Source organism: Polypterus senegalus, chromosome 3 (assembly GCF_016835505.1).
Source record: "Polypterus senegalus isolate Bchr_013 chromosome 3, ASM1683550v1, whole genome shotgun sequence".
Classification (NCBI taxonomy): Eukaryota; Metazoa; Chordata; class Cladistia; order Polypteriformes; family Polypteridae; genus Polypterus; species Polypterus senegalus.
Genome location: NC_053156.1, coordinates 126417935 through 126661727, shown reverse-complemented (window position 1 = coordinate 126661727; position 243793 = coordinate 126417935). Strand labels below are relative to the sequence as shown.

The window sequence follows — 243793 nt, the reverse complement described above, 5'->3', positions numbered from 1 at the left end:
TTTTATTTAATGGAAATCTGATGGGAACATCGAGTTTCCTCCCAACAATGTTGCAATGTGTATCCAGTTTGTTGAGGACATCTACCTGAACAAAACAGAATGAAACCCTGGTGAGTAAATTCACAGAGGCCTTGTAATATTTACAGTCATAATCAAGGTGTAATATTAGAACACCAGAGTGTAATTTGAACTGGATTTTAAGCTCACCATTTTAACACTTTTTGAAATGACAGTAGTGATAAGCTGCTTGTGCATTTTCTATATGTTTGTACTACACCTATCATCCACAGGGCACACCTTCACCTCTTCTGGGCCAACGCTCTTGGGTTAACTGCACAGTTTTGGAAATGTGGAAGAATGTCCGAGTACCTATAGAAACAGGGAGAACCTGTCTGGTCGAGACTGACTGCGACCAGGTCAGCAGCAAAGTTAATCACTGCAGCGTGGTCAAACCCTCAGAAGATAGAAAGCAGACAATAGTCATCCCATGAAATGCTGAAAAGTATGCAGGAGCTACTGGAAAGGAAAAAACTCAAACTTGAACACTGGAGACATACTCACAGAGTCGTTCCAATACAGCACCAACTTTTTAATGCTTTAAAATTGTGCGTCCCTGGGCAGGTACATCAAGCAGAAGGAAAACAGCATCTTTCTTTTGAGCTTTAAAAATACAAAAAACTGTTTAAAACTGCACTGTTGTACAGTTAGGCCTGTGTGTCTACCAACCATTTTAAGCAGGTTATCAGTGAAAGGCACTTTTAAAAAAGAATTCCTGGAATTTAGACTTAAAGGAATATTATGAGACTTAAGAAAATCAACCTATCAGATTTTAGCTCTGAAAAACATCATCAATCGTTAGTTTTATATTAAATGCCAGGTCTGACGACAAACACGAAGACTCTGCCAGTTATTGAAAGCCCATTCTCCAGAGCCTAATCCAAAATGTTTAAATTGAACCATGAAGGGGATCTGCACGATTGACATCGCTACAGCATGAACCGAGGCCATTTACGATGCAAGTTCTACCGAGTAACTGGCTTGTAACAACACACAGCGTGGCTCATGTGGGCTTTGGAAAGCTATTTTTTTTGCTGGCCTTGACGATTTCTGCTTGGAATGAGGCTGGCATCAAAATGTTTGTTCTTTTAATTTAAAATTACACATAGTAAAAAAGGACAAGACTTTAGAATAGCTATTACACTACTGGGTATTCATTTAATAATATTACAATAACAACATATTTTTGGAAACAATTTCATAATTTAGGTAAATGACAGGCAGGCTGAGATCTAAGTTTTAAAAAGGCCTGGCTTAATACACTCCACCAAGAATGAAGCCATTGTAGTGATTAGCATTCCAAGGCACTTAACACATACGCAGCTGAAAATAAAAATGTGTGTGTGTGTGTGTGTGTACATACATACACACACACACACATATACTGTATACAATATAGTTTACAAATGGAGCACTGGCAGGGGAAGTGACACACTCGGGGTCACACAGCATACAGTTTCAGGCACTAGGCCTTACTGCCTGCCTGAAGACCATTTATTTAAAAAATGCAATAATGATGATAATTCAGTTTTGAGTTTAATAAAATATACATCTATTTAAATACATACTGTAGCTGGATCAGTTGACATTTGTTCCATTGATGTGTAGTCAATATAAGTGAGAAATGAATTTGTCCATTTTAATTGTGCACTTGCATATTTTTAAATATGACGTAATCTCTTTGCTCATATTCTGAAGTCTCTTACACTGACACTGTTAACACTAGAGGCCTTATTCAAAGAAATTGTTTCGTTTAACTTGGATTTTCTCCTTAAAACTGCAAAAATCACTTGACTTTCAAGAAATGTTCATGGAAAGAAGCAGTTTAAATTTTTAAGGGAAAACAGGCCAGTGTCTTTCTCTAACCACATTCCTAACCATGTATACACCACTATGATGGACCTGGAAGCGGTTCCAGGAACGTGTAAAGAGTTTGGATTCTCTTCACCAGCTGCTGAGCCACTGGCATAAAATCTTTCTCCCAGCATGCCTTGTGAACATGTCTCAAATCTTCATCCGTGATGTACTGTAATGCAAACTCCTCTTCTGAAATGACACAAGAAATACACAGGCTTTTTTGAAAAAATAGAAACTGAAGCATATCATACAAAAGAGAGGAGAACCACATTATGGTCTTGTGGAACTAAGTTCATAAAGAGAAGTTAGTGATAAAAAGCATATTTGCAAAGATGGCTGTTAAGTTTTGGACAGTTTTAACAACAGATGCGTATTGTGCATAATCTTTAGTGTGCTTAAAAAAACAAACAGTTTTACAGTAGAGAAATGGAAAATGGTGGGGGATTCTGGAACAGATTTAGGAAAGCGCTCATTAGAATATGAAGGCGAGAAAATGACCCACATGTTATTTTGAAATCTAGTTGGTAAAGGTCACTCTCCAAGACTTTTACACAAAGTAATAAATACAGCCCTTGGACGCACCAGTTGGTTTACATGTGATACAGACACAGACACCCTTTCAAGGGATGAGCACAGCTTGGCAACACACAGCTAGGGGTGACTTGACGTGTTTTTGGAAGACAGATACCTTTTACATGGAGTTGAATTGGTTCTGCTGAGACTTCTTACATTAACTCATTCATTTCCCTTTTTAATTGAACATGTGGGTTGAAGAAATGAAAGAATGGATAGACAGTTACTTTATTTATAAGCCAGAAGAACTGAACTTCAGAAAATTGTGTAACACAGCAAAGGTCATTTTAAATGTTTGTTGTGCTGGTGACACCTGAAAGCTCAAGGGTCTCAAACCTAAACCTTTAAATGTTAGCTTTTATGTTACAGACACATGTTTGAGATTAATAGTTAATAGTTAAGAATAATAATAAACTTGGTGCATGCTAAATGTGTGTATCAGACAACACAACAATGGTAAAAAAACAGAGTGGGTGCCTGATTTCCCTGCGTAGGGCTGATTCCTTCTACTAGTGCATTTCTGTTTTTCTTTACAAACTCGGAACTAATAACTTGTTGTTTTAACTTCTTATGAAACGATCTGTGACACAAGACTGTGTCAAAACAATAGGCTGGTTTGTACAATATTTCATGTGCCTGAGTACAGAAAGTGTAACATGACCCATTTTCATCAAGTCCTATGGACAAAGCAGTTTGTAGCTCCTGGTTTTGGGTCATGGAGCTCTCTTATCTGTTCCATAAGCCAACATTAAGATTGTTAAGGCTACATGTTGTAGGAGCCTGCATTTGGGAGGCAGAGAACAGCAGCTCTTCAGTAATGAAGTCATTTTCATGGAATCTTCTTAAATATAGTGAAGATGAGTCCCTGTTAACAGCTTAATATCATGTGTGGAAACATTTAGTAAATAAGGTTGGTTAACATTACATTTCATATATGTACTGTGCCCGTTACTGTATGTGCTCAGTGATGCATACTGTTCTCTCAATTGCTAAACATGTACAGTAGTACTCCACATTTATTTCACAATAGCGACTGAGTAGGCTTTTGTTTTAAATTGTACCAACACATTCTAATACATACTGCATAAGCACAAGCACAAAGTTTAGGCCTTACATGAGACTCCCAAGTGATCAGGTAACATTTTGTTTCCTTACCTATTCTACATATGTAAAGAATGGTCAAAATGCATTGTCATTGCTTACAGTGTAAGAAAAAAAGAACACTGCACATCTGCATATTTATCACAAGCTCTTTTACGGACATCGGGATATGAGCAACATAGAGGCAGCATTTTGACAATATTTGCAAAAAGCAAAGAAAAATGAACACTCTGATACTGCGATACCACCTCCTGACTAAACTGTAAGAGCCAAAACAAATACCCTGAATAGTGTCAATGATATCTATCTACTTTAGCCAGTTGAAGGACTTTAGACAGCAATGTGCAAAAGCAGTTACATCATGTTTGGCACTTAAACAATGTAAGCATTATTTCTAGAATCATGGGGAGAACATTTGTAGCAAACTGGCCAGTAATTTTCATAGCAGCTCAACAGTTGCATTTCAAGACATTGTTTTTTAATTTCCCAGTGCAATTATGAAGAGCTGTTCAACTTTTCTCTGCGTTGCAGAGTTCTACAAATTTGCATATAACATCAATTTTAATAATTATATTAGTTGTCTTTCTCAGTAACTCATACCTCTTACCATTTATGATTAATGTACATTTATGAAATGAAATATTCGAAAATGAATAGCTATACTAACTGAATATTACATTGCCTTTGTTTCTATTACTTTGCCTTCCCTTCTCCATTGTAAGTGTCTTTTATACTAACCCAGATAAGTAGTGAGTAGCTGCAACAATGACTGAGCCTCTTCTTCTCCAAAAGACACTTCAGCCCCAGTTATTCTCTCACTGTAATTCCAGAGGGTTTTACACACCAAGCTGGCAAGCTGCCAGTCTGTAGGTCCAAAGTCTTTCAAGCAGTCTATTAGCCTGTAATGAAATATAGAACAAACAGCTGTCATAAACATTCCAAATATCTTTATTGGACATGCCATAGCAAACATATGGCACAAATATTAGTACTTTACTTATTCCTCATGACAGTCATCCAAAAAACTGTTTGTTTTTATTAATTCAAATTTCCCTAGTAGACTGGTACTTAGTGTTGCCTTACCATGAGATGTTGCTTGTACTGTAGGCTTATGCTGCAATTCTGTTTATGCTGCCTCTTCTGTAAAGCATCAACACTAGATTGTGAGAGGTCTCCTCTTGTAAGATATAGGAGCATATGTTAATGGGACATTGGGGCCCCTTCTCTAAGACATTTGATGAGGGGGCAACAACAGATTGAGTAGGTGTATGAGAAGGTTAATCAAGAATTGTTTAAATTAAGGAATGGGGTCAGGAAGTTTAGGTCAGGCCAGGTTTACAACTTCACATAAATGTAACAGACAGTAATATTAATAAAAATATACAAGATGATAAAATAAGTAATACATTACAATTGCTTACTTCAGTGTTACAAGTACCAAGAATACAACATATGAGCTAAATTCAAAGAATGGGGAGGAGTATAATATAGTTATACCTATCTGGGTATACAGTATATTATTTCGGAAAGATAAGCAAAAAGGAAGAAGGCTGGGGTGTAGCCATTTATGTGAAACTGAATGTGTGCCGGCTTCAGAGGGTTGATGAGCCCTGTCATAGATGGGACATTTGGATTCAACTAGGGAGCATTATTGGTAGAAGTCTGATATTAAGTTGTAGACCTTCAAATTGCTCATAATTGTTTCAAAATGCTTATTTTTGCTAAAAGTTTAGATGTAGATATTGTAATAATGGGAAACTTTATTTACCCAACAAATAACTGGAATAGCCTTACAAATAATGGAGCACAACAGCAGGAATTCATAGATGTAATCTGTGACTGTGTTTGAACACATTATGTTAAAGCAACATTGGGAAGAGAAGCTTGTCTAGATGGATTATTCAGGAATAATTAGGATAGAATTTAAGTGAGTACAGATGATCAAAACATAAGGATATAGTGACTATAATATATTTCATCATGTATTGGCAGAGCACCTATTTAAAAACTAAAACTGTTCAACTTCAGAACCAAAGCAAAACATAAAAAATAACTAACTTAACGGTGGAAACAGTTGAAAAGTAGTGGAGCAGTTTTATAAGCATTTTACTTGAAATGCAGGACAAATCCATCCTGAAATACAGAAGCAGTAAGAAATTAAACAGAACTCCACAACAGATAAATAAGGAGATAAAAGACTGCAAAGAAAAAAAAAGCTGTATAATGTGTACTGAACCAATCACTCCAGTGTAAACTGGTGGCTTTGGAGACAATGAGACCAATGGTTAGAAAGATAATTAGGAGTGTTGAAAGGCAGTTGGAGATGATCATTATAAAATATAAAACAGCATTTTCATAGTAGAAGAATGGTCAGTAAGAAGCTGAAATATGTTAGGAATGGTAAGGGCAAACTAAAATATAAAGTTTTCGTTTTTCTTAATTTTTCAAGTGTGAAAATGTCAAAGACCTTCCAGCAAGACTCTGTGATTTAAAAATTATAAAGAAAGAAGGTCTGCTTTAAAAGTTTAAAATGCTTAAATCAAACAGGGCTACATATTATTTATCTTTGAGTGCATTTTGAGGCTTATGAGTACACACATAAACAAAACTCATTGTGCAATGGAGAAATTACCAAAGACTGGAGGCTAACAAGGGTGATCAGGCTGATTCGACTAACTATATGTCAGTATACCCAACATGCATACCTGAGAAATTAACTAAAGCAATTGTTAAGGAAAGATTGAACATCATTTGATAAGAACTGATGTTTAGAGATATTTTTATAAAAAAGCAACAAAAGCATTATGATCAGAAAGGTGCACAGGATAATGTTTTCAGTATGCTGATTTTTGGAAAGCCTGTGAGAGGCTTGTTACCAAACTAAAAGAAGGGAAAAGTACAAGACACACAGAAGATAATAAAAGTGGTCTCTCTCAGTGGCTGAGACCTCTCCACTTTCTAATGTGCAGTATATAAATAATCTCCATAAGAATATAAATAATAAGCTGGTTAAATTTGGAAATGACAAACTATTTGTAATGACAGATAATCTATAATCAGACAAATCATTATAATTGGAACTGGACAGAATTAAGAGTTGAGCAAATTTATGGCATGTAAAATTTTATCTAAATCGAATAAACAATAAGTGATTTGAAACTTGAATGCACACCTTATATTAAGGACTTGGGTATCCTAGTGGACTATTCACTTTCTACACCCAGACAGTTTAGAGAAGAAATTAATAAGGCTTACAGTATGTTACATTATAAAGCACTTGTGTAGGGTGCATGAGACCTTTTGTCTGGAATACTGTGTAAGTTTACGGTCTTCATATTCCAAAAAACATAGCAGTGCTAGAAAAAGTCAAGAGAAGAGTGATAGGGCTGACTTTAGTATAGTGAGAAATGAGCTATGAGGAAACATTGCTAGAGTTGAATATTTACAGTATAGTCAAACAAAAATTAAAAGGTGACATGATTCAAGTGTTTAAAAATATGATGGGGATTAGTAATAGCAGATTCCAGCTGTTATGTTCAAATGAATTCCTCAATGAGAACATCGGAACAGAGATAAGCTAGGGAAGGGTGAATTTTGCACAAAGTTTTTCTACACACAGAGAAACACAGACACATGAGATAGGTCCATCAGTAGACAGTAGCAAGTTTAAGACATTCAAAACTCGAGTGGTATTTTGGGGTTATTGATGAACTTTGTTGGGATGAATGACCTGTTCATGTCAAAACCTTTGTAATTATCTTTGCACACTGGAACAATACCTGAGCAAGTGTACTTTGTAAAATTCAAATTCACTGAAAAGTAATCAAGTCAATTGACTAAATAAAGAGAACAAGATTGCATGTTATGTTCACATTAGCATTACAAAAATATAAATCACATGGGGCTACTTCCAAAAACAAAATTATTACAAATAAGTGGCCTCTAGTACCTTAATGAGATATATGTACACTCTCTTAAGACCTACACATCACGTATGTAACTTGACAGATTGTTCCCATACCTATTTACTATATGTGAAGAATTTTATGTCTTAGATGCACATTGCCTTTATTTCCACTGGTGTCTTTGAGTATGATATTCACTATATGAATTTTGCTAGATCATCTTTATTGATCCCTTTGAAAATTAATTTCAATTTCCTTTTAGTCAATCAAAGCAGGCATGACCTAAAGTAATACTATTGATTCATGTTGATTTATTTCATTCCAAATACTGCTTGTGTTTAGGAGTGGAGATTTCTAAACAGAAACATTTGGGCTGTTTTTTTTTTTCTAACTGCATCTTGTCATTTGTTTGTATGTCTTTTATCCATAACTAGCAAAATACCCGCGGTTCGCAGCAGCTAAAATAAACCTTTTTAAACTGAGGGAAAATATACCAATAATTATTTGTTAAGGATCTCTTTGTATGCCACGTTGTCATTTCGGCCCTCCGGTTGTAATATGACCAAGCTGTGCGCTGAGCTTACTCTTGAGCTTGGAACGTACAGTTGGCCATGTGAAAAGTAATCTTGTCTCAAATCTCACAGCTTGGATTGCTGCTGTCATAATCGGTTTGAGTTTCATGGTTTGTTTCAATTACGTTAGTATTTGCAGGACTTGTGTTCATGTGACATTTGGCATCTGTCAAGCATTGTAAGCATACAGCTGGTTTCGTCAATCGATAACTTCACATCCAGCTTTTGAGAGTTTAAACACTCATAACATCAAAGTGTCAAATCGTCACCTGTGAATCTAAAATGTTTAAGAGGTGTCCAAAGGTGTAAAATATTTGGCCATTTCGGTACACTTGAAAGCGACAACTGAACAATTCAGCGGCAGCCATCAACTCACACGCAAATCTATAGGTGAAGGGCTTAAGCATTTCACTCTTATAGTTCTCCTGTGTAGTATAATTATCTCCTGTACCGTCATCAGCCCACACCTTGAACCTGTCCCAGTCATTCAATACATAAGACACAATGTTCCTTCAGATATTAAGAGTGAGCCTGATATGGCCGTGCAATATGTAACAGAGAATGGAAAAGGCAGGCGTCATCTCTGGGCATGGAAACCACTCAGTAAGTGACAGTTCTTTGATCGATGGTGACCACCTCGATAGACATGTTAATGGTGGTACGGTTGGGACGATAAAGGAAATGGGTACCTGAACAATGTAAAGTAAGTCTAAAATACCTACACAATAACTATAATCGTAATAAACGAACAATAAAACAGCGGAGAAGCCGTGGATTAAATAAAAAGGCTGCAGTTATCAGCAGGGAGACGTGAATACCATGGCGAAGCAAGGAAGGAAATGAAGAGACTGGAGCGACGGATGGCCTTATATAGGCAAGGAGCCAGCAACGTGGGAGGCATAGTGATGGGGGACCCAATGCCGTCTCACACGGCGACCGAGCTGCAGGCTATGGACATATATATTTATATGTAAGTAGGATTCAGTTAGCGTTGGGAACCCGCGTACCAAATTTCTTGAAGATGAGCCCATAGGTAACAAAGACCATTGGAAAGTTCAATATGGCGGCCGACAGTGGCGTCATACCACCGAAATAAGTACATACATCCGTTTCAGTTAGTGCAGGGAAGCCGCCTACCAAATTTTGTGAAGATGGGGCCATAAATAAGAAAGTTTAACATGGCGGACGTTGTCGACCGTTATGACCGTTACGCGTAGAATTTTGAAATGAAACCTGCTTAACTTTTGCAAGTAAGCTGTAAAGAATGAGCCTGCCAAATTTCAGCCTTCTACCTACACGGGAAGTTGGAGAATTAGTGATGTTGGAAAGTTCAATATGGTGGCCGACATTGGCATCATACCACTGAAATAAGCACATACATTGGTTTCGGTAAGTGCAGGGAAGCCGCCTACCAAATTTCGTGACGATAGGGTCATAAATAAGAAAGATTAACATGGCGGACGTTGTCGACCGTTATACGTAGAATTTCGAAATGAAACCTGCTTAACTTTTGTAAGTAAGCTGTAAGGAATGAGCCTGCCAAATTTCAGCCTTCTACCTACACGGGAAGTTGGAGAATTAGTGATGAGTGAGTCAGTAAGGCCAACAAAGACCATTGGAAACTTCAATATGGCGGCGGACAGTGGCGTCATACCACCGAAATAAGTACGTACATCGGTTTCGGTTAGCGCAGGGAAGCCGCCTACCAAATTTCATGAAGATGGAGCCATAAATAAGAAAGTTTAACATGGCAGATGGGAAGTTGGAGAATTAGTGATGAGTGAGTGAGTGAGTGAGTGAGTGAGTGAGTGAGTGAGTGAGTGAGTGAGTCAGTCAGTCAGTCAGTCAGGGCTTTACCTTTTATTAGTATAGATTATATCTCATTCAATGCAGTTAGGTTTAAAATGTATGTATATTTGGACCTCCTATTTGTTCCTGTTTGCTGTTTTGTTTGCTGAAAGAATCTACAGTGACATAAAAAATAAAATAATTTTGATCTCACTATGCCTTCTATACATTGATTGCAATTACAGATTAACTTCTGAAAGCATAGCTTCCTTCCTAGTGCTGAAGAATTTCTCAAAATGTAATCTGTTTCATTATGGGGCCTCATGTATAAACTGGTGCAAACACGCAAAAATGTTGGGTACACCTGTTTCCACGCTCAGTTCAAGAAGAATAAAAACTAACCTTGGTGTAAAGCTATGTACATTTTCAAGACAGCCTTAGACCATGTGCACGCATTTTTCTGCTAGGTTTTGCAAATGGGCCGCACCCAGTGTCAGAGCTGTACTACTGTTTCAATGTCGTTTCCCTTTCTATTTCAGATTCGCAATAGTGGTGTGGGATTTATCAAATACACTGGAATTAATTGCATATCATTTACAAATTTAAGGCACTTGATTGTAACCATTCTGTAACAATATAATGATACACGGAATGGCCAATCTATTCCAACTACCACAGCTACTTTAGCATTGTTGCTCTTAGTGCATTACTTAGAGTATTTTAATCCATTTTATCTGTGTGTGGTATTACAGCTGCACAGCAGCTGATTGGAAAGCACTACAGCGAGTTGAGTCAAGAGTGTAGAGGATTATTGGGATACAGCTTCCAGCCCTGGAGGACATTTAGAGCACATGCTGCAGCTTCAAGGAAGGCCACGACTGTTATTGCACAACCAGAGCCACTTTATGAATTATTTACACTGTCTGCACTATTTGTACATGTATAGTATACTTATGGATTCATATTGTGTATGTTTTATTGTTTTTTATCATATTATATTTTTTTCTATCATTTAATAAGAAAATAAGCTTATGGAGGAGTTGCATATTGAATCTTATGGACCATACAATGACAACAAAGGAATTCAATTCAATTCAATAGAAGAGAGCATGTATTTACAGATGATTATGTGTGGCTTCTAAGTCAATTTAGATTTCCATAAGCAATCCTCTTGGAGCTGTGTGCTGTTAGAATACTAGTATGTATACTTGTGGAGTCCAACTCTCACTGCAAACGGGTTCGACTTACTGCCGGCAATGTGGACCAAGCTCTGACACCGGTTGTACAGGGACCGAACAGCCCTTATCAGGGGGTCTGGTACTCCATAGCCTTAGAGCACCCCCCACAGGATTCCCCCGAGGGACACGGTCGAACGCCTTTTCCAAGTCCAGAAAACACATGTAGACTATTTGGTCAAACTCCCATGCACCCTGCAGGACCCTGCTAAGGGTGTAGAGCTGGTCCACTGTTCCGCGACCAGGACAAAAACCACACTGTTCCTCCTGAATCCAAGGTTCGACTATCCAACAGACCCTCCTCTCCAGAATCCCCGAATAGACTTTTCCAGGGAAGCTGAGGAGTGTGATCCCTCTGTAGTTAGAACACACCCTCCAGTCCCCCTTCTTAAAGAGGGGGACCACCACCCCGGTCTGCCAATCCAGAGGCACTGTCCCCGATGTCCATGCGATGCTGCAGAGATGTGTCAACCAAGACATTCCTACAACATCCAGAGCCTTGAGGAATTCAGGGCGTATCTCATCCACCCCCGGGGCCTTCCCACCAAGGAGTTTTTTGACCACCTGAGTGAGCTCAGTCCCAGAGATGGGGGAGGCCATCTCCGAGTCCCTAGGCTTTGCTTCCTCATTGGAAGGCATGTTAGTGGAATTGAGGAGGTCTTCGAAGTACTCCCCGCACCGACCCACAACGTTCCGAGTCAAGGTCAGCAGCGCACCATTCCCACCATATACAGTGTTGACACTGCACTGCTTCCCCCTCCTGAGACGCCAGACGGTGGACCAGAATCTTCTCGAAGCCGTCCAAAAGTTGTTCTCAATGGCCTCCCCAAACTCCTCCCACGCCTGAGTTTTTGCCTCAGCAACCACCAAAGCCGCATTCTGCTTGGCCTGCTGGTACCTATTAGCTGCCTCTAGAGTCCCACAGGACAAAAGGGTCTGGTAGGACTTCTTTTTCAGCTTGACGGCATCCCTCACCGGGTTCGGGGATTGCCGCCACAACAGGCACCAACCACCTTACGGCCAAAGCTCCAGTCAGCCGCCTCAACAACAGAGGCATGGAACATGGTCCATTCGGACTCGATGTCCCCCACCTCCCTCGGGACGTGGTTGAAGTTCTGCTGGAGGTGTGAGTTGAAAATACTTCTGACAGGGGACTCTGCCAGACGCTCCCAGCAGACCCTCACAACACGTTTGGGCCTACCGTGCCTGACCGGCATCCTCCCCCACCATCAAAGCCGACTCACCACCAGGTGGTGATCAGTTGACAGCTCCGCCCCTCTGTTCACCCGAGTGTCCAAGACATGTGACAGCAAGTCTGACGACACAACCACAAAGTCGATCATCGAACTGAGGCCTAGGGTGTCCTGGTGCCAAGTGCACATATGAACACCCCTATGCTTGAACATGGTGTTCGTTATGGATAATCTGTGACGAGCACAGAAGTCCAATAACAAAACACCGCTCGGGTTCAGATCGGGGCTGGGGCATTCCTCCCAATCACGCCCTTCCAGGTCTCACTGTCATTGCCCATTCGAGCATTGAAGTCTCCCAGCAGTACAAGGGAGTCCCCAGAAGGTATGCCCTCTAGCACCCCCTCCAGGGACTCAAACTGCCATTTGGTGCATACGCACAAACAACAATTAGGACATGTCCCCCCACCTGAAGGCGGAGGGAGGCTACCCTCTCGTCCATCGGGGTAAACCCCAATGAACAGGCTCCAAGTCAGGGGGCAATCCGTTAAGTAGTTCTCTTGTGAATAGCGCACAGACATATAAATAGACAGATGTTTTATATATATATATATATATATATATATATATATATATATATAGAGAGAGAGATATATAGATATAGATGATATCTTGATTAGAGCTGCTGATTAACTGTGCATACTGCATCTCTGTTTGCTACTCATTTGTACAAAAATACAAGTAATGTACATTCATTATATATTGTTACTAACCCTCCTCTTTTCAATTTTTTTTCTTTGTATTCTGTTGTGACTCTTGGTGCCACGGCATTACTACCCATGGAAAAGTCATCTGAGATACTGAGGGTCTAGGATCATTGGATGGGAAGATTCTGTCATCAGACTAGATGGCCGAGCACATATTGTTTAATGCCCAGGAGACAGTGGGTGGCCAGCTGGCCTAGGTATCTAAGACTGTGGCTGAGTTTGACTTTGACTTTCTCTGTTATAGGTGTCTTTGGACCCCTGCCAAAGATTATTTTCGAAAAGGGATACTGCTGACTGGTTTTTATTTCCTTCTCCTCTGTTCTCCATTTTGTCAAGTGGCCATAGTCCATAGTTCAACAATGAATTAATAGACACATACTGTTCGGTTCCATTCATGTTAAACTGTTTCAAACTGTTTTGTTTTCCTGCCTGTTTAAACAAATCTGTCTTTATGTGTACTAACCAATAATTTGCAAAATTTATATTTCTTCTTTACCTGAAAATGTCCTCCGTATCTGCACTCATGGAAGAGAGCTTTACAAAAATGAAATGAATCATATTGAACTTAATTCTGGTTGGCTTATTTTTAGTGAAAAGTGATGCCTGCAGTAAGTGAAGCAGGAGAATAACATGGAGCTGCTGCAGCAAAAACTTTGTTTTTGTTTTGCTAAAATCTGTCTTTATCTTGGGCCCTGCCAGATGAGGGAGGTACTGTAAAAAAGGATCCAAATCTTTTCAGACTTAGGTTGCAAAGTAATTTCTTTGACGTGGATGTTGATTAGGCACAACTGCATAGGACAATACTGAACTGTCCTGATTTGGGATGGTATAATGCTTTTTTCTCGTGGGCAGTGAATCTACAGTGAAGTTTATGGTTACAATTGTCTGAATATACAGTATCTACATCAAAAACTGATATACAGTATATGCTGTATTACATGGTATCAGATTGTGCAGTGCCCTGCTGTGTGGGCTGGCGCCCTACCCGATGTTTGTTCCTGCCTTGCGCCCTGTGTTGGCTGGAATTGGCTCCAGCAGATCCCCGTGACCCTGTGTTAGGCTATAGCGGGCTGGACAATGACTGACTGACTGACATCGTACAGCAGGTTTGATTTTTTTCTAAGACATGTCATTAAGTGTAATCCTGAACCCTGTATTTCACAATTCATTTCTTAAAATTTGTTAACCCTATGATCCTAAAGAAAATAACAATTAATAAATGTAGGTGATTCCTGAGTCAATTGAAGTCATTGTACTTTAGTGGTCAGTTAGTGGATTTTTGGTATTATAAACTGTCCTTGGCTCCAAAAAAGGAATTTTGTGGCTAAGTGAGGTGTAAAGCATCATAGGCAATACTTGAGTCTGCACCTGGAAGATGAACTTCTGTCAAGGAAGAAAAAAATGGCTAAAGAAATGCCTTACCTTTTGATGTCTTTGGATTTGACTGTTTAATTTGGATTGGCAAATCCCACTATTGTTAATTTCTATATTATAAGCAAATGAAGGAATACAAATAAGGCTTCATTTTAACTACAAATTATTGAATTCTTGTCTACTTCAATAAATTCTTGGATATCTTAAAATATATTAAAGTTACCACTATAGCTGAAAGTTCCCTTTTTCAAATCTAATATGCCTTTCCAAAATCCCCAAAATTGTCACTTAAATATTTATCTTAGTATGTTTGTTACATGTAAATGTGACCCCAACAATATAAAGAACTAAATACTTGTGGAATGTGTATGAACTCTTGATTGTCACATTTATATTCCAGAGCCTGCATACACATTTTTAATCTGATGGTACATCTTAACAGACTCCCTGAGATGTTTTGCTCAAGACAAGTGAATGGAATATAAAAAATAAAGACAAGTTACCTTTCATTTGAAGCCAGCTGTCTACATAAAATAAGAACTCAGCATTTACTATAACCAGTACAGATATGCAAAATGTATATCTCAAACATTTTCTGAGACATTAGCAATATTTTAAATTGTGGCAAAATAAAATAGCACATATTCACAGAACCTTAATTCATAAATAAAGAATGCACTGAACTTACAATTAAAAAGTATAGTTTCAAATTAGGCCAAATGAAAGAAAAGTTTTAATCTTACTTACTTTTTAACTCCTCCCTCTTCATTTAGTATTGTTCGTTTATCATTATCCACAGTGAGATTTATAAGGACCCCACAAGCAGAAAAACAAACATCCTGATTCTTTGAGTCAAGTAGTGCAATCATGAACTTATACACTGAAAAACATTAATTAGACACATGATAATTAGACGGGTACTGGGACATATTAAACAGAACAGTTTGGACTAAAGGTTCTGAAAAGAAGGGTTGTGGTCCACTGGGGGATCTCAGTAAACTTTGAAGGGCAGCCACAAAATTAAGAAAAATAAATTCTCAAATCAGTAAAAATCAAGCTATATCAGAGTTGTTAAACTTGTTTTTTTAAATTGGACTACTTCATCATTATTCAAAATACTCTAGTAATCTTGGCCAGGATGAAGCTTGTTGGCAATGAGACACTTAAATCTGGTAAGGGAGACATACTGCACCATAGAGAACTGCCTATAATGTAAATGAGGGAAATATGCAAAAGACTGACAATGAGAGGAAAAATTGGGAGTCACTATGATCAGGTGAAATAAAAACAAAGAACTGAGCTGAAGTGGGAGACTTTTCTTTTGGAAGAGTTCACAGGTGTGGTGTTGAGTATGTCAGCCAGATTAAAATGGCGTACAAACCAGGTGATTTTTGTCTGAAGAAGAAAGAACGGTAAGGTCATCATTGCACTGGGTGATGGTGCAAAAACCATGGCGAGTTTAAAAGGGATGGTGGAGGTGTGACCTGGGGCTGGACACCAGGCAAATGACAATGAGTAGAGGAGCAACTTACAAATCTGACAGAAAGTTCTGAATGGTGCATCATTCTGGGCCAGAACAGTGAAGGTGTTATAGTTAGCTGTGAATAGTCCAGTTCCTTTTATTATTACCTTATACTCTGTACTCTGCAAATGTTACATAAGCTACTTTCAACTTCTTCCTTTTTCTGTGGTGCCTATTTGCTAAAGTATCTACTGGGTTGCTACAATATATGACATACAGCATACAATGACTATTAGTTTTCTCAAAGACACCCTTTAACATTTCATATATTGTATACTACAGCTATAGCAATAACCTTGAGTTACAAAGGGAATGGGCTGCTTGCAATGGTGCAAATAATTTAAAACATGATACTTAAGCCAAGTGGAGAATGAGCAGCTTTTGTTGTTATCAAAAATATCTGCAGTAACAAATTTTGTAATTTGAACACTGCAGTCTTATTTATCGCTAAAAGCTGCCTATTCATTTTATATTATGATTAAGATATTTCTGAACTAGTAAAATAATTTTTAATTAATAAAAAAGACACAGTCTGTTTCCAAAATGGCTTCTAAATTGTATCATATTCTTTAAAATGTAAGCAATGTAATAACACTAGCAGTAGTTGCTTTCGATAATAAATGAAGGTTCAAAATCAAACCTTTTTATCACAACAGCAGCAATGTACAGGAGGGGAAATATCATGTAGATAGATAGATAGATAGATAGAAGGGAGACTCAAACATATTCGTGTGGTTCACTGAGGTTCCATGTAGCAATAAATGTTGAAAACCACAGGTCTAGAACATAAAAATTATTATACTAAGGTATTGTTCATAGACTACATCTCAGTATTTAACACAATTGTACTTGAAAATTTGATAACTGACCTCATAAATTTAGGACTTAGTGCCACTTCTTCTGCAAACACATTTTGGACTTACTAACAAAAACATCTGCTCACGTGTGGACTGGCAGCATCACATCTTCCATGCTTTTCTTAAATTTATGGACATATTCAAGATTTATTTAAATATTTCAACACAGAAATCACATTTAATTATTTTTGAGAAAAAAACCAGAAAATGAGAAGTTTGTCCACATTACAAACTACAAAAAGCAACAAAAAAATAAGTCCTCTAGACCATACACATAAAGTGCCTTGCAAAAGTACTCATCCCCCTCGGTGCTTGTCCTGTTTTTACATATTACATACTGGAATTAAAATGATTTTTAGGAGGATGAGCACCATCTGATTTACACAAAATATATCAAGAGTGTGCCTAGGCATTCACCACTCCAAAATCAATACTTTGCAGAGCCACCTTTTGCTAAAATTATAGCTGCAGGTCTCATGGGGAAGCTAGCTTAGCATATCTAGCCACTGGGATTTTCATCCATTGCACAATGCAAACAAAGTGTGTTGTGTTGGTATACAGCAATTTTCAAGTCAAGTCATGCCACAGATTTTCAATTGGATTGAGGTCTTTGACTAAACATGGGGTCCTCAATCCCAGTCCTGGAGAGCCGCAGTGGCTGCAGGTTTTTGTTCTGACCTGGTTGCTTAATTAGAAAGCAATTCTTGCCAATAAAGCACTAACAAGCTATGGAATTAAATTAACTCTGCTATGTCAGGTCATTCTCATACCCTAGATTTTCTTTCCCTTTCTATCATGCAAATGATTTGAAGGCTAAAATGGACGAGTAATTCTCAGTCCTTCACTTTTTTCTCTTCATTTTTCTTCCAAGTATTTAATTAAACCCAATAGTGCAGATAATTACACACAGGTGTAAATGTAAATAAGCTAAATGGAGAAATGCTGCTCTCTCTTGTCATTTGCATGTTATTGATAATAAGGAGCAATTAAAATAGCTGTTTAAGACAAAATTAAGCAATAAGGGCTGAAAATCACTAAAGTGAAGCAGAAGTGTTACTTTAGCAATAAGTGCTTTTTATTAAGCAACTGGGTTGGAGCAAAAACCTGCAGCCACTGCGGCTCTCCAGGACCGTGATTGAGGACCCCTGGACTAGACCATTCCAAGACATTTAAATGTTTCCCTTTAAACCACTCCAGTGTAGCTTTAGCAGTACAGTATATCTATGGTTATTGCCCTGCTGGAAGGTGAACCTTCAACTCAGCCTTAAATCTCTGGCAGACTGAAACAGGTTTTCCTCAAGAAATTGCACAGTATTCAGTGCTATCTATCTCTCCTTCAATTCTACCCAGTTTTCGTGTACCTGCCAATAAAAAACATTCCCACAGCATGTTGCTGCAACCATGATGCTTCATTGTGGGAATGGTGCTCTCGGAGTGATGGGAAGCGTTAGGTTTGCGTCATACATGGTGTTTCCCATGATGACCAAAAAGTTCAACTTTGGTCTCATCTGATCACAGAACCTTCTGCCATGTGTTTGCGGAGACAACCACATGTGTTTGTGGAAATTCCAAAAGTGTTTTCTTATTTTTTTTTCTTTAGGCAATGACTTTTTTCTGACCACTCTTCCATAAAGCAATGCTATGTGAAGTGTGCGGCTTAAGGTGGTCCTCTGGGTTATCATTGGTGTCTTTGTTGCATCTCAAATTAATGCCATCCTTGCCTGTTCTGTGACTTTTGGTGGGTAGCGAGTGGCCTTCTCTTGTCAGGTTTGTAGTGGTGCCATATCCTTTCCATTTTGCAATAATGGATTTAATGGTGCTCTGTGAGGTATTCAAAGTATGGGATATTTTTATAACCCAACCCTGATCTATACTTCTTCACAACATTGTCTCTGCCCTGTTTGGAATATTCCTTGGTTTTCATGTTGCTTGTTTAGTGGTTTTGCAGAATCAGGGACCTTTCAGAACAGGTCTATTTATACAGACATCATGTGACAGATCATGTAACACTTTGATTGCACAGAGGTGGACGCTAGTCAACTAATTATGTGACTTCTGAAGTTAGTTGGTTGGACAAGATCTTATTTACTGATTTCACAGCAAAAGGAACGAATGCATACGCACTCACAACTTTTTAGTTTTTACTTTTTTATATACATAAAGGGTATTTTATTTTCATTCCACTTCAACAAATTGGACTATATTGTTAAGTCCATCATATAAAATCCAAATGAAAATCAATTTTAATACCAAATTGTAATGTGACAAAACAGGACAAACACTGCAGAGGATCAATAATTTCACAAGGTGTCATAGTTTTTATTATTAATAAGGCGAAGTGCAAAATAAGAAAACCTCTATCTTCTTATTTTGTGTTTTACAACTTTAAAACAACTTTCTTGATTGTAATAGTTGTTTATTAGTTTCTTGAGAGAAAGACAAGGGTTTCAGGCTAAGGCATATCCTTTGGCATGTTACAATATTCCCACCCACATAGAAGACTCTCTCAGAAGGGGCACTGGTTGAAGGAATACAGAGATTTTTTCTATGCAAAAATTGACAAAATCACAAATGATTTCACTTTGACCAAAATTTGGTTTAAATTATGCTATGGAGAGGGTATACTGCTCTGCATTTATTTCTTGGAGTGACTATCACATATGAATTGAAGTAGACAGATTTTTTTCATCTGCTCTCACTAATTGCTATAGGTGCACAGTAGAGTCTACCCTTATTGACTGCATCACACCTTGGCACAGCACCAGCTCAACTAAAGATAGCTCGTCTAAGCAACTGAGTGAAGATCTGAAAATTAAACTAACTGATTGATGCATACAAAGTAGGGGAAAAAATATCAAAAGAATGTTGCACATTATTGCAAACAAATACTGGTAAATGCATTTTTTGAGTCTTTTGTTGGTATTATATTATTTTTACTGTTATAATATGCAAGTAAGAATTTCATTGTACTATGTACAGTCTTCAAGTTGACCTTGAATATAACCTATACCTACAGATAATTCTGGACCAGCAAGACTAATGACAAATCAATTTTATTATGCTATATATAATGTCAATAAACTAAACTGAACTGAATTATTTTTTTATCAGATAAGTCAGTATCAAAGTGTCAATATTAATATGTCTAATCTTAAATTGTGCACTGTAAATTTACAATTGCCATATAACACAAGTTCACAACATATTGTACAGTATAAATTGTTACAATGGCAATATAAAAGCTAAAGTAAAACCTACCTTTTTTTTCTACTATGAAGTCACGGATTTCTTTGTATTGAGAAAGATTGCCAAACACTCTAGCAGCTTCTAATATACCTTCCATGTTGTTCTTCATCAGCAAATGAAGCAGTACTGCAAGATTGGAAAAGAATACTGTTTTACCTAAATACATTATCTCTGAATTCTGCTAGGGCTTTATGATCTTCAGTTGAGTTAACTTTAAAAAAAAAAAAAGACTGATGACTACCTCAATCCACCATGGTTGACTTAAAAATGTGAACTTGATTACTCAAAGCTCTCAAAGAGGTTTTAATTGTAACCAATTTCCTAATTAGGAGCCAATCTTTGCATTAAATGAAATGTGTCATTTAATTATACGATTACCTCTGTTTTCTGTCTACAGGGTGAAAAAATTATAATAAATTATGTTTTAATCTATATAATTAAAATGTTCTCCATCTGGATTTTGAATTTTGTGGCTTCATTTGATGTCACTTATCCATTTTGTACACTCAGTTCAACGCACACAGCTCATTTTATCTGTTTGTTCACCAATCATGCATTGCTGTTGGTCCAATAGAAAATATGGCAATATGACATTTCAGAAATTCCATCAGAGAAAAGGGTTGTAATTGGCAGACTACCTAGTAAGATGCAGTTCATCTTAATGTAATTTTGCATGTAGAGTAATGCTAAACCAACATAAAATTCAGGCTACACAATGATTCAAAAATCACATTTTCCCTTTCTGGAAAAAGATCTCACTCGATTACCAGAAGAAGGACAGCCTACAATGTGGTGATGTGACTTTTTGAGCCTCTCATAGACAACAGGAGAAATATTACAGCAAACAATATCTTCATATCACTTTTCATTGCAAAATAGCTACCTGCTAAAAAGATAATTCTGCTCCCACCCACCATTTTGTAAACAAACAAAAAGACAGAAATGCCACAAACATGTGAAAGTCAACATGAGAGATGATCATAGTGATGGCCAACAATAAAATGCAGAGGCACTGACAGGAGGAAAGTGCATAGAAACAAAATGTTACCAGTGTTTGCATGGGAACTGCTCACTCCAAAAAACAGAGAGGATTGCTGATGTTTATATTTTTATAACCAGTTAATCAGGCTGCCAGCTGTTTAAATATCTATTTTGTGAAATATTTAAGCATGACTGCATTTTTTAAAAACTATTTATACAGAAAAATACTCTCTCCCATCCCTTTTGATGTAGTGGTTACACAATAGGTGACCCAATTAAATAACTGTCAGCAACAGACAAACCACTTTTTAGAAGCAAAGTATTTAACATGAGGATGGAGAATGAAGTGACTGAAATAAAACAGCACCTATCAATCAGCGGAAGAAACAAAAAACACAAAATTAAACTTTACCTTAGACCTCAAACCAAAAAACGATGTATATATAAAACAAGAAAAAATATAGTACAATACATTTCATAACTTAGAGTGCATTTTATTTTTCTGTTGTGCATAGTCATTGTGTTCTCTTCAGTTGGCCATACATTGACCTTCTATTGAATACAGAATCATCCATAGTGCATACTTGATTTTTAGAGCATTGGAAATCATCACTAGATTTACATCACATTTCTGACAGTGATTACACATACAGTGAAACTGTTCAAGGCCAACATTAAAGCTTAACATCATACATTTTGGGTAAAATTAACTATTGTTATGAATAATGGTAATGGCAATATTTGTTATTAAATATTAGTGGCAATATATAGTTACACAAAAAACACCAATGCTTAAGCACATTGCAACTTCTATTACACACATTCATAAAGGGTGTTCTAAACAAAGTTTTTTTAGAATAATTAATCTAGTATGATATTGAAGAACTTACACTCTGCAATATGAAGATGATTTTTTCTGATTTGAGAGTCACATTCTCCATAATATGACAAGTTGTTGATAGTTGCTGCAGCATTAATCACTAGTTCCTCACATTCATCAATTGATTTGTATTCTGTATCAAGATAATTAAAATATACAGTGGTAGGAAATCAAAAAATATTTATCAAAAAAATTATACAACCATACTGCATTAGTCTCAGGTATTATTATTAAACTGATAAAAACTGTCCATACCAATGTCAATTAGAAAGAAAAAGCAAAAAACTGTCAAATGTTAAGTTATCAGACTATGTTAAATTGTCAACATCACTTTGCTTAGTTTTCAGTGTACTAAAAAATAGACTGTTTTTAACACTAGAATTTGCTGGAAATATCATATGAGCCATTTAGGAATGAGAGACATTTTTATACATGGTCTCCCTCTTTTCAGGGTCTCAACAATATTTGGACAAACTAACATAATCATAAATATAATGATCATTTTCAATATCTGGTTGAAATTTCTTTACAGTCAATGGCTGCCTGAAGTCTGAAACCTATGGCAATCTCCAAATACTGGGTTTCAACCCTAGTGATGCTTTGCCAGGCCTTTACTGCAGCTGCTGTCAGTTGCTTCTTGTTTGTTGAACTTTCTGCCATCAGTTTTGTCTCCAGCAAGTGAAATGCATGTCCAATTGGGTTGAGGTCAGTTGATTGGCCTTTTGCGGTATGTTTTGTCTCAATGTTTATCTGTACTGTGAAGAATTGTCTTATCAGTTTTGCAGCATTTGGCTGAATCTCAGCAGTTAGTATAGCCCCATACACAAGTCAAGTCAACACTTCAGTCACATAATTATTGCTTTATTTCAAGTCCATTATAGTGGCATACAGAGCCAAAATTATGAAAATTTTGTCACTGTCCAAATACTTCATGGATCTGACAGTATATATTAGATTATATTACCTATTTGGAGAAAGATCACACTCAATTTCAAGGGAAAGAAAATGTGACTGGTCATGTGACTCATTAGCCTGTCACAGGGAGGTTAGGAGCATGTGGTGATAGCGTGTTGCTGCACCCACAATACGACAAACAATGTTAGAAAAGTCACTGCTGACAATATTTTCACAACATTATGTAGCTTTGTACAAATTGTAAACAAAATGAGGCAGGGCCTGTCAACCCACTGTTTAAGAACACAAAAGATGGTCAAGGAGACAGACACTACTAAGGTGAAGTGTCAGTGAGAGAACTAACATACAGCAAAACATTAGTGAATACAGTGTACCAATTTTTGATGCACAAGCCACCCAGACAGCAAAAATGATAGCAGACTAGTGATGTGGGCAGTATTATACACGGTTCTTCATGATACGTAATCTGTGAAATATGTAAGTAATGCTGTAACCTTATAAAGTACTAGCAAAATACCCGCGGTTCGCAGCGGCGAAGTACTGCCTTAAAATTTTTATTAAGAAGAAAATAAACCTTTTTAAACTGAGGGAAAATATACCAATAATTATTTGTTAAGGATCTCTTTGTATACCACATTGTGAGTTCGGCCCTCTGGTTGTAATATGACCAAGCTGTGCGCTGAGCTTACTCTTGAGCATGCAACGTACAGTTGGCCACGTGAACAGTAATCTTGTTTCAAATCTCACAGCTTGGATTGCTGCTGTCATAATTGGTTTGAGTTTCATGGTTTGTTTTAATTACGACAGTATTTGTAGGATTTGTGTTGAAGAGACATTCGGCATCTGTCAAGCGTTGTAAGTATACAACCGGTTTCATCGATAACTTCACATCCAGCTTTTGAGAGTTTAAACATTCATAAACATCAAAGTGTCCACTACTGAAATCGTCACCTGTCAATCTAAGATGGTTAAGAGGCATTGGCAGTTGTTGAAAGGTGTAAAATATTTGCCCATTTCGGTACACTTGAAAGCGACAACCGAACAATTCAGCGGCAGCCATCAACTCACATGCAGATGCATAGGTGAAGGACTTAAGCATTTCACTCTTATAGTGCTCCTGTGTAGTATAATTATCTCCTGTACCGTCATCAGTCCACACCTTGAACCTGTCCCAGTCATTCAATACATAAGACACAATGTTCCTCCGGATATCAAGAGTGAGCCTGATATGGCCGTGCAATATGTAACAAAGAGAATGGAAAAGGCAGGTGCCATCTCTGGGCATGGAAACCACTCGGTAAGTGACAGTTCTTTGATCGATGGTGATCACCTCGATAGACAAGTTAATGGGGGTACGGTTGGAATGATAAAGGAAATGGGTACCTGAACAATGTAAAGTAAGTCTAAATTACCTAAACAATAACTATAATCGTAATAAATGAACAATAAAACAGCTGAGAAGCCATGGATTAAATAAAAAGGCTGTAGTTATCAGCAGGGAGGCGTGAATCCTGTGGTGAAGCAAGGAAGGGAATGTAGAGACTGGAGCGATGGACGGCCTTATATAGGCAGGCAGCCAACAACGTGGGAGTCGTTGGGATAGGGAACCCAACGCCGCCTCACACGGTGACCGAACTGCAAGCTATGGACGTATATATGTACGTAAGCAGGATTCAGTTAGCGTTGGGAACCCGCGTACCAAATTTCTTGAAGATGGGCCCATAAGTAACAAAGACCGTTGAAAAGTTCAATATGGCGGCCGACAGTGGCATCATACCACCGAAATAAGTACCAAATTTCAGCCTTCTACCTACACGGGAAGTTGGAGAATTAGTGATGTTGGAAACTTCAATATGGCGGCTGACAGTGGCGTCATACCACCAAAATACTGTAAGTACGTACATTGGTTTCGTTAGCACAGGGAAGCCGCCTACCAAATTTCGTAAAGATGGGGCCATGAGTAAGAAAGTTCAACATGGCGGATGTTGTTGACGGTTATGACTGTTACGAGGTGAATTTCTAAATGAAACCTGCTTCACTTTTGTAAGTAAACTGTAAGGAATGAGCCTGCCAAATTTCAGCCTTCTACCTACATGGGAACTTGGAGAATTAGTGACATTGGAAACTTCAATACGGCGGCTGACAGTGGAATCATACCACTGAAATAAGTATGTACATCGGTTTTGGGTAGCGCGGGAAGCCACCTACCAAATTTCGTGAAGATGGGGCCATAAATAAGAAAGTTCAACATGGCGGACGTTGTTGACAGTTATGACTGCTACGACTTGAATTTCTAAATGAAACCTGCTTAACTTTTGTAAGTAAACTGTAAGGAATGAGCCTGCCAAATTTCAGCCTTCTACCTACACGGGAACTTGGAGAATTAGTGACATTGGAAACTTCAATATGGCAGGTGACAGTGGCATCATACCACCGAAATACTGTAAGTACGTACATTGGTTTCGGTTAGCACAGGGAAGCCTACCAAATTTCAGTAAAGATGGGGCCATGAATAAGAAAGTTCAACATGGGCGTTGGACGTTGTTAACGGTTTTAACTGTTACGAGTTGAATTTCTAAATGAAACCTGCTTAACTTTTGTAAGTAAACTGTAAGGAATGAGCCTGCCAAATTTCAGCCTTCTACCTACATGGGAACTTGGAGAATTAGTGACATTGGAAACTTCAATATGGCGGCTGACAGTGGAATCATACCACTGAAATAAGTACGCTATATAACCTAACATTCATCGGTTTTGGGTAGCGACTCCTAAATCCTTCTCATAAGAAGCGACCTACCAAATTTCGTGAAGATGGGGCCATAAATAAGAAAGTTCAACATGGCGAACGTTGTCAACCGTTATCACCGTTACGCGTAGAATTTCAAAATGAAACCTGCTTAACTTTTGTAAGTAAGCTGTAAGGAATGAGCCTGCCAAATTTCAGCCTTCTACCTACACGGGAACTTGGAGAATTAGCTCTTCACTGCACTGTTTGTATTCCCCGTATTAATGAACCAATACGCTGTCGCCCACTTAACTGTTCTGCCTCTGGACGCTAAGGACTGTTTAATCTAAAATAAACAAATAAATAAAACTTTACTACCTTATTTGCTCCTACTGCTCCTTGTGCCTGATCGGTGTCTTAACGCAGGCCGCTTACCTGCGCACTACTGAGTTTCCACCTTTTACTGCTTTGAAGTCAGCCGCGGCCTTTTTTCTTTTCCTTTAAACTAAGGAATCGCTGTTACGACGCGGTTATTTATTTACAAATGCCGATATCAGTTACTGCTGCTTTCTACCCTGCCGCCTCGATGCTAATTCAAATACAGCTTTTCCAAGCGCACTTCCAAACACCCAGCTACTTTTGCTCTTGTGCGGGAAAAAAGCAAAAACCCTTCTAAAGGGAGTTCCTTAGAGGCAACCAAAACCCAAGTTTTTAAGAGCAAAATGTATTTTTTTAATGTAAATCTCACACCACAGAACAAACCAACACTCTCAACAGACTCTAGCGTTTGCAAAGCACACGTCAGCACAAACACGTGTGAGCACCCTCCTCTCCTCTTTTGTAAGTAAGCTGTAAGGAATGAGCCTGCCAAATTTGCCTTCTACCTACGGGAACTTGGAGAATTAGTGACGTTGGAAAGTTCAATATGGCGGCTGACAGTGGCATCATACCACCGAAATACTGTAAGTACGTACATTGGTTTCGGTTAGCACAGGGAAGCCGCCTACCAAATTTCGTAAAGATGGGGCCATGAGTAAGAAAGTTCAACATGGCGGATGTTGTTGACGGTTATGACTGTTACGAGGTGAATTTCTAAATGAAACCTGCTTAACTTTTGTAAGTAAACTGTAAGGAATGAGCCTGCCAAATTTCAGCCTTCTACCTACATGGGAACTTGGAGAATTAGTGACATTGGAAACTTCAATACGGCTGACAGTGGAATCATACCACTGAAATAAGTATGTACATCGGTTTTGGGTAGCGCGGGAAGCCACCTACCAAATTTCGTGAAGATGGGGCCATAAATAAGAAAGTTCAACATGGCGGACGTTGTTGACGGTTATGACTGCTACGACTTGAATTTCTAAATGAAACCTGCTTAACTTTTGTAAGTAAACTGTAAGGAATGAGCCTGCCAAATTTCAGCCTTCTACCTACACGGGAACTTGGAGAATTAGTGACATTGGAAACTTCAATATGGCAGGTGACAGTGGCATCATACCACCGAAATACTGTAAGTACGTACATTGGTTTCGGTTAGCACAGGGAAGCCGCCTACCAAATTTCGTAAAGATGGGGCCATGAATAAGAAAGTTCAACATGGCGGACGTTGTTAACGGTTTTAACTGTTACGAGTTGAATTTCTAAATGAAACCTGCTTAACTTTTGTAAGTAAACTGTAAGGAATGAGCCTGCCAAATTTCAGCCTTCTACCTACATGGGAACTTGGAGAATTAGTGACATTGGAAACTTCAATATGGCGGCTGACAGTGGAATCATACCACTGAAATAAGTACGTACATCGGTTTTGGGTAGCGCGGGAAGCAACCTACCAAATTTCGTGAAGATGGGGCCATAAATAAGAAAGTTCAACATGGCGAACGTTGTCAACCGTTATCACCGTTACGCGTAGAATTTCGAAATGAAACCTGCTTAACTTTTGTAAGTAAGCTGTAAGGAATGAGCCTGCCAAATTTCAGCCTTCTACCTACACGGGAACTTGGAGAATTAGTGACGTTGGAAAGTTCAATATGGCGGCTGACAGTGGAATCATACTACTGAAATAAGTACGTACATCGGTTTTGGGTAGCGCAGGGAAGCCGCCTACCAAATTTCGTGAAGATGGGGCCATAAATAAGAAAGTTCAACATGGCGAACATTGTTAACCGTTATCACCGTTACGCGTAGAATTTCGAAATTAAACCTGCTTAACTTTTGTAAGTAAGCTGTAAGGAATGAGCCTGCCAAATTTCAGCCTTCTACCTACACGGGAAGTTGGAGAATTAGTGACGTTGGAAAGTTCAATATGGAGGCTGACAGTGGCGTCATACCACCGAAAATATGTACATACATTGGTTTTGGTTAGCGCAGGGAAGCCACCTACCAAATTTTGTGAAGATGGGGTCAGCCTTCTACCTACACTGGAAGATAGAAAATTAGTGACATTGGAAAGTTCAATATGGCAGCCGACAGTGGCGTCATACCATCGAAATAAGTACATACATCGGTTTCGTTTAGCGCAGGGAAGCCGCCTACCAACTTTCGCGAAGATGGGGCCATAAATAAGAAAGTTCAACATGGCGGACGTTGTCGACTGTTATCGACCGTTATGACCGATACATGTACAATTTCGAAATGAAACCTGCCTAACTTTTGGAAGTAAGCTGTAAGGAATAAGCCTGCCAAATTTCAGCCTTCTACCTACACGGGAAGTTGGAGAATTAGTGATGAGTGAGTGAGTGAGTGAGTGAGTGAGTGAGTGAGTGAGTGAGTGAGTGAGGACTTTGCCTTTTATTAGTATAGATTTACTGTACATAAAATATATCATTTCGACTTAATATATTTGATGCTGATAGCTGATTAAAAAGTCATTTTCCTTTTCACATTTAAATACTGAAATGGTTTTATGCCAAGTCAGAGAGTAACTCTGGAAAGTCGCTTATGTCACAGCACCCCTTTAGTTATTCTTGCTCCGGAATAAAGCAGTGCAAAACTGGAAAATGCTAACACAATAAAACTAAAAAGAGAGTAAAGTGGTGCCACAACAATGTGTATCTACTTCATTATTATTAATAGTAGTATTTTATATACAAGGGCGGCATGGTGGTGCACTGCATAGTGCTGCTGCCTCGCAGTAAGGAGCTCAGGGTTTGGTCCCAGAAGACTCCCACAACCCTTTCTGTTACCAGCTGGGTTTGAACAATGACTTATCAATGGCTGTTTTATTGGCACAGCTTAGCTGTTACACTAATTTTTATATGATGTTAAGTGACATAAATTATTTTTGTATTGCTTATATATTTTTGGCTTACTTGTCATCTGTGAGTTTCTGCAATCTTTCTGCAAGCTTCAAAGATATTCCCGTTTAATTATGCAAGGCTAACTTGGAAATAACTGATGCCATGAATGTCAAATTTCTGAATGTCAAGAAATTTTTTATTTTTACATTCACTCTTGCTGTATTTGGTTATCTGTAGCTATTTGGGACAGGACAGTAGGGATGAGATATTAGGATGCCGAGATGAGGGGCAACTTGGCGTAACCTTGACAGTTATAGTGTTGAAAAAATGCATGGTGGTTCTAGTGTTAAAGCAAACTATCAATATTATACTTTTACCAAAATATTTTGTTTTCATTATTATATATAAAGATTATCATATATTAGAATTCATTTTGAGCTGATTTGTAATACATTTATTAACACATTTTGATTTTGTACAATTTTCAATAACTTAATACAGACACCTGTACAAGGTGTCTCATTTTTTACATTTACCTTTATAAGATAAACCAAATTAAATATTATGACATATAATAAAATAGGCTTAATAAAGTTATTAAATAACCTACAAAACCAAGTAAATCTAAATTGAAAATGACTAAAACCAATGTAGTGCTTTAGAAAGAGTCATTCAGTTTGTTGAGTATCAAATGATGACAATAAACAGAGAGAACTTGATCGTAGCTGAATAAAAGGCATGTCACATCCACATCTCCATTTTAGTTACGTAAACTGATATCACAAGTTAGAAATCATAAAACATCTTTTTAATACTGTATAATTTCATTTCATGCTTAAACGTAAAAAAGGATTACATTATTTATTGTTAGGGAATAAGTCAAAAGAAGGACTCCAAAACCTACAGAAAATCATAAATAAATTTAATTGAAAAACTGGTTTAAAACATACCTAGGATGTGAATCAGCAGCTCCACACATGTTGAGTTAACAGCAAGAGTTCTTCCCACTGTTGGGTGAATAGACAAGTTTGCTAAAACTCTAATTAATTTTATGAGCACATCTTCAATTTCTGAGGGGTGTTTTTGGCCACAGAATGGTTTTTCACCAGTGGCACCAGGGACCTGGGAATTTAAATCCATTTTATAGTAAGTGCAGAAAAGTTCAAGAAGTGTGTCAATGCTAGCTTCTTGTTTAAAAAACTGCTCCCGAGCATCATTGTTTTTAGAGGTCAAGTTCCCAAGAGTAAAAACTATGCGAACCACAAGATCCTACAACAAAAGAAAAAGAAAATTACCTTTATTGTGGATTTTTTTAAATCATCACATTAATTCACATGTACCAATTAAGTCAAAAAGTTCAGCGCTATTAAATATCCATTTTCAAATACACTTAATCCGGCTCAGAGTTGCTGGAGTTGGAGAATAAAGCCAGTCTCACAAAATTACTTTTTTAGTCAAAGCCTTCAATTGCATAATCTTAGCAAGTTGAGGGCAGTCATGGCACACTACCATGATTAACAGCCATTCAGCTGAGTATCACCAATGACTAATAGCACTCAGCAACTTGCCCCAACAAAATCAAATAGGTTTTCTTTTGTTTTAAGGCAAAAGGGCTAGCTTAGCATGTGCAAGAGTTGTCAACTAGGGAGCAGTTAGCTGGAAGTAAAATGTTTACAAGGGGCTGCTAAAAATGAGAATGAGTGTTTTGAACCATCCAAAGAGAAGGCTTGTCTCTTCAATTTATTAACTGTCTCTCCAATTTGTCAGGCTACAGCAGAATGGAAAAGGATAAAACGGGCCAGAACTGTGGTTGAACTTATCATGCCTGCAAAACATTTATACAGCTGCTGGTGCTGTCAAGCAGCAAATTGAGTTGCTGTAAAAATTCTGTGAGTTGTGAGGCCGTCTTGTAATCTGTCATTCTCTGTACTTCTTAGTTGTGTAATTTGACATCCTCAAGGCAACAAAATGTAGCAACAGCAGTCGCTAAGTTTGACTTACTCTATATTTAAAAATCACATAAACTATTGCTGGCTTAGCATGATGAGATGTGATGCAAGACAGGAGCTAACCCTGGATGGGGCACAAGTTCATTCCAAGTACTGTACTTTAAAATATAATGTTCCAAAATTCAAAAATAAATAATGTATCCATCTATAGTGTATTCATTATAAGTATCAGACATTAACTTTCTTTTTTATTAAAAAGACATTATTGAACTCTGAATGGGACTTTAGTGCACAGCATATACAAGATGATCATCCAAATACAGCAAAACACAGGAATATCAAAACTAAGAAAAGCCTATAAAAGTATAAATTAGCTGGTAATGCATAGCAAATCACTGACCATAACAGCTGATAAACAACACAGCACAGACAGCTAGAAGATAAAATAAACAGAGACAGCTAATGTAAAACCCACTAGAGAAACTTTATGTTTCTGACAAAGACTTGCGAACAGAACGGAAAAGGGAACTTGAAAAAATACAAAAATCTGCATAAGCATTACCAGACATGAGAGCCTGAGGAACACTTTATGGGATTGTGTGGGACTATTACAAGAAAGGAATTGGGTGTGACACTGCTGCTAACATTTGCTCCATCTATTTCCTTAGATTGGTGGAAGAGTAAGCCACAGAACCATTAACATCTCCTCCCTTAAAGACAAAGTCCCGTCTTAACCAGGGATCCCAACATATATCTCAAAAGACAACCAGAAGACACAGCTCAATGACAGACCAGCTTTGTAGCGACTCGGCACTCTTTGTTTGCTACAAAGCAACATGGCAATTGCAATCTACGTTTCTGCACTTGTGTGCTTTTGTCCTTTAGACACTCATATTAAATGGGGAATCCTGTGGGACCCCCAACCCTTATATATTTGTTTTATGTTTTCATTTACAGCATACATGAAAAGTTGCAAAACGAGACAACAGTAAAAAGCCAGACTAGGGTGAACATAGAAGTGTAAAAGTCAATAATGGTGATCTGAACTTATCCTCACACTGGAAGTTTGCGTTTTTCACATTTTATTATGTGGCAATATGAAATGTAACATACTTATTTGAGATTGCTTGTTATTCATTAACATAAACAGTATAATAACAAAATTGACAATATGCTTCTCTATGCAATTACAATATTTCACATGTGCTTTGGCTAAATACAGTTGTTTTAAAATGAAAACAAAATTGAGCATATGCTTATCTATGCAAATCACAATGTTTCACATGTGTTTTGGCCTAATAGAGTTGTTTTTTGGCAGTCCACCATTTGATAAGTACACTAGAGGTTCAAAAATATACTTGAAAGAGGGGGTGCTGCTAAAAAAAATTACATTTGTGATATCATTACATGTATTTGTTAATTGGGAACACATTTTCAGAAAATACACATTATCTGCATTATTATGCAACACCACACATATATGAAACACATGCATATAACCAGAAAAAGATCAAAATTTAACATTGTTGTTACACATACACTTATGAGAGAGAACGAATTCAGTAAAATCCTGATAGCTCAAAGTAATTTTGGAAACTGCTATTAAAGTGTCTGAGTTAATTTTACTGAGTAATGTCCTGCCTTTCTCTGTAACATTTATGCATACAGTAGCTTTGCATTTTATTAGGTTAAATGTAACAAAGATACTTATATAGTGATCTGTGAAGTGGTATGGCAAAATAAATCTCAATATGCAAATATTGCAACCAGAAAATAAAATACAAATCTTTCCAGAGCACCGGGCACTACATAAGCATTAATTGCCACCAACTGCTCTTGCAGTTCTAGATGCTATTCTGAGAATAATAATAATACATTTTATTTATTTAGCACCTTTCCCATGCTCAAGGCACTTAAAAAGGCAGGTTTGAAAGTATTTGCTCTGCCCTCATATGTATTCATGCCGGGCAAGCAACCTACTTAGCAATTCCAAATACACTATACAGAATATCATGCTTTTCTTTTTTTTTCTCTCTAGAATAGTGAAATCATGAAGGTGAACAAAGTGACTTGCGTCAATGTGAATAGATTATTCCAGTCTCTATCAGAAAGTCGGTCACCTCTGAGCCCACTGAATGGTAAGCCTGAATAATTTTAGTTGCAGAAAATATCTCAGGTCTAGTAACTAGTCTTTTAAACAGTCTTGGTCATAGATTGTTGTATCGGGTAAATTATATTTGTTCTTTATTAAAATTAATTACTGATGTTAGCTGTTTCACTAACATGTAAATTACAAGACATTTAATTACCTGAAAACACTTTTCACTTTTGAAAATTTGGTTTCAGTTTGGAAAATGTTCAATTGACTAACTTAATTTGAGATTTACTTATTTTTCTTTGACAGGAAGCACAAAAAATTCCTATTCTCTATTTAAAAACAATTCAGCAATGTCATCAAAGACCTGTTACCAGTCAAAAGGGAATAAAATAATTTGTGTACATCATTTTCCCAATAAATAAAGAAACCAGTGCCTGTACCCCACTATAGGACATTCAAAAGTTCTGAATATCTGACCTTGCCACTCCTTTGAGTCCCAGTCCTTATCTTTTAAGTGACAGGAATGTGAAGTGCCCTCATCCCATCTCTAGTTATGCCTTTCTATTCTACCAGGTTCACCAGTTTCAGGTTCTTAAATGGTATATCCCAGGGCAATCCACCAAATTTCTTTTCTTGTTTAGAAAAAGCCAAGCTTCAGTCCAAATCAGTTATGGGCTTAGGTGAATAACCGATTATTTAATAAAAGAACAAGAAACTAATTAAATTGCCCCACAAATAACTGAATTCTAGAAAACAATTTCCAATATAAAAAACACATTTTCAAAAGTAAAAAGGAAAACAAGCAAATTACAACACTACTGTTTGTGAGATTTATCCTATGTTACTGATTTGTCTTGCACATCTATTGTGTTTTTGTTTTTTGTGCCTAATTTTACAGTTACCATTTTGTTGCAAGCCACTGGTGAAGTTACTTGACTTTATTTACTGTATTATAACCATTTTCAGTCTCCGTTATATAAAATGTGTTACTATTTCTTTTGCTATTACAAATTGTACGCTCAGCAGCTACACAATATTATGTAACAGTATTTTTCAAGTTGAACTTATTTCTTCACAATCAGTGGTGTGAAAAACTATTTGCCCCCTTCCTGATTTCTTATTCTTTTGCATGTTTGTCACACAAAATGTTTCTGATCATCAAACACATTTAACCATTAGTCAAATATAACACAAGTAAACACAAAATGCAGTTTTTAAATTATGGTTTTTATTATTTAGGGAGAAAAAAAATCCAAACCTACATGGCCCTGTGTGAAAAAGTAATTGCCCCCTTGTTAAAAAATAACCTAATTGTGGTGTATCACACCTGAGTTCAATTTTCGTAGCCACCCCCAGGCCAGATTACTGCCACACCTGTTTCAATCAAGAAATCACTTAAATAGGACCTGCCTGACACAGAGAAGTAGACCAAAAGCACCTCAAAAGCTAGACATCATGCCAAGATCCAAAAAATTCAGGAACAATGAGAACAGAAGTAATCGAGATCTATCAGTCTGGTAAAGATTATAAAGCCATTTCTAAAGCTTTGGGACTACAGCGAACCACAGTGAGAGCCATTATCCACAAATGGCAAAAACATGGAACAGTGGTGAATCTTCCCAGGAGTGGCCGGCCAACCAAAATTACCCCAAGAGCGCAGAGACAACTCATCCGAGAGGTCACAAAAGACCCCAGGACAACGTCTAAAGAACTGCAGGCCTCACTTGCCTCAATTAAGGTCAGTGTTCACGACTCCACCATAAGAAAGAGACTGGGCAAAAACGGCCTGCATGGCAGATTTCCAAGATGCAAACCACTGTTAAGCAAAAGAACATTAGGGCTCGTCTCAATTTTGCTAAGAAACATCTCAATGATTGCCAAGACTTTTGGGAAAATACCTTGTGGACTGATGAGACAAAAGTTGAACTTTTTGGAAGGCAAATGTCCCGTTACATCTGGCGTAAAAGAAACACAGCATTTCAGAAAAAGAACATAATACCAACAGTAAAATATGGTGGTGGTAGTGTGATGGTCTGAGGTTGTTTTGCTGCTTCAGGACCTGGAAGGCTTGCTGTGATAAATGGAACCATGAATTGTACTGTCTACCAAAAAATCCTGAAGGAGAATGTCCGGCCATTTGTTCGTCAACTCAAGCTGAAGCGATCTTGGGTGCTGCAACAGGACAATGACCCAAAACACACCAGCAAATCCACCTCTGAATGGCTGAAGAAAAACAAAATGAAGACTTTGGAGTGGCCTAGTCAAAGTCCTGACCTGAATCCAATTGAGATGCTATGGCATGACCTTAAAAAGGCGGTTCATGCTAGAAAATCCTCAAATAAAGCTGAATTACAACAATTCTGCAAAGATGAGTGGGCCAAAATTCCTCCAGAGCGCTGTAAAAGACTCATTGCAAGTTATCAAAGCGCTTGATTGCAGTTATTGCTGCTAAGGGTGGCCCAACCAGTTATTAGGTTCAGGGGGCAATTACTTTTTCACACAGGGCCATGTAGGTTTGGATTTTTTTTTCTCCCTAAATAATAAAAACCATCATTTAAAAACTGCATTTTGTGTTTACTTGTGTTATATTTGACTAATGGTTAAATGTGTTTGATGATCAAAAACATTTTGTGTGACAAACATGCAAAAGAATAAGAAATCAGGAAGGGGGCAAATAGTTTTTCACACCACTGTACATTAGTTTACCTCATGAAATTTAGTTCTAAGGTGAAGCATACTTTATAAATTGGAAAAAAAAATAGCTTACTCTTGTGCTCTATAATCGAGCTAATGGGGCTGGTGTCCAATGTGAAGAAATGCCTTAAAAGTTACTGAATACATCCAAATTTCAAGCCAAAAATATTGCTGAGCATTGCACCATATCTTGAGATTACACTGACATTGCAAACAGTGTATCCATGTCATTTTAAGAAGAAAAAAGTAAAACATAAACCATTATTGTGAGACTCAATCATTTTAAAAGAAGACTGGGTGTGTGCTTTACTTCACCACTCATCTTGCTCCACCACAGCACTATTCAGCCCAAGGGGCACAGATCTACCTCAGAAAGACATTGCCAAGCACTGTTATTGCCATTGAATGTTGATGCATAAATAAGAATTGCCGTCTCAGTTTTTCAGATGACTAGGCTTTAACAACTGACAAAAAGTTACATGTTCGCTTGTATTTTTTCACTATACAGAAGCTTATTACGTTATTTTGTAATGATTCTGCCTGCTGCCTTTGGATTGATATTTTGAGTGCCTGCCTTGTTGAGAGAGAATACTGAAAAAGCACGTAGCATGCAATCAACTAAGAAGAACTCAACACATTATAAAATTGCATCTTTTCAACCATCATCCTGACATGCTTTTCTAGGGTAGGATTTTATTTGCAAGACAGCTGGAGCCTAATCCAGTAAGCATCAGATGCAAGGCAGGAACAAACCCTGGACAGGTTGACAGTCCATCGCAGAGTGAACATGAACACACACACACACACAAGCAAACACATACACACTAGGACCACTTTAAGAATGCCAATCCACTTAACCTGTGTTTAGACTGTGGGGAGGAAACTGGAGCACATAGGGAAAATATGCAACCTCCACAAAGGGAACACCTGGAATACGAACCAGCGTCTCCTTCACTGTGAGACAGCAGTGGTACCACTGCAACACTTAGTCATTCAATAGGAATAATAATTTAATATTATAATTGCTGTCCTCAATATCTGTCATCCATTAGTATATTTGCATATTTATTTCCACGATAACAATAATAATAATAATCTATCCATCGATCTTCCTAACCCATTTATCCAGAGCAGAGTTGTGGGGTTGCTGGAATCTTTCCCACCACTCATAGGGTGCAAGGAAGGAACAACACCTGGATAATAATAACGCTCTAATGTTCTAATAATAACAACAACATCATCTTCATCATGATTGTTGTCCTCAGTATGTACTATCCATTAATCTATTTATATATTTCCTTCATTCACAGGGACTGTAATAGTAATAATAATAATAATAATCCATACATTTTCCTAACTTACAAGGTCACGGGGCAGCTGGAGCTGGGTGTCTAAGAGGGAGCAACATCAGAGGGATGCTTCCAGCCAGTGGATTGGGGGAACATATGGCTCTGGGAGGCAGATATCCCCCATCTGTTTATTATGTCAACCAGGAAACTGAACAGGAGCCACTATCTATCCTAGTAGGAACATCAGTCCATCCAAGATATCAATCACAATACACATACGTACATTATACACTGTATATACACAACCATACTTTTGCTATATACTCAAGTCTCTTCTATGAATTAGAATACCAAGTGTCATAATCACATGCCTAAAAGAATAAAAATGTTATCAATCTTATTTCACTAAAGTAAGATATATCCTTTTTATGGTAGATCCATTTAAATATAAAAAAATCCACCTAGGCCTCTCCAGGAATCTCCACCTTATCATGGTGGAGAGGTTTGTGTGCCCCTGAGACTCTGGAAGCTATGTTGTCTGGAGCAGAAGCTCATTGTATATCCTCCCAAGGCTAAAGGGGTCAGACAAAGAACGATTCATAGTTCCTAATGATGTGGAATCACAAGAGTATCGCTTACCGGATGTCTGCACCTGGAGCCATGCCTTTAAGGAGTGACCCCCTCACCAGGGGCCTCATGTATAACGCTGTGCGTAGAACTCGCACTATAACATGGCGTAAGCACAAAAGCCGAAATGTGCTTACGCACAGAAAAATCCAGATGCAGGAATCTGTGCGTACTCCAACTTCCACGTTCTTCCGCTACATAAATCCCGATCAGCGTGAAAACTAACGCTCATGCACGCGCTTTATGTAACGCCCCAACTCCTCCCAGAATTATGCCTCTTTGAATATGCAAAATAATATAAGTCGCCCTTAAGCGCAGCCTTCTGTGAAAAGACAATGGGAAAAGCACGGGGGAAAATATAAGAATTTCAGCGAATACCAAGTGGAGGCAAAGGAAAAACATACTATTTGTTCAAATAAACCGTGGTATAATCAACAAAAGGAAGTTGATCGAGTGACATAGCGTGTTGGAGAAACTTGAAAGCTCACATCCACAAAATCGCACAGTGCCGGAAATAAAAAAGAAGTCACATATCAAAGTCACCGTGAAAAGCCAAGTTGTAAGCCCACTGTCTGAGTGTCATATGAAAGCTTATTAGGGTACAGAGAAAAAAGGCACACGGTGGGGAAAAAGCAAGAAATGTCAACTTCAATCTCGACATTTCCACTTTAATCACGTAGTTTATTTTGTCATTAAAGTAGAACATCATAAACTTCATTTAAAATCGTTTAATTAACCAGTTTCTCGAATCACATCGTAATTAAAGTAGCACGTTAAATGCTTTGTTTTGTATTTGATTTTCTATGTGCTCTATGTGTGTGAATCACTACTTGCTTCTTAAACCGGCTCTCTTCCTCCAACTGGACACAGAGTCCATTACATTCGTGATATTACAGCTCTCTGAATAACTAAAATACTGAGATGTATACGTGATGTCATTTTCATGATTATAGGAGTTAAAATTTGTTACTAAACATGTGTTTCACTTCGATGAAATAATTTATTGCAGCAGTACTCAGGGGCGGCTCTAGGTTTGTGGTGGCACTGGGCAGAGGAAGGTGGCGCCAATGTCAGTAAGGTATCTTATGCATGGTGGATGGCCACGTCCGTTCCAGACACTGCATAGCCGCCTCGTGCTCATGACACAAGCATTTAACTTTTGCCGAAATTTGTGGCTGCGTTTTTTGCTGTGTTGTTATTTTCTCTTTCTGTTTTATATTCAATATATATTGGCGTAGCCGTCACTGCAGTCAGTGCTTTTCTTTCCCCAAGTAACCGATCGCCATACAATCAGCTCTGTAATAGACGTTAAGCCATCTGTAAGCTTAGCGCCGATTCTTCAAAACGTTTAAAGAACATTGAAATATCTTCGTAGTACATTTTTAATTATTCTATCCTTAACGACACTCCCAGTGAAGAATATAGATTATTTAAATGAAGTTAAAGTTTTATCTGTATAAGTTAACAAACATATTTTGCTGCATTTCACCTTAAAAATGATATTGTCATCATATGTAAATACGCGCTTTATAAAGAGGCACAGGTTGTGCGATATTATAACTGTAGTGCAAGTTTACAGTGGGGTGATTGTACTTATAAGTACAAACAGTTCTACAAGAAGAAATTGATTGAGTGCATTTAAAGTTCTTGGGATTAAACTGTTTCTGAACCGCGAGGTCTGTACAGGAAAGGCTTTAAAACGTTTTGCAGTGGCTGAGACAGCGTGTCCTTGAAGCTGTATAACGATAATTCTCATTCCGATCAGCTGCTGCTGTGATTCACACTCAGATACAGTGATATAAATACTCCAAGTGGTGCAGTGAGAGTAATATAGAAAAAGATGATCCGCTGTGGCAACTCCTAACGGGAGGAGCTGAAAGAAGAAGAAGAGGAAGGTGCAGTGAGAGTAACAACGCTAAAGCAGTTATGGTATTTGGAATACTATGGCTGTTCCCTTGACCATTATATTGTTACGAGTTAATTACAATCAGATGCATTACACTAATAAACAATATGCGGTTAGTTTCAGTGTATTTATAAAGCCGCGTAATGAAAATAATGAGTAATCACACAGGAACAGTACCATTGCTTTGATGCTGGGTGCCGCTAGTCTGCAAAACCGAGCGGAGAACTGGCGTACGACAAGGCATGAGGTACCGTGGAAAAGTGCGTGGCTTTACGCCAAGTGTAGGTTTTATACATCGCGATTTGAATGTGGAAAAGTTCTTACGCAACATTTCTGTGCGTACGCACCGTTTATACATGAGGCCCCCAGGTAAGTGTGGCTGGGGAAAGGGAGATATGGGTATCACTAGTAAGACTGTTGCCTCTGCAACCCAGACTCAGATAAGCAATGGAAGATGAATGAATGAATGAATGAATGAAATCTAACTAGGTCAAAGAGAGAGATATTTCATGCCGATTATGGAAAAAAGTATAGGATTAGTAATAAAATCAACCCCTTTCATAATTTCTGACTTAAAGGGCCCTATATTACACAGTATGGTATATGAAAGAAAAAGCACCAGAATCTGTCACTTTTGAAATCCTGCATGACCTAATCCAGGCTTACCCTTTAATTGAACTGATGATATGCAGAAGTTGAAACCTGCCATTCACCAATCCCTGATCCAAAATATGAGAAAAACCTCAGTAATTTAATCAAATGTGTAAAAATAACTGTCTTAAGGTTCAAAGCTGGTGCACATTAATCCTGAAGTACACATTGCTGCAGTTTCTTTCTATGTTGCTTCTCACAAATACTGACCTTTAAATACTTTTTCTTACTGTATTTTCATCATAAATAATTTAGAAGAATCTGCAACATTTTGATTTTACTTTCAAGTAAGTTTTTTGGTATTGATTAAACATTTAGTTTTTGTTGGCCATTAAATGTATTTCACTTAATTTAAAACATTTTCAGATAAATAAAATCTCTTAAATGTATACAACGTCTAACAAATATGTTTTGTGAGATGTTTTAGAAGGTCAAAACATTTCCCTGCAATAACTCAGCTATGGCTAAAGTAATGTTGGTTTACATAAAATACATTAAAGAGACATATTCTCTCTTATATTTTTTAAATCAGGGTGTTAGAAGTCCCTTTAAAGAAAACAAACCTAAAGAGAACAGTTACGCAAAATAAAACCATTATTCTGCAGCTGTAAGTCCAGAGTTACAGAGTCCTAAGAAACCCTTATATATTATTTATATTGCTAAAGAAAGTTGCCTGTTGTTTTATAAGCCTTAACTAGGAGGATGACAGGATATTCCACCCCCATCATTCTTTGTGAAGGATGCACCTGTGTTCACTCAATATGTGGGTGAAAATGAAAGATGAAAAAGCATATTGACCTTTGTAGTCACATTTTTTTGTATATTACCAGCACTGTATTTGCTAAAATACAAATCTGAATTCTGTTGAATTTCTGTTTTAAGTTTTGGAGAAGAATTTAATTTATTACAGTACAAATGAACATAGTTCTTTCTGATAAAACACAAATAAAATTACTTTCAAAAACAACAAACTTGATAATTTTACTTGTTACCTTATTTACTGAAAAAAGCATCCATAATGAAAATTTCAAAACTGTATCTATAGACACAGACATTACTGCCATATCTATTGTCTTACATGCTTATCTAAATTAGAACTTCAGCCTGCTAACACTTTCATAGTCTTACTATCACAGATACAATAAATACATTATATAGTATATAGTGCACTTTTATTTACAAGCTCAGAGCACTTTTGAAAATTTGAAATATATAGTAATAATTAAAACACACACACAAAAAAATGCAATGATTTAAAAAAAAGGACTACAGGATAACAAGATTGTAATACAAAAGCTTTTGCAATGGTAAACCAAAATGATTTTAATAATTATTTAAAAGGCAATATAAACTGCTTCATCAACATATTCTGCTGTAATAACAGAACTTCACCCTTGATTCTAATGCTTGTAGCCTTGAAACCTATTGTTGCTACATGAATAAGCCAAATTAAAACTTTAATTACACAATAAAATATTAATTTCCACAGGAACACAAAAAGAATATGCAGCTCAGATGAGCGGCAGGAGATATCCATTCTCAATGGTATCTCTACCAGGGGCTTTCCTGCATTAGGCTCAGTTGGATGCAGCCTCACCAAATGTTCTGCTAAAGAAGTAGTTAGCTTTCACAAGTAATTTAACTCATTACTGAAATGCTAATAATAGCCCTTAACTTTGACTTCTTAAGCTATTTATTTCAAATTTTCCATCATATTCTTAAAAGTAATTTCTTACCTAGAAAGTGTAGTGTGTGAAATGATTAATTCCAAGGGCTGCAAGCCAGTTTCTGGCCAGATGGGCTAGCTGTATTGGCACTGCAGTGTTCTACTTTATCTTTAGGTATGCGAGTGTGTGTGCAACCTTAACTTTAAAATTTAGTGATGGGATGTGAAGGCCCCCTCAATCTCAGCACAAAAACAAGAACTGTCTTTTTTTTATTTATTTATGTCCTTTTTTAAAATTATGTATTTGTAGTTCCGGTACAAGCCTCTCCCAGGCAAACCTATGCGGCATAAGCCAGTTAAGTGGTACAAAAAGTTCAGTATTACTCCCTTAAAGATAGACACAATAATCTGAAGGAAAGCAGAACAGTATCAGTAATGCATCAAGCACAATATATTACACTGATCAGAACAGGGCTGAACAGAATCATGATCTTCATCCACTACTGAGGAAAACCGCCTGATGGTGCTACAGTTGAAAGAACCATCAAGGAAGTCTCACATATGCTTTCCCACTTCATGGAAAAGCGGCCAGCAGTATGGTGTTTCTGTCTCAAAAAGCAGAGAGCATTGGTGCAGATGTTTGTTTGCCATATGTTTCCCAGTAAACAACTGGCTGTACTGAGGTTTGCACTGCTTTCAGACAGCCGCAAAATCTTAAGGCTGTAGTACTGGAGTCTGGTCTTTGACTCAAGGTGTTTTTTTTTTATTGTCACAGACTTGTCCTGGTTTTGCCATTGGTTTAGATTGAGTCGAGCTGCCTTCTTTAAAGTTCTTTTTTTAGGCATTTCCATTAGTAGAGGTCTAAGCTTATTGTGCTTATCTTTGTGCATTTCCACTACAGTTATATTTTGTTCTTACTAGAATCACATTTGAGAATGTCCTGATTAATTCTAGTTACTGTTTAGAATCATTACTATTATCACTATCTTTGCAACCGCAATTTTCGTTTAGTTGACAACACACACATTTAGCAGACACTTTATTAGGTACACCTGTTTAACTGCCTGTAAATATCTAATCAATCAATCAATCACATGGCAGCAACTCAATGCATTTAGGCATTAGGCATTGTCAATATAACCTGCTGAAGTTCAAACCGAGCATCAGGATGGAGAAGAAAGGTGACTTAAGTAACTTTCAATTTTGGTGCCAGACAGGCTAGTATGAGTATTTTAGAAACTGCTGATCTACTGAGATTTTCATGTGTAACTACCTCTAGGGTTTACAGAACATTGTTTGAAAAAGGGAAAACATTCAGTAAGCGGCAATTATCTGGGTGAAAATGCCTTGTTGAGGTCAGAGGTCAGAAGAGAATGGCCAGACTGGTTCAAACTCAAATAACCACTCGTTAAAACCGAGGTATGGAGAGGAGCATCTCTGAATGTACAAAACGTCAAAACTTGAAGAAGAGGGGATAAAGCAGCATGAGACCACACCGGATGCCACTCCTGTCAACTAAGAATAGGAAACTGAGGCTACAATTTGCACCAACTCGTCAAAATTGGACAATAGAAGATTGAAAAAACATTGTCTGATCTAATGATTCTTGATTTCTGTTGCAACATTCAGATAGTAGGGTCAGAATTTGGCATCAACAACATGAAAGCACAGATTCATCCTACCTTGTATCAATGCTTCAGGGTGGCGGTGGTGGTGGTTTAATGGCATGGGGGATATTTTAGTGGCAAACTTTGGTCCCCTTAGAATCAAGTGAGCACCGTTTAAATGCCACAGAATACCCTAGTATTGTTGCTGACCATGTCCATCCCTTTATGACCAAGTGTACCCATCTTTCGACGGCTACTTCCGGCAAGATAATGTGCTATGTCAAAAAGCTGAAATCACCTCAAACTGGTTTCTTGAACATTACAATGAGCTAACTGTACACTAATGGCTCCCTACAGTCATCAGATATCAATCCAATACAGCACTTTTTGGATGTAGTAGAATGGGAGATTTGCATTATGGATGTGCAGCGATCAAATCTGCAGTAATTGTGTGATACCATTATGTTAATATGGACCAAAATCACTGAGGGACAATTTCAGCACCTTGTCGAATCTATGCCATGAAGAATTACGGCAGTTCTGAAGGCTAAAGGGGGTCCAACTCGGTACTAGCAAACTGTACCTAATAAAGTGGCCTGTGAGTGTATTTTGTTCTCAGGATTTGCGTATTAATAGCACTTACAAACAAAAAATATTAGGTGGATTCAAAAACTTTTTGCCTAACTAAATAAAAGTACAGTCTATTGTCCATGGCTTTGCAAATCACTTAGTCATAAATTTTGTGTGGTCTTTAAAAAAATAATTATGCACAACATCTAGCACCTAGACAGACTCCAGGCAGATGAAAAATTAGAAGCTTGTGCGTGTTACGACAGAAAAGCTGAAAAATGTGGATAATACAAACTTATTCTCAATTTTAAAAATTAAAAGAATAAAGTAAAAATGTTTGACCCTAATCTGTTTTTCTGTCCAGACTTCCAGACTGAAAAAGAAATAAATTATTTTTCTGTTTTTCAATATTACATTTGAAAATTAAAATGAAATTAGTAATATTTTCTTATTTCTCAAGTATAACCATGGATTTCTGTGGTACTGTAAAGGCCACCTTGGAAAATTGGCATTGTAGGACAGACATGTTCACATAGTCTTTACCTATAAGGGGGAAAGTTTGTAAATCATATTAGACAGTAGTAACTAAATTATTTAGAAGAGCTGCATAGACAGGTACCAAACTCTAAAAAATGCTAAATTCGTTGATAAATTTGAGTTTATGCAGTTTCAGCATTTGAAGAGACTAATGCATTGATTTATAAGTCAACATGAGAAGGATGCTTACAGTTTTAATTTCTTGTTGTTTACCAGCAAAGAGAATATTACTAGTACAACACAGAATGATGATGTGGATTTGTGTGGTACATTAGAATTAAATCTGAGGCTGAGCAGTCCATGAAAATGTAAAGTTTCATTTTAGCTTTGTATGACTTTTACTTCAAAAAAAAAAAAAAAAAAAACTTCATGAAGGCGAAATATTAAATATTGTTACATATTTGTAGAATGCCCTAATTTGATACTACACTATTGTTTCATTTTGCATTTTGGTTATTAGAAATATAAGTCCTATGTGATCACCTAAAAACACGTTTTTTTCACACACCACACTGTAAAAATATTCAAAAATCAATATCAGTTAAGAAAATCTTTGGGCATGGAACAGTCAGTATAGTTTTTTAGTCTTGTTAATGCTTAAATCTAGAGCTGTGTTTTTTCAGAAGATGATGACTTAAAGGGCATCAACACAATGATTCAGACTAGGCACCAGTACTCATTTATTGCATTTTTTTTTTCCTTTTTGTGGTGACATAACAGTGTATGAATTAATACTTCTTGCAAGTCAGGGATGGCTATAATTAGTAACTGCAGAATTACTTTAAAATATACTACTCCTCAATTACTTTAAAAATGACAGGATTGATTGGGACTTTTGTTTATTATGATCAATGCAACCACTCCATGTGATATTTAATAGAATATATTTAACAATGTTTAATTTATGAAATGTTTTTCAGCATCTCTGTGTAATTTGCAACTTTTTAGTTATACATTTCTTCCTAAGAAATAAGGATCAGAGGCTGTATAAAAAGATAATCTTTATTCTTTAACTGCAGATGGCAAAATGGTTTAAGGCATTTTTCTTTTTTTTAAACTAAACACATATACAGCCTATTGAGGATTCTCATAAGCCATCCAAAAAGAGCGGTTTCTTGTTAATGTTTTGTATACATCTCTGCCTTAAATTCCTCATTGTTCAAAAGTATGCATTTACTTATTTAACTGCAAGAATTAAAATTCCTTTCAGAATTTTGAAATCCTCAAATACGTCACTACTACTACTTTTTTTTTCAATGTGTGCTTAAGTCCATGTATGCTCTTTGACCATCTTCTTAGCACAGGTTCTAAGTGCTTTCTTGTGATATGGTGGTGACCTGAACTGCACAAAATATGTCACATGTAGTCCTTAATACTATTAAAGTGTAACATAACTTGATAGTCTTAGACAACACAAGAAAAATATATACTAAACCTAATTATTTGGACATTTTTTTAAATCACAGCTATGTCACATCGAGTGTCAGTCTTCCAGCACTATTACACGTGCCGCTTTTTCTGACTGGCAATAAAGTGTTTTGTGATGGAGCAGCATCTTACGAAGGGTTAACAGCTGCAGCAAGTTCAGCAGTAATCTTAATGCTTTTTGTCCTTTCTGTTATAGTATATAAAATACAAGGGAACACACAGATAAGCCTCTCATCTGTTTGTGTGGTTTAAAATACACATGCTACTTATTTCTCGCCATTACATTCTAAGCATTGGTTATCAGCTGTCCTGAAATTTCACACCTGTGAAATGTAATGTGCATGTCACATTAGACGATCAGCTGCATGGGAGTGCGACAATGACTGCCCCAGACTGGCTAAGATTATGTAAATGAAGGTAACAATGAAAATATGACACAGGCTTAAATGTGTATTTATTTGTGAAAATTTTAGATGTTGTGATATCAAAAAAGGGGTACAGGCCTCAGAAAACAATAAAACCTGACGTCCTCTCCACAGGTCTAAACCCACTGAATAGGCCTCAACAATCACACTCAAAATCCAGGAAAAGGCCTGCACAGGCCGAAAAGTGAGGAAGAGGCTTTTATATATTTTATATAAAGCTTTATTTAAATCCAAAAAAGGATTTCAAAAACTAACAAGAAAAACAAGTCATTATTTTGTGCATGTGCTAAATTGTAACAGCAAACAAATCAGTAACCAGAAACAGTGTCCCTAAATAATAACGGGGGTCAAAGCCAGGATATCCAAATGTTACAAAGAAGCACAAATTGAAAACAAGAACAAAAAAAATCCTAAAGCTGCACTGTAGCCCTTTTTAGTTTCTCGGCCTTCTAGATGATTTTATGTAGATAATTTGACTTAATCTTTTTTTTTACATTTTTTTTTGTTGTTTAATTTTTTTTCAACACTGTCTGTATTTTTTAACATTGGGCATTTCTATTGCATTTTCATTTTCCGTTTTATTGAAAGATGGTATGGTGGTTGAGTTGCAGCCTCACAATAAGAATACCATGGTTCAAATCTTGGGTCCTCTCTGCATGGAATTTGCATGTTCTCCCCGTGTCTGCATGGGTTTCCTCCAGAGGCTCTAGTTTCCTCCCACAGTTCAAAGATATGCAGATTAGGTGGATTGGTAAGGCTAAATAGGTCTTATTGTGTGTGTGGTGTGTGTTTGCATGTAATTGGACGTTGCCCTGCAATAGACTGGCATCCTGTTCAAAGATTGCTCATGCCTTGTGCCCTAATCTTGCTGGGATAGGCTCCGGCTACCTCCAAATCCTGCTCATGATAAAGTGGGTTAGTAAATAAATAGATGAATGTTATTATATTTATTTCAAATATGACTTAGTCTCTTAAAGGACACATCTATAATATACAGCTTGAGAGTTCCTGCCTTTCAGTTTTCCATTTTCCTGATGTCTCTTCGATAAACAAAAGCTTCTTTTCACAAATGATACCTTTGTTTTTGTGTGTACTGATGTGTTTTCAAACACTAATTCCAACTTTATAAAATTACTATCACATCTGCTCAGTGGATTAAACATTTTTGTTTGTAATTTTGTTAACAGAAAAAACATGGTCTGTACTGTGCTTGATATATAGCAAACCAATTAAGTCTTCTTCCATGAACACCATTTATGCAGTATTTAATTATACATTTACATGTTAACATGATCTACCTGACTGGAACTAATAAGCATCATTTGTCACATCTGTAAATAACTGCCTATATATAAAATGCATAAAGGCATATTAAAGTAGCTAAATAAACTCTTCAAATTAACAGATATTCTAAATATTTGCTGATATAAACATCCATCCATCCATTATCCAACTCGCTTTTTCTTAACTACAGGGTCATCGGGGTCTGCTGGAGCCAATCCCAGCCAACACAGGCCGCAAGGCAGGAAACAAACCCTGGGCAGAGTACCAGCCCACCACAGGCTGGTATATACATTAAGTCTAAGTTCTCATCAGAATTTTTTTAACCACCTGGTAAAATTTTTAACACTTAAAAATAAAGCATATTGTGTTGGTCAGTAAGATATTTCTCTAGTATGTGCAACCAAAATACAAATATAACAGAAACATAACTAGTAAGTATGAAACTGTGAACTCAAAATGACCTCCTGTTTGCAGCTACTTTATCAGTTCTTCCTTTAAAAAATGCTGACTGCAGATTTCTTAAAGCTGCTTACAAAGATTTTTTGTTCTTGGATCATGACCACTGATCAAAGAAAACGGTTTCATTTTGGTTAAATCCTCAAATTCTTCCCAGTGCTTAAAAAACTGTACATTTATAAATCTGATTGCAGAATAAGGCAAGGCAATGCACATGAGAAACAATGTATTATCTCTATGGTGAGACATTATTGGTGCTAATTAAAATGAAATATATTTTTTAATTAGCAAAAAATGGTTTAGAATTTGATGCAGGTTTTAAAATTACTAAAGTGTTATAGTGTAAATACAGTATGGAATATTATCAGGTGACATTGTACTTATATAATTATTTTCAAAAACATATTAGGTAAGGCTTCAACTAGTATACTATACTTGTTATATTTCTGATTTTGTGCATGTGCTGAATTATTAATTTTGTCCAACACCCTACCAATGGAAGTAAAGTTGAAACCTCAAACTTTTCAACAAGATAATGGCATTAAGAGAGTGAGAAATGAGTATTAGATATGAACCAGCCTTTGAATTAAAACATTACTTGCCTGAAAATATGTTGGTACAAGCAATTTAATGTCAGTTATTGTTCATTTTGTCATTTTCATGTTAGTTTTTTTATATTTTTTCTAGCTGACTGTCTCTATTATATGTGTACCTGTTTTTGTTTGCTTTTCTTTATAGCTGATTAACTTTCAACACATTGTTTTCCATCTCACTAACAATTCCTGTGTTTTTGATGTTTTGAGTTTTGGTACTATTTATATCTGGAACATCAGAAAACATGAAAATATCTGAGCTTTGCTTGTTAAAGTAGTAAATCACAGTAACATATGGAATATCTAAAAACTTATAGGCAACACTAGTTACTACACAAATTATATCTTTGCAAGGTTGTTCTATCTTGTTAAAATAGTTGCAGTCCGCCGTTTGTTTATTCTGTTTTAGACAATATTACATTTTCTGGCAATGGTCAGGTGGTGATTGTGCTACTTTGCAGAGTATATCTTCAGGTGCTAGCTGCACACACACCTCTGCCTCAGAAACCTCTGGGCGACCATCTGGCTGTTGGCAGAAGGACACTGTTCTGAGTCACAAAATGCAATACTGGATGCTGTAAGAGATGTGGCCAACAAACTAAGGAATATACAGGCTGTACTATTTGATATTGACCACAAATTAAATGAATTGGTTAAATAATGCATGCTGCATCTGATTACCTGTTTTTACATTCTGCTAATTACATTCAAGTGAAGCTGTAACGCTGTCCGATTTGACTGATCATTTGATGGGTCAGGGTCTGGTTCATCACACAACGTCTCTTCAGGCACGGGCAAGCCACGATTGTGTGCTACATTAGATACTGTATGCAGCATGCTACATGCTTGCATAATGCGACATACGTTCTGTGCACTATAGAAAAGCACATCAATAGAGGAAATGCTTTCTTTCTTTTTTTTAATAACATTTTATTGAATTTATTAAAATCAAACAACATTCCACATAAGCAAGTCAAATTTTTCAAAACTAGGTTCAAATCAAGTCAACACCCACCCATTAGAAATAAATAGAATGAAAAGGGGAAGAGAATCCGCTTCCTCAATTTAAATGCTTATCCTAAAATATTATTAATTAGATCCTGCCAGATTTTTAAAAAGTTTTGCACAGATCCTTTAAGTGAGTATTTAATTTTTTCTGATTTCAAGTAGTATATAACATCAGTTACCCAATGACTGAAAAGAGGTGAGTTAGGATTCTTCCAGTTGAGCAAGATAAGTAAAGGCAATTACAGTTTGTTTGTCCTTCTCCACTTTAAGCCCATCTGGAGGTACATCAAACACAGCTGTTAGTGGATTAGGAGTGATTGTGACACCCAAGCTCTCTGAAAGGCTTTTAAAGATTTTGGTCCAAAATGTACAGATCTCTAAGTGATTTAATATCAATTGTTTTCCAAACATTAAAAGCTGCATACGGGAGGAAAAAGGTGGTTATTGTGCAAAGGTGCCAAAGATAAAAGCTTCTCTGTCTTAAAGTACTTCCTTCATTGGTTCCATATTCTGAGTGAATGAAGCACAATTGGGTTACAGTATATTGCTGATAACTTGTATTTACTGGGGTACAAAGCTGGAATATAGAGAAGTGCTGCAGCATTTTATTTCTATTGCAGACCAGGCCTGTGTATGTTCATCCATTTGTGTCAATGTCCAGGTTTTTATAGCTTGTATATTTGTCGCCCAGTAATAAAACTGAGAGTTAGGTAGAGCCATGCCACCTTCTGCCTTAGGTCTTTGTAGGGTTGCCCTTTGGATGTGTGGATGTTTTGAATTCCAAATAAATGAGGTTATGATTGAATCTAACTTCTTAAATTATTTGTTGATGTATATTGGAATGCTTTGAAATAGAAAAAGAAGCTTAGGAAGGATTTTCATCTTGACAATGTTAATTCTTCCAGCTAAAGTGAGATGAATGGTGGACCATCTATACAAGTCTTGCATAAGTTTTTTCCAAGCAGACAGCAAAATTTTGTTGATAAAGTTTTCTTTGTAAAGCTGGAATGGAATATTTGGCCAGTCCAGTCTCTGTGCAGCCGGACCTGATCCTTGCTTACTAAGTGGGACCCTTATAAAAATACTACTTTAGCATTTAGACCTGTTAGTTGGGAGAATACTTTCTTTCTCTTTAATTCGTGATTGAGACCTTTAACATTCCAGCTCACAAAGTTAGCTGTTTGGTGATCTTTTGTTGACATTCTGTAGTCTTAATTTAAGATAGTGGGACATTATTACATAAGACAGCTTTGACTTTAATTTCCAATTTTTCCAGGTGTTATTGCCATAAAACCTATTGTTACTTTGGCTCTTACAATTATAAGGATTAATAGGAAAGATAAGAAATAGGTTGCTCTCTTTCTTCCCCCCTAAAATTTTTGCCTTCCCAAGTGAGGCTAAACCACTCTTCACAAAGTCCCAAGTCCTCTGACATACCTAGAGACAGAGCACATCCAAAATAAAACAAGCCCCCCAGCAGCGATGTATGAGGATTAGAATAAAGATATCTACTGACCATACAGTCCAAATACTATAAACAGTTTGAGAAAGTAAACCCATATTTAATTACATAAGCAAATTTATTCTCTAAAGGTGCCTTTATAGTGTATTATCTGTGCCGAATGCCACAATGAATCGGTTCATTCTTTTGGAGATTCATCCCTGGAAATAAAAGCCTTGTCTTTATTATTGTAGTGAAACTCAGCTTTGTAATAAAGGTGAAATAAACTGTACTTTCAGAAAATCCAAGGTAAAAAGTACAGTTATAGTCATAGTAGCAGTAGTAGTAGTAGTAGTAGTATTAGCAGTAGCAGCATTGTTATGTGTATAGATTGCAGTGAAATACTTTACTAAATAGATGCTAGTATTTACAATATACATATGATGTTGTTATTCTAATATTCCTACTTGTTAACATGTCTTTAAAATTCTTGGACCATAAATGTATTGCATTACATTACACAGAAATGCAATTTTTCAATTATTACAAGTTTACTTGATTTTTGCAATAAACTAAAACATAAACATGGTCATACATTTTTGCTGCTATTATAGTACATGAAACTCTAGCACCATGTTAACATCAGGAATTAAATAAAGCATGTTATAATAATGCTTTATCACTTTATATTAAACTGAAACATCTAAAACCCACCTGTTTTTTCTGGTGTTTTTTGAGTAATGCCAAAAATAAGCGGTAGCAATCAGAACATTCAGATATGGCAGCACAGCACTCATTGTAACAAGACAGCTTACTGCATAACAGGAAAAAAAAACACATAAATAGCACCATAACACATACAAATTAATTTTTAAAAAGAAGCTGAATATAGTACTAACTTTTTCTCATACACTATATGTTTCTGCTCCTTGTCCAACATAACCCCCCTGTTTTGCACTATATTAAATTGCTACTGATTCCTATTCAACATTAGGATACTGCTGTATATGCGTGTGCAGACTAAAAAACAAACATGGTTATGATTATTTATAAAATGCTCTCACATTTCAATTTTCCACAACCACTATAGCTTTCTAACATTAACTCTTTCCCTGACTTTGGTTCCTCCCTGTTCTGTTTATGTTTTTAAAATGACTGTCAATTGATCTTATAGTCTGTGAAGACTAGAGCATTTAAAAAAAAAAATCATACCTGCTGCAAATCTTCACTGGATAAATCCCTACATTTGAAAAATGCTTTCAAGTATCTGCATAACTTAGTATTTTGGCTATGTACTCAGCTTTTGCCTTATTGTACTGCTATACACTAAGTCCTGGGTCCATCTTCAGTTAAAAATAAAACACTACTGCATTATGAACAGTTTATCATGATATCAATTGTTATACTAATATCTCATTATCTCATCTTGATTAACTGGGCTTCTAAAGTGCATCACATAACTAAAATTTATTTACAATTGTATTTATTTTTTAAACAATGAAATCCAACTAATTTTTTTGTCGTTATTCCAATTATATCTTGCTTGCTTACTAAAAATATGATGCATGCAGCATGTGAATGAACATGGTTTAGTGAGATAAAAAGCAAAAAGCCTTGTTATATTGACAATAAGCAAGTGTACTGTATTTGTTTGAATAGGAAATATCTTTAAACCATATAAAATTTTCATCTGTTATGTGGAGTCTGCACATTCTCCTCCTGTCTAAACAGGTTTTCCTCTGAAGGTAGTACAGTTTCAATCTCACAGCCCCAAAACCTTGCATGTTTGGTTAACTGTTGACCCAGCCTAAACTGACTCAACATAAGCATTAGATTTAGCAGGCCCTGTGATGGACTAGCACCTCATAAAGGGTTGATTCTTGTTTTATGACTAGTGTTGCCAGAACTGGTTCCAAACTTTATGACCCTGAAGTAGACTGTGAACATGAGAATATTATATTATGCTAAGAGACTAGAAAGTTAATCAAGTTAATAAAAAGAACCCCATTAACTTCACTAGTTTCCTTTTTGTTCTACCAACTTCAGTCTACATTTTGTGTTTTGATGATACAAATTTTAAACATTTCCATTAGTTAAGAATGATAGTGGGCTAACACGCACACCTTCAAAAATATCTAATTTCTTTTTGAAATACACTTTCTGTACATCATATATTTTTGATAATTCTATAACATATCCAGAATTCATTAACTTTCTACTTTTTTCTTTCATCTTAATGTAATCTTCTCATCTCAGTTAAATACTATCACATATTTTGTAGATGTTAAACCAAGAGTTCCCAAAGTGGCCGATATTGATCCCCTGGGGTCGATTTGAACTTTATATGGGTTGATAGTTTCAATAAAAAAATTTTGGGGGTCAATGACAGCAAAAATAGGTCCCCTTACTAATGCTATTTGTTTGTAACTTCAAAATATCTATGATTCCAATAGGTACATAATTAAGAAGTAAAATAATTAAAAAAAACACTATTTTGATAAAAACACATTACATACCAAATTTGCGAACGAAAGGTAAAATGTGTCATTAAAAGAGTCACACGTAAGAACTGGACCTACGACGTACAAATGAGGCCGAAACTGTGACGCATGCGCCTCAGTAAGTGGCGCTCCGTCACCTTCGGCCTGGGGACGCTGCAAGCGGTGGCTGGACGAAGGCTGGAGGGGGACGATTTTGCTGCTCGCGCAGTGTAGCGTCTCTCAGGTGGCTCCTGGCGGCAAGCGGTTTCACTGCCCTCCCACCACAGACGGCTGCCCGTTCATTCTCGGTGGACAGCTGGTAATGCTGCAAGCGGTGAACCTGTTGTGGCTGAACGGAGGCCATTGAGGGTGAACGGGGCGACGGGGGGCTGCGTGTTGAATGGGGGTGGTGGTGCGGCGGGACACTGCAGGCAGCATACTGTAGTGGAGGTGACTGTGAGGTGGGCTGGTCATGAACCGCCCCTCGCTGCCCCCATTCATTCTCAATAGCAAGCCTGCTTGTACTGTTACGCACATAGCAGGAAGTTGTCTCTTGTCAGTACAGGGTGGTCCAGATCTAATTATGTAGATCCAAATCGTCTGGATGACTTTGATTTATGCTGGGACGATTCCAGTTCGGCACGAAGATGATTCTTGGGTGATTTTCTATGTAATAAACTGAATAAGTTATAGCATAATGAAAATTGCATAATTAGATCTGGACCACCCTATACATCAGACATGTTGACGACTGGTGCCTTCCTGCTGTGACAGCGTATACAGTGCTGTGTAGAAGAGCTCATCTTAACCTTTTGTCTTCACCCTTCAAGAATGTCTCTGAAACACAATTCTGATACAAGTGCTGGTGATATAGTAAAGAAGAGAAAAACCATCACCATTGAAAATAAAGTAGAAATAATAAAAAGTCAGAAAGAGGTGAAATTCCGTCAGTCATTGGCAGATCACTTGGTTACAGTCAGTCAACAGCATTTATTAAAATAATGCACCTGTTCCAACTTATATACAAATTCAACTTAAGTGCAAACCTATAGTCCCTATCTCGTACGTAACCCAGGGACTGCCTGTACATACTTTATTGTTTTTTTTTTATCACAGGGGCTGTCGAAATTGTTTGTTAATAAAAGATTTTATTTTTTCAGATAATAATATGATTGAACGAAATAAGAAATGCAGACAGTACAGCTTGGACTATTTGTACTTATTTTGAATTTACATATTTATTTCATAAATGTCAAAAATGTAAAAAAAACTCTGCTCGTATTTTTTTGCTTTAATTTTCGTTAGTGCAGGTTTCGATATTAAATGTTGGACAAGATAATGCCATATTCCAAAGTCCTTTTATCTTTTTCAATCATTATTTACAAGTGATTAAAATGAAAAGTTTGATATCTAGTGAAATAGAACTTCACCAGCATAGGAGAGACATCCCCACCCACAATTGCAGCAGCCCAGGTGAGCAGAGAGCTGAGGAGAATTCGTAATAGCAAAGCAGTGGGTCCAGATGAAGTATCGCCATGACAGCTGAAGGTCTGTGCGCTGGAGCTGGAGAGTCCTCTACAGTGCATCTTCAACCTGAGCCTGGAACAGGGGAGAGTCCCGAGGCTTTGGAAAACATCTTGCATCACCCCAGTCCCAAAGGTATCACGTCCTAGTGAGCTGAATGACTCCCGGCCTGTCGCTCTGACGTCACATGTGATGAAGACCATGGAGAGGCTGCTGCTTCACCACCTGAGGCCACAGGTACGCCACACCCTCGACCCCCTGCAGTTCGCATACCAGGAGAAGGTGGGAGCGGAGGATGCCATCATCTATATGCTACACCGATCCCTCTCCCACTTGGACAGAGGCAGTAGTGCTGTAAGAATTATGTTTCTGGACTTATCTACCGCCTTCAATACCATCCAACCTCTGCTCCTTAGGGATAAGCTGACAGAGATAGGAATAGATTCATATCTAGTAGCATGGATCGTGGACTATCTTAAAGGCAGACCTCAGTGTGTGCGTCTTGGGAACTGCAGGACTGACATTGTAGTAAGCAACAGGAGCGCCGCAGGGGACTGTACTTTCTTTGGTCCTGTTCAGCCTATATACATCAGACTTTCAATACAACTTGGAGTCCTGCCACGTGCAAAAGTTGGCAGACGACACTGCTATCGTAGGCTGCATCAGGAGTGGGCAGGAGGAGGAGTAGAGGAACCTAATAAAGGACTTTGTTAAATGGTGCGAATCAAACCACCTACAACTGAACACCAGCAAAACCAAGGAGCTGGTGGTGGATTTTAGGAGGCCCAGGCCCCACATGGACCCTGTGATCATCAGAGGTGACTATGTTTAGAGGATGCAGACCTATAAATACCTGGGAATGCAGCTGGATGAAAAATTGGTTTGGACTGCCAATTCTGATGTAAGAAAGGACAGAGCCAACTATACTTCCTTAGAAGGCTGGTGTCTTTCAACTTCTGCAATAAGATTCTGCAGATGTTCTATCAGAAGGTTGTGGCGAGCACCCTCTTCTACGCGGTGGTGTGCTGTGGAGGAGGCATAAAGAAGAGGGATGCCTCACGCCTGGACAAACTGGTGAAGAAGGCAGGCTTTATTGTAGGTACAGAGCTGGACAGTTTGACATCCATGGCAGCGTGATGGGCACTGAGTAGGCTCCTGTCAATCATAGAAAATCCACTGCATCCACTGAACAGGATCATCTCCAGACAGAGGAGCAGCTTCAGCGACAGACTGCTGTCACTGTCCTGCTCCACTGACAGACTGAGGAGATCGTTCCTCCCCCACACTATGTGAATCTTCAGTTCCACCCCGTGGGCAAACGTTAATATTATACAGTTATTGTCTGTCTGTTATACCATCATTGTTATCACTCTTTAATTTAATATTGTTCTTTATCAGTATGCTGCTTCTGGAGTATGTGAATTTCCCCTTGGGATTAATAAAGTATCTATCTATCTATCTATCTATCTATCTATCTATCTATCTATCTATCTATCTATCTATCTATCTATCTATCTATCTAAATATTTAATATCGAGTACTGTACAAATTTATTAATTTGAGTAAGTAAAGTAAATGACTAGGGTGTCGACGGTTTTAAAAGTTTTTGGTAAAGGGGTCTGTGGCCAAAAAAAAAGGGAACTCTTGTGTTAAACTCTCTGGGGTATCTGCCCAAGCATTTCTTCTCTAACAACGTAACATTTACAAGGAAGATGAGGTTTGTGTGTAAGTCTGAGTTCATATTGCTGTGTCATAATAAAACTGAATCAGTTATGTAAAGCTTCCATTTATTATCCCTTATAAATGTCATCCCTTATGCCTCCTTCTAGTATCAGGTATTCATTGCAATAGTATATTCTTGTTCCCTTTAAAAATAACTAAGCAGCTGAAACCCCTGGTGTTTTTGTGACCAAATTTATATTAAATAAATATGCAAAACATATATTTGTGAATTAAACACTAAAGTAAACAAAAATCATTAATTAAAAATAATCACCCCACCCTGCTACTCAAGGGATAAATTAAAAAAGAGGAGAGAAAGTGGGCAGCCTTATCTGGCACCTTGATACATGATATCCATGAGTTGGTGACTATAACTGCAAAAGTAGACAAATAGAACCTTCTGATCATATTAAAGTAGCCTGCACCAAAACTCATTTGACACATGATTTACCAGAAAAATTTCCTATTCATATGATCAAAACTTTTTTCAGTGTCTCAAGAAAGCAAGAATATGCAGTTTGGCTACATACCTAAATAATCGAGATATGTTGGTGCAGATGTCTTTATCATTCACATGTTGGTCCAATACAGTACAAAGAGCAGGAAAAGCTCCACTGCCAAGAAACCTTGGTCTAGACTGGGGTAGGTCTGCCAGGTTTCGAAGAGTAGTTGTAATCTACAGTAAAACAAAAACAGAGGAATGAGGGGAGGGAGAGTCAATTTAAATATAATTTAGTTTTGAGATATCTCCGTATATTTATACATAAAATATATTAAAAATAAGTTTAAAGATAAATACTTGATAGTAGTGCTTTTTGATTGTAATAATCAGTAAAAATATATACAGCTGGTCTGCAGTGAACCAAGTAATCTTCCAACGTACGATGAACTAAAAAGAGATTTAAAGCATAATAAAACTCTTTATTGGCCATTATATCATCTTCGGCCAAGAATTACTCTTCTTTGTATGCTGATTATACCAATAACTTAAATGAATGTTTAAGACTATATACTCTACAGCTTTAAAAGTCATTGCTTTGCAATACATTAATACAATGTCCTGCAGTAGGCTGGCACTCTGCCCAGGATTTGTTCCTGCCTTGTGCCCTGTGTTGGCTGGGATTGGCTCCAGCAGACCCCGTGACCCTGTATTAGGATATAGCGGGTTGGATAATGACTGACATTAATACAAATATTTGAACTTTAGCAAATAAAAAATCAGTGGTAATAAATGAAAAGCCAAGTGGTAGGTTATAAACTGTTAAGTTCACACATTTTCACATTTTTTGTTTTGAATTCACTATCATTTAAAGAAATAACATTGTTTTTACAAAAGTACCTGAGCTATGCTGTTTTATTATCGCAGAGATATAATTTTCCAACTATACAATAGGTTTAGGTTGTTCATTCTACAGAAAATATTCTCTCATTAAGATAAGAAAACATTCTTTGTATGGACATAAACTAGTAATTGTTCTTTTGTTTTAGCTAAAGCATTCAAATTGACATTAACTTTAAATACCAAAAATGCACTGTACATTTTTGTTTATCATGGATGGGCTAAGAAATGGAAAATTTTTAAATATATGCAACCAGGGTGCCATAGTGGCTGTGATTACCCATTGAACAACTGCATGGATCCTAAAAATCATTTAAACATTGTGGGGCCCAATTGCAGAAATTCAAACTTATCTTTTGAGAATGAACTATGGTACCACTTTCTCTACATTTAGCCTAATGAAAGAAGCACAAAACAAAAAAATCATAGAGTTGCAAATCCTCTTAAAAGGCATCAACAAAATGTTTTTCTAACCTTGACAAATACATTAGGGTTTTCCCATACTGTGAAACACATACACACTCTCATAATCATGCCTTTGATTTTATTATCACAAATGGTGTTAACATTCACAATGCAGTTCTCTCGTCATGTGGTGGATCGATTCCAGCACTCTTTGTGGATACAAAAATCATATAATCTATACACATCTTCCTGTACACTATAATCATATCTAGATTAATTATAATACCTAATATAACATAAATTCTATGTAAATAGATGTTATACTGTGTTGCTTAGGAAATAATTAATTTGGCAAGCGATATGCCACTTTTTAAAACAAAAAATATTTTTTTTTCTCATCAAGACATAGCACTGTACACTCACTTTACTGTCAAGGATGGCATTGACCACTAAAGTGTTTTGTAGAAGCAATTTTTTCACAGAAACAAAAGGTGAACACAATGTGATGCCAAGGGCCTCACAGCACTTTACAATCGGGATTGTTGAATGAACGGCTTTTGGTAAAAGAAAAGCAGGGAAGCACTTGCCGTTGAACGCATTTGTGTTCCTGTCAGTAATAACAATTTTATTGTTTGAACTTTAGTATTTAATTTATAGTGTACGAATTACCTACATGTAGCCTGTGTGTGTCCAAGCTGTTTCTAGCTTAATAGATTTTTTTACACACATGCATATAGATAAAATTACCTACATTTAAATTAGGTGCCTTGGCCAGGTGTCTGCAGGCTTATGGACCGACTCACTTTGATTGGCTATGAGAATGTAACAGTTTAAGAAAGTCAGATTTCATTATAACTTTTTGGTTAGTGGTTGTTTAGTTTTCTTTGTTTAAGTGTCTTTATTTTCCAGAACATGTGTATGTCTTTTGTGCTTTATTTAAAAGTTGCCATAGTATAAAGATGGAAACCATTTCACACATTGATTAATGGTAGCGCTTAGAAGCTGAGGTAGAACAGGCGAGTGAGAAAGAGCTTTCCTTTCATAAAGAAGGTAATTGCTGAAGAGAAGCATTGATTGATCTACAGAGTGGAACAAGGGCATTTTGCTTGAGCAGATATAGACAACTGAATAGCTATGTGATGGGTCAGCAATTGGCTGCCACATTGGAGCTGTAATTTACTACTATGAACCATTTTATTCAGTTTCTTTGGCGGGAGGCTATAGCTTCATTTTTGTGAACTTTCCTGTTTTTTTACCATGAATATTTTCAATCCAAAGTAGGTTGAATCTGCGAATGCGTAACCTGTGGATACAGAGGGCCAACTGTAATAATAATATAAATGAGATACAGCTAGTATGTGAAGCAGAACTTATGTAATGGCGCCACTATCAAAAGACATTAGAGTAAAATGGCACTTCCCCTATTATAACATAATTTTTTTGGGACATTAACACACAATAAGACTTTCCTAAAATTACAGTGGAACTGGAGATAAAAAGCTGAATGTTTACTGGCCTGCATTGACTGTTAAGTATTAAACAGTACAATAAATCTCTCTGCAAGACATGCCCTGAAGAATCTGGCATAAAAGACTATTGCAGTAGTCTAATCTGCTGAATATAATGGCAAGAATATGTTTCTCTAAATCTGTTTCGAAATGTTTTTGAGATGACAGAATGCTGATTTAAATACGGTTTTAATTTGAGTACCAAAACTGAGATCTGCATCCAGAAGTACACCAAGATTTCTAACTTGTTTTTAGTTTGTAGCACCTTGGAGTCAGGGTAGGAAGCAAATCTAAATCTTTCCTATTTATTTTCAAACTGTATGATTTCTGCTTTATCTTCAACTAGCAAAATACCCACGCTTCGCAGCGGAGAAGTAGTGTGTTAAAGAAGTAAAGAAAAAGAAAAGGAAACATTTTAAAAATAACATAACATGATTGTCAATGTAATTGTCTTGTCACTGTTATGAGTGTTGCTGTCATATATATGTGTATGTATATATATATATATATATATATTTATTTATATATACACATATATATACTATATAAATATACACAGTATGTATGTGTCTATATGTGTGTGTATAGCTTTGGTCACTGAGTGCAAGATAATAAAATGTAGTCTATAAGTTATTAAACAGTAAAACATTAACGTTTTAAGAAGTAAATCTACATTGAGCACTACTGGAGTGGTTTCGGGTAAACTACATTTTAAAGACGATATAACACAACAGGTAAGTAGTACTAACAGCAGCTAAAACGTATATGGATCATCTGTCGGTAGTAGATCCCTTTTGAAAGGCACTACACCGGCTGTGGTATAGAAATTACATTTTCTATGTGAACGTCCAAATTTCTGCCTCTGGTAATGTGCCTTACCGGCATTACCAGCAATTAAAGAAAATTAGTTTTGTGTCCTCTGCAGTGTTAAGAGACGATATGAGCGCCTTTTGGGGACAGTCGCAGTGGGTCTTGTGTAGACTGGTGAGATGTCCCAGCCATTAATTGGCTGTGATGGCACTGTCGGTCCTCCACTCCTGTGCGTGTCTTCATAATCCGAGCTGACGACCTCATAATCGTATACGTGTAAAAGTAAGTGCGAAGCGCCTTAATATTAGTTTCCCGCGGTGTAGAAAAGGGATCCCATGTTTGCACTTGTCTAGGCTATAGCTCAGGGGGAGGATGAAAAAAATTCAAAGTGCTCACTTTGACTTAAGGCAGAAGTGCAGTCAGCGTCTCAAAGGCCGGCACAGCTATGAGCGCGCGCCGGCTGCTCGAGTTTTGTAGGGCAGGAGACGCCACTTTTGCAGACACGTTCACGTGATCAAAAGTCTCAGCGCTCTTTGGAGGTCATTCATATATATATATATATATACTGTATATATATAGCAAAATACCCGCGCTTCGCAGCGGAGAAGTAGTGTATTAAAAAAGTAATGAAAAAGAAAAGGAAACATTTTAATAATAACGTAACATGACTGACATTGTCATTGTCATGAGTGTTGTTGTATATGTATGTATATGTTATACATATATACCCTGTATATACACACACACACATAAACATATATATATATATATATATACACACATATATACAGAATATATACATATACATCCACATATATATACATATATACAGTATATGTGCACAAAACCACGCTTTTATCAAGGCTTCCGTCGGGTAGTCTTTTGAAATGAAATTTTCCTCCAATCAGTCGTAGCAACGCGCTTTCTTCCGACTGTTACATTTTTGTAGCTCTGATGTGTACATCAATGTAATCAGTGTACCAGTAAATCATGCATTGCCAGAAGTTCCCCTTTGCTTGGAATGCAAAGTGTGATTAAATGCATTATTTTTTAACACGTTATGGAGCACATGCATTGAAGCTTCTCAGCTGTGCTTGTGCTAAGAAAAGGAAACATTTTAAAAATAACGTAACACGATTGTCAATGTAACCTTTTGTAAGTAGTGCCTGGAGGATTTAGAGTGTGGAGAAACTGTAGAGACAGTGTGTGTATTAACTTGTGGATTTTTCTGTGAGTATTTGGTGGCAGCGTTACAAAGTTGGTTCCTCAAGATTGCGTTAGCTGCAGAGCTCAGCTCACAGCGAAATGAGGTGAATGGGAGGGGAGATGATGACGTGACTCTCCCACCCGCCTTAACTGTCAATCCCCCCACAAAGACAGTCTCTCGGAATTTGTATAAGCACAGCCCTTCATCAATAATTTTAACTTAGTTACAAAGTGATCAAAACTCTCGTTTATATCCTGCGTCCTGTCATTAAACTTGTATCCCGCATTAGCCGTGGGCATGACAAACGCCAACGGCAGCCTGTCTATGAACTTAATTTAAACTTTAGGTTTACACCGTGCTTTGTTTCCGAAGTAGCTGTACTCGTGCATATGGTTGTATGTGTGACTCGGTCGCTTCTTATTGTTTTGCTGCCTTCTCAATTGTATAATGCATGTTTTCTTCAGCGCTTTTTGGAGCTCTTCCTTGTTTTCTACGTATTGCGTTGACAGTCAGTTCACGTGATTACGTGGGAGGCATGATGATGTCATACGAAACTCCGCCCCCCACGGCCATCGAGCTCAACTCCATTACATTATATGGAGAAAAATAGGTTCCAGTTATGACCATTACGCGTGGAATTTCGAAATGAAACCTGCCCAGCTTTTGTAAGTAAGCTGTAAGGAATGAGCCTGCCAAATTTCAGCCTTCTACCTACACGGGAAGTTGGAGAATTAGTGATGAGTCAGTCAGTCAGTCAGTCAGTCAGTCAGTGAGGGCTTTGCCTTTTATTAGTATAGATTACTTAAAGGAAGTTTTGTTTTATCCAGATGTTAATTTGCTGTAGACTTTCACACACTGAGTCTCAAAGACTAGTCATTAGGAAAAAAGGTCAAGTAAATCAGGGTGACACCTGCATAGGTGTGGTATGCACATTTGCTATCAAACAAAATTCAACTGAGTGGAAGTACATACAGTGAAGGTTGAATAAAAGAGGACCAAAAACAGATTCTTGTAGAATTCCACATGTGATATTAGTCTGCTTAGACTGATAATTGCCAATCACTACCATGCAACTCTCAAAGTACAACAATACATACTCTAAGAGTAGAAACATGTGTTTCAAAATGATTTGTGAAGAAGTGTTTTCAAAAAGAACAAAACTGTCTGAATCACAAATGATGATTCAAGTTAAATGTTCAAAAGTAACAACATAAGTAAAAACATCTGTAAAATTGTGTGAGGTTGCACAGCATGGCTGAAGGAATGTGATGTTGAAAAGTGGTAAAACATCACTTGTTAGAAACCTAAAATGTATCTGATTAATATTTGGGTAGTGAAACGTGTCCTTATTTATCAAGCATGCCAGAATAGATAAACAGTTTGAATGGTGTCAAGATTCTCAGAGTGATGCAAATATGATTCTTCTCTTAGGAGTCGGAACAGAAGTATTTTATCAGTTTTTCAAATTTAGGAAACTACCTCTAACATCACTAGGAGTTAGGAGAGCTTCTGAACTGCCAAAAGATGGCATTCAGGCAGAGACCGGCATGCACATTCCATGAAAGGCTTAATGTTTTGAAAATACCAGATAATGAACTTGTTTAAAGAGTTCTTTCTGACAAAAATGAAATACAAGGGGCATTCACTAAAACAAAATTAGTTTAATTTTTCAATATAGTCCCCTGATAGCTCCATACACTTCATCCACTTTCCCTGCAATGTCTTTAAACCTTTTGAAAAAAAAATCTTCTGTTTGACCTTCAAACCAGTACGTCACAGCTGTCTTGACATCTTCATTACTCTAAATCTTCATCAACTGAGAGATTTTTTCAAAACTCGTAACAGGAAATTATCTGAGGGAGCCTGGTCAGGACTGTAAGGTGGATGGTTCAGCTGCTAGAACCCATATTCTCTGATGGCCTGTGATTGACGTCACATGTGAACCGGCGCATTGTCGTGAAGAGGCAGCACACCTGCTGTGAGTTTTCCTCGTCTTTTCGCCTTGACTGACTCCCACAAAACGATCACTATGTTGGTGTAGTTCTCCCAGGTTATGGTTGTCTTGAGTGGCATGAACTCCAGAAGCAAAAGTCCTTCAATATCCAAGAAGATTGTTGCCATCACTTTGCCTGTAGATTTTTCTGTCTTGAACTTTTTTGGGGTGGGGGATGACTTGTGCTTCCACTGCATTGACTCCATTTTGGACTCGGGATCTCTGTGATAGACCTAAGTCTCATTTCCTGTCACCAAACGATGAAATAAATGCATGTGGTCTTCACGAAGCTTCCCCAAGTTCTTCTGATAGCACTGGACCCTCGTGGCCTTCTGACATGGCATCTGCACTCTTGGAACCCATCTTGCACTGAGCTTTAACATGCTCAAATTTTAATGAATTATTTTCCAAATTGTACCTGCTGAGATGCCCATTTCTTCAACAATTTGGGAAACCATAATTTGTCTGTCTGACAAAATTAAATCCTTGACTTTCTCACACATTTCTGTGGAAATTGCTTCCACAGGCCATCCAGTGTAAGGGTCATCTTCAATAGACTCTCTACCCCACTTGAACTGCTTGCTCCAAAATTTGTAGGATGATGGAGCAGACTCACTATAAACTGCAGTCATGTGTTCAAGGATCTCCTTTATCTTTCTTCCTTCTTTTGTGAAAAATTTTATTACTGAACTTTGCTCGAAATTTAGCATTTTCTTACTTGATTTGCACAAGAACTCTCCTGGCATCCTGCCTCTTGGAATGTTAGACCCGCACTGAGCGACAACTGTGCATGAGTAACCTTGAGACATGTCACAACATGCCCCAGCATGATTGCTACTTTCTTTCATACTCAGGTAGATAAATTATTGAACATCCCTCATATTTTTTGTAACAAATCTTTTTTCTTATGTTATTGATCTATCTATAAGGAGAAGCCTTCCACTGTCAGTCAAAATGAAATTGTTGGTAACATTACACTTTTGGCCACAGGGAAAAGAGCAGCTTTGCAATAGTAATGATTTGTCACAACCAACAACTTCTTAGAAAAGCTGCTTAAGGTATAAGGAGTTGAAACTGTATAAAAATTCAGTGAGAGCACTGTATTAGAATCAAAACCGCATTTCTGATCAAGATACCGGAAAAGTTTTCCCAAATATTTAAATAGGTAGTGGTCTTGCAGCATTGGATGTGTGGTATTTATTGGATGTACATATAAAATATATTCATTACAACATGAAATAAAAAATAATTAAAATGGTGGAATGGAAGAAAGTACATTTTCCAAAGATTTTGGTAAACAGTTACATATGGCTTTTGAAATCTTGTCATGTTTCTACAATTACATTGGCTAAACAGTATTTATTTATTCTTTGGTCTCCTGGGAATCAGTGATTATAGTTACTGTGTCCAGGCCGTTAAATTGTGAACTTGCAGTGAAATAACTGATTTCCATGTATTTCATGAATAAAGGTACCATAGATCCCGGAATATAAGATGACTCAGTATATTAGCTGACCCCCTTCTCTACCTACTAAATTACATGTATTTGCTGATGACCGGTATTTAAGCCGACCCCCTTCTCCAAGCAAAATTTTCTAAATTTCCTTAAAAGTGTCTCTTCAGGTATATTTATCATGTTTATCGGCGAGAATTTAAGACTGCCGGCATTTTTGATGGAAACCAGGAAGTGATTGCGGAGAAGTTTGGTAAAATGAAACCTTTGTGTTGAAACTATATACGCAAATACGGTACATCGGCGGGTGGATTTCGGGAGACTCGTTATAAATTTGACTAACTTAAATACGCGGATATACAGTGGACCCTTGACTTAACGAACTTAATTTGTTCGTGAAGGCTAACCCATAATGCGTTCCGAACCTCCCACTGCAACACTTACTTAACCTTTTCATAATAAAAAAAGGTTGCATAATGTTCATAATTTACCAAAACACCAATAATTTTTCTAATGTACTAACCAAAAAGTTATAAAAAGTAGGCTAGATTAAGCTAGGAGCATGGCGGCGCGCATGGTCGCAGCGGCTCAAAGTTCTCCTTTTCAGTGCACTTTTTTGTTGTTTTTGTACTTTTTTTTTTCCTTGTTTGTGCACGATCAGTTCGGCGAACATTTGCTACACCCGTCAGAACCTTATAGACATCTGTGTCCAGAGCCAGACATCTGTTTCGAGTGTTTTTCAACATACGCACAACATCCCAGACAACATAGCGAGACCAGCGGGCTCTCCATGGATTGTTGTCGGGTCTAGGAGACGACGCAGATGGAGGAGGGAAAGAAAGCAGAAGCGGGGCCGCAGATCCGGTGTTATGCTAAGGCTAAAAAAACAACCATGCAAGCCCTATACAGAACTTATACACTGAAGGAGCTGCTTTTAATCTAATTGTAGATGTGTATAGTGACAATAAAAGGCATTCTATTCTAGAAACAACAATTTCATACTGTAATCACCATTTAATTTGACATCTTTGGGCTGCAGGAAGGGAGGAGGAAGAGAATGAAATGGAAGGTGGTTATTGTTTAGAAGGAGCCTCCTTATGCAAATCTTTTCTTTGTAAAATTGTCGAGATGGTGGATATCGACATGCTGTACATATTAGCGAGATCGATCACACAAACAGCACTCTCATTATTTCCACACAATTTCCATCTTTATTTCGATTGTGATCGCTTTCTTTACCTTCTCTTCCTTCCTTAGCAATTATGTGTCTTGCTTGCATGGTCTTAGTGAATTATATACATAGGTAAATCACTGCAATGACCGAAATTACATCCACAAACACATGTATCTGGGCTTCAACTGACACTACTAACGCTCTCGGTTGTTTGTTTACAATCGCGCAAGCGGATACACTTGACCGCATTCGGGTCGTAACGCAAGATTTTGGTCGTAAATCAAAACAAAAATTTTTATTTTAAACTTCCTGATAATCTATACTAATAAAAGGCAAAGCCCTCACTGACTGACTGACTGACTCACTCACTCACTGACTCACTCACTGACTCATCACTAATTCTAAAACTTCCCGTGTGGGTAGAAGGCTGAAATTTGGCAGGCTCATTCCTTACAGCTTGCTTACAAAAGTTGGGCAGATTTAATTTCAAAATTCTACGCGTAATGGTCATAACTGGAAGGTATTTTTCTACATTTACTGTAATGGAGTTGAGCTCAAAAGCCGTGAGAGGCGGAGTTTCGTGTGACATCATCACGCCTCCCACGTAATCACGTGAACTGACTGTCAACGCAGTGCGTAGAAAACCAGGAAGACCTCTAAAAAGCGCTGAAGAAAAAATGCATTATATAATTGAGAAGGCAGCGAAACAATAAGAAGCGAGCAAGTGACATATACTACCATATTCATGAGTGCTGCTACTTCGGAAAGAAAGCAAGGTGTAAACCTAAACTTTAAATTAAGTTCATAGACAGGCTGCCGCTGGCGTTTGTCATGCCCACGGGTAATGCGGGATACAAGTTTAATGAGAGGACGCAGGATATAAAAGAAAGTTTTGATCACTTTGTAACTAAGTTAAAATTGCAGGTGAAGGGGTGTGCTTAAGCAAATTCCGAGAGACTGTGTTTGTGGGGGATTGACAGTTAAGGTGGGGTGGGGAGTCACATCATCATCTCCTCTCCCATTTACCTCATTTCACTCTGAGCTGAGCTCATGCTAACGCCGTCTTCAAGCAACCGTCACACTGCCACCAAATACTCACAGAAAAATCCACAAGTTAATACACACGCTGTCTCTAGAGTTTCTCCACACTGAATCCTCCAGGCACTACTTACAAAAGGTTACATTGACAATCGTGTTACGTTATTTTTAAAATCTTTCCTTTTCTTAGCATAAGCACAGCTGAGAAACTTTGATGCATGTGCTCCATAATGCGTTAAAAAATAATGTATTTAATCACACTTTGCATTACAAGCAAAGGGGAATTTTTGTCAATGCATGATTTCCTGGTACACCGATTACATTGATCAGCGCACCCCGATTCATTTTACCCTCGCACCACCTTGGTTTGAGAAGAAGTATGAAAAAATATGAGGTTAACACAGAAAAACAGATCACCAATTCAAGCTTTGTGAATAATCGATTCGTCATCAATAATTGTTTTGGTAAAGCCATACTCAGTGTAATCTTCCTTCCATTTTATAATTTTTCCACCACTAGCCATGATTAAATGAACGGTAAAAAAGAAAGAGCGAAGTGAGGGTGACTTATTTAGGCAGGCATATATATGACAGCAACACTAATGACAATGTCAATCATGTTACGTTATTATTAAAATGTTTCCTTTTCTTTTTCATTACTTCTTTAACATATTACTTCTCCGCTGCGAGGCACGGGTATTTTGCTATATATATATATGAATGACCTCCAAAGAGCGCTGAGACTTTTGATATTGTGAACGTGTCTGCAAAAACTGGGGTCTCCTGCCCAGCAAAAGTCGAGCAGCCGGCTGTGCATAGCTGTGCCGGCCTTTGAGACGCTGACTGCGCTTCTGCCTTAAGTCAAAGTGAGCACTTAATTTTTTTCATCCTCCCCCTGAGCTATAGCCCAGACAAGTGCAAACACGGGACCCCTTTTCTACACCGCGGCGAACTAATATTAAGGCGATTTGCACTTTCTATTTTGCATGCATACGATTATGAGGTCGTCAGCTCGGATTATGAAGACACGCACAGGAGTGGAGGACTGACAGTGCCATCACAACCGAATAATGGCAGAGACGTCTCACCAGTCTACACAAGACCCACCGCGACTGTCCCCAAAAGGCGCTCATATCGTCAGCGAACACATCTATCTATACTATATAAAAGAAAAAGGCAACTTTCCTTTCTTTACACCTTTTTTCCTTTTATCCCAAACCAAAGCCTTTCTCTCTTAACACTGCAGAGGACACAAAACTAATTTTCTTTAATTGCTGGTAATGCCGGTAAGGCACATTACCAGAGGCAGAAATTTGAACGTTCACATAGAAAATGTAATTTCTATACCACAGCCATCGTGTAGCACCTTTCAAAAGGGATCAACTACCGAGAGATGATCCATATACATTTTAGCTGCTGTTAGTAGTACTTACCTGTTGTGTTACACAGTCTTTAAAATGTAGTTTACCCGCAACCACTCCAGTAGTGCTCAATGTATCTGTACTTCTTAATTACATTGTCAATCATGTTACGTTATTATTAAAATGTTTCCTTTTCTTTTTACTTCTCCGCTGCCAAGTGCGGGTATTTTGATATATATATATATATATATATATATATATATATATATATATATATATAGATATGAGAACAACACTCATATAAATGACAAAACAATTACATTAACAATCATGTTACGTTATTTTTAAAACTTTTCCTTTTCTTTTTCATAACTTCTTTAAAACACTACTTCTCCGCTGCGAAGCGCGGGTATTCTGCTAGTTTATTATAAATTTTATTAATAAAATCAACAACTAAAACACTTTTTTGAATAAATTCTTTATTTAAGTTAAAGTACCGGCATGCAAAGTTACTTCTTCATCTGAAAGATGGCTCTGTGGTTTCATCATTATTTACTTCCATATTCATCGGCAAAACCGGCATTGCGCTGGAAATCTTGAATCTGAAACGATACTCGTTGTATAAACCGACCCCCAAACTCCAAGCCAAAAATCTAGGATAAAATTCTCATCTTATATTCCGGGATCTACGGTATGCTTCAAACCTCAGCTTTTTCTGCAGCTCTAAACATAGTTCTTTCATCTTCCCAAGTAATTAATTTAATTTTAGATAACATTATTTTGCTTGATTATTTAAGTTCAGTATTTTGAAACTGCATGTTACAAGAAGCACCTAAACAACCCATAAATAAATATTTGTCAGTCCTTTTCTAAACTGCTTCATCCTGAACATTGTCATGGAGATGCTGGAGCCTATCCCAGCTAGCATAGGGGTTAAGGCAGAAACAAATGGTGGACAGGGCACTAGTCCATCACAGTGTGAACACACACACACACACACACATCTTCACCAACCACACACCAGGGCTAATTTAGAGTCACCAATCCACCTAACGTGCATGTGTTTGGACTGTGGGAGGAGACCAGAGCACCTGGTGGAAATCCACGCTGACACGGGGAGAACATGCAACCTCCAAGGAGAGACGACCCTAGATACAAACCCTTGTCTCCTTACTGCAAGGCAGGAATGCTACCAGTGCACCACTGTTTCACCCCATAAATAAGTAAAAAAAAAAAAAACTTTAAAAAATGGCATTTCACCTCTGCAGAAACTGGGAACAAAAAAGCTTTCATAACCTCTACAACAACTCAGGTGATAACATGAAATTACTAAACATAAGCTAAAGTCGCTTCTAGTACAATAGTTTAACTACTTCTATATTTGTAGTTCAATTGATAATACAATATTCAGTTAAATATACAGGAATTCAAATCATTCTTCATGTCTCACCATGATAGAAATATTTTAAAAAGTTCTATGTTATAAATAAAGTTATAAAAAAATTTTTTCCAGTACAGTAAGAGCTAACAAATTTTTGTCACATCCCTTGAAACCATGTAGCAGAAAATATAATATACACCTATAACAGTATCTAACCGTTTATAAAACAGTGATAAATGAGAATATTGCCTTTGACAATGATTTGCTGTGGATTAATCACATTCTGTTTTGTTAAGTATGGAGTCTATGTTTAGAAATTTGTGACAGTGATATGAAAAAGTGAAAACATAATTTTTCATAATTTAACATTTCCAAAGCTGCTTGTCAATTTCCAGGTCATGGAGACCAGAGCCTTGGCAGCAACTGGACACTTGTAATTATTTATTTAAGTCAAACTCAGGTTTTTGGTATGGGTTAGACCACTTCAAAATGTATCACAGGGTTTTTAATTTGTTTTAGGGATTTTGAATGTCAGGGTCCATTTCTGTATGTATATTTTTTAGCCTCTGGGATTAAGTAGATTTTATTATTAAGATATTTTTATTCTAATGCAAAACCACTTTGGTTATGCTGTTGTCAGAACTCAATTCCCTGGGATAGGGAATGAGATTCCCTATCTGTTGTGTGATGTCGCTAACACAAAGCTTTATAAACAAATGCTACAGGTCCTTTAGGATACATGATTGTGGATGTTTAAAAAGAATGTTTGCAAATAATTTACAGTGTTTCTGGCTTTGAAAAACTAGTGATCCTTTTTTGACAATGACTATTGTTAGTGTTCTGGTTTTGTCATTTTTATTTTTTAATTCTAGATTAACAATTACAATTTCATCTCCTGTTCAATGCTTATTCTTAACTGCTCAAGTCATTGCAATAGCAGTAGAGCTGTGACATGGCTACTAGAGGGCATTCACAATTTTTAATTAATTCTAGCATGAATTTGACCTAATGTTTATGGATCACTCTCCTACTGAAGGATGAATTTGAATGACAGTCGAAAATCTGCTTTCACATAAGCATGCAGAATTAACTGGAGTTGGAACCTAAATGCTTACTAATTTAAATCTCCTCATTCAAGATGTTTATTTGCCTAAAACTGATGAAGAAGTAAACTAGTCTTCAATTTTTTTATACTGTACAACGTTTGACGAAAGATCCGTCAACCCGCCTTTGTTCTTTAAGATTCAGAACCCCCAAAGAACAGTCAATTGAGTCCTGACTTTTAGGAAAATAGCCTTTAATTTAATTTTAACCATTAACATTTTGAAATGATCGATCACAACAGGTTTTAATTGGTTAAAACTGTAATCTTCATTTTTCTTTTTTGTCTCATTCATTTGGTCAGTTAAGTTTTAAAAATATTAAAAAGGCATTTTCAGTTCTTTGCATACAAAATGTAACTATTTATCTTTGGGTCCTCTATTTTATTATAACTGTTTAATATTACTTTATGTACCGTATATACCTGAATATAAGCCAAAATATGCTGAAAAACGTCACCCTCGGCTTACATTCGAGTTAGGTCCTGCTGCCCCCTGTGCATTCCTTGTGCAGCGAGCGAGCGAGAGAGAGAGAGAGAGAGCGACACACACAGACACACGCGAGAGTGAGACACACACACACGCATGTAAACACGCGAGAGAGAGATAGCGAGCGAGAAAGAGGGCTGGCCGCATAAGGCCGAGAAGGCAGTTAAAGAATGCCCTGGGCTTCTTGTTAAAGAGACAGATTCGAGCATTGTTTTAACCTCATTGTATTTAATGAAGACTTTTTTCAATTGGAATTTAACTTCCACTTCACTTCTGTTTACAGCGATCGGTTCGTAGCGTGCATTGTTGCAATGTTACTTTTCTTGGTGGTTTATTAAATTATGGATTTTTCAAATGTTCATTTTTCCCTGTGCTTAAAATTCATAAAAAAAAAGTGTTTTCAGCGAGCGTTTCGTAGCGCTATAACGTGAACTCTTGCAGTGTTAGTTTTCTCTGTTGTTCAAGGTTTTCTCAGTGTTATTCATTGTTTTTCATTTAGTTTACTATTACGCTGTGCCTTCTATGGTATAATTAACTATATTTGTACTTAAAAATCTTTAAAAATATATATTTACATACAGTCTGTATGGTCTGCAATGGATTAATTGTATTTATATACAATCCTATGGGGGAAATTACTTCGGTTCCACTGTACCTGGTTTGGTCTGCGGGCGGTAGAAGAACTGCTGCGGGTTCTGCGTGGTGCTGTGCAGCCTCTGTGAGACTCATTCCGGGCTGTGTGCTCAATTAATGAGCTGATGCCTCAATTAATGTACGGTAATTTTATTGGTATTTATTTTAATTATTGAAACTTACCAGTAGCTGCTGCATTTCCCACCCTAGGCTTATACTTGAGTCAATAAGTTTTTCCAGTTTTTGTAGGTAAAATTAGGTACCTCGGCTTATATTTGGGTAGGCTTATACTCGAGTATATATGGTACTTCAGTACTTTAAGTGATAAGTTAAGCTTTTTCAAAAGCGGAGTTATGTGTGTACTTTACTGTCCTGTATCTTCATGTTCCAATATATACCATCATTACAAATTTCACAGGATGAGTTTTATATAAATATTTATGCTTATACGGTAGATCATCACAAAGTCTTTTTAAAAATGCGTAGTAGTATTACATTCAGTTTTGTTAATGTATATAACTAGATGCTGGTGACGAATGCAACACTGCAGGCATCAAACAAAAAAGACATTTAGTAACTATAATGACAGAGAGGGGAACCTCTACTACTAATTTTTCCAAAACTAAAGCAAAGATGAAAGCTATTAATAAAAAAATTGTAAACTGAAATAAAACATAAAATAAAACTGATGAAAAATACTGTTTAAACTGTTAATGTAGCTGAAAAGACTGAAATAAAATAATAATTAATATTTAATTGTCTTTGTTTTTAAAAAAAATATTACTGCTGCTAGACACTATTTTCTAAGGTTTACATTCACTACTGAAAGGATTTGATATTGCAAAAATAATTTGGTGGCAAATTAACGTTTTAAAAATATTCCCTCTCTTTTTATTCTCCCTTTCAAAATAGCTGAGAGAACATAATCTCTTTGTTTTTAATATTTGACATGTCACATACAGATTGTATATGTATATATATATATATATATTTGTGTGTATATAGTGAATATAGTATAATGTATATATATATATACTGTATATATATATATATACACACAATCATAGACGCCCAGGGACGTTGCCACCCCGGGACGCTGGAAGAAGCAGGAGACCGGAAATAGGACAATATTTTCCCTGGACAGCAGGAGGGTGGCCTTTCTGGAATGCATGGGGGTCACTTAACTGCGAAGCTCAACCCTGTGCAAAGACGGAGTCACCGCCAGGGGGCGCCCAGACGTCGTTGGAACCCTAGATGGCAGCACTTCCACCACACGAGAAGTGCTGCCGGAAGAAATTCCAGGGGCACCCGGAATGCATCTGGGCCTCGGTTTTCCGCAGGGCTCCATGGGAAATGGAGTTGGGTGCAGCCCTGTTGGGTCCCACAGGCACCGCCGGGGGTGCTGCAGCTGGGACTCCTGAGCCCGTAAGGGCAGCGTATTCGCCACACCTGGAAGTGCAGCTGGAACTCAGCAATCAACCACCTGGAGCACCGGGTGGACTATAAAAGGGCCCAGCAACCACAAATCAACGGCCAGAGTTGGGAAAGGGAGGAGGACAAAGCTTAGAGGAGGAGTGGTGGTGCTGAAGTGAGGAGTGTGGTGTGTTTTAAGTGCTTTATTTGTACACTTGGGACCGTGTTGTGCCTGTTGGGATTACGAGGAAGATGTACCTCACAGGTGAAGAACAATGAAAGTTTATTTATTTTATACGCGCCTCCCGTGTCCATCTGTGTTGTGTCAGGCATTTATATAGCGCCTTGTTACAATATATAAAAGCCTTCCAAATGTGGCTTCTCAAACAATAAATATATTGTTTTTCAGAATGGCAGTAACAATGCATCACCAGCATGTTCTGAAATTTCATATACATTATGAATAAAACATTAATCCCAAAAAAATTATACTGAATGAAATTGTAAAAATATCCTCACTTCAGAAAAGAATGAAACAAAATGAATCGCTAATGAAGGCCTACGCAGTAATGGCCATAAACATTTACCACAGTAAAGGCTAGAAAATATGGTACTTTTAGGAGTGGGAGCCGAATGTCAAAATCTGAGAAATATTAAATGTTATACCTGTACTGTTCTATTAATGTGGCAAAACTGTTCTAAATATAGCTTGCAGGCTGATATCACAGCTTTTAACAGTAGAATCCCTGAAGTTTATGATTGTTTTCATTCTCCCTGACCTCCTTAAATTTTCCTGACATATGCCAGGAAGCTCATAGCTCACAGCTTGCTACACTCCTCACCCCCCGATTCAGTCAGATGAAGGCATTACTCTGCTGCAATCCTTACAGTTCAAGTTTTTATTGAAGTGTTTATCTGGTGATGTGTTTGTAAGGAATTATATAAGTAATGAAATACCATGATTTGAAATACATACATGGGCGGCATGGTGACGAAGTGGGTAGCGCTGCTGTCTCGCAGTTAGGAGACCCGGGTTTGCTTCCCGGGTCCTCCCTGCGTGGAGTTTGCATGTTCTCCCCATGTCTGCGTGGGTTTCCTCCGGGTGATCTGGTTTCCTCCCACAGTCCAAAGATATGCAGGTTAGGTGCATTGGCGATTCTAAATTGTTCCTAGTGTGTGCTTGGTGTGTAGGGGTGTGTGTGTGTGCCCTGCGGTGGGCTAGCGCCCTGCCTGGGATTTGTTTCCTGCCTTGCACCCTGTGTTGGCTGGGATTGGCTCCAGCAGACCGCCATGACCCTGTAGTTAGGATATAATGGGTTGGATAATGGATGAATGAAATACATACATTTCAGGTGTGTCCCATGTCTACAACGATCTATAGAATTAGAGAGGAAATGCAAGGCAAGAAATGCTGAACACACGGACAAAACAGAAAATGTTTTCATATGTTATAGTATAATATCCAAAAAACACTTTCAGAAAAGGTGTAACAAAACAAGTATGCTTTTATTCAAGAATAAAACTGAAGAAAAAGAAAAGAAATTGCTCAATTGACATGTTGCTGAAGCCCAACTATTAGTTGGTACAAAATAAAAGATGTTCGCATATACAGTACATGTATGTTTCATTTTCAACCAGTTGTCACAGTGGTAATGCTACTCTGTCATGAACCTGTGGATAGGCTACTGTTTAGCAATGATGAGGTAATAGGTTCAAATTCCCGTTTTCTCTGTATTTAGCACTTTGAGTAATGAGCTGCTATTATTATTATTAATAATAGAATTTCAGAAAACACTGGGCTGAACACTGAACATCTTTCATTTGTTGGTTATTTATCTGTGTTTATACTACTGCATAAGGGCTAAATTAAATCAAGTTCACTTTTGATTTATTCCTTACAATAAAACTGAATTATAACACTAAAAGTTAATGTAAAAAATCTTTAATTATTTTACCAAGCCTTTTTGAAGAGGACAGCCTGAAATTAACACAGAATTAAGTTATTAATATACTGTAATTTAAAAAACAGTAAGAAAATTACCAAAAAAGTATATGAATTTCTAGTAATGCATTGAAGTGGAAAATTGTAAGTCTGCAAAATTGGACAGACTTTTAGTAAAAAATGCCATAAACATTTTAAGTTTAACGTTGAAAAGATATAAGTAAAAATAAAAAAATTAACATTCACTCATAGTCATTTTCCTGAAAACAAAAAAGAATTATTTTAGACAATGACAACAAAATATGAAAGCCTATTATAAGAAAATAACCTGTCATCTCCTTAAATGAAAGAATATAATTTACAAAAGAAGTGGCCTCATAAAAACCCTCTTTTGTCAAATTCATTTATGTTTACCATGACCATTTTAATATCAAACTCAATCAAAGAGGGTTAAAAGTATTTTTACTACTGACCTGAACCAGTTGGTGTCCAGAAATCGAAAAAAATGTTTTATTTTGCTGGTTGACATGATTTATTTTCTTTATAAACTGTACCAGAATCTCAGTCGTGTCCTTGTTAAGAAGATCTTTAAGAAGAACAGTGTTTCCGGAAATGAATTTTAGAGCTCCCAAACAGTATAGAAGAGCTTCACTAATGGAAAAAGGATCTTCAGTGTTGAAGAGAGACAGCAATGAATCTGTAAGCAAAAAAAATGATGCCCAATATAACATACATTTCATATTCAAAAACAAACACTAATAACCTAACACTAATAACCTTGTTTTGGGAATAACAAACATGAGACTTCTACACTTTCTAATAAAACAATCTATGCAACACTCTTACTGATATACAGTACACTAAGCAACAAAATTCTGCTCATCTCTTTCAAACAACTGGTAGATAGATAGATAGATAGATAGATAGATAGATAGATAGATAGATAGATAGATAGATAGATAGATAGATAGATAGATAGATAGATAGATACTTTATTAATCCCAAAGGGAAATTCACATAATCCAGCAGCAGTATACTGATACAAAAAACAATATTAAATTAAATAGTAATAAAATGAAAAATGAAAAAATAAAAATAAAAAAAGCAGACAATAACTTTGAGTAATGTTAGCATTTACTCCCCCAGGTGGAATTGAAGAGTCGCATAGTGTGGGGAGGGAACGATCTCCTCAGTCTGTCAGTGGGGCAAGACAGTGACAAAAGTTTGTCACTGAAGCTACTGCTCTGCCTGGAGATGACACGGTTCAGTGGATGCAGTGGATTATTCATGATTGACAGGAGTTTGCTTAATGCCCGTCGCTCTGCCACAGATGTTAAACTGTCCAACTTTACTCCTACAATAGAGCCTGCCTTCTTAACAAGTTTGTCCAGGCGTGAGGCGTCTTTCCTCTTTATGCTGCCACCCCAGCACACCACCGCGTAGAAGAGGGCACTCGCCACAACCGTCTGGTAGAACATCTGCAGCATCTTACTGCAGATGTTGAAGGATGCCAACCTTCTCAGAAAGTATAGTCTGCTCTGGCCTCTCTTACATAGAGCATCAGTATTGGCAGTCCAGTCCAATTTGTCATTATTAATTATTAATTATTAATTAATTTGATTGATAGATAGATAGATAGATAGATAGATAGATAGATAGATAGATAGATAGATAGATAGATAGATAATCCTCTTTGCTACTACCTCCAGGGTGTCCAGAGTGTATCTCCCTTAACCAAACCTGACTTTTTAATTAGTTTGTTGATTCAGTAGGTTTCAGTGATATTATTGCCTCAGTACAACCATAGCATAGAAAATTGCACTGGCCATTACAGAGATGTAGAAGATGAGGAGAATGTCACTACCCACATTAAAGGAATATAGTCTCCAAAGAAAAAAGAGCCTGCTCTGCCTTTTCTTACATAGTTCCTCTGTGTTACGAGACCAGTCCAACCTGTCACTGACGTGGACCACCAAGTACTTGTAGGAGTGCCCCACCTCTACATCCACTCCCTCAATAGTGTACGTATATAGAGGCTTTTTAGTGTGGTGAAAGTCAATAACCAGTTATTTGGTTTTGCTGATGTTAACTTGCAGGCATTTCTTTCTGCACCAAAAAATAAAGTTCTCCACCTGACTCTTATACTCTGCCTCATCCCCCTTATCGAGAAGAACAGAATCGTTTAGGAATTTCTGCAAGTGACATGAGTTGTTTTTATAATTATAGTCGGAGGAGTACAGAGTAAACAGAAAAGGAGACAGGACTGCTCTTGATGCACATGCTTTTATTGGAACAGTATGAATGCAGGATGTTTTCCGCAACAGTAACACTTTCTGGAGTGTTAGAAACAGACTGAATAGCTGTCATTCAGTACAAGCCTCAAAAACTCGAGGACTGACTTCATCTGGTCCCATGTCTTTCCATGTGTGTAGCTCCCCCTGTTTTCTCCTTAACTTGGTCTGTAGTTATGGACAGCCAGAAACTGATGATCATTGGTGGATTAATCACTGGCCATTCCAGCTAAGTGGTAGGAGTAGTTGATGTATTGCAGTGGTATAGAGGGACTGGTCATTGAAATTTGGTGGCAGTTAAAGGGAAGATCTAATGAAAACTGGTTCAGGGTTTAATTTTGTCCACATCCCATCTAGCACCACAGCCCTGGACTGTTTGAGTCCAGTAATTATGTCCAATCTATTCCAGACATCTCTTATGTTATTCTGAGGGAGTTTGTTTTCTATTTTAGCTTCCTTTTCTTCACAAAGCTTTTTTCTTCAGCACTTGCTCCATATACCTCAGAAACTCTTTGTCACCGGATTTGAAAGCTCTTTTTTTCTCATTCAGAAGATTTTTTAGCTCCTTAGTAATCAGAGTCATTTCAGCCTTCAGGCTCCACTGTCATATTATCATGGTGATAACATGTTGCTGTATAGTAATAGACTTGTAGCCAGGAATAAAATGAATCAGATTGTAGTCAGATCTGCCATAAATTTCTGCCATAAGTTTACAAAAGCATGTTTAAAATTTGAATAGAACAGGTCCATCCAACTTGTTATTTCCTTGAATGGAACATGACTAGTGATGAGCGTGCATGCTCGGCCGAACATGTGTCCGGCTCGAACATCGCTATGCTTGGAGCATGGCGCTACTCGAACGAGCACCACATGTGCTCTTGCGCCATGCTCGAGTCTCCGCCCTGCACGTTTCAAGGGCTGGAGACAGCCAATCAAGGGGCAGGTAAGTACTGCCCTCACAGTAATGCCAGTAGCCATGTCAGGTGCTGGCATTACAGTGATTGGGTGGACGGAACACATCATCGGGTGCTAAACAGCATGTTTTAGAGTGTCAGCTCACCTGCAGGCACTCCCATATCATGTTTTAGAATAGTGAAAGGCAACCTTTTTCGAGTTGCGGCGCACTAAGCCCAAAAATTTTCTTTCACGGCGCACCTGAGGGACTGCCCATAAATAAAGTCGTGATGACACAATCTATGGACAATCGGCAAAAAAAACAGTTCATTTTACAAGTTTGAAAAACATTTTATTAATAAAGGAATCAAAGGATAAATCTTAAATTTAATTAATGTGAACGTTTAGATTGTTTTTCAGCACATATGAGATTGATGCGAGGATAAATTTTCGAAAGACAGACGCGCATTTCCTTGTCGATCATTTGAAGTCTCTTGCTTTTCTTAGACTTCATTTCCGTAAGTGTTCCGTTATCTGTTTTTCCAACATACATTTTTTTTTAAACATTATCTTTTTAATCAACCAAAAGTTCAAAAACACTAGCAATTTTAAATATTTTACAAAGTTTTCGCGGCCCTAGAAAATTCCACGGCGCACCGGTTGCCCAACAATGTTTTAGAGTGTCAGCTCACCTGCAGGCACTGGCATATAATGTTTTAGAGCGTCATTTTTCCTGTAAAATTCATTTTTTCGGGGGTTTTGGGTGTGATTTTGTCAGTCTGTAAAAGTGGTGTACAACTCGGACAAACTGGTTCCCAGCAGCGACTTGGGAGTCCAAGATGCATCCAGACATCGTCCCCATGCTGTTCCCGGTCCATTTGGGTGGTGTTTCTGTCACTTTCTGACCTTTTCCAATGGACCAGGCACCCTCCCCTCTTCAGAGCAGGGGCTGCCTGGTTGTCTCCCATTGACTTACATTATACTCGGGTGCTCGAACATTGCAATGTGTTCGGACCAAACACCCGAACACTTTGGTGCTCGCTCATCACTAAACATGACATAAACTGATGAAAGTTTTTTTAGTCACATAGTTGAAGTCACCACATATTACATTCCCAGGGTCAGAATGAGTCATCATTAAAGTGCTGGTGACAGTGTATCAATTCCATTGTTGAGTCCCCGCTTGCAAAGGAAAGAATATAATTATTAATAAGGATGATATAACTTGTGTCCCTGGCAAATAACACAGACAAAATATGACAGCAGGAATTTAAATGTCTGATTTACAAACCATGGTTTTAACTGTAATATGTTTCCTTTTTCACCATTCCTCATTCACATAGATGACCAATCCCCCTCCTGTTCTTTTTTCACACCGCACTGGGTCTCAGTCTGCTTGAAGAAGACGAAATCTGTCTAGCATTAAAACAGTGTCAGGTAAATTTGGTGTAAGCCAGCTCTCCATAAAACACAAAATACCACAGTATTTCTATGCGCCATGACCTGCTATTGAGAGCAGACACTTCAAACATCTTATTTGTCAGAAATCAAATATTTCCAATTACAATATATGATATACCAGTTTTAAATCCCTTTCACCTTTCACTTACAACTAAATTTATTATGTTGGTTTTAGTAACAGGTGGTGGTACAAGTGGTTAGTGCTGGTGCCTCTTAATATGCAGAGGTTGAACCCCTGTCTCAGTGGAGACTGCATGTTCTTCCTATATCTTTCTTCCTATATCTGCATGTTTTAGTGGAACTTCCTAATGATTGATTGGTGACTTTACATTGATCTGGTACTAGTGATGTGGAATTGTGTAAATTGGCCATGCCCTAAAGTGGAATCTCATTAACAACTGGTTCCCTTCTTGAATCTCATGCTGTCAGGATTGGCTCTGTTTCTCTGGATAGGTGGATGGATTACATTCATGACTAGATTTTGATGACTTTTAAGTTTTTTTTTTCATTAAAGAATATTGATGTCTCAATAAATTTGTAGTAGTGTGGACAGGCTCATACTGTACAAAACTGCTTTACTAGACAAAAAATGTAACTGCCTTATTGGTTCATTTTTTATTCTCTCAATGGTCATTTACTTATATGCCGTTTACATGATCCATGAATTACATAACCTGTTCTTATTCTACTATATGTTGTTAGCTGAAAAATACTGTAGCATGGACTTTAATATGGGTGCTTTTCCTACAAGTTTTGAAAATACAAAGGGGTGAACTACAATACTTTTTTTCTGAAATAAATGAGAACTATCATATTAGTCATAATGTAATGAAAAAAAAATAATAATACATGGTGTGAATGTAGTCAAAAAACACTGAAAGCAGTTTGATAGCATTTTACATTTACTAAATTTAGAGCACTTAGTAATGTGGAAATGTTGTGATTTTACCAAGATTGACCAGTTAGGTAAAGGTGAGTGAGAAAAAAAATAACTGTTTGCATGCAGGCATTGCGTAAGCATATATAAAAGAAACTATTCAGTCATACTAATAAATGTATTATTTGGTTGAAGTATACCCTATACAGAAAGTTTATAGTGTCCAAGCTGTACTAAGCAAAAGAAAGATTTGGTGATATAGCAACATGAAACATGATAGTTTTGCATATGAAAATACAATGCACAAAGTATCACTGAGTTATGTTTATAGGCTTTTTTTTTTGCTGTTGGTAAATATTTTTTAAATGTTACACATCTCAAGTGCAATTACTAAAAAAAAAGAAAAAAAGACTACAAATGATGGTTGTCTCCAATCCAACTCTGAATAACTTTATATGTTAATTTCCTAAGTACAGTATGCCAATTCATTTCCAGCAATATTTACTTATTTGTATAAACTAACTCTGCTCTTGATTCTAGTCTACTGTAGATGAGCCCAGACATAAGCCTACATTTGCTCATACAGGATGCATTTAAAGTTGCTTATCAACGTAATGCTAGTCATTAGTACTCAATAGAAAATTGAAATACATGCAAGACAAATACAAACTCTAGTACAAAAGGACTATAATCTGACAATGCAAGCTCTAAAAAATCCTAACAGCTTTGCTCAGTTTTGAAAAAATGAAAAAAATAAACAGCACAATATTGCCCTTCAAGTATACTAACAACTAAAATAGACAATAATTCAGATTATTGGTAAACAAGAACTATATTACAAATGCTCACATCATGATCAGTGAATACAAGGACTGTAAAGACCTCTTCTTCTTTACAGTTGTTGCATCATTTTATATTACTTATTGCTTCAATAGAACCATTTCCATTTATTGCCACTATAATTATGTTTAATGATATGTAAACATTTAGTCATTATCCATCCATCCATTTTCCAACCCGCTGAATCCGAACACAGGGTCACGGGGGTCTGCTGGAGCCAATCCCAGGGCACAAGGCAGGAACCAATCCCAGGCAGGGTGCCAGCCCACCGCAGGACACACACAAACACACACTAGGGCCAATTTAGAATCATCAATCCACCTAACTTGAATGTCTTTGGATTGTGGCAGGAAACCGGAGTGCCCGGTGGAAACCCACACAGACACGGGGAGAACATGCAAACTCCACGCAGGGAGGACCTGGGAAGCGAACCCAGGTCTCCGAACTGCGAGGCAGCAGCGCTACCACTGCGCCACCGTGCCACCCTTTAGTCATTATAATTTAATTAAGTAGTTTGATAAGAAGAACCCACAATAACTATCCATCCATCCATCCATTATCCAACCCGCTATATCCTAACTACAGGGTCACTTGGGTCTGCTGGAGCCAATCCCAGCCAACACAGGGCGCAAGGCAGGAAACAAACCCCGGGCAGGGTGCCAGCCCACTGCAGCCACAATAACTAGCGTAGTAGCAATGCAAGTTTACTGAACATAAATATAAGGTGTAACATTTTTTAACAAAGGCAGTAGAATTTGGCAAGTAGGTTTAAAAGGCAAATATTTTGTTACTATTTTAAAGTATAGTGGTGTGAAAAACTATTTGCCCCCTTCCTGATTTCTTATTCTTTTGCATGTTTGTCACACAAAATGTTTCTGATCATCAAACACATTTAACCATTAGTCAAATATAACACAAGTAAACACAAAATGCAGTTTTTAAATGATGGTTTTTATTATTTAGGGATAAAAAATCCAAACCTACATGGCCCTGTGTGAAAAAGTAATTGCCCCCTTGTTAAAAAATAACCTAATTGTGGTGTATTACACCTGAGTTCAATTTCCGTAGCCACCCCCAGGCCTGATTACTGCCACACCTGTTTCAATCAAGAAATCACTTAAATAGGAGCTGCCTGACACAGAGAAGTAGACCAAAAGCACCTCAAAAGCTAGACATCATGCCAAGATCCAAAGAAATTCAGGAACAAATGAGAAGAGAAGTAATTGAGATCTATCAGTCTGGTAAAGGTTATAAAGCCATTTCTAAAGCTTTGGGACTCCAGCGAACCACAGTGAGAGCCATTATCCACAAATGGCAAAAACATGGAACAGTGGTGAACCTTCCCAGGAGTGGCCGGCCGACCAAAATTACCCCAAGAGCGCAGAGACGACTCATCCGAGAGGTCACAAAAGACCCCAGGACAACGTCTAAAGAACTGCAGGCCTCACTTGCCTCAATTAAGGTCAGTGTTCACGACTCCACCATAAGAAAGAGACTGGGCAAAAACAGCCTGCATGGGAGATTTCCAAGACGCAAACCACTGTTAAGCAAAAAGAACATTAGGGCTCGTCTCAATTTTGCTAAGAAACATCTCAATGATTGCCAAGACTTTTGGGAAAATACCTTGTGGACTGATGAGACAAAAGTTGAACTTTTTGGAAGGCAAATGTCCTGTTACATCTGACGTAAATGGAACACAGCATTTCAGAAAAAGAACATCATACCAACAGTAAAATATGGTGGTGGTAGTGTGATGGTCTGGGGTTGTTTTGCTGCTTCAGGACCTGGAAGGCTTGCTGTGATAGATGGAACCATGAATTCTACTGTCTACCAAAAAATCCTGAAGGAGAATGTCCGGCCATCTGTTGGGTGCTGCAACAGGACAATGACCCAAAACACACCAGCAAATCCACCTCTGAATGCCTGAAGAAAAACAAAATGCAGACTTTGGAGTGGTCTAGTCAAAGTCCTGACCTGAATCCAATTGAGATGCTATGGCATGACCTTAAAAAGGCGGTTCATGCTAGAAAACCCTCAAATAAAGCTGAATTACAACAATTCTGCAAAGATGAGTGGGCCAAAATTCCTCCAGAAACTTGTGTTATATTTGACTAATGGTTAAATGTGTTTGATGATCAGAAACATTTTGTGTGACAAACATGCAAAAGAATAAGAAATCAGGAAAGGGGCAAATAGTTTTTCACACCACTGTATGTGAATGGGTATAACAAACCTCTCTAAAACCATTAAGGACAATCAGCATCACGGAAAATAAAATAAATTATAATATTTATTTTAAATGGAAAAAAATGCTCCAGTGAGTATTTGTTACACTTATAGCAATATACTGTAGAGTAGTAGGAATGAATAAAATTTATATTGTAACAAATACAGAATTAATTTTCTGAACTCATCTATCAAGCAATTATCAGAACTTGCATAATGGAATTTTGGGGTTATGGGGGGCATGCTTATTTCTAGCAGCATCAGTGGTAAGGTACAAGTTCATTACAAGGCATATTCGAGCAAACAATCACACACAGAGAGACTCTTTATTTAGTTCTGTTTTCATGTCTAGCCATAAAGTGGAGTAAAAATATGATACAATATATTACAAAAAAAAAATAGTTAAAACTTTCAAATTTAATTTATTTTCTTAATTTATTAGAATGTATTGATTAGAAAAACAACAAATGAAAAATGTATGATGCTCATATTTACAAGTTTTAACAGCTTAAAGACTTTGATTAAAATCAAAGGATCAATCCAACAAAAGTCAGACAGGCAGCTCTACTCTTCCATAAAGTTGTGAGTTTTCATTTCTAATGATTCACTTGTCTCCCTCAGGAGTGGATGATAAAGTGAAGGCTACTTGGAAAATTGTGTTTGTGGCTGCTATTCAGATACTTTTTCTGAAAACCTCATAGAGAGATAGACAGATTTGTTTTATTTTTAAAACCAAACTTTATTAAATTAATTATTAAAGTTAATAAAAGATGCCATTTTGCTTGACTTCTCATTAAATTAATTATGAAATTCATTACAACTACAAGATCCAACCATTTGAAAAAACAAAATAAAAAAAGAATATCACTATTAATAATTCAGTAATCAGGACTTCTAACCCCTCTCATTCAATATATAAATACCCACCCAAAAACCCCTCTCATTCATCTTCTTCACTCCCCAATCTCAATCATTCCTTATAATACACTACTGACTTCTTGTCATTAATATCCTACTAATGATAAAATTAGAATACAAATTACAGTTCATCATTTTCATAGTGCATAATGCACACACAACTTACCTTGGAAATATACAAGATTCTGAGGAGATTTATAAAAATTCAAATCCACTATTATCCTATTCTCATATATTGTTTTAAATAATACAATGGAATCTGTAGTGTCTACTCCCTTAACTTAATTTTTATAGGTTTTCCAAATTCTTAGTTTTGCTTCTACTAAAATAAATGTAACAAGGTATACATTTATCCTTGTTCTTTTTGTACTTTACATGCCAAACACAGATACCATCCCATTATAAGCAAACCCCAGGGCCTCAATCAACCTCTGTACCATCCCAGTATTTCACATAACATAAAACAATGCAACACAGTATCTCTAAGCCCAAAGAAAAGACAGGTATCTGAAAACTTGGACATATAATTGAAAAGAAAGAGTTCACCGCTAGTATACTGTGCAATAACATTCACTTTAGATCCCCAACCCTACTGGCTAATGGTAGTTTATGAAGCACACTCCAGGCTGACAGCATTCATTCAGGAACACCAATCTTCTTCCTGCAGCCTGTGTGGTCTCTCATTGCTCTCAACTAACTTAGATGTTTTCACTTTCACAAGATCTTGTAGAGCTATTTTCCTGTAACTGTGGGTAAAGGCAAGTCTTTCAAATCTTTTACAGAAACCAACCTGTTGGTTTCACCATTAGTCCAATTTCCTGCTGGAAACACCAAAACTGCAGTGATGGCCAGGTCTTCAATTGGTTTTATCTGGTCTTTAAAGATGAACTGCAGGAGTATTGTGACTTCACTGTTCAGCAATGCTTATACTTGCCTTAGGAACTACTCCATGAGATGCACTCTAATCTCTACCGCTATTGTCACTGCATTCTTCCAAGTAAAGCCGTACTAGTCGATTAAATGCTTTATTTGGACCATATAATTGCTACTAAGATTATTTAAAAAGTTTGTAGACAGTCCTATTGCAGTGCTGATATTTGGATTAAATAAAATAGTCTATTTCAGAATCCAAAACAAAGATAGGTCTTTACAGTGTCTTTGAATTGATAAGATTTGCCAATGTTTAAAAATACTCTTATAATAAAACTCTGGCACTTAAAAAGTCTCAGCGTTCTCTAGATGACACCATATCAGACTTTTGTCCAGTCTCATCTATCCTACTTGGTTAAAAAAATAGTGCTAAGTTCATCCATGGCTCCTGCTCTGTAGAATATAAAGTTTTTGCACTGTCCGAAGACACTAATACAGATTTCAATGTCTATAAGCCTTTTTATCAATGTCCTCTTGATTTGAAATAAAATCAACAATATCATCTGCATTGGCAGTGACTTTTACTGGATTTCCACTACAGAGAAGACTGAAGAGACCAGTGAGCACTTTCTGGAGATTCACCAAGGCAGGCTCCAAGGCCAGAGCATACAGCATCCCTTGACAATGAGCAGCCCTGTTTGTTCAGACACAAAGGAGCACACAAACCACCATTGACCTTGACTATACTGGAAATGAATATATAACAGCTGAAAATACTTAATGAACTGTCCCCCAAACCTAAATGTTTTCAGAGTATTCCACAGATAAAAGTGACTGACTCTATCAAAATTATTATTTTTTTTGCTGTGGCAGTAATATCCCAAATTAAGAAAATATTCTTACAAATGAATGTATTAGATATGCAGTAGCTTTGGTCTGGATGCACCACTTTTACTATTACTGAATGCATAATGTTAGTCAAGGTTTTAGACATCATTTTATAATTTGCGCAGAATAAGGACACATTCTGCCAGTTCTAAATATGGCATGTGTCTCCTTTTTGACAGAAGCGTAATTAATGCACTTCTGCAGCTCTGGGATAATAAGCCAGTTTTACCACTGCACTTAAATACTTGTACAAAATTCTGGCCTACAACATTCCAAAATTATTTGTAAAATTCAAAAATTCTACGAACTTTTCCATTATTCACTTCCTTCACTGTGTTTGAGTTTTATGTCAAGGCAAGCTCTCTGTTCAGCACTGTTGCATGTACTTCAGGAAGCTGGGTTAAGTCTTTTAAACTACCACGTCCTTCAGCAGAAGACAGCTTTTCATAAAACTCCCAGACATCTGTTTTTATCTTGCTCAGGTCCTGTGTCTCTTCACCATTTGTTTACTCACACAGTTTAAGGTTTTACTTTGAGAATATTTTCCCAAGCCCAAAAAAGTATTGTGTCAGTGCATCCATTTGAGCTAACTGCTAAAATCAAGCCGTCACTAGAGTCACTAGGGCATTTGTCTCTAGTAAGTGTAAAAACACAATTTTTGTACCAGTTTTTCATCTGAGCTGACTCCTAACAGCTGCTCTATGCAAGATATTTCACCTTACTATAACAACCTTGTGACATTTGCAGCATACTGTGGTTCTTACTAATCTTCCACCACTGTTGTAACCAGGTGAACTCCTTCTTTGCACCCCTCCAAATTCTCAAAAAATAAACAGCTCTTTAAGTAATTGGTACTGTAGGAGGAGCATATTAAAATGCCAATATGCACTATGCGGTCTTTAGTTATTTGATAAAACTGTACAGACCGTTAGGCTGTGGTCTGAAAATCCAGTGAGGACAATAGAGCACTCTTTAAATATTTCCAGTAGATGCTTAAAAATATAACATCAACCAAGTCTTGGCAGTAAAAAGATCTCACTATCTTTCCCCATGTGTACTGCTTGCTGGCTCCATGTTTATTCCTTTACACACCCACCAGCACCATCTCACCCACTATCCTTCCCCATTCCCATACTATTTCAGGGTTTTCCAATTATTCCTGTTTGTCTGAGGGTCAAAGGTCCAATTAAAATCACAGCCCACTACTACCACCACCCACTTCCTCAGAATCACACTAAATTAAAACATCTGATACTTCTTCTTCTTTTGGCTGCTCCCGTTAGGGGTTGCCACAGTGGATCATCTTCTGTTACACTCATCGCCTGCATGTCCTCTCTCATCACATCCATAAACCTTTGCTTAGACGTTCCTCTTTTTCTCTTACATGGCAGCTCTAAATATCTGATACTGCTGTATAGAAAACAACTTTCTCCCTCCCGTCACTTGGGACATATATATTTATGAATAGCTATTGGTTCATCATTGTAACCTTCTGTTTGAACCCCTTTACAAAACAAAATTGCTACCCATTCCAGTCCCTGCACCACTCCCACTGGTTGGTCTCACTATGTGAGTCTCCTTAAGAAGGTGATTGCTGGCTGTTTCGGGCTATAAACTCAAAGAGAATTAACCCTTTTACTGGGATTACTCCCTCCATAAATATTTACACTTCCCATTTTAAAACTTACCATACTGATTGAATGTATAAAACTACTCAGCACCAAACAAATAGACCACAACAAATACAGTGGAGGGGCGGAGGGATTTCCTAATAAACTATTCCATTATTTTGATTGTTTGGACTTTTTTCTCAATTTACTAGTGATGTTCTTTAATCCCACAAGTTCTTTAGTGGTAAACATTATGGAAATTGACCTATTTACAAAACAAAAGACGCTGATGGAGAGGTGCGAAGGAATTTAAGGTGGGCCGAGATTATGAGTTTTCTTGCAGGCTTCAGGGATTCTAGTGTTAATAAACAGTGGTACATTTAAAACAATCACATCAACAGAGTGACCTGCACAAAATATTAATTTGTAACTACCCCCTTCTCCTCCACTATTGAGGCCAGATTCCCTGAGCTCAAGAGTAAAACAAATAAGCCACTCATTCTGGAAGCTGAATTCATAATTTTGCAACCAACCACCTGACTGACTGCCAGTGCCACCATCTCCAACAGGACAAACTTCTCTAATAGAAATTTTATCCCATGGCGGTGGCTCAAGTTCTCTAGATTTGCAGCCATCCTGGGTGCTGTTGCCGTATGCCACTCAGCATGAAAAAAGCACAAAAACAAAGACAACAGTTAACAGTGCAAAAGAGAAGAGATGAAAATTGAATGGAAAAGAAAAAAGATTTGAAAATGTTCAAAACACTCATTGCACTCCGAGTCCATCTTGACCACTTGCGTCTGAGCAACCACCCAGAATGCACAGCGTCATCAACACAGGAAGGAAGCAGATACATAGATACAGTATAATCTTGCCCAAAGGGAAAATACAGCTTTTTACAGAAATACAAAGCTCAAGAAATATTCTAGCTAAAGACAACAATTCCACATTAAACAAACTCAAGAATTACACAAATAAAAATAAAAGAATAAAAAAACTTCTGGCTTGGCTAGTTATAAGAGAGCAGATCACTTTGAAGCATTATAAAGGAATACTGCTGCAGGTATGGAGCCGACCCAGTAGCTTATGTTAACATAATCAGTGTTGTGGGTTTTCAAGTCTTTATTAGAACTGAGGTGCCTGATTCCTCACACCTTTTCCAGCACTCATTTTAAAAAGTAAAAAAATAATAATTATACATTGATCACTCACCTGTTATAGTATTTTGTTGAAACAATATGTCATTGTTCTCACTTCTACTAATTTTAAATACAAGTTTGCAAACATTGAGGAGATTATTTCCAGTAACGCTGAGCTAAAAGAAAAACGAAAACAAAAATACCACAGTTCACAATTTATCATTACAAAACACAATTAGACTAATATTGTCTTGAAATAAACATACATGCAGATTCTGATCTGATGATAGTGGCATAAAGAAGAATCTTTAAGCTGTCAAACACAAGCATAATGACACTTTTGCAATTGTTCTGATATGGGGGTCATGACATTTAAAACTTCTCTAAAGAAACCTGGTGGCTCTGCAGATTTAATGTGAATTTGTGCAAGGTAAAAACATATAAGAGAAGGTTTCAAAATGATTAGCTGTTGTACGTTTTTTACATTGATATCTTCAGAGTCTTTGAACTGGAATTCAAAAAATATTTCATGCACTGTAAAAGGATTCCAACCAATTGCTGCAATTATCATGACAGCCTGTAGTTTAGAATAATGTTGAAAGTAAACAAAAGTTTATTTTTATTACCATGAAATCTTAATTGGAAAATAATTCATATATATTAATGTTTATGTATTATATCCAAGTTCTTTAAAATGGTTATTGTAATGCCTTTATTTTAGAAAGCAGCTTTAGATTGTGGGTGTGTTTCCTCAGGTGCTCTGATTTCCTGCTCCAGTCCAAAGATTTGCATGTTAAGTGAACAACCATTTCTCAAATGGCCCCAGTATGTTTGCGGAAGTGTGTGTTCTCCCTGTGATGGACTGCAAAACTGTCCAGGTGTGCTGTTCCTGTCTCATGCCCAGTTGTTGCTGGGATACGCTCCAGCTGCCCTATTAACTATGTCCTTGATAATTAGGATAGGAAAACAAATCCATTGGTAAAATTACTTGAGAATACAAGGGCTTCATTTGGTCATATTACACCTTAAATAAGGATTTACAAGCCTTATACTGAAATATTTAGTATTGCAAGACATGTTATCATCTACTTAAACAATCAACATTATTTTAGCATGCCACAACACTGAATTAATAATCAATTTATTACTGCTCTGCACTGATAGTATTTGACTAATAAAAGCAATATAAGGGGCACCTAATCTAAAGTGTTACCCAGTTATTTTCTTACCTTGAAAAAAACTGAGAGCAAGAGGAAAGTGTGGTTAATTATATTTGTATTAATCCATTTTAATAAGAACAAACATACAGTAAAAGTGGCAGAAGCTCTTCAACTCCAAATCTCAAATAAAAAAGTCACAGTTTGATGTGGTTAAAGCTTATGTTGGTGAAAAGAAGTTCTTCCAGTGCATATCAGAGTACCTTGCAAAACTTCACAGGAATTTATATTGCTAATCAACTTATCTAGTACATATTTACTCATTCTAATTATACCATCGCCAAGGAACTCTACCAAGCAAGTGGCCAAGTCCGGCTGCAAAAGGAGGAGGGGGGTTGATCTGCTAAAATAACCAGAACAAGGAAACTAGGGAAACCAGGCTACCGCATGTGCCAGCACTGGAGACCCAGGGTTCTGGTGAAAAATGGATAATTGGCAGAAATAAGAAATTCATTATCCCAAAAATGAAGATTCGAATAGCCGCATGGAGTGTACAAACTGGACATAACATTGGCCAAAAGGAAATCATTGCGTAAGAACTATCGAAATGCAAAGTATCGATTGCAGCATTATCCAGAATGAGACTTACCTAATCTGGGACAACGATCATCCAACTAGTGATGAAACAATGACCATCTTCTACTCAGGGCGTAAGAAACGAGAAGCAGACGTAGGATGCATGGTGGACAGTCGAGCCATCAAAAGTGTAGTCATTTTTCAACCAATATCATGCAAGTCGACAGCACCAGAGGCCAGCGCTGATCAAGCCAAGGATGAATTTTACACATAGCTTCAAAATGTGCTAAACTTGATTCTTATAACCAAGATGACCATTCTGCATGGCAACTTCAACACCCACATCTGCACCGATAGGTCTGGATGGTGAGGCATTGGGTACATTTCAAGATGGAGAAATAAATGATAACATTATGTGCCTGTTGTCCTTTGCCACATCAAAGAACTTGGTTGTAGGAAATAGCATTGCCTAGCACCCACACCAGCTCACATGGTGTAAGCCATCTATCTGGGAAGGATTCAGCCGTATTAGACTTCATTTTGATCAGTTCACAATTCCGGTCATCACTTTAGGATGTATACGCCATGAGGGGACCAGACTGTGGATCCGATTATTACCTTGTCCTGGCCACAGTGTGGTTATACCTTTAATTATTCAAGTGAAAATAATTACCTCAAGCCAAGATTGACTGGTCGCACCTGTTGGACTCCACCTGCAAGCAAGAATTTCAGTTGGCTCTTTCAACCAATTTGCAGCATTGGATCCACTGGACAATGAGAATGCAGAAGAAAAGCAAATATCTGAAACCATCCTGAAATGTGCCAAACTACTGTGCCCCATTACCCGCAGTTGAACGTAACCCTGGATCTCAGACCAATGCCTAGATGTTGTAGCAAAATAAAAATAGGCAAACACTATTGGCAGCTAAACTGTGAGGTTTGTGAGAAGATGAGAGCAGAACGGGAGGCATACTGGAACAAAGTGGCAGTCAACCTGCAGAAAGCAGCATCCAAACATGAGTACTGCACCCTTTACTGCACTCTCAGAACACTGAGGGGCAAGACCAAATCGACCAACAATAACATCAGGAAGATGGACGAATCTTTTGTGAGATCACCAAGCAAACAATTGCAATGGTGGAGGTAATTCTTTCAAAAACTGTACAACTACAACCCACCACAACAACCACCAGCAGCTCCCCGACCTATTAATCCACCTGAGATTCCATTCATTACCAATGAACCAGGAATCAAAAAAGTGGAAGCAGCCATAAAATCGGTGAAAAATTGCAAGGAACCTGGAATGGACCATGTCACTGTAGAGGCAATTAAAGCTGGAGGAGACATTCAACTGCATCAACTCCATACAGTGCTAAAAACTGATCTGGGGCCTCATGTATAAACGGTGCGTACGCACAGAAATGTTGCGTAAGAACTTTTCCACGTTCAAATCGCGATGTATAAAACCTACACTTGGCGTAAAGCCACGCACTTTTCCATGGTACCTCATGCCTTGTTGTACACAAGTTCTCCGCTCGGTTTTGCAAACTGGCGGCACCCAGCGTCAAAGCAATGGTACTGTTCTTGTGTGATTACTCATTATTTTCATTACGCGGCTTTATAAATACACAGAAACAAACCGCATATTGTTTATTAGTGTAATGCATCTGATTGTAATTAACTCGTAACAATATAATGGTCCAGGGAACAGCCATAGTATTCCAAATACCATAACTGCTTTAGCGTTGTTACTCTCACTTCTCCTTCTTCTTCTTTCAGCTCCTCCCATTAGGAGTTGCCAAGGCGGATCATCTTTTTCCATATTACTCTCACTGCATCACTCGGAGTATTTATATCACTGTATCTGAGTGTGAATCACAGCAGCAGCTGATCGGAAAGAGAATTATCGGTATACAGCTTTAAGGACACGCTGTCTCAGCCACGGCCAAACGTTTTAAAGCCTTTCCTGTACAGACCTTGCGGTTCAGAAACAGTTTAATCCCAAGAATTTTAAATGCACTCAATCAATTGCTCCTTGTAGAACGGTTTGTACTTATACAGTAAGTACAATCACCCCACTGTAAACTTGCACTACAGTTATAATATCTCACAACCTGAGCCACTTTATAAAGCGCGTATTTACATATGATGACGATATCATTTTTAAAGTGAAATGTAGCAAAATATGTTTATTAAATTATACACATAAAACTTTAACTTCATTTAAATAATCTATATTCTTCACTGGGAGTGTCGTGAAGGATAGAATAATTAAACATGTACTACGAAGATATTTCAATGTTCTTTAAACGTTTTGAAGAATCGGCGCTAAGCTTACAGATGGCTTAACGTCTATTACAGAGCTGATTGTATGGCGATCGGTTACTTGGGGAAAGAAAAGCACTGACTGCAGTGACGGCTACGCCAATATATATTGAATATAAAACAGAAAGAGAAAATAACAACACAGCTAAAAACGCAGCGACAAATTTCGACAAAAGATAAATGCTTGTCATGAGCACGAGGCTCATGAAACACATGTTTAATAATGTGCTTTAGCTCCTATCATCATGAAAATGATATCACGTATACATCTCAGTATTTTAGTTATTCAGAGAGCTGTAATATCACAAATGTAATGGACTCTGTGTCCAGTTGGAGGAAGAGAGCCAATTTAAGAAGCAAGTAGTGATTCACACACAAAGATCACATACGATTAGAAGATCAAATACAAAACAAAGCATTTAACGTGCTACTTTAATTACGATGTAATTTTGAGAAACTGGTTAATTAAACGATTTTAAGATGAAGTTTATAATGTTCTACTAAATGACAAAATAAACTACGTGATTAAAGTGGAAAATTCGAGATTAAAGTTGACATTTCGTGCTTTTTCCCCACCGTGTGCCTTTTTCCTCTGTACCCTAATAAGCTTTCATATGACACTCAGACAGTGGGCTTACAACTCGGCTTTCCACGGCGACTTTGATATGTGACTTCTTTTTTATTTCCGGCACTGTGCGATTTTGTGAATGTAAGCTTTCAAGTTTCTCCAACACGCTATGTCACTCGATCAACTTCATTTTGTTGATTATACCACGGTTTATTTGAACAAATAGTATGTTTTTCCTTTGCCTCCACTTGGTATTCGCTGAAATTCTTATATTTTCCCCGTGCTTTTCCCATTGTCTTTTCACAGAAGGCTGCGCTTAAGGGCGATTTATATTGATTTGCATATTCAAATAGGCGTAATTCTGGGAGGATTTGGGGCGTTACATAATGCGGCGTGCGGCGTTAGTTTTCACGCTGATCGGGATTTATGTAACGGAAGGACGTGGAAGTTGGAGTACGCACAGATTCCTGCATCTGGATTTTTCTGTGCGTAAGCACATTTCGGCTTTTGTGCTTACGCCATGTTATAGTGCGAGTTCTACGCACGACGTTATACATGAGGCCCCTGGTGTATGGAACAAGAGCCATCTGTGTAGAAGAAAGCAATCATTGTGCCAATCCACATAAAAGGAGACAATCGCAAGTGCAAGAACTATCATGGAATTAACCTCCTCTCTATTATCGGCAAGGTGTCCATGAAGGTTATCCAAACAAGGCTACAGAAACATTGGAAACAAACCAGCAAGGATGTATTTCCTCATAGACAATAATTGTTTTGCCCACTATCAAATCTTGTAAATACAACACCATTGTTATCTCTAACCATGCCCCCTCTGATCATAGAGCTTAAATTACTGCATCCTACATTAGCTGATGAGAACTGTATAGATTTCATATCCAAGCAAACTGATAATTTTCTTGAGACAAATGCATCTCACCAGGTATACTCTGGGAAACTCTGAAGGCATTTTTCAAAAGGACAGATTATTTCATATCTTTCTAACAAAAAAGAAACTGGAAACCAAGAAGGCATCTGAGTTAATCAGCGAAATTACCAAAATAGATCTAGAATACGGCAGGACTCCAATTGAGGCACTTATTAACAGGAAAAGACAGGTTTGCAATCAGAATTTTATCTCTTGACTACTAAAGAAACAGAACAGCTCATCTTTAAATTACGACATCATTATTATGAACATGGAGACCAATAAGATCTTAACCCAACAAATCCACCACAGGAAGTCCACAATGCAATAACAGCAATTACCAACACAGAGACAAAATTATTGACCATAAAAATATAACTTACACATTTAGAGAGTACTATAAATCCTTATATTCCTCTCAGATTAAAGAAGATAAGACACAATTTAATGAGTTTTTCTTATTCATTACAGATACCACAGTTAGGTACTCTTTACCTCTGTACCTTACTTCTGTGGAACTGGATAAACCTCTGACACTTTCAGAATTACTAGATGCTAAAAACTCAATTAAAAATGGAAAAGCACTTGCCCTGATGGCTACCCAGTGGAATTTTATATAAAAAAATTAAAATAGGTTAGCTCCACTATTATTAGCAAAGTTGATAGAGGCTAAAGACAACAAAATTCTACCTTAAACGTTTTGCCAAGCATTAATTACCATCTTTCCTAAGAAAAATCTTTAGATGCAGAAAAAACATTTGATATGGTCTTCACTTTACACAAATTTGTGTTCGGCCCAAACTAATATGCATGGATCAAACTACTTTATACTAGTCCAAAGGCCTCAGTTTGTATTAACAACATTATTTCAGACTACTTCAAACTAGAACGTGGTACTCAACAAGGCTGCCCCTTATCACCTTTGCTCTTTGCAATTCCCATTGAACCACTGGCTGTGTACTTTCGAAATGTATCAGAGCTAATGGGGATTTTCAGAGAAGTACTTGAACAGAAAATTTCACTATATGCAGATGATATGGCACTATATATATCTAACTCATAAAATTCTGTGCCACCAATCATAAAAGCAAAAGCAGATATTCAAAAGATATCCGTGCACAAAATCAATTTGAGTAAAAGTGTGCCTTTTCCAGTGAATTTTCTAGGACACAATATTGGACTGAACACTTTCCCATTTATCTTAGCAGATCAGTTTAAAAATCTAGGTGTGAATATAACAAGTAAATATAAAGCTCTTTTCAACAAAATGAAACTACTGTAGACATAAATACAGGGCTCTAGAGTGCGACCAATTTGGTTGCACGTGCGACCAAATTTCTCAATGGTGCGACTAAAAAAAATCAAAGGTTGCACCGGTGTGACCAGCCGTTCGAGGGGGAAAAAAAACGAAACTCCGTGACTCTTAAAGTCTCCCTGTTGTTCAACAACAGACACACATTAGGCCCATATCGTGGTCTAAACCAATCAGAGATAGTGAAGGGCGGATCCCGCCCCCCCCGATTGGCCGTGGTCCAGATATTCCTGAACGTGTGTGTACGTTTTAAAATGCATGTGATGCAGTCAGACAGAGAGAGGTGAGTAGCCCATCAGGTAAACAGTGGATGTAGCATCGGATTATGAGAGAAGATGAAAAGAACGATTGACAGCTTTTTCGTTAAGAATGTTAAGTTAGGGCCTGATCCGTCCGAAAATCATAACCAATGCTCTGACATGGAGCCATCAACCTCCCAAGTTATAGCAAGCCCTGGTCCGGAGACGGCATTAGATAATGAGCCACATACGATCGAGTCCAAGCCCACTGAAATTAAAAGGGGTAAAGTGTATACATTTCGAAAAGATTGGCTTGACCAGTTTCCCTGGCTAAGATACAGTAAAGCCGATAATATAATGCACTGTATCTTAGGTGCTGATGCACCTAAGAAAAAAACTTAGGCGCACCAGTGCAACCAGTGCAAAAAGTTAGTATAGAGCCCTGTAAATAGATGGTCTACTCTCCGTTTTACATTAGCAGGGAGAATCAACATTGTTAAGATGAACATCCTTCCCAAGCTTCTTTTCCTTTTTCAAAGCATCCCCACATACATTAAGAAGTCATATTTTAAGAAATTAGATTCAATCATAGCCTCATTTATCTGAAATTCAAAACATCCATGCATACAAATACTGTAGCAACTCTTCAACGACAGAAGGGGCCATGGCATTACCTAACTTTATTACTGAGCAGCATTTATACAAGCTATAAGGACCTGGACATCAATGCAAATCAATGAATATACACAAGCCTGGTCTACAATAGAAGTAAAATGTTGCAGTACTTCTTTAAATTCCCTGCTCTGTGTCCCAATTAATAGAAACTATTGTCAATACACTAATAATCCAATTGTGCTTCATTCTTTCAGAATATGGAAGCAATGAAGGAAGCACTTAAGACAGAGAAGCTTTTATCTGTTGTGCCTCTACATGACAACCACCTTTCTCCACCCTCTCAGACATATACAGAATTTAATGGAAAAATTTTTTGGAAAATGTCCAGGATGTACTTTGATAATGTATTTGCATCCTACGAACAAATACACTTCAAATTTAACTTCTCATCAACACAACTCTTTCACTACTTTCAAGCTAGAAACTTTGCTAAACAGAACCTGCCCAATTTTCCTCACCTCCCACCTAGATTATTTCCGGAAGAAATATTGATCAGTCTCAGACTCAGATAGCATCTCTACTATCTATAAAAATATTTTAAAGTCCTTTCCTTTCAAAAACCCCAGGGTACATTGGAGAAAAGATCTGTCTCTTAGTATTCAGAAAAGGAGTAGAAGGCAGCCATGTACAGAATACACTCTAGCTCCACATTATTCAACTTAATTTTTTTTATCGAATGCATTTATCTAATTTAAAATTGTCCAAAATGTATCCAGGGCAAGATTCAGCCTGTGAACATTGTAATCTAGCTCCAGCCTCAATGGGCCACAACAACATTTTGAACAAAAAAATTTAATGCACATCAGACAGCCTTGGTGTCACAATCACTTTAAACCCATTAACGGCTTTGTTTAGTGTACTCCCAGACAGGCTAAAAGTGGAGAATGACAAACAAACTGTAATTGCCTTTACCTCACGACTAGCATGTAGACTTATCTTGCTCAACTGGAAGAATCCCTCCCCATCACTTTCAAGTCAGAGGGTAAGTGATGCTCTATATTACTGGAAATTGGAAATATCAAATTCTCACTTACAGGATCTATTCAAAATGTTTTTAAAATATGGCAGGATTTCATTAATAACATTTTAGAATAAGCTTCCATTACAAGGAAAAGGATACTCTTCCTTTCTTGCTGCTTAAAAGAGTAGCTTTGGATATTGGCTCTCCTCTCTTTCTTTTGGTTGGGGGTTGAATTTTGCTTTATTAAGTTTGATATGATTGTAAGGAATGTTATCAGCTTCTAATTATAATCAATAAAAAAGTTTGACATTTCAGATATAAATGTTTATACATAAGGTGGGGTGAAATGGTAGCACGACCTGCACCCTGTATAACTGTACTTCTTTATGAAGTGTCTCCTAGGAAATAAGGCTTGCCATACATATACAGGTATTACTTTATTATTAATACTCAGAATTCTCTATTGCCACATCCCAAGACTTTTTTTATTTTAAAGTCCTATTTGTTTTAATTTAACTTCACACTGTAAACCTCCGACTATAAATATAACATAAGGTCATGTCTCTTGCAAAAATTCTCCGTTGACTCTATATTTATGGAGTATATTATGTTGATCATACAACATATACAGAGTATAGGAGTCAAGTGGAGGACTTTGTTTCTTGGTGCAGAAAGAATTGTCTGCAACTAAACATCAGCAAAACAAAGGAACTGGTTACTGACTTTCGTAGCGGAGTGGATGTAGAGGTGTTGTGCTCCTTAAAAGTATTTGGGGGTCTACATGAATGACAGGTTGCACTGGTCTCCTAACACAGAGTAAATATATATGAACGGGAACAGCAATCTCAACCTCTCCACAGGAAACTGTGTTCCTTTAATGTTGGTAGTGACATTCTTCATATCTTCTACAACTGTGTGAATTTCCATGCAGTGGTGTGCTGGGCATGTATTAAAACAAAACTAAGAGCCATTATGGACAAGGCTGCACATCATCTCCATGACACACCAACACTACAGTAGTACTTTCACTCAACTTTAGTAGTACTTTCAATCAACTAGTACTTATTCAGCATAAGTGTGTCAGGAAAAGCTACTGGGGCTACTTTATTCCAACAGCAATATGCCTGCCTAATGCCGTACTGTGAATGTGACTTCGAAGTCAAACATTTTTCTTCCTTTTTCAGTGATTCTGGTGTCTGTTTAGACTGTAATGTGTAAGTATGCATGTGTATATTTATTTATTTAAACAGTTTCTGCAAATAGCCAAGTTTCCCCCTGGGTACAAATAAAGTTCTATCTATCTAAGGTTTAATGCTACTTTATATACTAAATATATTAAAATACCTTTCTTAAGGTGAGTAGCTAGCTGACTGTAGAAGCAGCGATAAAGAATTATTTACCCAAAAGTTGTTTTATTGCCGGTAAATATTTCACAAAATGTGGAGAGAAAGCAAGATGATATGACACAATACCTAATAAGGTGGCAGAAGTCAAACTTAGAGCCTTCCATGCCCTTGGAAAAGTTGAGCAGTTTCTCCAGAGACAAAGGAAGTAGAAGTTATCATTGACTGTACCATCTGAGTGGTTCTGTTTTCAGCAGGAATGAACCTCCTGGTCAAATTAGTAGACACCAAGATGGGATGCAGTACTGGCAAGCAAGATTTAACAGACAGCAACTGGAGTATTTATGGAAGATTTAACTGTAATGGAGAGTAATAGCTAACTTATAGGTTGATAATGTTTTTTTTTTCATGTCTAACAATATCTAAATTATTTAACCTTCCAGGGAAGTTGGATAAGCCACTTGTTGCTTGGGCACATTTATGACCCTACTAGATCAGATACAAATTTTTTAAGCGTTGTTCTGGGTTATGTAATTTGTAGTGGAGAGGTTGAAGTCTTTGCAAAGAGGACAAGTTTTAGAAGCACAAGTACTCATTTCCCTTCCAGGAACACATCCTTAGGGAATATAGGTGGTCAGGGATGGGAAGAAGGCTGGTGGTTGAACCAGGACATGAACAGGTTTGTGTTGGCTGGCAGCTACAGTGGGGCAGAGGTTAAGGTGACTAAGCTGTGATGAAAACCATTGGTAAATACTGCATCCCCACTCACACAAAAGGTGTGTCAAGGGCTGGATAAATTACTGATGTTGTTAAACCCCTGCTCAAGAAAAATAAATCTCGACTCCTCTGTTTTTTAAACTTTTAGACCTATTTGTAACCTGCCATTCTTAATTAAAATTCCAGAAAAGGCAGTCATTATGCAGCTAAATAATCACTTGAATAAACATGCTATTCTTAATAAGTTTCAGTCAGGTTTTAGAGCAAATCACAGTACAGAAATTGACTGCACTGGTTAAAGTAGTAAATGACTTACAGGTTAATGCGGACAGGGGCTGTTAATCTGTTCTCATCCTCTTAGATCTGAGTGCCACATTTGATACCATTGATAACAACATTCTTATAAATTGCCTTAGTCAGTGGGTGGGCCTCTCTGGCAGTGTCTTAAATTGGTTTGAGTCTTACTTAACAGGTAGAAAAACTTTGTTAGTTGTGGTAATTATAATTCGAAGACACATGATATTCTGTATGGTGTTCCACATCCTGGGTCCACTGCTCTTTTCGATCTACATGATTGCATTAGGTCAGATTATCTCAAGGCATAATGCGAGCTACCACAGCTATGCTGATGAGATACAACCGTATTCATCAACAGCACCTGATGACTCAGACTCTCTTGGTTCACTGACCCAATGTCTTACTTTTGTTTGTGAGTGGATGAGTAGTAATTTTCCCAAACTAAACAAGGAGAAAACAGAAATCTTAATTATTGGCAAAATGGATATAGTGATGGAAATTAAAAATAAAAGGCTTAAAAGTCAAGATAGAGGTAAAGAATTTAGGGGTAATTATTGACTCTGAGCTAAATTTTAGATCACATATTAATCAGATTACTAGGACAGCATTTTTCACTTAAGAAATATATGAAAGGTTAGATCCCTTATAAGTTTGCAAGATGCTGAAAAAATAGTTTACACTTTTGTTTTTAGTCAAGAAGATTACTGTAACACACTCCTTTGAGGAGGTGCCTGTCGTGGCGGCAATCCCGAACCCGCTGGTGGACACCGGGCGGTGAGGGATGCCGTCAAGCTGAAGAAGAGTCCTATAGGACTTTTTGTCCTGTGGGTCTCTGGAGGCAGCTGATAGGTACCGCAGGCCAAGCGAACGCGGCTTCGGTTGTTGCTGAGGCAAAACTCGGGCATGGGAGGAGTTTGGAGAGGCCATGGAGAACGACTTCGGACGGCTTCGAGGAGATTCTGGTCCACCGTCCGGCGCCTCAGGAGGGGAAGCAGTGCAGTGTCAACACCGTATATGGTGGGGATGGTGCGCTGCTGACCTCACTCGGGACGCTAGGGTCGGTGGGAGGAGTACTTCAAGACCTCCTCAATCCCACTAACATGCCTTCCATGAGGAAGCAGAGCCTGGGGACTCTGAGGTGGGCTCTCCCATCTCTGGGACTGAAGTCACTGAGGTGGTTAAAAACTCCTTGGTGGCAGGGCCCCGGGTGGATGAGATACCGGAGTTCCTTAAGGCTCTGGATGTTGTAGGACTGTCTTGGTTGACACGTCTCTGCAACATCGCATGGACATCGGGACAGTGCCTCTGGATTGGCAGACGGGGTGGTGGTCCCCTCTTTAAAAGGGGACCGGAGGGTGTGTTCCAACTATAGAGGGATCACACTCCTCAGCCTCCCTGGAAAAGTCTATTCGGGGTTCTGGAGGAGGGTCCGTCGGATAGTCGAACCTCGGATTCAGGAGGAACAGTGTGGTTTTCGGCCCTGGTCGCTGGAACAGTGGACCAGCTCTTCACCCTTAGCAGAGTCCTGGAGGGTGCATGGGAGTTTGCCCAACCGGTCTACATGTGTTTTGTGGACTTGGAAAAGGCATTCGACCGTGTCCCTCGGGAATCCTGTGGGAGTGCTCGGGAGTATGGGGTACCGGACCCACTGATAAGAGCTGTTCGGTCTCTGTACAACCGTGTCAGAGCTTGGTCCGCATTGCCGCAGTAAGTCGAGCCCGCTTCCAGTGAGAGTTGGACTCCGCCAGGGCTGCCCTTTGTCACCGATTCTGTTCATAACTTTATGGACAGAATTTCTAGGCGCAGCCAGGGTGTTGAAGGGGTCCGGTTTGGTGGACTCAGGATTGGGTCACTGCTTTTGCAGATGATGTTGTCCTGTTTGCTTCATCAGGCCGTGATCTTCAGCTCTCTCTGGATCGGTTCGCAGCTGAGTGTGAAGCGGCTGGGATGAGAATCAGCACCTCCAAATCCGAGCATGGTCCTCAGCGGAAAAGGGTGGAGTGCCCTCTCAGGGTTGGGGAGAGATCCTGCCCCAAGTGGAGGAGTTCAAGTATCTCGGGGTCTTGTTCACGAGTGAGGGAAGAATGGGCGGAAAATTCAAATGTAAAACATGATGACACAATACCTAATAAGGTGGCAGAAGTCAAACTTAGAGCCTTCCATGCCCTTGGAAAAGTTGAGCAGTTTCTCCAGAGACAAAGGAAGTAGAAGTTATCATTGACTGTACCATCTGAGTGGTTCTGTTTTCAGCAGGAATGAACCTCCTGGTCAAATTAGTAGACACCAAGATGGGATGCAGTACTGGCAAGCAAGATTTAACAGACAGCAACTGGAGTATTTATGGAAGATTTAACTGTAATGGAGAGTAATAGCTAACTTATAGGTTGATAATGTTTTTTTTTTCATGTCTAACAATATCTAAATTATTTAACCTTCCAGAGAAGTTGGATAAGCCACTTGTTGCTTGGGCACATTTATGACCCTACTAGATCAGATACAAATTTTTTAAGCGTTGTTCTGGGTTATGTAATTTGTAGTGGAGAGGTTGAAGTCTTTGCAAAGAGGACAAGTTTTAGAAGCACAAGTACTCATTTCCCTTCCAGGAACACATCCTTAGGGAATATAGGTGGTCAGGGATGGGAAGAAGGCTGGTGGTTGAACCAGGACATGAACAGGTTTGTGTTGGCTGGCAGCTACAGTGGGGCAGAGGTTAAGGTGACTAAGCTGTGATGAAAACCATTGGTAAATACTGCATCCCCACTCACACAAAAGGTGTGTCAAGGGCTGGATAAATTACTGATGTTGTTAAACCCTGCTCAAGAAAAATAAATCTCGACTCCTCTGTTTTTTAAACTTTTAGACCTATTTGTAACCTGCCATTCTTAATTAAAATTCCAGAAAAGGCAGTCATTATGCAGCTAAATAATCACTTGAATAAACATGCTATTCTTAATAAGTTTCAGTCAGGTTTTAGAGCAAATCACAGTACAGAAATTGACTGCACTGGTTAAAGTAGTAAATGACTTACAGGTTAATGCGGACAGGGGCTGTTAATCTGTTCTCATCCTCTTAGATCTGAGTGCCACATTTGATACCATTGATAACAACATTCTTATAAATTGCCTTAGTCAGTGGGTGGGCCTCTCTGGCAGTGTCTTAAATTGGTTTGAGTCTTACTTAACAGGTAGAAAAACTTTGTTAGTTGTGGTAATTATAATTCGAAGACACATGATATTCTGTATGGTGTTCCACATCCTGGGTCCACTGCTCTTTTCGATCTACATGATTGCATTAGGTCAGATTATCTCAAGGCATAATGCGAGCTACCACAGCTATGCTGATGAGATACAACCGTATTCATCAACAGCACCTGATGACTCAGACTCTCTTGGTTCACTGACCCAATGTCTTACTTTTGTTTGTGAGTGGATGAGTAGTAATTTTCCCAAACTAAACAAGGAGAAAACAGAAATCTTAATTATTGGCAAAAATGGATATAGTGATGGAAATTAAAAATAAAAGGCTTAAAAGTCAAGATAGAGGTAAAGAATTTAGGGGTAATTATTGACTCTGAGCTAAATTTTAGATCACATATTAATCAGATTACTAGGACAGCATTTTTTCACTTAAGAAATATATGAAAGGTTAGATCCCTTATAAGTTTGCAAGATGCTGAAAAAATAGTTTACACTTTTGTTTTTAGTCAAGAAGATTACTGTAACACACTCCTTTGAGGACCAGACCGCCAAGGTCCCGCTTTGCCACCACCCAACTCACACTGCACCCAACCTCCTTGGCCCCTCCCATAGGTGGTGAGCCCATGGGAGGAGGACCCACGTTACCTCTTCGGGCTGTGCCCGCCGAGCCCCATGGGTGCAGGCGCCACCAGGCGCTCGCCATCGAGCCCCACCTCCAGGCCTGGCTCCAGAGGGGGGCCCCGGTGACCCGCGTCCGGGCAAGGGAAAACGTCGTCCAAAGGTTTCACTCATCATTGGAGGTTTGTTGAACCGCTCTTTGTCTCATCCCTCACCTAGGACCAGTTTGCCTTGGGTGGCCCTACCAGGGGCATAAAGCCCCGGACAACATAGCTCCTAGGATCATTGGGACACACAAACCCCTCCACCACGATAAGGTGACGGTTCAAGGAGGAGGGCCATGTTCGTGCCTCTATTGTTGAGGCGGCTGACCGGAGCTGTGGCCGCAAGGTGGTCGGTGCCTGTCGTGGCGGCAATCCCGAACCCGTTGGTGGACACCGGGCGGTGAGGGATGCCGTCAAGCTGAAGAAGAGTCCTATAGGACTTTTTGTCCTGTGGGTCTCTGGAGGCAGCTGATAGGTACCGCAGGCCAAGCGGAGCAGCGGGCGGTTGTTGCTGAGGCAAAACTCGGGCATGGGAGGAGTTTGGAGAGGCCATGGAGAACGACTTCGGACGGCTTCGAGGAGATTCTGGTCCACCGTCCGGCGTCTCAGGAGGGGGAAGCAGTGCAGTGTCAACACCGTATATGGTGGGGATGGTGCGCTGCTGACCTCGACTGGACGTTGTGGGTCGGTGGGAGGAGTACTTCAAGACCTCCTCAATCCCACTAACATGCCTTCCACGAGGAAGCAGAGCCTGGGGACTCTGAGGTGGGCTCTCCCATCTCTGGGACTGAAGTCACTGAGGTGGTTAAAAAACTCCTTGGTGGCAGGGCCCCCGGGGTGGATGAGATACGCCCGGAGTTCCTTAAGGCTCTGGATGTTGTAGGACTGTCTTGGTTGACACGTCTCTGCAACATCGCATGGACATCGGGACAGTGCCTCTGGATTGGCAGACCGGGGTGGTGGTCCCCCTCTTTAAAAAGGGGACCGGAGGGTGTGTTCCAACTATAGAGGGATCACACTCCTCAGCCTCCCTGGAAAAGTCTATTCGGGGTTCTGGAGAGGAGGGTCCGTCGGATAGTCGAACCTCGGATTCAGGAGGAACAGTGTGGTTTTCGTCCTGGTCGCGGAACAGTGGACCAGCTCTTCACCCTTAGCAGAGTCCTGGAGGGTGCATGGGAGTTTGCCCAACCGGTCTACATGTGTTTTGTGGACTTGGAAAAGGCATTCGACCGTGTCCCTCGGGAATCCTGTGGAGAGTGCTCGGGAGTATGGGGTACCGGACCCCCTGATAAGAGCTGTTCGGTCTCTGTACAACCGGTGTCAGAGCTTGGTCCGCATTGCCGCAGTAAGTCGAGCCCGCTTCCAGTGAGAGTTGGACTCCGCCAGGGCTGCCCTTTGTCACCATTCTGTTCATAACTTTATGGACAGAATTTCTAGGCGCAGCCAGGGTGTTGAAGGGGTCCGGTTTGGTGGACTCAGGATAGGGTCACTGCTTTTTGCAGATGATGTTGTCCTGTTTGCTTCATCAGGCCGTGATCTTCAGCTCTCTCTGGATCGGTTCGCAGCTGAGTGTGAAGCGGCTGGGATGAGAATCAGCACCTCCAAATCCGAGCATGGTCCTCAGCCGGAAAAGGGTGGAGTGCCCTCTCAGGGTTGGGGAGAGATCCTGCCCCAAGTGGAGGAGTTCAAGTATCTCGGGTCTTGTTCACGAGTGAGGGAAGAATGGAGCGTGAGATCGACAGGCGGATCGGTGCGGCATCCGCAGTGATGCGGGCTCTGCATCGGTCTGTCGTGGTGAAAAAGGAGCTGAGCCGTAAGGCAAAGCTCTCAATTTACCAGTCGATCTACGTTCCTACCCTCACCTATGGTCATGAGCTATGGGTAGTGACCGAAAAGAACAAGATCGCGAATACAAGCGGCTGAAATGAGTTTCCTCCCAGGGTGTCTGGGCTTTCCCTTAAAGACAGGGTGAGAAGCTCAGTCATCCGGGAGGGGCTCAGAGAGCGCTGCTCCTCCGCATCGAGAGGAGTCAGATGAGGTGGCTCGGGCATCTGATCAGGATGCCTCCTGACGCCTCCCTGGTGAGGTGTTCCGGGCATGTCCAACCGGGAGGAGGCCCCGGGGAAGACCCAGGACACGCTGGAGGGACTATGTCTCCCGGCTGGCCTGGGAAGCTTTGGGATTCTCCGAAGAGCTGGAAGAAGTGGCGGGAGAGGGAAGTCTGGGCCTCTCTGCTTGCTGCTACCCCGCGACCGACCTCGGATAAGCGGAAGAGAATGGATGGATGGACTCCTTTGAGGACTACCCAAAAAAGACATAAATCGGTTGCAACTAGTGAAGAATGTAGCTGCCAGAATCATAACTAGGAAAAGAGAATCCAAGCACATCCAGTTTTTATGTCACTACATTGGTTACCCGTGCCATTTAGAATTGACATTAAAATACTGCTTATGGTTAACAAATCCTTAAATAATCTCGCTCTGTCATATATTTCGGAATGCCAGTCAGCTTACACTCTAAATTGTAACTTAGATTTTCAAATGAGTGTCTGCTTACAATTCCAAGAACTAATCTTAAAAAAAGTGGTGAGGAAACCTTCTTGTGTTATGTACTTAAAATCTGGAATAGCTTACCAATAGAAACTCACCAGGCTAATACTTTAAAAAAAACTGCTAATAACCATTATTTTAACATGACTTTCTCATAGCTACATTTTAATTAAACCCTGGTATACTGTATATGGATTGAATTTTCATTTTTATCATGGCTCCGCTATCCATACTAATACCTACTTTCTCTGCTGTTTTTTTTTCATTTTATCTGTGGTGACGATCTGTGCCACCACCACCACCAGATCAAGGTACCACACAGTCCCTACATTGATGGATTGAAGCCCAGATGTCCACATGACCATCGTCATAAAATTATTTCATGTGAAGCCTGATAAACATGAGGACTGATCTAGATCATTTATGCTAGGTAGAATGCCCAGTGGGGGTTGGGAGGTCTCGTGGCGTTGGAACCCCTGCAGATTTTGTTTTTAATTACTCCAGCCTTCTGGAGATATTTTTGTTTTTTTTCTGTCCACCCAGCCATCGGACTTTACTTTATTCTTTGTTATTTAGTATTGCCTAATCTTATTTTTATTTTTTAAACTTTTCTTTCTTCACCTTGTAAAGCACTTTGAGCTACATCATTTGTATGAAAATGTGCTATATAAATAAATGCTGTTATTGTGTGTTATTTCTAAGACCAATTTTAATTTAAGATAGAGGGATTTTGGTCTCGTCCGATGCGAGAGATGGACGTCTGAAGTGGAGCTCCGCTAGCAGTGGTGCTATTTTTCATATTATTTGCTTATTATTCTGAGATATCCTGTATTTATTCAACCCGAGAGGGACCGCTACAGTATATGTAAACACATATAAACATGGCCAACAAGAAGGGGGGTCCGAAAGAATCGAAGACTAAAGCTACATCCAAGCTGCGATCAGCAAGCCCTAACTTCGAGATCGGCCTCTCAGAGACAGACCTGGATCAGATGGGCGAAAGTACAGACTCCTCGGGACCACGGTCCGCTACATCGTCGCCGGCTGAGAGCGAAAAGGGGAGCGAAGGTGCGATCGTGAGTGCAGATGTGGATAGCTCGCCGATTGGAGAGGATTACCTGAAACTGGAAAAGGCCGGGAGGTCCAGCGGCTTCAGTTACGCAATTACGCGGGACTGGAGCAGCGGGACACCGGCTTCAGCAGATCTGCTGCTTCATCTACGTACAAGAAGGCACATTTGAGCTATCTGAACTGAAAGTGTTGCTCGCTGAGCTCACGCAAGATATAAAGAAAAGCGAGAAGGCTAATGAGAAAGCAACGGCAAAGGCACATGAGAGACTGAAACAGGAGATGAAACAGGCCAATGAATGGCTGCGACAGGAAATCCAACAGGCAATTGAAAGGCTGCGTCAAGAGGTACAACTTGAACTTCGACAGGTGCTGGGTAAAATTGAAGAGCGCATTGAGAAAAACTCGGTTAAACTGAGCACGCTTGCTGATCAATTGGAGCATCTTAATGAGACATTCACAAATCGGATCGAAATGGCCGAACATCTAGCTGCCAGTGCCGAGGAAAGAGCAGTAAATGTCAGTTCGGAATGTAAAAACTCGGAGAAAAACTTGGAGACAGACTGGCTGCTTTAGAAGATGGGAGTAGAAGGTATAATGTCAGAATTGAAGGCCTGCTGGAGAATCGAGAAAGTTTGAACCCTGTGAAATTCGCAACTGAACTTTTTTCTAAAATAATCGGGGGCGACTTTAAATCAGAATCTGAGATAGCAGCGGCTTACACAGCGCTGAGCAAACTCCGTCAGACCCCGACCAAGATCTTTTATAGTTCGTTTTGAACGATTATCATTTAAGTCAGAGGTGATGGAACTCCTCAGAAAAAAGGAAGATATTATATATGAAAATAGCCACATTCGTGTCTTCCCTGACTTCTCTCCAGCAACAGCTATTAAACGCGCAGCCTTCTATAATATTAAACAGCGGCTACGGCAAGCCAATGTCAAATACGGCCTCCTGTATCCGGCAAAACTGAAAGTGGAATGGCAGGGTCATTTCTATGTTTTCGCTAGCAAGGAGGAAGCAGAAAATGAATTAAGAAAGCTGATCCCGGGACTATTCTGATACATAATTGTGAGTCATGGCGGTAAATGATAAAGCTAGGATTAATAATCTACTGTCTGATCTATTTGTTTTAAAATACGGGTTTTTTATCAGCATATATTCTCATATTCTTATTATTACTTACTTATTATTATTATTACTTACTTATTACTTATTATTACTTAGTATTACTAGGGTGCTAAATGTTTATGTTTTATTGTGCTTAATTACGTTTTCCTCCTCTTTTTTTTTTTCTTTCTTTTCTAATTATTTCATGTGTACCCTAAATGAGACTGTTCAATATCATACCCTTGGTTTACTGTTATTGCTATTACTGCATTAAGACTTGTTATGCTTGTTTTGGACACATCTTTAACACCATCACCTGGGTTTATTATCTGGGGGTATCATCTAAATGCACTAAAATTGCTGAAGATTATATATATATATTAAGTGCAAAATTCTTTTCTTTTTTCTTTTCCTCTTTTAAAGACTATATTGGTAACAGATATCTCTATCTTTTAACCTTAAAGCGCCACTGCATGGGGCTTGATGTGCTTTGGACGTGCTCTGTCTCTGGGTATGTCAGAGGACTGGGACTGCGTGAAGTGGGTTTTAGCCTCACCTGGGGAGGCAAAAGGGAGGGTGGGGGTTAAAGGGGAAGAGAAAGAGAGCAGGCTTGATCTATACCTAATCTATCATCTCAATCTTTATAATTACAACTATCAACGTAATAATAAGCTGCATGGCAACAACTCTTGGGGGAATAGGAAATTAAGACCTAAACTATTTCACTTCCAGTTAAGACTATAAAATGACATCAAAAACTCTCCATGATGGGACAGTTAACTTCGTAAGCTGGAATGTTAAAGGCCTGAATCACGAATTAAAGAGAAAGAAAGTACTTTCTCACCTAACAGGTCTAAATGCTAAAATAGTATTTTTACAGGAAACCCACTTACTAAGTAAGGATCAGTTCCGGCTGCAAAAAGACTGGACTGGCCAAATGTTCCATTCTAGTTTTACAAAGAAAACTAGAGGGGTAGGAATTCTCATACATAGAACAGTACCTGCAGGAATACTCTGCATATCTGCAGGAATACTCTGGGAAACTCTTAAGGCCTTCTTAAGAGGACAGATTATCGCATATCTTTCCCACAGAAATAAATCCGAAGCGAAGAAAGTAGCAGAGATAAAAAGCGAAATTACTAAAATAGATGAAGAACATGCCAGACTACCAAGCGAGACTCTACATAAGAGGAGGCAGGCTCTACATTCAGAATTAAACCTCTTGACAACTAAAGAAACTGAACAACTAATTTACAAATCCAGACATCATTATTATGAACATGGAGAAAGCTAATAAGCTTTTAGCGCAACAAATTCACAAGCAAGATGTATGCATAGCGCAATCTCGGTAATCACTAACACGAACGGAGATAAAATCATCGAACACAAAAATATAATGTACACTTTTAGAGACTACTATAAATCCCTATATACTACTGAGTTTAAAGAAGACAATATACAATCTAATGCATTTCTGGATACATTACAGATACCACAAATTGGCGCTTTTAGTGTGGAGGAACTCGATAAACCTCTGTCATTATCAGAATTACTGGATGCTATAAAGTCACTCCAAGGTGGAAAAGCAGCAGGCCCTGACGGCTACCCTGCAGAGTTTTACAAGAAATTCTCCGCTCAGCTAGCTCCCCTCCTATTAGCAACATTTACAGAAGCCAGAGATAACCAATCTCTTCCACAAACCTTTCGCCAAGCACTAATCACTGTCTTTCCAAAACAAAATAAGGACTTATTACAATGTGCATCATACAGACCAATTTCACTTCTGAATAACGACGTTAAAATACTCTCTAAAATCATAGCTAGAAGGATGGAGAAAGTGCTCCCCTCAGTAATATCACAAGACCAAACTGGATTTATTAGGGGCCGACACTTATCTTCAAATCTTGACGCCTGTTTAATGTAATATACTCACCAACTAAATCAAACACCCCAGAAATATTATTATCATTGGATGCAGAAAAAGCATTCGACATGATTGAATGGAAATACCTTTTACTATTTTGGAGAAGTTTGGGTTTGGCCCAAACATTTGTGCATGGATTAAATTACTGTATACTATCCCAGAAGCTTCAGTTTGCATCAATAACATTTGCTCAGACTACTTTAAACTAGAGCGTGGCACAAGACAAGGATGCCCTTTGTCACCACTGCTGTTTGCAATTGCCATTGAACCACTGGCAATACATTGTCGAAATACTGATCAGATAAAGGGGATTAGCAGAGAAGGACTGGAACAGAAAATCTCATTATATGCAGATGACATGGTACTGTATATATCGGACCCAGAAAATTCTGTGCCTGCAGTCTTAGCAGCACTCACAGAATTTCAAAAGCTCTCTGGTCTCAGAATTAATCTGAATAAAAGTGTACTCTTTCCGGTGAATTCTCAAGCATATAATATTAGATTAGACACCCTTCCTTTTATCATTGCAGAACAGTTTAAATACCTCGGGGTAAACATCACAAGTAAACATAAAGCTCTTTATCAACAAAATTTCGTGTCCGCATGGAAAAAATTAAACAAGACTTGCATAGATGGTCAACCCTTCATCTCACACTAGCTGGAAGAATTAACACTGTTAAGATGAATATTCTTCCTAAGCTCCTTTTTATTTCAAAACATACCAATATACATTAATAAATCGTTCTTTAAGCAATTAGATTCAACAATAACCTCATTTATTTGGAATTCTAAACATCCACGCATCAAAAGAGCGACCCTACAAAGACAAAAGGCAGAAGGCGGCATGGCTCTACCTAACTTCCAGTTTTATTACTGGGGGCAAATATACAGTCGATAAGAACCTGGACACAAATAGAAGAACATACACAGGCATGGACCGCAATAGAAGTAAAATCCTGCAGTACTTCTTTGTATTCCTTGCTCTGTGCTCCAATAAACACACGTTATCGGCAATACACTAATAACCCAATTGTGCTCCACTCACTTAGAATCTGGAACCAATGTAGAAAGCATTTTAAGGCGGAGAAGCTTCTTTCTGTGGCACCTGCAAAAGAACCACCTCTTTCAACCCTCACAAACATATGCAGTTTTAATATCTGGAAAAATTTGGAATTAACTTGCTTAGAGATCTTTATATAGACAACGTCTTTGCATCCTATGAACAATTACATTCCAAATTTAACATTCCAGCTACAAATTTCTTTCACTATCTTCAAATCAGGAACTTTGTTAAACAGAACCTTCCAGATTTTCCTCATCTTGCACCCTCATCCACGCTGGAAAAATATTGCTCAATTTCAAGGAGTTAGACTCCATCTCTACAATATATAAAATCCTTTTACAATCCCTTCCTTTCAAAGATCCAAGAGGACACTGGGAAAATGACCTCTCAATTAATATATCAGAAAAGGAGTGGAAAGTAGCAATGCAGAGAATTCACTCAAGCTCCATATGCAAAGCATACAATTATACAACTCAAAATTATATATTGAGCACATCTGTCTCGACTAAAACTCTCAAAATGTTTCCAGGGCATGATCCAACCTGCGAACGTTGCAACCAAGCCCCAGCCTCACTAGGTCACATGTTCTGGGCCTGCACCAAATTAACATTATTCTGGACAAAAATTTTTAATTACCTCTCAGACAGCCTTGGACTCACAATCCCTCCTAACCCATTAACAGCTGTGTTTGGGGTTCTTCCAGAGGGTCTTAAAGTGGAGAAAGACAAACAAATTGTGATTGCATTCACTACACTGTTGGCACGCAGACTTATTCTGATAAACTGGAAGAACCCAAACTCTCCTCTTTTAAGTCAGTGGGAAACTGATGTGTTATATTATTTAAAATTGGAAAAAATCAAATACTCAGTTAGAGGATCTGTACAGACTTTTTTCAAAACATGGCAGGATCTAATCAGTAATATTTTAAATAAGTTTATAAAGCACAGAGAATTTGTTGATTTAGGTATTTTTACAAGCCTTAAATTTTACACCGTTTGGCTTGCTCTCTCTCTCAAGGGTGGGGATCGATCTGTTCTTAGCATAATTCTTTTTTCTGTAAAAACTTGATTGCTATGTATTGATTGTAATAAAATTAATAAATAAAAATTAAAAAAAAAAAAATAAGATAGAGGGACTGACCATTCTACTGTCAGAGAACACTCAGTCAAAAAGCTGGGGAAACAGCATAGGTCCAACGTTAATGATAGAGACAGCATAAAGGAGAAGCCAAACCAGTACACACTGGAATTAATATAATACAGAGAACTGGTCTTCCAGGCACGTTTAAAGCCTTAATATAATGTACTCCCCCGACTTATGTAGCTTGCATGTATGGTTTATAAGGCACTTCTTACAATAAAACAATTGTTGGAGAGGAAAATTATAAATTTCTTTGGAAAGTGGCAGTCCCCAAAAGTTTCTGTTCCAGCTTTTTTTTAAAGCAAGTGGAGAATACTACAACTATGATTAACATTGGATAGTGAAAGAAGATAAATGGCCACTAAAGCATGAAAGGTAATGATGATGCTGGGCTGCAAAGATAGAAATCAATATTCAGCTGCAAGTTGTCTGCCAGCAAAGCACTGAAGTAAGTGGATGTTAAACAGGATAAGCTGGGCCTGAGCGGTAATACCAGGCCATGTAATAACAACACATGTCCAGAAGAGTGGCAGGGCATTTTTTCATTTGGAGGTCCTGATGTGAGTAAAAGAGGATATACAAGCTAGAAGTATATCTATTTTTGTAATAAATTATTTATGTAAAATTAAAGGGAATTAAAATGCCGGATAAAGAACCAAACACAATGCAAAGTAAACTCAAACTGCACATTTAATTGAATTTAATATGCAGTATAATGAAGTGTAATTACGGACTGATGGGAAACCAACCTCGGAGGATTGAAGGGCTTTACCACTTTACCAGCTCCAAAGTGTACATAACATGCAAGCCCAATAGTATAACTCTAAAACTGAAAATGAGACACCTGCATTGCCCTTATCCCTGCAGACAGTATGTTTCAGTTTGGGTCTCCTACAATTCCAAATTAAACTGGAGAGAAGAGAGCAAACCACTGACCAATAAGAAGTAAGAGGGAGTAGAGGAATCAGTACAAAGTTATTTCTATTAACAACATTCATCTTCATAGTGGCCAGATGGGACTGAAAACAAACTAGGATATTTAACCTGACTGGATCAAGGATTTAATGCTTAAAAAGATACAAAATATGTTTTAGCAAGAAATTTCTATTTTATCGTGTTTGTCACTGAACAGAGCTGTAAAGTTATTAAAAAGTAGATGCGAATATGCACCTGATTTATACTCATAAAACAAGACTCAAATATTCAGTTCAAAATATTAGTTGGTGCTGCTTTGGGCTTTATGTGTCAAATTGTCTAAACTGATAATGGTGCAGCTCACCATATATGACATTGGCTCATTCACCTTATGATCATCTTTTCTGATACACCATATAGATCTGCAATCTGTTGTACTTTTAAACAGCACAAAAGGAAGTGTTCTATTGACTCAGGTGGAATGTCAAAGGACGTGCGTTCAGGGCAGGTAACCTAGTCCGTTGCACCAGTTCTTTGCTGTTTTCAAAAACAGTTTAATCAATATCAAAGTCTAAAAGCGCCACCAACACTGTAATTTCTTCTGATAAATCATCAGCTTTCTATCTGATATACATGACGATTTCAGCAGAATCCATTTCATTGGCAGTAGTAAGCATTTTTCTAATTAATTCTTGTGCTATCGCATTTACCTCCACCTCCCACACTGACATGTTGAATTAGGCATGAGAAATCTACAGAAGATGATTCACCAATCAAAACACAGTATGTGCTAGAGCCCACCTTCTCAACTTTGACATGTGGAAGTGATTTTGAGGAATATTATGGACAAAATTAAATAAATAAATAAGCCACACAAATCATATTTCATTACACATTTATTTATGCTCACATTTCATGACTCATTTATCTATTTAGGCTCACATTTTATGCAGTTGTTATTTATTTGAGCATTTATTTATTTAATTTTGTCAGAAATATTGCTCCATATGTATCATCTGCACACTAAACCAGCTTGTTACTTATATTCCTATCCAAATCATTCAAAAATAGCAACGGCCCTAGCACTGACCCCTGAGGGACATCACTCTTATCATCAGCCAATTCTGATAGGGTTAACTCACACCATAACCCTCTGCTTTGTGTGTTTGAGCCAATTCTGCACCAATCTACGCACCACATCCTGAAATCCCACTTCTTTTAGTTTGATTCCCAACCTCTTATGTGGCACCTTATGAAATGCTTTCTGAAAGTCCAGGCAACTTCACTCTGATCATATCCTTTCGTTGCTTCCAGTATGTTGGTAAAACATGACCTCCCTCTTTTGAACCCATGCTGACTGTTCAGTAAATCTCATGTTCTTGCCATGTGTTGCTCAATCTTAATCTTAATAATGTGTTCCTTTAATTTACCTATGGTGCACATTAAGCTTACTGGCCAATAGCTGTTTGTAACTGCCTGCTCAACCTTTTTATATAAGAGGATATTTGCCAGTTTCTTAGAGGATACTGTCATAACAGAGCAGATATCATCCTCAATACATACAAAGCAGACAGTCCTAATTGAATTACCTTTGCCATGGCAGAAAAGAAAAAAATGATGCCTTCATGGAAACTCAGGAAATATCAGCTCCTCAATTTTGAGTGTCAACAGAAGCGACAGACAGTATAGAATCTAACAGGTGAGGTCAGATATAGGGACTTGACCAGCCAAATACTCTGGGGAGTTTTTAAGGTTTTTGGCTTTCATAGATCAGAGCAGAAGAACTTGGTACCCAGCCTAATAAACGAGGCAGAAACAGCCGCCAAGTGGATATATGTTAAAAGAAATAAAATTTGGCAAAGTCAAGTAGACAGCAAACAAGCGGAACAGAGCTCAGTAGTGAGCAGACCTGAGTGGTTGCGGCAGTAATCCCACGACACTGCATTGTCCTGGCTAGCTGTGAAGGGTCATGGGCTAAATGATGAAACACTTGTGAAGGAGAGTGCCTGTTTAAGAACTAAAATGTCTACTCTAGGAGGTTCTCTCTTGTGAGAGGGAGATAAAGTGTTATTAAGATAAAGAAGGAGTGATTGTTGTGCCCATCACCAGAGACAGAAGGTATAAGACACAAAGCATAATTTTTTGAAACTTTTTAATTGTTCTAAACGGTTCAATGGACTCTAAAAAATATCTGTATATCAACATCCCCAAGTCAAAGGGACAAAGGTCGGTGTCGTACACTTTAAGGTTGTCTGTATTTGGATTCAACTAAAAAGACTCAGCATTCTGCTTATTTTTTATTAAAAGGGTCTTTGGTTTCGAAGTCTTTTCTGCATCCAATGACAGTTTACATCTCTCATTTTGGCCCAGAAACATATATTACTCTGGGTTTCTTTAACATTCTTTTTCCTAGTTGCATTCTGTTTTCCTGACTTTGCTCTGTCTTTTGATTCATAAATGAAAAACCACTGTTGATAACCTGCATATACAGTAAACAATGCCCCGTTAGGCGAGTCAGATGTGATGACCTCATCGTACTGCAGATACAGTAGACTAAAGCATTATGTCTAACGTTAATGTCTAATAATAATCTAAAATAATTTCCAAATTCAGCTATAATGAAAAACAAAACAGTGCTGCTATTAGTGTAGCCTACCTTACAAACACCATATACAAAAAATAAAGACAGAAAGGGAAGGACATGCTTTAAATTAAAATCTAAAGACAAGCATGGGGTAAAAGCAGGAAATAAAAATTATGTTCAGTAGTTCACAGCAAATAACATCATTAACACAGTATCAAGAAAAATTTGATCAGGAAAACATTGACAACTCATCTGCTGCAAAGAACCCTTTTCAGCATCAATCACTGCTTATTTTATAAACAGTATTAAAGGCAAGTACCAGGGCACCAATGCACTTAAACTTACACAGCCAACCAGTTCTGAAGTGATGTAAGCAAATATGGGAGGCAGTAGCAGAGCACAATAATTAACAATAAATAATTAAATTGTTTAGAGTAAAACAACCAAAAAGCTAACTCTGCTAACTTTGACAACTGAAAATTAACTAGCCATGCTTAGACTCTGTTTAAGTTTCTAGTACACATTTTTTGGTACATATTACTGATTGCGCTCATTTAGTGCAACTACCATATTTGTCAGAAGTCATGGATGGTGGTTGTTCACAAATGTAAGAACCAGCTTAAGTGCTCATGTTAAGCGACATGTTTGTTTACAGTGCAAGTTGTCAAAATGTAAGCAGCTGGATTTAAAAAAAATTTAATCTTGCCTGACTCAAAACACTGTGCATATAATGGCTTTGTCAGATCTGACACTCCCTCTAAGAGACAAGACACGGGTACCAACTTTGCGTAAGTGTGCCAACAGGTTTAAGGTGATTGGAATATCATCCAACAGTAATTTTTAGGAAAGAGGCTAATGATGAAAGACATACAATATGTAGCAGCCATGGCTAAGCATACTTTCTGATCCCTGGCTCCTTATCTAACAAGTACTAGTTCAGTAGCTTGAAACTCTGGTTACTCTAACTGTACTTAAAATATTTTTTTTTTCACAGTAAGAAAAAAGCTATACAATTTTGAAATAACAAAATGTTTCTTTAAAACATGACCATAAGTATTTTTATTACAAAATAGGCTTTAATGGTCGATACATATAATCAAATTAACTTTTTCTATATATGGGCAGTATATTAATTATCTTATTGTAACATGATTATATAGATACTGTATATACTATATATATATATACACTATATATATATATATATATATATATATATATACACACACACACATATATATATTTATAAAATCTGTTACTTACTGCAAAAATAAGCTTTGAGAGATGTAAATTAAGCTGATCTGAACCAATGTCAATCAGTTTAAACAGGATTCTGAGAACTGTAGTTCTTCTTTTACATTTTCTTCCTAGCAAATTCCCTTGCTCCAAGGCACAGTGCAGCCTGGCACAGCAATCACATAAGTATTCCACATCATTTCCTTAAAAGAAAAAAGAAAACAGATATAAAAAATATTTTGCAAAATGGTTAATGCTAAAGATGATCATTGTTTCATTGCCTATGTCTGTATTTATAAAGTTAAATAGAATCTTTAAAAATAGACCTCCATGCAGGCATTTGTTGCACCCAATTTATCCATGCAGCATTGGTTCATAAGAAATACAGATCTAAGTGGGACACCAACTTATTACAAAGCACACTCCTGCAAAATACAGAGAGGTGCTATACTACCACTGATGATGTTGTGCTATCAGTTGTGGAACACAACCAGATATTCTTGAATGCAGGTGGTAGGGTCTTGATGCATGAGGTGGGAGGCTGCTCTACTAGCCAATGAAGTTCAGAAGCATCTTGTTTGCATATGTATGAGGTTTGAGTAGCATGCTCCATAAAGGAATATTTCAGGGTGGTGTTGGAGGCATGTTCACTTACTCATATTTACAAGGTGGCTGTAATTTAAAAAGTGTAAGTTGTGTAGAAAAATGTAAACGCCAGGTTTTATACATTTTTTTTGCATACACATTTTTCAGTTTTTGTTTGGCATGCCCACATTAGGCACCTGTTCAGCAGTATAAAAATAAGAAGATGCTTACTCTATATATTTGTGTAAAATGCTCTAAAGTGATTCTGCCAAACATTTTACTCCCAGAGGTAAGGAAAAAATCTAAATGTACTGAATTGTTATTTATTACTAAAAACCACTTAAAAGGCTATATGAACAAATAAAGTTGAAACACGAGAGGTGATCAATAAGTATTAAGTCTGTACTATTTAGTTGTATTAGGACAAAAAACAGTAAAACCAGACAAGATTCATTTTTTGTAACTTTATTCTTATGAAAACGGATATATTTGTTACAGTGAATGTTATGTGAATTTCCCCCTAGGATTAATAAAGTATCTATCTAATCTAGTGTTCCAAAAGCTTTTCTATTTCACTTGCATAAGCATTTTGTCTTGCTTGACCACACGATCGTCAATACTGATTTGATGTCTTCTTCAATAGCACAGGGCATCCCACAAGGCAACCATTCAGACTGGGAAAAAGGGGTTTGTAGCATTTCTTTGAATCCACATTTCACAGAACAGACTTTGCAACCCATGAGGTTATGAAGCAAAAAAAGGGATAGTTGAAGCTTTTCTCACAACTTGTCCTTCATTGACTGTTGCAAACACCAAAGTAATTAATTGTAAAATTGTCCACTTATGTGGTTCTTTTGAAGCATGTGACAAGTGCTACACCTTGAACTTACAAATTTGTGTATCTCTAGCACTGGCTTGGACTTTGGACTTTGATGGTGTGGGTTGGCTCCATACTCCCAGTTGATCTAGGGAGCCTCTTCAACCCACTACTACCGAAAAAAGTACCTTAGGGATGAGCCCACCGATGAGGACACTCACACAAAGCAAAAGGGTACGTGCATAAAAGTGCAAAGGTGCTTTTATTAAAAGCCGTCAAAAAACAAATAGTGTTCAAAAGTGCAGTGCAAATCTCCAATAAATAAATAAATACAGTATATAATCCAATAAACAAACATTGTCCAAGTGGACATTAAAAACAGTTCAATAAATATATTCTTAAAACCAGAGGTTGAAAATAATCATACAGTTCCTATACCACTTACGAGACCAGTGCTGCCTTCTAAAAGAAGACATCTGCTCAGCTTCACCCAATACAGGCTCTTGCAAACAAGAGAGATGCCCAACTGACAGGTGCAGTCAACCCACATTTCATAGGCCACATTTCATATACAGTACCACATATCAGGCTGCTCCTATTCAAAGGAAAGCACTCAGTAGGAGTGCCTCTTCCACAGACTCCAGTTCCTGCGGCCATCAGGCTTGCTACTGACCACCTGTCTCTCTCTCTCTCTCTCCTTTCAGCATGGGCTCTCACATCCTTGCCTACATTTCATATTTCTTCTTCTTCTTTCACATTAATGCCCACTCCCTTTCTGTCCCTTCTTTTCCATCCTTTCTCTCTCCTCTCCTTAAGCCCAGCACATTTCTCTTTCTTGTCTAGCCAACTCACCCATCCAGGTCTCACAGCCATAAGAGATGTCAGTAACCGTGGTCCCCTTCAAATACAGCTTAGCCACCACTGCCTCCTTCCATGCATCTGTTGTGACTCCGCAAGCCGTCTACTCCAGTCTCCCTCACACCAACAAAGTTTGCCTTCTGGATCCCTAGGGAGACCTTTGATTGTCCCCTGTAACCTCATAACTATGCAGTGGGGAACCGATCTACCTCAAGAACACTGAGTTGATTGCTCCTTCATGGGGCATCTGACCGGTTTCGCCTCTCTTTCTTTTCCTCTTTCCCTTTTTCCTCCCTGCTCAGCTTGTTTCTTTTTCTCTCATTTTCTCGTGCCAGCTCTTCCTTATATGCCTCCATGGCAAGGTAAAGAAGCAACTGTATCTCACACCAATTACTCCACCAATCTCCTGCAGCTGCATGAGCACATACACCTATGGAGATCAAGCCAGCCTTTCAACTATTTAATTATTTAAAAATCGGCCACCTTTTTCTGAGCCACAGGCCCACTATGTCACATTAGCTTTGAACTTCCTTGTATGTTGGAGAATCACCATGCTTCTGTTTTTTTAAGTGTCTGAATGCTAGGTCACAGTAATGAAAAGAGAGTTTTGTTCACAATTTTAAAATAATTTCTCCCAGTCCAAGCTTGGGATTCTTCTTGGAACATTGGATATGGTTGATGTTTACTTAAGAAGTTAATAATCTGGCTGTCCAATATGTACAACCCTTGCTGATATTACATTTTATCATGAAAAACATTCACTTTACCCATACATTAACTAATCTCTATAGTATCTGTTATATCACATACTGTATAATCATTCTTCAAAAAGTTGATATCAAAGGCAATCCAAACCTCCAATTTTCAAGAAACATCCTGCCAAAATGGAATTTTATAGCCCATTTCTTTAGTATTGCATATTTGGAAGACTTTTTGTATTATAACTTGGCTAGGTGAGAAATAGTCCTGAAAGACCTATTGTTCTGTAGAATCAGAAATTCACTGATAGTACAATATTTGATTTTGTGGTCTATGGCATCCACGTCAACTTGGATCAAAAGCAAGAAACACAAATAGTAGAACCTTCTAATTCACATATTTTAGTACACTGAGCTAAATTTTTTAACTACAGACAGTACCCGGGTTATGTACGTGATAGGGACTATAGGTTTGTATTTAAGTTGAATTTGTATGTAAGTCGGAACAGGTACATTATTTTAATAAATGCTATTGTTGACCGACTGTAACCAAGTGCTCTGCCAATGAGTGATGGAGTTTCACCTCTTTCTGACCTTTTATTATTTCTACTTTATTTTCAATGGTGATGGTTTTTCTCTTCTTTACCATATCACCAGCACTTGCATCAGATTTGTGTTTCAGAGACATTCTTGAAGGGTGAAGACAAAAGGTTAAGATGAGCTCTTCTGCACAGCACTGTACACGCTATCACAGCAGGAAGGCACCTGTCGTCATGATGTCTGATGTACTGACAAGAGACAACTTCCTGCTATGTACATAACAGTAGAAGCACAAAGACAGGGTAGTGAATCGCCCACCACCATCCCTATTCAACATGCAGCCATCCGAGGCACACTACAATGCTACCCCCGCTGCCCCATTCATTCATAAGAAATAGCTAGGTTCTAATAGTGGGAATAAAGGTGTTGCAGGAGTTAATGCTGATGCTCGCAGATCCTAGATGCTGGGTTTGTATCCTAGTCTACTGGAGCTGTAATCTGTGCGAGTTTGTACTATTAAGTGATGTCCACTAATGTTTCCTCAAAATACACTGATTTTCTCTCACATTGGAAAGACATTCATGTCCAAATGATTGCCAGCTATATGACTGACTACAGCTGAGTCCACAAGTGTGACCTGTAATGGGATTACTTATCCAAAGAAGGTACATAAACTGGATGAATGGATTCTTACAAGCAAAACAAAAACTTGTGCAATTTAACAAACTACTAAACAGGAAGGACACTAGCATAAACTATGATATGAACAGTAAAGAAAAAAAAAAAACACACCATGTTTGGAGTATTTTTCAACACTAAAATTGTTTTGCATTTGACTTGGCATACCTGAGAGGTAGTCCAGTGTGACTAATGTAAATATTTAAAAAACATGCTAAGCTACAGACTGCATTGTGGTAGAGTGGATAGGATTGCTGCCTCACTAAATCAATGTGCTGGGTTTACATCTCATACCTGGTCGCTCTCTCTGTAGAGTGTGAAGATTCTCCCTGTATCTGCAAAAGTTTTTCTTCATGTAGCCAGTTTTCAAAAACATGCTTAGTTAGATTAACCAGTGATATGTCCATTTCTGATGTGTACATGAATGAGTCGTGTAATGGAATGTAACCCTAAATGTTATGTTGAGTTATATTAACTCTTTGAGGGCTGAAACTTTTTTCCAAAAAACTCAGTTTTTGACAGGTACACAATTTCGCACATAAATCAACATAAAATGTCTGTTTCTGCATGCAGAGGCTGCTGCTGGTGCCTGTTCAACATCTCTGGCAGTAGCAGCTGTATGGGGGCAGCTCAATGGACAGCAGAAATGTGTGGTGGGCAGGCTGCCTGGCTATCTGCATGTGGCATGTGGACAGTGGTGGCAGATGCAGTGCAATGCAATCTGATTTGTACTTCTTGTCATTGTAAGTGTCAGTCACCCTAGGTGAACATTGCTGTAGGTGCATCAGGCACATGAACATGTTCAGCATGTCGATCAGCTGGGGACTGATCGGCTGATGCTGGTAACTCACTTTCGTTTTTGATCTACATCTCCAGATCTCTTGCATCAAAATCGGAGTTCAACAAGTCAGAGTCCTTTTCAGTGATAATATGCAAAATGTTGAGTATTTCGCTTTGCACATTTGCTTTGGTCTGTCTCCTAATGTCGATGAAATTTTTGAGGTTGTTTTTTTCTTCACGATTTATGCACATGCAGGGAATCAAGGTCAAATCAATGAACCTACAGTAACTTTCTTTCTAGCAAAGAGAGTCGAATTAAAATGTTACAGCGAGTTTTGTCTCAGTTTACAGCTGATTACCCTCCTCTGCTCCTGAATTTCGATAATAGTCGACGTCTGTCCTGAAAGAGTTAAGCATAATCACAAAGCTCATACATATTCTGATCTCCTCTATGCAGCCACTTATTCAACACGTAAGTTTCTTCTCACATACTTTACTGCAAGCAACACAGGTCTCTACAGTAGAACAATGCACTAGATCTAGCCTTCCCTCTAGTATCTAGTTACAATAATTATTGTTATTACTATTTATTTGGAACACAGTTTTTGCAAATCAACCAAAAAATAATTAGGACACATGAAACCTGCTTAAATATACTGAAAAAAAACTGAAAGATAAATTATTCAAATAATTTGCACAATATTCTGGCCAGTGTCCAACATTTCCATTAATCTGATTCAGCAGTTATAGTATAGTACAGTAAGAAAGAAAAATGCCACTGATATAAACCACAAAAATTACTTATAGCAGCTATCCTGTCTAATGTAAATATTTGATATGTTACTATTTCCATTATTACCACATTAGCTAGTGCCATGGACAGTCGTGGTTCAATTTTAATAATGTTTGTTGTTAGTATTATTGGTGTACAATCAATTTCAATCAGTTTAAAAATTGAATATATGTATTTATGTTTTAAATATTGAAAAAGTCAGAATACTTTTGCATGTAATCCAGTATTTTTTGATTTTAGTCTTTTACAATATGGTTATTAAAGTATCATAAAGACATTTCAGTGATTGGCCTTTAAAAACCAAAGTACACTACAAGTGTACTGAAGTGCTACAAAGTACTTCAAATGTGGGATGGAGATAATAAGGAAAATTTTAATTATTGACAATACCTGTCATACTCAAAAAGGTAAATTGTGTCTCTTAGAAAAACTGAAATTTTAATGCAAATGTGAAGTCATCACAACAATAAGGCATACCAAGACAATCTTTTAAAATGTTCAGTTGCTAGCACAAGCCTTTAAATGTGACATAATACTATAATAAAACATCAGAAGGCCAGAGCAGTTTTATTTTTCAAAATGTTCACTATTTTTGAATGTTAATGCCTACCATTCTGTAAAGACTCCAAATCTTGAAGAATAGGCATTATTACTGAATTCCAGTATTGAGTTTCACTTTCAGATTCACCATCATTTGTTTTACACCCATTAGCAGATCCTAAAATTATAGAAAACATAATTTAATTATGAGAAGCATTTACACACATGATGGCTGTGCTTTGTTCAATTATCTTCCAAAAACAGAAACTCAGACAAGCAATAGGGCATAAAGAGGGGTTAGTAAAGCAGAGAAACAAAGCTATGGAAAAAATGAAAACACTTGACTTCAGAGTGCATATTTCTAAAACTATGTAACATATTTTTGACTGCTGGACTGCCAAATGTCAGTACAGAAAAATGTTCTAACTGATATATGGATTTTAGGATGATAATTGCTTTGGATCAGGTGAGCAGCAGGCCATTGAAACCTCAAGATATATACATCTACTGTAAACTTTTGTCAAAAAATGATAGAAAATAAAAGTTCTTAATATATAAAGTATCTATAACAGAAAGGGTGCTTGCAAAATCATCTTTTAAAATAATAATTATAGCATTTGGTTTATGAAATCCAATCTCATTGGACATTTTCATTCATTTTTCCAGAAAACTGCATATTCTTATGTAGAATCAGAAAAAAATATCATCACCAGATTAAAGAGATAATCTCCAATTAATTAATTATGTAACATCTAAAATTACTAGTTTAAAGTGTGTCATATTATACATATGCATACTTATAAAATCAATTATTTTGTGTTTTACATTTGAAATTCACTTAGATCACTTTGCATAGATCTGTTTCCACTTTGATAAGTGTAAAATGTAAAAACTTCCAAGGATGCAAATTCTTTTGATAATCACTTTATCTTAAGCCAGGATACCACATTGCATCTAGAGGTACTGTCATCAGCCATATAGAAAAGCATCCTACAGACAAGACACAAAATCTGAAAACTCAGGTAGCCACTACTAATAAGCTCACACTTGCAACTGACTTTTGAAAAGTATGCCACACAGATAAGGACTGAAAGATGAAATATTTTTCCAGACAGGGTTACAACTAACAATTGGGGCTTCTAATTAGGAGTTATAGTCTATCTAAAAAGTTAAGTGTTGTCATGCACAATGGGACTTGCAGGGAGAACGGTTGCACATGTTCATAAAATCAAAAATACTGTGGTCATTAATTTACCCACTAATTTAGTTGTGTGGCTTCTATTCTTTCTAGGTCTATTCCTTAATTGCAAGGATTCAGCAGTAACATTTAATCAAGCTTAAAACATAAACTGCCTTTTTTGCAGTACGTAATCAGGCATAACTTATGCTCTGCCCATACTGGACTATGGACTAATTAAGCAGAGATCAATGGAGTTATGATTGGGGTCAGAGAGGACAGCCACATTAAAAGTGTTATCAATCAAATATAGAAATTCTTAGTAATCTTCAGCAATTAATCCTGCAATCTCAATTTTAAACTGACCCCTCAACAACTCCAGAACTTTTCACAAATATGCTGCAACTAAGTTGTTTATTTATTTTATCTTTTGTTTATTCACAAAGATATTCTCGTCCTGTATATTGTGATACTTGATTTTAGAGGTTGTTAAATTATTTAGAATGTAAACTATGTTACATCAAATTAATTCTGACCAATGAAAACAATCCCAATCAGGATGATAGTGCATTATAATCTCTTTATCTGCTTCTTAACTGGTATAACCATAAGCTTATAGCTACAGAAAACTGCATGTCCATAAAATATGCTGTTCTGTATGATTTATGGAAGGTTTATATATCTATATTCTAGAAGATATTCCTATTTCACCTCTGCACAACATATCTACTGTGGTGGGCTGGCACCCTGCCCAGGGTTTGTTCCTGCCTTGCGCCCTGTGCTGGCTGGAATTGGCTCCAGCAGACCCCCGTGACCCTGAGTTAGAATATAGCAGGTTGGAAAATGACTGACTGACTGATTGGCAACATATCTACTCACAAAATCAATTATTTATTTACTGATAATATTTAATATTCTTCTGTCTGTACAAATCTTGCAACTATTATGACAGAGTAATTCCCAATCATGTTCTGATTATAATGGAATCTGATCTGACTTGAGCTATCGGCAATAAAACATACTTCTACTGGCATATGACAATTCACTTGTTATTTTTATTATCTGAAACTAACTCTACCCAACAAATATCTAAATATGAACACATAAATTTACAATTTTCACTCTGCAAGTGATATATCTACAACTACTTCACTCCTAAACAGTCAATGAAAGACATACTGTATAACACGACATTTTATCCATAGTTAACGAGGCTACACATCTTACATAATATATAAGCATATAATATTTAATATTAAAGAATGCAAATATGAAAGAATGTAAATATTGGAAATATGGAATGTGCTTGAAATAGTGTAGGTATTTATGCAGTGACAGGTATAATACCTGATGATATATTTTAGCCATGTTACCATTCAAGAAAAAGTTACAGATAAAAATGTTAACAACAACTTAAGGGCATTTTAAATCATGTCTCTGCCTCTCTTCAAAATATTTTTCAGCCAGACCTTTGAGAGTACATTAGACCACCTGCTACTGGACCAAGTTGAGAAATATATTAAATAAAGAAACTTTTAATTTGATATTTTTTCCTAAGCTCTGAGCCACACAAAAAACATTTATTAAAAATCCAGCCATCATTACATTATAAATTAAATTAATTTTAAATTGTTTAAGAATTGAAAATAAGTTATGTTCAATTCTTTATTGTTAGTTGTTCTTTCTCTAACTATCTTAGGGTGAGACTAAAGTAAAGCATTAAATAAATATTAAAAAAGTAACACATTAGAACAAGTACAGGATATTATAATATTCACACTTAATTACAAAAGAAATATGAAAAATAACTTCCCATGGAAAATGACATTCCCCTTTTTGTCAATCTACATCTGTATTTTTTATAATTATTTTAGCAAACACAACCTTTTCCTTATTATTGGTATACAACCTTAAAATACTATTAAATCATACTTTTAAAACAGTTCTAGGAAAGCAGATGAGTAAAAGTAAGAAATTTTATTCTTTTCTCAAGGTGCTTCAGAATCAAAGAAGGACCTTAACGCAATCATTTCTAAACCTAGAACCTTTCATCAAACTGAACTGTGGGCGGAAAACCACAGTATGAAATCTAAAGATACCTGTTAAGATTTCTGATCCTGTAATATTTCTGTCCTCTGAAAACTGAGAAGTGGTCCTGTAGAAAAAAAATAAACAATATTAATAAATTCTCTTGATATTAGTTTAAAATGTAGGAACTACTGTATTCACAGAATTTTTCCTCATATATTAGTGGTTTTACACAAAATAAAATACATATTTGTGTTTCTTTTATTCCACTCTGAAAAATGAATTTATCAACTTGAGGCTTTATAAGTGTTTGTTTATTCAAAATAAAAAAAATGTGAAAATGAACCTAAAAAAAGTTAAAGTATTCTCTACCACTAGATGTCACTGTTCTTATCAACAAGCCTCACATCCTATCCTTGTATCTACACTGAAATAAAGCCTGTATGCACCAAAACAGCTTTAAAACAGCTAAAACAATGAATGTTTTGAAATCAACAGTAAAGTCTCACATATCAAAGTAATAAAACAAATGTTTTGGTAAATACTACCATATCATACCCATTACAAATTTACACATTTTTATTGGAAATAACAAAACATTGTGAATGAAAAGATTACTGTAGCACTGATAAGAAAGTAGTTTTATGTAAATTAGTGCATTGTAAATTACAATTATTTAAGTAAGTTTGTGGAGTTATAATTGAAATATGTGTTATTTTCATTAAGTTAAGGAGTTTTCATATTTTATTCAGGAATATTAAAATGTACTAATCTCCAGACCCAGTAAGCAGCTGGTTAAGAGGTACCCTGAACCCACAATCTGGAGACACTTTGTGCCATGACTAGGAACTGGGCAACCCTATATTTTCTCAAGTGACCCAAACTGAAACTTTATTTAATATCCCAGAATATCTGAGCTTTCACTTCTCCTCAACCGGAATTCTTGCTTACTATAGAATTTCCATCTCTGGCTTCAGTCCGTCTTTAAACAGTGGGCCAGACAGTCCTGCCAACTGTTGAGTCACCTTTCCTCTGTCATCTAGGAGGACAGTAAATACTGCCACCAAGACTTCCTGCCTTTCACACTTGTGGTAGTACTCTGGCTAATATCTTTCTGAGGCATGCAGCACAAACACAGGGTACACCTGTTAGCAAACATTACGTTACCATGCAGGAATATACGGGAACTAGTTGATCCGGGCAAGCTTTTACTATTCAAGCACTCCATCATTTGCTATACAGTATATTCCACTGACTATGGATTTGTCCCTTCACTAACAGTAGTTATCAACATATTTGAAAACTCTTATGAAAATGTTTACAATATTTTTTGATTTTATTTAACTGAACTGAGCACTATTCTTTATACTGTGAATAATACTGCTATTTTTAAGTTTGACTCTTTAAAAATTAAAAAACAGACCACGAATGTACACTTTATCAGAAAACAGCACAAAAGGCTGTAATATCAAACTTCTGAGTGCTGGGTATAACATGACCTTTATTTTGCTTTGACCTTTATTTTGATTTTATAAAAATCACACAAGTATGTCAGTATTTGCTCACAACAATGAATTGTCATCCTGAAGTAAAATGCATATAATGTAGTGATGAGGAATAAAGAAATCGCATGCTTTGAACCTTGCAAACAGAAGAAAGGCTCATCTTTCTGATGTCTCGTGTTTAACGTATAAAACAGAATATGTTAATATGTTAAGCCTTCTTACAGTGCAGACAGCATTTTACTGGCTGACAAAAAAAAGTTAGTTAATGTGACATGGCAGTGATTTTCAGTCTTTTAAACTGACAAGGTCTGGTGTCGAGAGCAACATCTGAGGTCAGCAAACCTGACTTACCCCACCACTAGAAGTCATGTAATGTGATATCAGCTTTATCTGCTGATCTTTGTTTAAAATCTGTGCTGTCAAACCACTTAAAATAACCAATAGAGCTGAAAGTAATGACAGACTGCATAATGCACAAAAAAAGAGAATATAGAAGAGAAATAAGTCCTCTTTTAGATCCTTATTGATTTTGGTTCCAGATATCTATACTCTAGCCACCAGGGGGCAAACCAGCCCAACTTGGTGCTGGTCCCAAGTCTGGCAAAATACAGGGGGTTAGTGTCAGGAAGGAAGTTCGGCTGCAAAACCTTAGCCAAAACCTTAAAGATGGAATCAATCCAATCATCTTACCCTGTGGGCAACGTGCAGGGGACTCACCTAACCCCAGTGGGAAGTACGTGAGGGCTACTGGTCTTCCGGACTAAGGGTGGGCTTGGCTAAAGTGGTTAGTCCAAAAGAAGCAGAAGAAGACAGAGGAGGGGAAAGGAAAGGGTAAGTTAAAGGTAAGAGTTGGTACACTGAAAGTTGGAACCATGACCAGGAAAGGAAGTGAGTTGGAGGATTAAATGGAAAAGAAGAAAGTGTGAGTGTTGTATGTGAAGGAAACTAGATGGAAGGGGAATAAGGCAAGCAAATTAGGAGGAGGCTTTAAGTTGCTATACAGTGGAGCAAATGAGTAAGGGAGAAATGATGTAGGTGTAGTAGTATCAAAAGAACAAAAAGATAGTCTTCTCAGTGTGAATAGTAGTGATAAGGTGATGAGTGTCTAGCTGGGCCTTGGCGAAACTGTAATTAATGTCATTTGTGCATATGCTCCTCAAGTTAGCTGTGTGGAAGAGGAGAAGGATGTTTTCTGGGCACAAATAGATGAAGAGGTTAGAGCAGTACAAGAGGGAGAAAAAGTGATTGTTGGCTGCAATCTAAATGTGCAGGCGAGAAAGAGTAAAGAGATAATAGAGAGGGTACATGTAGGGTGGGGAGTAGAGGAGAGAATTGGGGAATGGGAAAGGATAATAGTTTTTGCCATGGCATCTGATTGGGTAATAGTTAACACGTTTTTGGAAAAGAGAGTAAATCAGCTTGTGATTTACAGTAGTAAGGAAGGGAAAGAGATTTTCTAATGTGTAGAAGATCTCATTTGAATGAGATTAAGAATTGTGAGATCAAAAATGGGAAAAGGGTGACAGTGCAGAATAAAGCAGTGGCGATGGAACGAGAGATCAGAATCAGTAACAGAATAAAAACAGAGCAAGTAGCACCAAAGGATAAAGTGGTGACAATTAAAGTAGGAACGGCTTAAGAAAAGGTTTAGGGAGAGTTTTAACACTAGAATTACCAGAGCCTACGAAAAAACTCATAGATCCGGCCAATCTTAAATCTATTTGCATCTCTCCGCCAGCGTCTTTTGTCCTTTAAATGTGCTGATAAAGACAAGCTGCAAGCAGCCGGCTATTTCATCCCCCCACCGACTTAGAACATGCACAAACTTCTCCCAGCTCATGCCTTGATTCATTATCTGGAAGTGAAGTGGAGTTTTAGAGTGGAAATAATAGATCATTATTTGGAACACACACATTTCATGTGTGTTCCGTTTCTACAGTAATCTGTGTAAACACATTTTTAAAACAGAAATGTTTTTCATATTTTAGTAGTAAATGACAAAATGTAGGCATAAACTATATAATGTATGAAGCCTGAAGTCCATGATCAAATAAACACTTTCACAAAAGGTTCAAGGAAAAGACAATAGCTTCCATGGCGTAGTGGCAAGATTTGCTGACTTGTAATCAAGAGTCCCCGGTTCGATCCTGACTCACTCCTATATTTGCTGTTTTCAGTAGTGAGCTGCTCTTATTGTTAATATTATACAGTACACACATACATTTGGTTTGCGTCTGTAACACATGGTGTACATTTATAGGACTTGTAAAAGTTAGTTTTTTTTTTCACCTTTATTCTCTCTAAATCATGATCATGATACGTACTACCACCCTACCACTCAGGGATCTGACGCTGTTAGTCTTTATTTAACAACTCAGAATAACTGGAGATGTGAGTGGTGTTTTGAGACAATGGAACTGGACATTCTCTGATCTGGAGTGATAAAGTGACAACACAAAAGCTGGAGAATCTGCCTTCTTTGTATCTCACCATCACTTGATTTTTTTTTAATTCAGTTTTATTGAGTGTTCCTGCTCACGCTGAATTAGTATGCAACTTATGGTCTATGATGTCAAAATGAAAACAAAAACAAAGACATAGGTATATATGATATTTGGAATAATTCGTTTTATGACCTGTATAGTACATTTCGGAAAACTTTGTGGCACGGATGCAACATTATTCATATTATTCATATCCATTCGCATAACATCATTTGGTTTGTAATCACTGACCGCGTGTTTTTTTTTCCCCGATCTTGCCAATGCCCACATGTATGCTGTTTCTTTTGTACTCCAGGACATGCAGAGGAAAGAATAGTACAGAGCAGTAAGTTCAGCGCTATATGCAATCATCAGATTCAAATGTTAACAGTTCACACACATGCAAGGATCGTCCTTCCTACATTTACAAGGTTTGTACCTGTTACAATGTACACACTTCTCTCTATGCTGTGGTTTCTATTATACACCTGAAAGAGACAATATATATGAAAACATCATCGCACTAATGCAATATTATTTGAAAATAACTTTTTGTATGAAAATGTGCTATATAAATAAATGTTGTTGTTGTTGAAAACGAACAGCGCCAGATCAGGTGTGAATTTATGCTGGCGCTGTTACTTAGAGTCAGATCAGGAGCTTATTCAGTGCACGCAAGAACATGCAGGTGGCCAGTTGCTGTGTGCTACAACATGCTGGCGGTGATCAACGCACATGTACTGTGCAAGGCATGCATGGGGGGCCACTGTGAAAAGAAGAGTATTCATGGCTCAGCTTGCAGAGGAACTTCGTCGTCGCATCTTACTAGAAAAGGCGATGGAAAAAGAAAAGGAGGATTCAGCATCGACAAGCTTCTGTTCCAGACAGCCGCTTTCCCCAGGAAAGTAAACTGAGTCAGTGTCACCCCACCCCGCCCCTCCGCATTTGCTATGAGCGCTTCGGTGGCGCAACGTTATTAACTGTTGACTGGTAATCAAAGCTTCACGGGTTCGATCCAGGATGAGTCCATTTTCAGAAGTGAGCTGCAGGTACTGTATTCTTACTATTTTAGAATGAAAACATACATTTGATTCCAGTCTGTAACAGCCGGTGTAATTTATGATACTTGTAAAGGTTAGCTTGTTTTTTTTTATTTTCTCAGTCCAACTCCCCAAAACCCGTATTTGACGCTGCTCTTTTCACATAGACGTGCTATAACAGAGGTAAACTCAAATCATGACAACGATTCTACATCGGATCAAGACTGCACTTTTGCCATTGCTGTAATTTGTATATGTACATGGGAAGCTCTGCACTCGTGACTTTACGCTGTAGGAAGTAAGTGAATAAATTAAGGTAAATAGGTAACAAAGGACGGTGCATGTGCCCAAAACATTAACATTTATAAGTTACTTACATAAAAGCCAGATCTAATGTTATTTACCGACACGGGCATGCTCAAAAAATACATGTGTAATGCCACGAAAAGTGCACACAGACACTTCAGTTAGCAAGCATTGGTACGAGAATGCAGTCACAAGTATACTGCAGCGCTATAGCTCGTCTTTATGTGAAAACAGCAGAGAATGAAACTGAATAAAAAAAACAAAGCTAACCTTTGCAATAATAATAAATTACACTGGCTGTTACAGACTGAAATCAAATGTATGTTTTTATTCTAAAATAGTAATAATAAGAGCAGTTCACTTCTCAAAACGGACTTGTCCAGGATCAAACCTGTGACCTTTTGATTCCCTGTCTGCAGCTGATGCCATTGCACCACGGAGGAAGTCATAGTAAATGTGTGTCAATGTCGCATGCTAATGTGGCTTTTTTTTCTGCAGTTATATTTTTGAATAAAAGCGCACTTGTTCTGTTATATTTGTACATTTTGTGAAAGTGTTTCTTTGATATTTGGACTTCAGCCTTCACACATTATACACTTCATGCCTACATTTTGTCAATTATTACTAAAACATGAAAAACATTTCTGTTTTAACGATGTGTTTACTGTGCATAGATCGTTGTAGACACAAGAACACACATGAAATGCAAGTGTTCCAAATAACGATATACTGTAGTATTTATAAAAGGTGTCATTTTGAATGACTTCTCACTCTATACAACTCTAAGCAACTGACATGCAGGTAAACAGACTTGAGCTGAGAAAACTGTGCGGGGTGGGGGGATGTGATAGCAGGCTGCTTGCTGTTTGGTACTTATCCACACATTTACAGGACAAAGGACACTGACGTAGAAGTGAGAAGTGGGACAGATTTTTGAGTTTTTTTGTAGGCTCTTGTAATTCTAGTGTTAAATGAAGTACAATAATTTGAGAGTGTGGAGGAATGGTGGGAGAAGAATAGCAAAGTTGTACTAAAAATAGTTGAAGAGGTGTTGGGTAGGATGACAGGAAGGAGCCCACCTGGGGACAAAGAGACATGGTAGTGGAACTAAAAGGTGCAGGATGACATAAAGACTAAGAAGAAGGCAAAGAAGAAATGGCACCAATCAGGGAGGGAGTAAGGAAGAAAGATGAAGAAATGTACTGGCAAACAAACAAGGAGACAAAAAGGACATTGGGAAGCATCAAGGCACAAGCTTTGGAGGAGATGTATGAAAAAAGAGAGGGAGAGAATTGTTTTTAGAATAGCAAAGACTAGGAATAAGGCTGGAAAGGATTCTAGTTAGATAAAGCAGACAAAAGATGACCAAGGTGTGGTCTTGAGTGAGCTTGATAGGATGAAGAATAGATGGAAGAGGTACTTTGAAAGGCTGTTAAATGAAGGATATCCAAGGGTAGTATTTAAGGATGGAGTCACAAATGAAGGAAGGTGCCAAGAATAAGTAGGGAGGAAGTAAAGAAGAAACAGAAAAGAAAGAAAAATGGAAAGGCCACAGTACTTGATGAAATACCAGCAGAGAATTTATGAGAAGAGGGAGTGGATGTGTTGTGCAATCTAATGCAAAAAATCTATGAACAAGAGTGGAATAACAGTGTATTGTATGCATTTATAAGTAGAAGGGTAATAATCAGGATTATGGAAACCAGAGAGGGATAAAACTAATGTCACACAATGAAAATTTGGGAAAAGGTTTTATAGAGTCTTGCACTGATACATCTCATAGATAAAGTTTGGATATGGAGTTTATTGATTTGGAGAAGGCTTATGATAGAGTATCAAGTTAAGAGATGGATGACACAGAAAGGAGCACCAGAGAAATATGTGAGGATTACCCAGGATATGTAGGAGGGAGAGAGGACTTGGGTTAAAAGCAATGCTGGGGTAACCAACAAGATCCCAGTTAGAGTAGGTCTGCACTAGGGATCTCAAGTCAAGCATAGAGCTCAGAGGACCTTAGGGACTTAAAAACAAACAATAAAATTTTAACTCAACCCTGTGGTGAACAGGAAGTCAGAAAAGAGTAGCCAAGACTGATGTGATTCTATTTTTGTGTACCTGTTAGAAGCCTGGCAGCAGCATGGAATAAAAGATTAATCCCCTGGTGCATGCTTTTTGCTTATGACACTGTGTTGTGTAGCACTAGAATAAAGGAAGTGGTGAGGAATTTCAAAGAATGAATAAAGGCTATGGAAAATAGAAGGTTGAAGATAAAGAGGAATAAGTCAGAATATACAGTGCATCCGGAAAGTATTCACAGCGCATCACTTTTTCCACATTTTGTTATGTTACAGCTTTATTCCAAAATGGATTAAATTCATTTTTTTCCTCAGAATTCTACACACAATGCCCCATAATGACAACGTGAAAAAAGTTTACTTGAGATTTTTGCAAATTTATTAAAAATAAAAAAATTGAGAAAGCACATGTACAGACGTATTCACAGCCTTTGCCATGAAGCTCCAAATTGAGCTCTGATGCATCCTGTTTCCCCTGATTATCCTTGAGATGTTTCTGCAGCTTAATTGGAGTCCACCTGTGGTAAATTCAGTTGATTGGACATGATTTGGAAAGGCACACACCTGTCTATATAAGGTCCCACAGTTGACAGTTCATGTCAGAGCACAAACCAAGCATGAAGTCAAAGGAATTGTCTGTAGACCTCCGAGACAGGATTGTCTCAAGGCACAAATCTGGGGAAGGTTACAGAAAAACTTCTGCTGCTTTGAAGGTCCCAATGAGCACAGTGGCCTCCATCATCCGTAAGTGGAAGAAGTTCGAAACCACCAGGACTCTTTCTAGAGCTGGCCGGCCATCTAAACTGAGCGATCGAGGGAGAACGGCCATAGTCAGGGAGGTGACTAAGAACCCAATGGTCACTCTGTCAGACCTCCAGAGGTCCTCTGTGGAGAGTGGAGAACCTTCCAGAAGGACAACCATCTCTGCAGCAATCCACCAATCAGGCCTGTATGGTAGAGTGGCCAGACAGAAGCCACTCCTTAGTAAAAGGCACATGGCAGCCTGCCTGGAGTTTGCCAAAAGACACCTGAAGGACTCTCAGACCATGAGAAACAAAATTCTCTGGTCTCATGAGACAAAGATTGAACTCTTTGGTGTGAATGCCAGGCGTCACGTTTGGAGGAAACCAGGCACCGCTCATCACCAGGCCAATACCATCACTGCAGTGAAGCATAGTGGTGGCAGCATCATGCTGTGGGCATGTTTTTCAGTGGCAGGAACTGGGAGACTAGTCAGGATAAAGGAAAAGATGACTGCAGCAATGTACAGAGACATCCTGGATGAAAACCTGCTCCAGAGCGCTCTTGACCTCAGACTGGGGCGACGGTTGATCTGTCAGCAGGACAACGACCCTAAGCACACAGCCAAGATATCAAAGGAGTGGCTTCAGGACAACTCTGTGAATGTCCTTGAGTGGCCCAGCCAGAGCTCAGACTTGAATCCGATTGAACATCTCTGAAGAGATCTTAAAATGGCTGTGCACTGACGCTTCCCATCCAACCTCATGGAGCTTGAGAGGTGCTGCAAAGAGGAATGGGCGAAACTGGCAAAGGATAGATGTGCCAAGCTTGTGGCATCATATTCAAAAAGACGTGAGGCTGTAATTGCTGCCAAAGGTGCATCGACAACGTATTGAGCAAAGGCTGTGAATACTTATGTACATGTTACTTCTCAGTTTTTTTATTTTTAATAAATTTGCAAAAACCTCAAGTAAACTTTTTTCACGTTGTCATTATGGGGTGTTGTGTGTAGAATTCTGAGGAAAAAAATGAATTTAATCCATTTTGGAATAAGACTGTAACATAACAAAATGTGAAAAAAGTGATGCGCTGTGAATACTTTCCGGATGCATTGTATGAGACTTAATGACAATCAGGACTTGAAGCCTGTAGGAAGAGGTATTGAAAAGAGTGGGTAAATTTAAATATCTAAGATCAGTGGTAGCCCATGATGGAAAACTAGATGCAGAGATAACCCATAAAGTATAGTGTTGATGGAACCATTGGGAAAAGGTATCAGATGTATATGTATTGTGTGATTGAACAGTTAAGGCAAAGTTTAAAGTTAAGGTTTTTAAGACAGTTGTAAGAGCAGTTATGATATATGGAGCTAACACATGGGCTATAAAGGGAGCACAGGAGAAGGAGTAAGATGTTTCAGAAATGAGAATGTTGAGATGGACATATGGAGTTATAAAAATGGACAGAATAAGAAATGAGATGATAAGAGTTACAACAAAAGTGGGAGAAATATCTAAGAAAGTACTGGAAAGTAGGTTGAGGTGGTGAAATGAGGAGAGACAATGAATATGTGGGCAATAGCTTGATGGGAACAGAAGAACAAGGGAAAGGAAAACAAGGGAAGCCAATGTGGGGGTGGATGGATAAAGTAAAAGATAGTTGTAGATGCCGCCGTGAGTGGCAGCCTTTCCAGCAGCTCCGTGTATGACTTTATCTTTCTACCTTTTTCTGGACATGGATTTTTACATGCTGAGACTCATCTATTCAGGTAGTCAACTTCTAGCGCTGAGAACAAAGGCCCGTGCCGGTGTGGTTCCCTATTTACCTGACGAGGTAAGAAGGCAGTATCATGGCAGCAGAGCCGGCACTAAGCTAAAGGCCAAGCAGCTAGTGAGGAAGTGGTGATACAAGCCTTCGGTGTCTTCTGTGATCCTGGGAAATGTGAACTCACTACCAAATAAGATCAATGAACTGGCTGCGCTGGTGAAAAATGTCAGGACCTACAGAGAATGCAGTTTGTTGTGTTTTTGTGAAACGTGGCTAACAACTAGCATCCCAGATGCTAACGTTGAGCTACCCGGGTTTAGCACAGTTAGAGCAGACAGAGACCCAAATATCTGCAGGAAGCGGAAAGAAGTAGGACTCGCTCTCTATGTAAACACAAGGTGGTGCAACCCTGGACATGTAAACATTAAAATCTCCACTTGCTGCAGGGACATCGAACTGATGGCCATAAGTCTGTGTCCCTACTACTTGCCCAGAGAGTTTGGACACGTCGTTGTTATTGTTTACATCCCTCCTTGGGCGGACGTGGAAATAGTGTGTGAAATCATCCACTCAACAGCAAGCACAACACCCCAAGGTGCTTGTGCTAATCTCTGGAGATTTTAACCATGTTAACACAACATTACCTGCTTTCTCCCAGTATGTGGATTGTAACATCCGGGGAAATGGGATTATTGACCTAATGTATGCAAACGTTAAAGATGTATACAGCACCACCCTGCTGCCTGTGCTTGGGAAAGCAGATCATAACCTGATTCTGCTTCAGCCTCACTACAAACCAAAAGTGAGGGAGCTACCTACAACCACATGCTCATTCAGGAAGTGGTCCCCTGAGGCAGAGCAGGCTCTGAGAGACTGCTTTGGAACTACAAACTGGGATATCCTGCAGGGGTCACAAAGTAAGAACATTGAGGAGGTTGTTGACTGCACTACTGACTTCATCAACTTCTGTATGGACATTGTAGTTCCACTAAGAACAGTAAGCTGCTATGCTAACAACAAGCCATGGATTACAAGTGACATCAAGGGCCTTTTAAACCAGAAGAAAAGGGCTTTTAAAGGTGGTGATTGTCGTGGTGAAAAATGGTCATCAAGAAGCTTTTTACCTGAAAATGAAGGCTGAGTTTTAAAGCTTTATTGCAATAAAACAACAACACAGACTCAACCCAATTCGGCCAAATGAGATTGAGCCATGAATAGTTCAGAATTTGAAACATATATAGTAATTTCTTATCACTCTGACCTCGCTCAATTAGCTCATTTGCTGTTTTTCTCTGACTCCCTTCTGCACCTGTCTGGCCAATACCTTGAGTTCTCATGGGAACCATCATTATCTTCTGATTTTCCCTGCAGCTGGTCTCCGGTATTTTTACTGTCTATTGTCCATCTTAGTTTCTGTTTTTGTTTATTTTTACTGACCAAGGCCGGTACAGACATTCTCTCTCTTCCATATGATCAGTATGAGCTCAAGCGCGTGCAGAAGGAACTCCTAGTAAAGCTTAGGGCGGCAAAAGAGCAGTATAGGAGAAAGCTGGAGCAGAAGTTGCAGAATAATAGCATGAAGGAAGTGTGGGATGAGATGAAGATCATCACTGGCTGCAGCTCAAAGCGGGGTGCCACCATCGAGAGAGACGTGGAGACAGCAAACCTGATGAACAGCTTCTTTAACAGGTTTGACCACCCTTACCCACTCTCACCTCAGAGTACTGCATCCTCCACCCATCCTTCTGCTGATAGCAGCATAGGAGAGAGGTCCCCCTCCCCCACACACACAATTACAGTAGCCCAGGTAAGCAGAGAGCTGAGGAGGCTTTGTGCCAGCAAAGCAGTAGGTCCAGATGGAGTATCACCACGACTGTTGGATGCTTGTGCGTTGGAGCTGGGGAGTCCTCTACAGTGCATCTTCACCCTGAGCCTGGAACTGGGGAGAGTCCCGAGGCTTTGGAAAACATCTTGTATCAACCCAGTCCCAAAGGTATCATGTCCTGGTGAGCTGAATGACTTCAGACCTGTCGCACTGACATCACACGGGATGAAGACCATGGAGCAGCTGCTGCTTTACCACCTGAGGCCACAGGTCCTCCACTCCCTCTAACCTTTGCAGTTCGCATACCAGAAGAAGGTGGGAGCAGAGGATGCCATCATCTATATCCTACACCAATCCCTCTCCCACTTGGACAGAGGCAGTGGTGCTGTAAGAATTATGTTTCTGGACTTCTCTAGCACCTTCAACACCATCCAACCTCTGCTCCTTAGGGACACGCTGACAGAGATGGGAGTTGATTCATACCTGGTGGCATGGATCGTGAACTATTTTACAGACAGACCTCAGTATGTGCGTCTCGGGAACTGCAGGTCTGACATTGTGATCAGCAGCACAGGAGCACCGCATGGGACTGTGCTTTCTCCAGTCCTATTCAGCCTACATACATCAGACTTCCAATACAACTCGGAGTCCTGCCACGTGCAAATGTTTGCTGACGACACTGCTATCTTGGGCTGCATCAGGAGTGGGCAGGAGGAAGAGTATAGGAACCTAATCAAGGACTTTGTTAAATGGTGCGACTCAAACCACCTACAACTGAACACCAGCAAAACCAAGGAGCTGTGTGACGATGTGGGTTCTGGCTCCACACTCCCTTTGATGTTTGGGAACCCTTGAACCCAACACCGTCGATAATGAAACCGAGAGAGCTAGTCAGTGAAGGCAATAATTGAGCATCTTAGCAAGGGGATGGTTAAAAGTGAAAACAGTGCTTTTATTAAAAATTGTCCATCAAAACAGTGTTCCATAAATAGTGCAGTTCTTCACAGTTCATTAAATAAATAACCCATAAAAAGAACGTGGGAGTAAAACCAATAAATAGAAAAAACAATCCTTAAAACCAGAGGTTAAAATGATCAGGAAGCAGTTTTAAAACGACAACAACTCTGGTGCCTTTCTGGTAGCGTCTCTGTTAGCGTCTCACCTGCTTATCCCGTTTGGGCTTCGCAGCAGGCAAGACGTTCTCTGCAGCTGCCCTCCTACATCACACATTCGAGACTGGAGACCTCCCGATCCCTGGCTTCGGTCTGGCACTCTTCCCAGTCCCCGAGACTTGATTACCCCAATAGCCAGGACGCTCACATTGGGGACTCCATCACCAAGCCTCCCGACTTCCGCTGCCTTTCCACGGCCTTCTGCGGCTCATCGCTTTCCTCTAGGCACTCCCGCTACCTGCTCACTCAGCGGGAGCAACCTCAACTCAAACGCCTGGGTGTTGGCCTAACACCCAGCTTCCTCACAGCTGCCCACGATCGTGCGCTCACCAGACGCACACACCGCCTGTCCGTCTCTCTTGCACCGCATGCTTCCTCGCTCCCTGTAACCTCCGTCCTCTTTCCTCATCTCCTTTCTCCTCTCTCCATTTTTTTTACCCCCCATAAAACCGACTCGCGCTTCTTTTTAAAACGTGAGGGGCCATCACAGCTGTAGCATTAGCCACGGGAGCAATCACGAATGTGGGCAGTTCCTCACCTGTGCACACGGTGAGAAACGCCCACATCGACGACTGCCCGCGGCTCGCTACAACATCGCCTCACGAAGCCGCCTCGGGTGCAGCGATTATTTAAAATGAATGGCCTTTTCTCAACGAGCTGTGGACCCATAACACCACATTCCACCCCCCATAAAACTCCAGTTGCATGGGAAGGCTCCACTCCACTGCCAACCCAATGCAACTGGAGCTCAGGTCCACAGCTTGGCCACTCTACACTGCACTAAAACCAATAAAAGCACTAAAACAATTCCCCACAATAAAACAAACCCAAGCCCCCTTCATAAAAACAGGACATTAAAAGAATAAGAACTTTAAAAGACAATTAAAATGACAGCAATAAATAAATGTCCTTAAAAAGCTCAGTCCTCTAGAAATGTCCTCCTCCGGCTTGGGTACGTGGGTCCTTCCAAAAGTCAGTTACCAATCCCGCTTGCTGCTCTGTCTCCTCTTCTGGCCTCCACTGCTAGCTCATCCCACCGCTGCCACCAAATGGGACGCTGTTTTTGTTGACTGTTTTTAATAAAAGCACTTTTGCACTTTTTACCTTCCCCTTGCTGGAATTATTTGCCTCCACTGACTAGCTCACTCGATAACATTATCGACGGTGTTGGGTTCAAGGGTTCCCAAACATCAAAGGGAGCGTGGAGCCAGAACCCACATCGTCACAAGCTGGTGGTGGATTTTAGGCGGCCCAGGCCCCTCATGGACCTCGTGATCATCAGAGGTGACTGTGTGCAGAGAGTGCAGACCTATAAATACCAGGGAGGGCAGGTGGATGAACACTGATGCTCTGTACAAGAGAGGACAGAGCTGACTATACTTCCTTAGAAGGCTGGCGTCCTTCAACATTTGCAATAAGATGCTGCAGATATTCTATCAGACGGTTGTGACGCCCTCTTCTACACGGTGGTGTGCTTGGGAGGCAGCATAAAGAAGAGGGATGCCTCACGCCTGGACAAATTGGTGTGGAAGGCAGGCTCGATTGTAGGCACGGAGCTGGACAGTTTGAAATCTGCGGCAAAGTGATGGGCGCTGAGCAGGCTCCTGTCAATCATGGAGAATCCACTGCATCCACTGAACAGTATCATCTCCAGACAGAGGAGCAGCTTCAGCAACAGACTGCTATCACTGTCCTGCTCCACTGACAGACTGAGGAAATCGTTCCTCCCCCACACTATGCGACTCTTCAATTACAGCCAGGGGGGTAAACTTTAAAAATATGCAAGACTAGCAAAATACCCGCACTTCGCAGCGGAGAAGTAGTGTGTTAAAGAAGTAATGAAAAAGAAAAGGAAACATTTTAATAATAACATAACATGATTGACATTGTCATTGTCATGAGTGTTGCTGTCATTTATATATATATATATACAGTATATACATATATATATATATACACACACACAAACATATATATACATATACACAGTATATATACATATACATCCACATATATATATACATATATATGCATACATATGTACTGTATATATGTGTGTGTGTGTGTATATATTATATATATATATATACATACACACACACATATATATATACATATATATGCATATACATATGTACATATATACACATATATATACATATCCACATATATATATATATATATATAAAGGATGGGACTCGATTAAAAAAAATAATCTAACTAATTACAGGCTTTGTAATTAATTAATCTTGATTCATCGCATGTAATCGACACGTAAATTTGCCCCAAAGCGCAAATGTTTTTTTCAATTTAAAAGGGTTTTAGTGGGCGACAGAATCAAATAATAGATATGGACATGAATATTGTAAACTCAAGCTCTTTTAATTTCTGAAAAAAAAAATGCATTTAAACTGCATTTCAATTCAAATCAGAATCATCATCTGTGGCTAAAATGAGGCAGACTTAAAAATAAAGTGGTATTCTAAGTACTTTAATTACATGTTCAGAATGGTATTGTCTTTAAATAATAAGAAGAAAAATTTCAACATAAAGTGCAGTTTTTCATCTTAAAAAAATAAGGCAGAAACATAAAAGTTAATTTGACCAGCTTCACCTTTAAACTCTGAGTAACCTTAGCCAAAATTATTTTGTACATTAGGCTAAAACAGTGTAATCATTGAACATTTTGTAATTAGATGTAATTAAAATTACTAACGGTCACGGAAGTCCAATGATCCCCAATAAGAGCCAAAAAGTCAGCTTTCTGTAATGCATCTAATTTTGCTTGCTTTTCAGTGTCATAAAGCTGTTGAATTTTACTTGAAATAGTCTCTCGGCACGGCAGTTGAAAAGTTGGATGACCTGACGCTAACTGTAGCACATTTCCTAACCCCTTATCTTCCACCACTGTTAGTGGTCTACAGTCCAAAGCAATTCATTTTGTGAGAGAATTTGTAAGTTTGACCGATGTTGACTTACTAATTTTGGTCCTGAAGCCAGTCATTTCATCAGTTTTGGGCAGCCGACACCTTTTGTTGGTACTGAAACTCGTACTGCTAGTGCTAAGAACATACACAGTTTCTGTGTTCACTGTAACATGTTTTGCATTTAGATGGTACCGTAAGGTTGAAGTGCCTCGGTGTTATGCATACTCCTTTTTGCACAGTTTGCACAAAACCACGCTTTTATCAAGGCTTCCGTCGGGTAGTCTTTTGAAATGAAATTTTCCTCCAATCAGTCCTAGCAACGCGCTTTCTTCCGACTCTTATATTTTTGTAGCTCTGATGTGTGCATCAATGTAATCGGTGTACCAGGAAATCATGCATTGAGAGAAGTTCCCCTTTGCTTGGAATGCAAAGTGTGATTAAATGCGTTATTTTTTAATGCGTTATGGAGCATATGCATCGAAGCTTCTTAGCTGTGCTTGTGCTAAGAAAAGGAAACATTTTAAAAATAACGTAACATGATTGTCAATGTAACCATTTGTAAGTAGTGCCTGGAGGATTCAGAGTGTGGAGAAACTCTAGAGACAGCGTGTGTATTAACTTGTGGATTTTTCTGTGAGTATTTGGTGGCAGTGTGACAAAGTTGCTTCCGCAAGACCGTGTTAGCTGCGGAGCTCAGCTCAGAGCGAAATGAGGTGAATGGGAGGGGAGAGGATGATGTCACTCCCCCACCCACCTTAACTGTCAATCCCCCCACAAACACAGTGTCTCGGAATTTGCATAAGCACAGCCCTTCACCAGCAATTTTAACTTAGTTACAAAGTGATCAAAACTCTTGTTTATACCCTGCTTCCTCTCATTAAACTTTATCCCGCATTAGTCGTGGGCATGACAAACGCCAGCGGCAGCCTGTCTATGAACTTCATTTAAACTTTAGGTTTACACCGTGCTTTGTTTCCGAAGTAGCTGGAGTCATGAATATGCTTGTATGCATCACTGTGCATGACAAACGGCAGTGTAGCATGTCTATAAACTTAATTTAAACTTACGGTTTACACCGTGCTTTGTTTCCGCAGTAGCTGCACTTATGAATATGCTTGTATGTGTCACTCGCTCGCTTCTTATTGTTTCGCTGCCTTCTCAATTGTATAATGCATGTTTTCTTCAGCGCTTTTTGGAGCTCTTCCTTGTTTTCTACGTACTGCGCTCACAGTCAGTTCACGTGATTACATGGCAGGCGTGATGATGTCACACGAAACTTCGCCCCCCACGGCCATCGAGCTGAACTCCATTACAGTATATGGAGAAAAATAGGTTTCAGTTATGACCATTACGCGTAGAATTTCGAAATGAAACCTGCCCAACTTTTGTAAGTAAGCTGTAAGGAATGAGCCTGCCAAATTTCAGTCTTCCACCCACACGGGAAGTTGGAGAATTAGTGATGAATGAGTCAGTGAGTGAGTGAGTGAGTGAGTGAGTGAGGGCTTTGCCTTTTATTAGTATAGATTATAGACTGTTATACCTGCCTCGCACTCTCCACCTTGCATTTTTTAACTTGCACTGCACTTTTATTGCTCTTTAATTAATATTGTTTTTATCAGTATGCTGCTGGAGTATGTGAATTTCCCCTTGGGGATTAATAAAGTATCTATATATCTATCTAAAATAAGATAGAAGGAAAAGAGCTTGACAGGTGAGGAGGCTGCTTGGAGAAGGCTGATCAAGCACATCAACCCACATAGAAATGAAAAAAGATGAAGAGGAGGAAGAAGAAAAATAAGTTCCAGATTATGTATAATAAGTCACCATTCCCATTCCTCTTCCAGAATAATAACAGATGCCTATATAGATTTTAGTCTCTGAAAATCAAAATACAATTTCTTTAGTCTTTATATTCAGAGTAAGATCTATGCATAATTCCACTAAAAATCTTACTTGATTTATATAATGGTTTTCATCCTTCCCTTGTATTTATGCCTTGATTGAATTATCATCTACATATCTGTTTGATAACGGAATAAATGTTCTGTCTCCAGTCAGTAATATAAAGCGTAAAATCACACACCGAGACAGAAAGCAACAACTGAGCTCCATCACCCACAAAAACTGTTACCATTTCTCACTACCATCTCTTTGAATACTAAAATCATTCATGCCTCCTTTACTTATGTTATTCATAACATATCTATGAGTTTCATACATGCCAATTATTAACTTTAGGCTCAGTGAAGTATACTGTAGGTAAAAAAAAAAGCACAAATACTGTATCTTTGGTTATTCTTATCATAATTCATCTGTCTCACAAATCTATATTCTGAATGAAGTATACATGAGAATGGTATATTATCCTTTAAGGAATACAAAAGGTACTAGTAATACAAATGAAACTAAAAAATAAAGGCTGCTTGTATGTAGCTGATACATTCAGTAGAAGTTTTGGAAATGTATTGAAATTTTCCAGTTAGGTATTAATCACAATATTATATACTCCTTTATTCTTCAGTCATGTTAATGAAAAAATAGCAACGTACCTTCCCCGAATTTTTGATATTGTCTTTTCCTCTGATTTCAAGGAAGCATCCTCTATTGCAAAGTTAGCACTTTCTACCTGATTAGGCACTGGAAGACAGGCATCGTGAAGCCAAACTTTATTAAACATATTTTCTTCTGATACATTTGAAGTATGACATTTGGCAAGTGAAGGTTCTGAATTTAGTGTCTTGATCACTAGAAAATAATCAAATTAAATAACAATTTTAATTTCTGTTAGTGCAAGGTTATTTACTTCTGATATTAACAGGAAATTTGAGTAAGACTATTCAAGTGTTTGCTAAATTTTACTGTTAAGAGAAGGTGCAGTAAAACTTTTTTTATATCACCAATTACTAATTATTAAATGTGCATGAAAAAGTATTTGCTCTGGTTGTAATATGACCAAGCTGTGCGCTGAGCTTACTCTTGAGCAAGCAACGTACAGTTGGCCATGTGAACAGTAATCTTGTTTCAAATCTCACAGCTTGGATTGCTGCTGTCATAATCGGTTTGAGTTTCATGGTTTGTTTCAATTACGACAGTATTTGTAGGACTTATGTTGAAGAGACATTCGGCATCTGTCAAGCGTTGTAAGTATACAACCGGTTTCATCGATAACTTCACATCCAGCTTTTGAGAGTTTAAACATTCATAAACATCAAAGTGTCCACTACTGAAATCGTCACCTGTCAATTTAAGATGTTTAAGAGGCATTGGCGGTTGTCGAAAGGTGTAAAATATTTGGCCATTTCGGTACACTTGAAAGCGACAACTGGACAATTCACCGGCAGCCATCAACTCACATGCAGATGCATAGGTGAAGGGCTTATGCATTTCACTCTTCTAGTGCTCCTGTGTAGAATAATTATCTCCTGTACCATCATCAGTCCACACCTTGAACCTGTCCCAGTCATTCAATACATAAGACACAATGTTCCTCCGGATATCAAGAGTGAGCCTGATATGGCCGTGCAATATGTAACAAAGAGAATGGAAAAGGTAGGTGCCATCTCCGGGCATGGAAACCACTCGGTAAGTGACAGTTCTTTGATCGATGGTGATCACCTCGATAAACATGTTAATGGCGGTACGGTTGGAATGATAAAGGAAATGGGTACCTGAACAATGTAAAGTAAGTCTAAAATACCTACACAGTAACTATAATCGTAATAAATGAACAATAAAACAGCGGAGAAGCCGTGGATTAAATAAAAAGGCTGTAGTTATCAGCAGGGAGATGTGAATCCCATGGCGAAGCAAGGAAGGGAATGTAGAGACTGGAGCGACGGACGGCCTTATATAGGCAGGCAGCCAACAATGTGGGACGCGTTGGGATGGGAGACCCAACGCCGCCTCACACGGTGACCAAGCTGCAGGCTATGGACGTATATATGTACGTAAGTAGGATTCAGTTAGCGTTTTGAACTCGCGTACCAAATTTCTTGAAGATGGGCCCATAAGTAACAAATACCATTGAAAAGTTCAATATGGCGGCCGACAGTGGCATCATACCACCGAAATAAGTACCAAATTTCAGTCTTCTACCTAGTACGTTGGGAAGTTGGAGAATTAGTGCCACCTACCGCCATAAATGGAAAGTTCAATATGGGGCTGACAGTGGCATCATACCACCGTTGGAAAGAAATAAGTGGCATCATACCACGAAATACATTGGTTTCGATTAGCGCAGGGAAGCCACCTACCAAATTTCGTGAAGATGGGGTCAGCCTTCTACCTACACGGGAAGTTGGAAAATTAGTGACGTTGGAAAGTTCAATATGGTGGCCAACAGTGGCATCATACCATCGAAGTAAGTATGTACATCGGTTTCGGTTAGCGCAGGGAAGCCGCCTACCAAATTTCGTGAAGATGGGGCCATAAATAAGAAAGTTCAACATGGCGGACGTTGTCGACCGTTATGACCGTTACGTGTAGAATTTCGAAATGAAACCTGCTTAACTTTTGTAAGTAAGCTGTAAGGAATAAGCCTGCCAAATTTCAGCCTTCTACCTACACGGGAAGTTGGAGAATTAGTGATGAGTGAGTGAGTGAGTCAGTGAGTGAGTCAGTGAGGGCTTTGACTTTTATTAGTATAGATTTGTTATCAAATGTTCAAAGAAAGACTATTATTAAATAAAAGGGATTATTATAGTTAATTGTAATACTTCAGTTATTCCTTAAAGAAAGAAATAAAATATTTACAGCCAGTGTGAACATTTTAATTTTACCTTTACATCTGATCACTCTAAGGGGTGTTGGTGTGGTAATACATTTCTTTCTGGATGAGTTGTGCAAAACTGGCTATGCTCACAGCCGCAGTGACTGGCATGCACTTGCTAATAAATTCTTCTTTGAGCTTCGCAAACCATGACTCCTTTCACTTTGCTACTGCAGACAGCCTTCATTTGCATAAAAAGTCACACCCAATTTTTCTGTGTGATTGCTGTCAGCACTGGGGTGAATAGGGGACACGATGCTTTGGAAGGCCTGCTTGTTAGAGCATTTTTAATGACAAATATCAAAAACATAAAACAACATGCCTCAGCTAATTTTTTATTTCAATTTCAATCAAATCTGTAAAGGCATTTTTGATAATTTGGGGTATTTCTTTTTTTTTGTGGGTAAAGGTTGATCCCTAAAGACTGATATATTGAAATGTTCGTTCTTAGCTAATACCTACTGCCATGGATGTACATTTTTGCAAAATTGTTCAGATTTAGTGTTTCTGTTGAAGTGAGTGGGTGCATTTTATATACACTGCTTAAAAATTAAGGAAACACTTAATCACCACAGTTTAACACAAAGTTAATAAAGCTTCAGGGGTATTAATCTGTCCAGTTAGGAAGCAGAAGTGACTGGGAATCAACTTCATCTGCTTTGTTGCAAAAGAAAGTGACAATAGGTGCACTGGAGAGGCAACAGCAAGACAACCCTCAAAAAGGGAATGGTTTTGCAGGTGTAGGCTACAGACCACTCCTCTCTCCTTATCTTTACTGACTAATTATTCTCTAGTTTTGCAGGTGTCCTTTCCACTATGGTAGCATAAGGCAGTACCCACAGCCGATTCAAGTTGCACAGGTAATCCAGCTCCTCCAGGATGGCACATCCATGTGTGTCGTCAGAAGAAGGTTTGCTGCGTCTCCCAGCACAGTCTCAAGAGCATGGAGGGAGACACCAGGAGACAGACAGTTTCATAAGGAGAACTGGACAGGGTCATAGAAAGGTATCAACCCAGCAGAAGGACTTGTATCTGCTACGTTGTGGAAGTAGGAACATTGCCAGAGTCCTACAAAATTACCTCCAGCTGGCTACTGGTACACACGTTTCTTTCTGAGAAAATTGTCAGAAACAGAGTCCATGAGGGTGGCACGAGAGCCTGACATCCTCTAGTGGGACTTTGCTCACAGCCCATCACCATGCAGCTCAATTGGCACAGAATATCACAAATGGCAGCTCCCCCATTGGTGCCTTGTTCTCTTCACAGATGAGAGTAGGTTCACAATGACCACATGTGACAGGCATGAAAGAGTCTGCAGACACTGTGGTGAACATTATGCAGTCTGCAACATTGTCCAGCATGACCAGTTTGGTGGTGGGTCTGTGAAGGTATATCTTAGAGGGTCGCACAGACCACCATGTGCTAGGCAACCTCCATATGCTAGAAATGGAATCCTCAGAGCCATCGTCAGATCTCACACTGGTGGGTTGGGCCCTGGGTTCCTCCTAGTGCAGGACAATGCCCAGCCTTTTTTCTATCCAGAGTGCATAGTTCTGCCCAGCCTCATGTGGCCAGAGGGTGTAGGCAGTTTCCTGGATGACAAAAGGCATTGATGCCATTGACTGGCTGATATGTCTCCCAGACCAGAAACCAATTGGGACGTTATGCCATCAAGTAGCTGTCAAGGAACTCACTGATGCCCTGATCCAGGTCTGGGAGGAGATCCCCCAGGACACCATCCACCATCTCACCTGGAGCTTTCCCAAACATTGTCAGGAGTGCTAACTGGCACATGGGGGACATACTGAGTCACTGAGTCACATTATGATTTGCCGTGATGAAATTCATGCAAGTTGGATCTGGTTGTGTCTTCAATTTTTGACTTTGATTTTCAGTGTGATGTTGAATTCAGCCCTCAATGGGTTGCAAATTATGGTTTCCAATGACAGTTGTTACAGCATTTTGTTCTCAATGAATTACACAATATTACTCAGTAAAGATTTTGCACTTGAATGTTTCATTCATTGAGATCCGATGTGTGATTTAAGTATTCCCTTAATTTTTTTGAGCAGTACATATACATATATACACATATACACATATACATATATATATATATATATATATATATATATATATATATATATATATATATATATATATATATATATATATATATATATATATATATATATAGTGATGAACAACACGCATGGGTTGACATCCTTGTCGGAACATTAACAAAGATGGCAATATGCAGCTGGGCACATTGGCATCTCAGTAGGGCTGGACTAAAGACGCTTACCTAGCAGGGAGGCCAATGTGATGGAAGGACAGGGGGAAACAACCTAGCAGGGCTACATGCTTCCCCAACATGCTAGGTGGCAGCATCTTGCAGCGACATTACTTCTACAGACACCCAGAAGGGCAGCCTTGTCGGGTTCTATGGTTGCTGCAGGGATCTGTGATCCCTCCTCTGTGGGGTTTCTTTTTAACCCAGAAGTGCTTCCAACTGGCTGTACCCTAGCACCAGTAGTATTCTAAGCCCTAAGAAGCCACTCAATCTTATTTAGACGAGATGGAGAAAGGTGGATGAAGGACAAATACCTCCTGGAGAAACAGAAGAGTGAAAGAAGTAAGAGAGTTGTGCTTGTGTTTATTATTACAAAGAAGTCAATTTGTAAGGTATTTCATTACAATAAACCTTGTATTCATGGTATTTATGTCTGAGATTAGGGGGCCTGCAATTCCCCCTAGCAGTTCACAATACACACACACACACATTTATTCACATGTTTTAAAGCTACTTTTATGTGCTTCCACTAACATATTCGAGATTGTATTATTAGAGTTGTCTAACTTCAAGGAGCTGAGCCACATGAACATCTCGTTAATGTAGTTATTCTGAAATACTGAATAAATACATTTTTTTAAGTATGTTTTAATGTTTTAGCTCATTTAATCCCTTTTGTAGAACAGCCACAGATACAGATAAGTCAGTAAGAAAATATATGGATAGTTATATAGACACGTGTAGCCATGTCCACTATATTCAGATGCATACAAAGTCTCCATTACTGTATTGTGGCTATGCATAGAGCTGCATTAAAAAGAGAATTGATTTTGGTATCATTTGTAAATAACTCAATCAAATACATTATGTAACTTAAAGTGATTGCAACTCACAGTTGGCTGGTCATGGATAAATGTCATAATAAAAAAGCCCTTTTTGCCTGTAAAGGCAAGTGCTATTTATTGCTTTATTAGTTTAAACCAAGAAGGATTTTTAAATAACTGGCACAATACTAGTAATCCCATGTTAAAATTCAAGCACTTTAGATTCAAAGCAGAAAACCTGGAATTAATTATTGAATTAAGAATTCTCTCCCACATCTTGTATGTCTTGTTAACCTGAACTGAACACAAGTGATGAGTGAACCCCATGGTTTTAGCTTTGCACGAGTTTGGTGATATTGTCAAAATGTTTGGAAAGTTTGCCAAATTCAACAAAATACAGTGAAGTCAATGGGATAGGTGGAACTAAACTAGTTTTATAATGGTGCGATACTCATTTGAGTTTTCCTGAGGGCTAGGGAAGTGCCTGCAAGCTATGCTGAACTGATTATGGGCGTCAGACTCCTAAGGTTTGTTTTGACAGTATAGCTAATTCCATATGCAATCAGCCCATGGACCGTTCCTGTTGTGTGGCAATTTGGCTGTGGCTCTGGCAGATGGAACTCGAAGATCAGTTAGCACTTCCCTGTTTGAACTTCGGAGTACCGGTAGATAATATATGCTTACCAGTGCATGACTACACAGTCAGAGAGCCTGTGATGTGAGGGATCAGCATTACATACCTGGGGGGCTGTGCCTGTCATTCAATGCCTGATCTGCATTACACAGAGAAGAGCACAACATGCTATTCTGCTACAGTCCTTAAAGTCTTGTCTGATGATGAAGTCAGAAACACTGGTTTTAGGTGAAGCAAATGGTTCAGCAGATCCGCGGATATTATTCCAGGGTTCTATGAGACTTCATGAAATATTTTATGCCTTGCTCATGAACAGATCTTCCAGTATAGCTAAATCAGGGATGACTGACAGCATTGTATCATACTCCACTTGGACAATATTACCCTTTCACTCATGCAGGCTATACCAGGAATTTAAAATGTGTTTATCGATGGTTTATACCTATTACAAAGATGGTGAAAAAGTAAGGAAAAAAATGTAGAATAGTGGATTTCCAAAAAGGCATTTTGAGTGAACTTACTTTTAACAATGACCACAATCACTCATTTGGATGGATTTACTATTTTAAGAGTTACAATAACTAAAGTAGTAGTTTAGTTTGAATTCCATTCATTAGTCTTAGCCTTTGAAGTATCAGTTGCTTGTAGTGTAAATCAATTTTTTTGTTTAATTAATGAATAATTATTTTAGTTAACAAATTCAGAACAAACACCTCAAAGATAATATACAAGGTATGTGAGTATGTGGGCACTGCTATTTCTTAATGGAATAGGCTACCATTAGAATTATTTGATAAATGTGCCTGCCCTTGTAATGGAAACTAAGAAAATCTATCTTTATATTAAGGTTTGTTTGGTTGATGCCAGAAATTAAGGTACCAGAAAGTATTGAAAGTAACAATCTTTGTAAACAGAGTTTCCATTTTTTCCTTGTGTGGCCTTCCTTAGGTACGCTGTTTTTTACTCCCACATTTCAAACAAATGTAAATTAGGTTAACTGGAATCTCTCAACTGGCCCTCTGTGGGTGTGTGAGTGAAAAGGTGCTGTGAACCTAAATTCGAAATTCATATTAACACTAAGAAAGAAAGAAAAAAAGCAACTACTGACTTAATCCAATTATAAAGTCACGGGAGTATGTTGTGGTGTGAAAGTTTGTATATAAATTGATTAATATTTTTATGCCAAAAGCAATGTAGTTTAGTGTTATATCATTGATAAGAACAGCAATGGTTTGATGTTTAAGAACCACCTACCCCCCACACAGTCTTTACGGCTAAGTGATGAATTGTATGACAGGGTCAGGGGAAGTGCCTAAAACCAGTTTGGCAGGTGATTCTTTGCAGGACTCTCTCAATCAACCACCACAGGAAAGTCAAATGGTTTTGGGGGCAAGTATGAAAGGTATTGTGTGCCCCCATTGGTCTGAAGTATGGCTGTTTGGGATTGGTTTAAACCAGAGGCTATACTGTAGCACGAAGCCCTGTTGGTGTAAGGATTTGGACAAAGAATGTATAAATTCGGTTGCATTACCCCTCCTTATCTCTCTCACACCATCATGATGAAGAAGCATCTCACACACCATGGACTGAAAAAAGACTCGGCAGCCATATTGAGACAAGCATGCAGCCTGTCCTAAAGAAAGCAATGAAATGATGACTTAACTAGAGACATTTTAAGTAACTAACAAGTCTGTGTGCCACCTGAAACTACACATCAGCATTTATTAGGTTGTATGGTTGCCAATATTCACACATACTTTGCTTATTGTTATTATTTTATGAATGTTACCAATAATACATTATTTAAAGTTGTAACTTAACTCCTGCTTGTTTTTTTACTCTATGTTATTGCCTGAGGTTATAGAAATAGAAGGGAAAGTGGGGAGAAGTTATAAAGTAGAATACCGTATAAACACTGGTAAGTCTATGGGATTTGAGGCATTCTGAAAAAGGCTACACATTAACAATACAAAAAATGAAAGTAGAGTAATATAGAACACTACCAAGACAAAACAGTCTCATTTAAAGACAACTCTAGACATAAGTCAGTCTATTACAGGGCACAGACCCACAAACACAAATATAAACTTAAGTGATGTTAAATTATATTTATGAATTAAGTTGACACATAGATCTTTAGGAGGAATGAAGAAAATCAGAGCACCTCGAGAAAAATCTACTAAGATACAAGAAGAATGTGTATACTCTAAACTGAAATTATTAGAGGGCGATTCAAACACAGGCTGCTGAAGTTGAAAGGCAGCCCTACTATGCACAGCATCAAATAAAGCCATAAATTTACCATGATGGAGTAAATAAAGAACATATATAATGTGATATTCTTGTACTTACTAATAAAAATGATTACAATTATTGTGCAACTTTTTAAAATAGAGGCGCTGTATATTAAATTTGTCTTAGTAATAAAAATGTATTCATATAATAACATAAAGGTAATATGGTCCAGTGGTTCAGATTTGGACTTTAAAAGCCCAAGTGTGTCAGTTCTGTCTCCATCTCTGACTATCTGTATGACTTTCAAGAAATAATTTAACTTGACTATGTGGTTGTAATTGTAAAAGCTACATATTAACAACTGTACTGTATCTGTTTAATAGTACAGCACCTGGGGAGCTATTTGAGTAAAGAAAGGTGTTTTACAAAATAAAGGCTGGTTGTTTGTGCTTTGACATTATTTCCTACTGGAAAGAAGAAGAGAAATTAAGGAAAACTGACTTAAAATATGAATCAAATTCAAATTAATTAAAATAAAATAAATGAAACATTAAGAGTCAAATAATCATATTTTACCAGATTTAGAATAAAACATATAGTCTATGATCTTAAAATAACACAATGCTTTCTGTTTATTTTGCAATATATATATAAAATATAGAAGAATGAATTATCATCATGGCAAAGTAATTAATGGATGGTAGTTAATAATAATAATATAATGTTTTGCTTACACTCCTCAGGTTTCATGATTGTTGGTAGTGCACCTTGTGATGCTGCCTTAAATAATCTTGCCCGAGCATTGCTAATTTTTTTGATTTTGACTGGGTCAACTGGTGGCTTAGGAAGAGGCAGTGGGGTATCAATCTCATTTTCAATAGCCAAAGGAAGCTGAGGTTTCTAATAAATTGAAAATAAGAGACATTAAATTAACTAGAATTAACTTTTGAACATTTAATAACAAAACTAAATAACTTTTTTTTTAAAGCAAAAACGCAGTGGTGATGTAATGCATCTAAGCTTAGGGTTCAGAGCTTTGCAGTTATATACCTTTGCTGTGGCTTTGAATTTTGTGAATGCTGAATAAAAGAGAAAAAGGAATTTATACAAATAAACCATTTAATCAATTAAAAAAAATAAGGCTGTTAGTGAACAGCGTTTGAACTATCTATCCATTAATTTCATGGCATGCCTAAGTGTTTCCTTGATCCATATGGCACAAAGCAGGAACTAATAATGCATGTGATGGAGGACAATAGACTTACAATCTTTAAAATGTGTCATGTTTAAAGACTGAGAGTCCCAGGCCCTAATGCTATTCCCATATTCTTCCTGTATCATTATGGGTTTTCTCCAAGTATTCTGGTGTCAGCCTACATATTAAAAATATTAAGGTTAGGTTAGGCTAACTGATGTCTCTATATTGGCCCTATATAAGTGAGTGTGTATCTCTTATGGATTCTGCCCTATTACATACTGTTATACTATTCAGAGTTGGTTTCTCAAATATGCCTTTATCTTTACTATTATGACAATGTATTAGGATAAAAGCTCAGAAAATGAATGAAAATTAATAATCTGCAGAAATTCTAAAAATCCTAAATTAACAATTAGGAAAATAATTAACATAAAATCATATCAACTGCTAATATCAGTGTAGAAATCACGATAGTAGCACATACAGTATTGAAAACCTAAAATAAAACATCTAATGGCACCACACACAAAACAAATTATTGTAACCAAAAAATGAAGAGCATTATAAACATCCAATGACCTTGAACTGCTTCTAAAACTAGACATAGAGTTGTATAGTTATGTAGTAGTGAATGTGATTGCAAAAGGCATATTAATTTCAATAAGGAACTATGTTTATTAAACTGTTCCAATTCAGAGAATATGATCTATGCGTAGACACACATACTGCACACACTCACTCACCTGTGATCAACTTAGACTCACCTACTTAATTAAAGCACATTATTATGTGTCATGAAAACTGGAGTACCAGAGAAAACACAAAGATACTGAAAGAATGACAAAATTCCAGAGACAGAAGTATGGCCCGACCATAAGTTAGAAATGAAGATGCAGTGTTAAACACTTTGTCATCCTGAGCCCGCCCCCGTGATTATTAACATCTTAAAACAGCTATGGCTGGAATTATGTTGCATTTTACTTTGAGGGATGCCTTTGAGCAAATAAAATAAAAATGTATGCTGTCAAAGTGAAATAATATCTAAGAATGCATCTGCTGTTACAGCTGATAAGTTATACAAGCAATCATACCTTCAATAACAACCAAAAATGGAAATGAAGTTCATATGAAAGTTGGTAACTACATCCTGACAGAAACACTCAATTTCACCACTATGGCATTTATGGATTTATTTGCACCAGGGCTAAGGTAATTTCAGGCCATCTGTAAGATGTATTAAATGACTCAGCACTCTGAATATACATCACACATAAGTATAAAAATAAAAAGGCAAAGAAAAGATCATATCTAAACAGAAAAATCTGAATTGTGTTCTTAGACCTGCTATACAAAAATGGCTTTAATAGAATTTTTTTTTAATACAAGAAAGATAAATTAACATTCACATTTCATTTTAACTAGTTAATTATACTAGGTGATACATCAAAATACAGATAGTATATTACTAGAAATCAGTAGAAAACCTAGTAAATGTCTGTCCATTCAGTGAAGTGTATGTTTTGTGAACCTTCAGCTCAATTAAGAAACTATAAGCGTTCCTATACTTTCAGCAATTGATGCATTTTAATTATTGTTTACATTTTTAAAATAATACCTGTGTTTTCTGCTTAAACTGTCAGATTATGTGAGCCAGAAATTAATTGTCTTTGCTGTTTTACCTTGCTTAATCAAAAATATTAATGTTTAAAGTTTAATGTGAAGAAACTATACATATCTAAGTTCTAGAAAATAGTGGAAATATAATCTATAACATTTAGTAATAAATATTACTCATTTAATGATCATCATCAACTTTTAAATACTTTATTTTAAAAACTGAAAATGCCGAAATTCTTTAAAACTATATATTACTTTCACAGTTTTAAGTATCACGCTAAAAAAATAAACTTACATTCTCCAGTGGGGAAAGACGTTTTGCAGAAACAGGTCTGGAGTCAGGCAGATCAAAACTACGAGCATGAAGGCTGTTAAAAATATAAACACATTTAGAAAAAATAATTAATGATTCAAAGTAACAACTTCCAATTGTTCAAGTGCATACTGTACTTAAGTAGTTTATTAGATTTATTTTCTAATTGCTTATTTAATTCTTTAACACCCAAATACACACAGCAGGAAAGGAAATTCAAGTTTGTGAAATAATACTAATAATAATAAAACAGGCTTCGAGTGATGACTCCAAGTATATGATTTACTATTTAAATTAAATAATTTTTGTAGCATCACTTTTACCACTTTTGAACTTTTTGAGGAACGGTCCCCATGTATCATTACTTAATCCAAGCCTGAAGAAATTTTTAAAATCTTAATCCACTCTGAATAGGACACCCCTCTTAATCCAGAGATGTACTTAATTGCTTTCTCTACTCAACTTAATTTTTTTTTTTTTTAAATAGTACAGTCACCAAAAATGTACACCTTTTTCCAAATCTGGTCACACTAGCACATTGTAAACTTTCAGCATAATAGCTCATGAAGGGTGGCGCAGAGGTAGCGCTGCTGCCTCTCAGTTAGGAGACCCAGATTCACTTCCCGGGTCCTCCCTGCGTGGAGTTAACATGTTCTCCCTGTGACTGTGTGGGTTTCCTCCGGGCACTCCAGTTTCCTCCCATGGTCCAAAGACATGCAGGTTAGGTGGATTGGTAATTCTAAATTGGTCGTTTGTGTGTGTCCTGTAGTGAGCTGGCACCCTGCCCGGGATTGGTTCCTGCCTTGTGCCCTGGGATTGGCTCCAACAGACCCCTGTGACCCTGTGTTTGGATTCAGTGGGTTGGAAGATGGATGGATAGCTCTTGACTTATAACCAATAATTTTTATAATATAACACCACCATGTATTTTCTATTTTATTTTCCTTAATGCATTGTGTGGAAATTGAGAATGTTTAAGTCTCTTAAATCCTTTTCAGAGACTGTTTCCTTAGCATTAACCTTCTTGTAAATGTAATGAAGGTTTCTTTTACATGTTAAACATTGTCTGATTATTTTTGAAAGTCTAAAAAATTGCCATATACTGTAGACTGGTATCAGTTATTTTCTACAGTTATTTATTTAACAATATTTTATCAAACAATTTATGCATTTTGTATATTTTCAGGATATGACTGAATGACTTAAGAATTATTAGATACAAATAGCATGAGATATTTTCACAGACATTTTGATATTGTTTGCTGTTGTCTAGCATTGGCCTCTATTGAGTACTGTCCTATCAGAAATTTTATGTCCTTTCTCACAAAACAAACCCCACAATCATGGACATATATTAGATCTAGTTATAATTCAAGGACTAAATGTTAATGTATATTAAAACTGTTGAAATTGCAGCTCTGGATTATTGCCATTTACTAATTAATATATTTGCCTATTTTGTTAAAACTGATTGGAAACTGAAGGGTTTGAAAAATAAGCATTTCAAAGCATCATTTGTGATAGATTTATTTTTCAGGAATCTTTAACAATACACAATGTGGTTAATAATACTAACTCTTGCTTAATATATATTTCAGTTGCACCTATTAAACTAAAAAGGAAATCTTTGATCATAGCAATACCATGGAATAAATTGTAGGAATGTATGTTTTGAAAAGATGTTGTACATACAAATGGCAATGAAGAAAAACTAGTTAAGTGATCATTATCAAATACTGAAACATCCATAGACACTTGTAAAAAGAGGCAGTATGTGCTGAGAGACAATTAATTTTTTTTAATTGATACATGATAAAGGAAAGAATCATACTGGAAGGCTTTTAGACATTCTCCAACAAACAAATGATATATAAATTTGTCCTAGTCCAAATGGGAGGAATTTCTGTCATTTCTCAATCACAATATAATATTCATTTATATATAGTATCTTCTGCAGTTCTCAAAAACAGTTCTTATCTGTTCGTTCACGAAAATCTAGGAATATTTTCAGAAAACTGGCAAAATGGAGCATTGCAAAATTGTTTTCCAGTTTTGGTTCTTCCACATGTAATTTAGAATTCTAAGACCTTTTTTCATAAATGTTTAGACAGACTCGCCTTTAGATATTATAAATTGCTCCCTGTAAAACTGGAATAATTCTACACATACACAAAACAGCTCTAGTCAAATCCTTACTGAAGAAATATCTCAGATTTCTTAAATTACATTCACACAGCCTTTTGACTGCTCAACTGTCTTAAAGCTGTAGAAAATTATACTCTGACAGGAAAAACAGCATGGTATAGATAAAAAAATCGTGGAGGGCGGCACGGTGGCGCAGTGGTATCTCTGCTGCCTCGCGGTAAGGAGACCTGGGTTCCTTCCCGGGTCATTCCTGCGTGGAGTTTGCATGTTCTTCTCATGTCTGCGTGGGTTGACTCTGGGTGCTACGGTTTCCTCTCATAGTCCAAAGACATGCAGGTTAGGTGCATTGGCGATTCTAAATTGTCCCTAGTGTGTGCTTGGTGTATGAGTGTGTGTGTGTGTGTGCGCCCTGTGGTGGGCTGGTGCCGTGCCCAGGGATTTGTTCCTGCCTGTGTTGGCTGGGATTGGCTCCAGCAGACCCCTGTGACCCTATGTGGGGATATAGCAGGTTGGATAATGACTGACTGACGTTGTTTTGGATTACTCTACTGATGCAATTTTTCCATGACACATCTGGCTTTTGGTCTAAATATGAGTGGAAATATTTACAAAACATCACTATTAATTGTTTAAAGTTAAAATACCAGAAATAAATTATTTGAAAGACTGGATGATAACTTTATCTACTGAAAAATTTTACACTTCTGTAAACATCAGAAAGTATAAGTTATGATGTTAAAAATGCCTCAAACATCAATATCAAAGTGCTTTTAGAACTGTGGGTTTTTGGCCCCCACCTCCCCTTAAGACTCCACAGAGTCTTGGTAGCATGGCAAGCGGTTCATGTGTGCAATATGGGAGCGGATGGCCCAGCACTTAGAGCTTAGTGCAGCTATGCTACGTCCCCATTTTAAAAGGGAAACACGAGTACGAGAGGGGTGAATCAAAAATCGAGAGGAACAGAAGATGGAGGTTATAGGTAGAAAAAACAAGAGGGCAGGAGGCAGAAGGAGCCAGTGTGTGCGAGCTGAAGGGAGCAGGCTCAAGGGAGAGAAGGCAGGCAACTGGGAAGGAGAGCTCCTTGAGCAGCGCAAGAGGCTGAGACCAGGGTCTGAAGGAGTGATTGCTCTGGCTGAACAACTCGGGGAGTCACAGTGATGCACACTAAGTGGAGTGAATTGCCGTGGAAGACCAGGAAGGCAGCAGGGGTCGAGGAGGCTTGGGAGGAGAGCTTTTTACACCATCCCCTTGCTTCATGTGGGTTTTGTCCTCATCTGCCATGCTAATCTGGTTACGTTATCAAGGGTGTCGGGTTTAAGAGGCTCCCAAAAATTAAGAGGGAACAATGAGCTGACCCGCACTGTCACAGATGTTCATTGCATAACAACATGTTACAGGAAAGTGTATTTTTTTAATTGAAATAGATTATATGTAGGGAAAATGTGAAATTTAAGTATATATTATCATTATCATTATATTATCATTTATTTACATTGTTCACTTAGGTATTTGCTTGTGTGATTTTTTTCAGTTGCATGTGGCTCCCCTTTAAAGTTCACAGATGGCAATGTATATTTAAAAAAAATTTGGAGAGTGGCATTGTGGGGAATCCCCATTCAAAGTAAGCAGACATGCATGTAAATACAAACAATTTCAGAGATTCAGGGTGGGGGTCTGCTTTCAAAATCCATAGATGAGAATGTAAATCACAATGAAGCCACTCATAGGGGACCTGTTAAGTTTAAACTAATGCAACCAGTCCAGGATCATTTTAAGGATTTTCAGGTAACAGGGTCTTGGCACCCTCTATGGTTCTCATACACGGTCTTAACATATATATAAAATCAAAACCCCTTTGGGCTTTGACTACATTCATATGATGTTGTAATATTGATCAGGGGCTATATTGAATATGATGGACAAAAACATTAGGGGTTGGGTGCAATAGATCGAGGCTTAAGACTCTGATGCCCCTGCCCCGTTTCCACTGCCACTGCATGGTCCAGGCTTATCTTGGCCATGGGGGCACCATTTCTTCAAAACAACACCTACACTCACAGCCACATCACCAGAGCACTGGCACTTTAGGTTTATAGTGTGCTTGATAACTATTTAGCTTTGCCGAACTATCCACTTCCATTTCACACCTGACTACATGCCAAACTTGATCACGTCTTTTTTCCTTTCTAAGACATTGCCCCCTTCATGAGTTGTTCATCCACCCTGTTGGTCAGTGGTGCTATTTGGCCATCAATCTCTTCTTCACAGTCCTTCATTTACATAAAAGAACACTCTTAGCATAGCGAAGAGCATGTACATTAGCATAATATTAATAAATATTGGGCCATGGTGCCTGTATGGATACCCACAGGGCAGGCAGGGAATTGCTGTCCTGTTAGACAGCCCTAATGGTTCCATGGGTGCCACCAGGTGGAGCTGCAAGGTCTGACCTAGAGTGCTTCCAAAATATAGTGCTGTAACTCCCTGGTCTGGCATATAAAAGATCCAATTACTTACCTCATGGAGTCAGAGTTGGGAGGTAGAGGACAAAACTCAGCTGGAGGAGTGGTAAGAGAGGTAAGACAGACCGAGAGAGGAAAGTAGAATATTGTATGAAGTTGTGCTTGTGCAATATTTGGGAGAAGCCTGCAAGAGGTATTTATAAATAATACAATCGTTATTTGAAAGTGGGACTTGTGTTGGTGTTGGTGTGTTTGGGGCTTTGGTGATGAGTGGTGCTCCCTACAGGTCACTATAGATATAGATTTGTTATGTGCTTAGTGATTTTATTTGAAGAAAACAACATCCCATACAATCATGTCAAATTTAACAAACCAGAACTCAGCCCTTGCCAGATTCCCCAGTTCCCCCCACCTATTCTGCCTCACTACGTGAAGCTAGACCACACTTCACAAAGTCCCAGTCCTTTGACATGCCAAGAGGTAGGGCACATCAACAACAAATCAAACCCCCAACAGTGGTGCAGTAAGGATTAAAATTGAGATATCTTAGGATAGTACCATCCAGATGCAAAAATCTACAGTATGATATTTAAGTAGTCTCTCTATTATATAAAAAAATCCTGCAACGAGACAAGACTTTTTGGAAGATTTTTTCAAGTCCCACAAGTCGAGACTTTGGGCATGAAATTTTTTCAAGTCCCGTCCTCCTTTCATTTATGGTTAATGGCCCATGCCCACGGTACTCTCACCTCTCATTCGTGTGAATGCTTTTGACAGACACAGTTGTTGCTCTCTCAGCTCTTATAAGTTTTAACATTTTCCTCACTTTAAGTTCCCAATTAAAGAAGAAGTATTATGTCTAAATCTTAATGAAGAATTTCACCATGAAGGGTTATCAACAGTAAAAATGAGTACACGAGTAATCCTAGCACCGAGAAATGATTAAGTCAAATGAATTAACGCCAAAAATGTTGATCGGTTACACTGCAAATTGATTAAATGTGTATCAATAGACTATGCTGAAACAGTTGGTTGTGATCATGCGGAAGATGAAAACATCAACTTACAATATCCCGAAGAATATCTACAACTGCTAACACCGTCCGGTCTTCCTCCACACAAATTACTGTAGAAAGAAGGATGTATCCATGAAAGGTAACGTAGTACATCTTCAGGGGATAACATTAGATAACAAAGGAGATCTTGATATGCCATTCTTATTAAAATGTTAACAGTTTCCCCTTAGAATAGCTTTTGCAAAGACAATTTACAAATCTCAGAGCCAAACATTCAAAAAAGTCATTTTATTTAATAGAGAGAATGAAACAAAATTCAATCACGGGCAGTTATACGTTGCGTTGTCATGATGAAAGTCCAAACACAGAAGCAAAATTCAATGTGATATTGACGAAAATTGAATTCAAAAAATTGTTTTTACTGAAGTTTTACAGTAAAAGTGTAATTTAAAAAGTTTTTGCGTGTTAATTTCAAAGCCAAAAAGAACAAAATTTGTATTACTCAACGAATAATTCTAACACAACATGAAACATAATTTACTTTCAAATTATTATGTTTTACTATTATTTAATATGGTTAATTACTCACTATAATGTAAAATAGTTAGTAAATTGTACATCCACATCCCCATACACGAGTGGCAGAACCGCAAAGAGGCTAGTGTGTAGCACAGGCAAGGGGATTAGCGAGCGAAGCGAGCAGGGGGCAAACCCCTAGTACAATTAGAAATTGAGATACCTTAGGATACTACAGTCCAAATACAATAAACCTAGGGTATGATGTTAAACCATCCCCTTAGTTGCGGGAGATATATTTAGTAGAAGAAATTTCAATATGGTAATTTGGAAAAAAAGAAAACAAAAAAAAGGGTCCATTAAAAAAATAGAATGCTGTAAAATGCAGTTTGTTTGGCAGCTGTTGAAGGAGAGAAATCTGGGAAAATATGGATGCAGTTATTTTCAAATTTTCTTTAACTCACAGTTTCTCAAAATGTACAATTTAGCTTCTCAGTTTTGAGTCATTTAATCCATGCATGCAGTAAGCTGCTGAGATCTCACTGTCCGACTTAAAGCACTCTCAGATATGAATTTCAAGTTTTTAAGAGAGAAATTTCAAGTTTTAAGAGAGACCTTTGATTCTGATAACTTTCCTTCTACAGCTATCTGTCAGCGCAGCTATAATTTATCACCAAACACTTTGCATGCAGAATCTACAGCAGTTGCTTTTTTGTCGTCTGCAGATGTCAGTTGTTCAACTTCTTCAATACAAGTCATAAACATTTGCTTAACTTCTTCAAGATGAGCACCAAGTACTTTGGTTTCACTCTCGATTTTACTCTTATTTTCCTGTATTTTTTCGTCAATTCTTGTTAGAATGGTTTTAAATCTTATTGTAAAGTTATTACTTAAATGTACCTCCTGGTGTTTTAGATCCTGAAGGAGCTTGTCATTTCTTTTGTGTATATCCTTCTTTATATCCTTTTATATCCTTCTTTATATCATTCATTATATCATTTATAGTCCCTCCGAGTGCAGCAACCATACCTTCAGCTCAGACAGTTCGTTTCCATCCTGTCCATGCTCCAAAAGTAGAATTACTAGTGCAGTTGGAGTTGAGGCTGTTGATTCACCAGGGGTATTAGTAGTATGTGACAGCAAAGATAGATTGGACATGCCCACTTCTGATAACCCGCTTCAGATCTGCAAATTCTCATTGCCCACCTCACTCTCAGTTTGGTTCCCACATTTCCTCTCCGCTAGAGCCGATGCTGCAGCAGAAGTTCCCAAATGATCCATTCTTTTGCTCGTCTCTACCAATTCATTCTCTGGCAGGCCATATTGTGAACTTGAGACCAGTTTAGACTTTGATGAAGCTTTATCTGCCTTTTCCCTGTCTTTCTGAACCTTTGATCTCCTGCTCATTAACATACCTGTAATTAAATCCTCAAGGATTGATTCAGGAATGACAGTAAAAAAGCAAAATAACACTGCTGCCAGCAGTGCTCCTTTCTAGACATCTATCTCTCATAACAGATGAGACTCTCTATAGATATAGACCTGATTGCAACATTAGCAAGCACCTAAAAGTCAATGATTATGGATTTCACTACTACTTAATTAAACATATGTATGCTTACATTATATATACACACATACTCTAAATATAACTCAGATTTTGATTGTAAAATGCGTAAGCACCCAATTCAAAAGATGTTTCTACATTTACCAGTGGACCATCTATATTATATTTTAGTCACTGATTATGAAGTTATCTACTACTATTTAATTAAACATACTGTATGTTTGATTATATATGTGTTTTTAAACCCAGCACTGCAATTGAAAATCCCACAACAGGTCATTCTGAAGTTTTCTCATCTGAGGAAAAACAAAGGAATGGATGTATCCATAACTTCACAAAAAATAATTTCTTCAACTATAACGTATCAAAAGTCTCAAAACATTGTTTTATATACTATACTAATGTAAGTAAAATTTTATTTAATGATATTTTCTGTCAAAAACACTAAAATACTGAAGTATTAACTAAATAAATATTTTCATTATTTCAAAATAATTTAAAAAAAAATGCAAAGATGAAGCTGTAAATAAAAATATCATTGTAAATTCAAACATAGAAATATAAAGTCCAACCTGAACGATGAAGGAGGTCTGCTATCTGATGTTCTGGAGGAAGTAGATCCAAAAAGTTTACGTTCATCTTCTCTAGGTGTTAATGGTCTTTTGGTGTTTAGGATTCTGACGGACATCCGTGCCTCATTGATAATTTCAGCACTGGTTTTCTGATTTGATGAGGATTTCACATAAAAAGGCTCTGTTTTCTTTTTCACTGAAGACATTTTTAACAATAGCAAAGCAAAAAAAAAGTCAGCTAGAAATGAAAAAAAAAAAAAGTGTTAATATCTAAGTAAATACAGAAATATGAAAAATTGAAAAATATGTTTTTCATTACCATCGATCCATCCATTATCCAGCCTGCTATATCCTAATACAGGGTCATGGGGGTTCACTGAAGCCAGTCCCAGCCAACAGAGGGCACAAGGCAGGAACAAATTCCAGGCAGGGCATTAGCCCACCACAGGGCGGGCACACACACACCAAGCACACACTAGGGACAATTTGGGATCGCCAATGCACCTAACCTGCTTGTCTTTGGACTGTGGGAGGAAACTGGAGCACCCGGAGGAAACCCACACAGGCATGGGGAGAACATACAAACTCCACACAGGGAGGACCTGGAAAATGAAACCAGGTGTCCTTACTGCGAGGCAGCAGCGCTGGTTTTCATTACACAAATGTAAATTTAGCACATTAAGCATATTTAATTTTTGCAATAGTAATATATTTAGAATGAAGCAGCATAATGGCACTCAGGCTAGTGCTGCTTCATATCTCCAGTGTCATATGTTCAAATCTGAACACAGGTAATACTTGTGTGCTGCACTCACATTCTCCCTGTGGTTCAGCAGGCTTCCTAAGGTTTTTTGGTACCTCCCAGTTCTTAGAGACATTCAGTTGGCTGGTGAATGGCCTGTTATTAAAGCTTGTGTATATATCAGTGAACTTTCCCTGATGCATTTTTTATGGTTGGCCCCTGCCTAGCACCTGATGTTGCCAGGAATAGTGCATACATGCCACTACTATGCACGGAAATAACTGGATATACAAAATAAACTGACCAATATTTTTGTTCCCTTGAGTTTATTGTGGTGGGATGTGCACTGATATACTCCTTGAATTTTTTCAAAGATACGAAATACTAAATCTGAAAGTGGACAAGTTAATGAAAAGTGGAAAATGTAAGTAAAACATCAAAAATATGCCGGGTAGGATTTATGCATTTTAATATGTTTTCCGATGTAACAGGGTCAGTTAACCTTTACAGTAAGTAGTTACTTTAAATTAATAATAGAAAATGAGAATCTGGTTTTCCTATTACTCCCTATTTTCCTATTACTGTCTTAATCTCCAATGCACACTGTTATCTACTATACAACATTTACAGATGGTATATGCATAATGCAAAATAAAGAACTGTATAGTAAAGTAACTGGATGAATAAAAACAGACAAATGAAACAGGAAACAAGACACTACTTACTCAAACATGAATCTCATATGGTTGATATATTACCTCAATAAACAAAACATTTTATATGAGGAAACTTATGGAGGCCTTTTATGTGGGTAATTACTGCATTTTTTCACTTAAAGTAATGTTTTGTAATTGATTTTAGATTTTCAGAACAATGCTGACCTTATAAGATAAATAAATACATACAGTATGTGTATATACTATATTAAGAGGATTGGATTTGCCTAAATTTGAGAAATGGACACTTAGAAAAACCCCAAACATCATTCATGGCTTATTTTTAGACATCCCAAATTTAGAAGCTTTAGAAAGGGCTAATTTGGTATAGAACACATTATAACTTCTAAGCAAACACCAAATGATTACTCCAAAGTGATAAATAAAAATGTATCTTTCAATTGCATCAAGTAACAAATATGTAAGTCAGAAGTTTGTCAAGGCTATACTTATAAATACCTATAGACTGAAGATGATAAATGTAGACAAATATGCAAGTTTAGTACACTGGAGGATGCTGGAAAGGCCTTGGAAACTAATCTTGCAGACTGTTATATTGTATCCATTGACTATAAAACACTAAATTATAATTCTACGTTAAACTGAAAGATAACATTACAAATTTGAAAAAGCTCAGTGAAAACTATTGTCATGTCATGTTTGTTTGTGTGTTTCTGTTTGCAAATAAACAAAAGCTTCTTAGTTAGTATACATTGTAAATGACCCTACATTATGGTTCTTTTCTCAGTATCTTGCTGTGACACATGGTGGCACTGCTACATTGCCAACATACTACTCTTACAAATTGAAAGTGAAAGCAGAGGCACTAGGAGCTTTGCAATTCAAAGATAAAATGTTTTCATCTACTTTAAATGACAAGGTCCAGTACATACATAAAGTATAACATTGTAAAATGCCTAGTGTTGGAAGATTAACCAGTTGGCCTAGATCATCAGAAATGCCTGTTATAAACTACATACTCCCCTAGTGGTTTATTTTCTACAGAAATTTGTTTGACTGGAGTTTTTGTTTTCATCTTCTTTATTGTCAGCTGTACTTCTAAGTTACTAACTACATTAACTCCTAACGGCTTGTTTATTTATTTTCAGTATCAAAATAGCTCTGTATTTAATTTCTGCATTCATGTATGAATATGCTAATAGCTAGTGCTAATATAACCACTTTAAAATGCTGAGGATTAGTTTTATTTTGTCTGGTTTAAACAGGAAAATGTGAAATCTGTCTTCTAATTGCATCCACATAAACAAAAAGACATAAAGACTACAGGTTAACATTTCATAAAATGTACACACATTTATAGTACATCATTTAAAAACATTTTTTTGATAAGTAAAAAGGTTTCACCTAGAAATATTCATCATACTTATTAAAACAGTTTCTATAACCCTAATACTTTGCTACCTCTGATGATTTTCTAAAAAGATGCATGGCACTGGGAAGAAAAGAATTTCTGGAGCAGTTTGTATGGTTTGTTAACACATCTATTGTCCCTGCTTAGCTTGATGAACCAATTGCAGTCATCTGAGATTATTTAATTTCTTTGTCATCTCCCTCTTACACATGCTTATGAAGTCATTGAAATCAAACTCAATAATTTTGGTCATCTGATAACCTCTTGGAGCATTTTTAAACAATTGATTTGCTAAGCAGCTAAACCAGAAACTGAAGACAGAAGTAAAGACAAATTGGACCATGCTGCAATAAAAAGACAGTATGAACTTGTCCATTTTGAATAGTCTAATTCTATGAAGGAGAATTAGGTGCTGATTGCATTTAGAAAATATGTGTGTTAATATTCCAGTTTAAATCATTAGTGTAAGTTCCTAGATATTTATATCACATCATTTCTTCTACCTCCTCTTCCAGAACTATAATGCACAAATTTATATTTGTGAATGATTAATATTACTTCTTCAGTGTGTTTAACAATGACAGAAATATTATTATTACATTATTAAATTAATAAACAGCCTTCTTTTTAGTAAATGGCATTAATCCTCCCTAAATATGACTCCTGATCACCATAACACCATCAGCATACTTGAACTTGCTACAGCCCTCGAAGCCTGTACTCAAGGGAAGAGCGTTATACAAGAATAAACTGAACTGAACTGAACTTGATAATGGAACAATGATGATCTTCTTCTAAGCCACTGGTATATAATACTGTCTTTTTGATTTTGAACTAGTACAGAGATTTATCAACTTCAGCAATGCTGAGCATATAACAAAAACATTTCTGGCATTATTCCTAAAGTGTTCCGCTTATTTTTTTAATTTTGGGTACTAAAATCACTGGTTTAAAATATTAAATAAAACAAATTCAGTTTCTTAGCAAAGAGTGTGTGTCCCTTATCAGCTGGAGAGGTCATCCCTTTTTAGCACCTAATCCTGTGAAAGTTTTCAGATCTTTCTAGACGTGCTTTGAACTGTTATCACTAAACTGAAACTTGTTTGTTTTCCTCTGTAAGTCATTTTACTCTGTTTAAGGGACTTATTTATCCTTCTATCTAAAGGAAGTTTTCTGCCTTCCTCAGTTTTCCTGGAAAGCATGTTGCTATTCCAGAAGAAGTCCTCTGACATTTTTGATGATATATTGCGTACTATTAGGGCACACTTCCTAATATTCTCCTCAATGATCATTTATCAAGAGAAATTCACACATCCAAATGTAGTGAAACATAAAATTACTGTACATTTGAACAACTGAACAATTGTGAAGAGAACAGGCAATTCAGCCCAACAAGTTCCTCCATCCTATTCCTATGATTGTCAAGAATAACAGATTTGAAAGTCCCTAACATCCTTCTCTCTACCACACTACTTAGTTAAAAGTAACACTAACTGTAACAAAGATTTGGTTAAATTCATGCTGCAGATGGTGGTGGACTTCATCCAGACTATCCACTCTTAATATATAGTCCAACACCACAACCAATGTACTTATATAACATTGACTTAATGTCTTGCATTGCTGTGACGCCTTAGACCTTCAGCCATGGTCATCTTCCTGTGACCTGGGCATCAATAGTCATGAACCAAGGATGGACCAGGGTGAGTGAGCAAACAAGCAAAACTTACTTGTCCAAAGTGAAGCATAGGTTACTTAAAATCATAAGTGCTTTAAAATGTGTATAAAACAGTGCATACAAATCAATAAATAAATCATTAAAATCCGTGCCATTAAAATTCAAACTGTGTTTTGGGCATCAATAAATAAATATTTAAAAAATAGTAACTGTAAATAAACACCTTTGAAATCATCCGGTTTATGGAGAGGTAACAGTTAATTATATAGCTTATTTTTTTTCTAATATGGCTTCTGTGTTATTACTTTAAGCTGTATTATATACAAAAGGCTATGAATCATTATACATTACACCCCCAAAAGTTATGTCCTAGAGCACCTGCGAATTGAGAAAAACCACAAATTTTGGATGTAGTTAAAAAAATGCCTATTTTCATAGTTTAAACACTAAATATGCCCCCAAAACACTTTAATTTAATTTGAAACTCGGCTTAATATATTACCTAAAAATGAAGAATGTAAAGGTAAACCTGTATACTGTATTTCAAACTGCAGCTCATTTCGGCAGCATCTTGGGGCTTTAACCCTTAAAATGCCACATACTTGGGGTTAATGCATCCCTGGACAGCAAATACTTTTTTGCTGCATTTTAAGTAAACGTCACAATTAACAAAGAAAAAGTGAAATTTTAATGGAAAACTTTTTTTCATGCAAAGAGCATCACAATTACTGCAACACTAATCATTTTACACACTGCTAATGAACTGTAAAAACTATTGTAAAAACTACTGGAACAAAATGTACAAAGTTCAACGCTTGGGTCACAGAATTGCACAGAAACAGAACATTGTAGAGACAGGAACTTTATTAAAACACTTCAAACAAACATGTCTCTTTCAGAAGTAAAAGGAGCTCAGTATGCAGTTAGTATTCGATTAAACAATAAAGAAACATCATAGGGGAGCTCACCCCCAACAGGAGCAGAGAATGTCGGGGGGGTTGGCAGGTTGGGGGGAGGAGAGAGAAACAAAGCAATTAGCCAAAAAGGACAGGCACTTTAAGCAAGTGTGGCATCGCGCAAGAAGCCGCAATCAAGAAGAAAAAAACAAAGCAAACCGGTAATCAAACAGCAAATAAAGAATGTAATGAAAACAAATGAAATAAGAAAACAACAATACCACCCCGTTCCCCTTACGGTGATTACACATTAAATACAACAAAGCACAAACAAAACACACAGTAAATCATGAAAAAGTTCATGAAAAATGGCAACGGAAGAAATGTAATGATGAAAATAGATAGTCCAGAGATCCGCATGTTGAATGGGAATGTACAGATAGTCCTACCGGTAGTTCCTGAAATGGTGAAGACGGGTGGACGGGTTCAGGAGTGCTCCTTTCTTTGCAGGATGGCCATGAATCCACTTACAGTCCTCATGTACACAGGCAGATGGTAGACAATCCAGATGCACAAAACGATCCAGGACAAGTACAGGTAACCCAACAGAAGGCAGATAGACAGGAACTTGAAATACAAATTACAAAAACTTTTTTTTTTTTGCTTTTGATCACCGGTCCCCTTTTTAAAAGCCACACTGACAACCTTTGACCTGAACAGCCCCAGCATTCTCAGCAGACCAATCAGAGCCACTGCAGTGACTGCTGGGGGTTGCAGTTTCAAATTCTATTGGCTACTTTCACAGTTTTCTCTACAGCTGCATCCTATTCTCTCTACAGTACAGTATTGCCACGAAAACAGCCATAAATTTGCAGAGGATATTTGTGGTTTCTGCTAACAATTATTAGTTAGGTTCTAAGGAAAAATCCGCAAATGACTGAGGCCGCGAACTCTGAACCGGTGCTTACACTTTATAGGTTTATAGGGTTATTATTGCATTGTATACAGACCACAGTGAAATTCTTACTTTCATGTACTTATCAATATGCAAAATGTCAGTACTCTTTAGTGTTATCATTAATAAGTATAACAATCTTATCTTAAAACTTCTGTCTTAAATAGCTTCCATAAATAACTTCCTGAATTTCATGCTTTTAGGGGTCGAATGGGGTTTATTAAGCATTCCCAGACCAAACAACCAAATATTTTACAACTGGTTAAACCTCTATATATTGCTGTCCTTTACCGAGGCATTCTCAGACTTGGTATCTATAATAATAACTAAGTATGACAGGTTCCTAATATTGATAACTACAAATACAAATATTGATAACTACAATTAATGTGAAGTGTATTGTTAAAAACATTATTTTGATACATCTTTGCTTTATAATATTCTAGACAATTAGTCCTATTGTAGTGCTTCCTTCAATAATGCTAACAAGCATAGCAAATTACTGTAGTTGGAAATTTATAATGCTAAGATGAGAGCTGCAGTTGACATAGTGGCTCCTGAAAAGATTAAGTAATCCTCTAGCACTATCATACCTTGGAAAACTCAAAGAGTATCTGATTTCAAGAAACATACCAGTAAGCTGATAAATCCCCTTAAACTCAAATAATATAAAAAACATTAATTTTAAAGATAATAAGAAGGCGAACAAGCAAAAAACAGGTGGAGGTCCACGCGGTCCAGACCTAACCCCTGCAGAAGAGTTGGCTCTCCAGCAAAATGCCCATCGCCCTGTTTCTGAGGGCATTTTTTTTGTTAGGTCAGTTGCAGGGAATGTAATATCCCTCGGACTTGTGTCTGACCAACCAGATATTGACAAAGGTCAAATATCTGATGAAGACACTGTGTCTGATTATTCATCAGGGGGAGAGGTACATTTTCCAAATAATGTTTGATCAAATTCCATTCTGATCAGTCCCATGTGCCCCAATCACATTTGGAAATCCTGCGTAATGAGAATGTTAGGCTGATTGTGAGATTCTTTATGGAACTGTGGGTGTTTTTGCCTGTGTACCTGCAATGGCATGAAACACTATGAAAACCCGAAGGAAATATTTCAGAGCTAAACAGACTTTACGAATTGCCTGGCAAACTGCACTTTTAGATAAATTTTCAACATCGCCTACAGTATATAAAAAAAGTACCGCTTGCAGAAAAAACCCAAAGCAATGCATACAGTCTATGTGGTTGTGAGAGCCAGACTTTTCCTAGTTTGACTTCGAATATAAGGTGCTAATAAATCTTTGAGGTACAATATTCCCCCTCGGCTAAAGCGGTATCTTTCGAAAAGAATTTCCTCTGGGAGCAATAAAGGATCATGCCGATCGCGGAAAACCCTCTCTATATGAAATTCTCTTCTTATAATTTGCGTACCGATATCAATTCGTTGCTCATTCATGAACATTGAAGTCATGACTGAATGAATTCCTTGCACGGTCACTGATTAAGCGTGTGAGGTAATCCTTGTTTACATAGAACAAACCTGCTCCGAGCAGTTTTAAAGATTTGGATGTGCTGCTAAGACAACACATCCAGCAAGAGTTTCGAAAAACCGACAGATCCAGGATCATGCCAAATCGTCAACAATTACATCCGCTAAACGAGTAATCCACGTATGAAAAATACCCCCTTTATCTCCACAAGAATCCAGACACAAGAGTCCAATGTTGTATTGTCCGTATGGGCAGGGGAGAACATCGGAAGGTGAAAGGTAGATTTTGTGAATGAAGGAAGATTCGAAGATAACGCTATTCTGAAAGTAAAAAAGTTTCAAACCTCACCCTCTCAAAATTGGCTAGCCAGGGCCAGGTGGCCACCTCACTAACCTTGTCCATGCCGAGAGAAGGCTGGTCATTTCCAACTTTTTTAATTGATGTTGATAGAATCTGTCTTTTCTTTCTGTTCCTGATCTGTAACTACTGTAGATCAGCCATTTTTCCAGATTACTTCTTTCTCCCTTTTTCAGTTTTGGCAGTTAGACCCGTCATTGGTTAACGACTGGAACAATTTCAGATGGACACTTTAAGATCCCACTCACCCAAGGCAATGTCGTCAATCACCACCTTGTTGCTCAGGGTCCTGTCCTGCGAAAACTTCCCTCACCTGAATTTAAATGTGTGGAAGTCCAGGCAGTGACTAGCAACACACAAAACAAAACAAAAAAAAAAAAAAAACACACACAACAGACAGTGTACAATACAAAGCACATGGGTGTAATATACTACAATGTTATTATTACAATATACTACTTTATGTGGTAGTACTACAAGTGTAAATGGAGAAAAACTAAACTGATAGTCCACTATGAAATACTGAAAATACAAATAACTGAATATAGCAACGTAGTCCACCATTTCAGGAAGTACTATTTCACTAATTCATTAAACTTATAAATGATAATGCTGGTAACCCAAGAGCTTTGTTCTCAAGCTTTGATACTCTTCTAAACCCAGCTCACCAAATGAAATACCTCCTAAAAACTAGAAATTACTAGGCTAATACTGCGGAACATTTTAAAAAAACTGATAAAAACTCATTACTGTATTTTAATTTGGCTTTTTTGTGGCTGCATTTTAGTTGTACTCCTAATAGACTAAAAAAGGCATAGAATTATATTCTTCAGGGATTTCCAATTTTACTATTCTCTACTTTTCTCTGCAGTCTTTTACTGTTCTTTTATGGTGGGAGATTTGCGCCACCACCACCTGCTCATGGCACCATGCTACCACCTGTGATAATGCTGGTGCCTCAGCTGTCCATGAAACCAACTTTATCAAATCCTCTCATCTGAAGCGAAGAGTAATGAATTAAGAACATTTATGTTAAGTAGAATGCCCAGTGAGCTGGGAGGTCTTTTGGCTGTGGAAGCCCTGCTGATTTAGTTTTTTTCTCCAGCTAAATTCTACTTTTGTTTTGGTTTTTTTTTTGTCAATTTGGCCATCTGATTATATCACCAGACTCACTTTTAGAGACTTACATCATGATATGGTATATAAAGATGCTATTCCTCTACTTGCTATTTATCAATTTTTAAGATTGCATAGATTTATTTGTTTTTCTTTGGTAATTATTCTTTAATATTATTGTCTAATCTTATTTATTTATCTTTTCTTGTGACTTTCTCTTTGACATTTTGTAAAGCACTTGAGCTACACTATTTGTATGAAAATGTGCTATATAAATAAATGTTGTTATCGTTATTGACCGCAGACAGATATACACAGAATTTTACAAAAGAAATTCTCTGTTAAATTAGGGCCATAAATGCTAGAGACAAAAAGCTGCTACCCTAAAACACTATGACAGATTTCAATTTATGTTCATCTCCAGAAAAGTAAAAACCTTTTAGATTATGCATCCTACTGTTCAATTTCCTTACTGAACAAAGTTTTTAAGTATATGACCATATTTCTCCCAAATAGAATAGAAATTGTGCGGTGACGGTCTGGGTTAGCTCCACACTCCCTGTTTCATTCATGAACCCCTGTAACCTGGATGGTTGACAGCCATAATTGAGATGAGCTGCGCAGATGAGGACATAAAAATATAGCAAGTGGTAGGTGCAAAAGTGAATTAGTGCTTTTATTTAATATCCAAAAATAAACAGTGTTCAAACAGTGCAGTGCAAAAATCTTCTTCTATAAATAAATAACCCATACAAATCATGAAGTATGGAGGTTAAAAAATGATTATAAATAATTTCATTAAGATTGAGGTTAAAATCCCAAGAAACAGTTCCTTTTAAAATAAACTCAAAAACCCTATGCTTCTGTTTAAATCTGGCATCTCCTCCACTCATACTGACAAGACCTTGCACTAGGAGGAGACACCCGCCAGCAGGTGCAGTCAACTATCACTTCACAGACAGACTCTGGTACCTGCTGGCCAAGGCTTCCAATCTGAGCCTCACACATCCCATGCTGCCAGTCCCTCAGTGGCAAAATGCTCAGTAGGAGCACTCCTTCCTCAGCCTCCTACAGCCTGCCTCTCACTCCTTGCAGCTTGGGCACTTGCTCTCTCTCTCTCTCTCTCTCTCTCTATCACTCTTTCCTTCCCTTCATTTAACCTTCATCTCTCCCTCTCATCCTTCTGTTCTTCTCATGGCATTTCTATTTTCATTCTTGCCCTTCTCCTCCCTCTGCAAGGCTCCTTTATACTTCTCCTCTGCAACTGGATGCAGATGCAACACAACACTACATCTGAGGCTGAACTGAAATCACAAAGGTCATCTCTGTTATGACTATTGACGATCCTAGTTCAAGAGACTTCCTAATGCAACATGGAATGTGGAGCCTAACCAATCCGCCTGCCTCCACTCGTGCACAATCAGCCAAGTACCTCAATTTGCCACCGAGTGAAACACGTTCAAGCACACCCGCACCCGATTAGTTATTTAAAACTTGCTTGATGCTGCAGACCACTGATCACACAAATGTGAAGATCCAGGTTGGATCCACCCTCCCTGTTGCATTCAGGAGCCTCTTGAACCCGGATTGTCAATCGTCATAACCGAGATAAGCCATACAGATAAGGATACAAACATCTAGCCAAGGGGTAGGTGCATTAGTGATTAGTGTGAAAGCACAGTCAGATCTAAACACTAGAGTGGCGAATTGCTCACGTACTGAAGTGACTTTAGCTGCAGGTGGAAGTCCCATTTTACTAATCAGAGTTGCGTTGTGTTGTAGCCATTGTAAGCACTGTGAAGAAGCTGTCTGTTGCTACGGTCCTGCCTTTGTCCAGTCTGATAGTGGTCACAGGACATTGTATGTTTGATTTCTGGTACAACAAATAGTTCTGAGCAGGCATCAGCCACAATGCTACTCTTGTGAAAAGAATAGAGATAAATGCCATCAACTCAGAGAGGTAGAGGCAAGTTCGCTGTACCACATGAACGTCACTGAGAGAATAAAACTGAATAATAAAAAAACAAGCGATAACTTTACAAGTAGGCAATTTTTACACTGGGTGTTACAGTCTCAAATCAAATGTATGTTTTTATTATATTATAGTAATAATAATAATAGCAGCAGCTCACTACTCAAAACGGGAAGCACCCAGTATCTTTGAGTTGTAAGGCAGCAATTCTTACCTCTGCACCCTTCAAGCATACATAGCAACTTCCTGTCAATTGACATTTGAGCTTGGGATTTTAATTCATTGCTAGCAAAATGTATTTTCTTTGGGTATAGGTTTGAGTAAAACCACACGTTTATTTGATATTTGGACTAAAGTCTTCACACATTATACACTTCATGTCTACATTTCTTCAGTTACTACTAAAGTATGAAAAAAGTTTGGACTTTGGTTGCTCCTGCTGTCATGCTTCTCAGTAGGAGCAACCCTCAGCCTCCTCTTGTGTGCCAGCCACATACTCCATCCCCACGGTTTATAAGAGCAGCAATAAGCTACACCAGTGCTTAGGTTTAAGTAGACTTTAGTATTCCAGTGGGAACTTTTAAAGAATGCACCTCTAAATAATCTGAGACAGCAATGGGAGTGGGATCTCTGAATTGCTGTTTTAGATAATTAATGAAATACAGCTCAGTCCTCAATAAAATACACACTTCATTAATTTATACAACACATTAATTCAACTTTTAAATATTATCACATCTCTCTTGACTACTGTCTAAAATGTATTTAGGTCAATATCAGAATTGGGACTGGTGGCATCAGGCCCTTGCTTAACTGCTACAAATATATTGGGAACACTTGGACCTTATTAGAATAAAATCTTTGATTATTGATCAAACAGCATATTTGAATATTATTGTTTAATGAATAATCTATTGTGATAACTTACACTATGCAACCAGCACGTCACCTTATCTTGTTCACTCACCCACCCACCATAACACAATTGGAAATTATGGATTAGTGTGGGGGCATCTAATTTGAGTAAAAGATGGATGCTTGACAAAACACTTCTCCAGCAGCAGTCATGTTTTTACATTTTTTTCATTTATTTGAAACAAAGGGGTGTTCCATAATTTATCTACTTGACTATGAAAATAAAATCTGATGGTCAAATTCACCTAATTACTTTTCAATGTAATCCCCCTTTACATCAACACACTTGGTCCACTTTGTCACCAGTGATTAAATCCCTTGTGACTAGAATTCACTTTGGGCTGCCACCTTAAGGTCATTATTGGGAAACTACTATCTACATAGGGATTACTTCAGGTTTTGTAAGAGAAAATAATCACTAGGGTTAAGTCTGATCTGTATGGTGGATAGTTAAGCTCTATGAAGCCACATTTCATGATAAGTGCCTTCGATTTTTAGGATTTAAGGGACTGTGTGTTGTCTTGAAGCAGCAACATGCCTTCTGACAGTTTCCCACAGCATTTCTGTTTGATGGTCTTCATTAAGGAAGCACATATTTGTCCAGTGCTGATTGAATTATATGGAATAAATTCCAAAGGCAGAACACCCTTTGTATCCCGGAAAACCCTTACCATGACTTTTCCAGCCTGATCCTGCAATTTCTTGGCAATAGGGGACTCCTTATCCTTCCATTGTATGAACTCTTCTTTGGCTTCAGGATAATAGTGAAGAACTCACGTTTCATTCCCAGTAACCATCTGTGAGAAAAACTCAATGGGGTTTTCTCTAAGAAGGTCTGGGTTCTCATGAGCAAATTCCTGGCGATGTGCTTTCTGATCCAGTGTCAGCATTTAGGGAACCCATCAAGAACTAATCTTTGACATGGTAAAATATGTATGGATGAGTGTGGAAATTGTGCCAGCTGAAGTGCCTAGTTAATTGCTAAAATATTAACCTTAATACAAAGTTCTTCCATATTAATGGCCTCCAGTTTTTGGCACATTTCCTGTGAAGCTGTGTCCACAGGACACCCCATGCAAAACCCCCAGTAACAAGTTCAGATCACTAGCACAAATATGTGATACTCAAATAGATAAATTATTAAATACCCCTTGTATAATGAAGTGGTTTCCTTAATGTTTCAAAACTAAAAAGCGAATAAAGATTTAAAGAAAAAGAAAACAAGAAGGCTTCCAAAAAATTATGTAAATCTAAGTCGAGCTAGTGATTAGGCACAGCCTGTCAAATGTAAATATGGGGGAAGAGGTTAATGCAAGCCTTGACACATGTACCACTCATCCACATACTCAGCCAAGGTCTTAACCTGCAGCAAGCTCCTGGCCTATATATTATATATTTGAGTGCTGGCCCAAAGTGGGAGAGAATAAAGAGAGGACAAGTAACCTCTATGCCTACTTTGTTATTCTGAATTCTTTTGATCTATTTATTAGTACCAAGGCCCAGAAAAGACAAATATGTTAATGTGGCTAAAGTTATCTTTCTAGTAAGTGGGAAAAATGACTCCTAAAATACAAAAAAAAATGTTAATATGGGTTAATCAAGAAATGTTGTTAGCTTGAACATCAAGAGTCTCATTTAAAAGCTTAGGAAGAAAAAAGTGCTATAAAAGCCTTCTTCTGTCTTTTTCTGAATAATCATCTGGATCCACAGCATTTCCATTTTTGTTGAATTTTATACACAACTGAATTTTAGAGAACTTGAAAGGTCTATCAAGCTTCTCTATGCAGGGAGTATTGAGCTGTGGTATTTGTATTTTGTAGGAATGTAAGAACTTATAGCATTCCTTAAAATATTATTATGTGTGTCTCTTGGTTTTAATTTTTACTACATTAGAGTAAGTATTATGAGAACAGGCCATTCAGCCTAACAAATCTAGATGGGTCAGAAACTTGCCTCACCAAAAAAGGTTACACTTCAGAGTTCTACTCCTTTGATATTCCAAGAGATGTGACATGCCCAAAGCTGGACTAAGGATATTGCTGCCAAAAAAATCATCTTTATGTAAATGTGTTTCCTGTTTATGATGTGCCCTGATTTTTACAGGAGTATCAATTTAACAATATTTTAAAAAGAAATGCATGTGTTTTTCATGTTGTTAGCAAATGACTGCATAACTGACCTGTGGTTTATGTGACATATGAGTGTTCACATCATACACGTTTTTGTTAGGTCTATCCACAATAAAACCATGAGATTAAATTTTTTTCTTAGTTCTTTCTACAAAACATTATTTTCTGGTACAGTATTCCTTTAACAACCAAATATTTTTAAATTATAATTTCTTCTGGGTGATTTGTTACTCTTTTTATAACTTTTTCTTTTGTTTTTTTTTATTAATTTTTATTAGGGAAACTCTCTCTGTATTTCATATTTAACATGGAATAAATCACATATAGCTGACTTGCATTGTGACAGAGTGAGATGGAATATATTTCTGCAATTTTTAAAACACTACGATTTCCTGCAGACTACAGCAGCCTCCGGACTGCAAGCTACTGTACTATCCCTTAGGCATTATAAATGGCTGGCTTTGTATAATTTTATGATTTGTTAATTGACCTTGGATCTTACTGATTTTTCCCAAATGTTTAATCAAACATTGACAGTGAAACAAACCTTTATCTGACTCTTACATTTGTATCCTAACTGTGACAAAGTGACGGAGCACACACAAATGATGTCATCATGATGACTGAATTAAATGAAAACACCACCTCTCCCAAGAAAACCAATAATTCTAATTATATTAAATGTACATTTTCCTGACTCTTAACAAATTTTAAATATACAGTATATCTATTTAAAGTGTATGATAATCATATCAATACCATATGACAAAATACTTGAAATCTACCGACTCATACCTAAACAAAATAATATTAAACTTGCAAAACACTATAATACAAATAATTATCCACCACTTGAGCTCTAATGTTTTAACAAAAGTCTTGCTTTATGCCTATTGTAGATTATAGTTTTGTTTTGTTTTTCTGCTAATCTATAGCTGCTACATGAAGTAGTGATGTATTTACTTTGAATAATCTAACTTACATGGACTGCAACAAAAACACACTGTTGTCACATGGTTTTGCAAAAATATGGCATTTTTCTGCTGCATAATGAAACTAAATGTCTTCTTCAGCCACCAATAATAATCACCAATAACAATAATAATAATAATAAAGAAAAAAACTGTACAGAAAAATAGTGAGAAATTAAACTATGATGGCAGTTGTCAATTTTGGCAGCAAATTGATTTCTGCTTCAAAACAATAAAAACAAGTAGAAACCTGAAAACATATTCGTTATTTATGTATGGTGATATTCTGTCCTACTCTAACATCTTACTAACAGATACCGTAAATACCAGCATGAATCTCACATTTCACAATATCTGCAGACTTACCAAAATGGATTAAACATCAGCATAAATCCATAAATCAGGAGCTAGCTTCTCATTTTTCTTTAGAAAATCTAAAAAAAAAAAAGGTATAGCATATAATGAAAATACTGAAAACAATTAACTGTCCAATCAACAAAACCTTAGAAATCAAGAAATATGTACATTCTGCATATTAGAACTAAATATTAAATTATTACTTTGAAAAAATTAGCATAGCACTAAAACAGTGTTAATGTGAAACTTAAAATAATTAACAATGATAAATGACATTTTTAACTTCTTTTGAACATACTGGAATTTTTGCAAAGATTAAATAAAAAAAATAGGGAGATATATACTGTGTGTATATATATATATATATATTAGGGCTGCAACTAATGATTATTTTGGTAGTCGACTAATCGCTAAATTTTTTTTTTCGATTAGTCACGATTATTTAATAACTGACTATTTTGATGCTTGGGACCTGTGGTTGCACATCTTGTTCTGGGCTCCAGTGCATGTCTTACCTCATCTGCTCACGTCTGTGCACCTGTGAATGTCACCCTGATGTCTCTTCATTAAAACACGATTAAAATTAATAATAATCAAATTAAAATAACAACCAGTGAAACATATGAATTTGAAAATAATCAATGGTTTTATATTAGTGTGACCACCACAATAAAAAAGAAAAAAAAAAGAAATACATTAAACAAATACAAACCCGGCCACAGGGGATGCACAAACCAGTGTGTTTCTTCATGCCAGTCCCAAGCCCGGATAAATTGGCAGGGTTACATCAGGAAGGGCGTGTAAAATTTGACCAAATCAATATGCGAACAACAATACAAATTTCCTTACCGGATCGGTTGAGCCCTGGGTTAACAACGACCGCCACCAGTACTCTTAGCCAACAGGGTGCTAGCGGAAATTGAGCTACTGTTGGCTGAAGAAGGAGAAAGAGAAGAAGAGGGGGAAGATGTGTCTGGAGGCAGGAGGAGAGGAGGAAAGCAAAGAGAATGGAACTGAGGGTAGGAACTTTGAATGTTGGCAGTATGACTAGTAAAGGGAGAGAGTTAGCAGAGAAGATGGCGAGAAGGAAGGTTGATATATTGTGCGTGCAAGAGACTAAATGGAAGGGGAGTAAGGCCAGGTGGATTGGAGGTGGATTCAAATTGTTCTATCATGGTGTGGATGGGAGGAGAAATGGGGTAGGAGTTATTCTGAAGGAACAGTATGTCAAGAGTGTTTTGGAGGTGAAAGGAGTGTCAGACAGAGTAATGATTATGAAGCTGGAGATTGAAGGTGTGATGATGATTGTTGTTATTTCATATGCACTGCAGGTTGGGTGTGCAATGGGTGAGAAAGAAGATTTTTGGAGTGAGTTGGATGAAGTAATGAACAGTGTACCCAAGGGACAGAAAGTGGTGATTGGAGCGGATTTCAATGGGTATGTTGGTGAAGGGAACAGTGGAGGCGAGGAGGTGATGGGTAGGTATGGTGTCAAGGAGAGGAATGAAGAAGGTCAGAGAATAGTGGATTTTGCCAAAAGGATGGACATGGCAGTGGTGAATACGTATTTTAAGAAGAGGGAGGAACATAGGGTTACGTACAAGAGTGGAGGAACATGCACACAGGTAGATTACATCCTATGCAGAAGAGTTGATCTGAAGAAGATTGAAGACTGCAAAGTGGTGGCAGGGGAAAGTGTAGTTAAGCAGCACAGGATGGTGGTCTGTAGGATGACGTTGGAGATCAAGAAGGATCAAATGGTGGAAGTTGAAAAAGGAAGACTGCAAGGTTGAGTTTAGGGAGCAGGTGAGACAGGCACTGGGTGGCAGTGAAGAGTTACCAGACAGCTGGGAAATTACAGCAGGTATAGTAAGGGTGACAGCAAGGAGGGTGCTTGGAGTGACATCTTGAAAGAGGAAGGAGGAAAATGAAACCTGGTGGTGGAATAAAGAAAAACAGGAGAGTATACAGAGGAATAAAGAAGGCAAAGAAGAAGTGGGATAGTCAGAGAGATGCAGAAAGTAGACAAGAGTACAGGAGATAAGGCGCAAGGTGAAGAGAGAGGTGGCAAAGGCTAAAGAAAAGGCATATGATAGGTTGTATGAGAGGTTGGACACTAAAGAGGGAGAAAAGGACCTGTACCGATTGGCTAGACAGAGGGACCAAGCTGGGAAAGATGTGCAGCAGGTTAGGGTGATAAAGGATAAAGATGGAAACGTACTCACAAGTGAGGAGAGTGTGTTGAGCAGATGGAAAGAGTACTTTGAGAGGCTGATGAATGAAGAGAATGAGAGAAAGAAGAGGTTGGATGATGTAGAGATAGTGAATCAGGAAGTGCAACAGATTAGCAAGGAGGAAGTAAGGACAGCTATGAAGAGGATGAAAAATGGAAAGGCCGTTGGTCCAGATGACATACCTATGGAAGCATGGAGGTGTTTAGGAGAGATGGCAGTGGAGTTTTTAACCAGATTGTTTAATGGAATCTTGGAAAGTAAGAGGATGCCTGAGGAGTTGGGAAGAAGTGCACTGGTGCTTATATTTAAGAATAAGGGGTATGTGCAGGACTGCAGTAACTACAGGGGAATAAAATTGATAATCCACAGCATGAAGTTATGGGGAAGAGTAGTGGGAGCTAGGTTAAGAAGGCAGGTGATGATTAGTGAGCAGCAGTATGGTTTCATGCCAAGAAAGAGCATCACAGATGCAGTTTTTGCTCTTAGGATGTTGATGGAGAAGTTTAGAGAAGGCCAGAAGGAGTTGCATCATGTCTTTGTGGACCTGGAGAAAGCATATGACAGGGTGCTTCGAGAGGAGCTGTTGTATTGTATGAGGAAGTCGGGAGAGGCAGAGAAGTATGTAAGAGTTGTACAGGATATGTACGAGGGAAGTGTGACAGTGGTGAGGTCTGCGGTAGGAGCGATGGATGCATTCAACGTGGAGGTGGGATTACATCAGGGATCAGCTCTGAGCCCTTTCTTATTTGCAATGGTGATGGACAGGTTGACAGACGAGATTAGACAGGAGTCCCCATGGACTATGATGTTTGCTGATGACATTGTGATCTGTAGCGATAGTAGAGAGCAGGTTGAGGACACCCTGGAGAGGTGGAGATATGCTCTAGAGAGGAGAGGAATGAAGGTCAGTAGGAATAAGACAGAATACATGTGTGTAAATGAGAGGGAGGTCAGTGGAATGGTGAGGTTGCAGGGAGTAGAGCTGGCGAAGGTGGACGAGTTTAAATACTTGGGATCATCGGTACAGAGTAATGGTGATTATGGAAGAGAGGTGAAAAAGAGAGTACAGGCAGAGTGGAATGGGTGGAGAAGAATGTAAGGAGTAATTTATGACAGACGGTTATCAGCAAGAGTGAAAGGGAAGGTCTACAGGATGTTAGTGACACCAGCTATGTTATATGGGTTGGAGACGGTGGCACTGACCAGAAAGCAGGAGATAGAGCTGGAGGTAGCAGTGTTAAAAATGCTAAGATTTGCACTGGGTGTGACAAGGATGAACAGGATTAAAAAGTACATTAGAGGGTCAGCTCAAGCTGGAAGATTGGGAAACAAAGTCAGAGAGGTGAGATTGCATTGGTTTGGACATGTGCAGAGGAGAGACGCTGGATATATTGGGAGAAGGATGCTAAGGATAGAGCTGCCAGGGAAGAGGAAAAGAGGAAGGCCTAAGCCAAGGTTTATGGATGTGGTGAGAGAGGACATGCAGGTGATGGGTGTAACAGAACAAGATGCAGAGGACAGAAAGATATTCAAGAAAATGATCCTCTGTGGCAACCCCTAACGGGAACAGCCAAAAGAAGTAGAAGAAGATTAAACAATACAAACTAAAGTGCACATAGTCTTTAAACAAAAAAAAGTGCATTTGACACTGGTGTGTCTTAAAGTCCAAAGGTTTAAATAAACAATACAAATAAAATAAAACAATAATGTACAGTTTATAAAAGATTCAGTTCACATATTCCTGATTGCAGTGCAGGAACATGAGCATTTCGACAGGGAGACAGGCTCTCTTCTTTGAGACAATGTTCCCTGCTACTGTAAAGAGATAATCAGAGGGAGTAGAGGTAGCAGGAATACATAAGAATGATTTTGCAGACAGAGAAAGATGTTTTAATCATCACACTCTGAAGGAAAAGTGTTGTAGTTTATCACATCATGTACTATATTATGCCAAAATAAAAAAATAACGGACTAAAATATGTAACAAGCTAATTACTGATATACTCCAAAACACAAGTTACCTAACGTTAGTTAGAGATGGTTTACTATTCATATGAACTCAAATATTATACAAAAAAGGAAGAAAAAAAAACTAGGATGGTTCAGCTACTCCTATTCACTCATTTACTATAGCTCCAAACACGTTACAAACATAACTGAAGTTATATTCACTTAACCCTTAAACCACTGCAACTGGCTAGAGTCGGTTTCCAGTGCAATTTAGAAGCACGCTGAAGCCAAGTATATGCAGCAACATACATTCGGCAACGTACTGTACATGCATTGAACTCCGCAATCGGCTAAAGTTGATTCTCATTGCAATTTTCCAGCACAAGGGGACGAGTATATTCAGAGACGTACATTCATTGAACCCCACAACTGGCTATATTTGCTTCCCAGTGCATTTTACCAGCATGCCTGAGCTGATCAGTCAGTGCCATACATTCGTTGAGCATCCAGCTCATGACCACTGCCGGCCCCTGCAGCACTGCAACCTCACCGTCTCTGGGATTGAGCTGCTGCACTAGACTAGAGAATCAGCGTCAGCGTTTACCTTTGTGTGTTTGCGTGCAGCCAGTTCAAGTGCAGCTGGCTAGGTGAGTTACTGAATTTCATCAATGGCGTCAGTTGCATCTTGTACATATTGTTCCAGTAGTTTTTTAAATCGTTTTTACAGTTCATTAGCAGTGTGTGAAATGATCAGTATTGCAGTAATTGTGATGCTCTTTGCTTGAAGAAAAATGTGTTCAATTAAAATTTCACTTTTTCTTTGTGAATTGTGACATTTACTTAAAAAGTGCAGCAAAAATGTATTTCTGTCCGGGGATACATTAACCCCCAAGTATGTTGCAGTTTAAGGGTTAAAGCCCCAAGGTGCCGCAGAAACACCCTGCACCTTTTAAAGCTGCTGGCAATGAAAACGCGCTTGACATGAATTACAGTACATATAGTGGTAACATCAGTATTTTACATTCTAGCACTGTGGGTGACATATCAGCACAGTACTGTACAGTATACGGGTTTACCTTTACATTCTTTTTAGGTAATGTATTAACCTGAGGTTGAAATTAAATGAAAGTGTTTTGGGGGCATATTTATGGTTAAAACTATAAAAATAGGCATTTTTTAACAACATCCATAATTCACAGTTTTTCACAATATATATACAGTATATATGTATATAAAAATATGGGGCAGCACGGTGGCGCAGTGGGTAGTGCTGCTGCCTCACAGTTAAGAGACCCAGGTTCGCTTCCCGGGTCCTCCGTGGAGTTTGCATGTTCTCCCCGTGTCTGCATGGGTTTCCTCCCACAGTCCAAAGACATGCAGGTTAGCTGCATTGGTGATTCTAAATTGTCCCTAGTGTGTGCTTGGTGTGTGTGTGTGTGTGCGCGCCCTGGGTTTGTTTCCTGCCTTGCACCCTGTGTTGGCTGGGATTGACTTCAGCAGACCCCCATGACCCTGTAGTTAGGATATAGTGGGTTGGATAATGGATATATATATATTGTCAGAGGTGCCAGGGGCGCGTGGCACCCCCATGCCTTTGGAGCCCTGGACCTCAGCACTTCTGCCACACCAAGAAGTGCTGGGGAAGAAGAGGGACACCCGAGTGCTTCCGGGGATGCAGCCGGCACTTCCGCCACACAGGGGCGTGTCGACGGGTGATTGCCGGAACCCACCTGGAGCACATCCGGGTGATAATAAAAGGGGCCACCTCCCTTCATTCGGTCGGAGTCGGGTGGAGGCAGGACAAGGCAGGAGAAGAGAGAGTAGAGATGGCGCGAAGAAGAAGGCATTATGTGGCCAGGACTTTGTGGGGTTTTTGTGTGCACTGACTTTTTGACTTTGTATATAGTATAAATAAATGTGTGGTGGTGGAAAACAACATGTCTGCCTGTCTGTGCCCGGGTTCCGTTCACAATATATATATGGACTCCACAAAATCTCTGGGGGCATCCATGTTTCATGCTTGTTTTTCCAGCAAATCCCACTGATGCTCAATCGAACTCAGATCTTGGGAATTTGGAGACCAAGTAAAATACCTTGAACTCTTTGTCATGTTCCTTAAACCATTCTCAAATTTTTGCAGTGTGGCAGTGTCTACTATCCTGCTGAAAGAGGCCACTGCCATCAGAGAATACTTTCGCCAAGAACATACATGATCTGTACATGATATGCAACAATCTTTAGGTAGGTGGTAGGTGTCAACTAACATCAACATGAATGCCAGGACCAAAGGTTCACCAGTAGAATACTGCCCAGAGCATCACACTGCCTCCACCTATTTGCTTTTTTCCTCACAGTGCATTCTGTTGTCATCTCTGCCACAGGTAAAAGACACACACACATCCGATCATTTACATGATCTAAGAGAAAATGTAATTCATCAGATGAGGACACCATCTTCCATTGCTCCATGCTCCAGTTCTGATGCTCACTGGTCCATTGTAGGCACTTTCAGTGGTGGACAGTGGTCAGCATGGGCACTCTGACCAGTCTATGGATATGCAGTCCCATACACACTCTTCTGTGGGATTGGGCCTTGACTACCTATGCATATTTATGAGTGTTAGGAGCCCATGATCCTGTTGAAAGTTCACCAGTTGTTCTTTATTGGACCACATTTGGTAAGTACTAACCACTGCATACTGGGAACACCACACAAGGCCTGCCATTTTGGAGGTGCCCTGACCTATTTTTCAGATTCTTGCCTATTTTTCCTGCTTACAACATATCACCTTCAAGAACTGACTGTCCACCTGCTGCTTAATATATATCACCCCTTGACAAGTGCCACTGTAACGAAACGATCAATTTTACTTACTAAACATATCAATTGTTTTAACGCTGTGGCTGATTGATGTATATAGATTATGTATACATACAGTATATATTAGTACAGTATATCACACTCATGCAAAGTAGCTGTTAAGCCTAAATATATATTTTTCTTTTTTTAACACCATGCTACAACAGTTTAAACCAAAAACGTTTTGTCTGACTTACAAAATTAAATCCAGAAAAAATGCAAAATGAATAATGAAATCCATTGAAATTCACAATGTGTGCAAATGTACACAGTATTTAAGTATACCTACTTGTACATATTTTTAATAAATGGTTTTAATATCTTTTGCAATTTTTATTTAGCTTTTGAAAAAAAATACGAACCTCAAGCTGGTCCACCCTTTTAACTTGTCTGAAGTTTTTTCTTTGGTTTAGCCTGATAGACTTGCCAATTTCTGAATGTACATTTAGTATATCCATCATTCAATTAACACCTTTATTCAGATGAAGACGTATGGAGCAAACCTGAAAGTAACAGAAATGTGCTAGTAATTTAACAAAATATGAATCTTCCAGTGTAGCAAAACGTAATAAAAAAACAACATTAAAGCCATGAATACAATTAACATGAAAAACGGTCATTTCTCATAGCAATGTGCAATGCAATTGAACAAGGACAGAATAATTAGTCATGCACAAAAATTAAGAAATGTGCCATGGTTTGACTGTAACAGAAAAGTTAGTCAGGTATGGCAGAATCCTATGAATCTTGTTTTGGCTGAGGCACAAAAGGCCTCCGTAGTTTCTGTCTTTATCCCACTTTGGTCCAGTTAATTGATATTACATCGAGGCACTGGAGACAGACGAAAACAAGGTTTTAATATCAGATGTTAAAAAAAGAAAAACTTACCAGTGCTTCACAAGTACACTATACACGTTGTGTAGCTTCAAACGTATTACTAAATAATTAGGACATTATATCACTGTATTGGTGTTATGATTTACAGAAAATGTAAGGGTACACAAAACACATTTTAAATATTACCGTATTACTGTATCCCATTTTAAAATCCCACATTAGACAGCTGTAGAAACTTTAAGTGACTGAAATTCACTTTCATAATATAAACTATGCGTAATGATTTTTTAAATAATTATTTGTTTTTCATCGGCTGTTTATCTCCATGCAACTTTAAGCGTCGGTAACTGAGCAGCATGAGGCGAAGTCCGTCACCATAGCAACAGCACAGCAACAACTCCGCACACCTTCAGTGCAGTGTGTTCTTTACAAATACTGTAAATAAACTATAACAAAATTATTTATATTAAAATAATAATGTAATGCATTTTATGTATTTTAAACTGTCATTGTTCATCATACTTGCGAAACAGTAAAGAAAGTAACATTCATACAAATATACAAAAATTACTTGTGTTTAGAGTAACTGTTACCATTTTCAGTAAAAACATGTGGAATATTAAAATTATCTTACCATCCCCTGCAAACCATTTGGTGTCCATATAAGTTATCAGGTTGTTTGGAAAATTCAAACCATAACGTCCATCCCGATAAAGTCCGTGTAGTCACTTCGCCGCTCACAGCTGTCCAGTCTCGCGTCTTTCACAGTGTTGTGACGTCAGACGACGAGCGACGCTAACACAGAGTCTGCGCCCAGTCACGTGTTCCCATCTTGCTGAGGACGGAGACGGTGTGCTGGTAGTTTGATTCACTGATATTTTTGTTAACATTTATTTAAAAAAAAGTAAAACATGGTGTTTTTGTGATCTTCTGTTTTTCATTGGACATATCTTTCCTTGGAAATATTACATAATGTGTTTGTACTTTCCATTGTAGGTGAAACTACCCTTTATGGTTTACTGAGTAACCGTATAATTATACTGTTTTTGCTTGTGTGTACACACCGTATCTATGCAGTTTAACTATATTGTACTTGTTTTTTAAAAGTAGAAAAATAAAACCTTTGTTTATACACTAACTTGCATTGTTCAACCTCAAACGGGACTTTAAACTGGTTACTAAGGAGGTGTTTCACTATGAATGACAGCATAATATCTCATATCTTGGAACACTTTCTGAAAAACTCGCTTGTCTCAGAATGGGCTTTTAGTATATAATCATTATCTTCGAAAAACACATTTTGTCAAGTGCTTTAGAGCATGCATTCTTTCAATACTGCTGATGGAACAAGCTCATTTTGCCTTTGTTTTCCTTAAGTAACAGCCATCTCATTAACAATAAGGTGCAATGCGAGTTGTCTAACTTGATAACATTTGCACCGTGTGTCCATCATACAATATTCATTTCAGTAAAATATATGAATAAACAAATATGAATGCCTGAGAAATACTGATCAGCTTGGGCACATAAACATTTGAATGGCAGGCAGAAAAGAGAAAATTGTCATTTTTTTTTAATCAGAGCATTGACAAGTCATCAAATTCACAGGTACACATTGAAAAAATAATTTTGATTATTGTATGTGGTGTTTACATATTTTTGGGTTTTGAATTTAAAAATGAAAACCATTTTCTCCAGCTCCAAAAAAGCTATAATTAAGTGCATATCAATGTTTTGTTTCAATTTGCTTGCATTTGATATTTCCTACTATTAAAATCTGTTTAAATTAGGAAAGTTACTGTATTTTAATCAAGTGTATTTTATTTGATAGTAAGGTCATATGGTTCATATGTGGTACCTGAAAGTTCTGCATATCATACTGAGTCAGCAGTCAGGGCATACAAAATTCCATTTTCCCTGAGAGCAAAGCTAAGAATTAAGTTAAAAGAGGAATGGCCAGCTAGAAAAATGCTACAGATCAGTGCCAAACACATCATCAGACCTATCTTGGTGAATCCAGATTAAGTGCTGCTACCACTGGTTTAATGAAGCAATTTGTCAAAACTCAATCAAATGATGGAATCCGTTTTACATTTTTCTGCCATTAGTTTCCATGTTTGACTGAGGCTAAAATGAAAGACTACATTTTTGCCAGACCTGTTAATGCAAAACTGATTTCTAAAGCAGAACTTGCAATGAACAACCTGGCAGAAGTTTTAGATTAAAAAAAGTAAGAAATGAGAAAAACAAGTTTCTTTGTAATTGTCAGGAAAAAAATCTGAAATGTAGAAATGTCAGGTAATTGAAAGGAACTGCTCAGGGCATCTCCTTCATGTAGAAATGTCAGGTAATTGAAAGGAACTGCTCAGGGCATCTCTCTCCTAGGAAGGTTCATCTGCCGATGTGCTTTGTCTTTCTTCTGAAGTTTCGTTTTGCTGACGTGCTGGCCCCACGTGTGTTATTAGCGGCTAAGCAAGTTTTCTCTTTCCTTGGAGTTGGAGCTCTTATCCCAACTCCACCTTTCACTTCCAGGTCAGACAGACCCACACACTTCCACGTGTAGACGTTTATATATAAGATACATACACTATATATATATATATATATATATATATATATATATATATATATATACACATATATATATATATATATATATATATATATATATATACTGTACAGTACATCTCATGCACTTCCTCAACTGCCTGAAAGGGCAGGAGTATTGGAGAAGCCGGTAAAAAAAAAAAGGACTTCCAAGATTAGTGTTTTTAGACATGGCACTCAGTGAGCACTTTGATGGCATCTACAAGCTGCTTCACCTCTTTGCCCACTCCTCTCTGCCTCAGAGGAAACTTGTATGCCCACTATCCACCAGCCCTGTGAGGCTTACTGGTGACCACTCACCCAGGCAGATGGACTCTAGCAGCCAGGAGACTCATCCGAAGTGCTCTAACATGGTGATTGCGGAGCTGATTCTTGCCAGCTTCTCCAGGTAGTCGTATCCTCCTCAGGCACATCTCGAACACCTGCAGAGCTTGTCCCTCTCAGGTTCAGACCCAAGTGAGCTACACTATTATTTCCACAGCACGGCAGACCACTTGGTGAAAAACAATTATCTAGATCAGGCATGTCAAACTCACTACCACTGGTGGGTCGCTTCGACTGCCATACGTGTGTCAGCGGACTGCACTGTAACAAATACTATAATATTATTATACAAAGTTACTGTAGCTTTCTTTCCAATACTGAGAACTTTAAAAAATGTAACACTTAAAAGTTTAAAGAAAAGTAATTTATTTCCATACAATCTCTGTACAACAGCATACAATTAGAGTCTTAGCCTCTTAGCTAGGTCCTTATATTATATTCATTGCTTATATTGGAGACTTACAGTGTGAGATCTATTTCTTTTGTCCTGACACTTGGCATCTCTTTTTAGTAACCAGTTCGTCAATATCAGGCTTGAAATCTTGTGCAGCTGCAACTTTTATGAGGGATGAAAGGTGCTCGACAGTAAGTCTTGAGCGATGTGGGGTTTTGGTAGCTTTCATTAACGAAAACAGTTGCTCACAAAGGTAAGTGCTTCCAAACATAGACAGTACTCTTGATGCCAACATACGCTTCTGCACATATGAGGGTGGCAGGTAAGCATACAAGCCTGGCACACCAACTTTGTTGTATTTTGCCTTCAGAATAGAATCTGACTGCAGTTCAATCAATTCCATTGTGCACACGTTGTAAGAGAACAGGGGAAAGTCCTGTTCGTGTGAACTGAAATCACGAAAACGCTCACTGAATTAATTGCTCAGTAATTCAAGTTGGAAAACAAATTCTCCAAAAATCTAATTTTACTTTACTAAGTTTACTTCAAAGTTTATATTGTAAAATAAGCTGATATGCAAAAAGCCCCCTGACCTACACTAATTTTGCAAACTCAAAATCACAGATATTTGTTAATAAACAACTCACTAACTTCTCACGTCCACTTCAGATCTTCAGCTGTAGTCTGCACTAGCTGTTCATTACAATACTAGCACAAAATGACATAAAAATAGAGCAAAAAAAACATGAAAATATGCGAGCTATTACTACTCGTGATGGTCAGTTCTTCCCAGTGGCCAGTGTCAGCACCCCAGCCAGTAGTGTAACCTAGCAGGGGTGGCTCTAGGCTTGTGGCGGCCCTGGGCAGAGAAAGAATCTGTGGCCCCTTCGCCCGCCAATGTCAATATGGTATCTTATGCATGGCGGATGGCCACGTCTGTTGCGGACACTGCATAGCCACCTCATGCTCATGACACGCTTCTATATGCACATGTTCTTAACTTGAAAACCAAGTGGCGGCCCATGATATTCTCATTATGGCAGAACGTTATAATACTACATATAGCTTACTGCTCCGACTCTAGCGACATTAGTAAATACAGCGTACTAATTAACAAGAAACACAATGTTTTTTGGCCACATTGCTGTCAGCTGTGTCGTTATTTTCTCTTTCTTTTTTATATACAATATATATTGGCGTGGCAGTTCCTGGGATTTGGCAGCACTGTGCAGGTGCACAGTTTGCACATGCCTAAGGCCGCCCCTGCTGCCAGGCTGCTGCAGCCTAGCACTTCAGTTGCGACGTCCCGGCTCATGGCTATACTAGCAGATGACATTTCCGGTACCGGTACCATAATGCCATGGGAAAATGCGCTTTTGTCAGAAGGCAGATATAAGAAAAGTCAATAAGTAACGCCAAAGATGCAGAATAATTCAATCACAAATGATAGTAGTCATTTTGTACAAGTTTAGTGCTAACTAGGATCTGTCTTGTGGGCCACACAGATTTCTGTTGCGGGCCATGTGTTTGACATGCCTGATCTAGATGACTGCGGCAATAATTTTGTCCGGCCCATTTTTTGAGTTCTGTGTGAAATGTCAGTTTTGGCTTTTTTCTGTTTTTTTGTGTTGTTCCAATGCACGTAAATGAAATAAACATGTGCATACCAAAACATTTATAATTGCAACAATTGTCTGGGTGAAATGATGCATTTTCTGGGAAAATTCCAGGGGTGCCAATAATTTTGGCCATGATTGTATATTCAAATTAAAGTACTTTATATCTACTATATATATAGTACACCAGGGTTGACTTCAAATTATGAACAATTTGATTATCAGTTGATGGTATTTGATTAAAACAGCTTGCTTCCTACGTCACTCCTTTTGCTACATGATACTGACAGGGCGGCTGATATGTCTGTTCTAATATCCATCCATCCATCCTCTTCCGCTTATCCGAGGTCGGGTCGCGGGGGTAGCAGCTTAAGCAGAGAAGCCCAGACTTCCCTCTCCCCGGCCACTTCTTCCAGCTCTTCCGGGAGAATCCCAAGGCGTTCCCAGGCCAGCCGGAGACATAGTCCCTCCAGCGTGTCCTGGGTCTTCCCCGGGGCCTCCTCCCGGTTGGACGTGCCCGGAACACCTCACCAGGGAGGCATCCAGGAGGCATCCTGATCAGATGCCCGAGCCACCTCATCTGACTCCTCTCGATGCGGAGGAGCAGCGGCTCTACTCTGAGCCCCTCCCGGATGACTGAGCTCCTTACCCTATCTTTAAGGGAAAGCCCAGACACCCTGCGGAGGAAACTCATTTCAGCCGCTTGTATTCGCGATCTCGCTCTTTCGGTCACTACCCATAGCTCATGACCATAGGTGAGGGTAGGAACGTAGATCGACTGGTAAATTGAGAGTTTTGCCTTACGGCTCAGCTCTTTTTTCACCACGACAGACCGATGCAGAGCCCGCATCACTGCGGATGCCGCACCGATCCGCCTGTCGATCTCACGGTCCATTCTTCCCTCACTCGTGAACAAGACCCCGAGATACTTGAACTCCTCCACTTGGGGCAGGATCTATCCCCCAACCCTGAGAGGGCACTCCACCCTTTTCGGCTGAGGACCATGTCTCGGATTTGGAGGTGCTGATTCTCATCCCAGCCGCTTCACACTCAGCTGCGAACCGATCCAGAGAGAGCTGAAGATCACGGCCTGATGAAGCAAACAGGACAACATCATCTGCAAAAGCAGTGACCCAATCCTGAGTCCACCAAACCGACCCCTTCAACACCCTGGTTGCCCTAGAAATTCTGTCCATAAAAGTTATGAACAGAATCGGTGACAAAGGGCAGCCCTGGCGGAGTCCAACTCTCACTGGAAACGGGCTGACTTACTGCCGCAATGCGGACCAAGCTCTGACACCGTTGTACAGGACCGAACAGCTCTTATCAGGGGTCCGTACCCCATACTCCCGAGCACCCCCACAGGATTCCCCGAGGGACACGGTCGAATGCCTTTCCAAGTCCACAAAACACATGTAGACTGGTGGGCAAACTCCCATGCACCCTCCAGGATCCTGCTAAGGGTGAAGAGCTGGTCCACTGTTCCCGACCAGGACTAAAACCACACTGTTCCTCCTGAATCCGAGGTTCACTATCCGACGGACCCTCCTCTCCAGAACCCCAATAGACTTTTCCAGGGAGGCTGAGGAGTGTGATCCCTCTATAGTTGGAACACACCCTCCGTCCCCTTTTAAAGAGGGGACCACCACCCCGTCTGCCAATCCAGAGGCACTGTCCCGATGTCCATGCGATGTTGCAGAGACGTGTCAACCAAGACAGTCCTACAACATCCAGAGCCTTAAGGAACTCCGGGCGATCTCATCCACCCCGGGCCCTGCCACCAAGGAGTTTTTGACCACCTCGGTGACTTCAGTCCCAGAGATGGGAGAGCCCACCTCAGAGTCCCCAGGCTCTGCTTCCTCATTGGAAGGCATGTTAGTGGGATTGAGGAGGTCTTCAAGTACTCCCCACCACCCACAACGCCCGAAGTCGAGGTCAGCAGCGCACCATCCCCACCATATACGGTGTTGACACTGCACTGCTTCCCTCCTGAGACGCCGGACGGTGGACCAGAATCTCCTCAAGCCGTCCAAAGTCATTCTCCATGGCTCTCCAAACTCCTCCCATGCCCGAAGTTTTGCCTCAGCAACAACCGAAGCCGATTCCGCTTGGCCTGCCGGTACCTATCAGCTGCCTCCAGAGACCCACAGGACAAAAAGTCCTATAGGACTCCTTCTTCAGCTTGACGGCATCCCTCACCGCCGTGTCCACCAACGGGTTCGGGATTGCCGCCGACAGGCACCACCACCTTGCGCCACAGCCCGTCAGCGCCTCAACAATAGAGGCACGGAACATGGCCCATTCGACTCAATGTCCCCACCTCCCTCGACGGGTTGAAGTTCTGCCGAGGTGGGAGTTGAAGCTACTTCTGACAGGGGACTCTGCCAGCCGCTCCCAGCAGACCCTCACAACACGCTTGGGCCTACCAGGTCTGACCGCATCTTCCCCACCATGAAGCCAACTCACCACCAGGTGGTGATCAGTTGACAGCTCCCTCTCTTCACCCAAGTGTCCAAGACATATGGCCGCAAGTCCACGACACACCACAAAGTCGATCATCGACCTGAGGCCTAGGGTGTCCTGGTGCCAAGTGCACATATGAACACCCTTATGCTTGAACATGGTGTTCGTTATGGACAATCCGTGGCGAGCACAGAAGTCCAATAACAAAACACCGCTGGGTTCAGATCGGGGCCATTCCTCCCAATCACGCCCTTCCAGGTCTCACTGTCATTGCCCACGAGCATTGAAGTCTCCCAGCAAAACGAGGGAATCCCCAGAAGGTATGCCCTCTAGCAACCCTCCAGAGACTCCAAAAGGGTGGATACTCCAAACTGCTGTTGGCGATATGCACAAACAACTGTCAGGACCCTTCCCCCCACCTGAAGGCGGAGGGAGGCCACCCTCTCGTCCACCGGGTAAACCCCAATGCACAGGCTCCAGTCGGGGCAATAAGTATGCCCACACCTGCTCGGCCCTCACCGGGCAACTCCAGAGTGGTAGAGAGTCCAGCCCCTCTCAAGGAGATTGGTTCCAGAGTCCAAGCTGTGCCGAGGTGAGTCCACTATATCTAGCCGAACCTCTCACCTCGCAAGCACTAGCTCAGGCTCCTTCCCCTTCAGAGAGGGGACATTCCACGCCCCAAGAGCCAGTTTCTGTAGCCGAGGAGCAGACCGCCAAGGTCCCGCCGCCCGCCACCACCCAACTCACACTGCACCCAACCTCCTTGGCCCCTCCCATAGGTGGTGAGCCCATGGGAGGAGGACCCACGCTACTTCTTCGGCTGTGCCCGCCAGCCCCATGGGTGCAGGCCCGGCCACCAGGCGCTCGCCATCGAGCTCCAACCCCAGGCCTGGCTCCAGAGGGGGCCCCCGTCCACGTCCGGGCAAGGGAAAACGTCGTCCACAGTTTTTATTCTTCATTGGAGGTGTTGAACCGTTCTTTGTCTCATCCCTCACCTAGGACCAGTTTGCCTTGGGTGGTTCTACCAGGGCATAAAGCCCCGGACAACATAGCTCCTAGGATCATTGGGACACGCAAACCCCTCCACCACGATAAGGTGACGGCTCAAGGAGGGGCTGTTCTAATATTGCCTGCACATTTTCCTTCCTTTGAAAAATATCACTTTTTTGTTTACTGCCACATTTACAGTGTGGTTCACTCACTGCCTGTCATGCTCCGTTTTCCAGTGAAATCTTGATGGGGCCATTCATAAAGTTTCTAGGAAGAACTACTGGTACTTTTGTTCATTTAATTCCTGCTAAGAAAATCTGTGAATTGCTTTTTTAAAATTAATCTTACGCTCATATCTAATATACAGTATAAATTATGTGACATTTAAATTCAATATTTCTACATAATATCTTTAGCAAACACCTAGTTTTGAAGTCTTAACAGTTTAACTTTGTCATAATGTACTGAACCAAAAATAAGCCAACATGTTGAAACCTTCTATTAAAAAAACTACACCTTACTGCTAATCTTTTTGCACACTTTTTTACTCCTTAAAACTCCATCATTGGTGTGAAATTCACTTCTCAGTTGCACATCCTCACTTTGAGCTGCAGATGAACAAAACACACACCTTTATTAAACATTTAGTTTTCTAACAATGAAAGCATTTTATTTTGGCAGCAGGCTCTTCCTTAAACTTACTAAACTCATCTGTCTCATAACAGTTGTCCTTTCCCATCTGAGACAATCCTGGCTGAGCACCAAATGTCACTAACAAGAACTTTGCTTTGATTGTATTCAGATTGGATGTACATCCTAACTTGGACATTTTGGGTACAAAGTTGTTCTCTTGGATTCAGAAAGCAGAGTTCAACTCTCTTGTTAAGAGTTAAGCTAAAGAGGAACTCCCCTCTATCTAGTGACCAATGGGGCTCCTAACTACAACAGTATTTTCTTTCCACAGTGGTCTTTCTCAATTTCAGCCTTACTACTTTAATTACTAATTTACATAAATGGTTACTGTAGGTATATATATATATATATATATATATATATATATATATATATATATATATATATATATATACTGCTCACAAAAATTAAAGGAACACGTTTTTTATTGGGCCTGGCATGAAATCAGTTAAACCTGTCTGATAATTTTCTGGTTGGTTAAGCAGCTGAGGTCATTGTTAATCACTTACAGCTGTATTGGTGTTCATGGACTTAACGACAGGTGCACTAAAGTGGCAACAATTAGAAAACCCTCAAAACAGGACTGGTTTTACATGTGGAGGTCATTTCAAGTTTCTCCCTCTTGATCTTTTTGGCTGGTTTTCCACTCGTGCTAGTTTTGGCTTGAGTAATCATCTCTACTGGCAGTATGAGGCGATTCCTTAACCCTACAGAAGTTGCACAGGTTGCCCAACTTCTCCAGGATGGCACATCCACACGTGCTGCAGCAAGAAGGTTTAATGTGTCTCCCAGCACAATCTCCAGAACATGGAGGAGATTTCAGGAGACTGGCTGGTATTCTCGGAGAGTTGGACAGGGCCGTAGAAGGTCCTCAACCCATCAGCAGGACCGATACCTGCTCCTTTGTGCAAGGTGGAACAGGCTGAGCACTGCTCGTGCCCTACAGAATGACCTCCAGAGGGCCACTGGTGTGAATGTCTCTACCCAAACAATCAGGAACAGACTTCATGAAGATGGTCTGAGGGCCCGACGTCCTGTAGTGGGCCCTGTGCTCACTGCCCAGCACCGTGGAGCTCGCCTAGCATTTGCTCAAGAACACCAGAATTGGCAAGTCCACCACTGGCCTGTACTTTTTACAGACGAGAGCAGGTTCACCCTGAGCAGCTGTGATAGACGTGAAAGAGTCTGGAGAAGACAAGGAGAACGATATGCTGCCTGCAACGTCTTTCAACTTGACAGGTTTGGTGGTGGGTCAGTGATGGTCTGGGGAGGCATATCCATGGAGGGACGCACAGACATCTACTGCGAGGAAATGGTGCTCTGACTGCCATAAAGTATCGAGATGAAATCCTTGAACCCATTGTCAGACCCTACGCTGGTGCAGTAGGTCCTGGTTTCCTCCTAATGCACGACAATGCCTGGCCTCATGTGGCAAGAGTATGCAGGCAGTACCTGGAGGATGAAGGAATTGAAACAATTGAATGGCCTTCACGATCCCCTGACTTAAACCCAATAGAACATCTGTGGGACATTATGTTTCGGTCCATTAGGCGCCAGGTTGCTCCTCAGACTGTACAACAGCTCAGGGATGCCCTCATACAGATCTGGGAGGAAATGCCACAAGACACCATCCGTCGTCTCATTAGGAGCATGCCCCGACGTTGTCAAGCATGCATACAAGCTCGTGGGGGCCACACAAGATACTGAAAAGCATTTTGAGTAGCAGAAATTAAGTTTTTGAAAAATGGACTAGCCTGCCACATCTTCATTTCACTCTGATTTTAGGGTGTCTACACAATTGAGCCCTCTGTAGGCAGAAAACTTTTATTTCCATTGAAAGACTTGGCATCCTTTTGTTCCTAAGACATTGCTCTGTCGTTATTTGTATAGATATCCAACTTCATATTGAGATCTGATGTATCTAATGTGTTTCTTTAAAGTGTTCCTTTAATTTTTGTGAGCAGTGTATATATATATATATATATATATATATATATATATATATATATATATATATATATATAATTAAAGACATTTGTAAATATACCTGTTTAATCCACTTCAGAGTTTTGGGGACCCTTTTCTGGTAGCTCAGCAGTAACCAATATTGGATATTCATTTCAGATGTAAAATCCATTCTACAGAGATTCCAGGAAAAAAAATCTTTTTGACCCATAGTTACTAGGAACAAAAAAAGTATATAATCTCCTTTACACTGCTCCACTACCACGAAGAGTATTGCCCATGATTCTGATGAGATTCAAAAAACTTGATGCTGGGTCTGCCACTTGCAATGCGGTGTCCTTTTCCAAGGCTAGTAAAGATAACTTGGTTTAGGGGACATTGATACGAAACTTCTTTCGTCTGCTCCCATTAGGGGTCGCCACAGTGGATCATCTTCTTCCATATCTTCATGTCCTCTGCATCTTGCTCTGTTACACACACCACCTGCATGTCCTCCCTCACCACATCCACAAACCTTCTCGCCTCTCTGACTTTGACTTCCAACTGTCCAACCTGAGCCGACCCTCTAATGTACTCATTTCTAATCCTGTCCATCCACATCATGCCCATAACCAAAAATTATACCAGATGTATGCTGGTGGCACTGAACTTCTTCTTCAAAATAACAGTAATCATGTGAAAGGATCAAACTTCAAGTGACAGTCTACATGCATAGATACAGGTATATCTTTATTTAAACATATTTAATCTCTGCTAGTAACATACTACTAGTAGATACCTACCTGGAGGAGAGGAAGGTGAGGAAAGACAATGAGGGGAATAAGATAATTGTTTGGATTTTGTGCATTGTGCAACGTTTGAGAGAAGCTTGTGAGAAGTACTTATGGAAAATAAAATCTTTATTTTGAACCCAGGGCCTGTATTTGTATTTGAGGCTTGGGGCTCAGTGCCCCCTACTCAAAACAACATTTACGAACATACCCATAATATCCAACATCTGGCCCATTTAGAAGCACTAATCAACATAACATACATCAGAGCATGTGCAGAAAATCCTACATGGATGGGGGGAAAATATTGAAAAACCAGATAGATTGCAGACAGGCAGTGATTGTGACCAAGGTTCAGGAACCGCGTTTCAGTGGCACTATGCATTGTACCACTGTGCCACCAAGCTCAAAAATATACATGTCCAAACTTCTTACAGTTAAGTTTGATTTAATAATTAGCATATCATCAAATTCAACTCTGTAAACTTGATTCATAAATGAGAAGTTAGATTCATTTAATGTGCAGTCCTATCTTATACCACATTCATTTAGAGAAGATGTGAGAGGTAAAGAGAATTTGGAAACCTTTAAAAATATCTTTGCAGCAAAGCTAATAAAGAAAAACACAATGTAAAAATATTTTTGTGCTGTTTCTTGGAAAATGCTCTGTAAAGTTCAAACCTAGATGTACTTTATATTAGTTATGTCATACATATCAAGCAAAAAATAATTTTTAAGAAAAAATCATAATTCACAGGTATATACCAGTTCCACTGGTTTAGAATGTTGCTAAGCTATTTTTAAAACGTATGTGACTGTAGACTTACAGTTTTTAAATCCTTATAAGGTAAGAAATAATCCATCTATCCATTATCCAACCCGCTATATCCTAACTATAGGATGGTCCAGATCTAATTATGCAACTTTTAATGCAATGCAGGAAAACAACACATGACAAAAGATTTGCTGTTCAACTGACAACCGTCTCCCCGCCATTTTGGAATGCAGGGTAGGTGCTGCCATCTATCGGCAACAAAAAGAATTTTTTGTGAATTCTCTATGTAATAAACTTAATAAGTTATAGCGTAATGAAAATTGCATAATTAGATCTGGACCACCCTGTACAGGGTCACGGGGGTCTGTTGGAGCCAATCTCAGCCAACACAGGGCGCAAGGCAGGAAACAAACCCTGGGCAGGGCGCCAGCCCACCGCAGGGCACACACACACACACCCAGACACCAAGCACACACTAGGGACAATTTAGGATCGCCAATGCACCTAACCTGCATGTCTTTGGACTGTGGGAGGAAACCGGAGCACCTGGAGGAAACCCACGCAGACACAGGGAGAACATGCAAACTCCACGCAGGGTGGACCCGAGAAGCGAACACAGATCTCCTTACTGCGAGGCACCTGCACTGCCACTGTGCGACTCGGCAAGAATTAAGCAAATTAAATATATCATCTGCTATGAAGAAAAAGCATCTTCTCTGGAAAATTACTCTTTTTAAGTCTGAAATCTTGTATTCTTCCATGACAATGCTGACAAAGTTATGTTTGGTTGTCTGGAGTTGTTAAAAATCCACAAAACTATGTGAAGTACTGTAGAATGTGAGACAAAACCTTATCTTCAGTTATCTGCTTTGAAATGTACATACCAAAGATTAACAGATAGTGTCTCTGACATTTTCTATCTTATCTGAACGACACAAATATGACCCAGGAAAATGAATGCCAAATCAAAGGTTGTTTTTGTTGGAATCAGTTATGTTGATATAAGTATTGTAATCCACCAAAGGTATACAGTATTTATCGAACCATCCATTAATTTTCAATATGCTTATCCAGTTCAGGGTTGTGAGGCAGGATCTATCCCAGTAGCATCAGTTAATTTAGAAGAATCCCATCCTGTGTTAAGTGCTAGTCAATTGCACAACAGAAAACACTTCCACACACACTCACCCACACTCACTCATACCGTTGTAGAGTCAATCAATCGAAAACTCAAGTCTATAGGATGTGGGTGGAAAAGGAAGTAACCAGAGAAAGTCCCTCACAGACATGAAGAGAATGGGCAAATCCCACCATGGCCCTGTTACATTCTTGATTTAATATTTTGTTATTTCTTCAATATAAATGACACAAAATACAATTCTGACATATTTAACAATATCTCAAGGAAAGAAATTAGACCAGTACTCATGATTGTGTTGTTCATGGGTGTGTTTTGGTTTCCAAATCTCTGGTGTGAAATATGTTATGTACTTGGCTAAGTTTAACTTTTTTAATAAATTCATATTATTTTAATATAAAGAAAACGTTGTGTATTTACATTTAGTTTTTTTTTATTAAAACAAGCGAATATGTACCATTCTAAATACTATTTATATATTATTAAATATTTTCTGCAAGGCAATTGCTTAAATAGCAACTAAGAACTATATCGTACTTAGTACAGCTATTCATCAGTGTTAAAAACATGCAATTGTTAAATTTTTCTACACTTGTAAAATTACAAAAAGTAATAATAAGTCAAATGATTCAAGTAAAACTGAAATAGCACCAAACTTATAGTTTCACTTCCCAAAAAGTATTTTCATCTCACCTTCAATATTTTTCTTTTTTTTTTTTTTGCTTCAGTAAGTTTATTCTGTTGTACAGCATAGAAAGGGAATCATGGCGATACAGCATGTACTTATTAGCACTTTGGAGGACCTTCTCTGGTGCTAAAATCCATTAGCCTGGGTGTGTGGCCATTTGCAAGCCCCTGGTATTATCCTGCTTGGATGAATTTATGTGATCGGGAAAATGAGCGCAGATGGTGATACCTGCGACCACAAGTGAGGGGTGCAAGGCAGTGCTGGCATCGTTAACATGCAAGTTGGCAGTGCATGAAGTAGCTGAGAGCACATGGAGCCATATTAAAGGGACTGTGGAAAGTCGGGATGGCCCAGGAAAAAGACAGCAGTTTAAGCTGCAGAATAACCAAGCCTTTGGCAAGCAGTATTCTTTGCTTTTAACCCCAAAATAATTTAAAACCCCCTAAAACCTTATTTTAGCTAGTTTTACCTTTTGCAATTATGAAATTGCAAGTGAAAGAAATTTTAGGGACAGTTTGGCAAAATTATATGCAAAACAAAACTCTATTAATTGTTTTGCTTATCACTAGTAAAACTATTTCAAATTACTATCTTGGAAGTAAAACAGAAAGTTTTTAAGCAGAGGTCCAGGAAATAAGACATAGTCAAAAAACACACTAGGGTCGTAATCAGGAAATCAAGCTACCATTTTAGAAGAGCCAAAAAACACTCAAAATCAAATAGGTAAAAGTAGAAGTTGTTAACAAAAAGACGATTAGACATTTTGTAAACACTAAATGGGTAGAAAATTGGGCTGCAACTAATGATTGTTTTGGTAGGTGACTAATCGTTCAATTTTTTTTTTCAATTAGTCATGATAATTTCATGCCTGACTATTTTGATGCCTGTGACCTGTGGTTGCACATCCTGTTCTGGGCTCCAATGCATGTCTTACCTCATCTGCTCACATCTGTTAACCTGTGATGTCTCTGCATTAACACGATTAAAATTAACTAGCCAACCCGCGGCGTACCATACGCCGCATAATCAGGCCGGTTTTTTAATAATTTTTAAGCACAGGGAGAAAATTTAACATTTGCAAAATCGGTAATGTAATAAATCAGCAAGAAAAGCAACATTGTAACAATGCACGGAATGAACCAACACACAATCGTCCGTGCGGTGTAGCGAGGTGGGAGGGGGGTGTGTACAAAGTGCAGGAGCATCTAAGAAGACGCATGTTTGTCGCGGATGCGAATTGATGTATGTAACGTGTACAACACTTTGCTATGCTGCACGCGGTCGTGCGTCGTAACCGAAAACTCGTTTTTTAAAGACTACTCGATTCATTGTGTTTTAACCTCAGTTGTAAAGGAATGTTTTAATGATCCCATGGGATACCCCTCACAAACAGTTTTACACGCTGCATATGGCGATTCACCTCCGTGAGAAACATGCCTCTATTAACAGTCAACGTGTGGGAGGGGGGTGTGTACAAAGGGTAGGGACGAAAACAGTGGGAGCGTATGAGTCGCACTTAGTGGCAATTCCACGGTTTGCAGCCCGAATGGGGTTCAACGGCTTACCCATGCCTAGACACGCACTCAATCTCATGCATAATTATTTATTGAATGGTAAACACTTCTGGAAAGACACGGTTGTCTAAAACAGGCTAGTGTGAGAATACAACAGTAAGTGAATGAAAAGATGGAACTCTGGAGAGAGCAAAATACAACACAATAGTGAACCCCCGGCATAACTAACGCCGCATAATTATTTATTGATGATTGAACACTTCTAGAAAGACACAGGGACACCCCTCGCAAACTGTTTTACACACTGCATACAGCGAATCACATCCGCGACATGATTTTTCCTAGATGGTCCTGTCACGTCCACCCTCGCAATCGAAGCATACACACAGCCTGCTAATGTGCCCGGTCGCAAGCCGCGTCCAGCCTCGTTCTCGAAGCATACACACCGCCTGGTCATGTGTCCGCTCGCAAGAGAAACTCACGGAGAGCCGCCCACCAGCTGCCTGTGTGTGTGCCTCTGTCTGTCTCTGGCGCGGCTTTCTCTTGCGCTGCCTCTGTGTAAACCGGTCAGGAACAGAGAAGGTCAGCTGCTGACAGAGCGTCTCGACTGTTGCAGGGCCTGCATTGGTGAAGCAGGTGAGACGATAATGAAACAGAGGCACAGGCCTTATTGGTTTTTAAAGACTGATCCCTTCATTGTGCTTTAACCTCAGTTTTAAAGGATTGTTTTAAGGATCCCATGGGATACCCCTCGCAAACCGTTTCACATGCTGCATATGGCGATTCACCTCCGCGAGAAACATGCCTCTATGAACAGTCAACGTAGCTCGGAGGTACATGACATTAACCTGACCTGCACTGCATGTGGCCTCTACAACAGACGAATATAAATGACGGCATTTTTTCTGTGTCGTCGCGTCCGAGTTGGTGGGCGGCCCTGCGAAGTTGTCGTCGTATCCAATGGTCTAGGAGTTGGTGGGCGTGGCTCCTTCCTGTGTGCGCCATAGGTGTCTCACTTGTCGGCGGCTTAGTGAATCCACTCCCCTTCCGGCGTGCTTTTCATGGTTGTCTTGCCTTAGTGAATTATATATATAGATAATAATCAAATTCATATAACAACCAGTGAAACACAAAAATTTGAAAATAATTAGATGTTTTATATTAGGTGTGACCATCACAATAAAAAAGAAATACATTAAACAATACAAACTAAAGTGCAAAAAGTCTTTAAACAAAAAAAGTACATTTAACTTAACCAAAAATGACCACTAGTGTGTTTTAAAGTCCAAAAGTTTAACTAAAGCTTCAATGCAAATAAAATAAAACAATAATGCACAGTTTATAAAAGATTCAGTTCATATATTCCTGATTGCAGAGCAGGAATGTGAGCATTTCAACATGCTCTGGTGTGAGGCTGGCTCTCTTCTTTGAGACAATGGCCCCAGTTGCTTAGAAGAGACGCTCAGAGGGAGTAGAGGTAGCAGGAATACACAAGAATGATTTTCCAGACAGAGAAAGATGTTTTAATCATCACACTCTGAAGGAAAAGTGTTGTAGTTTATCACATCATGTACTATATTATGCCAAAATAAAAAAATAACGGACTAAAATATGTAACAAGCTAATTACTGATATACTCCAAAACACAAGTTACCTAACGTTAGTTAGAGATGATTTACTATTCATATGAACTCAAATATTATATGAAAAAAGAAGAAGAAAAAACTAGGACAGCTCAGCTACTCATTCACTCGTTTACTATAGCTACAAACACGTTAGCAAACATAACTGAAATTATATTCATCTTAACCCTTAAACCACCGGAACCAGCTAGAGTCAGTTTCCAGTGCAATTTTGAAGCACGCTGAAGCCGAGTATATGCGGCGACATACATTCGGCAACGTACATTCATTGAACACCACAACTGGCTATAGACACTTCACAGAGCAATTTGCCAGCATGCCAGAGCTATCAGTCAGTGCTGTACATTCGTTGAGCAGCCAGCTCATGAGCACTGCCGGCCCCGGCAGAGCTGCAGCACCATTGTCTATGGAATTCAGCCGCTGCACTAGAAGAGCCTGCAATCATCAGCGTTTACCTCTATGTGTTTGCGTGCAGCCAGTTCAAGCGCAGTTGGCTCTGTGATTTACTGAATTTCATCAATGGCTTCAGTTTCACCTTGAACATATAATAATACAGTAGATTGTTGCAGTAGTTTTTTTTACGTTTTTACAGTTCATTTGCAGTGTGTAAAATGAACAGTGTTGCAATAATTGTAATGCTCTTTGCATGAAAAAAAATACGTGTTCCATTAAAATTTCACATTCTCTTTGTGAATTCTGACGTTTACTTAAAAAGTGCAGCTGAAAAGTATTTGGCATCCAGAGGTGCATTAACCCCCAAGTATGTGTCGGTTTAAGGGATAACTATCATTGTCAAAACCTTGATATACACATTATAGTACAAACATCAACGTTAACACGTGACACTAACTTTACTCGCTAAAACTTACCTCTCAAGAGACGGCAGCATCACAGCTCCAGGATACTTGCGCTTCAGATGCTCATGCATTGCAGTGTTGCTGCCATGAAAAAAAGCTCCGCTTTGCATAATCTGCATTCAACTTTTTTTTTTTCCTTTTTCGGTGGAGTGCTCCCACACTTTAGAAAGTTTCTGTCTCAATTTTTTCAATCTCTTTCCTCCCTCCTCTATCCGACTTGCCATTGCAACCACATTTATTTTCCTCTACATTCTTCTTCTCCTCAGACGTTCTTCTTCGTTGGTAGGATTGTGTGCAGTCCTGACAGACAATAACAAATGACACTGCCCCCAGACGTTCATGTAGTGCATTGCAGTTACAAAAACCAATGTGGTTCTTTGTGACTGGAGCTTCTATTGAAGGTTCTGTTTATGACACATTGACAATAAAAAATCTGCGTTGATGATTTTTTGTAGTTGACATCGTCGATTACGTCAACTAATCGTTGCAGCCCTAGTAGAAAATGGCAGAAAAAATTACCCTTTTAACCCCTCTTTGTAGCCGTAATAGAGGCCGTAACCCGCATGACCACACCACTAATAACCAACTAGTGTTGTAACAACCAAGTCATCCATCCATTATCTAACCCGCTATATCCTAACTACAGGGTCACAGGGGTCTGCTGGAGCCAATCCAGGCCAACACAGGGCGCAAGGCAGGAAACAAACCCCGGGCAGGGCGGCAGCCAATTGCAGACAATCAAGTCACAAAATCTAAATATGCATGTTGTAAAATAAATTTCAAAAATGTTAAACGGAAGCCCAAAAATGTACCTCACAACATCACAGGGTACATGCCAAGACCTGATATACTGTATCTCTCAGTTGTCCATACACTCATAAGTATAATGCTAATTTTTAATAATGTACCTGTATGCTCTGAAACCCTGTAACCCTAAGAACACTGCTGAACATTGAACTAATCACAGCTATTTTCTTTTCAGCTTTAGATTGTTTTAATGAAATCTTTAATTAAATCAAACAGATTTTGTGTCTGTCTATAGTTATATAAACTGACCTGTCAATTAATTAATCTAAAATTAACATGGTATATTTCACAAAACCAATCATCACTGTTCAATTAAATTTTATCATTTTATTTTTTTTTTACCTATTAGGCCAGTATTTGGATGAATTATCAGGAGCAGCAGAGATGCTTTTCAAACCTTTAGGGGTAGATGGTAGATGGAGATGTAGACTCTACTGACAAATAACTTAAAATGCAAACACAATACTAAACGTCTAAACACACCAAAGATCAAAACCCTGATCCATTTTCCTGGAAGGTCATTTGTTTCTTTTACAAAAAAATATTTCTCTTTGCATGTAAAATTTCATCACGTTTTACCACCTTTTATAATGGCAGACTAGCGTTGTGAGGATAGCTCAGGTCAGCCCCATGGCTAGCAGTGGACATTATTGCTATAAACGATAATACAGTGTGCATGCAAGCTGACACACAATATGGCAGCAAACCCAAAATATTTCAAATACAGATAAAACAGTTAAGCTTGTGCAAAAAATTAGACAAGCAATACTAAAACTGACCGCAATGAATTCTGAATATTCAGTAATGTAGTGCTACAAAATAATTAAAAATATAGCATGAAAAAGGAAATAAATATGAAGCAAACAAAGATTTAAAAGTAAAAAGATAAATATCATGAAAAACGTGATAACTAGGAGGGTGTAATACAATAAATTCACTTGGAAAACTCCACAAAGATTTGGGGCATTGCCCTGTATAATGTCCATCAGACGTGGTGAAGATTTGAGTAATAAATTATCAAAAAACCAAAGCATTTGACAAAGTACAGAGTTGAAATGAGGATTTATGTATAAAAATGGTGACAGAAAGTGAGTTGGCAGGAAATGACACCAATACAGAGAGTCAGAAGTGTTTTCTTCATGGCGGAAACCGTAAGTGACGTCATCCATGGGAGCTGGAAGTGACATCATCATGGTGGGGATGGAACTGATGTCAAACTTAGAAGCCAGAAGTGGGATTGTTGTGGAGTGGCCAGTTTGTAAAACCGGAAGTATTGAAGGGAAGTGTGTTAGATTAAAATTTTTCTTCTTTTGCTCTGTTGGAAGAGAGAGAGAGAGGCATTAGTACCCAAAATCAACTTTTCATCTCATGGTATATTACTTACCTTAGGGCTTGTTGACTGCCTCGTAAGCACACGTGTGTGACAAGGGTCACTAACTTTAAGGAATGTAGTAAATACAATACAATACAATACAATTTATTTTTGTATAGCCCAAAATCACACAAGAAGTGCCACTGACAGCCCCCCAGCCTTGACTCTTTAAGAAGACAAGGAAAAACCCTTGTAGGAAAGAAATGGAAGAAACCTTGGGAAAGGCAGTTCAAAGAGAGGCCCCTTTCCAGGTAGGTAGGCGTGCAGTGGGTGTCAAAAAGAAGGGGGTCAATACAATGCAATACACAAAACAGAACAAATTCCTTAATACAGCATAAAATAAAAATTTTAGAAGTACGCAGAATTTAACAGTAGATGATATGACATAATAGATTTGATTTTTTAGAGTCCTGAGACCTCATCCATCAAGCTGCCTCCCCATTTGGCCATTCCACGGCTGAAACAGTGCTAGGCCAGCCAATCCGATGAAAGGACCCTCTTCCCATGATTCCTGTGATCCTCCATCAGGGATGACTTTACCATAGGCAGGCAAACAACTTGGCAGGTGGGCGTGGCACCAATGCCACATTTGAGTACCGAAAAGAAACAGAATAGGTGAGGGTTAGTATTCAAATATAATTATCATGTTACTTATGTTTTAGTGCTAATGACTAACAACAGAGATGCAGTATGTACAGTTAATCAGCAGCTCTAGTCAGGATATGCTAAACTGAAGTAGTGAGTCTTCAGCCGGGATTTAAAGGCTGAGACCGAAGGGGCATCTCTTATAGAAGCAGGAAGACCATTCCACAGTTTAGGGGCCCTGTAACTAAAAGCTCGACCTCCCACTGTTATTTTATTAATCCTTGGAATCCTAAGCAGACCGGCATCTTGAGATCTTAATGTGCTCAGGTTTGTAAGTCATGATAAGTTCAGACAAGTAAGCGGACCTTGGCCATTTAATGCTTTATATGTTAAAAGGAGGATTTTGAAATCTGCCCTAAACTTAACTGGGAGCCAGTGTAAGATTTAAGAACTGGAGTTATGTGTTCATATTTTCTTGTTCTTGTAATAATTCTTGCAGCAGCATTTTGGATTAACTGGAGGCTGTATAAGAACAGTTTGAACAGCCAGTGAACACCGCATTGCAGTAGTCAATCCTACTAGAGATAAATGCATGAATTAATTTCTCACAATCCTGTTTATTTAGAAAGCCTTAATTTCCTAACATTTTTAAGATGGAAAAACATGTTTTGGACAACTTTGTAATATGTGCTTTAAATGACATGCTAGAGTCAAAGATAACTCCTAGATTGCGGGCTGATTCAGTAAAATTAATTGGGATTCCAACTGAGTTAAATGATGACAAAATATTGCTGTAATCAGCGTCATTCCCTCCAACAATTAACATCTCTGTTTTATCTGTATTTAAAGACAAGTAGTTCTCATTCATCCATTCCTTTAATTCACTAACACAACTAATTAAAGACAACATCGGAGAAACTTCATTTGATTTAAATGAAAGGTATAACTGGGTGTCATCTGCATGAGTGAAAATTAACATTATGTTTCCTAATGAGAGATCCCAGTGGAAGCATGTAAAGTGAAAACAGTAAAGGTCCCAGTACTGAGCCTGTGGGACACCATATTGAACTTCTGTGTATAATGATGGAGTACTGTCAGCACATTTCTGTACATATTGGAATCGATTTGATAAATAAGAACTGAACCAAGTGAGCACGGGCCTGTAAGCCCAACATCATTTTCTAGCCTGTGCAGTAAAATAGAATGGTCAATGGTGTCAAATGCTGCACTTAAGTCCAACAACATAATTACAGTGGAGTTTCCTTCATCAGAGGATATCAGAATGTCATTTACAACCCGTGTTAGTGCTTTCTGTACTATGACCAGTGCGAAAGCCAGACTGGAATTTCTCAAATAAATTGTAATGCGTAAGGTGTGACTGAAGCTGACTGGCACTACTTTTCTAGTATTTTAGAGAGAAATGGTAAATTTGAAATAGGCCTATAGTTATTTAGTATGTGTGGGTCTAGGTCTGACTTTTTAAGTAAAGGTTTAATGACTGACACTTTTAGTGCATCAGGTACTGTGCCATGCAGTAATGAACTATTGATAATGTTTAGAATAGGCTGCAAGAACATCCATTGCACTTTTACTAGTTTTGTTGGCACTGGATCTAGGGAACAAGTAGTGGGCTTCATTTTAGAAATTAAAGTTAAGACTTCCTGCTCAGTTACAGGATTAAAATTACTAAAGTGCTGAATGCAATGTGAGCAGGGTCTGCTAAGCTAGTATTTGGTTTGTACTGTGATGCTGAGATCTGGGATCTTATATTTTTAATTTTCTCATTGAAGAAGTTCATAAAGTCTGTACTGCTAATATCTGTTGGTATTTTGCACTGTTGATCTGAATTCCCATTTGTTAATTTAGCCACTGTTCTAAAAGTACCCTAGGATTTTTATTATTGCTATCTATTAATGTAGAATAGTATTCTGAGCGAGCTTTAAAGAGGGCTTTTTATATTTTTAACACTCTCTGTCCATGCAATTTGAAAGACATGTAGCTTTGTTGTTCTCCATCTGCGCTCCAGTTTTCGACACTCTAATTTAAGAGCTCGAGTGTTTTCATTAAACCAGGGAGAGTTTCTATGTGCTTTGATCACTTTTGTCTTTAGGGGAGCCACTGTGTCCAGAGCATCTCTCAAGGTCACATTATAATGTGATGTTAGCCGATCTAAATTGTTTTCCACGTTTACATTTGATGTTAACTGATCTAAATGGTTTTCCACAATTACACTCGACTTACTCAAGGTATCTATAAATTTTGAAGCAGAATTACAATCTAGATGTCGCACTGTCTTTGTTTTAATCTGTAGTGCTTGGCATGGGCAGAACTAAATCAAATGTAATTAAGAAGTGATCGGAAATAACTACATTTAATGGAGTAATATTTAAATTTTGAATTTCAACTTTGTAAGTTATAATTAAATCTAATGTGTGGTTATGATTATGAGTTGGACCTTTGACAATCTGACAAAATCCTACTGAATTTAACAAATAAGTAAAACATTTGCTAAAAGTGTCAGTTTCCACATCAATGTGTACATTAAAATCCCCATCAGAACTACGTGATCATAATTTATAGCCAAATCAGACAGAAGGTTGCTAAATTCAGTCATGAACAATGAATATGGCCCTGGTGGTCTGTAGACTAGCACTATAATTGTGTTGGAATCTGTTTTCATATTTAAAATGAATGCCTCAAAGGATGTAAAGTTGCCTAAATTTTTAGGAGTGATTTGCATTTTGTTACAATGAATTATTCCAAGGCCTCCTCCTCGACCAGAATCTCTAGACTTATGAAGGAACGAGTATCCATCTGGTGACGCCTCAGCTAGGGAACAGTGTCACATTTACTAAGCCAGGTTTCAGTAAGAAGACACAGATCAGATTTTGTACTTAATATATATCATTTACCAAAACAGCTTTAGTGCCAAGAGAGCAATGTTCAATAAACAGCATTTAAAACTGCATGGTTCTTTCTGAACTGCTGATATATTTTTGTTTTAATTTGAATTAAATTTCTATTACAGATGCCCCTGGTGGAGGTCTGGTTTTATCCCTTGGTCTAATTATACACCTTATTTTTGGTTATCAATTAATTTATGGTTTGTATCAAGACTAAATTTACTGGATGCCCCACAACAGGGATTATGGGTAACAGCTTCAGGAAAATAACAGGTGGGATAAACAACAGCCTGTGATTTAAGATCACATGACTGCGGCCTGGATGGTGCTCTAATCAGTCAACCAGGCAGTTTTGCTGCCATATTTTGGGATAATACATAAGATCCCCTCCAGTTAGGATGAAGACAATCTCTTCTGAAAAATGCAGGCCTTTCCCAAAAATCATCCTAATTGTTCACAAATGCTATGCTTTTATTTGCACACCAGGTTTCCAGCCAGCAGTGAAGGGAATGCAATCTGCTATAAATCACATCCCTCTATATAATCTTGGTAAGGGACCAGATACAATTAAATTCCGACATTTTGTTTTAGCTTTGGTGCATAGAGAGATGAAGTTCCGCTTTAATACCTCAGATTGCTGTAAATAAATATCATTAGTGCCGACATGCAGCAATAAGGTAGATACTTCATCGTCGGCAACACGGTCCAATGCGGCCTTTATGCCAGAAATCTTGGCCCCTGCAAGGCACTTAACATTAACTGCTGGTTTAACATAGTTTGGAATTCTAACGTTCCGCACTATGGAATCGGCAGTTATGAGCACTTTCTTATTCTCAGTTTCCACAAGCATGCTGGGTCTGAATTGGTGACCTGGGTGCCAAGGAACTAAATTTTGGCTTCTTAGACCCCCGACTTACTGTTACCCATTTGCCCTGTGGCTGAATTGGTGCTGCTGACATAGGCCACACACTGACTACAGTGGGAACTGGAGAGACTGAAGCCGAATCGGAAGTAGCCGAATTGTCTAAACAAACCAAGCCGATCCAATTTTCAGTTTACCTAATTGCTATCAGGTTCCTAACGCGGTCCTCCAATTCGCGTATTTTCCCAACCAACTTAAAATTAACTAAACACTTTTGATAGGTGAAGCTGTCTACACTGTCGGCCGGAAAACCTGAACTGTTGCAGGGCACACAACATATAAACATGCCCTCAACGGGCAGAGAACAGATAGAACTTAGCGCTGGTATCATCTTCTCCATTTTTGTAGTAACTTCGGTGCTTCGGCGCTTTCCTCATTCAACTGAATCACTAAGAGACCGTCAGCTTTAAGTTTACACCACCTGCTGAGGGATCGACTTTGATTTCTCACTGCTGGTTATTTCTCCTGGTCAGCTGTCGGCTTTACTTCAGTTGAACTTACTTGGGTGTTTGCGAAGGGCTACTTGCCTGTGGGAGACGCCACTGCTTCTGCCCGCTGCTACTCCGAAGAGGTGGGGCCTCACGAATAAAATTGATGAAGTATTCTGATTGAATTGACGATTCAGAGGAGTAGCTTACCCATGCAGTAGAACCAGATTGAGTGCAAAAAGTTCAACAGAGTCCAGTTGATGGTCAATGTATTGATTACACTTGGTCTGTGTCAGAACTCTGATGGCAGTATTGTGAATTTGTTCTAATCTGTTGATTTCTTCCAGCAGAAACACCATAGAAAAATAACTTGCAGTGATACAATTGAGGGGTGGCAATTTCACAAAAGATGCATTCAAAAAAGTACTTCTTCATACAAAAGTTATGGGAATCTGAAACACACACATCATGGCACATGTTAACATGTTAACAATTTTATGTTAAACAGACATGGGGAGGTGTTACTCTATTCTTTGTCTCCTGAACTTTCTTCTGTTTGCCAACGCTAAAAATCAATGGTCTGTTAAAGCCTACCTAGCATATCAAGGTCAAACGTGAGGAAGAATAGTGATCATGAGATGCACCAACAAACTGTTGCAGCAACTTACATTTTTTAAGTGTTTTACCAGACAGTGGTAGTAAAACAGAAACTATGTCCTAAGAAAAAGCATTTGGCTTAATGGTCAGTCTACATGTCCATCCTTGCTTATTGATGTGAGCTCTGAAAAGAATGAGGATGTTGCACAGAATTGTTTACTCACTTTTTCCTGGAAAAGTGAGGAACCCAGCAATACTGTATGTATAGATTTGCAGTAAAACCACTGTATATCTGAATGGAAAGTAAATCAGGTTTAATCACATAGTGGGACTATAGCTGCTAGCACATTTTTCATCGGTGCAAAGCAGCTAGTACAAATAAGAGTACATATTTGTGCCATAATAGGTAAAATATAGGATGAATGAGAAGTTGCCACCACTGACAATGTAATTACATTTTTTTTAATCAAATTTTTATTCAGTACATCAAAAATAACCATGAAAACACCGATGCAAAATGAAACACCTATCCCACGATGCCAACCCTACTCCACCCACTCCCACACCACAGCCCCAAATATCACAAATTACTCATGGAACAGAGAAGGAACAGCTGAACAAAGTAAAAACTACGTGGTCATTAAATAAATTGCCCATCCAGGTAACTCCGAGTAAGTTGTTTATATGATTTCCACTTAAAAATATTTGAGCCAGTAACCATTAATTCTAGCAGCAGATAGCTCGAAAAGCATTGGGGTTATAGAAAGAGGATTTCCAGCATTTATAGGATAGCGAGTCAGGAGATCTCCAACTTAAAGCTTAGGCTAATTTTGCAGCAATTGTACCCAAACAGAATAATCTCCACTGAAAAGACAAAGAGCTGAAAGACCCAAAAGAATGACAACTTTAAGTGTAAATATTGATATTATAGTAGAGGACAGAAGAAACCATCTCTGACATAGTTAATCAAAAGGCCAAAACTTTCGGACATTTCCAGTACATATGTAAAAATAACAAAGGGATTCATTAGAAAGACCCATGGCAAACCATTTATGGGGACTGATATATACAGTAGGTGATGCACAAATTTGAATTGTGTGTACTGATGATCTGGATTTTAAGAGGCGAAAGTGATGTTCTTAAAAATTCAGTCCTAATCAAGAGGAGCAGACAGTGATAAATCATGTTCCCAAACTGACTGAATGAGAAAAGACTTGAGATATCCTTATGTAAAAAGGCATTGGCAGCAGAGACAGTTTTTGTCTGAGTGGGCATCGAATGAGAAAAAGTTAAAAGAGGATTAGAGGAGAGCAGAAAAGACAGAAGATCTACAAAACCTGATAACAGAACAGAGTTGGAAATAAAAGAAAAATAAGAAAGATGAAACAGAAAATGTGGAGCTCAGCGACTCTGAGGCCTGACCTATCAAAAATATCAGCAACGGTCTGCCTAGAGCAGATAGAGTTACCTGTTATACAATGGCTAGCATTACTAACAATTGGGACATATGAAGACAGATTTGGGGAGGGACCTACATATTTAATTTACTTGCAACAAACTGTGAGTGCATAAGAAATGAATACAAATTTTAAAAATTGCTGTCTTATATCATCATCATTTGGCCACTTCCGCTTGGGTATGCAATCGAGTACATGTTTTGATCAAGCAGATCTGTCTTTTACCAGTACTTTTATTTCCTGCTTTGTTGTTGGGGTGTCTGTTTTGATCAGTCTGGCAATGTAGTTGCCATAGATGATTGCTGGTCAAACTCTTTATCATTTCCATGTGTTGGAGCATATAGTGAGCAGATATTGTGTGGTTTTGTTGAGTTTTTTCTTAAACAATGACCAATGAATCTTAGCTGACGCTTTTGTATCATGTCAATGAGTGATACTTGGCTGACATGGTTGAGGAGTTTTGTGTTCTGAATGTGGTCTATAGCTTTGATGTGCAGCATGTAACAATAGCATTTGATAGCAAATTGATTTCTTACTGTTCTTGTTGACCCAGCTCTCTTATCCATTTAATAGTTTTGACAAACCTGATGCTGTAAGGATTTTGTTTTTTAGTTTAATTATTACGGACAACGAGTTCCGTATGTTCTTCAATTAACAGAAGGCTCCTTCATGCTTGTGCCTTTTTAATTTTAAGGCCATTTTCTGTTGATCTGACCATGGCTTCCAGGTATTTGAAGTTATCTACACATCTGATTTCCTGCTTTCCTTGTTTGATGTTTCTACGACATGCTTCCTGGTTAGTCATGTTTTCTGTTTTTAATGTGTTGACTTGGTGACGGACTCTCATTGCATGTTGTGTTGTGATGTTCAACTGTCCTTCTTCTTTATTGGTATCTCCTTCAAAAAGAGCTATGTCCTCTGCAAAATCCATATCACTCATGTTCTTAGTTCTGTGATGAGATGATTGATGTGGATATGCTGTGAAGCCATTTATGCCTTCTTCAGCTTGTTATTTAATTGCATTGCTCATGACATAATCTTTGATGATGATGAATAAGAATGGCGCTAGGATCTCACTTTGTAGAACACCAGTTGTCACCTCGAATTCTGGGGATGTGTTTCCATTTACAAGTACTCTACTTTTACAGTTGGTTTTTAGAACCTTTCTTACTGTATATTCAAGGAAGTAAAGAGAAGAAATGAGAGAGATCTGGGGAAGACCAGGTTTGATTCAATTGAAAACCAGGATGTGAACTTCCAGGGCACACCAGCCAACTCCAAACAAATCTCAAGGTGAATGCCTAGTGATATATCTTCAAATCAGGTAGGGCCACCCCACCAACAGACCTCTCACATGTCAAGATGGAGTGTTTGTTGGAAGTCTTTTGTCATCCCACAGGAATCGAGACAGGACTCTCTGCTAATACTGTATATTAGGGAGCAGGAAAATAGCACTAACAAAATTGAACCAAAGGACAATATTTAATAACTGTCTACAATAGAAGGATAGGGATGTGTGAGACCAAGAGGATAGAGATTCTTTAGCAGGGCTTCAAAAGAGTTAAATAAGCCAAGGACATGAGGAAGGTCAGAGAGCATGTGATTAAATTAATTAATCTTTGTTTAATACATTAACATAACACCCAAGAATGAAAATAGAAGTATAAGAAAAAGAAAATGATTGCATAACTGTTTTTGAGAAAGGCTAAAGGTTAAAAGGTTTTAATAGAGACTTTACATGCTAAAAATAATTGTGCAGGGAAGCACTACAAGTCCCTTTTAATCAAAAAATGGGTCAATGAGTATGTTAATAGATTATTTAACACACACACACACACTAAAGCCCTGATGATCTCTAAATGTCAGCACAACCAAAGTCTTGGTCATAGATTTCAGAAAGCTGGAGTCTGAACATACTCAAATCAGAAGTTTCACATTTTTTTCAGTCTCCACCACTAATAATTTAAACTAGGTGCAGCACATTTTAGGTATTGTTGAAAAGGCATACCTTTGTGTTCTCTAGACGTCTCCATCTATGCTCACCTACTTCTTCATGTGCACAACTGTTAAGGCACCTTTTCACCTCAGGGCCACAAAGCACTCAGTGGGTGAAGAAGTCAGTGCCGAAAAAGATGCCGAATGAGGACAACTGAGCCAGAAAAGCAATGCTCCTTTAAGTCGAGACAGTATTAGAGCAGATGTCCCAAGAAAGTTTGGACCTGGGCAATTAAGGATATGGAGCTCTGCCAAAAGCCTGACCAAATGCAACAAAACTCAGGCAATGCTTTAATCCAGGCAATCACCTGTTCACTTAGTTTGCAGTAGACTCCATAAAATGACAATTTCATTTGTTTTTTTTTTCGTTGATAGCATTGAACTGGGTGGCCCAACTGGTACCCCAATATTCTGTGGAACTCAGAATATATTAACATTGTATCAGTAATATCCACTGTTGCAGACAGTAAGCATTAATTCAAATGTGGGGATTGTTATGAGAAAGCAAAAAAACTTTTGATCACATTGGGGCATATGATATTGCACAACTTGATTTCCAAACAACTTTTGATAAAAATTATGTTTCCACTGTAATTATGTTATTGGACTTAAGTGCAGCATTTGACACCATTGACCATTCTATTTTACTGCACAGGCTAGAAAACGATGTTGGGCTTACAGGCCCCGTGCTCGCTTAGTTCAGTTCTTATTTATCAAATCGATTCCAGTATGTACAGAAATGTGCAGACAGTACTCCATCATTATACACAGAAGTTCAATATGGTGTCCCGCAGGGCTCAGTACTGGGACCTTTACTGTTTTCACTTTACATGCTTCCACTGGGATCTCTCATTAGGAAACATAATGTTAATTTTCACTCGTATGCAGATGACACCCAGTTATACCTTTCATTTAAATCAAATGAAGTTTCTCCGATGTTGTCTTTAATTAGTTGTGTTAGTGAATTAAAGGAATGGATGAATGAGAACTACTTGTCTTTAAATACAGATAAAACAGAGATGTTAATTGTTGGAGGGAATGGCGCTGATCACAGCAATATTTTGTCGTCATTTAACTCAGTTGGAATCCCAATTAATTTTACTGAATCAGCCCAATCTAGGTGTTATCTTTGACTCTAGCATGTCATTTAAAGTGCATATTACAAAGTCGTCCAAAACATGTTTTTTCCATCTTAAAAATATTAGGAAATTAAGGTGCTTTCTAAATAAACAGGATTGTGAGAAATTAATTCATGCATTTATCTCTAGTAGGATTGACTACTGCAATGCGGTGTTCACTGGCTGTTCAAACTGTTCTCTATACAGCCTCCAGTTAATCCAAAATGGCGCTGCAAGAATTATTACAAGAACAAGAAAATATGAACACATAACTCCAGTTCTTAAATCTTTACACTGGCTCCCAGTTAAGTTCAGGGCAGATTTCAAAATCCCCTTTTAACATATAAAGCATTAAATGGCCAAGGTCCGGCTTACTTGTCTGAACTTATCATGACTTACAAACCTGGCTACATTAAGATCTCAAGATGCCGGTCTGCTTAGGATTCCAAGGATTAATTAAATAACAGTGGGAGGTCGAGCTTTTAGTTACAGGGCCCCTAAACTGTGGAATGGTCTTCCTGCTTCCATAAGAGATGCCCCCTCGGTCTCAGCCTTTAAATCCCGGCTGAAGACTCACTACTTCAGTTTAGCATATCCTGACTAGAGCTGCTGATTAACTGTACATACTGCATCTCTGTTGTTAGTCATTAGCACTATAACATAAGTAACATGATAATTATATTTGAATACTAACCCTCACCTATTCTGTTTCTTTTCTCGGTACCCAAATGTGGCCATTGGTGCCACGGCCCACCTGCCAAGTTGTTTGCCTGCCTATGGTAAAGTCATCCCTGATGGAGGATCACAGGAATCATGGGAAAGAGGGGTCCTTTCATCGGAGCAACGTTTCAGCCGTGGCATGGCCAAATGGGGAGGCAGCTAGATGGATGAGGTCTCAGGACTCTAAAATATCAAACCTAATTATGTCATATCATCTACTGTTAAACCGTAATTCTAAAATTTTTATTATTATGCTGTCTTAAGGAATTGTTCTGTTCTGTATATTGTATTGTATTGACCCCCTACTTTTGACACCCACTGCACGCCCAACCTACCTGGAAAGGAGTCTCTCTTTGAACTGCCTTTCCCGAGGTTTCTTCCATTTTCCCTACAAGGGTTTTATTGGGAGTTTTTCCTTGTCTTCTCAGAGAGTCAAGGCTGGGGGGCTGTCAAAAGGCAGGGCCTGTTAAAGTCCATTGCGGTACTTCCTGTGTGATTTTGGGCTATACAAAAATAAACTGTATTGTATTGTATTGTATTGTATAAGGGTTACAGGTAAATTATTAAAATACAAAAAGGCTGGGTTTCAGGATGCAGTGTTCAGACAGATGAAGAATAATGTTAATCAGAGACAACAGGTTTATGATGTGAGGTAATCATTGCAAATAATTTGATATCAAAGTGAGGGCACACAAGGGTATGTACAGGATTTTCTACTTTTTTTAAATTATGTTACATAAACTAGATAAAAACGTACCTGCCAATTTGTACCTGACAATTTACATAAATTTGTAAATAACACAGATCCATACAGAAGGATCATGACAACATATTAGGTGTGATAGTACAATAGTCACATGAAGTATAAAGTATTGCTTATGTAGAAAACTGATTAAAAGACTAACAGAATATTGGTTTACACCATTGTGCTGTGGTGTACAAATCAAACAAGGTTATGTTTAAAGTGTACAGTATAATTCATTTCAAAGGCCACATCTGGTCTCCATATTTAAGGAACATTGTTACAGTGGTAGATTATTATCTAATCAGGTTTCTGGATTGCAAAGTATCAGTTCTAACAGAAAATCAAGAGCTACATTTTTTCAGGCTAAAGAAACAAAAAAGTTGTCCTTCTTATTTAAACCTACCATAAATGTGGGAAGCTGGAGCCTGACCTAGCAGCATCAGGTGCAAGGCAGAAACTTTGCTAGCATATCATATGATGCACACTTTCCCACACTTACTCATACTTTATAAATTTAAGACTTGACTTTAAAAAATAGGTGAAGCCAGAGTAATTAGAAAAAATCATGGAGACACGGAGAGCACTTGCAAACTAAAAATAGACACACAGTGCCATTGAGCCTAGAAACCCTAGGCAAGGATCATTACTTGTGTGTTATATACAGTATGTCTTGTTTAGTGTATTTTATATGAAAATATTTTTAATAACTAGGGGGCTTTGTACTCTGCTCGCTTCGCTCGTCCAACCCCTCCCGGGCGTGCTATGCTCCAGCCACTTCACGTCTCTGCTGCTCGCGTTGTCATTGGGGGGGGTGGGGCGGGGTGCTGAAAGCACACTAAGGAGATGCGGTCTGATTAGCTGCTGTCTTTCTCCTGCTGCTGCCGAGCTGCGTGTTCTGTTTGTCGCGCTGTGCGTCGATCATTTAAAAGCCTGTACAGCAGCTGTCCTTTTGTCTCACTGCCCTGTTTTGTGGGATGTTAAAGTGTTTCTCTCACGGGACGTCAAATTGTCTTCCGAGAAGATCACATATCGTGTCCTTCCAAGCCCTCCAAGTTTTTATTTTATAAGTAGAGAGATATTAATATTACTGGTTACATTCTGTTTCAGAGGAAATGTGGGTTGGTACACACCAATGACAAAAAGAACAATTAATCTGCTTGACCATGTAAAACCTTACAGCAAATTAAATTAAAAAGGCAAACATGCCTTTGGAGTAAAACATTAATTTTATGCTGTATAGAGGCAAACAGCTCAATCAGGCCAGATGGGTACCTGCCAATGGGGTGAACAGCAGATGACATTTGATCAGTGGAAAACAGGTGATGAAACAAGTGGGCAACATGGCAAAGGATATTTCACAATGTTATTCCATTTGTCCAAAACAGCTGCCTGATATGTAGTAGCCAATTGAGTTGAATGCATCAGAATGCGTTCAGATTTTTTGATTAATTCCACATTGGACAATGACGCTTTACAAGAAGGTGAAAAATGTTGTTGATAAGATTTACCAATTCCCACTGAGGCATATGTGCTCACTTGACATATCACTTCTTAAACTGAAACAGTAGTGCTTTTACTGTGGCAAAACCATATTGAAATTCAGTATATCAGCAAGTTTAAAAAAACACATCTACTTTATACTTTACAGCAATTTTGTTATGGTGGCATAGTGGTTACTACTAGTTCTATCTGAGATCCACCCTCCTGGGTTTAAATCCCACGCCATGGTTGTAACCCACATAGAGTCTGCATGTTCTCCCTGTTTTTGCATGAGATTTCTATCCGTTACTAAAGGTTAAGTTCAACAACATCCCATTAGACATGCTGGTTACGCTTATTAGTGGAACCAAATTGGCACTGTATGGATTTGTAGATGAGCAATGAAGTGCTCCTGGGACTGGCTCCAGCCCTTACAACCCTGAACTGGATTGAGAAGCTTTGAGAATGTTATGCTATATCTAGCTAGAATTACATGTTGTAACGTATGGCATATTAACAGTATAACTATCTAATCTACTGTATATTAGAAAGTCTGTTTTTATGACATTTAATTAAACTGCTTTTCTTAAATGTTGTACATTAAACTGAAAAGGCAGTTAAGGCTGCAAAAACATTACAACTGACTTTTCCATTATAAAAGATTTTCTAGTTTGATTATCTGAGCATAAGTTATGTTTGCATATTTGAAAGCAGAAGAAATAATATGCTGAATGTTAAAGAAAAATGTACATAAAGCGTAGACTCAATTGCAGTGACATCAGTGAGTGTTTGGTGGTGCTGGTGCACTGTGCCTCATGGCAAACAGGGTGAAATTAAGTCACAAAAGCAAAAAATACTACTTTAAAGTTTAAAGGATAGCAGCTAAGTGACCATCACAAAGAAAAAAATGTAATTTTAGCTTTAATTCAATTAATTAGAGATATATATGCAATTCAAATAACACTGAGAAATGAAAAAAGTACAACTATCCACCTATTCATATAGTGAGCACACTCACACTCATTCATAGGTGGTCAGTTTAGAGTCACCATTTAGCCAAACCTGCACATATGGGTCATATGAGAAGAAAACTGGAGTGCCCAGAGAAAAGCAAATGCAGACACGAAGATGCGTAAATGCATGTACATTATGAGATATGTGTAATACCTGTAGGTCACATGGCACTCAATGCTGGGGTGAAAGGGTGGGGAAGACATTAAAGGGTGTCAACTGGAAGGGACACTCCAAAGCAACTCAAACCCAGGAAACATTAAGGGAAGCCCACATAAACAAAGAAGGGTGGTTTACTAGCTACAATCCACATATGAATAGGTAATGCAAACAGAATTTAAAATAATTCTAACAAAAATACATAAATAGTAAAAGGCTAAAGCCATTCAGAGCCTGCTTAATACAACAAGTCTAACCTAAGAGATAGCTGATCTACTCACACAATCCTGGTTTACCTTCCTCTGTTTCCTTGAAGATAACATTTCTCTTAACACCAGGAGAACTTTGCCCAGCACTACTCCTTTGAATCCAAGCTAACTGGATCTATGGCCAGTGGCCTATTGTAAGTCTGACCCCAAAAGTACTTCTAAGATCAATCTGAAGCACTTTTTGGTGAGCATAGTCTCACAAAATGTCTGGGGTTACCTGATTCAGGGCATCTTCCGGTAGCTCCAGTTTGGTGACCCAGTTTTACTTACAGGGCTAGATATGCCTGCAGAGGCCTGGCTACCAGTTACTGTATAATGAAGGGAACTGTATAGACATTTATTACACATTTCCCACTGTCCTTTTATTACTTTCTAGTCCAGGAAGTGAAAGGGACTCTTTTGACTCTTTGCACTTCTGCCCATAGTAGTGAGAAGTCAAGCAAAATGACATCCTTTGTCTTACATTAATCTTCACTTAAAGTATAGACTGCAGGTAGCATGGTGGCACCTAACAGCAATTAAAGTGCAAATTACTACAGTACAGTCCTCTTTACATATTTTTAAGATGATACTAGATGCTCACACCTACCCATAGGTGTACTATATAGAATCACCCATTATACAATTAAATACAAGCAGGGAAGATGTGGGGTCGAGGTTCCAAAATGGAACAACCCCATTCATGGAAAGGTTGACAGTAAGTAAATGAGCAATCAACATACCTACAGTGACAAGTAGAGTTTTTAACAAAATCTGGCTCAAATTCTGGCCCACAGGCAACTATTTTTTATAAGTTAAATTAGGGGTCTGGGTTCTCCTTCTTGGCCAGTCACTGTAAAGTAAGGACACATATACAGCATGTCATTTTCCTGGTTATACATATGCCCTCTTTCTGTTTTCCATTTCAGTTGGTCCCAGTAAACAGAGCAGAATGGTCATATTCCTGAAATCCAACATTCAATTCATTGGCATACCAAGTACCTCAAGAAAAAACTCTGAAGACACCAAATATATGTGCATGCAGACAACAACATGATCTGGGAATTAAAGACCAGGGGCCTCATGCATAAACGGTGTGTACACACAGAAATGTTTGGTAAGAACTTGTCGTACGCAAGTTCTCCGCTTGGTTTTGCAGACTGGCGGCACCCAGCGTCAAAGCAGCACTACTATTCCTGTGTTACACTTTATTCCTTGGAACCACATTTATGACGCAGCTTTATAAATACACTAAAACTAACCTCATATTGTTTATTAGTGGTCTGATTGTAGATTACCTGTAACAATATAATGGCCCAGGGAATAGCCATAGTATTCCAAATTCCATAACTGCTTTAGCGTTGTTACTCTCACTGCACCTTCTTCTTCTTTCAGCTGCTCCCTTTAAGGGTTGCCACATCGGATCATCTTTTTTCTACTCTCACTGCACCAATCGAAGTATTTATATCACTGTATCTGAGTGGGGAATCACAGCAGCAGCTGATCGGAAAGAGAATGATCGGTATACAGCATCAAGCTCACGCTGCCAAAGCCACGGCAAAACGTTTCGAAGCCTTTCCTGTACGGACCTCGCAGTTCAGAAACAGTTTCATCCCAAGAACTATAAACGCACTCAATCAATTGCTCTTTGTAAAGCTGTTTGTACTTATAAGTACAATCATCTCACTGTAAACTTGCGATACAGTTATAATATTACACAACCTGCGCCACTTTATAAAGAGTGTATTTACATATGATGACGATATCATTTTTAAGATGAAATGCAGCAAAATATGTTGATTATATTATACAGATAAAACTTTAACTTCATTTAAATAATCTGTATTGTCAATCATTAAACATGTGAGGACACGGTGCCGCAGCGCTAGCAAGTTCACGTATTGTTCCTGCCTTGCGCGCTGTACAGTATATTTGCTGAGGCTGGCGCGACACTAGAAGGATAGATGGATTGAATAATTAAACACATACTATGAAGATATTTCAATGTTCCCTAAAAGTTTTAAAGAATCGTCGTTGTAAGCTTACAGATGGCTTAATGTCTATTACGGAGCTGATTGTGTGGTGATTGGATATTTGGGGAAAGAAAAGTAACGACAGGAATTGGAGTTTAGTACGTTTGAAAGAGACAGTACTGCTACAATAAATTATTTCATTGAACAATCACTGCGCCATCTTGTTTCCATGTTTAATAACATGCTTTCATCCCAATCATCATGAAAATTATATCACATATATATCTCAGTATTTTAATTATTCAGAGAGCTGTAATATCACGAAAGTAATGAATTCTGTGTCCTGTCGGAGAAAGAGAAAGAACGGAAGCACGTAGTGATTCACTTACATAGAGCACATTGAAGATCAAATACAAAACAAAGCAAATGTGAATTTCCCCTTGGGATTAATAAAGTATCTATCTCCTTATCTATCTATCTATTTAACGTGCTATTTTAGTTACGATGGGATTTGAGAAACTAGTAAATTAAATGAATTTAAGATGAAGTTTATGATGTTCTACTTTAATGACAAAATAAACTACTGTACATCATTAAAGTGGAAATTTTGAGATTAAAGTTGACATTTCGTGCTTTTTTCCCACTGTGTGCCTATTTTTTTTTTTTGTCTGTACCCTAATAAACTCAGACGGTGGGCTACAACTCACCTTTTCACTGCGACTTTGATATGCGACTTCTTTTTTATTTTGGCACTGTGCAACTTTGTGAACGTGAGCTTTCGAGTTTCTCCAACACGCTATGTCACTCGATCAACTTCCTTTTGTTGATTATACTACTGTTTAAATCAACAAATAGTATGTTTTTCCTTTGCCTCCACTTGGTATTCGCTGAAATTCTTATTTTTTCCCTCTTGCTTTTCCCATTGTCTTTTCACAAAAGGCTGAGCTTAAGGGCGATTTATATTGATTTGCATATTCATAGAGGCGTAATTTTGGGAGAGTTGGGGGCGGGACAGAAGGCACGTGCACGAGCGTTACTTTTCACGCTGACCGGGATTTATGGAGCAGAAGAACGCAAAAGTTGGAGTATGCACAGATTCCTGCAACTGGATTTTTCTGTGCGTAAGCACATTTTGGCTGTTGTGCTTACTTCATGTTATAGTGCGAATTCTACACACGGCGTTATGCATGAGGTCCCTGGACCATGAAAAATAACTAAAGTGAAACACATGTAACAATCGTTACAGAAATATGCTACATTTTCTTCTTTAAAAGAAAAGTATTCAGAATTTATTTATGGTTATAGTAAAAAATAATTACACACACCCAAGTGTAGAAACTAGTCCCCCAGCATGACCATTTTTAAAAGATTTTCTCATATTTTACTATCCAACTGTTTTAAAGAAATTCCACTGGATATTAGTAAAAAGTCACTTTCATTAAACTGAAGAATGCAATCAGTAAATTGTCTTTTGCTCTATTTTTCGGGGCAGGTCTGGAATTCCCTCTTAATAAATGTTACAATCTTTTTGTATCATAAAAGCCTATAAACCATCAAGAAAATTAAAATCACAGAACCCTTACTTTCATTTATTTTTTAAAAACCTTTTTCCATTTCCTTAGTGCTGCTACTCAAAGCTACTTGGGTTCAGTTACCAGCCCTATAACTGGCAGTGTGTAGTTTTGAATGTTTTCCCCCCTGTGTTTTAAAGACATAATTGTTAACTTAATTGCTTATTACAGATTGGACCATAATGTATGACAATGGGTGTGCATGAGAATGTGCCATTTGAGGACTGGCATCCCAGCCAGGATTGACTCCATCCTAACACCAGTTACTGCTAAGATGAGTTTGGCAATGAATGAATGGTGTTTACATGTTAATCCTTTCAGATGTAAATAAATAGATGGAAAAAGTATGAAATTACTATATAGGCTTCTTCTGCTGGGTATGATGTTAAGCTGCATCTGGTCCTGCAAGCTGTCCTCCGACATGTTGGGAAATTATGAGGGTTGGTGGCAGGATTGGCACTCCAGCCACTGTAAAAAGACTTCATGCAGCTCTGAGAAGACAACTAGGACTCCTTTCTCCTCTCTGTGGGAGTAGCTATGCTGCAGCAACACATAGGAAGGCTGCTCATATTATGAAGGGGATGGGGGAAAGCTCTTGGAAGCCCCATCCCCGGAAGAGTCAAAACCATGGGAGAACCAATGGGGTCAGGCCTGTCGGGTATCAGAACTGGTGTAGCACTGAGGCATTGCCCACTGCATGGCAGCACATGGTCCCAATTTGAGGTGGCCTATCCGGATAGGCGTGTGGAATGTCTTGTCTCTCTGGCATGATGATCATCTTCCTCTGCTGTCAGAGGAGCTGCATACACTCTGCATTTCAGTGGCAACATTCTCTGAAGTTCACAGACTTGGGACTGGCTAGATCTCTGTAGGTGGGTACATCGTTATGGGCAGATGCTATAGGTGCTTGCAAAACTACGGGGTCTAAAGAAGGGCCCAGTTTGTAAATTCTGATCACAGACTTGTTTTTGCTACTCTGAAGATCCAGCTTAGATCCAGCAGGTTACTACCACTAGGAGAATGAGGATGGACCTGGCCAGACTCCCAAGATCAGGCTGTTTCTGATGAGTTTGCACGCAGTTTGTGTAAGGAACTTGCAGACTTAGGTGTGACTACTGTTCCTAATTTGATGTGGGAGACCTTCTGTGACAAGACCCTGAAGGTTGCTGAGGGTTGTGTTGGTGTTACCAGTGTTCCCAGAAAGAATTGTTTCATCTCGCAGGATACTGTGGATATAATCGAGAGGAGTTGCAGCGCATGGCTTGATGGCAATTCCAGTCTGTACCAGGAACAGAGAAGGATGGCTGCGAGGGCTCCGAGGGCAGATAAGGAGGCATTTGTTAGAGGAATCTGTGAGCAAGTCACACACCATCTTTGGTATAGTAACCCATATCCTGCTTACAGAGGAATCGAAGCATCAGGGCGGCTGATGAAACGGTCTTTATGGGACTTATAATTCCTATCTGGAAAGGGAAGGGTGATCGCCTGGATCGCGGCAACTACAGGGGGATAACACTGCTCTCGGTGCCAGGTAAGGTCCTTGCTAGGGTCATACTCAATAGGATCGGTGATCACTTGCTCACCTACCAGCAACCAAAGCAGTCTGGTTTTACACCTAAGAAGTCTACCATCGACCGCATAATGGCACTGAGAGTTCTCATGGAGCACAAATGGAAATATCAGCAGAGTTTCTTTGCAGCCTTTGTCAAATTTTGTAAAGCATTTAACTCAGTTGATTGAGCTGCCCTATGGGACATCCTGAGACTTGGTGGGATCCCCTCAAGGTTGCTGGATATCATGGACGGCCTGTACACTGGTATTGTGAGTGCTGTGCAGAGTGGAGGCAGAACCTCTGCGTTTTTCCCAGATGATTCTGGGGTATGTCAGGGTTTTTTTCATCTTGCTCCTACTCTGTTCAATGCTTGCATGGACTGGGTGTTGGGCAAGGTTGTGGGGTCCAGCGGCTGTGGGGCATCTGTTGGTGAAGACAGATTCACTGAGTTTGACTTTCCTGGTAATGCTGTGATCTTCACAGAGTCAATGGGGCTCAGATCAGGGCTCTCGAGAGACTGAGTGAGAAATCTAAGTGTCTGGGCTAGCAAGTGTCCTGAATAAAAACCAAGATCCAGGCCTTTAATGACCTCTAAGGCACAAACATCAGCAGTGAGCCTGTCTGAGGAGAGAGTGTCAACCTTGTTGAGAGGTTTACTTACCTCAGCAGTGAATATTCATGTCTCTGGTGATTCTTCCTATGAAGTCAGTAGATGGAATGGGACAGCATTGTGTCATGTGTTCACTGGAATGAGATATGTAGTGCTCCCGATGTCTATGCAAAATGACAAAGGTCCAAGTCTTTAGAGTCCTGGTGCTTCCTGTTTTGCTTTATGGTGTCGAAACATGGATGCTATCCAGTGACCTGAGATGAAGTCTGGATTCCTTTAGCACTTGTGTCTCTTTCAAGAATCCTTAGGTACCACTGGCTTGCTCACAGAGTCCTGAATGAGGCACATTACCTGCATTGTGAGGGAGTGTCAGTTATGGCACTACTGCCATGTGGTGCGATTCCCCAGAGGGTAATCTGGCTCACAGGATCCTCATTGTTGAGGACCTGAGTGGCTGGACAAGGCCGAGGGGACGCCCACTTAACACTTGGCTGCAGCAGATAGAGGGTCATTTCCATAGGGTGGGACTGGACTGCGTGTCTGCCTGGGGGGTGTTGCGAACCAGGATTCTGTGCTGTTTCGTAATGTGGTGGGTGCGACAACACACTGTACCCGTGCATGTTCCCCAACCTGACCTGACCCGACCAGACCTTCTTTTGCCATGGCACTGAGGAACAAATAATTGGACAAACAGCTGATTTTTTTTTTTTTACAGCTGGACTTTATGCTATACTAATGTAACCTCAACCATTGGTACAGGTTACTGTTACTTTAAACCACACACCAGGTGGTAGTGAGTGACTTGTCTGTCTGTTGCATTTCAGTATATTCACCTGTTAGAAGTTGGGTGTGTTAGCCACTTCCGGATTCAGTGCTTTGACTGAAATGAGATGAATATGTGCTGTTTTACTTTTCTGGATTCTCTCCACCCATATTCATTCTGTATGGTGGTACAAGTAACCTTATTTGCTAGGACTGCAGCTGTGGAATTATTGAAATTATTCTATCATAACTACATATAAAATGCAGCTCACTAAAGAAAGTTGTTTTGTAGCTAACTTAAGCTTGTTATTCTTACATCAAGCATAGCTCTCAGAATCAGTGAATCCATTAGGTGATGTAGGTAGCTGCTTAAGGCAGCACCATCCGAGAGGTGCCATTATTAAAAGTAAAGTAGTGAGTTCCAGACACCAATGGGTAACTCCCTGGGTCATATAAGTTTGATAGTTATTTCCAAGGAATGTACACAAAGGGGAAGTGTTTGTGCTTCTGAAGGCATGCATACTCCAAAAAGGAAGGGTGACCCCTCATGCCCCAGTCATTGAACTCGGATGTTAATAAGTGGGCCCTGTTACCTGCTGAGTGACGTTTATGAAGGGACCTTACAGTCCGTGGTATATGCACTAAGGGGCATTGTTTATGCTACCAAGGGGACTCGTGCACTGAACACCATGGGAGATAGCAGGTCGTTGTTATTATCAGACCATGGCAACCTATGGACAAGGAAAGGCAACATCTATTTTTTTTTTTTTTTCTCCAGCCGCCTGGAGTTTTTTTTTCTGTCCCCCCTGGCCATTGGACCTTACTCTTATTCAATGTTAATTAATGTTGATTTATTTTGTTTTTTTATTGTGTCTTTTATTTTTCTATTCTTTATTATGTAAAGCACTTTGAGCTACTGTTTGTATGAAAATGTGCTATATAAATAAATGTTGTTGTTGTTGTATCTGTCAACTCCACCAAGAGCTACAAATGGGCTTTGACTAGCAATGATAGCTGTAATTTTACTTGCAGTATAGCAGTGTTCTGCCTTAATGCCACCATTCCTTCAGCTCACCTGTAGCTTGTCACCTGCAGCATTTCCCCTATTTCTATTGAGGAGAAACTATTCCAGCATTAAGATGGAACTGAGAACCATACAACCTTTTTGTGAATGAAGCACAAGTATGCATCTAGGACCACATATCCTATGGCAGACGTGCAAATATAAAATTCACTGCCCCTTATGTATGCAAGAAAATACATCTCAACTTACTCAGGTGTACGTACTGTAACTCTATGGTTATGGCTCCACAATTTTGATTCATAACATATAATTCTTTTTTAGAATTAATTTTTGATTATGTATATTTACTTTTTCATAAAATATACCTGCAAGATTTAGGTTTTAATGTTATTGTGAAATTTTTGTGACTTCATTCTGCTCTAATTTGAGGTTTGTTTTTGTGTTTCAGTTTTGGTCACTGAACTTTTTGGATCTTCTTGCTCTGCTTCTACTTATAAAAATGACAGTTTTTTTTGTTTCTCCTTTGAATTCATCCAAGTACATTTGCTCTTGTCCCTTTTGGACTAGACATTTTCTAACTGATTTGGTCATAATATGTTTCTGCTACTCTAGCTCACCTCTGAACACAACAAGAGAATGAAGAGATCTGCCCTTGAACCCCTGCTTTTATACTTCTGACGCTAACCAGATTATTCTTACTTTCCTTTGCATATCTTTGACACTCATATCTTTAATTTCATATTCTTTCAGTCTTTCTCACACAACCAAGAAGGGTCTAGTCATATAACACCTGACCCAATCATGCATCATCATGTCAGGAACAAGCCTGTAGTCTGGAAAACAAGCTTTTTGACCTATAGGATTGGCACTATTTCACTATAATGTATGAGGGACACCACCAGTATGATGATTAATGTAAGAGATTAATAGAAATCCACGGCAAGGACATTACTGCCTATATTTTCATTGGTAAAACATGTCTCACAGCCATGTTTCATTTCAACCTTTTCAAATTTCGAAAAAGCCCAGGGTGTAGAAGCATGTGGACATGAACACGAATACTATAGACTGTTGCATGCCCCCAGCACTTTCCAATTGTGGCCTATGACTAGCATTACAAAAAAACTAAAGTAAATCCCACCTGATTAGTCATGATACAGTCTGCGACTATCTAAAATAATTTTCTGCCTGTAACTTTTATTCCACAGATTTTGTCCTACATTCAGAAATATCCTGAAGGGTGGGGGGTTGCCACATATATATGGCACATATGTGCCTCATGCTAACAGGAATGCATGTCTAGCAGATGGAGAAATGTTCTCATGAGCCCTGCACCAGATGGTCAGCACACAAACACAATCTTGCTATGAACATACCTCACCAACTTCATGCACTGAATTATCTCTTCTCACTTTTAACATTTATAAAAATTCAAGCAGATCCATTTTTCTTTTAATATCACTTTCATTTTAAATATACAGTAGGGTTTACAAATGTGTTTAAATTTCTTCTGCTCTAGTATGTTAACCATAAATACCTTCAAGTGTTAAGAGTGTGTATTCATATACTCTGGAAGTCATCACATAGGCAGAAATAATAAGAGCCCTGGACATATTTACATTTCTTAAATTATAAAGCAGAAAAAACTTATACAGTATGTATATTTAACATTCCTCAGGGTCCTTGATTCTAAGCAGGACATGATACTGGTTATATGATAGTCTTTTATATTATAGTTCATAATTTAATGTTACAGAAATTCTTGGATTTTTATCCATGCTTCCATCCAGATTCAAACCTGCTTAATTCAATTAAGGCTTATGGTAAGCTGGAACATAAGGAAGGCACCAATCATAAATGGGGATGCCAGTCTATTGCAAGGCACAGTTATACACTCACTCATGTTGTGCCAGTTTACAATCATCTATTGGCCTAACATATATGTAATTTGGTGAAAAAAATGAAATTCGAACAAAGCATATGGGCACAAAGAGAACATGCAATATACACACAAACAGTGACCAGGCCAAGGTCCAACCTTAGCTCTGGAACTGTGAGGCAGCAGTACTAACTATTGCTCCACCCATTTTTCTTAAAACTCTTTAATTTATATTCTCATAAAGGGTGAAGGATATATTTGCATTACTTAAACGAACCATGTCAAACTCATTACTATTGGTGGGCCTCTACGACTGCCATACGTATGTCAGCAGGCTGCACTGTAACAAATACTATAATATTATTCTACAAAGTTACTGTAGCTTTCTTTCCAATACTGAAAACTTTAAAAAATGTAACACTTAAAAATTTAAAGTTTAAATAACAGCAATTTATTTCCATACAATCTCCGTACAACAGCATACAATTAGAGTCTTAGCCTCTTAGCTAGGTCCTTATATTATTATCATTATATTATATTCATTGCTTATATAGGAGTGTGAGATCTATTTCTTTTGTCCCAACACTTGGCATCTCTTGTTATTAACCAGTTCGTCAATATCAGGCTTGAAATCTTGTGCAGCTGCAACTTTTATGAGGGATGAAAGGTGCTCGACAGTAAGTCTTGAGCGATGTGGGGTTTTGGTAGCTTTCATTAACGAAAACAGTTGCTCACAAAGGTAAGTGCTTCCGAACATAGACAGTACTCTTGATGCCAACTTACGAATCTGCACATACGAGGGTGGCAGGTAAGCACACAAGCCTGGCACACCAACTTCGTTGTATTTTGCCTTCAGAATAGAATCTGACTGCAGTCCAATCAATTCCATTTGGATATTCTCAGGCGCATTCTCAACATTGTAAGAGAACAGAGGAAAGTCCTGTTTGTGTGAACTGAAATCACTAAAACACTCACTGAATTTATTGCTTAGTAATTCAAGTTGGAAAACAAATTCTCCAAAAATCAAATTTTACTTTACTAAGTTTACTATAAAGTTTATATTGTAAAATAAGCTGATATACAAAAAGCCCCCTGACCTACACTAAAACTCAAAATCACAAAAATTTGTTAATAAACAACTCACCAACTTCTCGCATCCACTTCAGATCTTCAGCTTTAGTCTGCACTAACTGTTCATTACAATACTAGCACAAAATTACATACTGTAAAACTAGAGCAAAAAAACGTGAAAATATGCGAGCTACTATTACTCGTGATGGTCAGTTCTGCCCAGTGGCCAGTCTCAGCAGCCCAGCCAGTAGTGTAACCTAGCAGGGGTGGCTCTAGGCTCTTGGCGGCCCTGGGCAGAGAAAGAAACGGTGGCCCCTTCACCCGCCAATGTCAATATGGTATCTTATGCACGGCGGATGGCCACGTCCGTTGCAGACACTGCATAGCCGCCTCGTGCTCATGACGCGCTTCTATATGCGTGTGTCCATAACTTGAAAACCAAGTGGCGGCCCATGATATTCTCATTACAGCAGAACGTTATAATCTATAATAATAAAAGGCAAAGCCCTCACTGACTGACTCACTGACTCATTACTAATTCTCCAACTTCCCATGTAGGTAGAACGCTGAAATTTGGCAGGCTTATTCCTTACAGCTTACTTACAAAAGTTAAGCAGGTTTCATTTCGAAATTCTACACGTAACGGTTATAACGTTCGATAACGGTCGACAACGTCCGCCATGTTGAACTTTCTTATTTATGGCACCATCTTCACAAAATTTGGTAGGCGGCTTCCCTGCGCTAACCGAAACCGATGTACTTACTTATTTCGATGGTATGACGCCACTTTCGGCCGCCATATTGAACTTTCCAACGTCACCAATTTTCAAACTTCCCATGTAGGTAAAAGGCTGACCCTATCTTCACGAAATTTGGTAGGTGGCTTCCCTGCGCTAACAGAAACCGATGTACGTACTTATTTCGGTGGTATGACGCCACTGTCGGCCACCATATTGAATTTTCCAAACTTCACTAATTCTCCAACTTCCCGTGTAGGTAGAAGGCTGAAATTTGGCAGGCCTATTCCTTACAGCTTACTTACAAAAGTTAAGCAGGTTTAATTTCGAAATTCGTTGCATAACGATCATAACGATCAACAACGTCCGCCATATTGAACTTTCTTATTCATGGCCCCATCTTCACGAAATTTGGTAGGCGGCTTCCCTGCGCTAACCGAAACCAATGTACATACTTATTTCGGTGGTATGACGCCACTGTCAGCAGCCATATTGAACTTTCCAACGTCACTAATTCTCCAACTTCCCGTTTAGGTAGAAGGCTGAAATTTGGTACTTATTTCGTTGGTATGATGCCACTGTTGGCCGCCATATTGAACTTTCCAACATCACTAATTCTCCAACTTCCCGTGTAGGTAGAAGGCTGACATTTGGCAGGCCCATTCCTTACAGCTTACTTACAACATTTAAGCAGGTTTCATTTCGAAATTCTACGCGTAACGGTCATAACGGTCAACAACGTCCGCCATGTTGAACTTTCTTATTTATGGCCCCATCCGAAATTTGGTATCCTTAACCGAAACTTATTTCGGTGGTAAATGTACATATTGCTTAGTCTTTGTTGGTAGTGCTCAGGTACCCATTTCCTTTATCATTCCAACCCCCATTACCATGTCTATTGCTTATTTCATGGCCCCATCTTCTGCACTAACCGACGTACTTATTTCGGTGGTATGATGCCACTGTCGACCGCCATATTGAACTTTTCTAAAGTCTTTGTTACTTACGGGCCCATCTTCAAGAAATTTGGTACACGGGTTCCCAACGCTAACTGAATCCTACTTACGTACATATATACGTCCATAGCCTGCAGCTCGGTCACCGTGTGAGGCGGCATTGGGTCCCCCATCCCAACGCCTCCCACGTTGTTGGCTGCCTGCCTATATAAGGCCGTCCGTCGCTCCAGTCTCTACATTCCTTTCCTTGCTTCGCCACGGGATTCACGTCTCCCTACTGATAACTACAGCCTTTTTGTTTAATCCATGGCTTCTCTGCTGTTTTATTGTTTGTTTATTACAATTATAGTTATTGTATAGGTATTTTACACTTACTTTACATTGCTCAGGTACCCATTTCCTTTATCATTCCAACCCCCATTACCATGTCTATCGAGATGATCACTATCAATCAAAGAACTATCACTTACCGAGTGGTTTTCATGCCCGGAGATACCACCTACCTTTTCCATTCTCTTTGCATTGATATCTGGAGGAACATTGTGTCTTATGTATTGAATGACTGGGACAGTACAGGAGATAATTACACTACACAGGAGCACTATAAGAGTGAAATGCTTAAGCCCTTCACCTATGCATCTGCATGTGAGTTGATGGCTGCCGCTGAATTGTTTGGTTGTCGCTTCCCTTGTACGTATCCTGTACAACTCTTACGTACTTCTCTGCCACTCCCGACTTCCTCATACAATACCAAAATTCTTCTCAAGGCACCCTGTCAAATGCTTTCTTAAAGGTCCACAAAGACGCAATGCAACTCCTTCTGGCCTTCTCTATAATTCTCCATCAACATCCTCAGAGCAAACATTGCATCTGTGGTGCTCTTTCTTGGCATGAAACCATACTTCTACTTACTAATCATCACCTCACTTCTTAACCTAGCTTCCACTACTCTTTCCCATAACTTCATGCTGTGGCTCATCAATTTTATCCTCTTGTAGTTACTACAACTCTGCACATCCCCCTTATTCCTAAATATCGGCACCAGTACACTTCTTCTCCACTCCTCAGGCATCCTCTCACTTTCCAAGATTCCATTAAACAATCTGGTTAAAAACTCCACTGCCATCTCTCCTAAACACCTCCTCTAAACACTTCATTCTAAAATAACTGCCTTTACCTATTTAAAATTTAGAGTGAGAATGGAATTATATACTTTGACAATTTTTTCTTTTTTCCTTTATATGCATTTAAAATTCATATAGAAATTTGTTTTGGGTTCTGCTTACTTTTTCTCTTGGCAAATTTCCCAGTAAGCATGTTGTTTATATTTTGCATATTGTTGTGGTAGTAGTTGTTACATTCTTTTGTTAGCCATTATTATTGTAAAGCACTTTGAACTTCTTTCATGTTTTAAAATGTGATATTCAAATAAAGGGTGTTTTTATTAGAATGTGAATTAGAAAAAAAAAATTCTCATTAATCCATCTGCCTATCCAACTATTTTTTGAACTCACTCACTGTAGTACAAGGTCACGAGGACTTGAAGCCTATGCTAGGACAGAAACCAGCCTGAGATGGGACAGTAGTCCATTATGGCGTAGTAATATTCGCATCAGTTGAATTCTGAGTCACCATTTAAATTAAAGCTGAAATAATAACAAAAAAAAAGTAAAAGTTAAAACCCTAGTGAAAAAATAAAAATAAAGTTAGAAACACAATATTCCTGCTATTTAATTTTCATTAGTTGTACCAAAAAATAGTTATTGTGAAACAGAATGTTTTACAAAGTACTCTATATTAATTTCAGCAGGCTGACATTTTGATTAACCTGATGGGAAGCCAAATTCATATCATGTCACATAGAAATTGAGTTTAATTGTATGGTTTGAACCCATGGTAGTTAACCATTAATAAATAAAATATATATTTGGAACAAAAATTAATAACCATAGGAAGCAGAGGATGGGGATAGGGATCGAACATTTTAGGAGAAATATCTCCAGTTTAGAGTACATACTCTTGAGTATTTAACAAATAAAGTAAAACTTTACAATATTGATTAACCAAGATGCATAATGATACTTTCTCCTACATCATCATTCCATTCAAAAATATTTAAAATTCAAGAAGCATATACCAAATCAAACAAACACAAACTATGTAACTGGTACCACATCTTGGATTGGTTCCTCCAATAGGAATGAAAAATCAAAAAAGAAACCTACTTAATACCTTTATGGGTTTTCATAGAAAACAATGAGAAAGAAAGAAAGAAATAAAATGGAGAAATATTCTTTTATCTCATGCTTCTAAGGGTTTTTTCCTCAGAAAAAATACCCTGATATTCTCACAAGGGTCTCATCTAGAGTCTCAAAAAAGACCTCAACAAAGTCACACAATGGGCTCAGATTTTTTAAGTAGTGTCTTGATATTTTTTGCAGTTTGAAATTATTTGCATTGTTTGCTCAGCAAATCACTTTACTACAAATACAAAATTATAGTCCTTGCTTCTGAATGATACTCTTAGTTGCTCTAATTATTATTGCTGTGCTCCAATTATATCATACCCATGTTGGAAGAAAAGGCATGCAGTGTGGCATAGTGGTTAAGATTTTATACTTCAAACCCTGAGCTTATAGGTTCAAATTCTATAACTAATATTATATTAGCAAGTCAGCAAGTCAGTTCATCTGTCTGTATTCCAACTGGAAAAACAAAAGAAATTGTACTGATCATAGTTTAAATGTTGTTAAGTCACCTTGCATAATTGCATCAGTCCAATAATAGGTTGAAAGAGATTAAAACAAGACTAGAAAGCGATCTCACAAAATACACAATGCTTTTCAAACCAAATTCTCAAGTTTATCTCCTTTCACCTCAATTATATCTCATGTCTCCTCTTTGTCTAAAATTACCTCTCATAAGGGAATTTCGGAAAAACACCTGAGACAAACTGGATTGTTAAATGAAACATAAATGAGATTCTTTTTTTAAAGTCTCGTGAGTCTTCAAAGATCAACCTTTGACCAGGAATTTTTTTCCATTGGGCTATATTGCAACCAGTGCTGCCAGGATTAAACAGGTTTGGAAACTAAGCTGAACTGTGGATGGAATTATAAAAAAGAATTTAATTCACTGTATATGTACTTGAGGCCAATTGTGAAAGAGATCAGCCTGATCCACAGTTATGACAAAGGAGGTGGACTAGATACAAAAAATAGTTGCACAAAGAGAGTGCTTTTGCAATTACTGACTCGGTCAGCTGTGCACTATATCTCTGTCACTGTCCTTACACTCTTTTTTTTTATTTATGAGTATTGAAGGACAATGGATTTTCCCATTAGCTGAGCAAGCTGCCAGAAAGTAATTCTCTTTTGACAAAGAGTCTTTCAATTTGGCAAATTAGTTGGGAATTACTCAAGTACTTATCTTTTCATTGGCTCTACCAATCTTACAATGTAGCCCACTTGTGTCAATACATAGATTAGCCTGCTGTCAGCATTCACTCTAAAAACCATTTTTAGACTGCAAAGCATCAGTAAAATACTTGCAAAGAATGCCGACATTACTCAGTGACTCACTATTGCTGATAAAATGCTACCACATTAAGCTGATGAATTCTCATGCCTGGGGAGATACAAGGTCTGAACAAATACTGCATAGTGTACAATAGTTTTGTGTTCTTAGGAGAGGTAATTTTGACTATCGACATCTATTCGGAAAGGACAACTTACACACGTGTCATTTCGTGACATAGGATGTATAGTATATTGGCAACATCTTAGGGCAGGCTTTAGATAGATAGATAGATAGATAGATAGATACTTTATTAATCCCAAACAGAATTAATCCCAAGGAGAAATTCATTTAATCCAGCAGCATCATACTGATACAAAAAAAAACATTAAATTAAAGAGTAATAAAAATGCATGTAAAAACAGACAATAACTTATAATAATAATGTTAGCATTTACTCCCCTGGGTGGAATTGAAGGTTCTCCACAACTTTGTGATTCAAAAACTAAACATAAAATAAGTGGATACATCACAATGCAATACAATACAAGGCTGTTGGAGACTAAATAATCTTTTGAAATCCTTGTGTCACAACTGTGTAAATACACAATTTCTTACTATAAGTTTAAACTAAATTCATAAAATGAAAATAGGTTACCCTGATGAAATGAATGGCTGATATTAAACCTGAAGCCACTGTAACTTTTGTGGTCAGAGCTAAACAGACCATGTATGAGGAATTAAATTTAAGTACCATGTATTTAGGGTATAGCGGGTTGGATAATGGATGGATGGATGGATGGATGGTGACTATCTGCACATTTTTTTCTTTTCTAAAGCAAACTGCTTTCAATGTAAATGTATATTTTCATTATACTAACAGCCAATAATTACATTACTGGTGGGCATTTATATTTAAAAATTAGGTTCTTATAGGAACAGTGAACTCTATGCAAACATAGGCAAATTTTACATTTCATGTTTCCAATGGTTTGAAGAACTTGAATTTATTTTGATTTAATTTGAATTTGATTTAACAGTTATGCAAACTTTTTTCTTAACATCATACTTCAGTTGGGATTAATTTTGAATAGAATTTGACAAAGTATTTGGTTGACAATAGCAATTCTCTCTGTTTATAGAAGGCTTTTTTTCTATCATTCTCTGTTATTGTTGCCCAGTTACACAAAACATGACAAGGGCCTATTAACAGCCTCATACGTTCCTAGGCAAAGTAGTGTGCTGGAGATCCTGTTTTGATTGCAAAACAGAAACATACATAGGCATCAGAAACATAGTGGGCGCCTAATGCTCCTGGGGCCCTCGGGCAGTGCCCATTGTGCTCATACATTAAGACAGCCCTTAGCATGACTCCTTCAGCTCCAAATACCCTAAATGGATCATATTTATTATCATTTTTTCTGACAGTCATTAACTGTGATCACTCCTGTGTACAGTTTTCCACTTCTCTGTTAGATCTTGTGAAGACATTGATTTGTGCTCTCAAGCAGTTAGTTTGATTGGGAAGTTAGTGTGAGCAAGCATGGGTGTGCCCGTTAGTCTGCTCTGTTGTAAACTGGTCTGGTTCAGGACTGACCTTTATTTTTTAGCGATTGCTGTGGAGTTGGGGCTGTTTGTTCTTGCAGTGCATCTAGAAGCACTGAATGATATCTAACAATAATAAAATAAATGTAAAGAAAAATAGAGGTTGGAATCATATCAAAATGGTTAGCATTCCTTCCCTTCAGCTATGTGGTATTTGGCCTAAATCCCAGCCAGGTCCTGTTTAAAGTTTGCATATTCTCCCCATGTCTGCAAGGGCTCTTCTCTGTGTTCTACTCCTGTTCTTTCCCAAATATTTAAGACATACAGATTAGTTACTAACTCAAAATTGGCAGCATGTCACTGATTGTGAGTCTGTGCATAACTATGCACTGTAAGTTGAGATCATTAAGAGCTGGTACCTTGTGCCTGGTGTTGGTGAGATTGACAAGAACCCTACAACCCTGAATTGGTGTAAGTGGGTTTAAAAAGGATGGATGGAATTCTTGTAGAGGTATCTTCAGTTCACCTGTATCTTATCCAAACCCCAATTTATTTTAGAACTTGTTTATTCTATTACATAGTTGAAGTCTGCTAAACTATAACCATGCAAATTGGTGTGAGTCAGTCCTAAGGCACCAAATCATCTCTGAGCGCTCACATTCTCATACAGAAGAAGAAAATCACAGGCGTAGGAAACCACAATATATAGAAAATAATTTTAAACACCAAGAAGGAAGCAGCAAGTATGAGAATTGAACCCAGATCCCTTCGCCTTAGAATTCTGCACCTCCATGCTGTTTGAGAAATAGAACATGATGACTATGCTATTAAGAATAGAATCCTTGAAGCTTATGATTTTTTTTGTTGTCCCTGACCTTCTTAAATTTTCCTGACATACACCAACCTTATCACTGCAGTAATAGCCTGCTTTAGTTTTGCAAACATGTGGATTAGCAGAACACAGCTTGCTACACTTCCCAGCCTCCATTCAGTCAGATGAAGGCATTGCCCTGCTGCAATCCTCACAGTCTGTGTTGAAGTGTTTATCTGGCGATGCATTTGTAAGGAATTATATAGGTATTGAAATATCGCAATTTGAAATACATACATTTCCGTGTCTACAACGATCTGTGTAATTATAAAATGACAGAGGAAATGCAAGCCAAGAAATGATGAACATATTTTTAAAAGAGGAAATGTTTTCATATGTTATAGTAATAACAACTTAATTGTGATGCGAAGTGTAGGAAATGTGAAGGCTGAAGCCCAAATATCCAAGAAACACCTTCACAAAAGGTGTAACAAAACAAGTATACTTTTATTCAATGATAAAACCAAAGAAAAAGAAATTGCTCAACTGACATTTTGCTGAAGCCCAACTATCTGTCTGTACAAAGTGTGGTGATTATTTCTTGTAAAAAATAATACGTCACAAAACAAAGTTTTGGGGACCGTCCCCAATATATTGTCGTGCAGACAATAAAGAAAAAAAGTGATTAAAAGTCTTCCTTAGTACAATGAACATTTTACTCAGAGAAAATGGTGGATTTATAACAAAATGGATGACGGGACAGGAAATCGTTGGCAGGAAGTGACGTTGCAGCAGGAACCGGGGCCAATGACATCATGATGCAGCGGAAGTGATGTGATTTGATGGAGCCGGAAGTGACATCATCAAGGTTGGCTGGAAGTGACATCATTGCGGCCATTTTGGAAACCAGAAGTTGCAGGAATTATTTTTCTTCAGGTTTTCTGTTAATGAAAAGAAGTTTAGGTAAGTACCACGTGATGACTCTCTATCTTGCGATATTTCACTCACCTTTATGCTCTTTGACTGCCTCCTAATCGCACATGTGTGACATGATCCCCCCCTCAGCCCAGACCCATCAGGTTGAGCGACCTGCATCGAGAGGTCATGGACATGAGAGAGAGCATCTGCGTTGGCCTGCAAGGAACCTTTACGATAAATGACACTAAAACGATAAGGCCGAAGATCCAAGAACCATGTAGTGATGCGAGGGTTAGACTCAC

The 243793-nt window shown here is 38.4% G+C and overlaps 1 protein-coding gene across 1 annotated transcript; it reads right to left on the bottom strand.

The window, feature by feature from the left end:
• Positions 1–233: 233 nt before the first annotated feature.
• Positions 234–190334, bottom strand: armc2 (armadillo repeat containing 2). The gene is made up of 20 exons (XM_039747898.1): positions 190218–190334; positions 189109–189249; positions 181712–181779; positions 166037–166274; positions 157741–157813; positions 155365–155530; positions 146426–146621; positions 128107–128162; positions 124901–125008; positions 118569–118744; positions 90072–90174; positions 76458–76681; positions 57270–57415; positions 51728–51827; positions 29735–30053; positions 21916–22038; positions 20057–20170; positions 15167–15299; positions 4327–4487; positions 234–2103 (listed from the first exon to the last, which is right to left on the bottom strand). The coding sequence occupies exons 4-20, from the start codon at positions 166240–166242 to the stop codon at positions 1949–1951; spliced, it is 2559 nt and encodes an 852-aa protein (XP_039603832.1). The 5' UTR covers positions 166243–166274; positions 181712–181779; positions 189109–189249; positions 190218–190334; the 3' UTR covers positions 234–1948.
• Positions 190335–243793: the final 53459 nt, after the last annotated feature.

What these genes read in the sequence shown, in the direction of transcription:
- armc2 (XM_039747898.1), bottom strand. Translation starts at nt 166,242, where the DNA reads ATGTCTTCAGTGAAAAAGAAAACAGAGCCTTTTTATGTGAAATCCTCA. An exon ending in AACATATCTCGATTATTTAG is followed by an intron (nt 51,828 to 57,269) that starts GTATGTAGCCAA and finishes CCTGTTATGCAG; the next exon opens with TAAGCTGTCTTGTTACAATG. An exon ending in CTTCATAGTAGAAAAAAAAG is followed by an intron (nt 15,300 to 20,056) that starts GTAGGTTTTACT and finishes AATGTTTTTCAG; the next exon opens with TGTATAAGTTCATGATTGCA.